A 288,358-nucleotide genomic window follows, 5' to 3' on the forward strand; every position below is an offset into this window, starting at 1 on the left:
TCTCCCTGTTCTGGATGGGGTCACACTTCCCCAAAAGGAACAGGTTCGCAGTCTGGGAGTACTTCTGGATCCACACCTCTCCCTGGTTTCTCAGGTTGAGGTGGTGGCCAGGGGTGCTTTCTATCAACTTTGGCTGATACGCCAGCTGCGTCCATTTCTTGAGATGAATGACCTCAAAACAGTGGTACATATGTTGGTAACCTCCAGACTTGACTTCTGCAATGCGCTCTATGTGGGGCTGCCTTTGTACGTAGTCCAGAAGCTTCAGTTGGTACAGAACACGGCGGCCAGGTTGGTCTCTGGGTCATCTCGGAGAGATCACATCACTCCTTTGTTGATAGAGTTACACTGGCTGCCAATAGGTTTCCGGGCAAAATACAAAGTGCTAGTCATAACTTATAAAGCCCTAAATGACTTAGGCCCTGGGTATCTAAGAGAATGTCTTCTTCATTATGATCCCTACCACCCATTGAGGTCATCCAGAAAGGTCCGTCTCCAGCTGCTGCCAGCTCGGCTGGTGGCCACACGGGGACGGGCTTTCTCGGTTGCTGCTCCAAGACTATGGAATGCGCTCCCTGCTGAGATACGATCCTCCCCATCTCTGACATTTTTTAGAAAGCATTTGAAAACCCACCTCTTCACCCAAGCTTTTTCTGTTCTTTATATTTTAAGGTTTTGATTCATGGTTTTTAAATTGTTAAATTGTTTTAAGTTTTTGTTTATATTTTAACTTGTTTTATACTATTGTTAACTGCCCAGAGACGAAAGTTTGGGGCAGTGTACAAATGTAATAAACAAACAAACAAACAATTCTGACTTCTGGTTGGTTAGGGGCTGGACTATCTCCTGCCCACCCTTGTGGGGGGAGAAAAGAAAGGCACATCTGGTGCTGAGGCACTAAATGTATAATTTGGGTAGTGACTAAATATGGTAATTACTTCATTTGGAGGCAGTGGGTCCCACTCCCACTAAGAGGGAGGAAGTGGCTTTAAAAGGAATTTAGAAAAATGACCAAGAGCCACTGCCATCTACTGGCAAGCAGTGAAAATGCAAAATCAACTTTCAAGCAAGAGAGGCAGACACACAGAGGGAAAGACAAGAGGATTGTATGAGAATGTGAGAGAATGGGAGGCTGGCAAGGATGGGGGGTTGGCAAGGAAGTGGGGGTCTCTGCCCCCAAAGAGGAGCTCCTCTGTCTTTTGGACCATCCAAATGACTCTAACAAACAACCTGGTGGTGGCATATTATGGAGATTTCATGCCAGTTAGTATGTTAAAATGTTGTATAGGCTTGGACTGAATGCTTTATTCCCATGCAAATGCTCTGTGGAGTTTAAAGGGGCAGCATTTGGCACCCTGCTTCAGGTGCACAGAGGTGTGCTGCTTCTGTTGCCTCTATAGGCTTGGTTTTGGAAGAGAGTGAGCTTTCAATAGCAAGTAGAAAGATGAACGGCACTTGCAAAATGCAAGCCTAATTTACTAATAAGTTATATAATTATGTATGATTATTATGATTAATAATAATAATAATAATAATTTATTACATTTATAAACCGCTCCATCCAAATGCTCTGGGCACAACAAATTCAAAAAGACCCAAAAACACACACCATTTAAAACACAGTTCTAAAAACAATATAAAAACAATTCAAAAACAATTTTTAAAACCATTTAAAATTAATTAGAATACTTTTAAAGTATTGTTTACAAACCTTGGAAGGCCAGGCCAAACAAGTAAGTTTTTAGGGCTCTCTTAAAGGCCAACAGTGAGCCTAAACTGCGGATATCTTCCGGGAGTACATTCCATAGGCCAGGAGCAGCTACAGAAAAATATTATTATTTCTTGTTTACACAGTCAGACAGGTGTTATTGACTGGTTTGTTTTGTCCAGACATCGAGTCCTTCCCAAGGACCTGGGATGCCAGAATTTTATTATCAATATCGTTATTATTATAGATATCACAAAATATAGGCTGTTCCCAGTAAAGTGGCTTTTTGTAATTGGCTGATGGTGATTTCTGTGGCTCCTATGGTGTTGAAGTGCTCTTCAAGTTGTTTGGGAATTGCACCCAGGGCGCCAATGACCACTGGGATTATTTTGGTCTTTTTCTGCCACAGCCTTTCAATTTCAATTTGTAGATCTTTGTATTTGGTGATTTTTTCTATTTCTTTTTCTTCTATTCTGCTATCGTCTGGTATTGCTATGTTGATTATTTTAACTTGTTTTTCTTTCTTCTCGACTACAGTGATATCTGGTGTATTGTGTGGCAGATGTTTGTCTGTTTGTAGTCGGAAGTTCCATAATATTTTTGCATCTTCATTTTCTACAACTTTTTCAATTTTATGATCCCACCAATGTTTGGCTACAGGTAGCTTGTATTTTTTGCAGATGTTCCAGTGTATCATCCCTTCTACTTTGTCATGCCTTTGTTTGCAGTCAGTCTGTGCGATCTTTTTACAACAGCTGATTAGGTGGTCCACTGTTTCATCTGCTTCTTTACAAAGGCGGCACTTGATGTTTGTTGTTGATTTTTCTACTTTTGCTCTTATTACATTTGTTCTTAGTGCCTGTTCTTGCGCAGCCAGTATTAAACCTTCTGTTTCTTTCTGCAAGTTGCCATTCTTAAGCCACTGCTTAAGATTATTATAATAATTATAATAATTATTTTATTTTATTAAACATCAGACACAGCTATTTGCAGGCTTGCTTTTGGTAGGGGAGAGAATGAGAGCACCTGGGGTGGCAACCTGGCATGATTCAACAGCCTGGCTTTATTCAGCCTCAGTGACTCAGCCATAGATTTCTTTGGCTCCTGTAAATGACTTTCTTGTCAATGTCAGAATTGTTTATTCTCATTATTATCAACTAGTCAACTAGTAGCCATTCAAAGGGGCAAAGTTTGCCTTTGAAACTTCTGCACTGAGCCTTGTTCAAAGATTTCATATTAGAATGGGAGTGGAATGCACAGTAATTTATTAGCAGTTGCCTTTTCAAAAATCTGTTAAAATTTTGTTAATTTATTTATGCATCAAAAACATCAAAAACATTTTCTAAAAGGAAAAAAGGATTCTGCCTGGCATGAACAACAACAAATATTTATATACCACTTTTCAACAAAACTTTCCAAAGTGGTTTACATAGAGAAATAATAATTGAATATTGAATATCAACTGTCTGAAATAACATATATACATAGCAAATAGCTGCTGTTCCCCATGCTTTTACATTATATATTTAAATATGTAATTCGCTCTCATGTTAATCAAGGGGACAAGCGTTTTGGGGGGTGGCTTTTTAAAAAACTTTACAATGTTGAATCTTTTTTAAAAAGATACAATGTTGAAGGCTAACTTCTTCAACAGCAATTACAAGAAGAATCCCACCCCCATTCTGTCTACAGTTCCTTACTTTTTCATTAAATATGGGTACAGGTTCTGTTTGCCACCTCCAACACCCATAAACCGGATCGGAACGAACTAAAACCTGGTTTATGGGGATTACGCAGCTGCATTTTAGGAATATGAGTCAATAGTTACAGCCAGCAGTCCAAACTCTTGCCTGCTGTGTCCTCTCAGCCAGTCATGTGTGGCATGGCCGTGGAGTGTAGGCGTGGGCACTACAAGGGTTGCAAAATTGGAGCAGAGCCTGGTTTAAGTGGCTTTAAAAGGAGATTAGCTACATTCACAGATCATGACCTATCAATGGCGATTAGCTGGACACAAATGGAATTCCAGATGGGTAGCCCTGTTAGTCTGTCAAAGCAAACACAAAAAAGCAGGACTGATGAAGTGGACTCTGAATATTAACCTTGATGCCATAATAAGTCTGTTAATCTTTAAGAAGCCACATGACTGTGTGTGTGTTATGTGCAAATGGAAATGTGTATCTCAGTAAATACCAGGTGCTGCTGGGAGCGAGCAACAGGGGAGGAGGGCTGCTGCTGGTGCCTTCATGTCCTGCTTGTGTCATTTCCAAATTCATTCAGTGGGCCACTCTTGAAAACGAAACGCTGGTTTAGATGGATTTCGGTCTGATCCAGCAACACAGTTCTTACGTTTGCTTTGAAACAGATAGTTGTAGATGCTGGAACTGTAGCAGGAAGTGACTTGACTAGCAAGCCAGAGGTTGCCGATTCAAATCCGATTCGAATGGTATGTTTCCCAGAGTATGGGTATCCCCATTCAGCTGTGATACTTGCTGGGTGACTCTGGGCCAGTCACTTCTCTACTTCACCTACTTCACAGGGTTGTTGTGAGGAGAAACTTAAGTATATAGTACACCGCTCTGGGCTCCTTGGAGGAAAAGTGGGATATAAATGTAAGAAACAAAAATAAATAAATAAATATATCGGGCAGCAGTGATATAGAAAGGTGCTGAAAGGCATCATCTCATACTATGCGGGAGGTGGCAATGGCAAATCCCTCCTGTATTCTACCAAAGACAACCACAGGGCTGTGTGTGGTCACCAGGAGCTGACACCAACTTGACAGGCGCAACTTTACCTTTATTACCCCTTTGAGGTCTTGGACAAGCCTCCCGCCCCAGCCCGACCTCAGCCCCTGGTGTTTACCCAGAAGCAAGTTCCACTGAACTCAGTGGGGTTTACTCCCAAATTAAAGAGGCAGAGGATTTTCAGCTCTCCTTCTTCTGTTCATAGTTGGGTTGTGTGTGTTTTATGGTTTTTACTGTTTGACTGATTTTAAGGTTGGTGATATGTAAGGTAAATGTGACTTTTATGGAGTTTTATTGTGTTTGACTTTTGTAAACCCCCTTGGGATGCGTAAATAAATAAAATTCTAGTTTAGACGTCTAGTTGATGTTGTCATTAAAAACCCTGAGGTTTGTGCTGAGTTTTGGGTAGGGGTTTATCCAGCCCCAGCACAGTACCTCCAGTGACTGTTGCTGGTGTCTATCTTATGGTTCTTCTTAGATTGTGAGCCCTTTGGGGGCAGGGAGACATTTTTGGGAGGGCGGTATAGAAATCAATCAATCAAATAAATAAATAAATAAATAGGGGTTTGCGTTAGGAGGAGGAGGAGGAACTGGGGGAGAGAGCCGCTGGAAGTGGAAGAGATCCCCCGAGGAGGCCTCTCCTCCTCCTCCTCACTCAGGCCGCTCAAGCGAAGAGCCCAACGGCGACCTCCACTCGCCTGAGGAGAGAGAGCCTGGGGGGGGTGTGTGTGTGGAAGAGGAGGAGCGAGCGGCGCGCGCAACTCCACCGTTGAGGGGAGACGACGAGCGCGTAGGGGTGGGGTTAGTGTATGCGCGCGCGGCCAATTGGGCGGGTATTCCGAAGGCCGCCTGTCAGCCGCCGCTCCTCCCTCCGGCTCCGGGGGCGGGGCGGCGGGACGTAGCATTGTGACGGGTGACGCCGCGGCTCCGCTCCCCGCACGGCCCAGAGGCCCCGCTGCCGCCGCCGCAGGAAGAGGCAGAAGGAGGAAGCGACGACGACGACAGGGGAGGGGGCACCTTGGAAATGATGATGACGACGACGACGATGGCGGCGACCACCACCTCGGCAGGGGCAGCCCGGCGGCTGGGATCCCGAGAGGCTCGGCAGGAAGCCGAGGCGAGGACTGAGCGATAATCGCCGCCGCCGCCGCTGCCTCCCCTCCCCCTCTCCTCCTCCTCCTCCTCCTGCCGGCCGCCCTCCACCCCCTTTCTCTGCCTCCTTCCCGCCCCCTGCCCAGAGACGGACAGGAGGCGGCGGGGTCTCGGGGATGGCGGCCCCGGGCCCCCCTCGGCCGCCGTCCCTGCGGCTCCGAGCCGGCGTGGAGGTGGTGCTGCGGGTGCCCAGCCTGTTCCTCATCGACGCCATCTTCAACTCGTCCCCCATGTTCCCCGGAGACTCCCTTTGGGTTGGCCTCCTGGGGGGGCTGCTGCGGCTGATGGGTGAGAGGAGCCCCCCAATTCCCTCGTCCTTCTCCCCATGGGCTGCCTAAGGTTGGGTTGGGTGGGGAAGAAGAGACAGATCGGGTCTGGTCCGAAGGGCGGCTCCAGAGGGGGCAGCAGGGGCGGGGGAGCACCCCTCCTAAAAGTGACCCCCCCACTAACCCCTCCCCATTTCTGTTTCAGAAATCTAATATGCGGGATGCGGCTCGCCCACCCCACCACTGCACTTTGCCCTTGTGTGCAAAGGCAAGGTGTTGCCTTTTCCTCTCTGGTCCTGTCGCTGTATTCTCCATTCCTTCCCTTGGGGTGAAGCACCTCCAGTTTCACCCCCTGCCCCCTTTTTGGTAGCCGGTTCCTCACCATGACCTCCTCCCCGGCCTCTTCCTGTGTGCCAAGTTCTCTCTTCTTTCACTTTTTCTCCTCTGGTGGGTGAAGGGGAGATCTCCCCTCATTATGCTTTCCCCGGGATTAAGTCCCACTGCAACTTGGTCTCCTTTCTCTTTGGCAGGCTCAGACTACCCCTGGGTGGTGGCAGATCTGTGTGTTTTCCAAACTGGATCTTTCTTCATCACCCAACTGACTCATAAATGTGTTGAAAGGGCAGGGAGAGATGCACACAGATCTGTTCTTGTGCCACTCTTCACCAGTTTAACTCTCTTGAGTATGGGTTTGAACAGTGCTTTAAAGATGCTGAAAGGTAGAATATCTGCTGCCGGATCTTGAGTAGGAATGCATATAGTGTGCCTGAATGACATTTTTATTTAGGCAGTGGTTATCCTGCCCTTCATCATGCGTGCTCTGTTCCTGTTAATGTCAGAAATCACTTATGTAATTCATATTTTCATTTCCCTCTTGGCCATGCTTTCCTCACAGAGATTTCCCAGGATATTTGCCCACTTTCCTTTCCCCAGTCCTTTCCCTCCTTGTCCACTTGTTTCATCTTGTTTCCTTAAATCCAAAGCGGTGTCGCTTATCTAATGCTGAGGCCTGGGTTTTTCTCTTGTTCTCAGATGACAAGCTATGCTGTCCTTGCTGTCAGAAGGACTGTAGGTAGTTTTCTGTGGCCACTTATCATAAGGTGAAGCTTAAAAATTAGAATGCCCAGCCATGCTTATTGTTGTAGAGTCCTCTGTTTTGGAAGTTTTAAGGTACAGGTTAGCTAAATATTTGCCAGGCTTGCCATGATTATTTGGTTAAGCTTAAGGTGACCTTCTAGAGTCTTGTCTAAGAGCTAAGTCCGCAGTTCCAGAACTCCTCACATCAGTAACTGAGCATTTCACTTCAGTACCTTCTCTTGCTTTCAGCGTAATAATTGTGAGGTCTGCTGCTGATTAAGTCATCATACAGCCTAGTTCAAAGCACAAACAATTTCCTACATGGATGGCAGTTTTCTGAATAGCATTCAGACTGCATGACATGTGGTGATTACACAGCTCTTCTCTCTGGGAAGTTGCAGTCACTCATGCAGTGAAATAGATATGCAGTTGTCATCTGTGACACTAGGATCAGCACACTTTTCCCTTCACATAAGTGCTGTTTAAGAAATGTATTGCTTCAGGTGGCCTGTAGACCAGACTTATAAGTAGCCCTTCATCTGGTCACTTGTAATGAATAAGAATCAAATTAACTACTATAAATTGAAGGTGGGTTGTTTCCCCCCTTTTTACTATTTTAATGTACCACAGGTATATGCAGACAGCTGTCTTGAAGAATTTTGCTGGTAACTTTTGTGGATTTCTAACCTACTGTGTAAGGTCTTTTTAATTTGAAGGAGCTATGCTTCATGGTGTTCAACTCTGATTTCTCTATCCATATGTCTCATTAGTTCATCTTCTTTGTCACATTCCTAATTACATCTGAATGAATGTACCTGTCAACTCAAATTTAATTTAGAGCAAAAAACCCCAAACCTTTGTCAATGTGTTGAGTTTGATTATAACTTTAATAACCTGACAAGATATCCTGCTGCGCGTAGAGCACATTTAAATGGTAATAGAGAAAATAGATTTCCTCTCATGGGCCTTTTTTGAGAGTGGTGTTAATAGTGTATATTGAGTTATCCCCCAGTGTTTCAAATCATCCTTGTGGGTTTTCCAGACATAGTAAAATGTAATTCCTGAGAGTTGATAATCTTGTAGAGCAGAGGAGAGGAGGAGGAGTTTTTTGGGGGTTTTTGCCTTCTGCCCCCCTGCTGGCAGAATATTCTGAAGCAGGGGTAGACCACCTTGGCTCTCGAGATGTTATTGAACTTAGCTCCCATCATCCCCAACCACAATTTATAGCTCAGCAGCAGTTGGAGCGCTAAGGTGGACTACCCCTGCTCTAGAGATGAAAGTGCGCCTGAATGATAATTGTACTAGTAATGCAAGATCATGACTAGGAGCCCCATATTTGTGTTAGTGACACAATATGGGCCTCCATGTTGAAGTGTTGTTGGCATGCAGGTACACTGAAGAAGAAGAGATGGTAGGGTGTTTAGGAGCATTATGGCACAGTAGTGGTAACTTCCCCCCAAGGTTACTAATAACTCAGAGCAGAGAAAATATCTCTTCAAAAGAGGGGTGTGACTGTTATAAAGACTGTGCTGAGGCTTTTAAGGGTCATAGTTTGGTTTTCTGTCACAGTTTCCACTGCTCGGGTGACAAGGAGGAGGTGGTAAGATTGTACTCATCAAAAAGTGTCTCATTCATCCTGTTGTGAAGACCTGTAGGGATAGAGAATGCCTTTAAATCCTCTGTAAATGAGATTTGGCAGCTCTGTTACTGGATGATCTCTGCTAAGAGTACAATGATAGGATTAAGTGATTGGCACCACTTGAGAAATGAATTTAAAAGGTTACTTTCTTGAAAGGATTTGGGGATGAGGAGAAACCAGATAGGAAGTCCTTCTATTTGAGACTGCCTGACTAAAGTATTTGGGGCTATACTTCACAGTCTGCAGGAATTAGATGAACCTATGAAAGTACTGGCTGTATTCATTCCCTGACTCTGACTTACACAAGTCATCTTGAGGCTGACAGTATTCATTTAGATCAAGGGTTCTATCTCCACTTGTGTACTCCAGATGTTACTGAACGACAACTCCCATCTTCCCCAGCCACAATAAATTGTAGCTGGGGATGATGGTTGTAGTTCATCAACATTTGGCATATCACAGGTTGGGAACCCCTGATTTAGATCAATGCAGTGATGAAAATTGATGTAACTACTATTGGTGGTTCTCTTTTCTTGTCACTTTGGTTTAAAATACATTATTAACAGAGAGTAGCCAAATTGTGGAAATGAAAGATGCTTCTGGCTGTTTGAAATTGTTCCCCATTCTTCTTAACATTTTTTTTACAAATTAAGTTCTAATTCTGAATTATCTGAAACTTGCTATTACTGTCTGTCTTAGTTACAAAGAGAACTATTCAAAAGTTTTTAAAAATAAATCAGTATTCATTTATTCATTCAGTTTCTATACCGCCCTTCCAAAAATGGCTCAGGGCGGTTTACACACAGAAATAATAAATAAATAAGATGGATTTTTAAAAATGTCAACAAAATACTGCATTTCCAATTCTCATCTAAAAGATTTAGCATGGCCAAATTTAAATTTCATCACAAACATGCTACACCAACACTTAGTTTCATAAAAATGAATCAATGACTCTTTATCACACACCTGCCAAACATGGACAATAATTTAAGTTTCCTCTCATGAAAATGGCTCTAAACTTCCCAGCAGTGTCCAGCAACTACCAGTTCTTGCTTTTGGAAATTTCTGGGCTTTCAGTTTGTTTCAAAGCCTGTTTTTCCTGTGCAAAGGCACAAGCTGGATAGTGGGGTAGTGGTTTTGTGGTTGAGTTGGTAAAAATGTGACATAGGAAAGAAAGTGGTGTAGAAAAACAGTGGGGGTGGGGGAGGGAGAGACGGCTTTATTCAGTATACAGCTTCCTGTAGTGTACCACGTTTTGTCACCCAAAAATTATCATAGCTTCTGGTTATAGGAGATGCCCCATATGGGAATTTTTTTAAAGAAAAGCCTTCCCTGGGTAAAGAGGAAAATGTGTCAAGTGTGAGCAGTGCAACAAGGAGATTCATGGCAGCTTGAAACAGGTACTGAGTGAAGGTGTTCATTACATTAAAATCCACGTATTGTATGCTGTTTCCTAAATTAGAAAAAATCAATTGTTTTTAAAAAAATACACAAAATATATCCTCCTAAATGCTGTACATGCACTGTTGAATTGTAAATTAACAGTTTTTCCACCAAGACCTCTCTGTGTGTGCAAAAAAAATTTCATTCACCAGATGTTACAGGTTAAAAGCAAAACAGTTTCAGTGTAAAATACACCATCCTCAGTTGCTAATACACACTGTTTTATGCTGTAACTGTTTTGCTTTTAACCTGTAACATCTGGTGAATTATTATTATTATTATTTATTTGCACAAATAAAGAGGTCTTGGTAGAAAGAACTGTTTGGAAGTTAATATGCACATAGCATTGCCAACTTATCAATTTGTAAATTAACATGCTTGCGTGATCAGATTTGCACCATTGTTTCAAAAAGAAGTGAAGAATTATCAGGGGGCAATTTGATTTAAATCACCAAGCGAAAACCCCAGTTTAAATAACTGATTTCAATAGCCTTGGTTATAATCAATTCACCCTGTTGACTTGAACCAAATCATAACTTGCTTAACATCAAAACAAGACACAGTTGGACACCTCGTTGAAATACCTAAAAAGTGATGTTGTGCTTGGTGCTGGTCTGTGCCTTGCTTAGGGGCTTCAGTGCAAAGAACTCTTACTGTGTTTAGGGATGCAGTCCTGTGCCCACTTGCATGGGAGTAAGCCCCATAGAGCATAGTGGATTGCACTGTAAACGTCAATGAAATCAGTGGGGTTTAAGTTAGCTGTGGCAAATTTGTTCCATTGCTCTTAGTGGGCTTAACATGACTAACTTTTGCAGGGATTGGAGCCATGGCCTATAAAACCAGTGGTGGGGTTTTGCTAGTGAAACTTCATCTTCTGGTAGGAGATGAAGGCCTGATCATAATGTACTACACTGACTTCTGAACACTTCATTGGCTTTGGATGGGAAACAAAAGTTGAGTTATTGAGCATTCATAATGGATTGTAAAGGGTATTGTTGAACTAAACTGGAGCACTTGGATGTGCTAGCTTTTTCTAGGAATGAATAGGATGTTCTGTAACGAAGAGTTGAGTCTGAGTGAACTTTGGGTGCTGGATTGCCTGGTGCCCAGAAATGTTTTGTTGGTGTCTGGTTGCAGCTTCTGATTTCTTGGGAGTCTCTTTGGCTTAAAATATAACTCTGCCCAAAGGACAGTGAGTATATGTATGTTATTGGGCAGAGATCTAAATTCATATTATGACAAGTTAATCCTTCCTAATATTTCTGAGGTCTTATTTCTAGAGCATATTTTGGTCATATTAGAGAGGGAGGCATTTTGCTTAATATTTGTTAGTATCAGCTGGAGTATGTTTGGCAAGACTGTGGAAGGATTCTAAAAGTGAAGCATGATTGCCAACTATGTGAAATTACAAGAAGCCAAAATTACTACTGATTGAAATAATACTAATTTCTACATTTTTTTAAAGAGCATGGGGTAGAGCTTACTTTTCAGAATGATGCTGAGGATTTAAAGAGACTTTTTGGATTTAGTTTATATTTCTGTAACTGTATAGATTTAAGGTTCAAATTGTTTCATACGTCTATCCATATCCAATCCTTGACATTTCCCTAGATAAGACTTTTTACACTGACACCTTCATTTACTCTAATCTGAGTACAGGTAAAGAGGCTTCATACTTGCTAAATGGTCACTGTAGCAAATATAAATAGGCTCTATATATTTAATTCTCTTACAGCCGACTGAGTAGGGAACTTCCTTTCTCGAGCCACTATAGGTTTGCCTCTAGTTTCAGTAGCTTCTGTAAGCGAAAGGTCAGTATTATAAACAAGTTATTTTAAGCTGGAACGGGAGAAGCCAATTACATGATTGCAGTACCTTTTAGTTGTTTGCCTTGAATGCCCCAGAGGGTAACTTATGTCTATTCCTTCACCCCAAGGCTGGTGATGTGATGGGGAACTTTCAGTCCCAATGGTCAATAATAGAAAGCCCATAATATTTAATATCCTTCATAAACATAACCTGGTTACAAAACAACTGGATTTGCTCCCATGACTGCCTTGAACTCTTAAATTCTTCCTCTTATATCTATCCAAACTTATTAATGGACAACTTGCAAGCCTGGGTTCATATACTGACTAAATCACATTTTTACCCCTACTGCTACCTTAACATCTAATGGCATCATATTGTGTCTTGGCTAACTCCTGTTTGTTTAAAAATAAACTCTCTTAAGATTTTGAGGCAGGTCCTCGTGTTTTGCCTTTAGTATAGGACCTTGATAGTTGAGGTGCTTTATAAATAGTTGCTCACGTACCATGCAAAGCAACGTGGGCGGTTGGAGAAACACTCATGTTGCTGCATCTATGTCACCCCTACCACCACCACCATTTATTTTATGCACCAACACTATTCCACTCCGGCATAAAGTTGCACAAAGCAATTGCTCATTGTGACACCCATGGGGAAGAATTTGCACAACACTGCACTGAAGTGGAATCGTGCTGTTGTACATCACATGGTTGTGGTTACAGGGATGGTTCTCCGACCCCACCCCAGTTGCTTTTTACAGTCTGCTAGCCACTTATTGTATGCCATATGGCCAGGCGCTTTATTTATTGTTAAATTTATATACCATCTTTCATAACAAATTGCAAGGAGGTCTTTCTGCTCAGGAACATCTGATTGTCCTACTTACTAGTACTTGCACAGGTTCAGGTTTGATTTAATCTTTCCTTCTAAGAAAAAGTCCTTGCACAACTTGTGACTCACCCAGCCAAATGGCACACCTGTTGTTCAATGACCTCCTTTTTGATCCCTGCTCAGGAAGCCCTTGACAAGGTGCAATAGAGAGGAGAGCTGGTCTTGTGGTAGCAAGCATGACTTGTCCCCTTAGCTAAGCTGGGTCTGCCCTGGTAGCATATAAATGGGAGACTAGAAGTGTGAGCACTGTAAGATCTTCCCCTTAGGGGATGGAGCTGCTCTGGGAAGAGCAGAAGGTTCCAAGTTCCTTCCCTGGAAGCATCTCCAAGATAGGGCTGAGAGAGATTCCTGCTTGCAAACTTGGAGAAGCTGCTGCCAGTCTGTGTAGACAGTACTGAGCTAGATGGACCAATGGTCTGACTCAGTATATGGCAGCTTCCTGTGTTCCTAATAGATGGCTGGTGGACTGTGTTTAGCTTGCTGGGCCAATTCAGTGGTCTGTTACCACTATACATAGTAAGGTGCATAATAATCCTAAGCACACAGTTCTTTAGTACAATGAGGCACAATGCTGTTAGAAGGGTACAATGTTGTTAAAGTCTAATTCAAATTTATTGCTGCCTGTTAACTGTTTTATAGTGCATATATATGCCCGATGAATTGCCCACCCACGTAACTGTCAGATGGGAATGCTCAACAAGAGCTTCAGGCTCCCCTTTGGAAACTAAATGCATTTTCCAATCACACACTCTTTCAAGACAGATTTTCTGAACTCTTTTCTCTCTAAAAGTATGAGTTACTTCTGACTGTTTTGTTATATGTGTTTTGACTTTTAACGCATGCATTTATTAAGAGATTTGTTTTATATTGTTAGCTGCCTTGCACATATTTGTAGGATGTGTTGAGGATAAGCCAGGGTCAGGAATGAGATTGCAGTAAAACAGGGTCAAAGGTAGGAAGTGTAATCAGAGGGTAGCAGCCAGACTTTTAGCAGAGTAGTGCTTCATTAACATCAGCCGATTCCTTGAATGGAAGAGTTCTGCTTGCACATGGACTCCATCCCAGAAGGAGTTGCTGTTGATGGAATGTTATTTGCTGTCTGGATCCCGCCAGACATGTCTGAACCAATTCATGCTATCAAATATGTGCTTCAGTTCCACAGCAGTTTTCTGTACTCAGTTGCTTGGAGTAAGTCGCGTACCATTGACACAGCTGGGCTTTAGAGAAACTACTAGTTTTCATTGGGATTTGCTTAAATAGAGTACAGTTTTTTGTTAAATGTACCATAGTCCTCTTACAAAGAGAACCTAAAATTAACAAACTTTTGCACTTAAAATAGTTGACGTATGTGTTTGTAATTTTCAATCACTGAGCAATTGCTAATCTTAAAGAGCATGCACAACTGATTTAACTATTTTTCTTTTTCTTTTTAGGTGTCTTTGTATTCAGTGCTGTTCTGGTTCTGTCACAAAGAGCACTTTTCAAGTTTTATATGATCAGCTCTGCTTTTCTGCTAGCCGCAACATCAGTGTTGGTGAACTATTACGCTTTTTTGCACATAAACTTCCACAGTGCCTATTACACAACAGCTTTTGGAGTTCAGCTCCTTCCTCATAAAGGACCTTCCCTCTGGATGGCGCTCTCTGTTCTTCAGCTTGCCTTTGGAATTGGCTACGTTGCACTGTTAAATATCCAGTCTGTATACTCTCAACTGATTATACTGGATTTATTGATTCCTATTGCAGGCTTAATCATTGACTTACCTTTACACATCAGGCAAATCTTAGTCTTTACCTCAGGCTTAATCTTGACATTGTATACCCTGGCCATTTTAGTTTCTAAATTGAAAAGATTTTATTACTCTGCACGATATGTCTACCTTCTTATAAGGCACATGTATCGCATCTACGGATTACAATTGCTGATGGAAGATACGTGGAAAAGGATTCGTTTTCCAGCCGTATTGCGTGTCTTTTGGCTAACAAGACTGACGGCCCAAGGTGTTGTGCTAATGTACGTTGTCAGAATGGCAGAAACGGATCCAGACAAGAAATTCTACATGATTTCTTGGGACAGTTTTTGGGAACTACTTTGCAGCCTTATCATCAGTGGGTGTGATTCTACTTTAACTGTACTAGGCATGAGTGCTGTAATTTCTTCTGTGGCGCATTATCTAGGGCTTGGTATCTTGGCCTTTATTGGGTCTACTGATGAAGATGACAAGAGGCTTGGTTTTGTGGCACCAGTTTTGTTTTTTATTTTGGCCCTGCAGACTGGTTTAAGTGGACTAAAGCCAGAAGAAAGACTAGTACGCTTGAGTCGAAACATGTGCCTTTTGCTGACTGCAGTCCTGCATTTTATCCATGGAATGACAGACCCTGTCCTAATGTCTCTGAGTGCCTCCCACGTGTCCTCGTTTCGCAGACACTTCCCTGTGCTCTTTGTTTCAGCTTGCCTCTTTATTCTTCCAATTTTGCTCAGTTATATCCTTTGGCACCACTATGCACTAAATACGTGGCTGTTTGCTGTTACAGCATTCTGTGTGGAACTCTGCCTGAAGGTTATAGTTTCTATCACTGTGTATGTACTGTTCATGATTGATGGCTACTATAATGTCCTATGGGAAAAGCTTGATGACTATGTCTACTATGTTCGATCAACGGGCAATATTATTGAGTTTATATTTGGAGTAGTAATGTTTGGGAATGGTGCTTACACCATGATATTTGAATCAGGAAGCAAAATCCGGGCTTGTATGATGTGTCTACATGCCTATTTCAACATCTACCTGCAAGCAAGGAATGGCTGGAAAACCTTTATAAATCGCAGGACAGCTGTTAAGAAAATTAATTCGCTTCCTGAAGTTAAAGGAGAGCGATTACATGAAATAGATGATGTGTGTGCAATCTGCTATCATGAGTTTACGACATCTGCTCGTATTACTCCGTGTAATCACTACTTCCATGCACTTTGCCTTCGGAAATGGCTCTATATTCAAGACACTTGTCCCATGTGCCACCAAAAAGTTTATATTGAGGATAAGGAGAGCGGTAATGTCTCAAACAACAATGGCTTTGTTGCACTTGATGAAAACGAACTAAATGAAAATCCTGTACAAGAAGCAGCTGATGCTGATGCTGAAAATGAACTAAATGAAAATAATGATAGTACTGAGAGCGAGGAGGAAGAGGAGACTGAGAACTCAACGCAGTCTGCGGTCACAGTACCTGAAGAGCACTCCGAGCATTGAACCCAACTTCATGTGGGTTTAAAATGTCATGTACTGAACACTGCGGGTATTTGTTAATAGTGGAGTTCATCAATGGAATAAAAGCTTCACTTCATCAGTGTGTATCTAAGCACAAGAACAGTATCTCAAAATGTTGAATCTGTGAATGGGTTGTCAATTTACTGTGATGTGCTACTGTAAATATACCTCTAATTACTGCTGGTCTCTTTTGTGACCACCTTAAACTTTATGTACATTATTGTACATGGAATAAAATGTTTTCGCATATTTTTTAAAAAGTTGAACATAACACTTCTTAATTGGTAATGGAATTATAGTGTGTGAATTGTGTCAAAAAGTTCCCGCACTTTGGTAAACTTAAGCCAGTGGTTTTTAGAATATTTTGAAATGAGTTGGTGTCTCAAAGAGGCATTCTTTAAATCAATGAAAAACTTGAAGAGTTATCAACTTTTCTCAGTTACTTTAAAGTTCTATCAAAGCATCATTCCCAACCTGACAACTAAAAATAAAGTTTTAGGTTCATATAACTGTTACAGTTCCTGCTAGTGTTTGCGTGAATGGGGGTAGAGAAGAAGTGTGGTACTGAAGAAGTTGCTTTTTTCTTTTTAGAAATGAGATTGTCACATCCTTTTTTGATATATAGATACATCATAGGTACATAGATGAGGGTCTTTGCATTCTGTAGCTTACACCTGTGCAGCAAGCAACTGATCCAAGGGAAAGGCACACTCATTGCTTCTGTAGCACTCTGTGCCCTGCCTGAACTGCGTCTGAAGGAGTGTACCATTGCAAGTGCAACCATACACTCCTTAGTAGGCATCGATTCTCCCTGCCTTAGGAAGCAATGCAGACAGGGTGTAGAGTACAGAGAAAGCAACCACCATGCCTCTTCCTTGGGATTGGTAGCTCAGTGTGCAGAATGTAGGCTAGTATACTTGGCATTAACAGGCTAGCAACATATACAGAAGTAGCAGTGAAAAGAGGCAACACTTGCAAGAACTGTTTGCTACCTTGTGCTATGACAAATACCTCTGAAAAACTCACTGCAAGAAGAAAGATGGTCACTTTTCTCAACAGTTTAGTCATAGTACACTGAAGAATGAGCATACTTCTAAATAATGGTTTCAAAGTTGATAGATTTTAATGTTTTATTTTTTTAAATTCATGTAGAATTAACAGGCTTTATCATAAGATAGGACACCTTACATATCTGGAAAGAAGATTTTAATACTGTTGTTATATGTCGTGTTTGCCAGTTCAAGTGGATCTTCTTCACGTACTGCTGCTAGTATTTCCAGTATTTGGCTAAAAGGGAAACAAAAACATTTAATTAGAAAAAGCAAGCCCTGTTACAACATGAGAAGCTGTGACTGAGAAAGAATAGGTAGGGAGGCCTGTCCTCCAGCAAAAGCATTTACTTGCACTTTGAGAGAATCCTTTGCATTGTGGGATGGTACATAAATTGTCTATACCTCCTCAAGGGAAGTAAAGTTTCAAAAAAAGAATACACCTTGAGCCTCAGTGTCTCAAATCAGTTTCAAGCACTAGATGATTCAAGTAATCCCATGAAGTTGAATGGGACAACTCCTTCAAAAGTGTGCACAGACTCTCAACCTCAAACTTATCTTACAGTTGAAGTCACGCCTCAAAAAACAAATGAATATTTCAGAATGTCAAGATACAGTAAACACTGCAAATACTAAATTAAGCCTTACAATTCAAGTTTCCTCCAAAAAACCCAAGTGATTGGGTAAGGTTTTATGAAACACTCCCACTCTGAAACCAGGCTATGTTGGCACTTGAAACCATTTGCCTTGGTTATGATGACCTTTTCACTAAGTCATTCCTAATTGGTGCAGTATTTTATTCCAGTATTAGTCATCACTCTTGCTACTTGTAATTGAATATCATCAGTAAAATTCAGGCACAACACTCTCCCATAATAATTAGTGAGGGGTTTCAATTTAGACAACTGGAAAGTGAGAGGCATAATTCCTGCTTCTTCCCAGCAGCCACAAGGCAAACATTTGTTTTCCCTTGAAACTCTAAAGAAGTGGGCGGAAACCCCCCATTGTCTCCACAAAGTGGAATAAGGAGGCCTGCTTGCTACTTGTGAGTGGGGGGGGGCGTGTTTCTTAGCAGTACAGCACTTTAGTGTTATATACAGCATTCAGCACACAGTTGGTTTATTACAATACATTTATTGCAGCTGGGATCATGCTGGAGGCTTTATAGAAGACAGCTAATGACAACTTTATTTACAAGTTCACTTTGGGTAGTTTCTTAAATCCTGTCTAAAAGAGAATGGTATATGTGTAGATGCCAAATAACCTTTAGAACAACAAATGCTGAATTTTCAAATGAGAACAAGAGGATGGAGGATGTACTACACATCTGTGTGTTTTAGGCTTCCATGTGTGATAAGAGTTGCATACAAGGGTGTATTTTGGTCACATTATCTCCCTCTTCTACAGAACTCTGTTCAAAGAAGCTTTACTCGTCAAAATTTTGCATTCTGTTTAGAGGCAGTAGACCTGTTACAGATGTTGAGGACAAGCACCAGGAGAGGACTCTGTCACTTTTATGCTCTGCTTGCAAGCTTCCCAGAGATCTCCAGCTAGCTACTGTTGGAAACGTGGTGTCTGCTCCACCAGGCCAAATACCCTCAACTACTGGAGCAGCACTTGTCCTAAACAGAAAGCTAAGACAGGACATCTTGGAATGAATGCTTTTCTACTAAGGGTAGACAGGTCTGTCTTGCTAAGTATGCTATTATGTGTCACTTGTTAGCCAGCATTAAACTCTTTTGGCCTGATCCAGCTCAAGTTTGTTATGACTTAAGTGTCATTTAAAGCAATGGAGCTTGAGTTAGTCATGACCAACTCCGACTGAGCTGGGGCCTTGAAAAATATTAAACATTGTACTTACATTATATGACAAGGTTCATTTCGGTCCTTCAGGCAGTATCCCGATTCCCATTTCTTTTTGGTAGGGAATGTGGTCTTAACATATTTTGAGCCAGCATGAGTATTCTTCACTCCGCACCATGGAGCATCTAATGGTTTAAGCAACAGTTCAGAGTGAATAATCTTCTATTAGTTTTATACCTGACTGGCCAGCCTCCACCCCTGTCCAATTCTTTAAAAACATCTAACCCATAAACTATGTTAACATTTCTAGGCTATAAACTGATTTAAAAAGGTTGCTTAGAAGGCCCATTCCAGACTGACAAAGGTTTAGAAAGCAGTCATGGTGGCTTGCATGATGCCCAGCATTACAGAGCCATACTGCTGAGTCCCGGGGCTGATGGAGGCTTATAATACAGTCCTGGCACTGTTCTGAAGCACCAGCTGCAAAAGGGGTGGCTCTGCTATTTCCCCTATTGCTGCAAATGGGGAAAACAACAGAGCTGCTGCTTCCGAACAGTGTCCAGGCTGCCCGAGGAGTCTGCAGCAGCCCCAGGGTGCAGCATTATGGCCCTGTAACGCTGTGCACCATGAAAGCCAGCAAAATTAGACTCAGCCATGGGGGCCTCATCAGTATCTCTAAAATGGAAAGATGCAGTAGACAGTACAATTACATTAGTTCATGCTGCAAGTTGTATGTTAATGTGATTTCTGAAGGACTCACTCACAAGGCTGAAAGTTGTGGTTTGGGCCTTAACATCAAAACTCCCTACTTTCAAATTAAAAGTTTATTAGACTCTGTCTACTCTAGAATTAAGAACTAGTATTATAGTGGCTTAGAAATCTCCTTACATTGTGTCAGATCACTGGCTGAGCAGTACTGCCTACAATGACTGCCGGTAGCTTTTCAGGGTTTTTATCTATCTATCAAATTTGTACACCGCCCCAAACTTTTGTCTCTGGGCGGTTAACAATAGCATAAAACAAGTTAAAAACATATGCAAAAACATAAAAACAATTTAACAATTTTAAAATAAACCAGAGATTAAAACCTAAAAAATTTTAAAAGCTGAGAAAGCTTGGGTGAAGAGGTGGGTTTTCAAGTGCTTTTTAAAAATTGTCAGAGATGGGGAGGATCGTATCTCAGTAGGGAGCACATTCCAGTGTCTTGGGGCAGCAACCGAAAAGGCCCACCCGTCCCTGTGTGGCCACCAGCCGAGCTGGAGGCAACTGGAGACGGACCTCTCCAGATGACCTCAATGGACGGTGGGGCTCATAACGAAGAAGAAGCTCTTAAATTAACAGAAGGGGCTCTTTCCCAGCCTTATCCAGAGATACTAGGGGGCTGAATACAGGAGACGATGTCCTCTACAACTGAGCCAGAGCCCCACCCTGCTGCAACGAATAGCATTCTGTATTTCTTTAAAATATTTATACCCTATCCCTCCAGTACACTACTGCTCAGGGCAGCTCACAAAATCTTATTCATCAGCAAGTGTGGAAATTACCACATTCTTAAGCAGGGTTTTCGGAGATATGCTGAACTACAAGCAAACTCCCTAGAACACATTTCAGTAGTTTTAGGAACTTAGAAAGCTGCCATATACTGAGTCAGACCATTGGTCCATCTAGCTCAGTATTGTCTACACGGACTGACAGTGGCTTCAAGTCAAATGACTTAATTCTTGATAAAGAAAGCTCTTAAGTCCTAGCATGAATATAATGGATGGATTATATTAAAATTATGGGTGTATTACTCCTTTCACCCAGTCTGTAGCAGCTTGACCATGCCGTGTAACAGCCAGTGAACATTGCTCCAGAGCGGGGGGCGGGCGTTGAGGGCAGGAAAATGTCTCTTTAACTGGTGGCAAATTATCCTACTGCAGGTACCTGGAATACTGTACGAGTCAGAGGCACATGAGCCAGTATCCTATGGAGAAGCTGCCCTGCCCCTGCTGCTCATTTGTCCTCTGCACATGTGCAGAGGCCATTTGAGGGATTAGCACCACAGATCTGTGCCATGCTAACACCTCAACGGGCCTCTGTGCATGCGTGGAGACCAACTGAGCAGTGGGGATGAGGCAGCCTCCCCATGGGATGCCGGGTCAGGAGCCTCAGTTCCATACAGCATTCCAGGTACTGGTGGCAGGTAAGTTAAAGAGACATTTTTTCCGCTCTCAGCCCCTGGAGTAGTGTTTACTGTCCATTACTGGTTGAGGAGTAGGTGGGCTGTGCCCTGCTCATTAATGGAGGTAACTTGGTAGCTCTGCTCTACCTTGCTAAGAGATGGAAGTGCCACCAAGTGACTGTGCATATGCCCCACTGAGTCACCCAGTATTGAGGTAGAGGGACTGGATGTAGGGGCAGGCCGTGTGCTCTTCCCTATGCATCCTGGCCTTCCCAAGGCAAAGATAGGGCTAGCTCTGTTCACTGCTTATTCTGACCCTCAGCAAGAGCTGCATCATTTTTTATAGAAACCTTGGGGCAACACCTAGTATTTCTAGGATGCTCATAACCCATGCTGGATGAAAAGGTATCACTATACTAGAAGTATAATGGCTAACATCCTAAGACAGGTGTGCATGCACAGCAAAGGATGCACACATGAAGCTGAGTGAAGCAGTATGGGTGCCTGGATGAGGTGATTTGAGGAGATCTTTATCTCCCCTTCCCTCTGAAGTATTCTGCCACCTGAAAATATGTCGAGGGCTGTGTGATCCTTGGGGATATAAGTTTAGGTGGCACAGAGCGCTTCAGAGGGGAGACTGGCAAGGCACTTGTCCCAAATTAGCGCCTGTGCAGCTTTACTTTGGAATGCAGCAGCAGCTGCCCATGTGCTTCCTCTGCTGCACATGCACCGCATTTGGATGCTGGCCAGTGTGACCAAGGGGATGGAGCTGGCTTTCAAATATAACATTTTAAGGAAGTTTTTCTTCCTTAAGTGAAAAGATATCCTGATATTAAGAGGTATTGTTCCTAATTATGTTTGGAGCCTGTTTCACTCTCTTTGTAGGCTATCCTAAGAACATAACACTGCCCAGAATCTTTGGAGTGGGTGGTATATTAAATGTTTCTAATAAATAAATAAATAAATAATAAATAAGAACAGCCCTGCTAGATCAGGCCCAAGGCCCATCTAGTCGAACATCCTGTTTCACACAGTGGCCCATCAGATGCCACTGGAAGCCTATAGGCAGGAGTTGAGGGCATGCCTGAGGTAAACTTACATTCAGTCACTTCTGTAAAGATGTGTTTTCTCAAAATGACAAGCCAAACAGACCCTAGTTTCTAAAACAGTTTGAAAAGGGCATAATTCTGATAGCACAATGCAAAAGACTATTTCACCAAAATAGCAGCTTACCTGTCTCTAGCATTAATCTTTCATTGGGAATAGACCTCACTGCTTCTAAGTTGGCTTCTGTTTTCAGTGAACTAGAAACAAAATTAAAATATTACTTTGAATACAAAGGGCTGCTATGGCTTCTTAAAAGTTGTATGGTTTCATATAGAAGGAAAAACAAGAGTCAAGGAGCAATCTGTATGCCCCACTCCAATAGATCTGCAGTCACCAAAGCTGTGAATTTCCAACTCAATTGATAGCAGACAGGACAACCACTTATTCAGTTTTTAAAACATGTATGCTAAGAAGTAACTCCATAGGATTGAATGAGGTTTACCTCAAGAAAGTGTGCATAATCAGTGGTAGCCCAAGAGTTCAGTATGTCTGAGGCAAGGTGGCAAATGACACCCCACCCCGCCCCCCACATGCACACACCCCTCCAACCTCCATCTCCTCTTCTTTTTCTTTGCAGCAGCGGCAATAATGCACAGGCAAGCACATCTGAACATACGCACACGTATCCCCCCACACCCCACAGTTTCTTTTTTCTAGTGTGCTTTTCCACACTGGCTAGGATGTGGACAGCTGCCACATCGGCTGGACTCAGTGTGTGCCCCCTCCATCTCCTCTCATACACTGCTGGGCTGGATAGGAAAAGGGGCATGGAGTAGAAAAGGAAATGTCAAAAGGAAAGTAGAATATGGTGATGCGTCTCCTGTACTTGATGCCTCTTTCGACATCTCCTCTTCTCCTTCCTCCTGTTTCTCAGTACCAGCTCAATGGTGCATGCGGGAGATGGAGGAGGATGCACATTGACTCAGGAAGCAGCAGGAAGTGCTGCCACCGCACAGGAGGAAGACGACAAGGAGGAAGACCGCCTCGCAGTTACTCTGTGCTGGTGAAAGGCTGCTCTGATGGCAAAAGGCATCCTGCGACCCGTTGGCACCTCAATCTGCCACTTGAGGTGGCCACTTTATCTCATGGAAGGGTGGCACAGGATTGCAAACTTACTTCATCTGGATTATGACACTATACAAAAGCCCAACTAAGGCTGAAACCTTAGAAACTGTATGTACATGCAGTTACATACAACTTCCCCTTAATTAAAAGAAGGCGCCCAAAAGCAGCTGTGGGAGGCTGCTGGCTAAGCAGAGAAGGGGCAATAATATGACTTAAGCCTTTCCCCCACAGCCTGTTTTTCCTTTCCCTGCAAGCTTGCCTCTTTGGATTGGGAACTCTTGCACAGAGTGCTTTTAAGACAAACGTCTTTGGCTATGCGCATGATTCCCAGACCTGCATTATTATTATTATTATTATTATTATTATTATTATTATTATTATTATTATTATTATTAATTTATTATTAATTTCTTGTTTACACAGTCAGACAGGTGTTATTGACTGGTTTGTTTTATCCAGACATTGAGTCCTTCCCAAGGACCTGGGATGCCAGAATTTTATCATCAGTACTGTTGGTTATTATAGATATCGTCGCAAAATATAGGCTGTTCCCAGTAAAACTGCTTTTTGTAATTGGCTGATGGTGATTTCTGTGGCCCCTATGGTGTTGAGGTGCTCTTCAAGGTCTTTTGGAACTGCACCCAGGGCGCCAATTACCACTGGAATTATTTTGGTCTTTTTCTGCCACAGCCTTTCCATTTCAATTTGTAGATCTTTGTATTTGGTGATTTTTTCTATTTCTTTTTCTTCTATTCTGCTATCGTCTGGTATTGCTATGTCGATTATTTTGACTTGTTTTTCTTTCTTCTCGACTACAGTGATATCTGGTGTATTGTGTGGCAGATGTTTGTCTGTTTGTAGTCGGAAGTTCCATAATATTTTTACATCTTCATTTTCTTCAACTTTTTCAATTTTATGGTCCCACCAATTCTTGGCTACAGGTAGCTTGTATTTTTTGCAGATGTTCCAGTGTATCATCCCTGCTACCTTGCCATCCCTTTCTTTGTAGTCAGTCTGTGTGATCTTCTTACAACAGCTGATCAGGTGGTCCACTGTTTCATCTGCTTCTTTACAAAGGCGGCACTTGCTGTTTGTTGTGGATTTTTCTACTTTTGCTCTTATGGCATTTGTTCTTAGTGCCTGTTCTTGTGCAGCCAGTATTAAACCCTCTGTTTCTTTCTTCAAGTTGCCATTCTTAAGCCATTGCCAGGTCTTGGTGATGTCTGATTTTCCATTTATATTCTGCAAATATTGACCATGCAGGGGCTTATTTCTCCATTTTTCTGCTCGGTTCTTGACTTGTTCTTTCTTGTAGGCCTGCTTTGTTTCATTGGTGTTGAATAGTTTCTTGTTCTTGACCATTTGAAGTGCATCTTCTTCACTGTCCTTGATATATTCTTCAAGGCCTCTTTTCTCCTCCTCTACTGTTTGATGGACTTGCAGCATTCCTCTTCCACCTGAGCTGCGAGGGAGGTAGAGCCTATCAACATCACTGCGGGGGTGCAGAGCATGATTGATGGTATTATTTTCCTGGTCTTACGATCTAGCGTCTCTAGCTCAGCCTGGGTCCAGTCTATTATTCCTGCAGTGTATCTGATAACAGGTATAGCCCAGGTGTTTATGGCTTGTATGGTGTTCCCGCCATTGAGTTTGGACTTGAGGATTTTTCTAACTCTCCTGATGTATTCACTTCCCATTTTTCTTTTAACTTCAGTGTGTGCGATGTTATCAGCCTGGAGAATGCCCAAGTATTTGTAATGTTCTTTCTTTTCCAGGTTCTTGATCTTGCTTCCATTGGGCAGTTCTATTCCTTCTGTTTTTGTTATTTTTCCTCTTTTCATTATTAATGCAACACACTTGTCTAGTCCAAACTCCAGTGCTATATTGCTACTGAATATACGGACAGTGTTTAGCAGTGATTCGATTTCTGACTGGGACTTTCCATACAACTTCAGATCGTCCATGTACAGCAGATGGTTGGTTTTACTTGATGTTTTAGATGTTTGGTATCCGAGGCCTGTTTTGTTTAGTATTTGTGAAAGTGGGGTCATGGCGATTACAAACAATAGAGGGGATAGTGAGTCCCCTTGGAAAATGCCTCTTCTAATGCTAACCTGTCCAAGTGCCTCGCCATTGATTTTTAACTGTGTACTCCACATGCTCATTGCTTTTTAAATAAATATCTGAATGTTTTTGCTGACACCAGTTGTTTCTAAACATTTTAGTATCCATGTGTGAGGCAATGAATCGAAGGCTTTCTTGTAGTCAATCCATGCAACACTTAGATTGGTTTTTCTTCTCTTGCAGTTTTCTAAAATCATTTTGTCAATCAGCAGCTGGTCTTTTGTGCCTCTGGTGTTCGGGCAATTTCCTTTCTGTTCAACTGGAAGCTGTTTGTTAGTTAATAAGTGTTGCATCATTTCATCTGCTATTATTCCAGTTAATAATTTGAACATGGTTGGCAGGGAGGTTATTGGTCTATAATTACTTGGAACTGCACCTTTTGCTGGGTCTTTCATGATGAGATGAGTTTTCCCAGTTGTTAGCCATTGTTCAATATCACCTCCTTGCAAAATGTGATTGAACTGTTTTGATAGTTGTTTATGAAGGCTTGTTAGGTGTTTAAGCCAAAAGCCATGCAGTTCATCGTCGCCTGGCGCAGTCCAATTTTTAATTTTCTTTGCTCTTTCACTTATTAATTCTGGTGTTATTATTAGATCTTGCATTTGTTGGTTACATTTTTGACCTCTTTCATCCAGCCTGCTTTTTTATTATAATCTATTGTATTGTCCCATAATTTCCCCCAGAATTGCACTGTTTCTTCTTTATTTGGTGTTTCTAGGTTTCTTGCAGTTTCTCCTTCTATGCTTTGGTAGAAACGTCTCTGATTCAACTGGAATTGGAGATTCTGCCTGTGTTGTGTAATTCTGGCTTCATATCTGCTAATCTTCTTTGACACTGCTGTTATTTGCTGCTTTATTATTTCCAGGACTTCTCTAATTTTCCTTGAATCTAGGTGGTATTTTTGGATCAGATACTGTTTGGTGTTTTCATTCTTCAGCTTCTTGTCTTTCATATCTTTCAATTTACTAGCATCTGATCTAAGCCTGGAGATTTTATTTTCTAATCTAATCTTCCATTTAGGTGATGTACTGCTTTCTTTTTTGACAGGTCCACTGATCTTATATCCGAGCTCTTGTGTTGTTATTGTTGCTGCACTGTACATTAGTTGGTTTGTTTCTTGCAAATTATTGGTTGTTATTTCTGCAAGTGCAGCATTGACATCTTTTAATGCCTGAGCAAGTTGTTTTTTGGCAACTGTTTTTAGAGATGGAAGTCAAACCCTGGTGGTTCATGTGCTCAGTTATTTTTTGCTTTAGTTCTTGTTGCTTTTCTGTTAAATGGCATTTGGGTTTTTGAGGTGAAGGCAAAGGGGAGGTTGCCTGGTTTTGATTTTGAAACAGTTCAGCAACAGTGGCATCCTCGATTTCCAACACCTCCTCTACCTGCGCCTGAGCAACTTCTTCAATTGGTGATAATTCTTCTTCCATATCTTTAGCCTGTGTTGCTCTTTGCAGTTCTTCCAGCTCAACTCCTGTGAATACTTTATTTCTTATTATGAATCTTCTCTGGTCTGCTAGCCTTTGTTCTGTTATTTCTGTGTCTGGATGCTTCTCTTTCCAAATTTGGTACATTCTTTTTAAATAACCTCTTCTAGTTGGACTAGACTTGTAATAGCAGATCATTATTTCCTTGTTGGCATTTTTTGTATATTTTTTTCGGTTAAGCGACGTTTCTTCCAGTAACTTTGCTGTCTCCAGCCCTGGTTGCTCAACTGAAGATCCTGAGTCCTGTTGCCCACTTGCCACCAGATGTCCAGGGACTATAGCATCTGGCGCGGTCCTTGTTGACCCGGGCGACGACCGATCCGTATAGATTTATTAAAGTTACGTCTCACCATATTGTTGATGGGAGAGGCACTCTTTGTCTGGCTCCTCTGGTGAGACCTGTCCAGTATGGTTGGACCTCTGGCATAGCTCCCACCTTCATCAGAGCACACAAGCCCCACAACCACGCCAAGGTAGTGCCTCACTGGGGGTATTATTATTATTATTATTTTATTTTTACATTTATATCCCGCTCTTCCTCTAAGGAGCCCAGAGCGGTGTACTACATACTTGAGTTTCTCTTTTCACAACAACCCTGTGAAGTAGGTTAGGCTTAGAGAGAAGTGACTGGCCCAGAGTCACCCAGCTAGTTTTATGGCTGAATGGGGATTTGAACTCAGGTCTCCGCGGTCCTAGTCCAGCACTCTAACCACTACACCATAGTCAGAGCCAATGTGCTTAGGATTGAGTTTTTGGCAATGCCACACTACTGACAGCTACTTGCTGGACACTGAATCCAGCAATGTCCAGAATTTAATCTATTGTCATACTTCAGAATGATCAAAGTGAACTTGCAACTCAAACGCAGTTCATCAGCTATGTATGGAGGCCTACCAGGAGCTTGGATAAACCTTCCTGTTTTTGTTTCCTGCCTGTGTTGTGTGTCGTGTTGTGGCCTAGCAAACCCCTGGCATGCCACAATACATGGCTGATAGGCTTTGCTCACATTGGCGGATCACAAATTCCTCATGTTTCGTTAGAAGAATCCATCTCAATTTAAAATGAGCTTTTACAGTTCAGCCATCATACTTTGAAAACAACTTACCAACCATTTATTCCTATATACAGATCCAACTCAATGAGAGCTGCTGCTTCTTCTTTGGTGCCATCAAAAGAGTGTACCTGTAAAAGGTGCCTATATGTATTTATCAACATAGGTTAAAAGAACATGAGTTTTAGTTTTAGTTTTTTGCCACATAGCCATTTTTGTTGAGCTTTTTGAATGGCATTTGGCAGCAATGTACGTACTCAACTTTTAAGAAGTTTTGTCAGCATAAGCAGGGTAAAAGCCAAGCAATAATGCATATGGTACACAGCAGTTTTGAGGGTTTTTTTGGCAACCTGATCTACAAGTCACTTAGGCCAAAGTACTTGATTTAATTGAATTAGTAGATGATAATGGAATTGGCAGCCTAATTCAAGGGGTCAGCATTCCATCTCAAGTGTATGGAAGCAAGGAGTCACACTTACGAATCTCTCCACTGGCCCTAAGGGAGTCAAACCAAATCCACAGTGCTGGTGTCACAGGTTGGGCCCATGTCCACCCAAAGACCCACCCAGGATCTGGCGGCCTCCTCTGTGGTGAAGGAACTGATATAAAACAATATGAAGTTGCATGGTTACAATTTATTTAATTCTCGGTGTGACTTGTGCAGCAACTCCTCCTCTTCCATCCTCCCCACCAGCCAATTGACTTTTTCTAGGCCCCTGAGATAGCACAGGGGCCTTGTGAGAAAGCTAGTGGCTTTTGAGAGGGAGAGGACTTAAGAGTCAGCGCCAAAGGCTGCTGACAGGTGTAGGCTGCAGATTTTCCTTGGCTTGTGGTCTTAAGGTTTTTGTTGTTGTTGTTTGGGGATGAAGAATGAAAAGCACCAAAGAAAAACAACTGGTTTTATAACACAAAAACAATGACACAACATCATGACTAAATGTATGTTTTGCACTTACCACGCCACCCACACACCTCTCTCTGTTTCGTCTCATGATATCTGTGCAAAAGGGGAAGGTTTTGATTTTTAAATCCTAGGGAATTTACTTTTGTTCTGTTTTTCCATTTCTGAAGTGCTTTTGATTTTCTAAACAAAACTCACCTATGAATTCTGGATGTGAATTCCTACAGTGCAGAAACATTGGTAATTTTGTTTGCTCAGATAGATCAAATTGTTTTTCAAAATATCTGAAAGGAAACAAATAAATAAAAATGGTATGTAGCCATGTTAATCCATAAGAAAAACCCCAAAGCAACCGTCTCATAATACCATTATCTGGACTGGCCAAAAGACAAAATCTTGAGCAAGATTTTGAGTTGTCCAGAACTTGTAATCAGGTTGGATAGTAATCAAGAAAGACAAAGAAAGAGGGGAGTTGGGCCTGATGAAATAACGGGTCTGTAGTGTGTAACAATAGAAAGATGGAATCAGGAGGACTTAAATACTTCCATTCATTTAATGGAGCAGTAGCCATAGAACACCTAAAAGGCACAAGGTGTTGGAAAAGAGTGGAATATTTTGTTTTGTTTAATAAGAGATGGGGACACAATCCTGCCAGAGCAAAGTACTTTTAAGTCTCCTTTATTTCAATGGAAGAATTAAGCATGGACTTAATGATCTCCCTTGAAGTAGACAAGACTCAAAAGTGCTTCACAATGGCACAATCTGGTCTTGCCTTCTGCATTTTTCACACATATGGAAAAGGCCAGAGCTGATATAAAGCAGGGGTGGGGAACCTTGGCCCTCCAGCTGTTTTTGAATTACAACTCCCATCATCCCCAGCCAATTGTGGCTGGGGATGGTGGGAGTTGTAGTTCAAAAACAGCTGGAGGGCCAAGGTTCCCCACCCCTGATATAAAGCATTCATACAATACCCTCCCACAGGTTCAACCATTTGCACACATATCCCACACCTACAGGCACAGGCTGCAGTACCCAATGAAAGCTGCTGCCCCCATGCTATAGAGCAGGGATAGGCAACGCACAGCTCTCCAGATGTTGCTGAACTACAACTCCCAGCAATTTATTGCAGCTGAGGATGATGGGAGCTGTAATCCAGGAACATCTGGAGAGCCCCACGTTGCTGACCCCTGCTAGAGAGAGTCCTGGACTCTGCAGTATCTTTGGTTTAACTCAGATGCTACATTGGAAGCTCCTGGAAACATCCGAAAGCTACCATTATGCCTGGATCATGTGGAGAGTCTATACACTGTGGGAATCACCAAAGTAGCAAGTGGCTTTCAGACATCATACAAAAACCCGTCAGTGATCTACATCTGGCTGCTAAACAGTTCAGGATAAACAGAACATTTCTGCTCAAGTCTTTTTTAAAAAGCAAAAAATAAAATAAAATCCTACCTTCCTAAGACTTTAGACTAGCACACAGCCTAAAAAGGAGTCCTAGAAATTCAATGGCTGGTCTTACTAGGTCTTCTATAAGCTATCATCTTCTATCGCCCTTCTTCCCTTCTATCACCACTCCAAAATGTGAAAAGCAGTGTCTTATTTATAACAAGAGACTGTGTTAGCATATTGTGATGTGCAAATGACAGGGCGAATATTACAGAATCATGGTTTACCTTTGAATTGTGAAAGAACCCTAGCTAACTGTGCTGCCATGACTGATGCTGGTTCTCTCCCTATACAGAAGGGCATAAATATAATTCACATAAATTGTCAGAATTGTTTTATGACTTGCCATCACAGATGCAAATATTTGATTTCTAGAAAACAAATGAATGATTTTAGATATGATGATTTCAGACAGATCCCCTGTCGATATTCTCTCTAACAGGGATTCCTGGAAGTTGTTGACTACAAATTCCAGAATCTCCAAAGGAAAAGCTATTGCAGCTGGGGATTCTGGGAGTTGTAGTCAACAACATCTGGGTATCCCTGTTAGAGGGAACACTGACCCCTGTGTCCAGGGGCATTATGCCTCTTGATACTCAGATGACAGAGGCAAAGAAGAAGTGGCCATCACACTCATGTGCTGCTTGTGAGCACCCAAAGGCATTAGGCTGCCTGCTGTTGAAAACAATGCTCAACTAGATGGGACTTTTGTCTGATCCCCATGGCAAATCTCACATTCTTATCATGACAGTATTCCCTACACAATAAAAATAACCCACTTTGTGTGTGACATTATTGTTGTTTCCTCTTTGGTTCCTTGCTTTTGCTCCTAGTTAACCTTCTTTCCATTTCCCTTACGGCTTTTCTTGGTCAGCCTGCTTCCAAGTAAAGATGTCCATCCCAGTATTTAATACCTCTTATATTCTGTACCAATAGAAGCCAGATTCTGGGACAGGGACAAGGACCATCGCTGCCTGCTGACACACACACACACACACACACACACACACACACACACACACAGCCCCAAGGAAATGTTGGAAAGGGAAAGAGGATAGCCTTACTCAAGCAAACTGTGGGATGGGGAATTCCACCCCCTATCATGCCACCTGACAGATGTACCTGCTACTTGAGAAAGAGACCTTAGCCTTACCTGTGAAGAGTTCTTTTTCTCCATAATTGGAGCCCATCCTTAACGACAGAGTTGTGTACCCAGCATGCCGCAGGAACAGACCATCAGTTATCACAGCAAACGTCCGATATCAGTAGGCAGAGCCCTCTCAACTCCAGTTCTGGACTGTCAAGTGGAAGGATGCCATGGATGCCATTTTATCTAGAGAGAGCTAGAGAAGAACTCATAGGAAAGTTAAAATACAGATGCAGAGGAAAACACAGGAAGGACTGATCACCCTGGGAGTTGACCACCACTGCTACTGGCACCATCCCGAAAGTTAACAGCTCTCCAGGTACTGAGACAAATATCCTAAAATATTGTGGGAGGGCCAGATGGGCCCCAATTACGGCAAAAAAGAACCCTTCACAGGTAAAGCCAAGGTCTCTTTTCCCACCGTAATTGGAGCCCATCCTTAACGATAGGGACATACCCAAGCCTGCATAACCAACAGTATTGGGAGGAGGAAACGGATTTTATACTACTTGTTGGAGAATTGTGTGGCCCCAGGCTGCTTGCTCCAAATGGAAGGAAAAAATCTTGTCGTGTTGAATGAAGGGGGTGATGGATGACCATGTTGCTCCTTGGCAGATAATTTGAAGGGGAGTGTTTACCAAAAATGCCGCTGAGGTGGACGCACTTCTGGTGGAATGAGCTGTGATTCCTTGGGTTACTGGGATATGCAGTGATTCGTATGCTAAGGCAATAGCTCAGCGGATCCATTTTGACAGTGTGGTCTTGGATACTTTGTTTCCCAAGGAGGCAGGTAGGAAGGAAATGAAAAGAGAATCAGACTTCCAAAATGTTTTGGTCCTTCGAATATAAATTCGCAGTGCTCTGCAGACATCTAAGCTATGACATTGCTTTTCTTTATCATGAACTGGAGAGGGACAGAATGATGGGAGGATTACTGATTGAGATCTATGAAAGGAGGAGTTTACTTTAAGGAAGAACACTGGATATAATCTGAGAAGGACAGTGTCACTTTGGAAAACACACAGCTCTTTGCGAACGGAGAGGGCAGCCAGTTCCAACACTCTACGAGCTGAAGTGACTGCCACCAGAAAAAGAACCTTGTACGACAGGACCTTAAGAGATGCGGAGTGCAGGGGCTCAAACGGGGCCTGAGTAAGGGTATTAAGGACCTTGGAACCTTATTCAGGTTCCAAGAAGGAAACCTATGAATAGCTAGGGTGGCCAAATTATTAGCCCCTTTTAAGAACTGTCTGATGTGAGAATGGATTAGTGTCGAGTCAGGGTCATTGATGTCTAGGTCTGGCGACAATGTGGATGTCTGTCAATGGAGGGTTTTTGGACGAAGGCCCAACTCTACACCCAATTGTAGAAAATTCTGGTACTCCAGCCATGGTAGGAATGAATCCCTTCCTTCTAGCCCAGCAGGAAAATGCTATCCATGTGGCCTGGTATATCCTGGTAGTGGAAGGACGTCTAGAAGCTAAGATTGCGTCCTGTACTTTGGAGTCATATCCCTGGAGAGTCAGGGACGCCTGCTCAATGTCCATGCATTGAGTCGGAGCCAATCCAGGTTAGGGTGAAAGACTGGTCCTTGGGATAGGAGATCCCAGCGTTTTGGCAGATGCCATGGAGAATGGATGGAGAGCAAGACTGGGTTGTCAAACCATGGCCATAGTGGGGTCACAAGGATGAGTGCATTTTCTTTGTGGAGCTTTCAAATGACTTTTGGTATGATAGCTATCAGAGGGAATGCGTATAGGAATCCGTTTGGGCAGTGTGACAATAGAGCTTCTATTGCTTCTGCCTGTGGATGTGTGAAGCGGGAGAAGAACCTTGGTAATTTACTGTTGTGGCTGGTCGTGAATAGGACTAGTTTCTGACATCCAAGAATCTTGGTCATCAAGTGGAAGACCTCCAGGTTGAGTGACCATTCCACTGGGTCAATCCTTTGGTGAGTGAGCCAGTCTGCTCTCTGGTTGGCAGAACCGCTCAGATGTTCAGCCGTAATTGAGTGTATGTTCCTCTCTGCCCATGTGAATAGGAGAGTGGCTTCCATCATGAGTGTCCTTGATCTTATCCCGCCTTGGTTGTTTACATGAGACATTGCTGCCACATTTTCTGTTTTGACCAGAACATGGCAGTGTCTGATGAGTGGGAGGAAGTGGATTAGTGCCAGACAAATGGCTCTCAGCTCTAGTAGGTTGATTGTCTGCTTTTGTTCCCATGGACTCCATATGCCCTGAGTGAAGTGGTTGAGGCAATGAGCCCCCCATATCAAAAGGCTGGCATCCATGGTGATGGTCATCCATGATGGGTAATGAAGAGGAAAGTCCTTTCAGGAAGGCTGTGGAGCATCATCAGCAAAGGGACAGGTGGAGGTGGACAGTGATGGAGACTTCCTGGTGGGTGCGGGCCATGATTTGGTCTTGGTAGAGAAGAAGGCACCATTGAAGGGCACTGGAGCGCCATCTGGCCTAAGGTGTGCACTCCAGGCAAGATATCATGGATCCTAGAAGTTGAGCCAATATTATTATTATTATTATTTTACACAGTCAGACAGGTGTTATTGACTGGTTTGTTTTGTCCAGACATCGAGTCCTTCCCAAGGACCTGGGATGCCAGAATTTTATTGTCAATTGTTATAGATATCGTCGCAGAATATAGGCTGTTCCCAGTAAAGCTGCTTTTTGTAATTGGCTGATGGTGATTTCTGTGGCCCCTATGGTGTTGAGGTGCTCTTCAAGGTCTTTTGGAACTGCACCCAGGGCGCCAATGATCACTGGGATTATTTTGGTCTTTTTCTGCCACAGCCTTTCGATTTCAATTTGTAGATCTTTGTATATGGTGATTTTTTTCTATTTCTTTTTCTTCTATTCTGCTATCCCCTGGTATTGCTATGTCGATTATTTTGACTTGTTTTTCTTTCTTCTCGACTACAGTGATATCTGGTGTATTGTGTGGCAGATGTTTGTCTGTTTGTAGTCGGAAGTTCCATAATATTTTTACATGTTCATTTTCTTCAACTTCTATTATTCTCCATATTATTATTATTAATAATAATAATAATAATAATAATAATAATAATTTGATTTCTAGACCGCCCTTCCAAAAATAGCTCAGGGCAGTTTACACAGAGAAATTACAAGCAAATAAGATGGATCCCTGTCCCCAAAGGGCTCACATTCTAAAAAGAAACACAAGATAGACACCAGCAACAGTCACTGGAGGAAGTACTGTGCTGGGGGTGGATAGTATAAGGTCCACTGATAACTGGCTCAATACTGTCGATGTAAGCTGGAATATCTTCTCCCTGTGGCTGGTTGGTAATGAGATTAGGCCCGCTGAGGTGTCGAAGATGGCTCCTAAGTGGTGTAATCATTGCGTCGGGAGTAGATGGCTCTTCTGGTGGTTGACTACAAAGCCATGTGACTGGAGTAGAACGAGGGTTCTCTGTATGTCCTTCTGGGCCTGCTGAAAAGACGGTGACCTGATAAGGAGGTTGTCCAGAAAGGGGTGGATATGAATAGCTTTTGTACGCATGTAAAGAGAACCAGAAGGGCATAGCTCTGTATTGAAAGTGAATGTTGTTGACGCAGAAGAGGAGGAAGCGGTGATGATTGGGGTGAACTGGGATCTGAAGGTAAGCTTCTGAAAGGTCTATTGATGACAGACACTCCAAGTCCTCCACCACTTCTTTGATGGTATGTAGGGATTCCATCCTGAACAACTTCTTGAGGATGTGTTGATTCAGGGCCTTGAGGTCCAGGACTGCCCTCTACATCCCATCCTTTTTTGGAACCAAAAATAGTACTGAATATATGCCCTGACATAAATCTGTCAATGGGACATACTCCACTGCCTGGATTTGGAGAAGATGTAGAAGTGCCTGATGCATATGTTGACGTTAGGCTGGTAGCTTGGAAACTAGATTGGAGATGAACCGCCTTGGTGGAATTGAGGAAAATTCTAGGGAGAGACCCTCAGAGAGGGTTTTTAACACCCAACAGTTGGAGATTATCCTTGTCCAGGCTTTTGCAAATTTTAAGAGTCTGCTTCCGACCAGTTGGGAGTTCTTCTGGAATTGAATTCCTGTTGTTCTGGAATGAATTGCTTGTAGAATAGTCTGGTTGTCTGAAGGAAGAACAAAAGGAAGAAGAATTTCCTCTAAAAGGTCTACGTGAGTCAACTCTAGACAATAGCATGGCCTTCTTTTTATGCTTTATCTCTTAGTGAGTCTCCGAACAGTTTGGCGCCCTTGAAGGGGGTAGAAGCCAAATTTAGTTTTTATTTTGAATCAACTTTCCAATATTTGAGCCACAAACATCTCCTCACTGCTACTGCCGAAGAGTTATAGATCTAGATGCATGCTGTATACAATCTAGATTAGAATCTGCCATAAAAGCTGCCGCTTTAGCCATCTTATTGATGTCTTGGCGGAGTTTTGTGTTTTCAGAAGGTACAAGTTGTGATAATTCTTTTGCCCACACCTCTGTGGCCCAGGCAAAAATGGAGCTGGCAACTGCAGCCTTGATTACTGTCGCTGAAGCATTGTGAACTTTTCTTACAAGAAATTTGCTTTTGTCTTCTGGGATTTTAAATTGTTCCTCCCCTTTCTTATGCATAATTGTTCCCGAGACCAATTGGGTGACTGGTGTATCTACCACTGGCGGAGCGAGGAGTGTGGCAATTTCTTGTGGCAATGAGTACAATTTGCTGGAAAATAGAATAGCAGGTTTGTGTGCAAAAGAGGCAGCCCATTCAGCTAGCATGGTGGAATGGAAAAGTGGAGGAAATGGTACTGAAGGAGAGGAGACTGAAGTAGAAGGGAAGACTTTTTCATCTAGCCCCTGAGTACTGGTAGGGTTTTCCAGGGTGGCTACTGCATTAATAGTTCTCCTCGCCTTTGCTAAGAGGACTAGAAATTCAGTGGCTTGAAAAAGGCGGTTAGAGTTAGCTGTCTGTGGGGACGTTTCCTCATCGGAGATCTCTCCTTCCTCAGACTCTGAAGTAGGGTTCTCGGGAAGGATAGGTTGAACAGGAGCAAGAAGAACAAAATTAGGAGCTGACGGGGGGCGGGGGTGGTTTCAGGATGCAGAGGAGAAGGATGATCAATTGGATTGCCCCGTGGGCGGGGCGACGTTCTTTTAGGAATAATGTCCTGAGGGGAGGAAGACAAAGACTGTAGGCACCGTTTGCAGGAACGGCTAGGTCTGGGTATGAAGCGTCCTCTCTCTCCCTCTGGGATGGCTTTTCGGGCAGGGCTGAAGTCTGGGAAAGAAGAAAGAAAGGGTTTGGAAGGAAGTATAGGTTAACAAGAAGGGGAAGGGGGTCCCGAGGGGAGAGAGAAAAGTAAGGACTGAAACTCCCTGACAATAAACTCTTTTAGCCATTTAGAGGTATCTTGAGATATAGGAGGGTCAGATTCTGCTTTTGTGCCTGTAATCGCGGTACTCATGACTGGAGTAGGGGCTGGCCCCACAGGGATAGTGGTAGGTGTGCACGTTACTGATCATGTTTGCTCTGGTACGGCTGTTGGTGCTGGGTAGGCTGTGGCGGGAGCGGGATGGCTGGTTCCCCCCCCCCCCACATGTGTGCCAGAGAGTAAAATCACAGGTGAGGAAATGGCACACATCTCTGCTGCTTTCGGTTTCACACCTTCAGCATGTAGTTGTGGTGAAGGAATGAGGTGTGGCTGTCTTTGCTGGCAGACCACTTAAAACAAAAGGCATTCACTCAGTCTCCCAATTGGCAATGTTTGTTTTTTCCTTTGCTTTCACAAAGGTGTGAGCCTCATCAAGAAGTGTGTGCTTTGTTTTCTTTTTTGGAGGAACTTTAGCAGGGTTGGCTGTAGCCACGGGAGAGGAAGGGGGGGCAGTGAGGCACCTTTGTTAGAGGGAGACATGGAGTGGGTCTGCTTTTTCTTTGGCTGCAGCTGAGGTTGTTGGAGTAGTGGGGCTTCTGAAGTGGGAACCTCAGACAGGGAACCCATCAGGGCTTCAGCCACTTGGGAGGGATCCATAGATGGGGGAATAAGTCCCAAAGTAAATAAGGAAATTTAAATTCAAAGTTCCAATCAGCCAAATCAGTAAATGAAAAAAGTGTTTGAGATTTAGAAAAAATAATGGAAAAAGACTCCCTTCCCACTCCCGTACAAAGGAAGAGGTGGGGGAAGGCTAGATAGAGGAATAGAAAGGACAAGCCTGAACAACGCAGAAGGATAAAAGAACTCTCCTCTAGTAGCTGTTTCCTGAAGCGATACAGGAACAGAACTGGAATTGAGGGGGCTCCGCTTACTGATATCGGAAGTTTGCTGTGATAACTGACTGTCTGTTCCTGAGGCATGCTGGGTACACAACCTTATTGTTAAGGATGGGCTCTGATTATGGCGGAAAAGATCCATGCCCCATTCCCAGCCATTATATTTAATGATTATATTGTGCGTACGCACATGCACAAAAACAATGAATTGGGGACCAATACACTGGCAGCCATTGAAGCAACAAAGAATGGTGTGGGGCAGAGTGGTGGGAAAACAGTCTTAGAGGGCTTTCTGGAGAGGCTGGTGTTTCTGTTGTGACCAATACGCTGTCTATGCAAGAACAGAAAAACAGCTGCTGCTGTGTCTTGACTTTTTTGCCTTTTTTACATGTATGAAAGAAAACTGTTGCCTCATTTCAAATGAATGTCACTGAGAAGATCCCAATTGAAAAAGCAATGCTGTAGGAAAAATTCATAAATTATAAAATGTATTTTATGACCAGTAGATCTCTTACTTGAGCTGTGTATCTTTGGGGCAGAACTGTAATCTGTCAAAATCTGCAAGAAGAAATAATTGATTGGTTTTCAAAATAACATGCCAAGGCAAGACAATACTCACAAACCAGCCGGCGAATACTTACCCAGGCCACACTCCCCAACGGCTATGACCTTCCCTTTATTTTTCTCAGCCAGACCTTGTAACTCTGATAAGTATTGGTCAGGGTTACCCTGTTCAAATTCTCCACAGCGGGTAGGATGGCAGCCAACCGTACTGTAAAACATGCCTGAAAACAAATGCCATGAGATTTTAATTATTATTTCTGCAGCGCTATCAACATATGTGATGTGCTGCAGCATAAGTAAAAACAAGAAGACAGTTCCCTGGCCAAGGAACTTGTCATCTAGTAAGAGTGGGAGCAGGAGGGGCTCCTCAGAGGTAGAGCACCCGCTTTGTATGCAGAAGGCCCCAGGTTCAATCCTGGCATTTCCAGGTAAGCTTGGAAAAGACCCCTGTCTGAAACCCTGGTGAGCTGCTGCCAGGCAGTGTAGACAATAATGACTGACTCAGTATAAGGCAGCTGTTTGAGAGCCAAAGGCGATAAAGGTTGAATGAGAGCACAGGCTGTACGTAGATTTGGGTGTGAAGACTGGGAGAGTCAGCAAGGGCTTCATGGGAAAGAAGGAAGAGATTACGAGAGAGAGAGAGAGAGAGAGAGAGAGAGAGAGAGAGAGAGAGAGAGAGAGAGAGGACACCATGGAGATGCTTTGGAACAAAGTTAATGTAAACTCCATACAATATCAGTATACACTTTAGTGAAACTTAAAACAACTTCTAAATTAACCTAATTGTTGAATCAAATCGTTCTTGTTTTGGTCTGCAGTACAAGCTGTCACACTTTCATGCCTTGTGAAACTAGCCTTAGACTGGCACTAGGGATGTGCAAACCGGCCCGGGGGTTCAGAGTCGAACCGAACCCCCACCCCACCCCTGCGTGGTTCTGTCCAGTCCGGTACCAAACCCCCGCCCCGGCTCGCTTAAAATAAATAAATAAATAAATAAATTTAACTACCTTCTTCCCCTTCGGGGGGCTTCCTATTGACCATGGATATGTGTGTGTGTGTGTGTGTCCGCAAACGTTCCCCTGCCCCCCCCCCATCAGCCTCTAAAATCACCACTGCGGCCCGCAGGAGTGTAATTTTTTGGCCCGTTCGGGGCTCCACAAATCAGCGTGGCAGCCATTTTGGAGGCCACTGCGCATGCGCAAATGGCCTCTGTGAGGCCTGGCATGGCCCAGGGCCTCGCAGAGACCATTTGCGCATGTGAGGCGGCCATTTTTTAAAAAATTAGAAAAATGGCTGCCGGAAAAAATGGCCGCCACGCACACACAAATGGCCTCCGAGAGGCCCTGGGCCATGCCAGGCCTTGCAGAGGCCATTTGTGCATGTGCAGCGGCCGCCAAAATGGCTGCCGCAATGATTTATGGAGGCTCGAAAGGGCCAAAATATAACACTCTGGCGGGCCGCGGCGGTGATTTTAGAGGCCGGTGGGTGGCAGGGGAACATTCACGGAACACCGCCCCCCCCATAGCCTATAGGAAGCCCACCGAAGGGGCAGAAGGTAATTAAATTTATTTTAATTTAACTGGGCCAGCTGGTTTCGTGCACACCCCTAACTGGTACAGCTTGTCATGGGACAGCATGACAACCAGTTAGTGGGCAGATGGTTACATGTATTCTGTTAAGACCCCAAAACAACATGCCATCCAACCAATCATCTCTGTAAATTTACTTAGCATGAATGAACTAGTAGGGGTGTGTAAGTTTACTTACCTTGATTGATTTTTGTCCTTTACTTAAATAAAAAGCTAGTTGTATCCAAATGTGTCATTGTGCATGTGGAACATAGGGATGTGTATGAAACTGATTTTGCATTTTGTTTTGAGCTCTAAACAAAAGGCAGTCAGCCAAAACGTTAGTCAAAACAGCAGCTGACCCAGTTGTTTCAGTGGAACAAACCTTGGAATGTTTTGAGTGTTTCAGCCATAGGGAACAAGGGGGAAACCTTGGGTAGCTCTTAAGGACACCAAAGTGGATTAGATGGTAGGGCATGATGGATGCTACCTACCACCAACCTACAAAAGAAATGGGCAAGCAGGCAATTCTAAACAAATGTTTAACCTTTCTCCAAAACCCTCATAGAATCGCAAGGCAATCAGAACCCAGTGCCAGAAAACCAATCAGCAAGGGGAAAACAGGCCTCCAAAATGGTGTTCAAAACGTTGAAACATTTCAAATTGAAATGGGGTTGTTGAAACATTTTGATATCGGAATGTTTTGCACATTCCTAGTGGAAAGTATCTTCTGCTGTTTTACAACTTGTGCAATGAACAAGGACTGTGAAGCGGAATCCAAAATTGTCCTTCCACTTGCATAAGAGTTTGCACTAGCAGAAGGAGGGAAACTGCTACAGAATCTACGTATCAGAACACTGCTTGAGCTCTTCCAATAGCACTGAGCAAGCATTTGTGGAACAGAACCAACAGCTATTTTCCTTTTACTTGTGGTTCTCTGGATCCAGCTCTCAGATTCCACCAGTATGCATTGGTTCTGTTCATGCTAAAGGTGAAGGGAAGCAAAAGCACTGAATTTAAGCTGTAAGGGAACACATACCATTTGTTTGTGCCAGTTGCAGTGCATCTTTACTGTCTTGCAAATTTCCACCCGTAATCATAAACTGGAACAGGGAAAGAAACATTTACCATAAATGCTTGTTTCAGAATGTCACCATTAATTTATATTCCTGAAAACACATTTATTAAGACCCCATTCTAAAACGATTGCCATTTAAAACGACCACGTGTGAACCTTTTAAAAACAAATTACCTTTTTAACACCAGTTTTGACCGCTCTGTCCACTACATCCAAGAAGTCATCTGCACAGAAATGTACAATTAAAATCCATATTTTAAGGCATCTTTATGGACCAATCTATTTCTGTGGCCCTTTGTTGTTTCTGGAATGGAGCAGCTCTTGCAATTCCCTTCTTTTGCCTGTAACTTCACAGTAGTAGTGGTTTATCTTGCACCACCTCCAATAAATAATATGGATACCTCTAAGAAAGAAATATCACTCTGCTTCTCAAAGCATATGCAGTCTAACCCCACTGAAGCATCCTATTAGTGATATTCCACTAAAGTGACTTGAGGATTGAGATTTTTTCCTTGATAAAAATATTTTTGTTATGAATTTGAGGCAAGGAAGGGTAATAGAAGGATCTAGTTTTGATAACTGCCTTTGTGTTGTGATGTAGCCCTGAACCTTTGAGATGGGGCTGTCAACACATAAAGTCAACAAAAAAAGAATTACCTTGATGTTTTTGAGTACCTCTATATAAGCCTCTGAACACAGGATCAGTTAAGTTAACACCAATATCTAAAAAAAGAAAGGTAATAATTAATAATTTCTATATGAGCACCTAGAAATGCACACAGGGATGATTGTGCTGCACAGAATATGAACTGCAACAATGAATTAAGTACCTTTGCAAGTTCTGGCCTCATGGCAATTGCTATGTGGTGCAAGAACATAAAAAGAGCCTTGCTGGATCAGACCAAAGGTCCATTTAGTCCAACATCCTGCTTCCCACAGTGGCCAACTAGTAGGGGTGTGCACAATCCAAAAGTCACAATTTGGTTTGAATCCGGATCAAATTCAAACCGAACCACACATTGCTGAACTGGTTTGGTCAAAACAACCAGCTGGTCTGTTTGACCGAACCAGTTTGGCAGTTAGAGTGGCTATACTGTACTTGTAAAGGGGAATCTGGTGAGGATTCCCCTTTACAAGTAAAGGAGTGGGGGTCCCGAGAAGCAATAAGGGGTGGGGGGAGGGGCGGCAGAGGTAGTTAAAAGGTCTTACCCGCACACAGCATGTTGACCGACACCACTGCTTGCCCCATTTGATGCAACCCATAGTGTGCGCTATAATAGGAGAGCTGGAGAGGAGGTGCTGGTCTTGTGGTAGCAAGCATGACTTGTCCCCATAGCTAAGCAGGGTCTGCCCTGGTTGCATATAGCAATAGCAATAGCAATAGCACTTACATTTATATACCGCTTTATAGCCGAAGCTCTCTAAGCGGTTTACAATGATTTAGCATATTGCCCCCAACATTCTGGGTACTCATTTTACCGACCTCGGAAGGATGGAAGGCTGAGTCAGCCTTGAGCCCCTAGTCAGGATTGAACTTGTAACTTTCTGGTTACAGGGCGGCAGTTTTACCACTGCACCACCAGGGGCTCATATGAATGGGAGACTTGATGTGTGAGCACTGCAAGATAGTCCCCTCAGGGGATGGAGCCGCTCTGGGAAGAGCAGAAGGTTTCAAGTTCCTTCCCTGGCTTCTCCAAGACAGGGCTGAGAGAGATTCCTGCCTGTAACCTTGGAGAAGCGCTGCCAGTCTGTGAAGACAATACTGAGCTAGATAGACCAATGGTCTGACTCAGTATATGGCAGTTTCCTATGTTCCTAATACCCCTTTTAGCAAGCTGCCCACATGGCAGTGGCGTGCCTCCATGCATCCAGTTGCCCTTTTCTGCACTTTTCCCAGTCCATCAATGCCCTTCTTTAGATGGGGCAATCAGAACTGTAGAAAACATTCCAAATGCTGCTGCACCTTAGTTTTGTATAAGTGCATTGCAATACTGATTTTTAAAAATGTAAATGCAGTGAAACTGGATTATCTAAAAGAGGATCTCTAAGGCCCTGCTATATGTGGTCAAGGGTCTATCTAGGTTAGCAACAGGCAACTGGAGACCAAATCCAGCATAGTCCCTGATCCCAAGGAACCCTCCTGAGACCCACTATTATGCATCTCAGCCACTTTCCCCCAAGCTAAGTTACAGACAGAGGGCTGTCCCCAGAAGCCCTTACAAAGTTGTCCCCTTAAGGATCTCATGAGCAAGCACACACATATAAGGGAGGTGGAAGGAGTGTTGCAGTGTGCAGGGAGGACAAATTAACCATACAATGCTCTTTCATGGAGACACATTCAGTCAGCAGCGAACCATCAAGTGAGAAATCAATAGGGCATGAGCGACCAAGGCTGTAGTTAGCAGCTATTGCAATCACTGATGTGGGTGGGAGATCGCTGAGAGGGAAACCACAGACAGAACCGGTCGAGTGAATCCACTTGTTAACAAAATCTCCCTCTTCTTCAGAGATTTGAGAAGGTGGTTGCACAACAGGCCGGGTTTCAGTCCGATAGAAGAGGCACAGCCACCCAGCGAACAGGACTCTTAAACATGGGTCCCCAGATGTTGGTGGACGTCTGCAACTCCCACAACATCTGGGGATCCAAATTTGAGAATCCCCAAGCTACGCGCTTTAGCTGGAAGTCCTCCTGACATTCGTGGGACTTCCTTGTGAGCCATTTGGGATCGGGCCGTTCCTCGAAAGGAAGCCCCCCACGAGACTCCCTGAAGCCGTCTTCCCAGCAGACACACGCGTAGCGAGTGGCTCGAGAAGATGCGCACGGCCGCCAGCCCTCCCACGGGGAAGGCTGTCTCGAAAACAAGGCCACGATCCTAAACCCACGGCTTGCTGGCTGGGGAGAAAGCCCTCCTGAAACGAAGGGGGCTGACTTCTGAGTAAAGGCGCACAGCGGCACCGCTTCCCCGGAATGGGCCTAACGGAGGGGCCGCCAGCAGCAGCAGCCCCTGTCAGGAGCCGGGCCGGGGCCCTCTCCTCCGGCGCACCCCCCGTCGCCCAGGCAACAACCCTCACGCGCCGGCGGCCCCGCCCTCACCAATGAACTTGAAGCGGCTCATGATGACGGCAACCGAGGCCCCCGCGCGCGCCGCTCGCTCTCCTGTCTCGTGCGGCCCATAGAGGTAGAGGAAAAAGACAAGCTCTACCCACAGACCTCACTTCCGGCTTCCATTTGAAACACGCCCTATTCGGGTTAGGGGTCCGCTCTGTCGTCTCCACCGTCCTCGGTCTCCATGATCTTGTTTAGTGGTATCCGGTTTCCACAAGCATATCCAAACGTAGTGTGCAGCTGCTAGAGTCACAAATATACGGTCTAGCTTCCGATTTGCCCTAACTTTTTCGTTTTATGTCTTCTGATGGGGGGGGGGGGCAGAGACGTCGCCAGAGAAAAGAAAAAGTTGCCTCGGAAAGTAAATTCCCGTCAAATTGCAACTCTGTCCTCAGGCGTTCAAACGGCAACCGGCTGCGCTTTTATGGTTTCTCTGCGACTGGGCCGAGGACTGGGGTCTCGAAGAAAACTTAGAGCCAGTGCGACGTAATTTTCGCCATCAGATTTTTGTTTTCGGTACAGCTTAGCATAATCAAATGCACTGTCTGCAGCATGCTCCCCATGATCAAAGGAAGCAGCTTTCTGCTCTCTGCTCACAACTCCTAGAAAATTTTCTTTTCTTCTTCAAAACAGGAAGAAAATCCAAAGTTTACAGAAAAGCATAAGATTTTGTTGCATATGTTATTTTGCAACGAAACTACTCATAGAAAGAGGGAAGGGCTACAATGGTGTATTTTAAGGCAGAGAGTATTAAATTATTAAATACAATGGTGTATTTGGGTGCCTGGAGAGCTGGCAAAAAGAGAGCATAAACAATAAACATTATGTCTCTTTGTAGCCAGTACCCTTATCCTTAAGCTAAATCTGTTAGAAACTCTTACTCTTTTTCTTTATCTATCCGTTCTGGATGGGGTTGCACTCCCCTTGAAGGAGCAAGTACGCAGCTTGAGGGTATTAATGGACCTGGCTCTGCTTTTGGAAGCTCAGGTGGAGGCGGTGGCCAGGGGTGCCTTTGCACAGCTTCGGCTAGTGCGCCAGCTTTCTTGAGAAGGCAGATCTGGCCACAGTTACCCATGCCTTAGTCACGTCACAGTTGGATTACTGTAATGCACTCTATGTGGGGCTGCCCTTGAAGAATATTCGGAAACTGTAGCTAGTGCAAAATGCGACTGCCAGTTTCTTTCCTGGTCCAATTCAAGGTACTGGTTTTGAACTTTAAAGCCCTTAACGGTTTGGGCCCTGGATACCTGAGGGACTGCCTGCTCCCAAGAGTTGCTGCCTGCTTGACAAGGTCATCTGAGGGGTCTCTGCTCTGGGTGCTGACAATGAGGGAGGCTCCGCTATTGTGCATGTGGGACAGGGCCTTCTCTGTGGCTGCCCCCAAATTCTGGAATGCTCTCCTGGTGGCTATTCACTCCTTAGTCTGTATCACAGCTTTTAGAAAGCATATGAAAACTTGGCTTTTATGTGATTGTCTACTGCTGCTTCTTTGTATTTTGTATGGTTATTTTATGTGTGTATTTTTAAAAAAATTAGTTAGATCTCCGTTTTCATATTTTATCTTAATATTTTAATTGTGTAACTTTTATAGTCTTGTTTTGATTTTTCTATGTGAACTGCCTTGGGGTTGTTTTAGTGAAAGGTGGTATACAAATTTAACAATCAATCAATCAATCAATAATTCTTGCGTGGCACAGTTTTGAATTGCACCTATATAATTAAGATGAAAACTATCTTATACCAGACGGCTTCACGGTGCTTTCTAGACATTGTGGTATCACTCTAGTCTAGGCTTTAATATTTCTATGGTGAGGCCTTCTATTTGAAAGTTAGTGCGAAAATTCAAATCAGGAGTACCCTGGAAGTGCGACCTTTATGTGCCTCTAGCCTTTTTCTATGTCTATGCCTCTGCTGCCAATTTCTACCGGAAGTCCAGGTTGCTTTTGCCTCTCTAGCCTTTTTTCAATCTCTATGGTGGGGTGAGCCGCGGGCCTCGGCATCCCAGCATCCCGTGCGCCGAGAGGTGGCTTCTCTGAAGGTGAAGCTGCGGCCTAGCCAAGATGGCGGGCTATCTGACCCACCAGCAGAAAGTGCTGCGGCTCTACAAGCGCTCGCTGCGGCACCTCGAGTCCTGGTGCATCTTCCGGTAAGAGACAAGCTGCACCCCCAACTGTCATCTCTCCGTTGAGCTCTGCGGGGCCCCCAAGGCCTCCGTGTCCATCATGGCCCTGACGGAGTCTGGATCCTCATAGCCTCCTACGGGTGGGAAGGGAGCAAGGAAGGTCTCCCCTCTCCCGCCACGGTAACCATGGCGACAGGGCTGTTTTAAGGGCTCCCCCCCCCTTCCCCAGCTCCCCCCGAAGACGGTCTCAATACTTCTAATTCTCATTTTGCGGCCGTCATTCTTATGTGCTCTTCTGCTTTTGCATACGTTGCTTTGGTGGCTTTCCCTTTGGGTGGCTTTTTGTATATATCGCTTCTTAATGCATGGCCTCCTGGTCTGTCTATCTAATCGCATTGATGTACCTCCCCATATAAAATCTCTGGGCTGTTCACCAGTTAGAACCCAACAACAAGTAACACCTTAAGTTATATAAAGCAAACTAAACTAGCCATCAATAACACTTCTATGTTTATAAACTAAAAACCTGATAAAATGGGTGCATTTTCAAGAGTCGCTTAAAAACAGCTAGAGAGGGGGGAGTTCTGATTTCATGCGGGAGCGCGGTCCAGAGCTCTGGCACAATCCTAGAGAAGGCCTAGTTTTGAGTTACCACCAAATGATTTATTTATTTATTTTATCTTTCTTTCTTTGGGGGGGGGATGTTTCTTAGAGTTCATGTGGGGTGGCGGGTGTGGGTGGGGGAAAGACTTGCAGACTTCACCCTTGGGCCTGATCCAGGTTGCTGTCTGGGGCCAAGGACACTGTGATGAGCCCAGCCCCCCAGCTGTGAATGGGCGCTCGGCATTCTCCGGCCCTGCTGGTGAGGCAGTGGTGGCAACATATAAGCCTTCAGGCAGTGGTGGCAGTAGCTTTTCTAGCTCAAGTCAAGAGTGGGGCTGGAGAGGTGCACCCCACCAGGGTGGGGTGCACCATGGGGAAATGAACAGTATGCTCTAGCATAGGAAAGAAGAGTGGTGCCTGTGGTATTAGGGGCCTGGCACTTGCTGACCCCTGTATCTCAGCAACTGCCTCACTCTTCCTTATGGAAAGGCCACCAGTGTCGACTTCATCTGGTGCATCGAGTGTTATATCTTCCATGGGCAAGTGAGCGTACAGTACATCCTGTGAAGTTGATGCAGTCAGGAGGACTAAGGGTTTTCTCTCCCACTACACTGGACTTTGTTTAAAGAAATTAATAACTTAAAATTATAAGTTATTTTAAACCCTAAATTTCTGATGAAATTGTGTGTTGCTGTTCTTATTTTTATTCTGCTGCTTGTCACGTAGGAACATAGGAAGCTGCCATATACTAGGGATGTGCATGGAACCAGCTGGGGGAAGTTTAAAGGCAGGGGGGATAACTTTAAGGGTGGGGGAGGATACACTTCCCCCCCACTCCCCCCCCCAACATTCCATTAGTAAAGGCTCTGTTGGGGCAGAAGCATACCTCCCTGCCGCCCCATTCCCTCGTTGGCCAGAAGTACCAGGAAGTACCTGGTGTGTGTGTGTGTGCATGCCAGACACATGCGTGCACACGTTGTGCTTGTATGCATGCCGAGAGAGTGCAACGTGCATGCGCCTGGTGTGCACATGCGCACCAGGTACTTCCTGGTACTTCCGGTCAAAGAGGGAACAGGGTGGCAGGGAGGTATGCCGCTGCCCCGACGGAGCCTTTACTAATGGGCAGGGGCGGGGTGGGGGGGAGTGGAGGGAGGGGTAAGTGTGCCCTCCCTGCCCTTAAAGTTATCTCCCACCCTTCGAGCCACCTGGTGTTTGAACCTGTTCAGAGGCCCATAAAAGGTTTGTGCCCATTCCTACAATATATCAAGTCAGACCATTGGTCTATATAGTTCAGTATTGTCTACACAGCAGGCAGCGGCTTCTCCAAGGTTGTAGACAGGAATCTCTCTCAGCCCTATCTTGGAGATGCCAGAAAGGGAACTTGGGAGCTCGATGCTCTTCCCAGAGTGGCTCCATCTCCTAAGGGGAATATCTTACAGTGCTCACATGTAGTCTCCCATTCAAATGCAACCAGGGTGGACCCTGCTTAGCTAAGGGTACAAGTCATGCTTGCTACCATAAGAGCAGCTCTCCTCACTTTTGATTATTTTATTGGTTTTGGTTTTATTGTGAGTTGCTTTGGGAATGTTTTATGTTGACGTGCAGGATACAAATTTCTAAAGTTAAAATTGCATAGAAAAATTAGGATGATGATGATGTTGTAATTTCTGAATGGCCACTGTGCTTATATACCTGCGTTTTGCAGAGAAACATCAAAATTTTGATTTCATATCCTCCTAGTCCCACAGTACATACAGTTATTTCCTTTGTAAACTGTTGTCTTATATAATCTACTAACTAAAGGTAATATTTCATGCATCTGATGTCCTGGGCTCTAGTCCACAAAAGCTTATGCCACAGTAAATCTGCTAGTCTTAGCTTTCCAAGACTTTGCTGAGTGGGTCATTCTGATTTTTATTCTAACTGGGGTGAGGTGGGGTTGGGTTTACAGTTCGTGCACAGATTGCCAACAGATGGCGCTAAGAAATTCTGACATTCTTGTGCAAAGTGTAGAGTCCTTGTGTTGTTTATCATAATTTTCACTGAAGTTGGAATATGTCACTGTCTAGAAGACCCTATATGCATTCTAAATGTTACTTTAAAAAACTATATGATAGATTAAAATTAAATATGTTGTCATTTTCAAATGGTATACACCAGAACACTGAGTCATCAGGGGGAAATGCATTTTTCTTGTCTCACTAATAAGCCATATGGGTCATGTAAATATTGGCTAGGGGCATGGTTAGCAGAATTTGTAGCTTTTACATATACTTTTGGTGGCTCAGTTTGGGAAATGTCCTTGGTCAGTCCTTTCACCCAGTCCTTGGTCCCTCTGGTGGCCATTCAATAGAAGGGTTTTGTTCTTAACTACATTTCTTATCTACCTTAAGTCCAGTGCATGAACAAAACTAGCTAAACAATCTTGGATTTTAGGGGGTATGAACAAGTTACCATTCATACTCAGTTTTCATATGAAAAAATTACCCATGAGATAATCTTTATAGACTAGCTATTGGATTCACTGTGTGCATTTGCTCTGATCTGGGAATGGTACAAATAAGGCTATTTCTGCCCCCAGCACAGTCAGAAATATGGCTTTGCTGGAAAAGTTTCCCCATGAAAATTTTCCATTCAGCCCCCTCCCTTCTCAACACAATACAGATTTTCTTGATGCCCTAAATAGATTGTGATGTGATTTTGCATGCTATTTGACCTGTTTATACAGTAAAAACAAACAGCAGCAGCAAGAAAAACACTACCCTATTAATTTCCCCTTATTTTATCTCACGTTTTTCAAGTAGTCAACTAGAAATTGGAAATTTTTCCACCCCACAACTCTGCTCACAGTTACACTTTACTATGATTTCCTGAAAGAATTTATTTGTGCCATTTCAGTGTCTTTGGAATTAAAAAGTGAACAGCTAAAAAGTGTGTAGAACATGGTGGAAAGTATTTTCTGAAAGCTCAGAGGAATGAATTCAGCTTTTGAATTCATTCTTCAAAACCAAGATCAGTCCCTCCCAAACATAGTTAATTTTAACACACTCTTCCTCATTCTGCTTGCCTCCACCTCTTATTTCAGATCCCCTCTCGCATTGGGGTTAATGGCTCTTTGAGCAGAGCTGGTGGGAGCTGGCTACAGGTACAGTGTGCTGACTGAATTATCTGCCATGAAATCTCTTTCTTCTTTCTAGTTAGGCAGCCAAGTCACCTTTGTAGACCCTGAATGTCCGTAGTTGATGTAGCTGGATGATGTTCTTCTGTACTGCAGGTGCAAAACTAGGTTTGGGATGCTAAAGAGCTTCTTTGTGTGCTGCAATGAAGCAAGAGAACAGAAAGCACAAATGAGTTGCTCTTCCTCTTGTTGCATTTGTAATGTAACAAGTTGCAGAGCTGAGATGTGCAAGCCCCAAATGTGAAAGCAGCTGGCATAGCTCACTCCTGGCATGTCACACTTCAGGTTCACTAAAAGGAAGTACTGTTTGCTTTCGTCTCCTTTTTCATTGTACTGTGCTAGGCTGCCTAAGACTCGGCGGATACGGTAGAAAACTGCAAGTTTCACATGATATGAAAAGAGAGCTCTGCAATTTCCAATATGGAGCAGCGATGAATAAACAAATCCTTAGTGTACTTAAGGTTTTGCATTGTTAGACGGCCTGATGCAGATGAAACACTGCCTGTTTCCTGTCCATGATTAGGAGATCAGGTGCCGTCCTTGGAGGATCTTTCATGCTCGGCCCCTTTCTTCCCCTCTCACATTCAGGTCCCCCCCTTCTCTCTTTGGAGCTAGCCATAGTTAATGCTGTGTGTGTGTGTGTGTGTGTGTGTGTGCGTGCGTGCGCATGCCAGTCTTAATATTAACTATGGTTAACACAAACCAGGCCAATTCTAACTCTGACTGCAAATTAACATTAAGGTGGGTGCACACCAGCTAACTATGATTAGCTCTGAATGGGGGGTGGTGTGGAAGGAGCACGCAAGTCAGCATGGTTAGGAGATCAAGCAACCACATGTCTGCACTGGAAACTATTATTATTAAGAATATTTCTTTATAGCTTCTCAACAGAAAAGGTTCTCAGAGCTGTTAACATAGCAAAAGAAGGTGGTTGCCTCAACTCAGAGGGCTCACAATCTTAAAGAGGAACACAAGGGAGCAGCCGCCGCCGCCACTGCGAGGGATGCTGTGCAGAACAGAATAGGGGAAACAGAAAAGAGCCACCACTTTAAAAGATGCTCCTTTGCCCAGTTACCAGGGGGGTGAAAACTATGATGGACTCAAGATAATTACATTCTGTTTAACAATTGCTCTGTCCTTGTTTGTATTCTCAGGGACAAGTATCGGTACTTTGCCTGTCTATTGAGAGCACGGTTTGAGGAACATAAGGATGAAAAAGATATGGTGAAAGCAACCAAGTTGCTAATGGCAGCTGAAGAAGAATTTTGGGAGAGACAGCATCCTCAGCCGTACATCTTTCCTGATTCTCCAGGAGGCACATCTTATGAGAGATATGACTGCTACAAGGTCAGCAAGTGACAAGGCAGCTTGTGAGCACGCTCTGTAGGGGTTGCAAATAACAGCATGCTTGAGATTGACAGTGGCCATAGTTTGAATGATGGAAGAAATATGGAAAATATGGAAGAGAAATGTAAGAAAGTGATGAACAGAAAAACTTGCAGCACTTGGAAGGGAAAATAGATGTTTTGAGATGTTGCTTAAAGAAAAGATGGGATGAGTGTGTTCAGGAAGTGTGCTCTAGGCAGAGGGGGGAGGCAGGAGCAAAAGCACCCGAGAGGTTTCATAGAACGAGAGACTTGGGGCCTAAGCAGGAGATCTGGACTGGGCTGGAAAATGAGGACTCGAGGAGGAAGGATAAAGAGCACCCAAACTACACAGTTGCCGCCAAGTGGTTAGTAATAGGTGGCATTTATTTCCTGGGAGGGCGGGGCGGAGGGTGGAGAACGTGCTTCCCAAGAGCAAGAAAGGGTGGTATGCAGACCAGCTTGGTTTGCCAGTATCTGGGTGCCTGTTGCACTGACCTTACTGCTCTCATCTACAGAGTCCCCCCTTTATTGAAGCCGTTTAGAAGTGTATGGGTGGATGTATGCTACTATGTGTCCTGTTTGAAACCTCAGATAGTCTGCTTGTAGCAAGCACCCGAAGTCTAAAATGGATAGATTGGTGGTATTAACTGAGCCTATTGGGAAATTCTACTTGGAGGAACAAATGGAAGCTCTTAGGAAAAGCTTTGCTGACATTGTGTTCTTGAAATGAGTCATCCCATTGTCTAGACCAGGGATTCTCAACGTTGGGTCCCCAGATGTTCTTGGACTTCAGCTCCCATAATCCCAAGCCCCAGTGGCCTTTGGTTGGGGATTATGGGAGTTGAAGTCCAATAATGCCTGGGGACCCAACGTTGAGAATTCCTGGTCTAGATGGTGTTATTGCAATACTCAAGTTCTCGCCTGGTTTACCCTTTGACAGGTATCTGAATGGGTCCTAAACTTGTGGCATCCTTCAGAGAAGGCAATGTACCCGGATTACTTTGCTAAGCGAGAACAATGGAAGAAGCTACGTATGGAAAGCTGGGAGAAAGAGGTTTGTGCATTTACTCTCCAGTAGAGTTGTACTGACTCGAGTATAGGGGATTGCATATACTTAGGCATTCTTCTGCGTGGCTTTTTGTGTGTGATCCTCCTGCATTATCCAGTATCTGCATTATCTTGAGGCCTGGAAACTTGCTTGTTGGCTTTATTGAAAGCTCATTCTGAAAGTCCTAGCAGTCTGCACAAAACTCCACTTAAAGGGTGCATTGTTCCCTTCTCTGTTCCAAATACTTAGTCTGGAAAGTTTCCTTCCAGCCTCCCAAGGCAGACTTAACTATGCCTTAGCACATTGGTACAGTATGTTTTGTACTCTCTCCTACCTACAGTCCCTCAAAGTAGAAGAGTATCAAATAGCTCCTGAGCCATCTACAAACTGCAAAAAAAAAAAAAAAAGTCAGTTGTAGCATTGTGGTAAAGTTGTGCCATTGAATCGGTGTCGACTCCTGGAGACCACAGAACCTTGTGGTTGTCTTCGGTAGAATACAGGAGGGGTTTACCATTGCTTCCTCCTGCCCAGTATGAGATGATGCCTTTCAGCATATTCCTAGATTGCTGTTGCCGATATAGGTGTTTCCCATAGTCTGGGAAACATACCAGCGGGGTAGCAAGGCTCTCTTAATTAGAGAAGTAGATTTTGAATTATAGGTAGCCTCTCTCAATTGTGGTATTTATTTTTGAACTAGAGATGCACTTATGTGACTCAGTTAGCTGAAGTTCTTCTCTCATTACTTCTAGGTTCAGCAGCTTCAGGAAGAAACCCCAGCTGATGGCCCCAGGACCGAAGCCCTGCCCCCAGCTCGCAAGGCGGGACATCTGCCCCCTCTGTGGTGGCATTATGTTACTAGACCACGTGCGCGTCCAATGTAAAAAAATGCTATTCTGTGTGTAAGAGATTATGACCTACAAATAAAGCATGTACTATTGTGTTAAATGTGTACAATAAAGTGAAGTCTGGTGAATGTGAATCCGTGCAGCTTGTAAAGTTCACTTTTATCCTGGGCTGGGCATCCATCAGCACACTGCTGATCCAAAAGCAGGATGTGCATGCTGGTTCTGTCCATCTGTACACCCCGTCTGTGCTGGTTCCATGGCCCTTAACAATTGGCTTACGCTCACTAGTGACGATTCTTCAAGGTGTCAATGCAATAGTACCAGAACTCAAAGATAACACCACATCCTGATAGATCTCACAGCATGATGATGTTTTGCTCTGATCTGTGTGCAGGGAGCTGTTGATAGAGGGCGCCTTTCAATTAGGCAATCCCTTAACTGCCCTCTGAAGATATTGACCTGGGCCACATCATGCTTTTTCTGAACATGCAGCTTTTGTGCTGCTTGCAGAAGTTGCAGACTTGAGCATTGGAAAGTGTCCACAGCATAAAATCGTTTGATTGCATACTGCTACAAATCTGATGTTGCACAAGCAGCTTGCCAGAAACCAGGAACTGCTGTGTGTTCAAAGTAGCCAGGAGAGGAGAGCTGGTCTTGTGGTAGCAAGCATGACTTGTCCCCATAGCTAAGCAGGGTCTGCTTGGTACTTGAGCACTGCAAGATATTCCCCTCGGGATGAAGCTGCTCTGGGAATATCAGAAGATTTCAAGTTCCCTCTCTGGCTTTTCCAAGATAGGGCTAAGAGAGATTCCTGCCTGCAACCTTGGAGAAGCTGCTGCCAGTCTGTGAAGACAATACTGAGCTAGATGGACAAATGGTCTGACTCAATATATGGCAGTTTCCTATGTTCCTAGCCCAGGTTTTGTGTGAATCTGCCATTAGTGTGGGGCTTGGAGGCATTTGACCTGTTGTCAAGCTCCAGGTTGGCTTTACCTTGTCCTAAGAGCTTCATAGGTATGGACCATGCATGTGTATGAGGACCAGGAACTAAAATACATTCTGAACAATCAAGGCAATTGGCCTTTCCAGGAATGAATGTTACATACTGTATAGACCACTCAGCAATTTAACACCAGGAGTGGGTGGGTACACACACCCCTCCCTCCCTGAGGTTGGTGCTGCAGATGATCACGTATCTTGGTTCTGACCAACCCAGCAGCAGAGTTGAGGTAGGCCTCGCCTGGACCTCTCAGTATCAGTTCTTCTGTGTGGTAAATGAGAACTGTTAACTCGTCTAGCACGACTGTGGCACTGCTGCTTCCATCTGCAACAGCCACTCCACAAGTCATTCCTGTCCACAGTCGACATGTGCAGCAGGTCAGCCACTGAAAGCAATTTGAAGTATTTTGTTGCTTCTAATGGTACTTTTTTTGGTTTTGAAGGTCAATCAACCAATACAAAAATGTCTCAAATTTACCAGAGGAAAAAGTGGGGTGAAAGTGTGTACCATAGCAGCAATCCATCTTTCAGAGAACTGAAGGCAGTGTGAAAAACTGAAACAGTCCAGAGGCTGCAACTAGTGAAGAATACAGCAGGAAGGCTGCTGATGGGTAAACCTGGCCAGCCGCACATCACACCACTACTAAAGGAGTTGCAATGGTTGCCACTAGGGATGTGCATGGAACCAGCAGGGGGTTGCTCGAAGGCGGGGGGGGGCATATCTTTAAGGGCAGGGGAGGGTGCCCTTATCCCTCCTGCCATGTTTCCCCTGCCAGAGATCCATTTAAAGTCTCCGTCAGGCAGCATACTGCCCTGCCACCCCAGTGCCCTCGGCCAGAAGTAACGGGAAGTACCCGTGTGCACAAGTGCCAGGTACTTCCAACTGAGGACACCGGGACAGCAGGGAGGTACACTGCTGCCCAGACGGAGACTTTTAAAATTGAGTGCCAGTAGGGGAAACGTTAAAGGTACACCCCCTGTGTTCAAACTGGTCCGGAGGCCCAAAAAAGGCCTCCAAACTAGTTCCATGCACATCCCTAGTTGCCAGTTAGCTACTGAGCCCAATTCAAGGTATTAACATTGACATATAAAGCCCTAAATGACTTGGGCCCCAAATATCTAAAGGAGTCTCTCTCCCATATCAACTTGCCTGGGCATTAAGGGCAGCTGGAGAAGCCCTCTTGGTAGTACTGCCTCCCTCAGTGGTTGGAGGGGTGGGGGCACGTGAGAGGGCTTTCTCCGTGATAGCTGATGGAATGACTTCCCTGCTGAGGTGCGTCAGGCTCCATTATATATTTTGACAATTGGTGAAAATGCACCTCTTCACCTTAGCCATGCTGCAGGAACACTATAGGAAGATCCCACTCAGAATGTCAACACCCTTGCCACTCTGGGCAAGTAGAAACAACAGATCACATCCCCCTTCAGTGCTCGTATTACAGGGATATTCGCTCTACCTTCCCCCCACCATTATTACAGAAGTATCCAGATAACAGGGACCAATTTTACACCTCTCTACTGCTTTGTGATAACCACCCCACCATCATTTAGTGTTGCCAGGTTTTGCATGGCAGCGATTAAAATCTGGAGGATAATGACCTCTAGCTCGTGCCCAGCGCCCAGGTTTATGGACTAAGTTCAGCGTGCCCTCAGCCCACTGCCACAGAGCACTTCACTGCAGCCCTGCTCTCCTACAGTTTTACAGTCCAGCTTCTCGGCTTCTTACCTTGTCTTAAATTGACAAAACTCTTTCTATGCCTATAGTTGCCCCTGTATGATTTTATGTCTTTATTACTTTTAAATGCATTTTTGTTTTTCTTATGCCTTATGACATTTATTGATTATTCATTCATTCATTCAAATTTATATATCACCCTTCCAAAAATGGCTCAGGGTGATCTACATTAAAATAAAAACAATTGAAATCAATTAACGTTAAAAACTCAAGAGATTGCACCTGGTGCAGAATGCAGCAGCAAAGGTCCTTCCTAAGGTGCCTTGGTGAGCACATGTGACCCCTTTGCTCGTTCAGCTGCACTGGTTGCCGGTTGAGTCCCGGGTTAGGTTTAAGGTATTAACTTTACCATTTAAAGCCCTACACGGTATGGGCTCTCCATACCTCCAGGACCGCCTTGTTCGATATGTCCCTCGCCGGGTCCTGAGATCGGCCACAAGTAATACCTTGGTGATCCTGGGCCCTAGGGATATGAAACTGCAATCAACGAGAGCCAGGGTCTTCTCAGTGGTGGCCCCGGCTCTATGAAACAGTCTCCCAGATAATATCAGAGCTCTCCATGATCTGTTGGCTTTCCGTAAGGCATGTAAGACTGAAATGTTCCGTCAGGTGTTCAGTTGCTGATACAGCTGCTTGTAGAGTGATCTTGTAATCCATGGTTACTATGTCATGTGGAATGAGTACTCTATGGGGTTGGGGTTATGACGTTATGTAAGATGTATTTTATAGAATTGTGTTGCTGTGTATTGGGAGTAGGGCGACATATAAAACTAACTAACTAAAAACATAAAACCAACTAACAATTAAAACATTTATAACAGTTTAAAAACCCTGGAAGGCCAGGCCAAACAGATAGGTTTTAAGAGCTCTCCTGAAAACTAATAATGAATTCGAATCACAGATTTCTGCAGGGAGTGCATTCTACAGCCAGGAGCAGCTGCAGAGAAGGCCCGCCTCCAAGTCACCACCAGAATTTCCAGTAGTAACTGGAGACAGACCTCATCAGATGACCTTAACATGTGGTGGGGATCGTGCAGAAGGCACTCTCTAAGATAACTGAGACCTAAGCCATTCAGGGCATTAAAGGTAATAACCAGCACTTTGTATTTTGCCCAGAAACATATTGGCAGCCAGTGCAACTGTTTCAAAACAGGCATAATGTGGTCTCTCTGGGTTGCCCCAGAGACCAATCTGGCTGTCATGTCTTGAAGTTTCTGAACTACGTACAAAGGCAGCCCCATGTAGAGCACAATGACAGTAGTCAAGCCTGGAGGTTATCAGCTGATGCACCACTGTTCTGAGGTCGTCGTCTTCAAGGAATGGACACAGCTGTCAAATCAGCCTGGCCTAAAAGCAAATCACTGGCTTAAGCAAATCACACTACTAGCTAGCAATATATTTGGATATTCATTTTAACTTTAACATGAACTCAATCTGAGATGAATCGTGGACAGTTCTGGAGATTGGAGAACAGTAGCACCAGTATTCCCCACATCAAAGAGCAGGGCAGGTGACAATTCATAGCAAAGGAGGACCTCGGGACCTGTGTGTTCCTTTAATAAAGTGCACCCGCTGAGGGTGGAAATGCATCAGGGATTGGAGAATTACACACTTCCATAGTATACAGCACTGGAATTGCAATAAATTATTTTTCATTGTTTACCATTTGCATAGTAGACTTTTTGAAAGAGGAATGGGCAAGGAATGATTCTAAAGCATTTCATGCATCATCCTTAAGAGAAAATTTCATAAGGATTTTTTTTCAATTTTTCTTTTAAAAATCCACAGCCCACCCATCTCTAGTGTTGGCGGGAAGGGGGCAGAGGAAACCAGTTTTCCCCTAATTTCCCCAGGCCTTGACATCCAGAAAAGCGACGATGTATATTACCCATTTATTTGCTGTGTAGGGAGCGGGATAAAAACAACAAAAGATACCTCAAAATAAAGAGGTTTGTCAGCAGGTCTTTATTTATAATAGAGGCTGAAGCAATCATTACAATGTAGAAGGGGCAACACAGTTAACAGCAATTTTTATTTATAGCAGTTCTGAACAAAAACGCTGCATGGGGGAGAGGTCAACTCTCAGTACAAACTAGCAACTAAACCACAATAACTTACCATTAGGAACATTTTCCCCTTAAACGGTGACACTGCTTTTACAATAGGCAAGGAACACAAAAAAATAAAAATAAACCCAACAAAACTATTCAAAGTGGTTTGTCACATCCTAACATTGAATTTGGCAACAGTTTAATAATAAAAATTTAACTGAGAGGAATTCTAGTGTTTAAAGAACTAGAGAGAAAAGCTGCATTTCTGGCTGCAGCTGCATCCAAAAGGTTTCCTAAAACATACAGCTCAGGTGCATCCCATCAGGAACATCTCCTGCACAAGCTGCATTGAAAGAAACAGTTGTTACTGTCCTGCAGGAACACAGCATAGCTCCTGTGAAATGCCAGTTTTTCAAAGTGAAGCTTGCCAGGAGGTTATCTTGATGGAGTACATCCTTGTCTATTGAGACAGATTTCTTAAGGAATTGTTCATTGAAGAAAAACATCTTGAAGCATCATTTGCGGAATGCATCAGCTGTTTCACCAAGACTGGTGGGTTACCATAGGCACTGCTGTTTTTATGTATGTTTGGTAGTAAGGAGCTTGTTTTTTCAAAGAAAGGAGAGGTTATCAAAGGAACATGCTTGCTTTTTTTTTTTTTTTGCTTCTGAAGCCATAACATAAAAAAGTGTTAAGCAACCACAGCAGTGTAAATGTATATAGAACACAGTGACTATACAGTTTTACAATACATCTCACATCCAATGCAATTATGTATTTAAAGCATAAAGAGGTTATGTAGGCAAAATGGCAGCCAATAGGAGTCTCCAGAGTGTCTGTGGAGGAGAGGCTGGTGTGCTCACGCATGACCTCGCTCCTCCACTGCGGGTGGTGCGTTTTTGCAACCACGGATTCACAGGTCTTTTTAAAATTCTGCTTGCATTGCCCGCATAGAGATAAGGCAGACGGTATCCATTTAGACTGCAGAATTCATTTATATTTAAAAGCACAAAACTGGAACACCTGTGGTGCCTGAGTGATGCACATTTCTACGGACCCCATGACATGGATATCACAGCAATTTTAGTTTTAAGAAAAGAAAATCCCACCTATAAATTCTGTCTAGTAACAGACCCCCCCGCCCCGCCAATACAATGCTGATAATAAAAAAAGAATAGTGGTCAACCCCCTCCCCTCTAATAAATAAAAATCAAAACTGTGCTCCCAGTCCTCCCTCATCCCCAAATATTTTAGTAGTTAGGAAAAAGTCAATGCACAATGACACACAAGGGGGAAAAAGCCCCTTAAAAGAAATGTTTGTAGTTTTACTGGAATTCCCAGCTGGTTTGCCCATTAGGATTTAAGTCATTTTCTCAAAAGTATTTGGGGCTTTTCCCGTTTGTTAACCTGCCCAGCCTGCTGGGCATAGCCAGTAAAAGATAAAAAGCTATCACTAAGAACTCCCTGGTATCTTTCTCTCTACTAAAAAAAAGTTTACGCATTTTTCTACCTTCACTTCTTTGAACTTTCTAGTATTGTAGTTTCTCTTTTTAAAAAGTACACAGTATGAAGGGAGAAAACCAAAGTTTTAAGTCTACTTTGTGTAAGATAGCATGCATGTGACAAATTTTGCTTATGCATATATCTGAAAAAATAAAATAAAAAAGAATCAGAAGGAATTATCCAGAGAAGGTTTTTCTTCACAAGATCTTATACAGCCCCTACAGTTTTCAAGGAGGCAAACACAGAATAAGTTCCCAGTGGACAGCACCCAAAAGTCTTTAAACTCCCTACATAAACAAACAATGAAACCCAATATGGCTTATTCGGATGCATTTACCATGAAGCTACCACTAGGCTAGTTTTGTGCAACAGTGAGTCCCTCCCCTTTTCCTATCCCCGCCCCCAGATTCTAACCAATTACAGGTGCGCTCTCTTTTCCACTATATATTGCTTTAGTCAATTGTTTGCTGTTTCCTGTTTTTCAAATAAAAACAATTCAATGTACTTTAGTGAGGACTTGTTTGTTGCCACGTCCTTTGTACAGTAAAAAAATGTATATTTCTTGCACCGTCACTAAGAGGTGACCTACAAAAAGCTTGTAAGAGTGAGAACGTATTAGAACCCCGCCCCCTCGCTGAAGTTTAAGCTACTTAACGTTTATTGTATTTTCTGCCTCCTACACATGTAAAACTTTTACAAAGAGTTATAAAAAAGTTAAATGGGATTTGGCACCTTCAGAAAAAAGTAAAGAGGGAAACTTAGATTTTTAAAAAATGCACGGAATAAAATGAATCAGCAGTATTTACAAAAAATTAAAAGCCAGGAAGAGGTTGCGCAGTAAGCATTTTAGCTTGCAAACTTCCTCGCCCGCCCCCCGCCCCCTCCACTTCAAAGAACTTTTCCAGCTGACTGTTACTGGGCATCCTACACAATCTTGATTGTACAGTGGAATGGATAGAGAGACTTATTTCATCAGGTAGTTCTGTCTCTGTGACATTGGGAACTGGCAGTGGTCCAGCGTCTAGGAAATGCGGGGTGCCGAGCGATCATTTGTGGTGGTCTTCTTCAGCTTAACACCCCGCCGAATAGCATTCAGCATGTCTTCACCTTGTGGGGACTCCCCGGGGCTCTGGTCCTCTGACTGGGGCACTGCCTGACAGGGGGGAGCCGTGATGCTCGGGCTCTCCCGCTCACTTTCCTCTCCCTCGCTTTCGGCAGCGGCCTGTCTCTGCTCCTCTATGGTGCTTGGCTTCTGGCTTCCGGGTGGAGGGTTGACAGATGCTTGACCGCTCCATGAAGATGATGCACCTGAGGCCCCTTGGTGGCCACCTCCTGCCTCAGGACTTTGCTCAGTGCTTTCTTCAGCCCCACCGGGCACGCTCGGCAGTCCTCCTCCTGGTATGTCTGGCACAGTTGGGGTTTTGACAGGAATCACTGGTGTTTTGATGGGGATTGGCCCTGCCCCTATGGTGCCACGCCTGACTGCTGGCTTGGTAGAAGGGGTCCGTCGGATTGTTGCCACGCCAGGCGTAACTATCACAGGCCCAAGCGTGGTGGGGAGACCTGCAGTGGAAGCAGGGCGCTTGGCGTGGAACATTCGGCGGTAAGACTGACTGATGTCACTGTTCCTTGGAATAGTTGAAGACTTGTCAAACTCCTGCTGTTCTGACTCTTGGTCGCCGCTGACAGAAAAGTAGTCATAGTCTGAAACTGGGGGTGGAAAAGTGCAAGTCAGGAACCTCCTAGAGAGCAAGCACTTTCTATCAGGTTAAGGAGCCCACTTATCAACTTGCAACACACAGTTTTGGATGATCTATGATAGGGTGGCTGCGGTTAATTTCTAATTGATGGATCTCACAGACGCCTGGAGCTCCTGATCTCAGACCTAAGCACCATTCCTGTTTGAGGTTTTTGCAGACTGCCTTCTAAGTCCTGCTCCTTATGATAATTTAACTGTGGATGCTGGAGACTAAACCCAAGACAATATGCAGGTGAGTACGTTCCTACCGCTGCATTAGCCCTTGGAAGGGAGCAGCACAGATGCATTGATTCCCAGATGCCTGGGGTCTGATTTCAACTACTCAGTTTTGGGGGAAATGCACTCTGCATGTCTCCATGCTGGTCATAGCTCAGCGGAAGAGCATTTGCTTTGCCTGCAGAAAGCCCCAGACTCAATCTCCAGGTACAGCTGGAAAATACCTGTCTGGAATCCTGAAGAGCCACTCCTAGTCGGTGTAGAAAACAGTGAGTTAGGGGCGCTAACTTGGCAAAATGCAGCTCCCTATGTAACTTGTGACCCCCGATGATTTGTGATAGGTTCCAAGCTCAGATTCGATGAACCCCACAGGGGTGGACATTGATGCCACCAATGCACAGGTGGAAAATGTAAATGATTCTAAGGACCAGACCAAACTGCCAGGTGGTTATGAATTTTGAGGATTTTTAACATTTCGTTTTCTATTATGATCTGATAATGCAATAAAACGTTTCAGGAAACACACAATAAAATACCTAGGAATTCTGTGGGGTAGTATACAAAGGTACAGCTTGATTTTAAAAAACAGCTTGATCAAAACCTAGGGCATCTTAACACTTGCTTTAAAAGTGTATTTCAGAAAAAGTATATTTCAGCCTCTCAGGATTGCAGAGAACTAAAATGAATTGTTAGAGAAATGAGGAGAATTCCTGTAATCTGTGGCTGACTTGCAAGAGTAGCACTGTGCACAACAGGGGTGGGGTGGTTTTAGCTAATCCTCTGCAGCTCTGTCTGCCTCCCCAAACTATGTACCTGAGAGCTGCAGGACCTTAAGGGACATACTTTCAGGTGGCACAGAGGGCTGTGGAAGGAAGGAAGAAGCAGCAAGAATGACCCCAACCTGATTGCTCACCCAAAATTATTTGGCACAGTCTGGATGTCAGCTCGTAGGAAACATTCTTTCCCTCTCAACTCTTGGCTCTACCCCGTCTCTATCCTTTAATCCAAAAAGCTGAATTAAATGGGATTCAGGAAATGGATGGAAATTTGCACAATTTATTCCAATAGCTTTTATAGCTGGATTGTTTTTAAAGCAAGGCAAGATCCAGAAACCCCTGAACTAGCACAACACATGAACTGAGCCCAGAGGTACCTTTTAAAAGTGGTGATTCTCTTTATTTAGCAGGGGGAGAGCAACTGGCCCTATCCAACCCCAGCACAGCACCCCTCCAGTGGCTGCTGCTGGTATTTGTCTTATGTTTCTTTTTTAGACTGTGAGCCCTTTGGGGACAGGCAGACATTTAACTAATTAATGAATGTATGTATGTATGTCAACCGCTTTGGGAACTTTGGTTGAAAAGTGGTATATAAATACTCAGCATATTCTTATATCTCCTCTAACCCGCCAGTGAATCCCTTCCAACCCAACATGCAAATGAGCTAGAGCAGGAATAGCAGCAATGGGAGAAACTGTTGCTCATGTCACAGTCCAACCACCCATGGGAAGAGAAGGATTGATGTACTGGCAAGACCATTCAGCACCTTTCTAACCATGAAAGATACTGGATGGTCTGGAAGCAGCTGGGGAGAGGCAAGCAAGCAAGCACATTCACTCTTATTCTGAAGAGGCAAAGGGTGGTGGGTTTTTTTTTTTTGGTTTTTTTTTTTTTTTTGTGGCGGGAGAGTCTACAGTTGACTGCCAGTGCAGAACTTGGGAAGGGTTATTCCCAGTGCCAAGACTGGGAGTTGGACGAAGCAAAAAGCCAGTCACAAATCGGTGGGCGCCCTGATGCATGCCTTTCCGTGTGGCCCTTCAGCTTAAGGGATATGCTCCTCCATATGTGTTTATTTTAAGGGATGCTTTTCTGCAATGACCCCCACCCTCCTGCCTCACTTCTCACATGGTTCTTTTTAACACAAGGAGGACAGGCAGGATGTGGCTAAGTAAGCAACACGGATGAACATCCAGAGAGAAACAGTAACCACCGTGGCTTGGCAAGACCCATTAAACATTGCTCCAAGGTGAATGCACAGGCATATCCGCTGCTTACCCTGTGAGGGGATGGTGTCTTCTGAACAGCAAGGTGTGGTTGTCTGGGTGCTGTAGCCGCTGGAACACTGCAAGGAATCCCGGCTGCTCCTCTGAGTGTCCAGCTGCAACCCTCGGGTGAGAGCAAGAGCCAACTCCTCACAGGCTTCCATTTCCTCCCCTTGCTAGCAATACAACAGAGACCTCTTGTTAGATTCTGGAACAGGCTTGTTGGGGCAATCCCAGAGTGCTCTGGGGTCTGTTGCTGTAATGGCCCTTTCCCAACCCTGACTGGATTCCCCACCACAATACAAGCCAAATGGTGTGCTTCAAAGGCGCTCTCTGCCTTTGGTTATTCAACCACCATCAGGATTCTCTCTGCCGATGTTCACACAGTCCATCCATGCAGTCCTATTTACACTCTGTCTCCAGGGGTGGTCCTTTCGTAAGGCAAGGTGAGACCATCACCACAGGCAGCAGATTACTGGGGTGCCAGCAGGACCATGAGGTGCATCTCTTTGGGACCGATCCGACCCTTGCAAGGAGCACATCTCCCCACACGACTAGCAAGAAGCACAAGGAGAAAACGAGGGGGCTGCTGGCAACCTTTCCTCCTCCCTCTGCCACTTTTAAAGCTTAGGTTTGAAAGGGGGTGGCCCCACTTTTGAAAGGGGGCATGGGGCAAGGCAGCTTTGGGTGCCTCAATACCTTGAGCCACCTCTTCTGTCCTCCAAAATAATTATGTACAGCACCAAGAAACCCCATCGATCCCTAGGAAACAGCAAGCCCAGTATTATCTAGCTCAGTATTATCTGCCAAAGTTCTAGCAGAAAAGACAGTCCCCGTCACAAACACAAGCACAGCAGCAGTGCGTGCATGAGCCTTGCTGGACACTTGTCCTTGGTGTTGCGCTTTTTACCTGCAAGGGGATCCTCCCCACTCCCCGCTTTATACATGGGACTCCTGCTTATGCTGTGGCAAAACAACCTATTAGCCCCTTTAGTTCCCATCCCACCAACCTGCTATCTGAAGCGGTACCATTCAAGGACTTCACTAATGCAAGCTATTTCTCTATCTGATTTGGCTGTGAGATGGCCCCCTTTATTTAGCAACAACTGAACCTGTAGGGCAAAAAGCCTGCATGTTGAACCAAAGGCCACTTTTGGATCAAGCAGAATCCTGGCAGAAGGAATTCTTCAAACCGCAGAGATTTATGCAGCTCAAACTATATTGGGTGGTGCTATGGAAGGGGACCATCCCAACCACTTTGGAACCAGCACGAGCCCCACACAACAAGAGCCTCACCCTTGGGGCAGCGGACACAGTCATGCTCCGGGGTCTTTGGGCTTCCTCCGTGGAGAGAGCCGTTCCACTCTGGGCTCCCCCAGCAGGGTCTGCGTCTCGTTTCTCCTTGCGGCGTTGCAAAGTGTTGACCATGGGCTGGTCATAAGGACCTGGCTTAGCCCAATCCTAGGGGGAAATGTCCATTAGCCAAAGTCTATACATATCACACGTACACTGTATATTAGGGCAACAACTGCAAATGCAGGGGGTACCTTTTTATTTTTAAGAGGACACTACAATTTAATTCTGAACGTTTTCTCTGCTTCTATGAATCCACTTCTAGCTTTCCCCTCAAAGCATGGTGCAAAACACACTTTTGCAAACCTCCGAGTTGCATTTTAAGATAATGTCAACCCTGCTGCATGTGCAGCACCAAGCGAGTTTTCCTGTTCAGACAATGGTCTTGCTCCAATACTTCTCTTGAATGCGCCTAACATTCTTGACTTTATCTGCAGTGCCAACGAGACACAGCAAGCAGACGCACATTCCTCTCCCTCCAAGATCGCTAAACCATACGAGGGCAGTCCACATATGTGGCATGTCCCATTTTAAGTGCTTATGTTCCTGGCAGCCACTTAACGCCACCCTGCTTCAGGCAGAAAGGCTGGTGATGAATCCTCAATCCTTCCTTCCAGCGGTGCTTCAACTTGCACTGCACTAAAGCCCTGGCTGCTATGTTTTCTCTCACAAGTTGCAAGGAAGAGAAATATTGGGGGTTTCCCCCAGACTTCTGTAGAGATTGTGACACAATGGACTATGTATGCATCACATTTCAGCTTTCTGTTTCTTAGGGAAGTGTGTCAATGTTCATATCCTCTCCCAGTGAGCAAATGAGACCCAAGCAGTTCTCTGCTGATTCAGTTTCCCTTCAAAGAGCAGAGCAGAGGCTCTCAAACACGGGTCCCCAGAAGGTGTTAGATTACTGTATTTACCCGAATACAAGAGGACTCTGAATTTAAGATGAGTCCCTTTAAAAAAAATAGAGGTTCAATACAGGTTAAGGAGGAGGGCTCTGGATTTAAGATGACCCCCTGATTTGTACCATCAAAGAACTTGGAAAAAAACTAGTCTTGGCTACAGGTAAATACGGTACAGCTCCCACCATTCCCAGCCACAAGGGCTCATGCTTTGAGCCCAACTCTTCAGAAGCTGAGAATTTAAATATGAATGCACAATTTCCGGTACTGTGCATACAGAATAGATTTCAGGATGCTGTTACTCAGGATGCTGCAGCTGTGCTTGGCAACCCAGATCACAGAATGTGACCCTTTCTTCCCATATAAACAGTCCCACCCTTAAGAGGTTTCTGCGCTACATCAGAATGTGTATTCCAATTGTCCTGTTGTGGGAACTGCACATGGTGCTGTTCTCCCCATTGGTGTATGGTCAGTAGTCTGTTCTGCAGGTATTTTCCATCTCTGGTCACTCGGGGGGCAAAGGAGGTTTCTTTCCTTAGGAAAAAATGCAAGCCTGGGGTAGATGAAGAGGCACCTCCCTTTTTTCCTTGGGGCCAGTTCTGTGCTTTGGCAAGAGTAGGAAATTCTTAGTCTGGTCTACTAGTTAGTGTTTTTTCTCAGCAAACCGCACCAAGAAAGATTGGGGGTTGGTGGTACAGAAAAAGAGGTCCTGGGAGGGTTCAGCTTGCCCACAGTCCACACAAAGTTTGGAAGTTGCTCCCAAACTCTGAAAACTTGCAGCTTAGGCACTAGCCAAATTTGGTGGTCTGGTATATCCTTGTGTGCATCACAGTAGGTCTGCTCAAAGTCTGAAGAAGACCAATGCTGAAGTTTCATCTTCAAAGCTAAACAGGACTGGTCTCGCTCTTTATGCCAAGGGTTCTTAAATTTGGGTCCCCAGATGATGTTGGGCTACAACTCCCATCAATCATCCCCACGAATCCAAACTGAATGCCAGAGGCCATGATGAATGATCCATGCATCACGGATGTGAGGCGGTGGGGAGGAGAGGTGGTTCTCCTGCTATTTAATAGGAGGGACAACAGCTGAACTTTAAATCAGCACTATAAAGATGTGCACAGAGAACAGGAAGTGCAGTTGTGCCAGCTTCCTGTCCTCACCTAAAGCCACTCTGAGTCACAGTTATATTTACTGCACCACAAAGTGATAATCTAGAAAGGCTCTAAGAATGTCCTTTATGCAAACAGTTATAGGCAAGATCCCACAAGGCTGCACAGATCAGTCTTGGTTCAAATCTACTTCTTTACGGGAGAATCTATTCCAAACATCTGGAACAGATCTGGAACAGTATGTTCCTCCATATTCAGCGGCCTCCCATCTGCATCAAGGTGGTGATTATAATATTGGCCTACTTTTACAAGACTATGCATTGTAAGAATTACCAAGGTAGCGTATGGGAAGCATCTGAAATGCATTAGGCAAGCTCTAAATACTACTGTTAGTGCTTGGACCAAAAGAAGGGTTCTCAAACTTCGGTCCCCAGATGTTGGACTACAACTCCCATCACCCCCAGCCACAATGGCCAAAGGCAATTGCCCACAAAGCTTTTCTAGAGGTGAAATCCATGAACAGGAAATGGAAGGGCCTGTTCACGGAATGGTTCCTGGGAAAGATAACATGGCGAGGCTGGAGGGAGGCTTAAACATCACGTACTCCTGGTAGCGGCTCCACAAACTAAAGGCAATCCAGGAGCCACTCTCTATTTGGCCTGTGTGAGGAGGAGCCACAGTGTCATAGGAACACAGGAAGCTGCCACATACAGAGTCAGACCCTTGGTCCATCTAGCTCAGTACTGTGGACACTGACCGGCAGCAGCTTCTTCAAGGTGACCGGCAGGAGTCTTTCCCAGCCCTATCTGGAGATGCCAGGGAGGGAACCTTCCATATGCAAGCATGCACACCCATCCAGTGACTGCCTAGCAGCACACGTTCTGGATGTGGCCATTTCCACTGGATTCATCACAGGCCCCAGACGACAATAACGGCAATGTCAGAAGCACCAGAAAGCTGAGGAGGTTTTAACATCATGTCTTCCCAGACTCTCTTCAACAGTCCCACCAACACCATTCTGTATTGTCTTGCACAGTCTACTATAAGTTGTCTGGGGATCTTTTAGACTGAAAGCTAAATTGTGTTTGCTAATACACCAGCTGGTATCTTGGGGAGGTTGGGCAGTATGTTCACTAGCTTTTTAAAAGGAGCACTTTAAAAAGTGCACTTAAAATAAAATAAGCAGATAAGCATTCCTATGTTTAAGTTAGCAAAAGGCTCCTGAAACAAACCAAGTTTAAACCAAGATTGTGGGTTCTGACTTGACACAAGATTGTGGTTAGGGCAAACAAACCCACTTCATACCTTTGGGTTGAGACTGTGGTTTGACTTTCTGAAATAAATCACCTTTTTTTTTTTGACCGGCACAGGTTCAGATATAATAAATCACGATTTCATGTTTCATACAGACATAATAAACCATGATTTCACGTCTGAACTTGCCCTAAGATGCCGGCAATATCTGATCTGCCCTGGTTTCCAGTTTGTTTCTAAACTCAATTCAAGGTGCTGGTTCTTACCTCTAAAGCCCTAAATGGTTTTGGATCTGGATACCTTAAGGGCTTGAAGGCACCAATGTTCCTTCCTATGAACTCTGATCAGTATCAGAGGTCGTGCTTCATGTCCTCCGTACTGACTGAGGTGTGGTGGGCAGTACAAGAAGCAGGGTCTTTTCAGTCCGTCAACAGTGCCAGTGCTTTGGGATTCCTCCCCAGGGAAGCCCATTTGGCCACAAATATTCTGCAAGCTAGTTTCAAACTAGTTTCCCAAGCTAGTTTTCAGGAGACCTTTTGGAGAGGCTATGACTAAGTCCTTTCTGCTGCTGGAATGACACTGACGATACACCTGTTGTCTGTTTTATTCCATTGTTTTAGTGAACATTGCCTGCCTTAAAGTTTCTTCTTGTTAGCTGCTTTGGGCTCTTGAACGGAAGAGAAGAGGGCTAAAAATGTGGTGCAATAAATAATGAAGCAGTCAAAATGTTCATTCATATAGCAACAAACTCCCTTGTTAGATGTTCTCAGTTTGCAAAAAAATAAAATAAAATAAAAAAATCCCCTGCTGTCAGATTGAGAATTCAGAGTGGTATTAAAAGCTAAAGGCAGGGGAGCGGAAATCAACGAAGACTCAAATGAGATTTGAGAAGCAACGTCTTGCAGTTTGGAGCAGGGAGGGGAAGAGATGGAAAGGAGAGAGTGACGGAACGGAAACAAAAGAAACACAAACCTTCCAGCTAGGGATCTTAGATGATGGTAACATGCCTGGCCCAATGGTGTAATAATGAGCGTAGTCTGGAAGGAGGGTGGAGGAGGAAGCCCGGGTCCATGCGTGGGAGACAGACGGGAAATGAGGGAAAGGGCCTGCACCGACTGAGCCTAAGGATGGACCACTTGACAAACTACAGTGATAAAACCCATTAGACAACTGAAAACAAAATACAAAAAAAGAAATTAATATAAATAGGGACAAGATATGGAAAAATACAAGATGAAACCAGGCATGCATTGCTGGAAAGAAAGGGGGGAAAATACCCCACAAGCATTTAATAACTTTTGCACCTCAACCCCGTACAACGCTTCTTCATGCCTTGTTAAATGTTATTCAAATATGCAACATTCAAAAGTGGGGTGGAGGGGAGAGAATCATTTTCAGGGGCTGAACAGCTTTGTGCTGGTGCGCCATGAAGGCACCCGTTTGCAGAGTCTCAGCCAATAATGGTTTATATGCCACAAACATCTCCAATAATAAAGCAAGTGGAAGGAAAGCTCTATGAAACTCTTATGCTCTTGACTATGGGACAACCAGTGAGTTTAATGCAGACCAGATAAATAAGGAGATGCAACCTTTCCAGAGCTGTCAGTATGCCGGGGTTAGTATTTCCACATTCTGCTTGAGTGAGCAGCAGCAGCTCAGCCTCAGAAAATGATATGTTCCAGGAGTAGCATCATGATAGGGGGCAAAGGAAGGAATTGGTAGCTTTGGCAGATGAGAATGGAGCCAATTGCTTGTTCCGACTGTGGCCAGAATTTATGCAAGATTTTACTGCCAATTGTTTGGAATTTACACATGCCAGAGGGCTGCTGGTTCTTAAAGAGCATCTGGGAAAGCATGCCATGAAACCTAAAAAAACCCAGAAGTTTATAGTTCTGGTCTCATCTTTAATAGGAAGCTCACAGCCAATTCAAATGATCTTTGTATGGGCCAATTATTAACACAGCCCTAGAAGCCATCATGAAAGACCTTTTAGGGGAGGGGTTCCCAATACTGGGTCTCCAGATGTTGGACTATAACTCCCAGGATGGGAGTTGTAGTCCAGCAACATCTGGAGACCCAAGGGTGGGAATGCCTGTTTTAGAAGAATGGTGATCAGTCATATGAATGCTCTAACCTGTGTTACAATTCTAACACATCACTGCCTGGTTCACCCACTTCTAGGATGTGGGCAGGCAGTGTTCAAAACATAGCATCAGGGCATTCATAAAACCAGTTACTACACCAGGCTTCATGTAAGCAGTGATACTGCCAACAGATTGGTACAACAAGGCCGGTTCTAGTGCTGTTTGATCCCTGTATTTGTTCGGGTCTTTGGGGCTGGCGGGGAGCATGCAAGGGCTTCCATTCCCACTGGCACACTCTCATCCTCCATTTGTGCTGAGAAAACTATTTCAGTCTGAATGCTACAGAGCTTGGGAGGATCAAAGGATGTGTGTGTCTTAGAGACGCAGCCTTTTTTCACCTTCTCTGTGGAGGCCCAAGCCCCCATGGTGGAACCTGAGCTGACAGAGGTGGGGGAACTGCATTCGCTCACTGACTGGCAGGTTTCAGAGGCTTCTGAGGAGGCCGAGCTGGACGAATTCTGCTGAGTTAAAACATACACATACACACAAACACACACACACACAGGCACCATGACACAGCAAGAAAAAAGGAAAGGGAAAAAAAGACAAGCCAACAAAAAACAACAAAAAACCCACAACAAAGCACAGAGGGACAGACGCACACAGAGGAAGAGGAGGAGGAAGAGAGAAGCAGAGTGTTAGGGGTTAAGGAAAAAATCAACCATTAAACACAGCAGAAAGCCTTCAGTGCTGATCAGTAACAATGCAGGAGGGACGAAAGCAACAGGACTGAGAAGCAGCACCTTGGCTGCCTCAAGCGCTGCAAATGTCTATGATACTGGAAGGCAATTCTCTGATTAAGTCCTGGGGCTAGCCAGACATGAGAACAAGCAAGCACAGACCTCAGAGATACATGCACGCTCCTTCCTCACAACCATTTAGGCATTTCCGATCCTGATGCAGTGGCAAACCGCTGTTTGTCCAAGCCTGGCAAGATACGACTTGTGCAAACCACAGTTTGATATTGGTTTGCAGGCAAACTACGGTTTGTTCCAACATCAGGATCAGCCTCCAAAGGGGAGGGGAGGATGGAATGTGCGAATGCAAGGTGCATGCCTGCTTGTTCTCCTAGTGCTAAACCATGATTTATCATTAAATCAGAACAGCCATTTCAGCGTGGGCCCCTCGTACTGTTGAGTACCGCACTCTCAGAACTGCATCAATCGACTGTTATGGAAAAGCTCCGTGCTTGAGTTATGGTCTCAGTTGCAACACCACTTTAAGTGGGCCTTCCTCTGAGGTTACCGGACACAAAAACTATGCAAGAATACACATGGAAATGCCAGATGCTGCAACTGGAACGCACATGGATGGCGTTACAAAAGCACCCCGAGCAAGCTACCAGTTTCTTGGCAGCTGCTGCATGTTGGTTTTCCTTGGATAAGCAGTGACTTACTGCTGTTTTGATGCAACCTTTTCCACATGTATTCTTTCATAGGGAGTAGTCCAAAATCCTTCCACTGTTTATGTCGACAGAGGTCCTAGAAGGAACTTGAGCATGCAATTGCAAGATTAGGACTTCTGGTTCATCCATTGGGAAACCATCCCAAGCCTCACTGTACGACCCATTTTCTAAATGCTGTCAAGACATCCTGAAAGTTGTGGGACTCTACAATAAATCAACAAGTCACAACTCTTATTGCAGGATGCCGGGGGCAGAAATCTCTGAAAGGCAGAATTCTTCACTCATTACCTCACATCAACCTATGCTGCATTTCCCTGGGCTCTAAATGGGTCTACATGTCACCTTAAGTGGTGCAGCGGGGAAATACTTGACTAACAAGCAGAAGGTTGCCGGTTCAAATCCCCACTGGTACTATATCGGGCAGCAGCGATCTAGGAAGATGCTGAAAGGCATCATCTCATACTGCGTGGGAGGAGGCAATAGTAAACCCCTCCTGTATTCTACCAAAGAAAACCACAGAGCTCTGTGGTCACCAGGAGTCAAAATCGACTTGACAGCACATTTTACCTTTATCACTTTAAATTGTTCCACATAACAGGATTACAGTGGGCTACGAGCAGAGACCATCCACCATATACAGTAAGAGGTGCAGGCAGGTATGGAACAACTCAGCAAAAGGGATATATAATCCACTTTGCTGTATATATACTGGGCAAACTTAGATATTACCTGCATAATTTGTTGCAACTTATACTTTATTTGCATAATTTATTCTAAATACAGAATTTGGAGTTTCTTGGCCCAGAGTCTGGTCTCTCTTTTTTGTGCCCATGGCTGGATTTGTACAGGATGGATCAATGAAGCTGCTATATCCTGAGTCAGAACATGGGTCCTCAGTCCAACATTATCTACTCTAGTTGGCACCAGCTCTTTGAGGTCTCTGGCAGAAGATTTCCCACCCATTACCAGAGATCATTTTGAATAGAGATGCAGGGAACTGAACTTATTTATTGATTTGATTTTGATTTGATTGGGACTTAGGACCTTTCCCACCCCAAACATGTGCTCTACCACTCAGCTATGGCTCCAGCTTGCCAGCGGCCGCGGGATGAGCTCCACCAGCAGCGCCCCCCCCCCTTAATGTGAGTGTGCATCACCGCGTGATGGCCACACCCCTGTGTATGACATCATTCACAAGGGGGCATGGCCACCAGCAGCAAGATGGGTGAAAGGCCCGTTTGCTTGCTGCACTTGGCGCCTTGTTTGTGGGGAGCAAACTCCAATGGTGCATTAAAGAGGTGTTGAGTGCAGCACACCTGGAGCAGGGAGGGACAAGTGCTGGCAGCCCCACGAGGTGTGGGGGGGACCTCCACTATTTCATAGGGGGAAGCTCGATTCCTGCTCAAGGTTAATCAAGCTACTTTGGTTCACAGCCTAGGTTTTCCAAAATGACAGACCTAGAGCTGTGTGGATTTATACATCTGGTGAGGTCTAGCCTTAGAAAGCTTGCCCTCCCCGACAATGCATAGAGAACCTCTTGTATGGACTGGGGGCAACCCTGTCCTTGCAATTCAGATGCTGCAGGGAAAGGGCAGGCAAATCCGACAAGCAGATCCTCCTCTAATGTTCACACAAGTGGCCCCAATTCACACTGTACACCCGTGCTATATGTGGCATGCTCAAACCTCCCACTTGTGTCCCAACACCTATAAACCCTGCACACCAGGGTGCATATGAAGCTACCTTACACAGAATTCAACCAGGGATCCCACCCAGCTCAGTACTTCCTACTCTGACTGGCAGCAGCTCTCCCGTCCCTTCGGCAGCGGGGCTTCCCATCTGCTTCCTGATCCTTCTGGCTGGAGATTGAACTTGGGGACTCCTGCACGCCACCCACGTGGTCCACCTCCGAGCCGGGGCCTCTCCTCATGTCTATGGCTACGTTGCAGTCTGAACTGTAGAATGGCTTGTTCATTTTTCAATGTATGCATAAAGACAGGCAAACCGACAAAACTGCCTTCTGTTATAAAACTGCTCTTCCTCTAGTGACAGGTCTCTGCATTGTCAGCAGCATGGGGCTATCTTGATATGCATTGACTGAAGAAACCAACTCCATGCTGTGTTACATGCGTAGTTTGAGCCCTGGGTGTTTGTTGTAACTAGCAGCTCCAGAGGAGCAATTCCAAGGGTAACGGAATCAGGCGTGTCACCACGTTTTCCATGACTGTAGCCATAAACATAAGCCAGTTTTCAAAGTGACACACACAAAAACACTGGGTATGTATGAGACGGGATGCATCAGTACAGAGTACCAGCACCTTGTCCTGCAAGATCGCAGCGGTGGGGAGGTGCTCCCCCCCACCCCCGCCCCGGTGCTTTCAGAGCTTGGCCACGCTTGCCGTGTGTTGCATACAAGGAGGTGTGGCCAAGCACTGAAAGCAACCAATGCCGCGCTTGAAAACTCACTCCCCACCAGGGAAGAGCAGCGAGAGGGAGGGTTGTGCTTTCATGCCCTGCAGGATACGGACCCAGACAGGGAGTGGGTTTCCGAGCATTGCGCCTGGCGTTTTCGGGGCTTGGCTACACCCGCTGTGCATGTGGCGCACAGCTGCTAAGATGGCCAACGCCGCACTTGGAGACTCGCCCCCTGCCGGGGATCACAGCAAGAGCGAGGGCTTTGTGTTTATTCTCTGCAAGGACCGAATGAAGGCAAAACCCGCCCCGCCACTGCTATCCCAAGCGGGGTGTGGGTTTATGAATGCCACACTGGGCACCACACAGGAGGTGTGGCCAGGCTCCAAAAACACCCTTGCAGCACTAAGATAAGAGTACCAGCACCTTTTAAAAAAACAAACACAAAAAGAGCATTGTACATACCGACTGGCAAGAGAACACCTTTTGCTAGAAGGCCATATTTTACAAAGCCCTTTAATATTATAGTGTCTGAAATGTGCAAAATATGCCCATAACAGAATCAAAACTTTACAGACGTATTTTGTATATTTCAAATACTATAATATTTAAGGGTTTTGTACAAATATGGCCTTATTGTAGGATATGTATGTCAACTTGATAATTTGCTTATAGCTACAGTCATTAAAAAAAAAAAGTGGAAACATGCCTGATTCCACTGCCCTTGGAATTGCCCCTCTGTGGCTGACAGTTACAACACATACCCAGGGCTAAAACTACACATGTAACATAGCAAGCAGTTTGTCTAGGACGCGTTACCTTTGGAACTGCCCAAAGGCTTCTGGTCTGGATCAGAACCACATTGTGTGGGGAGGGAGGCCATCCACCATGGCCCCAATCTGAACTGTTCTCATTCCATCTCCCTGCACAGCTATTTCCCCAAGAAAAGAAGCTCTCACTGGTGCCAATAGAAGCATCTGTCTTGGAGCAAATATCGCCTATGTGGAGCCAGAGTGGGGCAGGGGTGAATAATCCAGATCAGGACCATGGTGGAAGCAAAGGGCTAAAAACCCCTCCCCTCCATGGTTCTGATCAAGATCAGGGAGCAATGAAGCTGCTGTTTACAAAACAAATTAAGAAAAAGCTTCCAAGCCCAGGAACTATGCACTCAATGCAGGCCTGCACAACTTCATCCCTCCAGCTGCTGTTGGACTACAACTCCCATCATCCCCAGACACAGTGGCCACTAATCAGGGATGACAGGAGTTGCTGGCCAAAGTTGTGCACACCCTGATTTAATGTATCATAGTATGTCATTTGGGTGTTACAAGTAGCTCTTCTTTCACCCGACTTCCTACAACTCTATGACATGAAGAACAGCTGCAAATGGTCATTGCATTCTTCCGTCCCTCAGCAACAGAGAACAAAACTCACACAATGGGGTGTCAACACACACAACAAACAGATATCATGAAAAGCATCAGCAGCCAATGGGGAGGTTGCTTTCATCGATGGCATTACTGTTAGGCACCACATTCTGCTTTCAAAGACAACATGTGGCATTCTGCAGACATTTCGCTCTCGCATCGCCCTTGGAGCATGATACCAAGGCGAGAGCCTGTCAGAGGGTTACAACACAAGAGGCAATACACATTAAGCAGTTTTTTTGAGAAGTTTGCCAGCACACCGCATGTGTTACTTGGGACTTCCTGGAAGCAACAAGACATGCGAGCAAAAACTATGTTTCTAGATCATATCCATGCTTAAATTATCCCCAGGATTTCTATTGTTTTAATAGATGAGCAGTGAACATCTTCTGCTCATCAGTTCAAGAGTTAGGATAAACCATTTCCGGATATTCTCTACATCAAGGGTTCCCAGCTCTAAGCCCCCAGATGCTGTTCGGACTACAACTCCCATCATCCCCAAGGCAGGGTGACTGGGGATGATAGGAGTAGTAGTGTGATGACATGCCAGCACCCAAAATTGGGAATCCTTGATGTAAGCCACGAACAGTGCCAAAACAGAGAACTATTGCCACATTCAGACATTATGCTGTACGAGTGTACAGATGTCGGCACACTCGTACATGTGTTTGTGTGAATGTCTGTACCCGTGGTCATTTAAAAAGTGAACCTGGATACAAGCCCTTCAAACGCGTGGTACAGATAGGAAGTGTACTTCTGTACCTGTGTTCAACGCAACACGCAAATGACTATACCTGTGTACACTGTACACTTGTTGTATGATTGTTGAACTTAGTATGTGAGTAGGGCTTTGTGCCTTTTCTTTTTTCCTAAAGCAGCTAGAGAGTCAACTTGGACCAGGACTTCAGTCCAAGCAGGTGGTCTAACCCTTCTCTCCCATGTCAGAGCCCCACTCCAAATTGCCTCGTGGCTGCTTCTTGAAAGAGAAAGGCATATCATGTCTACCTTGGCCCCAAGATACTTAATGTAGCCCACCGGATCAGAAAACACCTGCAGTCTATCAAAAGAGTAATGCAACAGAGAATAAAAACTATACTTTGAGCAACAGGCCTCCATGGCTCCGAAGATAGTTTCCTTTCTCCAATTGCATTTTCTTTATGAAGCGTTAGCAGAGAAGCCAAGGATGTGCCATGCTAACAGAACTTTCCCCTGGACGTACCTGATTGGGCGCTTCTGGCGGCATCGGGGACGGAGACTTGGACTGAAAAGCATCCTGGGACATGAATCCAGAGTCGTGCGAGGACACGCTGGAAAGCCTCATCGGTGCCTGCTGAGGCAGATTGGAGCTGCGGTAGCGATAGTGTGAACTGGGTGAGTGAGAGTGCGAGCCACTTGACCGGGAGTCACTACTGTTAACACTGTTCAGACTGCTGTGAGATACAAAAGGAAGAGAGATGGGGGCAAAGGGAGGGGAAGGGGAGAAACAAAAATGGGGAGGGGTTGAGGAGAGACCAGCACAGTACAATTAACATTCCATGGTTCTCCAGCAAGGCATGCAGCACAAACCATAAACGGCGGAAGAAACTCATAGAGTTGTAAGTCGTTGCAGTATCCTTCAAACCAGATGGAAAATGGTGTTCCACAGCACAGTGGAGGCCTAGAATTCTACACTAACTCAGGCTTGCATGTGTTTAGTGGTCTGTGACAAATAAGGACTGCCTCTATTTATTTTTACATTTGTATTCTGCTCTTCCTCCAAGGAGCCCAGAACAGTGTACGTGGTTATTTTTATCCTCATGACAACCCAAAGGTAGGTTAGGCTGAGAGTTAAGTGACTGGCCCTGGGTCACCCAGTGAGTTTCATGGCTGAATGGGGATTTGAACTCAGGTCTCCCTGGTCCTAATTCAGCACTACACTATGCTGGCCACTACATCATACCAGGTGGGCAAGTGCTAAATAGGAAGTTGCCTTATACAGAGTTAGACTATTGGTCCATCTAGCACAGTATTGTTTACTCTGACTGGCAGCGGTTTTCCAGGGATCTTTGAGAACATAAGAACAGCCCTGCTGGATTAGGTCGAAGGCCTATCTAGTCCAGTATCCTGTTCCACACAGTGGCCCACCAGATGCCTCTGGGGAGTCCACTGGCAAGAGGTACGTGCATGCCCTCTCTCCTGCTGTTGCTCCTCTGCAACTGGTATTGAGAGGGATCTTGCCTCTGAGGCTGGAAGTGGCTGATAGTTTGTTTGAAGTGACCAACATGGTCTATCAGTGGCTACTACAGTAGTCTGGCTGATATCCACCAGACTAGAAGCCATTGACAGACTATGTTCTTATGTTTGAAGGCTAGTTAATTGTTGCCAACTTATTTGCAATACAGCATTAAATTATAGCAGAAGTCCACTCTTCCCTGTTGAGCCTGGCCAAAGACATTTAGGAAAATCCAAATGGCACCCAGGCAAGTGCTAACATAGGCAGCTCAATCCATCTGTAAGTTCTGGGCAAGTCACAGTGAAACAAATGGGGGCTGTGCAAAAGCACCACTGCATTCTTTTGTAGCTCCCACCATTCAATGGGGACTGCACAAGAGAACTTCCTTGCAGATCATGCCCCACTGATCAGTTCTGTCTGTCTCGTTCTAGTGGTGGTAGCAGTGCCCTAAATCTACCTCCTGAGGTAGCTACCTCAACTTCGTCTCATGACACACATTAAGTCATGTGTACATATATGTGCTTGCTTCAGTGTGCATTCAGTTTATGAGTGAACCTGGGTACTGGTCCACTCAAATGCAAGGCACAAATGTGGATTCCTGCAGGTATGTTGAACATAATGTGTGAATAACCATACATCCATATATGTGAGAACAACCCTTGAGCCTATCATCAGAAAAGGTGCCCTTCCGTGAGCTGAATCGAAGTTCCTAGCAAACTTTTAAACGCTTACAAGTAGTGCAGGTGGGGAAGAGGTTGCAAAGGCGTTTCCTGGAGATCAGAAAGGGCTGGACTACATTGAGATCCTGCTACTTACAGATCAGTGTTCTTCACTGTAAGCAGAGGCGCTCTAGCCCCTGGACTTCTGGGCCAAAGTCCAGGGCCTCCACAGCCCCAGGGGGACCCCCAAATCCTCTTTAGTTTGTCCCGGGTGGTGTGGTCACCTGACCGAGCATGATGGTGCTTAATTGGTAGGGGAGGGGGGCCTCCAAAGGCCTTTAGGTCTAGGCTCCCAAATTACCTAGTTGCACCTCTGTCTGTAAGGCCTGTGGGCCAGTGGTGGCCCCCATCAACCCTAAGTGTGCCCCCCCGCACCATCTTTGAAGGCCTGGAGTGCTGGGACATGCAGTCCTTCCTGGCCCTTTCCCCACAGGACTTTTAAGAGAGGGCACCGTCTCTCTTCAAGGGCCCTCCCAGTACTGAGAAAAGTGCAGATCTGTGCAGGAATCAGCACAGAGGAAAATGCTTCTCACACTGAAGGGTCTTTATTTTAATTTTATTTTTTGGCCCCCGCTTAAATAGTGGAGATCCATGACTTACATATCAAGCAGAGGAAATAGGGACACAACTAGATGGAACAGCTGGACATCTGTGACTGATGTGCCTATGAGTTTTGGGTTCCTTCCATCTTTAGAAGGGCAGCTGACTGGAGTCAGGGATGGAGCCACCATTGAGAGAGACCAAAGAACCCACGCCACTGCCTTGCGCCCCAGACACGCCCCCCACACCTGACATCAGATGCAGGGGTGTGGTTTAGCTCCCAAGTGGGGCCGCGCAGCCCCGTTTGGGAGCCAAATCGGCCAGCACTGCATTCGCAGCACGGCTAGAGCAACTCTCCTTGCCTGGCCAATTTAGCTCCCACATCTGACACAGGAGACATGACTAAATGCTCCCTGTGTCTGATGTCAGGTGCAGGGGACGGGGCTAGGGAGCCGTGGCGGAACCCAGGCTGCCGCTGGCCTCCCTCCCCTCCTGACTGGAGTAGGGTTGGCAAATCTGAACAGAGCATGTATATCCTGAATTTACCATTTAAAACAAGCACATGAGAGCCAATCATGGATCTCCTTCCATCTTGCCTAGTTTGGAACTAGGACCACTACTAGGAATGGATGGCCGGCCATTTTCCTTTTGCGGATACTGCATTGTTAAAAGCCTGCACTTACTGCTGTCAATATACGTATCTATAGATCTCCTTTCTATAGATACTATACATATGCATGCACAGACAGCCGTGTGCATGGGGAAATGCAAAGACAATCCTGGTCTACCATGCGGTAGGGAGCTTCAGCTCTCCACGTGATTTGGAAGGCAAACAATAAAAGAAGAAAGAAGAAGGTGGTAAGAGCATCAGAGGCTAGAAAGAAACACGAGAGCAGAAAGGTCTTCCTTTTGTTGGAGAAAAGGAGAGAACTGGACACCAGTGTGCCTGGGAGGGAGCAGGGAGGGGAAGGTGCATGCGGCCAAACTGTTTCAGCTGAGAGAAAACAGTTTCGTGGAGGAGATAGAAAAGGTATCTGAGTATTCCAACACACGCAAAAATAAAACTTGTTTTTAAACTGGATTAGGACAGTGCTGAACAGTTAAGAGTGATTGCATTTACAGCAGAGAGTTTCATTCAAATAGGTTGAAAGAGAAACTGATGCATTCAGATAATTTAATTAACTGACACATTAAAGCCGCTATATGATAGTTTTAACACAACATTATAAATATCACCAAGTATTCAGGTTAATGAAACAATGGCAAGAAGTGTCCCCTCTAACAGGGATTCCCAGATGTTGCTGACTAAAGTAATGTTGTGCCGTTGAGTCGGTGTCAACTCCTAGCGACCACAGAGCCCTGTGGTTTTCTTTGGTAGAATACAGGAGGGGTAGATGCCTTTCAGCATCTTCCTATATCGTTGCTGCCCAATATAGGTGTTTCCCATAGTCTGGGAAACATACCAGCGGGGATTCGAACCAGCAACCTCTTGACTACAACTCCCATAATCCCCAAGCAAAAGCCATTGCAGCTGGGGATTCTGGGAATTGTAGCCAACAAAATCCGGGAATCCCTGTTAGAGGGAACACTGGTGGCAAGGAACATCATAGGTTGATTCAGTAATGGGATGGGTAATTAATTCAATTGCAAGTTTCCTGTAGTTTTCTCAGGCTGTTTCATAACCTTCAGCTAATATTCCTATAATCATACACTCACAAGGAAAAGAACACTGTCAGCAGCAAATTATACAAAAATATACGCATCCTCGAGACTCCACAATCTTAAGCACAGCTTAATGAACACAAAACAACCTCTATATCTGCCTTGTATCTGGTCCAGCTAGCTCAGGATTGTCTATACCGACTGGCAGAGGCTCTCCAAGATTTCAGACCGGAGTCTTTCTCAGTCCTACCTGGAGATGCCAGAGACTGAACCTGGGACCTCCTGCATGCAAAGCACATGCAATACCACTGAGCTACAGCCCCTGGTACGTAGCTTGGCTAAAACTAGGCCAGTGTTGACTTGGATGGGAGGCTGCCATAAGCCCTATGTAAGCCACTCTAAACTTTCTAAAGAGAAAAGGCGCAAGGGTAAGAAAATAATTTTAAAAGCTTAACAACAAATATTAGTTTTTAAAAGCTTATTCAATGTGTTTAGAATTAGAGAGTTGGTTCCTGCATAATCAGAGCATGAGACATCTGCTTACCTGCAGACACTAGATTTTCTGGACATGGTGGTACTGGGAGAAGATGGAGGAGTCTGATAGGACCACCCATAATCGGAACCTTTCAAATCGAGAATTACCTGGAGAGACAGGAAACAGCCACGCAGGGCATTTTCATCAGTGACGGGTCAATGCTGGTCTGAAGGCAGCTGCTGCTTGCTTTCCCAGTCCTACCCCTTGCCAGATTCCATATCCTGCCAGTGTCTCAAGCACATTTTTCTACCCTTATAAATGAAAGGCTGTTATTCCAAGTGAAACACCTTCCATTCTTCAGTCTGGAATGGGTCACTTTGGAATGCTCTCCACGTGAGATACAAAGCAGGCAAACACCCTTTCTAGATCAACCATAGTCTAGTCAAAGGAGCCTTTTCTTCTTATGTGCAGATGCAAAAAATGCAAACACTAACTGAAGTCCTCAAATGCCTTTGTAACGCTTATTTAAAAAACCAATTAAGTCTAACATCTGGTCTACCCAAGCAGCAGAATGAGACAGAAGAATCCTGAGGTGGCAGAACGGACTGTATCATTTTAGAATGTGAAGGTGTGAAGAGAATCATGTTTTTGGATGCACTCTGAGATATCCCTCCTCGCTTTCCTCTCCCGCCCCACCCTCTCCACGTCAGAAAGCTAGTACAGGAGGCTGTTAAGTATAATGGGTTCATTTCTCACACTTTTGCCATTTGCAGACAACCACCGTGTATAACCTCACGGCAATTGAATCTGTTGTTTCAGTCATTCATGGATCTTCTAGCTAGGAAAACCCCTTTAAACTACGCCAGCTGAACTGGTATACATTAATGAATCTGGAGCAGCCCACACACCAGCTGAAAAGCAATGTGCAGCCTGCTCCATGAGATTCAAAGCATAAATAGCCACTCTCGCACGCCAGCTGAGAAGTGGCACGAGAGTGTATATTTAAACTTTAAACCATCCAGAGCAGGCTGTGTTCTTCTCAGCTGACACGTGGGCTGTTTCAGGGTGTGGGTTGTTCAAGTTTAAATGTCTACTCTCACTTGCTTATCAGCTGAACGCGAGAGTGGATTTTTACACTTTAAACCGCCCCCGCCCAGAAGCAGCCTGCGCACTTTTCAGGGAAGGTTTAAAGTGTCAAACTCCAACCCTGCACCAGCCGAGAAGCGAAGTAACTGAGTAAAAGACTAATCTCTCTCTTTCTCGAAGCCCTCTTTAGCAGAGCACTGTAGAATCCACCCCTTTTCAAAACACAACTAGTCGCATTCGAGGTCCTGCCAGTAATTCTCCAGTGCGGTCTGTCAAAACTGAATGAAGTCACACCTAAATTAAGACTAGGAGTGTGCACGGTTCGCTCCGGGCACAATGTAAAAGACCGCCGGACCAGTTCGGAGGTCCGGGAGGGCGGGGGCATGTAACTTTAAGGGGGGGGTAAGTACTCCCCCACCCGCCGCTCTTCCCCCTCCGGCGCTGGTGCGTTTTAAAATCTTCCTGGGGCAGCAGAGTTCCTCCCTGCCGCCCCTGCCCCCGTCGTTGTCATCCAAAGCCTTCAAAGGAGTAAAGCTAGCGGCGCGCGTGCTCGTCTCCGCCGCTGGCGTGCGCGCGCCATGATGTATGCGGTGCGCGTGCGCCAGCAGCAGAGACGAGCATGCGCACCGCTAGCTTTACTCCTTTGAAGGCTTTGGATGACAACGACGGGGGCAGGGGCGGCAGGGAGGAACTCTGCTGCCCCAGGAAGATTTTAAAACACACCAGCACCGGAGGGGGAAGAGCGGCGGCGGGGGGGGGGGGTAAGCACTACCCCCCCTTAAAGTTACATGCCCCCCAGTGCCGGACCACGCCTCCGTGGTTCCGTGCACATCCCTAATTAAGACCAAGGGCATTGTCTGCTGGGAAGCTCTCCTGCACAAGCCTCACTCAAATGGCATGCTCTTGCATAGTTGCCATTTATTTCAATGAGGTTTGCGCAAGAGAATGCATTTGGGGACTCGGTAGTCACAGTAAATGGGAGAGACTCCTCTTTCCAAAGGCAGTCATACTAACCTGCTCACTTGAAGCTGGCAGCTTGTGAGGGTCCATAGTGAGGCTTTTCAGATCTTCTGATATGGTCTGTAGGTGGGTTATTTCTCCTAGCATTGATATTTCTTCTTCCTGGAAGATTTTTCCCCACAAGTCCAGAAAATTAGTATTGCCAACATTACTGATCTGTATTTACACAGACAATTATGTTCTCAAAGTTAACATTCTAGCTGTGTCCGTTTTCTATGAATAGGTATAAATACATCATTGCATTCTTTAACCAGGAACAATTTAGCAAGGTTGATAGAACTAGAAGCAGACCTGAGCCATAAATGCAGTCAAGTGAGCTAGCTGGGTGTCAACATCCCTTCAAAGCTTCAAAGCTGGTGTTAACATCCTTTCAAGGTCACAACCTGTGACTTATCAGCACACAATTGTCAGAAAGTTCCCAAAGGACAACAGACACAATGGAGATAGAAATGGTACTTTGAATCGTCCTAATACAAGCTGGCATAGGAGTATGCCTTGAAATCTGATAGGCTTCTAATCTGGTCCAATATTGACATTTTTGCCGACTGCTATCCAGTGTTTCCTCTAACAGGCATTCCCAGATGTTGTTGACTACAGCTCCCAGAATCCTCAGCTATAATGGCTTTTGCTTGGGGATTCTGGGGGTTGTAGTCAACAACATCTGGGAATCCCTGTTAAAGGGAACACTGCTGCTATCTATTAATCGATTTCTTGAAGGAGAAACGTGGAGAATGGGGATGAAACATCAAGAATCAACCTTGAGCTGCTTCTACAACCGGGGCTGTCAAACTTGGGCCCCACATCAGTCCCAGTCACAATGGCCTTTGATGGGAGCTGTAGTCCAACAGCATTTGGGGACTCAAGTTTTGAGAACCTTTGTTGTACAACACACAGATTATTTAGCGCTTCCCCAGCCCCCCGACTACTGCTTACTGGTGGTGCCCACTGGAGATACATCTGGTTTAGAACCGAATGAAAAAAGGGATGTGGAGGGAATCTATCAAGACTGAGATGAGCAGGCCCAAACAAAGGAGCAATAAGAACCTCCTCAAACAAGTTCATTCTCACTTGATGTTTAGTGGATCCAAAGAACACTCAGCCACTTGTGCTCTAGATGTGTTAAACCAAGATCTCCCAGTGAGCAATCTCACAGCTTTTGCCCATTATTTTGGGCCCATTCATACACTAACATTTCTGTGGGAGTGTAGGCTATTGCTCAGACCTTTGTAAACTCAACGTTCTCCTCCAGAATAAACTTTTTAAACATACATGGTTTTTGTTCAGACAGAGGTAGAGTACAAGCTTAACACATTTCTGAGTGGCATGGTTTCACTGAGCATTTTAAAAATATAAGAACAGCCCTGCTGGATCAGGCCCAAGGCCCATCTAGTCCAGCACCCTGTTTTACACACTACCAGATGCCTCTGAGAAGCCCACAGGCAAGAGGTATGTGCATGCCCTCTCTCCTGATGTTGCTCCCCTGTATCTGGTATTTAGAGGCACCTTGCCTCCGAGGCTGGCGGTGGCCTATAGCCACCAGACCTATAGCCATTAATAGACTTGTCCTCCATGATTTTTTCTAACACCCTTTTAAAGCTATCACCACATCCCATGGCAGACAATTCCACAGGTTAATTATGTACTGTCCAAGTGTACTATGTCAACTGAGTCACCTTCATTGACACTCTCAAGTGTTTTCGTAAAGAGACTGACAGACTGAACTTCTTAGTTGCTGCCAGCCAGTGCAGACAACACTCAGAAAGATGTTTCCCATGTTCCAGTTGCAGAGAACAGATTTGGAGCTGGTCATCAGCACCCTGGATAAGGGATATCTTATGCCATTGACCCTTGGTCTGGGCTTTGTTATTTGGAGCTTGTGAGGGTTCAGGAGAGGCTAAGTAACAGCAACAGTGAGTGTTACAAATTTTTCTCTGTGGTGGCATTCCAAACCAGTTGTACCATTTGCTAATTTATCATGAAGCTGGGATTAATCACTCCACTGCATGAAGATACATGGATACAATTCTGGTAGCATTTCCATGAACATAAGAACAGCCCTGCTGGATCAGATCCAAGGCCCATCTAGTCCAGATGCCGCTGGAAGCCTACAGGCAGAAGATGAGGGCATGCCCTCTTTCCTGCTGTTACTCCCCTGCAACTGGTACTCAGAGGCATCCTGCCTTTGAGGCTAGAGGTGGCCTATAGCCCATGGAAGATGTCATGTTTGAACTGGGACTTAAGCATTCCACATTCTAGACAACTGGGTTTTAACGAGACTAGAAATAGTACTGGGTCCCTCACCACCACCGTATATTTTATCCCACCCCACAAAAGAAACCCTGTAAGTCAGGCCCTGCCATGTCCTTGAACAACGGCTGGCCCTGCCCACAGAGATGATACTGCATTAAAAACAGGATGAGACCAACTTAAGGGCTTTGAATGAAATTGCAAGGGAGCAGACAGAAGAAATAATAAAACAAATACATAGGCCCTTTAAGTCCTCAAAATGCTGAAGAGTCTTAAAATTAACCCTAACCTAGGTCATTATTCTCATCCCTATATTGCATGTATTTTTCATTAATTTAAAATGGGCTGAAATGGGAGAAGGCTTTGCAGATGGGGGCTGAAGCAGTGTGCCTAAGGACACCTTGTGGGGTCTAGGATTGGGCATCCTGTGAAGCAGTGATTTTTGCGCCTCAGTCTACAGCCACTGCGCTATGGCAGTTCTCAGAACTGGAAAAGACCATTTGGCCCTTGGAATGAAGTGTCCCACCTCTTGCTTTGTAGCAGGGACGGATCTTATCTAGGGGCAAAGTGGGTGGTACTCACCTTAAATGTATCTGCCAGCCATGTCATCTCTGCCTCTATTTTATTATTTTTCACATTTATATCCTGCTCTTCCTCTGAGTACATGCTTATTTTTATCCTCATAAGAAGATAAGAACAGTCCTGCTGGTTCAAGCCCAAGGCCTATCTAGTCCAGAATCCTGTTTCACACAGTGGCCCATCAGATGCCGCTGGAAGCCAAAGGCAGGAGTTGAGGGCATGCCCTCTCTCCTGCTGTTATTCCCCTGCAACTGGTACTCAGAATCATCCTGCCTTTGAGGCTGGAGATGGCCTATAGCTCTCCGGCTAGTAGCTGTTGATAGACCTCTCCTCCATGAAGTTATCCAAACCCCTCCTAAAGCCACCCAGGTTGTTGGCTGTCACCACATCTTGTAGCAGAGAATTCTACAAGTTGATTATGCATTGTGTGAAAAAGTACCTCCGTTTGCTGGTCCTAAATTTCCCAGCAATCAATTTCATGGGATGGCCCCTGGTTCCAGTGTTATGTGAGAGGGAGAAGAATTTCTCTCTCTCCACACCATGCATGATTTTATAGACCTCTATCATGTCTGCACAGGGGGAGTGGTTGCCTCCACATGGTGACAATGTTGGAATTTATGTATATATGCATACGTTGTCTTTGTTCTTGCCACTGATGTATTGTATGTATATCTGTGTATAGGCTTGGGGTAGAGTTAAGAACGTTTGTGTCAATCATCAGTTCTGTAGACTGATTGGTCAGTTTGTGTTTCTTACCGGATGCTTGAGACAGTTTTTTCCTGTTAGGGTGATGTTTCACTCAGAGTAGAACTGTTTATGATTTGGGAATAGTTAAGTAGTAAGCCTTAGTAACTTTGTTCAATCAACGTAACAAGCCTCAGTTTTAGCTCTGATACACTCCGCTACAGCCCAGGGTAGGGTTGTGCATGAATCGTTTGACCCTGAACTGGACCCGCCTTCAGGAAAGGTGATCCGGTCAGAGATTGAACCGGATCCAGACTGGTTTGTACTGTAGCAGACAGTTCAAGGGGCTACAGTTGTAAAGAGGAATCAGTTGAGGGTTCCCCTTTACAAGCAAAGGGGAATCCTGGCTTGGAAAGGCTTCTAAAGAAGAACCACCGCTGAATCGGTTTGAGCTGGTTCAGTCGGACAGGCCAGCCGGTTCGAACGAATCAGTCTGCGTGCCATCTGAATTTGGACCAAACCGCAAAAACTGGTCTGTGCACAACCCTACCAAGGAGACTGTGCAGAATATTCAGCTTCAGTTGCAACTTCACACAGGCCCAATAAACTATTAGTCAAGAGAGTCACATGGGGTTGATGGAGGCTGCCACTGGCCCCAGAGCCTTTACAATGAAGAACACTGACATAACATCTGAATAAGGTTCAAGAGTCCAATGCCCGCAACTTCTTGGTCACAGATCAGAATGAAATATATTACATCAGAAGTACATTAAGCTCTTCACCAACACAAATTCACTTAAAAGAGCTTGAAACGAAACTCACGATCACAGGCCGCAGCATGGAAATGAATGAACAGAATCTGCCGCGCTCTTCAATCAGGGCTTTTCTAACAGCCTGTTTCTCGGTTTCTTCAAGAAGAAGGTACTTATCGTTCACATCCTGCAATGCACTGTCCAGTTGAGGCTGGATATCTCCTCTACCTAATCACAGTGAGGAAAGCAAAAGCGCATGTTTAGGTCCCAGCTACTCCCAGTCTCCAGAAAGTCTATGAACTTTGAGAAGAAAATACCACATTTCTCCACACAGCCAGACTCACAACTGCAGCAATCCAAGTGTGTAGTAATCATATTTGCATGACTGGTCATTCATTACATGCAAATTAAAACTAGGTTCATTCCCCAGCCATCAGAATCAATACAAGTAACACCCCCCATGGTCCCAACTGGAGAAATCCATCTTCATTTTCAGTTAAGATCAAAAGGATTCCAATGTACCTTTGTACAAAGCAATTTTCTCACTATTCAGAATAGATAGGCATAAATTCAGGAGCGGCTACACAAATGGAGGGATGATTCTGATTCATTTTTCATGTGACAAATGAAGGGGATTTTTCTAAATATGGAAAAGTCCTATTTACATATGTCCAACACGTGTACAATCTGTGTGCAGTATACAACATACAGACCAGTAAACAGGTAGAGTTTATGACGTTATGTTGAATGCAGGTACGGCAGTACACTTCCTATTCATATCCTGCATTTCAGGAGGCCTGTACTCAGGTTCACATTTAAAATTTGAGGCAATGTGAGGGGGGAAATAAGAAAAAGATGTGTGTTTCCTTATTTTACATTATCTCCTTTTTCTTTCATTGGCCCCACATTTTGTCCTTGTTTGTCCTTCATATTGTCCTTATTTTCCCTACAAAAAGGGTCCCCTGGAAGTAGAAAGTTTGAGAACTGATCTAGATCAAAGTTGTACACAAACACACCAAGGACTTGCCAGGGCACTAAGAACCTGGTTTGAGCTAGGTGGTCATCCATCCAACCAGGTTTAAATCAAACCAGCTTCATAAGCAAAAGTTAAATGGTGTATTCACAAGTGGTATATATGAACAAATTTTCACCAAAAGGTTTGAGAGAGTCAGCTTTACAAAAAACAAAAAAACCAGCCAGCTGCTACAAGTGAAGCCACAGGGTTATGGATACAGGGTTAGGAAACATAGGAAGCTGCCATATACTGAGTCAGACCATAGGTCTATCTAGCTCAGTATTGTCTTCACAGACTGGCAGCAGCTTCTCCAAGGTTGCAGGCAGGAATCTCTCTCAGTCCTATCTTGGAGATGCCAGAGAAGCAACTTGGAACATAGATGCTCTTTCCCAGAGCGGCTCCATCCCTGAGGGGAATATCTTGCAGTGCTCACACATCAAGTCTCCCATTCAGATGCAACCAGGGCGGACCATGCTTTCCTAAGGGGACAAGTCATGCTTGCTACCACAAGACCAGCTCTCTTCTGGTCTTGTGGTAGGTTATTTATATTCAAATGTCTCCACAGCAATACCTCCTGCCAACCTCATTCAGCATGATGGCAATCACCAGCAAACTGTGCATTCTGTCTCTGAATTCCCAACAAATGAGTTTTTAAGGGGCAGTTTCATACTGAAGTTGATGTGGTTCCCTGGAGAAGTTATTCTAAAGCGGCATCAATAAATCGAAGCTGGCATGAAACAGCAGCTGATTAAAGCAGTACATTTCTCTTTAGGATTTTCAAAGTGATCGAACACTACAGCAAATGCGTCACGATAAACCCGAGTGCTGTTTCTAAAGGTTTATTTAGGAAGTTTGTTGATTTTTAAAAAATACATCTTGATTTTAATGTGGTTGAAGCTCATAGCCTTTTAGATGCATTTGACACACACACTCTCTTCTTCTATTACTTCTGCAGAATGATGACTGCAAAGAAAATCCTGCTGAAATGAGCGAAGCTTAACAGGTGCAGCTGATGTTTTTAAGTCCAAAAGCTATATGCTAAAGTAGTCTGCCAAGAATCACAAACATAAGAGCAGCCTCTGCTGGATATATACATATAGGCAGCTGCTTTGTACAGAGTCAGATCATTGGTCCATCAAGCTCAGTACTGCCTACACTGAGTGGCAGTCGAGTCCAACATCTTACTTCCCACAGCGGACAACCAGAGGCTCCCCATAAAGCCCACAAAGCAAAGCACGAAAACAACAGCCCCTTCCCACTGTTGCACTTCAGCAGCTGGTGTTCAGTGGTATACTGCCTCTAAACATGGAGGTTCCTTCTCCAAGAATAGAAGGGGAAGTCCACAGGAGTGCAACAAGGTTGTAGGCAGCCCTGGGACAAGATGGAAGGATGGGCAACTTTGTTGCCTGCCCGGGGAGAGAAAGGAAGCAGCAAAGCACCCAGCCAATGGGGCCCATAATCTGTAGGCTGGGAGAGGGCAATGGGAGGCACACTGTGCCCCATTACTGGCTGCACACCCTGACGTGATGTATGGGTGTTCTTTCAACATGTTGCACCAGGGACATGGCTGGCAACAGGGTGCAGACTCATGGCCTATTGCCTTCTCTGGTGGAGCACTTGAATGATGCTCTTGCTGGCTGAGAGGCCTACGAGCAGTGCATCACCCGTCAGCTGCTGGGGGGCGGGGGCCAAGGGGCCCCCACCCACCCTGTGCCTGGAAGCCCACTGCCCAAGAGGGGAAGAGCCTGGCTAGCAGAAGATGATTTCGGCTTTTGTGTTGTGGGCCCAGCACACGTGGCTGCTTCTTCATTTCAGCCCAACAGGGTCAACCTACCGTTGCTTCCCCCTCCCTGTTTAAGGCATGGCCAGCAGAAAAGGTCAATGAAGTCAGCAGCAGAGCCCTGATCCATTAAGAGGCTCAGCCATCAGAAACCAGTCCTGCCATCTTGGTTCTCACTTGGCACAAGTTCCATCCAGGCCAGAGACAGGGAGTGTTGTCTTCAACTTTGCCAAACTCTGCACAAAGTAAGGACGGAACCCAGCATATCCTGCTATGATGCAGGGGATTCTAGTCTATGTAACCCCTTCCATCACCGAGCATGCATTCATCCCCACTCTATGCGACAGTTATGGGGCTGTCTGGATCGTGGCATCCCAAAACTCCCCTGCTCCTCAAAAAAACCTGGAGCCTATACTATTTATGTCATTGTTTATGCTGGAACTATAGCCCCTTAACTCTTTTAACCTCCAACCCACGGAAGGTTTCTTGCTCTTTGCAAGGCTAGACCTGCCCAGCACAAGAAATGCCAGCTGTCATTCGAACTGTGAGAGGAAATTAAGAGCTCAGATTCCGAGAATGGCTAAGATGTGTCTGGTTAGTCAAGTGCAACTGTGCGTGGCGGAAGTTTTTACTTCAAGACGGTAAATCTGAGTTAAATACTTAAACCTACTTCAACAAATGGCGAGAGTTGCCATACGAGTGCAACCAGGAGCTCACTGAGGCAGAAGGCTCAAACCTATGGTCCAAGAATCCTCAGAATGCAGGCCAGAAAGACGCTAAATACCTCTGTGGCTCTTAATGCAATCTAACTTCATGATGGTGCATTCTTTGCAGTAGGGATCTGGTTCTGTAACTGACCCCGATTGCTCAGGACCTACTTTCCCCTTTACTTTCATGCAGGATGGGTGGTGAATTGCCATATCCCACAGGAAGGCTGTTTTATCAGTGCACACACACAGCACCAATTGCACACATGCCATGCAACAGGGTGGCACACACACACCTGTCACTCTTCCCCTACATTTTGCCTAATCACTCACTCACACACATGGGCAATGCTTATCTTCTACATTCAGAAAGACCAGGTCCGCAGCTTGGGGGTGGCTCAATGACTGAGCACCGTCACTATTGGCTCAAGCGGCCTCTGTGGCTCGGAGCGCCTTTTATCAGCTTCGGCTGATACGTCAACTGTGACCTTACCTGGACAAAGATAGCTTAGGCCACAGTTGCTCAAGCTCTAGAAACCTCTTGTTTAAGATTACTGCATTGTGATGCACGTGAGGCTGCCTTTGAAAACAGTCTGGAAACTGCAGCTGGTACAAAATAGGGCTGCAAGATTATTAACTGGGACTGGACATTTTGATCATATTACATCAGTGCTTCATCAGCTGCACTGATTCCCAGGCCATTTCCAGGCCGAATTCAAAGTGTTGGTTTTAACCTTTAAAGTCCTAAATGGCTTGGCACCAGGTTACCTGAGAGAGTGCCTTGCCCCATATGTCCCTACCCATACCTTAAGATCTTCTTTGGAGGCCCTCCTCCTGGTGCCCCTGCCAAACAATGTGGTGGCTACCGGGGAGAAGGCCTTTTCAGTGGTTGCACCCCATTTATGGAATAGCTTTCCCACTTTGTTCTTTTAGATGCCAGGTAAAGACCTTTTTGTTCATTCAGGCCTTTTAAATTTAATTTTTTATACATTTTGATCCAATTGTAACCAATTTTAAAATGAGTTCTTTTAAGCTGCTTTGTATTGTATTTTGTATTTTCTTTTCACCTATTTTTGTCTGTTATTTAATATGTTATGTGTTTTTATTGTGTGTTTTAATCCTCTGTTGTGAGCCACGCAGGGAACAATTTGTTATGGGGCAGCTAACAAAGTTTATTATTCTTATTCTTATTAATTACATACAGGGAAGGCATCCAAACTACTAGGATGAGTGCCATACGCCTGGGCAAGGCAAGAACTGTGGGCAACCTCCCAACTATCAGTCTGGAGAGTACAGTATAGCCTCAGGACTTCCATGGTCAGCAGCTGGAGCTAAGACTAGCAACTTGGCCAGGGCGCTTTCCAGACTAGCTGCTCATCAGCAGCAAAATGCCTCCGTTCGGGCAATTTGCATTTGAAATGTAAACAACAGGGGGAGCAGCCTCGCAACAACTAACAACCCGAAAAAACAGCAACTTTTCCACACCGGATGTACGACGTCCTAGCTCTATATCGCAGCAATTAAATTCGAAACAAGGCATTGAAAATGTGAACGGCACCCTGCTGTCTGCGTAGGGACTGCGGTGTCAGGACGCAGGAAGTGTGGAAGCACACTTCCGAGATATGTCCTGACCCCGTTGTAGGGTCTAGTCTGGAAAGCACCCTGCAGAAGTTGGAAGCTGCAGCAAGTGAAAGGTCCTGCTCTGTTGACCACAGAAGAGCAAGAGATTAAGCTGCCAGAACAAGTCTGGCCTGTCCAGAGGTTCATACTGTCAGTCAACCGCAAAGGTTATTACTGTACACCCCTTCGGCACACAGGATGACTCCGACCTGCATACACACTGACCACAGCAGTTCATTAGCCCAGGTCTTGTTAAATCACCCATGCTCCCTGAATGTGCACATAATGCCTTTTCCTTTCCTGCAGTTCCCCGCTCACAACTCACTGTTTCCATTAATTCTTACCCCCAACTCTAACCAAACCCAAGTACAGGCAATTACATTTGTTCTCATACGCAAAATAGGAAGCTCCCTCGTACCAAGTCAGACCATTGGTCCATCTAGCTCAGTATTGTCTGCACAGACTGGCAGCGGCTTCTCCAAGGCAGGAGTCTCTCCCAGCCCTATCTTGGAGATGCCAGGGAACCTAACTTGGAACCTAGATGCTCTTCCCAGAGCAGCCCCATCCCCTAAGGAGGATATCTCACAGTGTTCACACACATAATCCCCCATTCAAATGCACACCAGGGTAGACCCTGCTTAGCGAAGGGGACAATTCATGCATGCTACTGAAAGACCAACTCTCCTCCCATTCATTCCTTGCAATTTCCCTAGTTCTGCTGCTCCCCCTTCCCCTTTTCCAATGTCAAAATTGGCAGCCTTCTCAGGGGACAAGGCCTGTCTTTTGTGCCTCTGAAATGCTTCACAGCGCCATAATAAGATCTCAGCCTCAGATCACAAAGCTTCCAGACCAACACTCCAGTCCCTCAAACCAGGCTGGGCACAGCTGCTAAGTGCTCTGTTGCGCTAGCTTGGTAATTGACAGGGTATGCAGCTTCCTCACAAGCAGAGGAAGCTCTGTGTTGCTCCGTCTTCCTCCTCGGTCTCCTTCCCAATTAGAGAGAATGCAAGGTCTGCCGCTACTCCTGCCATGCTGCCACCAGCAACCCCCAGGCCTGAAAGCTGGACCTACAAGAGACCTCGGCAACTGCTACAAGCACCGCATTCCAATTAAGAGCAAATATTTTTACCAGTCCCCAATATACGTAGCTTGTAGATTTGTTATCAATCAAGGCACAAAATGCATGCATTATTTATTTAAGGAAAGGGGGATTTTTACAGTCAAGGGTTTACAAGACACTAAGGGTTTCAGGCTCTAGACTTTAAAATGTGTTAATTTTTTAAAAAGTGTGTGTTTTACATTGGTCTTCCGAGAGATGGTTGAACAGGTTTTCAAAAACTCAGCAAGTCTGCTGGTGCCCCAGTCCAACTGAAGGTCATGTAAAATCACTTCATTCACAGGAATGGGATTGTGATGGCAACCTGCATGTTCCAGCTCTTTTCTAGCCTGGTAGCATGTGGAGATACTTTATTTTGTGCATACCATGAAAAAGTAATGGGAGTAAGTGGCGCTTGTGTTCCCCTGCTCCCAGCCATAAATCTCTGCTCTGATGGACTGAGTGCGTCAATGCTCCTACTGCATTGCAGAGCCAGAATGCCAGGCTGCCAGAGAAGCAGGATTAATATGGGACCCTCTTGCACAGCACTGCTGGTGCTTCTGGGGATTTTTAACTTGTATTTGCTGGGATATACATTTGTATTTCTAATCTGCCTCAAGTATAAAGTTAACATTGAAAGGCAGGGTATAAAAGCCCCCAGAACAGATGTATCTGAAGAACCTGGAGCAGAACTAGGAAATCTGATGCCAATGCTAAGGAAAATGGTTCTCCCCTCACTTGCATCCCCCTGCCCGAGTCCTGGTACGACACGACTGAATAACGTCAGGTCGCATCTGATTAAGGAGGACATGGATCCCATCACCTGCACCTGGATTCCAAGGCCAAAGTTTGAAAACCCAAAATTAAAGTCTAGGCAGCTAATGGAGATTAGACATCCATTAAGAGGCCACAGCAAGGATTCCACCGACCAGCCACCAGGGATACAGTGCAGCTCAGACTTACCTAACGCCTCAGCTGTCGAGAAGGTGAGCATGATGAGAAAATAGCAGGATACAAAAAATTGACACAAGAAAGGAAAACAAAAAGTCAAAACCAGCATTCTAGCCCTCCTACTGTTTATTATACATCATTATTAGCTTGAAGAGACACAAAATGATTCCATTGATGTTGCGACTTCATACAAGGTTGAAATGTTAACCGTTTCCAACAGAAGACGTTTAAGAGAACGTCTTCTTCACTATGAGCACCATCGCTCATTGAGGTTCATCTGCAGTTGGACGGGCCTTCTCTGTTGCTGCTGCAAGACTCTGGAATATGCATATAAACTGGGGATTGGGAGGTGAGGTTGGAATTCTGTATAAAAATACCACATTCTGCAAGCAAAAAAGTCAAGTAGACTAAATTACACAAATTTGCATACTCTAACACTTCAAAGTTTTTATTTTTAGGTAAGTTTGTGAAGCTTTTCGCTGTGTAGGATATTCAGAGAAAAATGTCTATATTATGGGTGGGAGTAATTGTCATAAAATCATTAGATGTATTTTAAAGCAAAGACTGGCATTACATCTAAAGGATCCTTTCTACCACCACCTGAACTGGAAATTTCATTTATTTTAATGAGAATGGACATTCTCAAATGTTGAGCAGAACATAAATGTATACCTTCTGTATATATGCTATGCACAGTATTATACATATACACTGGCTGGTGACCCTAAAATTACAGACGCTGTACTACTAAGAGTCACACACTGCCATTTCATACTGCAAATCTGACGTCTGTAAATGCTTGTAGCACCCAAGTACTGTCAGAGTCTGAAAAGTACCCTTTCAGCATAGCCATGTATAGGTGTGTGAACAAAACTGGGATACCTGGTTTGCCTCGAACCAGACTTGGGCCAAACAGGGTCTGGCTATGTGCACACTTAAAACGAGCTCGGTTCAGGGGGCGGGGGCTGGCTGAAGCTCTGCTTGCAAAGAGGAATCCAGTAAGGATTCCCATGTACCAGCAAAGGGGAAGGTGGGACCAGGGGGCTTTTTAAAAATGGAGTTGGGGCAGGTGGGGAGTACTTTTTTTTTTTAACCTTAAAAGGTTGCCACCGCCAGAGGGTGTGGTGGCCTCTGGAGTGGGTGGCGGCTCACCCCTGTCCCTGCTGGAGCAGAAAGGGCCGGTTAGGCCTCTATGCATGTGTGGAGGTTAAAAAAAGTCCTCCACACATCTGGAGAGGCCATTTGTGTGACTTGCAAGGCCATGCAAATGGCCTCTGCACATGCGTGGAGGCAAATATTTTTATCTCCATGCATGCATAGGGGCCCAAACCAGTCCTGCCTGCTCTGGCGAGGGGGAGGAGACTGCCGCCACCACACCCACCCACACCGAATGCAGCTACAGTCAATGGTGGCACCAACTTTAAGGTAAAAGAGCACTCCCCATGCACCCCAACACCCTTTAACTAAGCCCCCTGGTCCCCCACTTTACTGGTAAAGGGTGTGTGAACAAAGTAACAAAGTTACCAGATTTCCCTCTACCGGTGATTCTCAACCTGGTTCAGCCCAACCCAAACCTCTCGAGTTGAGCCGGCTTGCACATCTCTAATTATAGTCAGCCATAAAAGATGCCAATAGCCTCTCATTTCCTTAGACACACAAGAAGAACTGTAATCCCTCAGGAAAGATATCTTATTTTTTTCTTTTTTAAAGGGACAACCCAGGTTCACAAATAGATTTTTTTTTTACAACAAAAAAGGAAATATTGAAACATGCACATCCACTGTGTAAATGTTTTCCTTAATTTATGAAAAGGTCCCCCATTGCCAGTACCTATAAAACAGACATTCCTAGAGATCAAGTATCCAAAACCATGAGACTTAACTACAACGAATCTTGTTTAATGGTTCAAAGAGCCAAAATATCAAAGATGGATATTATTTATGCATCATTTGCTGCTCAAAGTGTTTTATATTCCAATAACATTTCATTTGTGTTCTTAGGGTTGGTTATGAAACAGAAAGCCAGTTTTATCTGATATGCTTTATGCAGACAGTATTTAAACAAATGCAGGTTCTCCTTGGTTTATTCATTTGCTTTCCCCCTATAAAGCAAGAAGTGCAAAAGCCAGAGATTCCTTTGAGACAGAAATCCAAGGAACGCCGAACAGGTTCGGAACCCCCGTGTCTGAACAGGTTTGAATGCAGGGGCAACTTTAAGTTGCAGGGAGGGAGCTTTTACCTCCCCCATGTGTTTCCCCCTCCAGCGCTGCTTTAAAAAATGCTGGTGTGGGGCGGCTATATACCCTTTTGCCACCACGGTTAGCATAAAACCAGAAGTGGAGGATGGCTACTGAATACCTACTGAAACCCACATATAAATTGGAGGTGAAATCATGTTGTCATCAGAGTCTCCAACTTGAGGGGAAATTTATTTCCTGCTCCTATGCTTCAGTTTTCCCTGAATTGTCCAAAATAATGGCGCTTCTGTACACTGCTCTGAGCACCTGAAGTAATAGCCAAATAGCACCTGGGGCTTTTACAGTGCTTTTGCACACCGAGGCTTGGGGTATGTTCTTATGAGAGCGGGATTTAGCCCAGATTCTGTACTGAGATAGCAAGGTACTGTTCATATGGCAAGCATAATTATTCAGGTTTTATCTTTATGAATGCAGCTTAATTCTGAGTATCTGCATTCAGAAATAGTTGCACTTTCTAAAAACATTTTCCTGGGGTACTCTGTCATTCTGCGGAGTATGATTCTGATGTGTGGAGAGACCCCACAGCTAAAGCGGATCGAGATGAGACGAGAGCATGGTTTTGTCGAGTGTCTGCTGACATGATAGCACTCTGTGCAGACTTGTTTCCTGTGCCCTGGAGTCAACTTCTGTTCATTAATTTCTATTTTTTCCTTTAATTTTTAAAATTCTTCTTTCCTGAAAAGACTGGCTCTTTTTAAAAAAAATCAGGTTTTGTGGGTCTTGTGCAAGGCTTCCACATGTCTCTATAGCCAGCTACAAGTTTGTTTTTAAACATAGTTCAATGGAAAATTACGGGGGTGGGGTCATAAGTTGGGAAGGACTGGCCATGGAGCTCTGAAACCAAGGACAGTTGTAGCACAGGATCGCAGGACTGTGTATTAAATTTGAAGCTGATGGGTCAATCGATTGAATTTGAATAGATCTTTTAGACAGAGAGGGTGCTTCACTTTTTTTGTTTTTTATTGCTCCATCGATCTTGTGCAAGCCAGCCACCTGGGGCCTGATTGCAGTCTTGTGCAAGATCAACGGGGAATCAAAAACAAAAAAAGTGAAATATCCTCCGTCTAAAAAAAATTAAAAATCTACCAGTTGACTAATCAGCTCAAATGTAATACACAGAGTCCTGTGCTACAACTGTGCCTGTTTCAGAGCTCCATGGCCTGCCCTTCCAAACTTACTTTTTTCCTAATTTTCCATTGACCAATCTTGAAGCTGGCTACAGATAAACATGGCAACCTTGTGCAAGATCCACAGCATTTTTCTTTAAAGAAAAATTTTCTTTAAAGAAAAAGAAATATTTACAAATTTATATGATTTGTAAAAAAAAAAAAAAAAATTGCAAAGGTTTAAAAGAATATAGGGTTTCTACCAGACATGCCTTCTCCACCTGCGCACTTGAATAGGAAAGAGGAGTTGGGATGCCCACCTCCTCTGCAACCCCATTGGCCAAAAACGGACCAGGGCGCTTTCCAGGCATAAACAGCAGGGGGAGCAGTCTTGCAGCAACTTACTTACGCTGATATATGGCATCCTAGTTCTATATCGCAGCGAACAGATTAGAGACAAGGCAATGTGAATGGCACCCTGCCGTAGGGACTGCGGTGTCACAACGCAGGGAGTGTGACAGCACACTTCCAAGATCCGACGTGACCCCGTTGCAGGTTCTAATCTGGAAAGCGCCCAGAAGGATGGCAGAAAGAGCATGCTATGAACAATCCCTGCTTGGAAAAAAACCCTAAGGAACCATAGCCAAACTTCATAAGATATAGGAATATGAATAGCCCCAGCTTTTAGTCCAAATTATGCCTGAACAAACTTATTTCCATTTTGACTACTCTTGTCCTAGGTCATCCGATGTTGGACCACTTCCTCCTGCACCAAAGCTGCCAATCTGGAAAGGCTCCTGGTAAAAGAGGAACTTCCTGCTATGAAACTTTTCACTTCTACCAATCCTGCTTGTCCAGCATCAGCCAGAATGATGACCACAGCTATGAATGTGTGAAACAATGAGAATTAATCAACAAAACCACTCCCAGAGAAGTGTCTGAAGCCTAAACAGTTACCAACCACTGGAACAACTACAGTTGGCAATGGGTTGTTCCCTACGCGGACAGAAGGGTGCCGTTCACATTGCCCTCCCCACCCACAAAATTAGGAAAGGAACATGCTGACAGTGCACCTGTCAGGAAGTCCTCTGCAGACATCTTGGCATGTTCCTCTATCATGGGGAGGGGGGAGCTGTTCATCCAAACGCCCCCTCTGTACATGCCCCAAATACTTCTTTAAAACAAGTATTTAGAGCATGTGTAAAGGAGCCTTTTGGATGAACTGCCACCATTCACACAATAAAGGGACGTGCCAGGTCAGGCACAGAGGACCTCCCACGGGGCACACTGTCAGCACATCTCCTTTCTAATGGTATGAGAGGGGACTGTATTGCCCAAGCTTTGTATGAAAAGTCCTGTATAAAAGGATTTTGTCCTTTTATAATGGTACAAATGCATTTAAAATGCTGTCAGAGAAAAACAGGGCTGGAGAGATCAGAAGCCCAGCAACACACAGTTGCAAACATTTTTCAAGAATAAATTTTGTCAAAACTTCTCAAAATTCAACCATAATGAGATGTGTATGTGTGTGGGTGCGTGTACGCATGCATACACACACACACACACACACACACACACACACACACACACACACACGACACAGAGGAATTCTTTGCCAAAATCCCAAATGATGCTTTCATCTCTGCCCATTCTATATTTTACACTTTCTTCCTAGGGTCTATTTTTTAGTTCTCTATTCAACTCAACAAGATTCAAGAGGTCACAGGGCCTAAATGAACACTGTTTCTCTGCCTGATGCACGATATGAATGGGTCAGATAGTTGATAGTTAAGCAACAAGGAAGAACTTTGTGTCCTGGTGCTTGTCTACCCTCAATCTCAGGCTTCTAATGAAGTAAGCAAGCTCAAATTCCCAAAAGCAAAACCCCAAAAGATATTTCTACTTTTTAACTTTTATAGATGCAATTTACATGAAAGGTTTAAAAGAAGTTGTCACTATAGTTATCATTCAGGTCTGTCAATTCTTTGAAATTTATATAACTATTGGCTGACATCCAGACTAACACTGTGTCAATGCACCATCATTTCCCATTATGCAAGAGGTGATTTTCAATCATCTGCCCTTCCCTCTGCTGCTGCCTGTGTCTCACAAAACTATGTCCCTGGTGGTTGGGGGACCCCTCAGGGATATAGTTGCATGTCACATAGGTAGCTGCGGAAGGGAGGTAACTGAAAATTGCCCCAACCCCTCATGCACTGGTGCAGCTTTGGTTTGGATGTCAGCTCAGCTGCTTTAAAGAAGAATCAAGACTTCCATTTCAGTGCCACCATTTAAAGATAAGCTTCATTCACTTTAAAGATATGCTGATGAAACAAGACCAGAAAAGAACAATCCTACTAGCTGCTAAAGAAAGGCTCCGCTCCAACCACCTTTCTCCTAATGCTCTGAAATATGCTCATCAATAACTGTAAGGGTCAGTGGTCACTCTGCTCTACTGCAACACTCCGGTCCTTGGTCATTACGTCAACTCAGGCTGGAATTAGTATATACAAGCCATTTCAGATCAGTGCCCACTACATGGAGTTGCTTCTATTCTCTACCCCATAACTCATTAATTCATTTTCTCTCACACCTTTCCTGTTCCAAACCCTAAGGAAACAGCAGTATGGTTTTACTGGGAAGCCTGTCCCTTAACTATTGCAATTTCTGAATTATATCAATGGCTGAAATTTGGAAATTTGTGAATCCACACAAAAGAACTACTTTTACCGCCTTATGATTATCCAATCCTCCTCTTGCTCAATACAAATGAACTCATATTATAACAGCCAAACAGCAGTGACTGGAGGAATTATACTGCTTAGGGATAGAACACAGAGCAGTTGGAACAACATAATGTTTTAATGTAATTGCTAGAGTGCACTTAACAGAATGGCTTGTTTTTCAACAATTTTTGTAGTACCATAACAACATATATGCTGCAACATAAAGGCTTTTTTATCTTAGCAAAAAGACTTTATCATAAAGCAAGTCACTTTTTAAAAAAAAGTCTTAATAAACCTGATGCTTAGATGTTTTATTAGTTGAACAAAAACATTTTATAGTAGTGAGTTCAAGTGTGCATGCCAATGCAGTAGTAATACAATGCTCCCAAACTGAATGTGTGTGTGCATGTGAGAGAGAGAGAGAGAGAGAAAGAGAGAGAGAGAGAGAGAGAGAGAGAGAGAGTTTGTGTTTCTTTGTGGTGTTCTATTACCCTGTCTTGTGTTGTCAATAAGGCTTTAAGTGTCTTATGCTTGTTTCCCCAGAATTATGGCTTGTGACCCCATTGGGAATCCTGAAACTGAAGTGTGGTAACCTCAGGTATAAGACCAATAGGCCTACCAAAAGTGTGTGCGTGCACATGCACATGGGAGGACCACCATATGAGATTATTCCTCAGGAGCATCTATACTGCTGTTAATGCCAAGATGTAACACACAAATTAATCACAACAAATGCTCTGAAAATAACCTGCTTTTTTAGTTTTTGAAGAAATCCAAGAGCAGGCCTTGGAACTTGTTGCAAATCTTGTGCCCACAACTCTCAAAATATGCAATAGCACCTCACAGTCTGGCCAGAAAGGGTGTGTAGGCAGACAAAGGGTGTTACAGTAGCTGGACAGAAGAAGCTGCACATGGACCAGAAGTGGTTTAGATTTAGAAAAGGGTGACATTTTTCAAACGTTAAGACATTTTGCAGTGAAAAGCTCCAGGGTAGACACTAGATGAGGCAATGGGAGGGAAAGAACCCTATCCACACATCAGATAAATATTTATGCATACAGTCACATGATCACAACTTGTCACTAATATCCAAGCATGGATTCTTCAGAGCACATCACCGAGTAAAGAAAAACATGGGAAAATTTACCTTTCTTTGCTTTCTTCTGTAGTTTCAGCGTGTCGGAAGATTTCTTTTTAATCTCCTGGCGGGCTTTTTTGTATTCTAAAGAGAGACACAGTCTGTATATCAACACATTTTTATGTGTACATTATAGTAGGTTTCATTAAAAGAGCAGGCTATGTCTGATAATAGAAATGCAAGCCAAACTGGGAGTGTCTAGAAGACAACTATTTAAAAGCACCTTGAGAAGAAAAATACCCCAATGTGTTTCATAGTAACCTTGAAATTTAGCATGAAACAGTGTGCAGAAAATTAGAGGAGAAGGAAAAACAATGAAGTGTGACTCATGTAAACCCATCTTCTAGTCAAGCAGAAAAGATGCAGGTTCATTTGCACGATGAAGCACAACTGGATACAAAAAGCCATCTCATTCCCATCCTCAACCATTTTTGAAGGCTGTGCATGCACTGCTGCACAGAACTATATTTGTAACAAAGATTATAGTCCAAGATTACACTTCTACAGAAGAATGAAGGGGCTTCCCCACCATCATTTATATTTCTAAAATTCAATTTTTAAAAAAGTTATATCTAAGTCATCCCTATAGGGAAGCAAAAAGGAAGGTAAATTTTCAGGAAGGCATATCACAATTTCCATTACAAAATTTAATCATCAACTTACAAGGGGGAATAAAGTGCCATGTGTTTGTTCACCACCTCCTTGAAAAAAGGAAGCCTGCATTCTTAAGTGTGAACCATCCACAACAAATGTACACACTCAAGACTTAGGAACATAAATGAAACTGCGTTATACCGAGTCACACCACAGGTCCATCCAACTTTGTATTGTCTAGCTCAGTATAGCCTACACTACACACTGACCGGACAGAGAACTGGAACTTCTGGACGGAAAGTAAGTCATCTACTACTGAGGTATGATCCATACATTTAAAATTTACTAGGCACGTAATATCCGTTACAGCAAGAGAGAAAGCTTTACGCACCGGTAACTGTTATACAGACACAACTATTGCCCACTATTGACTAACCAAGGTTCTTGATTGACCAGTATTTGAAATGAACTTTAAACTAGGGGGCAGGTTCAGAAGTCACATGCAACCATAGTTGTGCTGGTTTTGTGCAACATGTCAAAGGAATATAGGAAGCTGCCTTACACAGAGTTAGACCCTTGCTTCATCTAATTCAGTATTGTCTACACCAGGGATTCTCAACACTGAGTCCCCAGATGTTGTTGGACTTCAACTCCCATAATCCCCAGCCCCAGTGGCCTTTGGTTGGGGTTTATGGGAGTTGAAGTCCAAGAACATCTGGGGGCCCAATGTTGAGAATCCCTGGTCTACACTGACTGGCAGCAGTTCTCCAAGGTTTTATGAGACAAGGGGCTTTTCCAGCCCTACCTGGGGATGTCCGGGATTGAACCTGGGATCTTCTGAATGCAAAACAGATGCTCTAACACTGAGCTACAACCCCATTTCCAGCCTCAGGAGCACACACGCTCTTTTCTTGCTTGCATGCAAGTCGAGCTCAATCTCAGCTCAAGTTGGAAACAAAACTAAGATCAGTTGTGATAGTCCAAACCAACCAATCTTGGTTTATTCTAACCTACTTACATGAAATAAACTGCAATGCAAAACATTAAATAAACTGCAACATTTGAAACAAGCATTACATCTCTATTTCAAGTAAGTGCATTGAATAAACCAATATCAGTCAATTCAAATATAATGACCAATCTTTGCTTGTTCCTCATCTCAGTTGGAAGTAAAAATTCTTCCAACTCGTGTGTGGGCAACGAAATTGGGGAGCATCCTCTCCTGAAGCTAGGTTGCATGAAACGGACATTTAACCATGTTTCCATGTGACAACTACACCTGCCCTTGCTGTCGAATCTTGGTTAAATGATAAATTAGGGTAGCCTTAACCATGGTCAACATTGTTCCAACACAATATGTAACCATGGTTAGGGAAAGAGAAAGGAATATACACAGAGGATGGGAGGGGATGCAGCAAAGGGAGTATATAAAACCACAATCCATCTAATCTCAGCGGTTAAGAGGGAACCAGTGCTACTTTTTACCAGCATCTGATAGCCATCACTACTACTACTACCGGGATTGCTAGGATAATGCTCATTTCCTGAGCACAAAGCACAAAAGAGAACTGGGGTTCTTGGGGGGAAATAAACACCCAAATTATTCAGCAATTTCTGACCACCCTCCTTTTCCCCAACATAACTACCTTTTGCATGGTCTTTATCCAGTTGATTGGCCACTTTCTTCCACTCTTCCATCTGCTCTTGAAGTGGGTTTATCAGACAGTCAATTAAAGCACTAATTTTGTTGAGAAAACACAAAGAAGAATGAAATCCTGCCGGAGAAAAATCGATCTGAATCTACTCTAAACCTGTTATACAGGAGAATGCGCTGACATCTTTTCATAGTCAATAGTAATTATTTAGCACTTACAAAAACACTTTAGATTGTTCAAAGCACTTCACATCCTTTATCTCCGTAAACTGTTACAATCTAGCAAGGGAGGTTTGCATTAGGGTCTTCACATTACAGGTGGGGTTGGGGGTGACAGTATCAAGGCTGAAAGATGGTGACTTGCCAACAGCCACCTACTAAAGTTGTGGCAGAATCTAAGTTTGACCCGGGGACTCCCTGATACACAGGAGCCCTCACATTCACTCTAGGAGTTACCGGATACTGGAACAGGCCCAGTAAAACATTTGCTTTGCTAACTGCAGCCCAAGTTCTCAATATTGGAAGTCCTGCCCTCTGGCACTGTTCACTCACTGCTGAGCTACAGCAATGCCAGGGACAGGAATTCTGAGTGTGTAAAGAGGCTTGAGTTGGCAAGTCCAGCTCTCAGGGTGGGCAGCTGAATCCTTCATTTCTACAAAGCCCAACTTGTTTGGTAAGAGAAAAGGAAAGGGTGTTCCCAGCAACAGAAAGTCAAAGGTTAGCTGGAAGCCAGCCCCAGTAAACAACTTAATGTGCTCTTCATTGAAAGGGGTTGTGTACCAATTACATCTTGACCGACATCCAGGAGCTAATGAAGAGCTATTTCCAAACTTTGTCGGCTCAGTGACATGGCCTTACTCACCTTGAAAACTGTCTGAGTTTGGACTCGATGCTCCTGTGCCTCATGCACATTCTGGTCAGAGCAGAACCGATTTCTCTGGTAGCACCTGAAAGAAGAAAATGGATTTATTCAGAAGGCTTCTAAGAACAGGCTTTCCATGAAACTTATCCCATTGTGGTCATAGCACTCCTACCTGACTTCACAAAAATAACAGACTCCAAGGCTAACACACAGATACATTTAGGGCTTAATCACCAATGGCTGGTACAGCAAGCCACACAATCAGTCTGACAGAGCTCTAATGGAACATAAGAATTGGATGGTTGCATACCAAATTCAGGCATAATTCACATTTTTAAGTGAAAAAGCACGGGCTGGCTTTTGGCATCTGATGAGCAGGGTAGCTGGCCTTCCAACTCATTTGAGTTTGATATGACTGGCAAAGACAATAAGACCGGCCTGCTCAACTTCCCCCCACCAGCTGTTTTTGGACTACAACTCCAATAATCCCCAGCCACAGTGGCCAATAACCAGGGATTGTGGGAGTTGTAGGCTAACATCTGCAGGAGGACCAAAGTTGAACAGCCCTGCAGTAAGAAAATGACATTGGACACACAGGCTTTGAGTTGTGTTCATTTCCCAGCAAATCATGGTTTGTTGGGTCATCTAAAATGGCCCTTGTCAAAGCTTAACACTGAAGACACACAGAGCCAAGTAGACCCCCCCCCTGGAAGGGCATTTCACATCTGTGAGTTACAGAAGCTGACAACTAAGAAAGCAGGCAGCTTAGCTTAAACATCAGGAGCTTAGCTTAGACCTTGTATTAACAGACATATAGAAGCTTCCGACTTAGTGTGGATTCATAAATCACTTCCCCCGCCCCCCAAGCCAAGGAACTCACTGGTCCCCTTGCAATGCAGACTGATGTGGAAATCTAGGCTTGTAAGTCTCCTCTCAGCTCACCCCAGGAAACAACAAACCTAATGCTTTAAATGTCCCAAGTGTAAGAAGAGGGACAGGGAGGAAGATGGGTGTCAAGCATGTTAAATCCATTCAAAATACAGAATCGCAATCTACATCTCTACTATGGCAAAGGGAACAGAGAGGGTCTCCTCAAAAGGACTACCACCAAGGAGTCCACCTCCATGTTTACAAAGATGCTTTTACAGAAGGTGACTCATGTTCAGTTTAGTCATCCATGAAAGCAGCTTCCTGGGATAAGGACCAGAGCTAACAGCAGCACCCTTGAAAGCTGCTAACATTTATTTTTCCAGAGTGACTGATTACATCTAAATCATTCAGCTGCTCCATGTTGAGGGTGGGAGGAAGAGAAGCAATGAGACAGTGCGCCCCCCGCCCGCCCATAACGGCGATATATCCAAGCACCATTAAACCTGTATATCAGATTCCAGACTATTCCAACTACCAGTAGATGGCACTGTTTATAAAGAAAAAAATGTAACTGCCTCACTGGATCACAGGAATCAAACCTGCTTCCAACACTGGACGAGCCAAAAGTACTCAGGGAAATTTAGTCATGATGAAGACAACATCGGCATCTCCTTTTGGTTTGATCTTAGCACCAATTAGGGCTACCATGTCCCCCAGAATTTAGGATAGCCCCCGGATTTGGGGTCCTCTACCCGGGTGCTAAATTCTACCCGGATTCTGTAGTAGTAGTCCTACTAGTACAACAAATATTTATATACTGCTTTTCAACAAAAGTTTCCAAAGCGATTTACAGAGAGAATTAATCAATCAAGCAATCAATCAATCAGATGGCTCCCTGTCCCCAAAGGGCTCACAATCTAAAAGAAACAAGATAGACACCAGCAACAGTCACTGGAGGTACTGTGCTGGGGGTGGATAGGGCCAGTTACTCTCCCCCTGCTCAATAAAGAGAATCACCACGTTAAAAAGGTGCCTCTTTGCCCAGTTAGCAAGGGAATTTACACAGATTTCTAAGGCACTGCCCGGATTTTACTCTGGATCCGATCACAGCATAGCAGGGCAGAGAAGGGGGGGAAGCAGGGCAGAGAAGGGGGGGAAGTATACAAATCTGTCAAATAAAATGCGAATTAGTTGTCGCATAATATGCAAATTTGGCCACACAGATTTGGGAAGCTTGAATATGGCAACCCTCCAATCAATCAATCATCTTTATTACGGTCCAAGACCAGCACAGCCCTTAGCACCATCAATCAGAACTATCCTGCTCCTGAATTTGGAAGTTCAGTTCTTAGCCATTGTGCCTCAAAGATCAATAGACCTATCCCCTCCATGAATTCATCCAGTCTTCTTCTGAAGCCAGCTACGCTAATGGTCATCACAAATCCTGAGGCAATGAATTCCATAACCATTATGTAAAATTAGTAGGACAGAACTAATTTTATGGGCTGATCCCAAGTTCTAGTCATTTGAATGTCAGACCAAAGCCGCACCCACCACCACCACCACCTCGTTACTTTCCCCATGCCAGGTTATTTTAAACGCTTCAAATACATTAAGTCTTTCAGAAGGTTTCCCCAGAGAATTCCCAAGCAGGTCTGTAAACTCCCAAGTTTAAATAAAAGCAGCAGGCTGGAGATAAGGCACGCTTTTGAAGTGTCTTCTGTGTAGCCTCTAAAGTGCTTGCTGAATTTTGTTGAGTTTCAAGAGCAGCAAGGGGGTCTTCCCGAAAAGACTACGGAAATGGCACGTAAGAGCCAGTGTGGTGTAGTGGTTAGAGTGCTGGACTAGGACGGGGGAGACCCGCGTTCAAATCCCCATTCAGCCATGAAACTAGCTGGGTGACTCTGGGCCAGTCACGTCTCTCTCAGCCGAACCTACTTCACAGGGTTGTTGTGAGGAGAAACTCAAGTATGTAGTACACCACTCTGGGCTCCTTGGAGGAAGAGTGGGATATAAATGTGAAAAATAAATAAATAAATAAATAAATAAATAAATAAAAGTGCATGTGTAACCTGTACATGCTGCCACTGGGATCCCAGCACTGTTCCCTCTAAGGCGTGTGCACACGCTCAATTAATTTTAGATCCCGCTCAGGTTGAATCAGGAAGGCCCTACTCTGAATGCATGCATGTGCGCACACAGTGCCTTGATATTGCCGCCCAGAACAAAACTCATTCCGCACGGAGATGAAAAAAATTAGAGGGACCACTGGATCCCAGTCTATCCATTTTTGTTGCACCCTTCTGGACCATTTACACATGGCTATGACATTCAGTATGTATGTTGAATGAACAGGCCTTAGGCTTGTTCAAAAGATAAAAGGTCAAGTGTACCATCGAGTCAGTGTCGATTCCTGGCGCCCACAGAGCCCTGTGGCTGTCTTTGGTAGAATACAGGAGGGGGTTACCATTGCCATCTCCTGTGCAGTATGAGATGATGCCTTTCAGCATCTTCCTTTATCAATACTGCCCAATATAGGCGTTTCCCATAGTCTGGGAAACATACCAGCAGGGATTTGAACTGGCAACCTCTGGCTTGCTAGTCAAGTCAATTCCCTGCTGTGCCATTAAGTGGCTTTTGGCTTATTCACCATATTCTTCAATGGGAACCAGAGCATGTAAGCTTAGGTGCATGGGTTACTTGAATAGAAATTATGCCAGAGCACATGACTGGGGCTTCTTTGTGTAGATATGTACCTATGCCCTGGCTCCCTGCATGGTGACTGCCCAACCCCAAGGCCTGTTTCTGCAGTGTATATGACTGAAACAGCCAGTGTGAACTGCCCCTCAGCATGCAACCCCCACCAGCACACTCTCTCAGTCACACTTCAGAGGACTTGCCGTAAGGATCTTCAAATAGAACCCAGCCCCAGGTCTAATCACAGCAGCTTTCCGTTAAAAGAGATGTGTGTTTTTCTGACACCAAAGAAAGGCTTCCTGGAGCACCGTGAAGCAAACACAGCAGCCACCCCATTCTGTGCAAGCTGCCGTGAGCTTTGTTCTGCCCCTCAAAGCCTTCTCACATTTAAGAGGCGGCTGCCATCTTGAAACACAGCAGGGCATTAATGGACACACAGGCAGGCAACCTACAGAACGGGGCAAGAGGCATCCGTGCACGTACACCTAAACTGAATTGTCTCTTGTTCCAAATGAGCAGGCATCTGCCGCAGCACAGGGAGAGGGTGGGGGTGAGCGAGATAAAACCTAATTTTCTCATCAAAGCAGGTTTGCTGCAATTAAGTGGCTGTGCATCCAAAACTCTCTTTTGAAAACTAATGTTGCTAAGGCCCTAATTAGAGGCAAGAGAGAAGGGAGGGAGACAAAAATACATCTAAGCATGAATTTGATCTGATGAGTTACGGCAAGGGCTCTAAACCTTTGGACCCCAGATGCTTGACTACAACTCCCATCACCCCCAGTGGCTGGGGATGATGGGAGCTGTAGTCCAACAGTATCTGGGGAACCAAGGTTGGGAACAAGAGACCATGTTACAAGATACAGTAATCCCTCGACCTATGAACTACTCGACTTACGTTGTTTTCGAGTTACGAGCGACAAAAAAGACCGGAAGTAGTTGCCGGTTTAGATTCAGCTTACTCGACCTACGAATGTTTAGATGCGGCTTCCTCGAATTACGAATGTTTTCAGACTTCCGTGGTGCGCTCCTCGACTTATGAAAATTTCGACCTCCGAACATGCGTTCGGAATGGATTATTTACATAAGTCGAGGGACCACTGTACAATGTGCAAGTGAAGGGTTTAGTGTGGACCATGAGTGCCTGTTGGCGCTGAGCCCAAGGCAGATAGCAGAGAGCCATACAAACCAGGGCAATGACTCAGGCCTGGCACAGAAGTGTGTATACACAGGAGGTGAGGAGCCATGCTGAGACCTGGGAGGAAAATACAGCTTCTTCTTCCTCCATCTGACATCTTTGAGCATCAGCACACAGACCAGACGGTTCCTGATTCGAGTCCCAGTTAATCCCGACAATGCCCTCCATGACTCTTCACCTCTCCCTACGACTAGAAGCTGCAAGGCAAACAAGTTGCACATACCATATTTACCTGAATCAAAGACGACTCTGAATTTAAGACGACCCCCTTAAAAAGCAGAGGTTAAATACAGATTATTCCTGCATTTACTTGCATTTACTCAAAAGGAACAGGACTCTCAACTTCTGAGTCCTGACCTCCTGATTTCTAATATTAAAAGACTGGGGGGGGGGGGGGAGAGAATATAGACTTGGATTCAGGTAAATACAGTAATAACAACAACAACCAAAAAAAATATTTATATACCATTTTTCAACACAAGTTTCCAAAGTGCTTTACATAGAGAAACTAACGAAGATGGCTCCCTGTCCCCAAAAGGCTCACAATCTAAAAAGAAACATAAGACAAGACACCAGCAACAGTCACTGGAGGGGTACTGTGCTGGGGGTGGATAGGGCCAGTTGCTCTCCCCCTGCTAAATCAACAGTATACACCATTTATGCAAGTTAGAGTGCAGTTGTTCTCAGTACATCCCCCCCCCCCAAAGAGTGTACAGGTCTCATGATGACCCCGACTCTAGATCCACCACTGCGTTTGCACAGACCTTCAGAAATGGGGTGCCTCCTGAGTGTGTTGGGTTTTCAAACGAGAAACCTAAGAAAAGGCCCTAAAACACAGTCTGCTAAACATGCTGCAAAGCAGCCAATGCTTGGCACGAATGCCTCTGGTGGCAGGAGTCTGTGGCACTCTTGGACGGGAGCATGAGAGCCCAAAGGTCTAGCTGTGGCATACCAACAGGCCTGCATGCTCAGCAGGCTAAAGGCAAAACTACACCTAGGCATGGACAACTGCATGTGCCTGATGGTGTACACTGGAACAGGGTTGCTTCATGGTATATTTGCCAAAATGGCTGGCTGCTACTGCTGTATGCCTCTCTTTGCATCCCATCTGTTTTCAGCAAAGACAGCCAAACCTCAATAGGCACACTGATGATGCTTGCACATCTTCCTCTCAATGCCACAGCCAAACCTCAACAGACACACTGGATCCACGAAGCTTGCACATCTTCCTCTCAATGTCACAGGCAAGAAAGGTAGGTAGGTAGGTAGCTATCTGTAAAGTTTCTCTGTGACTAACTGCTCTGAAAACAGAACACAATCAGTCCTTTATCTTTCTTTTCACAGTATTGTCAAGAAGCCTCCAAAAAGCTGCCAGCTAAACTGATGACACTCTCTCAGGAAGCAACATCTTTTCCACGAACCCCATTGCTTATTAAGATCATCTGCTGAGGTCTGCCTGCATTTGCTGCCAGCTTGTCTGGCAGGAACTTGGCGTTGGGCCTTCTCAGTTGCCACCCCAAACTTTGGAATGTACTCCCTGCAGAAATGCCCGGTTTGACCTCTCTCCCGGTTTTAAAAGGGCCTTGAAGACATACCTTTTAAACCAGGCATTTGGTGTTGGAATATTTTGTTTTAATTTTATTGTTTAAATTGTTGATTTCAAATTTTTTGTAAATTGCCTAGAGATAACCCAAGTGGGTAGTACAGAACCTTAATGAATGAATAAATAAGATATTCACATTCATACACATACTGACAACTCCCCCCATCCTTCAGGACAAATTTCCAGTTATTTCAATAGATCATTTTTTCAGATTTAGATTGGGGTGGATTCCAATTATTTTATGCTAGCTCCTAGGTATTGGCCATATTTTCTCAACCTCTATTTTATAGCTTTCAAGACAATTTTAGAAGATGGTTTTAGGAGATTAGGTTACTTATTCTTCAAAGAGCAAGTCTACCTATAGCCAGGTAAAACTGTAGACAAAATATTAATGCAAAACACACACACACACACACACACACACAATCTTTAATGAACAGATCAATAAGCAGAAACATTTACTTGATCATACAGGTCACTCATATTTTCCAAGGCCATTTTGGTTCATATGCGTTCACATGGGAACAAAAATGTATTTAAAACAGTTTATGCTTAACCTTAAACTTACTATTAAAATATAACTCTTATTTCTCAAGGCGGTGAGGAATTAGTAATAAGCACACTTATTTAAATAGTTAAATTGGTTAACAGACAGGTGATTAAATCAACTAAAGATAAGCTGTTGACAACCCTAGTTTTAAACACTTAAATACTTGATCCCACTTTGCAATATTTTTCTCACTTTGTTGACAGCTTTAGTTATCTGCAGCTTAACAGGAGTAGCTCAGTCAGAATATCTAAGATTTACCTCAAGGCCCAGCAATGGAAGTCCATAGTTCAAAAGGACAAGTCTCATTTCTCTTTTCCACCTCTCCATATCTTCTATCACCCATAATTCCCCACCATCTCTTATCACCCACAGCAAATATAGAAAATAAGTGCAACAGATGGAAAGAACAGAGACAGACAATGCAGCAGCACACAAACACAAGATAAATATCATCTGAAGACATGCAGATATGGCAGAACAAGGATTATGCTGGACACCAGCTGTCTGTCCTTCCCACTTGCATTAATACTTGACTCCCAAATATCCCAGCACCTGACATTTCTGCTTGTGAGAGCATAATAGAGGCATTTTGCTTCTGGAATCCTCCACTCCTCCTGAATGTGTGTGTTTCCCCTTTCCTTCCTTGTTTCAACAGAAAACACCCTAGCTCTTAATTTGTTTTCATTCTATTTGTATCTGTAGACGGATCGTTCAAACATTTTTTTTTTTAAATGAAGCATAATGTGTTATTTTTCAGTCACAATTTCTTTAGAAAAAAGTGCATGTGGGCTATTCACATTCATAACAGCTTTATCCAATTATTACACATACATTTGACAGATTGTTCCCACTTTGCAATAAGGCAGTTGAGATTTCCCCAATTTATTGCAACAGAGAAGTAAGAATATGTATAATATATGCAGCGAGCGACTGATTCGCAAGCAGGCTTTTGACACCAGAACATTCAAGTAAAACTTGGTAAGGTGCAGTGCGTAGAGTGTGGAACTTGAATCAAGGAGACTCAAGTTCAAATCTCCAGAATATCAAATGCTGAAGAAAAATCAGACAAGGACGGACCTCCAGAAAGTCCATCCAGGTTGTGGACCTCCTGGAAACATCTGGCCAGCCACTTTGAGAATCTGGAATTACGGCACTGAAGGACCCTTTATCTAACCCAGTAGTGGTCTTCTTGCCTGCACCTCATGCTACCAGTTCAGCAAGAAGCAGTCCTAACTGGGATTGAGTGGTGAGACCAGTGGGCTGCAAACATGCAAGCTGGAAGAGAGGAAGGAGGGCATTTGGCAATGGCCCATCCGGGGATCAGAGCAGGAGGCCAAAGGAAAGGCAGAGACTGGAAGAGCTGTCACGGGACCAAAGGGCAGTCCTGAGAGAGTGTGCATGGGTTATTTAAAGAAAGCGCACAGAGCACCCATGAGGTCCACCAAGTGTTCGACTTGGCCCCAAGGAAGGAATTCCAAAAGCAGAATTGGCAGCACCATCAATGCCTGATTTCCATAATTTAGCAAAGTGTATTACAACTGTGCAAACATCAAAAACATAATTATATTCATTCGCTGGCACTTTTCCTTTGGGTGACGGGGGGGGGGGATTTCACAGGGAATATGATTCCATGATCACTAAAGCCACTTAACTTCCCTAGTTTTGTTACAGCGTTGCCTGCCCTCCCCTTTACCCCTGCACCCCCAGAGGGAGCAGCTGGCTCCTTAAGCCTCATAAGCCCAAGAATTTGGTACACAAGTCTGACATCAATGGGAAAGCTGCAATGGGCCACCTGTCATGAAAAGAACGAGGACAAAGAGTTACAAAACCTGCCCCCTCCCAAGCAAGGTACAAAAAAGCAAGTTATCTTTACTTCTTGGATGATCTGAGACCACAAAAGCCACTAGAAAAATCTGATCACAAATGAATTAGTGCATACATTTTAATATAATGCTGTGTATTGTCTTTTGTCGTCAACTTTAAAGCCAGGAGTTAGATGTGCTGGTTGAGAAATTCTGAGTCAGAATTTTTGACTTCTTTGGACTTCCAAGTCCAAGGTGGGAAAGGGGAGGGGGCTAGAGCTCAGTGGAAGAGGCACATGCTCTGCACACAGAAGGTCCCAGGTTCAATCCCTGGCACTTCCAGTTAGGGCTGGGAAAGACCTCTGTTTGAAATCTTGGAGAGCTGCTGCCAGTCAATGAAGACAACACTGAACTAGATGACTGGTCTGACTCATTAGAAGAAGGCTGCTTCTGATATTCACATACGTAAATGTTCATGTTCCAGCAACCTTGATGAAGCTATGGAGGTCTAGCCAATGCTTGGATGGGAAACCACCTGGGAATCGTATGTACTCTGCCAAGTTTAATCATGAAGGAGAGTCAGGATTTACATGTAATAAATAAATCATCTCTTAATCAACTGTTGCTTTATTTGCACACACAAAAGGACAGACCACTGCACTGTAGGGTCAGCAAAGGCATGGCTCAGGAATCCATATCCCCTCACTTCCCAGGATGAAATTCTCCCCTCAGCCACAGCTAAGTAATTTATCAGCACCTACACCTCCTGTATTCTACCAAAGACAACCACAGGGCTCTGTGGTTGCCAGGAGTCGACACCGACTTGACCGCACACTTTTCATTTTACGTTAACTGCTACTGAGATTAAACAGAGCTCTATAACCCAGAATCTGAATCCCAGCTCAAACAATGGTTTCAGGGCCTGGTTTCTGCTGAATACAACCTTGGTTAATCTTAGCTGTGTAACTGAGCCAGAGACGGCCCCTAGCCACATGTGCAGGCACAGCAGAAAGTCAGGGGGCAAGGGAATGGAGAGGGTCATGGTGACCACCGTGTTTGGTTTGTCCACCAAGGCAAGCTGAGAATTGTGGACCACCATTTATCATTCTCCTACCATACACAGGAGAACTAATGACTTCTGACTTACAGTATTGACAAGGGTTCACAACCTTGGATCCCCAGATGATGTTGAACTAAAACTCCCAAGGGCTTTTGGCTGTTGTGGCTGTGGATGATGAGGACTGTAGTCCCACATCATCTAGAGAATCAAGTTTGGGACCCCCTGAAGTATGGCTCTGTATGCATCTCTGCTGTAAATCCATCTCTTCAATGGACAGACACAGTATTACATTATGTACAAAAAGTCCTTACTATACTAATAAAATAATTTGTTGAAACAGTCATTAAGTTTCCTCTGTGTACATGAAAGCCAACATATCCCCCTTGCTTTGGGTATTTTTCTAGACCCAGGATGGCTGACGTTCACTCAACAGGACCTAAAATTGCCCAGATCAGATGATTCAGGAAATAATGAGCTGACTTCATCCCAGGAAGTTAAACAACAACATCTTCAGTCGATTCTGCTCAGTAGACCTCAACCACCTTTGTTCTGGGGAATGCACAGCTGGTTTATCATCTATTGCCACTAAATTGTCTATTAATAAGACAAACAGGAATTCATCAGGTTAGACTCAGGGGCTTTTGACCTTGACACTAAGGGCTCGGCTGTACACACTTGGAATCTAGATTATAGCTTTAGAGGAAACTGCTTTGAAAGATTCACCTGCTGCTTAGAATTAATTAACTATTCCCACAGGGAACTCTTTGATTTAGTGCTATTGTGCCAGATTCTCACATTAACAATGGGTTTGCTACATTAGACACCTGCCTCCCCTGTTTTCCATCTTATGTCCGTATGGGACTCCTTTAATTTTACCTGGCGCCTCCCATGAGAATTGAGTGTCTCTTAAAGCTACAGACCCCCGCATGCAGAAACACACATCTTAAGTAAAACTACTCGTCTAATAAGATCACTATCCGAAGCTCTTCTGCAGGCTCCCCTGCCATTAGAGTAGATGCAGACTGATCAGAAAGAAGGCAATTGCTGTAGCTGTATCCCACGTTTTTCAGACTGCTCACCTGGCACCTGGTTTATTGAGCCATAGGCACCAAGCTAAGACATTTTCATTGTCCAGCCTTTTTAAAATGTTTGTTTGATGATGCTATTTTAAAGACTGGGGGAAGGGGCTGGGGGGCATTTTGCTAGTCCTTTGTTTTCTTTGATGCATTTTTATTTACTGTTCCTAATGTTTTTTATCCATTTTGTTATTTTAATTATTGGGAACTGCCTTGCAATTTAAACAAATTAAATCAAACAACACACTCCCATAGTTTCTAATGCTCTATAGATGTAGGGCTGTAGATGATTACTATATTGCTCAGGATTGGTTCCTGAAGGTTTCAAGTGTCATTCGAGGGAAGATGGGCATTCTCTAGATCCCAGAAGGGCCACTTAATTACCTCTCGACCCAGTTCAACATCCTTGTGCCACAGAATTAGGATAGGTTAAGGAGTGAACTTTCACTGCACCTAAAATGACCCTTCTGTACATCATTCCTCGTCACATTCTTAGAAGAGCATTCTATTAACATTACGACATTGTGTATGTGCCATGTTCACTTCAAGCAGCAAGAGTGTATAGAGAGGTGAGGCTGCACCACACCTATGGAATCCTGTCTCCTTGGAAACCTGACAGTGACAGAGGATCTTTCAGAAGCTTTGTCCAACCCATCTACCCTGCCTTTTGGGCTAGGTTCAAACAGGTAGGCTGGGGGTTTAGTACCTTAAGGCATTTTGATCAGACTACCAAGTTTTTGTGCAATATTTTATATTTGTTTCTTAGCCCTACTGTTGAAACAGGCTATGTTAGGATCTCATATTTACACTAGACATATTGATATTGTGTCTAATATTTCCTAAATTATTTACTGGAAGAAGAACAAAACAAAAGTAGAATAAGAAATCAGATCCCTGCAGAGGAGATCACAACCTAGTCAGACAAAACAGCAAAAGAGGATGAGAAAAATGAAGCAGCAGGATATTAAAACTAGAACTGTACAGTTAGGTCCTATCACATTTCGCCTAGAGATTTACATATCAGGCGGTATAAAAATATGATAGATAGATAGATAGATAGATAGATAGATAGATAGATAGATAGATATCACACATTTTCCAAATAAAACAAACTTGGATTTTTATCTGACTTAAATGTACACTGAGCGGTAACTTCTTTTGGCCAACAATAAACTCTTCCTAACAATCTAAGGATTTTGTCTTATAGAAAAACACAAAGATTTAGTTTCATCTGAGCAGAAATCAGGGGCACTTCCTTTGCAAAATAATTGTTGCACTCAATCTGTCCATCTGCTACTGAACACAACCCTAAAGCTGAACCAAACAGCACATGTAAAACTAAATGATCCAATTAAGAGAGAGAAATAGTCCCTTCAAATTACTAAGACAAAATAATTGACAGAGGCATCTGTTTTGCAGTGTGATAAAGCACTCTAAGCTCACTGAATTGCCTGTCCAAGAAATATTTGTGGAAATGGTACAATACACAACAGGGACAAATGTAACATAAACGAATATGATGGATATTTATATACTGCTTTTCAACAAAAGTTCCCAAAGCGGTTTACATAGAGAGAGAGATAAAGGTAAAGTATGCTGTCAAGTCAATGTCAACTCCTGGCAACCAAAGAGTCCTGTGGTTTTCTTCGGTAGAATACAGAAGGGGTTTATCATTGCCATCTCCCGTGCAGTATGAGATGATGCCTTTCAGCACCTTCCTATATCACTCCTGCCCGATATAGGTGTTTCCCATAGTCTGGGACACATACCAGCAGGGATTTGAACTGGCAACCTCTGGCTTGCTAGTCAAGTCATTTCCCCTCTGCGCTATTAGGTGGCTTGATTGATAGACAGACAGAAATAAAATGGCAGTAAAGCATTTCAAATACCCAGGAAAAAAACTTCAAAGTGTTAAGAGTCCAGAAACCAAGTACCTAAGAAGTTTCCAGGCTTGGAACATCCTCCTGTGGACTCTCGTTAGAAATCTAAAGAACCTCTGCTTCATTCATTTCTGTATACTGTATGTTCTACCCTTTAAGACTGCAGGGATCTATTTGAAAATGTCCTCCAGTACCCAAATGAAGAGAAGCACAAGCCACTGTGAACCAGCTAGTGGGATTCTAGCATTCTCTGCAGTTGCCAAAAATTGCAGCCTTAACTGTAAGCTGCTTGTGGTGGCATCTGTGGGGACCTACCTCACAACTGTGAAAAGCTGCGCCTACACAGTGCTGCTGGCCGCGTACTTCAGAAAGCTCTCTATCTAGACTTGGGAAGCTGCATCATACCAAGCAGCATCAGCTTTAGAAGAAATCCAGTCCATCAGGCATGATAAAAATGTGTTGCATACCAGCACTGTTGCCAGAGTTTTGGGGGAGCTCAACTGCTCTTTCTATCTTGATCTTTCCGTTCTCCTGCTATGCTCAAATAGCTTTTTGCATTCTTTTTTAACTTGTGAGCCGCCCAGGGAACAGTTTTGCTGGGAGGCCAGTAAAAATTATTTCAGTATATTATAATTATTTATTAAACAGCAGCTGTTAGTTTCAATGGACAACTTCGTTTCTCATGGATCTGCCATGTAGTGCAGCCAGTCTCACTTGGATAAAATCTTCTTGCATCTGTTCAAGGCCTTGGTTTTTATGCTGTTTTGTTGGATTGTCTGCTCCCCTGTTAATTGTTTTATCAATCTTATTGCTTTTACTGATTTTATGTTTTACCGTGATCTGCTCTAGTTGCCTGCCGACTGAAGAGCATGGTATAAACATGTAGCAAAGCAAAAACACGTAACAAACCGAAAACTTCCACAAAGAACTTCATGATATGAGTAGCAGCAATGTGTTTTCAGGACCCTCCATGACATGTGCTCTAAATCAGCATTTGGATTTATCCCTCAAGCAATTAAGTGCAATCACTCCCTACGAAAAGCAACATCAAAAAGGAGACGTCGACTGTTTACATGGTATGCAGTCTCCAAGGCTGACATTTAATCCTGACAATAGTAAGTTATTAAAAGGAATGGCCAAACTTGTAATATTCTAAGGCAGCCTCCGAGCAAACTCAATGCAAGCAAAGTTACATCAAAAGGCAACCTTCAGGCATTGTCCATTCCTCGACCTACATTCTAAAAAATAAATAAATAAGCCAGCCAGCAGGCTCCTTTGTTTAGAGAAAAAAGTACTTCCTTCGGCAACAACTCAACATATAATTTTACTGGAACACCTTACACATCTAGAGCCAGCAACCTAACACTGGCAATAGAGAACGCCAGAACCTCATGGACAATTCCACAAAATATTCTGCAGTACTGCCAGGGTGCTACCCAAGGAGGCAGTTAAAATAAAGAGTCCTCCTGGATCAGCCCAGAGGACTATCAAGTCTAGCAGTCTGTTTCACACAGTGGCCAAACAGATACCTTCTGGGAAGCCCACCAGCAGTCCATGAAAGCAATAGCCCGCACCCCGAGAAAGGTGAGCACAACCACCTACCCCTTGGTCTTTGGGTGCAAATGGAGAGGGAAGGGACAGATAACGGAGGAGGAAATGCAGAGAAGGAAGGCTCTTTGATCCTTCCCTTCCCCCTTTCCATTACAAACTCACAAAGACAGAGGCTCAACATCAGAGGAGGTCATGATGAGAAGCATCTGTTAGCTGGAATTCTAGCCCAAAGCATCCTCCCTTGCCAAAGGAGAGGAGAGCTGGTCTTGTGGTAGCAAGCATGACTTGACCCCTTAAGCTAAGCAGGGTCTACCCTGGCTGCATATGAAAGGGAGACTAGAAGTGTGAGCACCGTAAGTTAGTCCCCTCAGGGGATGGAGCCACTCTGGGAAGGGCAGAAGGTTTCAAGTTCCCTCCCTGGCTTCTCCAAGATAGGGCTGAGAGAGATTCCTGCCTGCAACCTCCGAGAAGCCATTGCCAGTCTGTGAAGACAATACTGAGCTAGATAGACCAATGGTCTGACTCAGTATATGGCAGCTTCCTATGTTCCTATACCACCTCCTTCATTTGAAGAAGGTAGAGCAGGGCGCAGATATACAAGAGATTCGGGGCATCCGTCCAAACATTTAGCACTAGCAACACTAACAACACGCAGTAAGCAACTTCATATGAAAAGAGGCAGCCTCTAGGGTTTGCTAAGTGTTCAACTCTGCTGACCATGTAATTCAGTCCATGTCCATGTAATTCAGTCAAAGTGATTAAGATAGGTTGACACAGTGGCTAATATCAGGGTCTCAGAGGTGTGTGCAAAATATAGACATTTTCTAAAAACTGAAATCTTATTCCTTCTATGACAAACAGCATGGGTTGCACTGTTAAAGACAGCACACTGATTCAGTTTGAAGTTGAGCCTTCATATGGTGCCATTTCTCCAACCCTCAAATTTTCATGCTCCATGGGGTCCCTTCAGAGACCAAACTCGTAAGAGAAAACAATGAAACCCTAGCAATTTTCGTAACGATGACCTTTGAAATGTTTTAACTTGCGACCTATTATTTGTGGCAGAAGACAGAGCAGCAGGTGATTAGCTTCGCTGTGAGTCACCATGGCTCCGTAGTGCAATAATTCAATTAGATGCTTTTAACATCCTGCCATTTTGTTTACCACAACCACACTCCTGCTGGCTGTGGTCTCATTTGGCCTCGCAAAGCTTAGCAAGGTCAGGCCAGGTCGGGGTGGGGTGGGAGTCTTCATCTGAAGGGGAGCTGGAAACTGCAGGAGATAGCAGGCGGTTCAGTTTAGTGATAAACCTGTGCTAAGTCCAACTGTGTTCCTCTCCACCACACAGCTTGGAAACAGGTTTGTCTCCTCACGGTCCAGACCTTCAGACCTCAGAACAATGCAAACAAAAACACAACTCCCATCCTGAGCCTTCTGTTTAAAGATTCTCCAGAATTTATGTAAGGACAGGATCTTTGGCTCACATCCACACACACACAGGGCAGCTCCATTCTTGCCTTCAAAACTTCACACTGTGCTTTCAATCAGAAGTGTGATTCATTTCCTGCCCAGGAACTGCTGAGGCACAGTCATGTAACACAGCTGTTTCCCAACCAAAAGAAAGCCTACAATCATTCAACCAGGAAAGAATACGCACATCTCTCCAGACACTTCCTCCTCTAGATCCTTTCCCCAGGCGGCCTGAAGGCCAAGAGGAAGCAACTCAAGATACAGCTGATACCACACCCAATCATGTTATCACAAAAGCATTCTATCTTCAAATACGTTGATCAAGCTGCTAGATCAATGTTTTTGAACACAGAGCGCTTCTGTTAATCTGGTATCATGATCGGATGGGATTTTGGCTGTGTTTTTATTCTAGCCAATGTTCAAATTGGAAAGAGAATTCTGGAACTTAAAGTCAATGGCTTCCCTTCTTCCTCTGGTATCTTTCTAACCAACATGCCCATTGGTCCATCTAGCCCAGTACAGTGAGATCAGAAAGATCTCTGCTAAGATCCTTCTGAACTCAGGAGGGATCTTCCCCAGGATATTTAGCTGAGATCTTTGGAACTGGAGATGTGGGGAATTGACCCTGGGATCCTCTGTATACAAAGAATGTGTTTTAGCACCGAGTTAAAAACCTATATTGGACAGCAGCCATACAGGAAGATGCTGAAAGGCATCATCTCATACTGCATGGGAGATGACAATGCTAAACCTCTCCTGTATTCTACCAAAGACTACCACAGGGCTCTGTGGTCGCCAGGAGTCGACACCGACTCGACAGCACACTTTACTTTTACTTTATTACCTCTTCACATATAACCACCATACACTTGTCTAATCACATGTCTAGCATAGAAAAAAGGAGTTCTAAACGTGCTAATGCAGAGGTTCAAAACCTTGGGTCCTCAGATGTTCCTGAACTACAACTCCTACAATCCTCAGCTACCATGGTCAAAGGCATACATGTGTACCAGTCAAAGGCCATGACAACTGGGGATAACGGGAGTTATCCATCCCATTATCCATCATCATTTGGAAACCTCTGCATTAACATTTATAAGCCTATTACTACCATAACTGCAAATTCAGTAGTTTTTACCCTGCAATATGTCTTTAGTTAACACAGTACCCTTGTGAGCTAGGCTAAATTTACTCCCAAATGAGGAATGGAAGCAGAGGAAATGTTACTTGGCCAGGAATAATTAGTTCCTGGCAGAGGCAAGAAGATGTATCCACAAGTGCCCCACATCAAAGTCAAGTTTTTATTTCTCATTAAAAATCACCACAAATCTCATCAGGGTTTCTAAAATTCAGCAACACTTAAGTGTCTACCCTTATTACAAAGAAATAAAATCAGTTTCTTTGAACAGAAGTAATAGGAGATAATTTGTGTGACCTTTACATACATAGTTTACCTCCATATGCACTGGACAGGCATCTCAAGCAATCACACATCATAAACTCTGCTCAGGTTCTAAGCATTATTCCGGGTTGTACTCCTAATTCAGACAGGAAATGAGGCCCAACAGGCCTGGCTAGTGAGCCATGTTGTAGCAGATTAAAGCCTTTGTCTCAGAGCATGCTCACGTGAGTGATAGGGATGTGCACGGACCGCGGAGGTGCAGTCGAACGCCGGTGTGCGTATGTTGCTTTAAGGGTGGAAGGGGTTATACTTATCCATGTGCGCGGCACGCGCATGGTGGCAGCAGGTGAGTAAGTTACTTCTGTTTTTAGCAGGCAACAAGGGGGCAGGGGCAGCAGGGAGAATGCTGCCACCCCAAGATTTTGCTTAAAAATGGAGCATTGGAAGCGGAAAAGCAGCAGGAGGGATAAGTACAACCCCCCACCCTTAAAGCAACACACACACCCCAGTGTCGGACCAGCGAACCAGTTCGCAGGCCTCTAATGTGGCCTGTAAACCAGTTTGTGCACATCCCTAGTGAGCTAAAGAAATGCTGAATCATCCCAGCTGAGCTGCCTGACTAGGCTTCTCCTAAAACTCTTCTGCCTCCACCCCACTCGTTGACAGAGCTTAAACCTCCTTAGGTTTGGGGTGGAATCCCAGGGGAAAACTCTCTTTATTTTGCTACTGGATAAGGACAACAATCTTCCACGTGCAAGCCTACATGTTGTGCGAAAACTGATAGCTGCAAAATGTCTGAGGATGTGCTTGCACCAGAGAAAATCCCCCTTCACCCACCCTTCCCTGAGTTAAAACCAACTCGGAGAGGCTTGTAAAAAAAAAGAAAAGAAGAACTAAAAAAGTTTTATTCAGTTACTACAGACTGCTTCCATCTGAGGCTTTCCCGGCTTCTAAATACAGTTAAGAAGACTTAGTAAGATTACAAAAATAGTTTGTCTTAATGCATGTTTAAATGTTTGTAGAGTTTTTTTGCAACGCCCTAGGTCAGATGGGTGCAGGCAAACTATAATAAAACAGTATCAGGAATATGCAAGAGCACACACACTAAAGAAATAGAAATTCTAACGCAAAGTCTGACTAAACGAGCCCCTGGTGGCGCAGTGGTAAAACTGCCGCCCTGTAACCAGAAGGTTACAAGTTCGATCCTGACCAGGGGCTCAAGGTTGACTCAGCCTTCCATCCTTTCAAGGTCGGTAAAATGAGTACCCAGAATGTTGGGGGCAATATGCTAAATCATTGTTAACCGCTTAGAGAGCTCCGGCTATAGAGCGGTATATAAATGTAAGTGCTATTGCTATTGCTAAACAAACTCTTCCCTAGGCTAAACTTCCTTTTTTTCTTGAACTCACGAAACTCCAGTTGAGAATCAAGCACCTGCAGTTCTATCTTCCAAGAGCTGCAGTTCTTCTCCTTCAGCCAGCCTCCATGGCCACATGTCATGCTCTAATGAAGAACTGCCTTCTTCCTCCCAACAGCTCTCTAGGTCCCACCCACCTGGTGTGCTGATTGGCTGAGCCCTGGAGTTCACCAGTCTGTCAGTCAAGGTAGGGTTCACTTCTGGTTAATTCTTTAGAGGGAGGGGTGGCTGAGCACTACACATGTGAAATACCTATGCATCCCAGAACCTGCCCCCAAAATCTACTACAATGCACAGTGATTCCTCGACAGACCAGTCAATGCACAAGACGAAGTCTGAAAACTACTACCCTATACTAAGTATGGTTTCATAGTCAAGATTCTAACCTTGGGAAAGATATATTTCATTCTCATAAGTAGAACAGCTGGTGACCTAGAGACAATGTGAGTGGCGATACAAAGATAATAAGGAGCTCACTTTGCTTAAAATAAAGACACCTGGTGATTTCATTTGTACTGGAAGGAAAGAAAAATAAAAGATACATGGACAATCCTACCCAACCAGTCACTTGGGACTTGCTAGAACTATTTATTCTCTTCCTCTCCATTCACAAAACTAGGACTTGCAGGAAGGCAGGAGGTAGACAAGACCATGACAGAGAAACCATAGTAACGGTTTGGAAGAATCTATCAGACATGCAATAAGCGGGGAATGTTTTTTAGCATAGGACACCTCCTGCCTCCTGGGGAGTAGGAAGAATAAGCTCACAGTTTGAGGGTAAGACACCAAGTACAGAATTTACTTTCTAGACAACTCAGTCTCACTTAAGAGAAATAGAGCCACTCCCATTATCTGGTAGAAAGCATTGCATCCAGGACCACTCTGCCTAAGGGTGGAATTCAACAGGATAGGTTCAATTCTCCCCCTCTCCCTCAGCCACTTACAATGCAATTTAACTGGGGAGGGGCCATAGGTTCAGTGATAGAGCACGTTTTTGCATGTAAGAGGCCACAAGTTCAATTCTTGACATCTCCAAATGGACCACAGGTATCCGGACTTGGAAACACTTCTGCCCGCAGTCTGTGGAGAGTTATAGCCAGGCAAAAAAGACAATATTGGACTAGATCCATCAAGTCAGCCACTATCAAGTTCCTCCCATGTCCTGGCACATAAACAGGGAGAGACCACCCAAAGGGCCCCCTCCCCAGTAGCCCCTCCCCCCCGCCTCTCGCCTTGTTTGGCAGGGACACTTGGAGCAGGGCTTTCGAAGATCTTAAGGTCCGAGTCGGGACATATGGGGCAAGGTGCTCTCTCAGGTAACCCGGTCCCAAGCCATTTAGGGCTTTAAAGGTTAAAACCAGCACTATGGATTGGGCCCGGAAATGGACTGGAAGCTAGTGCAGTGTACCTTGCATTTGAGACAAGCCTGCACCCAGGTTTACTTTTAAAATGCATAGTTATTTACACAGATACAAGTACATGCATACAGACATGTGTACACACATGTACAACAATGTCCAAATAGGGATCAAGCCTCGGCTGTTTCTTGCTACATCTTCTAGCACCCAACCTGCCCCTATATGTCCCAATACACTTACCCAGAACACACCCACAAGGCCTGGAAAAAACTTCACCAGAACTGTGTCCTCCACACACAACATAAAGCCGTTTTAAGGCCATGACATGTAATCTGTTCCCCACATTTTTCACAAGGGGATATAAACAGCTTCAACTCCATCAGGTTAGATTCGCCATTAAGAAAAATTACTTGGTTGCGTAGACCAAGAAGCTTCTTTAACAGCCCATTAGAATCCACTGGTGGGAATGTAAATAATAAATAATCACAGCGAAAAGGTCCCAGCAGACCAGTTACATTCACCTTAGCACTGATGGATTTAGCCAAACAATTTTAAACAGCAGTGATGCACAGGTCCTCGGGGGAAATTAAGTTTCAGAGCAAGGTGCATGGGCAAATGAAAACAGGAGGTTTTTATTCTGCAAGTTAAGACTTTTGGCAAGCTTTAAAATCGATTAACTGGTGAAATGAATCAACTAAAGCTTTACTCCAAGATTAAAAGTGTGTTTTCTGATTAATCAAGGAGCTGACAAAGAAAACCCTCGAGATCTAGGTTCCTGAAGATCTAACCACTGTACAGATGTGTCATCTCCATGCCACCAACCCACGTTTATTTGGGGGAGGAAAGAGATACTATGAGGTCGATGAATATTTATATAGCACCTTTTAGCAAAAATTCTCAAAAGGATCACGACAAGCAGTGTGGAGGATGGTGCACATGTATGTTGCAGCTACTGAAAGATGTTTATGGCTGGGTGGGGTGACAGGTTGGTGGAGGGAGCCAATTCACTGTCTGCACCAATCCATCTGTGGCAAAAGCCTCATTGGGCCCCATTAGTGGGTCAGCCAAGCCTGCATCTCCACTTCAGACGGGAAAGAGCTCCGCTTAAGACATGGGAGAACCACTGCAAGTCAGAGTAAACAACACTGTGCTAGATGGACCAATGGTCTTACTTGATATAAGGCAGCTCCATGCGTTTAATTCCTGGCCTATGGAAATAGCTATTACAGTTCCAACAAGCACACAGTGAGGCTGTTCTCATGCACAGGGAAACCGGGCTAAGGAAACCCTTCACACGAGAACTGATGGGAACTGCTCGGCTCCTGGCGGCACCACAGTGGCAAGCCTGCCTCTGGAGTCCGCCTTCAAAATGAGGTTAAGGGAGACTAGAAGTGTGAGCGCTGTAAGATATTCCCCTCTGGTTCCAAGTTTCATCCCTGGCAGCATCTCCAAGACAGGGCTGAGAGAGATTCCTGTCTGCAACCTTGGAGAAGCTGCTGCCAGTCTGTGAAGACGATACTGAGCTAGATAGACCAATGGCCTGACTCAGTATATGGCAGCTTCCTATGTTCCTAAGGGAGCAAGCACTCCTTTAACTTCATTTTTTATCATCTTGCAGCCCCAGCTGCTTGCATCCGGGCTGGGAGACTGTGGAGCTCCCAGATGGCATGGGGGGGGGGGGATCTCCATAATGGGGCAGGGTGACATGCCCTGGCTCTGAGTCCTGACCCTCTGCGCTGCCTGGGGCAGCTGCACATCTGAGCACACAACCTCCACACCCAGACCAGCAGCCCGGATGATCTGTGGGGAGGTAAGCACTTCAAGGTTTCCTCCCTGTTCAACCTGTAGCCCTTTCTCACCGATTGTGAGAAAGGGCTTTGATTTTCTTGAGACTGAACAGAAACCACACAGCCCATATTGTCAATGTTTCGGTTATTAAATGTTTTACCCTCTTCAAACCGGATTATTCATCTTATTTCTTCAGTACACCGCTATTCCGTAGCTGTGCACATGCAAATATGCACATTTGCAAGTATGCCCAATGAAGGAAATAGGAGCATGGGTGGAAGAAATAGAGCACAGCCAATATAAAGAACTCCCCACAGTCATTTTATTAATAAACATCCTGTAAAGCCTCATTGCTTCTGGCTCTACCTACCTATGGAGGCAACACGGGTAGGCTCCTGTTGTATTCACAATTCCCCTTGCTTGGGTTTATTTTCCTTCCCTGATTGCTCTGTAGATTTTATAAATAATGAACCTGCAACTCTCTTGGGGAAGGAGCAAGGAAGTGTTTGCTTCAAGCTCTGTAAAGACTCGCATGTGCTTTCCTTTCTCATGCTGAAGCAAAGTACCAACGCATATGTCAAGCAGGGGGCATTGGGAACAGTTTGGACCAAAATATTCAGGGCTCAACAAAATCCAAATCTTTTTCCACCACGGCTTTACTTTGACTTCCAAATAGTAATCTGAGTGCCCATCTGCAGCAAGTCAGAAATGCCTCCCAGAAAGTAGGCAGGGAGAAATGGTTTCTTGTTTCCTTTTATGCCACAAATTACTAATATAGTTATGTGTGGGTAGGTACACTAGGAAAAATAAAAATTATGGGCTAGCTATTTCTGTGGACTTAATTGCAAGGCTGTGGGTGTTCATGGTGCAGCCATAGCCCTGAACGACCACTAGTGATGTGTGAACATGCTCATCGAGTCTCCACATTCCAACGCAGTGACCAAAAATACTGCACCCTGTATAGCCAGGATGTCTATTCACAATGTGCTACAGATTAGGGCAGTGGTTCCCAAACTGGGAGCCCCCAGATGTTGCTGAACTACAACTCCCATCCACAAGAAGTCTGCACTGATAAGCAGGACGGAGTGCTGGATTTGGACCACAGGGATCTGCATTCAAATTCCTGTTTAGCCAGTAAGCGTTCTGCAGACAAGGCTGCCTATAAAAGAAATAATCTTTGCATCAGTGACTTGACAAACATGCATCAAGGCCTAACGGATGAGATTGTGGAATGCGCTCCTTGCTGAGATACGATCCTCCCCAGGTCCGGGAATTTAAAAAAACCAAAACCTGAAAAACCATCTTTTCAACCAAGCTTTCTCAGCTTCCTAAATTTGGGGTTTTTAAATATTTGGTCTATTTTAAAATTCAAAACCTGAATTCGGGGTTTTTTAATCACTGTAATTGTTTAATTGGTTTTTTAAAATGTTTTTAAATTGTTAAGTGTTATGTTGTTTTTTTAATTTGTTTTAGCTCTTTACTGTTTTAGTGGTTTGTTTTAATTGGAAACCGCCCTGAGCCATTTTGGAAGGGCAGTATACAAATCAAATAAATAAATAATAAATAAATTATAATAAAATAAGCCCACTAGGTAGCTGGGCAAACCATTATCAGCATATAAGCCACCACCTCACAAGGTAGCCGAAAGGATAGCACAGAATAATCCCAAGTATACCCTTGAAAGCAGGGGGGGCGGGCGGGCGGATGTGAAATAAAGTAACTCACTAAAGCATTTGTGCAATTTATCTTGAGTGGATGCATTCTATAGGCAGATAACACACCTTTTAAGACTATCCCCCCACCGCCCGCCCACTCCTTTCCCCCTTTTGACAGCATCAGATAAGATCACAATACTCTCTCTTGCATATATTCATCTCCATATTAACAGGAACTAGATTCTGCTGCTTCCAATTAAAAACAGCTTTTTGCAGATAAGGCTGCCTATCAAAGAAATAATCTTTGCATCAGTGACATGACTAACATGTTGACTCAGCCTTCCATCCTTCCGAGGTCGGTAAAATGAGTACCCAGAATGTTGGGGGCAATATGCTAAATCATTGTAAACTGCTTAGAGAGCTTCGGCTATAGAGCGGTATATAAATGTAAGTGCTACTGCTAACATGCATCAAGGCCTAACAGATGAGAACACCGTTGAGCTGTTTCAGTCTAGTGGGCCTCCTTGTTAAATGTAGGGTAGCAAACATGAACCTTAGACCACTAGGATTATGAAGGTCTCTACAACTGACGAGGATGGTGCCATTTTAAGATGGGAAGGGCCTCAGAGATACAAGTGTGTACTTAACGAAGCATGTGTATCTTTATGTGTATCACCCTACTACAGTGAATATTTTATATACTGATTTTCAACAAAAGCTCTAAAAGTGGTTTACATAAAAAAAAACTCAAATTCAAGCCAACCCCTTCAGGGTTGCAAAGTTTGTACTGGGAGACTGATACACAGAAACCATTTGACTAAGGCACTCTGCTCCCAGTTACCATGACCCATGTAAACTTTATGCCTTAAAAGAGGGCACAGCTGTGATTGCACAAGCCATCACAAGTGTTGGTAGCATTTTGTTTGACAGACAAACTGAGGCTTCCACCAGTCAGGCTCCAACATTTCACCAACTGGTGCTGTTTCCCTAGCAAGCCCAACAGATTGAGCTCCGGCCTTGAAAGGTGCCCTCTAGGTTGCCCCTACCATCTTGCTTGAACATTTTGTCAGCTGACCACCAAGAGCCAATCCCTGTCCACTGCACTCTGTTAAAGCTCTCATCTCTAAAGCTTGGTCGTCCTCCCTTTCCCCAACTTCTGATTTGCATCTTAATCCTTGTCTGGATTTCTCCATAAACCTGATCTCTCTATATTGCGACCACTGCTTGGTTTTGATTACACAAATCTGATCCCTGATTTCAGCTCTGGATTTCCACAGATCAGCTTCTGGCCCACCCGTTCCCCTGGGTCCTAGAATATGACTCCCTTGGGTCTGACAAATCCCCACAGGGAGGATTTGCACAAGTGGTGTCTCCATAATGAGCATGCCCCAACTGCAAGCTCACTGCCTTCCTCTGCAGTCAATCCCAAGGTGTTCACATGGAGGCCACCAGCTTGTGTGAGGTCTCTTAAAAAGGACAAGCCATTTAAGATCTTCTTTGAGTAAAGGTAAAGTGTGCTGTCGAGTCGATGTTGACTCCTGGCGACCACAGCGCCCTGTGGTTGTCTTTGGTAGAACCCAGGAGAGGTTTACCATTGCCATCTCCCAGGCAGTATGAGATGATGCCTTTCAGCATCTTCCTATATCACTGCTGCCCGATATAGGTATTTCCCATAGTCTGGGAAACATACAAGTGGGGATTCGAACCGGAAACCTCTAGCTTGCTAGTCAAGTCATTTCCCCACTGAGCCATTAGGTGTACTAGACCTTTAAAATATTATCGGATTCTTCCAAGCATTCTTCCAAGCACCATACTACAAGGCAACACAAACTGCCTCCCCATCCCCGGCTGTCTAAAGAACTTTGAAAATGGAAAGAGCCTTTACGTATGCCAGTGAAACTTTGGGCTTAACAAGCTCCAATCGTATGTAACTACATTTAATTAAATCAGCTGTCACTTACAAAGAGAGGGTGGCTATTAAAAGGCTGGGGGTGGGAGGATGGGAAGGAAACACACTATATAAATTCTAAGGTCAGCAAATATTCCGTATTTCTTCCCAGTTCAGTCTCAATAAATGTTAACAGAGTGTCTAGCCTGCAACTTCTCCTGAAGGCATCCAGCATGACATGATCGTTCCGACAGCTGTGACAAATTAGGTTCAGCCTGCCCAAGAGAGCCAGCCAGCCATGTTCATTTAGCTACAATTACTGGTGCATCATGATCCCCCACTATGGAGAGAATGTACCCATCCAGCAACAATTTTAAAAACCTCTCTCTCTCTCTCTGTGTGTGTGTGTGTGTGTGTGTGTGTGTGTGTGTGTGTGTGTGTGTAGATAGACAGATAGATAGACAGACAGATAGAGTATCTAGATTATTTCTCCATTATCAGATCAAGGTCTGGGGGGGAGGAGAGGGAACACACGGAGAGTGTTCTATGTACATTCCATTAACAAAGTGTTTTTCTTCTTCTCCTTTTCATGTGCTTGTAGACAAAATGCAGTCTTTCACCCCAATGCTTCGAATTATCTATCCACTGATCCTGCTATGCAACACCGCTGTACAATATTTACCAAAAAGTGCTTGGATGGTAGGATATTTTAGGACGACTTCTAGCTATTTCCCCCTATATAACTTCTATGAAGACATTTTTACTCCATAACTTGCATAATGCAGTGCAAGTATAATCCACGCCCCCCACCAGAGTACACAGCTCAGGCAGCAGATACACAAAGAGGGAGTCCACCTCTCGGAAAAACATCTGTGTCAAGTGACCCTAGTGTTTCGAGGGCTAATTCATCCATATACAATTAAAACCTCTGAGAGGTTTGGGTGAACCTCTTTGCCAGTTTTCCAAAGCCACACCATCAAAACTATACATCACATCACTACAGTCTGATCTACACTTTCAGCAAAATCACATGAATGAATCCTTCTAAGACTACACCACTTCTGACTGCAATTAGAGCACAGTATTACAGAACAACCTCTCCCCTCCACATTACATTACACACACACACACACACACACACACACGCCCCACACCTCCAACCCACCTTGAATGGCTTGCTAAATACATAGCTCAGCAATAAGAAGCACCTTGGTGCATCCCTGTTGAGTAGAAATTGTCAGCAGTTTCAGGCTCTACTATCTACAACCAGCCCACTACCCAAAGATGAGTGCTATCACGTCCCTTCTCTTCTCCAGCTAAAACATAGCCAGTTCCTTCAACCTTTCCTCACGGGGCTTGTTTTCCAGATCCCCAACTATCTTTGTTACCGTCCCCTAAGCCTGATCCAGTTTGTCAATATCAGGGCTGCACAACCTTGGTCGTCCTGCATTATAACACCCATCATCCCTGTCTATTGACCACTGTGGTCAATAGATGATGGGAGTTGTAGTCCAAAAACCGCTGGAGAGGCAGAGTTGTGCAGCACCTAGAACCAGACACAGCAGTCTGGACAAGAATTAAGTGGAACTATTATTTCTTGTGACTTGAGAATGATGGTTCTGTTAATGCAGCCTGAAACCACATTATCTTTTTTTTTTTTTTTTTTGCAACTGCATCATGCTGTTGACTCATGTTCAGCTTGTGATCAACAGCAATCCAAAGCTCCTTTCCCCATGTGACTTTCCCATGTGAAGTGATGGCTTTAATGCTGTTATTGCATTTTGTTGGTTGTATTTTTCAAATCTTTTGTTAGCAGCCTAAAATGGTTTTGAAACTGGACAGAGAAATTTTAAATAAAATATGCTACCAGGTCAAATACCTTCCATCCCATACTTCTGCTTGCACACATGATGTTTTTACAAAAGTGCAGAACTTTGCATTTGTCTGTTAGATTTCATTTAGTTAGCATGGAAAACTGGGCTGAAACTATCAAGGTCACTGGGCCTGAACTAGCATGAAGCTAGCTTTATAGACTCAGTTGTTGAGACTTGAATGCTGCTCTGAGCTCCTTGGACAAAAGGCAGCCAGAATATAAAATATAAATATATACAAAGCCCCAATTTTGACTCTTTGCACTAAGGGACTTCTCAAAACATCAGCATTATTTGCCTTCAAAACCAAACACCACCAAGTAAATTCCAAAGATGAATTCCACTGCAAAGCGTATGCAATTTGCAGGCAGGAATGCAGAGTGTGGTTCAGGCACCATCTGCTGCATCAGACTGTGGCCTCCCACAACAGGTGGTTTAAGGATATTGCGCCCCCTCCCCCGGCCAAGAGCCTCCAAGTTCCACCTCCTGAAATGAAATGCAAGACACATACTGGGACTTCAGTGTTTGCAACTTGACCTAAAGTTAACATTCCTCCGTTCAGCAAGATGTTGAAGTCTGGCCGCTTTTGCTTTTCTTTCTCGAAACAACCAAGTTTCATAACACTTTGTTGATATGATGCCTTTTTTTCTTGCCTTTAATCTCAGCTGCTTCTTAGAACAGAGAGATCACACCAGGTAAAAAGCATCAATCTACTGGGGCTGGGTGCAATTTTTAGGGAAAATCTATGTTACGTTAAGTGCGACATTAGTGCAGACATGCTTCCCCACCCCACCCCGGCAAACTACACCCACAGGTGACCCAGACTGGATCAGGATTACAGTGTGGGGCAAAACATTAAAGCCCTCCTTTCCCCACATTATGTTCCAGATTGGGGATCCCATGGCTGCTATGGGGAGGAGGGGGCACCCAAGCATGTCAGCTCTAATGAAACACTCAGCATAATGTTGAATTTGGCCTTAGGTAAAGGTAAAGTGTGCCGTCGAGTTGGTGACAACTCCTGGCAAACACAGAGCCCTATGGTTGTCTTTGGTAGAATACAGAAGGGGTTTACCATGGCCATCTCCCGCACAGTATGAGATGATGCCTTTCACCATTTCCTTATATCGCTGCTGCCCAATATAGGTGTTTCCCATAGTCTGGGAAACATACCAGCGGGGATTCAAACCGGTAACCTCTGGCTTGCTAATCAAGTCATTTCCCCGCTGCGCCATTAGGTACCTTAAGCCAGCTAAAATGGGCTTTCTAGAATTCTTCAATCCTTTGCAGAACCTATCACTGTTTCTCATTAAAGGTAAAACTTCAGATGCAGGGATTAATGATCCACCAACAAGTACTTAATGCCTGGAATTAAAAACAAAAACCCAAATTATATGGCTAGCTAGGTTCGCCTTAATGTGGGCTTCTAAATGAACACTTTCCTCTCGACTAGTAAGACACTGGAACCACTTTCTTTAAGCTTAACCTGGGCAGCAGAGATACAGGAAGATGCTGAAAGGCCATCGATTCATACTGCACAGGAGATGGCAATGGTAAACCGCTCCTGTATTCTACCAAAAAAACCCACAGGGCCCTGTGGGTGCCTGGAGTCGAAATCGACTTGGCGGTACACTTCACACTTTATTGGGAGCACTGCAACTGCACCAGCCCAAAAGCACACACCCTATTTGGGTGTATTGGCTTGCAGAAGCTCCCTATCCACATTTCTTTTCAAACTTTAAACACACACTTATACTTTTGTGGGTTCCAAATTACACTGTTTTTGAAAAGGTTATTCCTCTTCCAATCCAAAGGTCTTGCAAAAGGTTAACCTCCGCATCTACTGAATGCATGTCAGATTCAAGTATAACAACAGGAGAAAAGCTACAGGGATCAGAGCATTACAAGGAAGCCTGAACTGAACAGGGATGCCACGTCGCAGACAAATGCAAACAAGTCTACACACACACACACTCGTCAGACCAAGCCTAGTGTACACAGGACCACAAAATTGCTGACTTAAATAGACTGAGGCCCCACCTTAAAAATGAGGTTTTGCAAACAAACTCTTGGACCATCAAGTGAGCAACACTTCCTGTATTTAGGGTTAGGGTTAGGACAACACTTCTTGTATTTAGCACACACAGATATATCAGATACACATCTACAATATCATGCATTGAAAAGGCCGGGTGCTTTCATTCAAGATCGTTGAAGTAGATCTCCAAAGCAATTATTTTGTGAAGTCAGTTCCCTAATGAATAAGCACCAGGTTACCAACATATTCAACTGCCTATTAAATTGTTTTCACTTGAAAAAAAGTATAAATCAACAACCCTCATGACAGTAAGAATACAAGGTGAACTCATTGATCTCTATTACATACACACAACCACATCTACAATCAGGAGTACAAAGGCGTATTTACACAAGTGCAATACACAATAGGGCTTCTAACATTTTAGCCACAATTCAAGGAACTGTGGAAAAAAGCTACACACGCTCAGTAGAATAACCCACAAATCACACCAGAAGCACTTTTGAAACTAGGAGTCTCATGTACCAAAAGGAACTCTCTGGATCATAGCATTACAATGTTTTATTCCACTTCAGTTATTTACTATATATTGCATGGATTCATCTGTCTTCTATTGTACATTCACAAGCTTGGGGAGACGAGATCACTTTGAATATCATGAAGGTAGAACAGGAAGCACACTGACTGGCACTTCACAGCAATATCCAAAATGCACTTTTCCCAAGTGCACAAGTTGAAGACACTGGGAAAACTTGAACATCTTATTACAGGTGGAGTGTGTGTGTGTGTTGAGTGGGGGGTGGGGGGGTGCGCATAGGGAGAAGATGCAAAGAGGTTAAAGTTCCACTTTGGGCATTAGACAGAAGCAAAAAAATAAAAAATCATTTTCGCTTCCTATTTCATTATTGCACCAGACCAGAGTAACTCAAATGGTGTAAATTTATTTATTTATTACATTTATATACCACCCCATCCAAATGGCTCTGGGCAGTGCACAACAAAAATAAAGCCCACAAATCAATCCTTTAAAAACAATCATTATAGAACAATTTAAGAACAGCATAAAACCGTTAACAATTAAAACATTTAAAACAGTTTAGAAATCCTGGACAACCAGGCCAAACAGATAGGTTTTAAGGGCTCTCCTGAAAGACAACAAACTCATGCTATCGATTTCTGCCCAGGAGCAGCTACAGAGAAGGCCCAGTTCCAAGTCGCCACCAGACGTACCAGTGGTAACTGGAGGCAGAGCTCCTTAGATGACCTTAACATGCAGTGGGGATCATACAGAAGAAGGCGCTCTCTAAGGTAACCCGGACCTAAGTTGTTCAGGGCTTTAAAGGTAATAACCAGCACTTTTTATTTTGCTAAGAAACATAGCAACTGCTTGGAAACAGCGCAACTGTTTTAAAACAGGCATTACCCCTGTTAACTTGGCAAAGAGGCACCTTTTAACGTGGTGATTCTCTTTATTTAGCAAGGGGAGAATAACTGGCCCTATCCACCCCCAGCACAGTACCTCCATTGACTGTGGCTGGTGTCTATCTTATGTTTCTTTTATATTGTTAGCCCTTTGGGGACAGGGATCCATCTTATTTATTTATTAGTTCTCTGTGTAAATTCCCTGAGGCATTTTTGGAAGGGCGGTATAGAAATTGAATTAAGATGTAGTAGACGAAGAAGTAGACAAAGTAGTAAAAATATTATGGGACTTCCAACTACAAACAAACAAACATCTGCCACACAATATGCCAGATATAACTGTAGTCGAGAAGAAGGAAAAACAAGTCAAAATAATCGACATAGCAATACCAGGTGATAGCAGAATAGAAGAAACAGAAAAAACAAAATACAAACATCTACAAATCAAAATGGAAAGGATGTGGCAGAAGAAGACCAAAATAATCCCAGTAGTAATTGGCGCCCTAGGTGCAATTCCAAAACACCTTGAAGAGCACCTCAACACCATAGGCCACAGAAATCACCATCAGCAAACTACAAAAAACTACTTTACTGGAAAAACCCTACATTTTGCAGCGATACCTATAACAACAACTCCTCCTCCAGAGACCAGTCCGGCTGCCGCATTTTGAACCAACTGAAGTTTCCAAACTACATACAAAGGCAGTCCCATGTAGAGAGCATTTCAATAGTCAAGCCTGGTTATTAGCTGATGCACCACTGTTCTGAGGGCATCCTCTTCAAGGAATGGACACAGCTGTCGAATCAGCCAAAGCTGGTAGAAAGCACTCCTGGCCATGGCCTCCACTTGAGATACCAGGGTGAGGCCTGGGTCCAGGAGTACTCCCAAACTGTGTACCTGTTCCTTCCAGGGGAGTGTAACTCCCTCCAGCACAAGAAGATCTAACTCATCCCTCAAATTCTGAGCCCCTACAATAAGCATCTCTGTCTTCTCTTGGATCCAGTTCCAATGTATTAGTCCCTCATCCAGCCCATTAAATGAAATGGGGTTCTGCTAAAAGCAATCCCTTTCATTTCAATGTGCATTTTAAGCTCTCTTGCTCAAATGTTTGTGGTACATGCTTAAGGCTGACAACCTGTCAAGTTAGGATGCCCTCCCCATTCCTAGGAAAAAAAATATTTTAAGGTCCCCATGTTTGGAATGGGAGAGAGTTCATATTCCCATAAGGCAAGTGTCTTGTTTTGATGGTGGTTAGACTCATTTGTAGTGACCTTTTGTCCTTTTATTTAGGAAGATTGTTTTATAGGTTTCTTATACATGGAGAGAGAGGGAGAGAGAATGCACATTTAGTACACAGTTTGTAATAGTGTAGTAGTGTGTAATTAAGCAATTAGAATTATGAACAGAGGTGAAAATATCCTAGAGTTACTTAAAATCTTTTAAACAACTCAGTCACCAGAACCTGCCCAATTCTTTTCAGAAATAATCGTAAGCATGAGGAAACTGAACCAGAAGCCTCGCAATGCAGATATATGCAGTCTACCACTGTGCTATGCCCACCCCCAAGGAGAACAGCCGAGCACAGATACCAAATAAATCCAGGGACTACAGAATTCAAGCAAGTGCTATAAAAACCAGCCACCCTGTCCTCATGCATTAAGGTTTTTTACATGCCTCTTAACAGATTTTATTTCCAGGAAAGCTCTTCCTGCGGCAGTTACTTAAAAATACAAGACACACTAGCAGCAGCAGAGGCACCTTCTTAAAGGCGCAGCTCAGAACTACATCCAAAAATCTTTCCCTCCCTAATCTCTGTATTTGTAATGAGGCTGAATAATCCCTATGAGGCAGCAGAATGAAAGTAGGTCATATATCCAATTATCACTATTGGCGCATGAAGTCAAAACATCCATGAAATTCTGTCATAGGATTTTTTTTTTAAAAACTCTAGCCTTTTAGAATATTTCAATATACTGGATACAGTTGAGCAGTTTTAAGAGACAGACAGTCTAAAGCAAGCATGAATTATCCCCTTTGCTAAGCAGGGTCTGCCCTGGTTTGCATTTGAATGGGAGACTGCATGTGTGCACCACACAAGATATTCCCCTTGGGGTATGGGGCCACTCTGGGAAGAGCAGTTGCATCCTTGCATGTAGCGATGTGCACAAACCGGTCCAGAGGGCATTGTAGAGGCCTCCGAACCGGTTTGCATGTGGCGCCGTTCGAAGGTTCGACGCCAGGGGGTGGTTCTTTAAGGGTGGGGGAGGGTGCACTTACCCCCCGCTCCATTTTTTGGAAAGCCTATGGGGGGGCAGCAGCATACTTCCCTGCCGTCCCTTCCCGTTCTCTTTCAGAAGCAGCCAGAAGTAACATCTGCACGTGTGCCCGGCCTGCGCGCATGTCGCACGTGACGTGTGCGGGGGCCAGGCGCACGAGCAGATGTTACTTCCGGCCAAGAACGGAGGAAGAGGTGGCAGGGAGGTACACTGCCGCCCCATATGCTTTCCAAATAACGGAGCACAGGCGGGGGAAGAGCACTCTGTGGTTCCATGCACACCATTACTTGCATGCTGAAGGTTCGAAGTTCCTTCCCTGGCAACTCCAAGATAGAGCTGAGAGAGACTCCTGCCTGCAACCTTGGAGAAAGCTGCCAGTCTGAGCAGATAACACTGAGCTGGATAGACCAATGGTCTGACGTGGTACAAGGCAGTTTCCTATGTAAATATCAGGTATCACACTGCATAAAAATATTTTTGAAGTCTTCATGTTTGAAAGTCAATCTTTAATGGCCTCAGATCCCATTTTTAGGGAGGAACCATTTTGGAACCTGAGAGGTTTTCTTCACACCTCTCAGCAATCAAATCCAAAATGTATGCACCACACTAGTCCCTCTAGTATAGTAGAATAGTAAATAGAAATTTAGTTCTTTGCTGACATCTATATTTGTGGCTTGCACCACAAATGTATGCACCACACTAATGTTGCAACACAGTCCAGTTGCTTCCTCTGGGAGACATGTCATCGTAGTAACAGGAAGGCATCTGGTTTGGGGCCATAGCTCAGTGATGGAGTACATGCTCTGCCTGCAGAAGCTCCCAGGTCCAAATCCTGACATCTCCAGGTGAAGCTTTTAACATAGCAGGGTTGAGAAGGACCCCTGCCTGAGACCCTGGGGTGATGCAGTGGCCAATGCTGAATTAGGTGGACCAATGGTCTGACTCGCTATAAGGTAGTTGTATTCTTTTTTTGCTGCGAGTCTGTGGCAGTTAGCTGACCAACTGTACTTCTTTAAGTTAATCACTGTTAATGACAAGGATCCAAAATTCATTCTCTTCTGCAGAAGGAAACCATAGGGAAACATTTAAGGGTCACACGCTTCCAGTCTCCTGGCAAAGACTCATGGGAAGGATCTGATCTTCTCACATCAGCCAATGCTCAACCTGTTATATATGTGAAAATAAACCAAATGTTACAGACCCCTTCGGTCTGCAGTGACTCTCCCTCCAGGGGAAACAAGAATCCAAAGCAAACTCCTGGAACTTCTCCTGCAAGTGGGACAACCAGAGGTAGTGTGGCAATATGATTAGTGTATTAAGCTCCAGGTTTCATCAACAGTTGAATTAAACATTTACATAGCACTTATCAGTTGATCAAAACACTTTGTATATATCATTTTAGTAATTCTTACCAACAGCCCTGTAGAGTAGGCCATCATCCTATCCCCAAGGAGGCTTACTAAGATCTGTTTTCATATCTTTTCAGGGCCACATGAAGAACTTAATATTTTTCCAGGCTTTAACAACAACAACAATTTATATACCACTTTTCAACCAACTTTCCAAAGCAGTTTACATAGAGAAATAATAAATAAGATGTCCCCCTGCCCCCAAAGGGCTCACAATCTAAACAGAACCATAAGAGAGACACCAGCAAGTGTCACTGAAAGTACTGATCTGGGGGTGTATAGGGCTAATTACTCTCCCCTTGCTAAATAATCGTTAAAAAGGAGCCTCTCTGCCTAGTTAGCAGGGGAGAATAACTGGCCCTATCCACCCCCAGCACAGCACTTTCAGTGACTGTTGCTGATGTCTATCTTATGGTTCTGAATAGATTGTGAGCCCTTCGGGGACAGGGCTTACAATCTCACAAACATACAGGTGAAACTCAAAAAATTAGAATATCGTGCAAAAGTTCATTAATTTCAGTAATGCAAATTAAAAGGTGAAACTGATATATGAGATAGACGCATTACATGCAAAGCGAGATAAGTCAAGCCTTAATTTGTTATAATTGTGATGATCATGGCGTACAGCTCATGAGAACCCCAAATCCACAATCCCAGAAAATTAGAATATTGTGAAAAGGTTCAACAGTCTAGGCTCCAGGTGTCCCACTCCAATCAGCTAATCAATCCATAACACCTGCAAAGGGTTCCTGAGCCTTTCAATGGTCTCTCAGTCTGGTTCATTAGGAATCACAATCATGGGAAAGACTGCTGACTTGACAGTTGTGCAGAAAACCTTAATTGACACCCTCCATAAGAAGGGAAAGCCTCAAAAGGTAATTGCAAAAGAAGTTGGATGTTCCCAAAGTGCTGTATCAAAGCACATTAATAGAAAGTTATGTGGAAGGGAAAAGTGTGGAAGGAGTGTGGTCCACTCCTTGTGAAAGGAGACTTCCCAGGTTTTAGTGCCTATGTTTTGCCACTACACCACATCAGGTCCTACCTTCTCTTTAGATGGCAAGAAGTTATATAACAGGATTTAGAAAAGTTCAATGAATTACAGAACCTCAAACCCTTTGGGAAATAGTCAGTTTAGAGGAGCAAGATCTGAATAGTCCCTCTAGTATAGTAGAATAGTAAATAGAAATTTAGTTCTTTGCTGACATCTATATTTGTGGCTTTCTGATTGCTCTTATTTAAACTGCAGCACCATATACGTGGCACTTCAAGAGAGTCTCAACACCGAAGACAACAGATCCTTTCCCCCAAGGAGGTTACAAAAGTCCAAGTTTTGCAAGTAAGAAAGGGAACAGTAAGGAAGGGGAAGGAGAGAAAAATAATGAGTATGAATGGTTATAAATTACTTAGGCTTTATTAGAACTGGGGGTAAGGATTTCAAATGCACGTTTGTCGACATTTGTTTTAGCACTGAATACTATTTTCACCGGGTTGGGCGTGGGGGCAGAGAGAATCAAAGAAATGCTCTTAGGACTGCCTAACCTGCTTCTAGTTAACACATATACAAAGGGTTAGAAAAGCAAAAACTGCACATACTGTTCTTTCACCTCATCAAATAAAAGCAAGCTTCATGCCCAGAAATACACATACACATCTAAGGACTAAGTCAAACCGTTCCAAAGAACACCATTTCTAAGAAAACAGCTGGACAGAGCTGATGAAGAAGCCAGATTTGACTTTGTTTTGTATGTGCAGGGGAAATGTAACAAAAAACTTTTAAAAAGATAAATTCCATCTTACTTTATTGTAAGACAGAATAAGATATGGTTCTTTCCAATAGTCTATAGTGCAGGACATTATCTGCTACAGCCCTTTTAGAGAAGTATGACTCATTTACTTAGATATTTGATGTATTATTTGGTTTGAGACACTGGATATTTGGTTTACTATTATCATTATTATTATTATTATCTTGTTTACACAGTCAGACAGGTGTTATTGACTGGTTTGTTTTATACAGACATCGAGTCCTTCCCAAGGACCTGGGATGGCTGAATTTTATTGTCAATTGTTATAGATATCGTCGCAGAATATAGGCTGTTCCCAGTAAAGCTGCTTTTTGTAATCGGCTGATGGTGATTTCTGTGGCCCCTATGGTGTTGAGGTGCTCTTCAAGGTCTTTTGGAACTGCACCCAGGGCGCCAATTACCACTGGGATTATTTTGGTCTTTTTCTGCCACAGCCTTTCAATTTCAATTTGTAGATCTTTGTATTTGGTGATTTTTTCTATTTCTTTTTCTTCTATTCTGCTATCCCCTGGTATTGCTATGTCGATTATTTTGACTTGTTTTTCTTTCTTCTTGACTACAGTTATATCTGGTGTATTGTGTGGCAGATGTTTGTCGGTTTGTAGTCGGAAGTCCCATAATATTTTTACATCTTCATTTTCTACCACTTTTTCAATTTTATGGTCCCACCAATTTTTGGCTACAGGTAGCTTGTATTTTTTGCAGATGTTCCAGTGTATCATCCCTGCTACCTTGTCATGCCTTTGTTTGTAGTCAGTTTGTACGATCTTTTTACAACAGCTGATTAGGTGGTCCACTGTTTCATCTGCTTCTTTACAAAGGCGGCACTTGCTGTTTATTGTGGATTTTTTGACTTTTGCTCTTATTGCATTTGTTCTTAGTGCCTGTTCTTGCGCAGCCAGTATTAAACCCTCTGTTTCTTTCTTCAAGTTGCCATTCTTAAGCCATTGCCAGGTCTTGGTGATGTCTGATTTTCCATTTATATTGTGCAAATATTGACCATGCAGGGGCTTATTTCTCCATTTTTCTGCTCGGTTCTTGACTTGTTCTTTCTTGTACGCCTGCTTTCTTTCATTGGTGTTGAATAGTTTCGCGTTATTGACCATTTGAAGTGCATCTTCTTCACTGTCCTTGATATATTCTTCAAGGCCTCTTTTCTCCTCCTCTACTGTTTGATGGACTTGCAGCATTCCTCTTCCACCTGAGCTGTGAGGGAGGTATAGCCTATCTACATCACTGCGGGGGTGCAGAGCATGATTGATGGTCATTATTTTCCTGGTCTTACGATCTAGCGTCTCTATCTCTGCCTGGGTCCAGTCTATTATTCCTGCAGTGTATCTGATAACAGGTATAGCCCAGGTGTTTATGGCTTGTATGGTGTTCCCACCATTGAGTTTGGACTTGAGGATTTTTCTAACTCTCCTGATGTATTCACTTCCCATTTTTCTTTTAACTTCAGTGTGTGCTATGTTATCAGCCTGGAGAATGCCCAAGTATTTGTAAGGTTCTTTCTCTTCCAGGTTCTTGATCTTGCTTCCATTGGGCAGTTCTATTCCTTCTGTTTTTGTTATTTTCCCTCTGTTCATTATTAATGCAGCACACTTGTCTAGTCCAAACTCCATTGCTATATCGCTACTGAATATACGGACAGTCCATGTACAGCAGATGGTTGATTTGACTTGATGTTTTAGATGTTTGGTATCCGAGGCCCGTTTTGTTTAGTATTTGTGAAAGTGGGGTCATGGCGATTACAAACAATAGAGGGGACAGTGAGTCCCCTTGGAAAATGCCTCTTCTAATGCTAACCTGTCCAAGTGTCTCGCCATTGATTGTTAACTGTGTACTCCACATGCTCATTGCTTTTTAAATAAATATCTGAATGTTTTTGCTGACACCAGTTGTTTCTAAACATTTTAGTATCCATGTGTGAGGCAATGAATCAAAGGCTTTCTTGTAGTCAATCCATGCAACACTTAGATTTGTTTTTCTTCTCCTGCAGTTTTCTAAAATCATTTTGTCTTTTGTGCCTCTGGTGTTTGGGCAATTTCCTTTCTGTTCAACTGGAAGCTGTTTGTTAGTTAATAAGTGTTGCATCACTTCATCTGCTATTATTCCAGTTAATAATTTGAACATGGTTGGCAGTCAGGTTATTGGTCTATAATTACTTTGAACTGCACCTTTTGTTGGGTCTTTCATTATGAGATGAGTTTTCCCAGTTGTTAGCCATTGTTCAATATCACCTCCTTGCAAAATGTGATTGAACTGTTTTGATAGTTGTTTATGAAGGCTTGTTAGGTGTTTAAGCCAAAAGCCATGCAGTTCATTGTCGCCTGGCGCAGTCCAATTTTTAATTTTCTTTGCTCTTTCACTTATTAATTCTGGTGTTATTATTAGATCTTGCATTTGTTGGTTACATTTTTTGACCTCTTTCATCCAGCCTGCTTTTTTATCATAATCTATTGGATTGTCCCATAATTTCCCCCAGAATTGCACTGTTTCGTCTTTATTTGGTGTTTCTAGGTTTCTTGCAGTTGCTGTTTTTGTTGTTATTACATTTATATCCTGCTCTTCCTCCAAGGAGCCCAGAGCGGTGTACTACATACTTGAGTTTCTCTTTCACAACAACCCTGTGAAGTAGGTTAGGCTGAGAGAGAAGTGACTGGCCCAGAGTTACCCAGCTAGTTTCATGGCTGAATGGGGATTTGAACTTGGGTCTCCCCGGTCCTAGTCCAGCACTCTAACCACTACACCATGCTGGCTCACTACATAGAGAATGTACTGCAAGCACATTACCAATAGTTCTCAAACTGTCACAGTAGGGGTCAAACTAGATGAGAAACATGAACACTGTTTCATTTTTATTTTTAAAAATCAAAGTAGCCCTGATAGGACCCAAATCGGATTTGGGGGAAGAGACGTAAGCCCTTCTCCATGTCATTTTTACCAAATCAAGATCACCCCGAAAATGCTCTTTGTTCCATGGGGGAGAAATATACAAAGGCTACCATCATACCATCACCCCAAGTTATTCACTCCTCTCTGCAACTTCTTTGATGATGAAGGTGGTAGCAATAGTGACAAAATTAACGTCACAATATCACCACAGAACCACCATGTCACGATGAGCTCTGCCCACAGCTGTGCGGCAAACATTAAGAATTTTCCAAGAATAACCAGAAGTGAGACATGGATGGGCATTTCTCCCAGTAACAGCCGTTAATCTCAGTAATGAGACCAAAGGAAAGTGGAGAGCGGAAGGCTGCCCGCGACAAGAACACGTTCTAAGCAAAAGAGGGATCATTGAGAGGAGAGCAGGTCTTGTGGGAGAGGAGAGCTGGTCTTGTGGTAGCAAGCATGACTTGTCCCCATAGCTAAGCAGGGTCTGCCCCGGCTGCATATGAATGGGAGACTTGATGTGTGAGCACTGCAAGATATTTCCCTCAGGGGATGAAGCTGCTCTGGGAAGAGCAGAAAGTTTCAAGTTCCCTCCCTGGCTTCTCCAAGATAGGGCTGAGAGAGATTCCTGCCTGCAACCTTGGAGAAGCCACTGCCAGTCTGTGAAGACAATATTGAGCTAGATAGACCAATGGTCTGACTCAGTATATGGCAGTTTCCTATGTTCCTACCACAGAGTCACATTAATAATCAATACAGAATAAAGCACAGAGCCAACAGTATTATTGGCCACTTCCCACTTGGAGAACCATTGTTGGAACCATGGTTAAGATGAAGCGTCCAAGAGCTTCAAGGAGGTATGACGGCACCATATAAACAGTATGGCAGAAAACCCTTGGTAATCTGGCCTGCCCATATTGCCAAGAATTGAACACAGGATTCAGCTGCATAACAGGCTGTCAAACTGGCGTGGAAAACAATTGTTTGTTCCAAATTCCCATGCTCCTCCTACTTGAAATGGCTCCTCTGAAGCCAAACTCAGACCTACAAATAGGTTTTTGCAGCCTCTGTCTGCCAAGCATCGAATCAGCCATTATTATTTGTGACTGGGGGAAAACAACCCTGAAAATTATGAACAGCAAAACAATCCAACTACTATAAAGATATGCCGAAATGATAAAGTGTCTTCTCACCAGACCAGGGATTCTCAACGTTGGGTCCACAGATGTTATTGGACTTCAACTCCCATTATCCCCAACCAAAGGTCACTGGGGCTAGGGATTATGGGAGTTGAAGTCCAATAACATCAGGGGAACCAACGTTAAGAATCCCTGCACCAGACAGTGATATAATATCTAATGCTGTGCTAAACGAATAAAGGTAACTCAACTTAGGAATCCCTTCAATATTACAGGAGCTCTTTTGTGGTTCGTTGCATTGTGCTGCAGCAGTGCTGAAAGACCTGCAACCATATCAGTGGAGGGCCAATCATGGAGTTCTTGCAAAAATGTCACCCCAATCTCCACTTGACGATGACTGCAAGAAAAGGGCCAATGTTATTGGTGCTATCGTGCAGCTGGAGCAGAGGTTACAATTAGGTTAGGCCTAGGCAGGCCTACGTTTCCAGGATAGGGTTGGCCCAGTATTGTCAGTACTGCCCCCCTCCCACTGGAAAATGAAAATTAAGAATAAATTGAGAGCTTTTAAGTTTCAATTCCATTCTACAGATGTCGCTCTTCCTATGCAGTCAGCTGCAAAATCAAATCCAGTATACCAGACTTCCCACAGCCAGGAGATTGTTATGCTCTAACCCCATCCCAAGAAAGTAACTTAACACAGTTCAGCACCATCAACAAGTCTGGGGCCTATCCAGGAAATCAGAAGTTAGGGATGTGTGTGCTGGGTTCGACATCAAGTCAGCCCAGTTTGGGTCATCTGAGTTTGAACCGGACCAGTCTTGCAAAGGTGGGTGCTGGTCCGAGTTCAAACCGGACCGCCCCTATTCTAAGGACCGGCTCACAGGCCAGCTCGAGGGTAATACTTGTAAAGGGGATTCCCTAGCCTAAAGTGAGGGAGAGGTTGGGGAAAGGAATATTAGTTTCCCGCCGGTGGGGATGACCGTGGCAACATCGGAGGTGGCAGTGGGGGGCTGTGCCAACCCTCCGCCGGACTACCAAATGACGGGCCGGGTCAGCTGAGGCCCAGTTCAGACCTCTGCATGTGCACAGCAGAGGCTAGCTTGGGAGGCTAGTGTGGGGGCTGGAGGAGCCCCTGCCACCACCGGCAGGAAATTAACAGTAAAGATTCAGTTTTTGCCACCATCCCCTCATTAGGCTAGGGAATCCCCCTTTACTTGTAAAGGGGAATCCTAGCCAGATTCCCCTTTACATCCCCGGCTTGACTGGTTCGTACGAGCCCAAGCCTGGACCGGGTCGGTTCAAATCCAGTCCAGATTTGAGCTGAGCTGGCTCGCACACCCCTATCTGAAGTACTTTAACCCCTGGCTTGGGGCCTTTCCACATTGCAACAGCACCATGGGATAAATTCATGGAAATAGTTCCCCCACGGCACTACTGTTAACTGCTAAATTGCTGCTAGAATGGCAGTCCCATGCAAGCATACTTGGGAGTGAGTCCTGCTGAGCTCAAAAGGACTTATGTTTGAGAAAACATGCATAGGATCACGCTGCAGAACTTGCTGTTGCAGCATTATAGGTCATCTCAGAGGAAGTGTGACTCTGTTGGTCCTTTTGGACCTCTCAGCGGCTTTCGATATTATTGACCATAGTATCCTTCTGGAGCGTCTGAGGGGGTTGGGAGTTGGAGGCACTGCTTTGTGGTGGTTCCATTCTTATCTCTCAGGCAGATTCCAGATGGTGTCTCTCAATGACTGTTGTTCTTCAAAAACTGAACTTTGGTATGGTGTCCCTCAGGGCTCCATATTGTCTCCGATGTTGTTTAACATCTACATGAAACCTCTGGGAGAGATCATCAGGAGATTTGGTGCAGGGTGTTATCAGTATGCTGATGACACCCAAATCTATTTCTCCATGTCAATGTCATCAGGAGAAGGCATAACCTCCTTAAATGCCTGCCTGGAGGCAGTGATGGGTTGGATAAGAGGTAACAAGCTGAGACTGAATCCAGATAAGACGGAGGTACTTATTGTGGGAGGTCGGAACTCAGGAGATGATTTTGATCTGCCTGTTCTTGATGGGGGGGAGGTGTCACACTTCCCCAGAAAGAGCAGGTACGCAGTCTGGGGGTGCGTCTGGACACAAAACTCTCCCTGGTATCCCAGGTTGAGGCATTGGCCAGAGGTGCCTTTTATCACCTTCAGCTGATACGCCAGCTGTGTCCATTTCTTGAGAAATGATCTCAGAACAGTAGTACATCTGCTGGTCACCTCCAGACTTGACTACTACAATGCACTCTATGTGGGGCTGCCTTTGTACATAGTCCAGAAACTGCAGTTAGTCCAGAATGCGGCGGCGGAGAGACCATATCACTTTATCTTAAAACATCTACACTGGCTGCCGGTAAGTTTCCAGGCAGAGTACAAGGTTTTGGTTATAACCTATAAAACCCTAAACAGCTTGGGCCCTGGGTATTTAAGAGAACGTCTTCTTCGCTATGAACCACACCGCCCATTGAGATCATCTGGAGAGGTTCGTCTGCAGTTGCAACTGGCTTGTCTGATGGCTACTCGGGGACTGGCCTTCTCCATTGCTGCCCCGAGGCTTTGGAACACACTTCCTGCTGAAATAAGAGCCTCCCCATCTCTTACAACTTTTAAAAGGGCAGTCAAGATGCATTTGTTCACCCAGGCTTTTAATTAGATACAGTTTTAATTGTGTTTTAGTAGTTTTAACTTTTAATTTTAATTGTTGAAATGTTTTAATCTTTTTTTGGTGAATAAGTAAGTAAGTATCTCTACACTATACATTTAAACCAGTTTCAAGCCTTTAGAACAGTCATGGGCGCTTCCCAGATTATCCACTCAACAGTGGCAAAATGCTTCTGTTCAGGCAAATCACATTCAAAACATAAATAGCAAAGCACCCAGCAGGGGGAGCAGTCTCGTGAAAACTAACCACCCGAAAAAACAGCAACTTTTTAACGCCAGATATACGACTTTATAGCACTATATCACAGCGATTAAATTTGAAACAAGGCTTTGGAAATATGAACGGGACCCTGCTGTCAGCGTAGGGACTGCATGTCACAACACAGGGAGTGTGGAAGCACACTTCAGAGATTCATCGTGACCCTGTTGCAGGGTGTAATCTGGAAAGTGCCATGGTTCCCAACCAAAGGAAGCTAACTAAACAGTTATGTGAAGAAGCTAAGCATCTGCAGTGAAGAATTCTCAACTGCCTTCACAAACCTTCAGTTCCCAGGGCAATTGGGAAAGTATTGCAATAGTCAAACTGGGTTGCTGTTCCTTTAACTAGTTTGCAACCCCATTTAAATATGCACCATAAAGGCATCCTTGAAAAACGAAAGAACAACCAGGACAATACCATTTACTGAATGTGCAAATATATCAAAGCAAGCTTTTGAAAACACACACCAGACTTCTGTTCAGATTTTTTTTAAAAGGTTATTATGCTTATAGATGAAAACCTAGTGTGGGCCAGTGTTCATCAGAACAAAGAAGAGCAGGAAGGTTAGAAGTCACATAAACCTTTCAGACTTGAACTGGTTTCCTCCCTCTTTACATCTGTCTTCCCTACACGACGACAGCATGCTGCTGGATGGGCTCTCACCCGAAAAGAATTCAAGGATGTTAACAAACAGCAGCATGAAAAGCAAAGGCAGATATTAATGTTGACGGATATTTCAGTAGCTATGCAATTGCCTTGCAGGCTAGTGTGCCTTTTGTAGAACACATCACGCAAGCCAGATTGCTAGACCAAGTGAGATGTTCTTTAAGTTATCCCTTTAGAATTTCTTTGCTTTCTATGGGTCAAAGACACAAATCAACTGGAAGAAACTCGTCTAGAAATTAGTCACATATACACAGAAAGCAGCTTTTTGGCACCAATGAGAGGTAGAAACCAGAGTCACACAAGATACATCCTCTCTGTGTAAGTGGTCTTCTAACTTCCATCCCTCAAGGCACCTTATCCACATACATTTGTCTGCAAAAAACAAAACATCCTGCATGCCTGCCATGAAATGCTAGGCATTACAGAGGATGCTGGGATGTATTCTAGGGCACACTCTTAGCTCATGCAGAACTGTGGTTCCTCTCCGTTCTTTTTTAAAAAGCCAAGCAGCTGTAAAAAGATTCAGGAGGTCAAGTACAAAGATTTATAGAAAATTTATAGCAGTTTCAAAATACTGTCCAATATCCAAGCTAGTACTGCAAGCCCTAAACAATACTCCAGTAAGGGGCAATTTTCACTGACAACCCCCACCCCCTGCATTTCTTCTGCAGCTCTCTGTGCCTCCTAAAAATATGTCCTTGAGGGTTCTGCAACCCTCAGGATGACATTTTTTGAATGCATGAAGGGCTGCAGAAGGAAAGGGCGAGGATCAGTGGAAAACCACCCCTACCCTGTTGCAGCATGAAACATTATTTGGTATGTGCAACATTAGTCAGTCCCTGTGAACAGGTGCTATATACAAAAAAACTAGATGGACTCTTGCCTGGCCACCTGTGCCACTTCCTGTACCAAATAACAACTTCCCGGTGACTAATCAGGGAACTTTTTGTAAACTAGATGATTTTGGGATGTATGTTCATACAGGCTTATCAACATGCCACAAATAACTTACATAGGTATTTCTGACCAGGCAGGTTAGCAACTGGGGTGGGAGGGAATGACACACAAAAGCTTTGCAAAACTGCGGCAGAATCCCCCTTTTAACAAACTCAGTTTTCAAAATGAGTTCAACTTCCATTGTTCTTCCAAACAGGATCCATGCGATGGCATATTCACTCTATTCTGTTTTTCAGCCAAGACACTGAAGGACTAATGAGCTTTTGGGAAGTAGATATTAGCCATCAGAGAGAGAGAGAAAGAGAGAGAGAGAAAGAGAGAGAGAGAACGAACGAGAACGCCGTATTTTACTGATTATGGGCCAGGTATCCAAATCCCCATTAAGGAGAAAAAAGCATCTCATCTATTTCAGTGGGCTTAAAATCAAGCCCTAATGAATGCTGGTCTAGGGTGACAAAGGACGCTTGTGGCCTGGGTCCTATTTTTTGCCAGAACTGCTGCCTTCCAAATCAGAGCCTTTCACCAGAAGAACCGCTCATTTACTGTGGAACAAAAAATAGATCAGATGAGACCTTTCAATGAGAAAATGTGTTGCAAATAGAAACTGAGGAAGTATTGGCTGTGTCAGCACATTGCATAGACAGTTCCTTTTTTAATGAGGTAAACAGAGGACATTTCTAGTGTACCTATAGATTGCAGAGAGGAGGGAAGGGTGAGGAAGCTGTCCAAAACTGTGGAACTTAAGAACTGAACCTCAAAAAAATCAAGCCAACATTTAGAAGTGGAGCAAATAACCTCATTTCCCCCTCAAACTGCTTCCCCTTCCAAGTCATGTCTGCAAAGAGAGGGGCTTCTTTCATAAAATGAACCATACAACAGGGCTTGCTTTGTAACAATAAAACCATACCATGTTATTTACGGAGAAAGCAGCATATATATAGGGCTTGTGTTCCTCCCCAAAAGCTGCATCAGTGATCTAAGTTCTTGTCCTTTCTTTTAAAATAAAGAAATCCTGTTTCCCTTGATAATGAAGAACATATCGCACATGATTCCCCACACACAAAGCTACAAGGCAAATATTTGCATAGTTGAACATGTAGCTTTAAAACAAATTAATCTGGCAAGAACGAAGTGGAAACATGTCACACTTTACACTGATCTGAATGGAGCCCAGAGCTATTTTTAAGGGCAGTTTCCAAGATGTTTAACAACAGTGTCACCGTTTGGAAAGGAGAACAGTTCTGGGATGTATTATTGAGACTTCAACCAGGACACACATTTTTAGCGCGCACGCACACACACACGCGCGCACACACACAAACACACACACAATATACAGTATTAACCCATAACTGAAACCAGAGCTCAGGGATGAGACTGCATGCCCATCAGCCTCCCCCGTTCTCAAGAATCGCTGGCTCCCCCTGGACCTGGCTGAGAACCTCTGCTGCATAGTAATTAAGGGTATGTTTCTATTTCCGTAGAAAGGCATGGTTAAGTAGTGTATTTTTAAGCATATAAAATTAAAGTGCTAACCACGTTGAGGCAGACAGAAACTAGTGGTGTGCACGGAATGGGCACCTGCCGTTTCGAAGGTAGGGGGGATATCTTTAAGGATGGAGGGGGTGCTCTTACCCCTTCCGCTGCGTTTTCCCCACCGGCGCTGTCTTTTAAAATGGTCCGGCGGGGCAACAGCGTACCTCCTTGCCGCCCCAGTGCCGCCTCAGACCAGAAGTGGCCGGAAGTGCCCAGTGCGCGTACACTTTTGCCACTTCCAGTGCCAGGAGGCACTGGGGCAGCAAAGAGGAATGCTGCTGCCCCACCAGATCATTTTAAAAGACAGCGCCAGCGGGGAAAACACAGCGGAAGGGGTAAGAGCAACCGCTCCCATCCTTAAAGATATCCACCCCACCTTCGAACCAGACAAACCGCTGGACGTTCGAACCGGTTCAGAGGCCAGTAAAAGGGCCTCCAAACCAGTTCGTGTACATCCCTGACAGTGACTGATGAATCAGTGAACTCCCAGTAGAGTTACTGCAAGAACCCTAGCCTCCAGGAGGTTACCTGCTCCAGACTCATAGACATGAGTTGTTTGGTGGTGGGCAGACAAAAGGGCGCATTAGAGGACCACCAGGTATGGAGCCTGACTGCTGCTGGCCCGTGTGTGGCCACGGCGGCAGCCCCGCTGACCCCGCCCCACACGTCTGACATCAGATGTGGCAGCTAGCCACGCCCCCACGTCTGCCGTCAGATGTGGGGGGCGTGGTCTGGCTCCTGAACGAAGTCTTGAGGCTCTGTTCGGGAGTTGGAGTTCAACTCCCAAAGGGGCTGCGTGGCCCCTTTAGGAGCTAAACTAAGGCTGGTGCTGCTTTCGCAGCACAGCCAGGAGCAGCTCTTCCCTGCTAAGACAGGGAAGAGCTGCTCCTGGCTGCACTGCAAATGCAGCGCCAGCCTTAGTTTACATCCCAAAGGGGCCGAGCGGCCCCCGCTCGGAAGCTAAACCAGGATCCCTGCGTCTGATGTCAGACGCAGGGGGCGTATTGAGGCTGCGAGGTGAGGCCCCTGAGGACCACCATCAGTTATTTGAAATAGCAAAAGCTTAGAGTAGCCCACTATATTTACATTCACTTTGGAGATTTAATAAAATTTAGTTTATAGCAAAATGTAGAAGTACACCTTGCGCCAAGTGTGCATAGGCATGTCAACCACCCCAGCCCACCTGCATTCAATGGTCAGAACTAGACCTCATGTTTTCCCTTGTACCTCTAACAAAAAGGGCTAGAGACCAGTGTTCTCTCTAACAGGGATTCCCAGATGTTGTTGACTGCAACTCCCAGAATCCCCAAGCAAAAGCCATTGCAGCTGTGAATTCTGGGAGTTGCAGTCAACAACATCTGGGAATCCCTGGTAGAGAGAACACTGCTGGAGGCTATTATTAAAGTTGAAACTTCAGGTAATGAACCTGGCATGTCTGAATGAACATGGGACCCGAAGGGCTCTATGATTGTGGCCTGGGACTATTTAACAGCTGAATGGCATTGACAAGGCAGGGTGAACAACAACAAAAAAAATGCCAAAGGGCAACTGAAGGCATACAAGTCTTTTCTAAAGAGTTCGCAAAGCTGCATGGCAAAGGCATGTGCCTCCCCAACTTCGGGGAATGAATGCGTCCTGAGCATAGCCTGGCTTCCAATGCACCTGCTTCTGGACTGAAAAGGGGTAGCTTTACAAATCAGCCTGTAGGTGGTTTTCTGTGTTTTGTAGTAAAGCAATTCTGCACAGGGGAAATAGTGAAGGCATTATGGGGTAGCTTATTACAAGCCCCCTGGCCTTGGGTTGATAGCTGGAGGATTCGTGCAGTCAGGGTAGGAGGCCCACAATCAAGACAAAGGTACATTATGCTAAAGCCCATACAACACAGTCCTCCATTCTGCAGGAACTGCTTTACACAAGGAAGGAGCCTCCCATCTAGAAGAGGTCCAACAGCCTATCAGGCTCTCCAGTAAAATGTGGGAGCTTTTGTTCACCACGGGAGGATCACCGCCACCATTTATGGGGGCACAACATGCACCAGTAGTTTTCTTGATTCCATCAACAGCCAACTCCAGGGAACAAAGATACATCAGACTACGGGCACAGCATGCAATGGCAGTACACACAAGCTAGTGACTATGGGGATGGCAGGGCTTGTGACGAATCACAATCTTATATGCATTCACTGCACGTTTTGACCATATGAAAAGATAAGTAAGTCAGTCTTAGGTAAGTAATTTGGCTCAGTCTCCTAAAAATGAGCCCTGTGGGTCCATGCGCTCCTTCTTTCCACCCTTTATCCCCTCATGTGACTTGCTCCTGCCTTCATTTCCAGAGGAAACTGTGCAACAGCATCACACCTACACCAGTGTTTTTGTGAGCCACGGTTGACCTCAACCACACTTTGCAAACAGAGGCTTGGGGAGAACCATGACTAGCAAAAATGCCAGCACAGATGCAATGCTGTGCCATTGTTACTTCCAAAAACAAAAGAGGGGAGGAATTCATGTACAGACATGGCCTTTTCCATTGCAGCACCCTGCCTCTGAAACTCCCTTCCACCGGAAGTTGAAGTGTCCAATGCCTCTCAGACTTGCTGTTCCTTTGATCATGGCTGATGGATAAAGATTTCTCCTCATTTTTGCTCTGTGCTGTCCATTTGTACTACTACAGTTACAAAATATTTTAAGTTTTTATCTTTTAAATTATCGTAAGCTGCACTGGGAACCAAGTGGCATGACCTAGTAGAAATGCACAAAAAGAGTAAAACTGAAGGGAGAGTAGCATGCAAGTCCAATGGGGTATTTCAATCTCCTGATCACATCTAGGAGACTGAACAGCAGTTGATCTGCACACCAAGCCTAGGAGGAATTAGCAGCCTGACTTGTTTTTAAAGGAGAAGATTTGCATATAACAAACAGAAGTGGTAGCTCAGCCTAACTGGCTCTGTAACCTATGAAGCTAAAAGCATTAAACAAAGACAATCACTGGGGTTAAAATGGAAGTCAGGCAAGAGGCATTCAATATCTGATGATGACCCATTCAATTACAAGCCAAATGAGTTTCCGATATCCACAGCAGGCCATTTGGTATAATAGAGGCAGGGCTGCTCAACTGATCCTATTTGATCTGAAGCAGCTCACTTTAAAGGAACATCAGCAAGCTGGAGGATGATATGCTCCATTAAACTGTCATTTTTAGGCTCTTCGATTTGCAGGCAAAGCATTTGCACAGAACCTGGTTTCTTGAGAACTTTGTTATGGATGCCCCCTTTTCATTTCACACAAGGAAGCAGCCCGTATGTGCAGAGAGATGCGTGTGCAAATTTACTCCCTCCACTGAAAGAGATGGAGATATTTCTACCAGGGCAGCTGTGCACAGGGAACCCGCAGAACAGACTGCTTGAGTAGGCAGCGGGTCTCCAACAGGGCTGCACAACTGTGGCCCTCCAGCTGTTGCTGGACTACAACTCCCACCATCCCTAACTATTAGCCACTGTGGCTAGCAGGAGTTGTAGTCCAACAACTGCAGGAGGGCCACAATTGTACAACCCTAGTCTACACACACACTGAAGCACTCAAGGGGGAGCACTTCTGTGCACTGCTGCTGCGCACAATTCTTTCTCCAGCAATGGAAAGGCAAGGGTTTCCTTCTCCACATAGACATGCCCAGTTTTACAATGGACACCACAATTCCCTTTGCTGGAAAGGAATGAATGAATGAAAGAATAAATATACACTCACATAGTGTGCATATATATATATGTATATGTGTGCGAGCGAGCAAGTGTGTATGTGTGTGTGTGTGTGTGTGTGTGTGTGTGTGTGTGTGTGTGTATGTATGGAAATCACAATAATAGAGGCTAAACATTGAACTAGTTTCCAACAATAGCCAACATTAGTAGGCAAAAAGAATGTCGTCATGATCTATTAGCGCTTTAGAAACCTGCCTCTACATGAAACAAGGTCAAAGGCTGTTCAGAAAACTTGAGTGGTTATGACATCAGGGGGCATGGTAACAATTCAAGAATAAGGTTATTAAGTAGTACCGCCTGGAATCATAGTTTTTCAAAGATTGTTCACCATGTCTATTGCAACTGAAACTCCACGATTAGTGGCAGTGTGCCACCAATTACCGGGTGCTGGGCAGAAACAAAACTAGGTCCTCTTCAAGCATTATGGAACTATGAATACTGTGCGGTGTTCTAATTCCAAAAGAAGCACACTAGAAAGCCCCGCACCACCCTGACATGCTCTGTAGCCCCACACTGCTCTCCACAGATAGAGCATTTGTCTGCAGAGGGAAGGTCTCATCTGCAAAGCAGAAGTTCGTCAGTACCCACAGTAAGATGAGAGTTGCTCTTGTGGTAGCAAACATGAGTTGTCCCCTTTGCCAAGTAGGGTCCACCCTGGTTTGCATTTAATGGGAGACTACATGTGAGCACTGTAAGATAGTCCCCTTGTGGGGTGAGGCCGCTCTAGGAAGAACATCTACATGCTTGCATGCAGAAGGTTTCAAGTTCCCTCTTCCTGGCACCCCCAAGATAGGGCTGAGAGAGACTCCTGCCTGTAACCTTGGAGAAATCTGCCAGTCTGTGTAGACAATATTGAGCTAGATAGACCAATGGTCTGACTCAGTATATAGCAGTTTCCTATGTTCCTAAGATTCTCAGTCACAGTGAAGATCTCTCTCTGGGTATTGCATTTGTCTTTGCAAACGGTGTATTTGTGGAAAAGCAGGCAGTGCGAGGGTGGAGCTTACTGGCACACTTCCATGAGTGCTGCACCTGGATACAGTGTCCACCATGCCCTGCTTATGAGCTTCCCAGAGGAGCTGAATGGGTCACTGATGGGGAGAGTGAACCAGACAACTAGACAGACCTTTGGTCCAATTCACCAAGGCGATGTTTCTGTTTTTAAGATGCCCAGACTCATTTATAAACAGCCAACTTCAGGGTGTGACAATGTGACAAATGCCAGTGTTTTTACGCTGCCAAGTTTCCTCCCCCCCCCAGCCCCGCTCGTCTGTAGTAACATATTATTTCATCACTTACTGAGAAGCTTTGAGGAAGTCTTTTTTGCATGCGTATGCACCAATAATCTAAAAGCCAAAAAAAACAGGGAACATGTGTACACATGCACAAAACCATAGCACATGCTACCTCCCTTCTCAAGACCAGGCTATTCTTTGCTTATATTGCAACATCTGAAAATAAAACACACAGTCCAGAAAAACAGGAGTGATTGCTTGAGGGCCACAGAGTATGCACACCCATCTGCCTCATGGAGAAAACACAATGACATCTTATCAAGGGCATAGCCACCCAGAGACTTAAGTTTGGGCGGGGTATAAATAAATTAATTAATAATTAATTAAACAACAATACCATAAACAAACTAATGTGACAGTCATTTGCTCTCCTTTAGAGAACCCTGGGAATTGTAGTTTGAGAGGACTAAAGATTTCCAAGATACAATGCTGAGGACTCACAACTACAATTCGCAGGATTTTTTATTTATTTATTAGGAAGTGAATGACAAATCAACATAAAGCAAATGTAAGTTGACAGCAAAGGTGTGTTCCAGCTTGTCTCAGAGGATCTGTGCATTTCTTATTTACAGGCCTCCAAACTCTACGGTCTCAGCCACATGAGAGATCTTCGTCCTAAAGGTTCATAGTCTAAGGGCATAAAGTAAATTAAGGAGGAAGATGACCAAAGTTAAACATAGCAGCAATATCTCATTTACTATTACGCAGCACTTTCTATTTTCCAAAATGTTTTCTAGTATTTTTATTGTGTCGATGCTAAAAATTCCTAACACAGGGGATAGTTCTTCCCATTTTTACACACTGGGGATGAGTTAATGGCTTGGGAAAGGCTATTCACCTATTTCATGGCAAAAGTAGAATTTTAGCCCCAGCCGCCCACATCCAAGATCTACTCAGTCATTCTAAAAAAGAAGAAGAAGAAGAAGGCTGGGAAGCATTGGGCACCAGTTATCTTAAACTCCCCCATTACCACTCTCCTACAATACAAGCAACCCGACACGCCTGGACGGAAGTGACAAGGCAACTAAATTTTGACCCCTACGCTCATATGAAAATGGCACTGTGGGGAAACCCACACACTTTGATAGGTAAATAGCCAATTTTATGGAAGCATTGGGTGGGGAAAGGAATCAGTCAGCTATCACAGTTGATAAGTGAGGGGGATAACTACAAGCCCTTTGCCTCCCTGCAAGAGGAGTTCCACTTACAGCCAGCCAGTGCCTGGCAGTATGTGCAAGTGAAACATAGTATAACTGCCCAATTTGGACCTGATGCATTGGCGGCACCATCAACTCCAGATGTATTAGTGCATGCCATTAAGATGTCCCCACTTTCAAAACTAAATAAACAAATGCATGCCTTCGTACCTGGAGACATGGACCCTGGCTTGGATATACTGAAGGACAAATGGAACCTGGAACTTACACATAAACTGTCACCAGCGCAATGGCAAGATATTTTAGGTCATGTTAAATGTAGCTCAATGGATCTTAAATTGCACCTTATCCAACAGAAGATTATTTTAAGGGCATAGTGGACCCCTCTACACCTTAAGCGATTAAAAATGGCCTAAAATAGTAATTGCTGGAGATGCAATAATCCCCATGCCAACTTAATGCATATGTTCTAGGATTGCCCCATAGTGCAAAGATTCTGGAGGGAGGTTATTGTGCGTATTAATTTAGTGATGGATTCATTCCTTGCACTGAAGGATCTGAATGCAGCAATACTGGGGTATAACCAAACAGAGTGGAAACTAAAATCAGGCCCTAAACAATGGCTATGGAGAAGCTGACTGGTAGCCAAGCGATGAATACTGCGGTGATGGAAATCTCCCACTCCTCCTAGGAGTGAGGAATGGGTGCAGGACTTGCTTGAGTTAGCGCCACATGAAAAATGGGCCCTCATAAAAGTCAATAAACTGCATAAATGGTTAGAAATCTGGGACAATTTTATTGAACTATTCTTAGAATAACTGAACAACCAAAACAAACAAACAAAAAAAAAACCAACCCAAAACACCCTTTCTGATTTATCCACATCTATTGGTGCAAGGGTGTGTATCTCCTTCTCTCCCTCCTCTTCTCTTTCTCCCCCCACCCAACTCTCTCTCTTTTCTTTTCCCACCTCCCCGCAGCCAGCACAGTGCACAAGGGCTGGTTAGGGGAGGGAAGGTCGGGCTCGGGGCGGGGTGGGTGGGGAGATATTGAGAAAGATGTATGTAAAATACAAAACGTCAAAAAACATTAAATTAAAAAGGGGGGTCACAGATGTACATGTGCATGTACAAAGCACGTCGGAGTCCCGTCCCACCCCACTTGTGTCAGTCACTCTCCACTTGGGCTCTTCACACAGCATTTGTCTGAAGAGACAAACTCCCTAAGGGTGATCCCTAGCATTTCTGTGATCAGCAGAGAGGGAAACCTGCTGGAGTTTCAGTCCAACAACATCCAGGGACCCAAGATTGGAAACCCCTGAACTAGTCTATTCAACACTCCATCCACTGCACCACAATATGGGCACAATATGTGGCACAATATTCTCATTTGGTATTTAATTTCCACGGAAACAACTAAGGGAAGCTGTCTCTAAGTAATAACAATTTTCTATTTAAAATACTAGTTGAAAATATATTTTAAATTACTAGGCTAACAGAGTCAAGATCCCCCGCAAAACATAATGAAAATGGTGAAGTAAACAACCAACCTTCAAAATTAGAAGAACAGTTGCAATTTTCCGAAGGCCTCCCTTGAAATAAAGAAGCCATTAAACCAAGAAACAAAATGAGTCACAAGAAGTTTATCTTAAAATGTACTAACCAGTTATCAAAGGGCTTCAATTGGAGGCCACGTTTCTATGTTACGTTTAAAGGCAACGATCAAATGACAGATTAGCATCACATGTATCTTTGAACAAACTGTTCCAGATCGCCACAAGAATATTCTGTGCTGGACAACTACTCAAATATTAGTTTATAGGGACAGTCTATGCAAGAAGAGAAATCCTGAATACCATATTTACCAGTGTTTTGATTTTATTGCATATTGCGAGATGCCCTCAAAATATTCATATTGAAGGGTAGCACAAATTAATTAAGATAAACAGGCAATTTATTAGCAAGATGGTCAATACACCAACAGAATCCTTTTTCTAATAAAGAATCAGCAGATGGCTAACTAAGCTCCCCCAGGGCAAGGGGATGGGCAGAGAGCTGGAGGACAGAGTAGATGTCTGTGGGCACTTCCAGATGTGCTCCTTCAAATGCCATGTTGTTCGTCGCTTTCCAACTTGCATCCACACAAAGAATTACAACATTCCTTCCACACTGCAGTAGATACTGTGTATTTTTAGGGACAGACACTCTCCCTTTTTCACCCCTCTTATTTGTGTGGTGGTCTGCCATATCTGAGCATGTGCCTCTCAAAAAACAGACTGAGCTCTCATGCTAACAGTACCCACATGGAGTCACTGGTTTGCTGTACCACTGTTCTCAAAAAGAGTCAGATTTTCTGCCTTAGGTGTGGCAATTAAGCAGGGGTGGGAAAGGTTAATAAAATTGTACATGTCCATCTTTCTGGGTTTCTTCTTCATTCTCCCTTTCAACTCTTCAGAGACAAACTTTTAAAGAAGTCTAAACACACACACACAAATTGTGGTTGTGTCCTGGTGAAGAGCACTGTAGTCTGTCCCAAGCAAATGAAGACCAATATTCTAGGAACCAGATGAGTATTCAAGAGCTCAAGGCTCCACAGCAACATCTGTTTATGCCTTCCTTTTATAAGTCCACCTCACACTTCCACAAACACTGGCATAGATATTTTTCAGTCTGTGCTGCCATACAATTAGATGAACTACGTCAAGCTGCCAATAGAAAACACAACCCCAGCAGAGTGGAAAATTGTTTACAACTGGTGAACAGCTCTTTAAAATTCCTTGTCAGTGCTGAAGAACTGATCTGCCCAAACCATTATCTCAAACATGAATCGAACTTTATTCCAATAAGATTCTGAAGAGGCATTTCCTCACTTTAAAAAAAAGAACGTAGTAAGAAAAGCAATCAGGAATTGAAGAAGGGGAAATGGCTTCATTAAATTCATGATCCAGAGATATACCACCTCAAGCCTACGAATGCCTCAGGTAGAATCTGGCATCCAGATATGCTCTTGTGACCCAAATTAAGTATACTATCTACTGGCTGTTAACCATGCAATGGGATCCATTTAATCCCCAATTAGCCCAATTCCCTGAGAGCTTTAGGATGAAGCAAATCTAACATGATCTGCAGGGATGTGGCCAGGTGCCCCCAGCACAGGCCAACATGCCACTTCTTTAAAGTCCCTCACAAAGGACTCAAGATGGATATGCTGAAATGACAAGGTCCAACAAATCTCATGGCCAAGCAGTAGTAGTTGTTTTGAAGCAATTAACACAAGATTTACAGAAGTGCCCACTCTTCCTGGATTTTTACTTAATAAGCCAGCTAATAAATAACTTTATGAGAATATACAGGAGCAAGTGTGGCCCAGTGGGCAGAGAGCTGAACTCTGGAGGCCTGAATTCAAATCTAACTGCTGTTATTGCCAACACTAGTTCATAAGCACTCAGATTCTGGGGGTTCTTGTGTGTCCCCTGCACAAGATCAAGGCTGGTATTAAGGAAAGGAGAGCTGGTCTTGTGATACCAAGGATGAGTTGTCTCCTTTGCTAAGCAGAGTCTGCCTTGGTTTACATTTGGATAGGAGGCTACATGCAAGTGAGATAAGATATTCTCCTTAGGGGATGGGGTCACAGCTCAGTAGAAGAGCACCTGCATGCATGCACAAGGTCCCATGTTCACTCCCTGGCAGCATCTCCAAGTAGCGCTGGGAGACACTCCTCCCTGAATACATATTCATCAGTAGTAGGTTACGGTCTCCTAGGTACAGATCAGATCCCTAATCAGGAGAGCTGGCCTTGCAGTAGCAAGCATGAACTGTCCCCCTTGCTAAGCAAGTTCTGTCCTGGTTTGCATTTGGATGGCTGACTATATGCAAGCGCTGTCTGCTATAAGATATTCCCCTTAGGGGATGGGGCCGTAAATCAGTGCTAGAGCATCTGGCTGCATGCGGAAGGTCCCAGCTTCAATCCCTGGCAGCATGTGCACACAGAGCTGGGAAAGACTCATGTTTGAACCTTGGAGGGCTGCTGCCAGTCAATGTAGACAATACAAACCCAGGTGGACCAATGGTCTAGGTATAAGGCAGCTTCCTGTGTTCCTATGAAGAAGTAATGCAGAAGGTCCTCTTCGGCCTAGGAAGCAGATTTTTGTCAGAAGTCTAGGAAACCAGTATTATGCTGAGTTTCTGTAGTCTAGGAAACCGGTATTATGCTGAGTTTCTGAAAGTAGTGCTATGCTGCAGCATGGGGAAGGGAATATTCCTGCAACCTACTCTGTTTTACTCATCACTAAGGGCACCATTGTGCAGACTTGAAGGTTTCTGGTTGAATCCTGTTGATTTTGACAGTCAAAATCTGCTTCACACATTACAAAGAATACGCAAATATCTTTTTTGAAATAGCTTCCCAGCATCTATAGCAGCAGCAAAAGAGAGCTTGCACATTACAGCTTACAAGCTTTTCTTTCTGCATCTCAGTGTAAACAACAGGAGTGGAATGGCCCACACTGTAGGGCCTCAGGCGACATCCCAGAACAGCCTTGCTTCCCTTTCTGTAAACTGGAATGCAAATCCTACATTGCACTGACACTGCAAAGGCAAACCTGAAGGACTTTACTGGAGCACATTCTAACAAAAAGCACAGAGTGAGCAATGATGAATGAATGAATGAATGAATGAATGAATGAATGAATGAATGAATGAATATTCCACTCCCCCAAGCCATGAAGGTATACAGTCTTGAATGGTGGGATTACAACGGAAGGGATAATATCCACTTCTTGCAGATCTCTCCCTTTCAGATGCCCAGTTCTCCATGACAGGAGGGATAGGGTAGTACACCAGACAGGGGCAGGCAGCATTCCTGCTATGCAGACAGTGCCTCTCGAAGTCGATGTCCCACACGTCTCACTTCCTTCCCTCACCACCTCCATGGCCTCACAATCAGCCCTGGAGAGGCAATGGAAGAGTCCACAAACTCCTAACCATCAGGGAATGGAAAACTTGTCACTATACAAGTTGCAAAAATGCCTTCCTGATCCCTAGTAGTAGCAATAAGAGGAAAGTCTGCATAGGGGCAACTGTACAAGTGTTGGCTTGCTTGTGTCAGCCCACACAGGGAGCTTAAAACCAGAGCAGCAGCTAAGAGGACACTTGAGAAGCCTGGAAGAAAAGACAGAGAAAGAGAGATGGGACCACGTGGAGGTATCGGCATCTTTTTCTATCCAAACGCCAACCTCTTCTCATTGCTTTCCTTATGCGGAATGTTGGTGCCCTGTCGCTGAAGGCCAAGCCCAGATGACAGCAGACTTCCTTCAGCTGCTATTTGACAAAATATGCAACAGTTGTTTTCTCATGTCCAAAAAGTCACCCCAGACCCACTCCACCATATAGACTATACTTCTGTCATCCCTGAGGAATTCCATGCATTGAAAGAATGGGGTGGAGGTTATTTTAAATCTTAAATCGCCCACGAGAAAACGTATTAATGTTCTTTCAGAACTTCCATTCCTTCTAGTACCAGTGTGTTATAATACTACCCCAGACACTAAAATGCTGAACAGGGCTAGATAAACACACACATTAAGCTGCCTTATACTAAAGTAGACGGGTCTATCTTGGTCTATCTTGTCCAATATGGTCTGCTTGAGATCCTGGAAAGCTGCTTCCCCTAAATTGTCTTCTGATCACCTGCTTGCTTATCCTTTCTAGTGGAGATGCCAGGAATTTAACCTGTGATCTCCTGTATCCAAAACACATAGGTTCTGCCAGAATGAGCTTCAAACAAATTGAAGCCCACATCAGTGGGCCTAGTGAATCGTCCTGAAGCACACAATGCTATAGCACAATTGAAACTAAGTAGACAAAGGAAGCTGCTTTATACGGAGACAGATTGGTCCATCTAGGTCAGTATTGTCTAACTGACTGGCAGCAGCCCTTCAAAATTTCAGGCATGAGTCTTTCCCAGCTCTACATCCAGATGCTGCCAGGGACTGAACCTGGGACCTTCCGCATGCAAGTAGGTGCTCTACCACTGAGTTACGGCCCCATCCCCTAAAGAGAATATCTTATAGCAGACAGCTCTTGCATGTAGTCACCCATCCAAATGAAAACCAGGACAGAACCTGCTTAGCAAGGGGGACAATTCATGTTTGCTATACTGCATGACCAACTCTCCTGATTAGGGCTCTGATCAGTGTCTAGGAGACCATAATCTACAATTGATGCTTATATATTTTTACACGTCCTTGCTACTAAAGAATGCAGGTGGAATAGTGAGGCAGACTGATTTCAAAATCACATTCTGCTCAGATCCATCCTCCTGCTATTACCTAATCAATCTTTCATTCAGATTAAGGCTGATTGCATGGGAAAACAAAAGGGGAGGTTGATGAGAATTGTGCAGAGATAGGCACTCTGCACGTGAAACTCGTGAGCTCTGCTGATGCTTAAGAAACACATCATGGCTGGGCTGACCTGCAATGCAAACCAGTGGAGGAATCACAGAGACATCTGTCTCCTGGTTCTATTGTTCTGCATTTCATTCTTCTTAAAAACCAATTATGCACTCTGGTCTCAAAGTGCCAGTTTTCATTTTTTTTCTATTACCGCTTCTTTCCAGCTCAGATTAGGTTGGAGACACTTCACAAGTATGAGGCTCACTTCAGAGCACTAATTACAGTTTCATCTGGGTGCATACACCTATTCATTTGAACAATACAGAGAGTGAATTTAAAACAAAATGATTACCATTTTTCCCTTCCTGTCATTTTTAAAATCATCCACCACCTACAATTTAAAATGACTGCTGAATTATTATTTAGTTATGTGCAGCCTTTATGGCTCCTTCATGTTTAATGGCATCCCACTTAATGTTAAAGGTGCTTAAAATGAGGATAGCTGCATGAGACCAGACCAAAATGTTTCCAACTACTTCTGTTTTTTCATTATTCCATCCACTGCTTTTATTAGAAGCAGGAATACTCAGTTTGCTGTCACATAATGCTCTGCACCAGCCCCGCACAGACACAGCACTAAATCCAACCACCCTGCTTCCTAGAAGGCATTGTGGCAGCAGATAAAAAGCACTTAATGGAGAAATGTAAATACAGCTTCCATTTCTGTAACTTATCTCCTTCCAGCTTGGCTATAATGCCCTTCAACAAGCAAAGAGGCTATAATGTCCTTTAGTACCAAGAGCCTCTTCCTTTCAGTTTCTACTTCCAAGACTACAAGGGTGCAGAACTTTGTAGTTTTCCAGGGAAACTGAGGCAAAAATAGCTACCTTGGTTCTTTCCCCCTTGACCTTGTTTAGCATGGGTTAAAGGTAAAGTGTGCCACTGAGTTGGTGTCAACTCCTGGCGACCAGAGCGCCATGTGGCTGTGTTTGGTAGAATACAGGAGGGATTGACCATTGCCATTTCCCACGCAGTATGAGATGATGTCTTTCAGTATTTTCCTGTATCGCTGCTGCCCGATATAGGTGTTTCCCATAGTCTGGAAAAAACACCAGCGGGGATTCGAACCAGCAACCTCTGGCATGCTAAGTCAAGTCATTTCCCTGCTAAGCCATGAGGTGGCTTTTAGTATGGGTTACAAACAGGCAAAAGCCACCATCAAGCAGTGCATTATAAACACTGAGCACCAAACTGATCTCAGCAGGGTCCTGAACTTTCATATCAGTGTTGGGCTTAGATATCCTGCCTCTCCAGCAACATAACTCACTCAATTGGAGGTTCCAAAGCAGAGGAGGGCATTCACTCTGGCTCACTTACATGCCCTCCCTTCAGCAGTGCTTGAAGGCCATTAAAGGAGGACTCCATTCGCAGAGCGGCTATGCCCCTGCGGCTCAGGGCAGATCGAAACTACCGAGCATGTCCTCTTCCACTGTTTGTTCTATAGCGACATCCACACCTTCCTCATCCTTCCATTGCTATGCAAGGATCTGGGATGTTAGAGCCAATTCTACAGCTCCTTGCTGCTTTCTGACTTTAAGCCTGCCATCAAATATAGCGTTGCCAGGTTTTGTGCGGCAGCGATCAGCATTCATTGGCGGATGGTAAGCAGTGAGTCTTATCAGTTTTAATTTGACCCTACACTTGCTCTCTCAGTACTGACTCAATAGAAAGACTTGCGTTCCTCTTTTTTTCTTACTGCCCCATATAGCTTTGTCGTTTTAATACTTAGGCTTTTATGCATTTATGTCTTTTAATCTTTTTACACCCATTTTTATCCCCTCCCATCTTTTATGCACTTTTATAACTTTTATGCCTCTTCACGCTTTTATGCCCTCTTGCTTCTTGTGTACTTTATTATTTTTATCATTACTAATATTTTTAATATCATTATGTACTTTCCATAATATTATTAAGTACCATACCATATGTAATCACCCAGTGTACTTTTTATCTACTCTGATTTCTAACATGTAATCACCCCTTATACTTTATGCTGGTCTATGACCGTAATAAAGAAAGACTGAAAGATTTCCAGGGATCTGATGGAAAGGACCCAGAGCTCATTGGCAGGGAACATGCTCTGCATGTTTACTGGGAGAAAGCTGGTCAAAACACTGAACAAACTGATAAAATAAACAGAAACCCAGGCTCAACCTCTGGCCTCTCCAGTTAAAAGAATTCCAGGGAGCAGGGCAGAAAAGACCCTTGCCTGAGACCCTGGAGGACCACTGCCAGTAAGAGCAGACAACAGTTGGCTAAATGGGCAATATTTTTTATTTTTATTTTTTAAAAAACTTCATACATTCATACGCCCATGAGAGCAAGTCAGCAAACCTGACGTGACAATTCCACATGGCCCAAGCCATTTCCTGAATCTTGTGTACAACAGGCTAAAATCAGGTTGAGTAGAACATAACACAACTTTTGGCTGCTTTGTGCACTTTCAGTTGCACCATCCAATGCATCTAATTAACAGTAGCAGTAATTTTAACATTTACAACATTGGAAGGCTGCACTACAAGGCAAGGCAAGGCAAGCTTATATGACAAACGTAAACAGGTACAAGGCAGAGATAGCAGTAATGGCTTTCCCCAAAGAATTGTGGGGATTATCACTTGATGGTGCCTATAGTTTGCAATTAGAAATCCCCTAGCTATCCACCTATAACTATAATTCCCAGGGTTCTCTGGGAGAGGAAATAACTCTGAACCCTATTTAAGGCCATAGTGTGGATATATGCCCACAGTCTCTAAGAAACTAAACTGTATTCTGTTTCTAGTAAGTTTGATGATGAGCCCGTGGAACATACTGCATGAAGATGATAAGTCCATACTTCGGGTGGGGGGAAGAAGAAGAAAAATGCAACTCCAGGAAGTTTTTCACACCCAGCTTTTAGTTCGCATCTCCTCTGGACTGGAGGATAGGCATTTACATATCAACCAAATTTACCCCCAAAGTCTCTGCAAGCTATCAGGGAGCACTTCACACACAATTCAGGTTTTTCATCGCATGTTAGAGTATAGCCCAATTTATATCCGGGGTTTAAAAAAAAATATCTACTTTTTGTGTCAGTTTTGGGGGGCAACTTCGAACTCACAGTAAAACCTCACAGAAAACCCACAGTAAAGCCTGCTATCTGGGAAAGCTCCAGCTAAAGTCTCACTTGCGGATTTGGATAGCATATTATGACCCTGATAGAATCTAGACCAGTTTAAACCCTGGTACCCAACAATGTTCTACAATTGTGAATACTTGTTGACAGCCATGTAGAATTTTTATTTATTTATGAAACAGAATGGCAAATAAGCACCTTGTCAACAGAACAGAAGAGAAAGTCATTCTTCTAATTGGAGTAGTAAAAAGGATGTATTTTGACAAATAGTTTGGCAATAGTTGCCTTGGAAACATGGCAGAACAGAATGTCAGGGAGACCATACAGCTATTGGATACGGGATACAAAGGAAGGGAAGAAGACCTTAAATTAACACTTGATATGATGCAGAAATTTGGCAGCAGCAACTGATTTTATTTTATTTTTGGCAGGCTGGAAATCACAGACAGCTTAGTGGGACCTGGCAGTTGGCTATATTTTAATGCCACTTAGAATCCATCTGCACTCTTGGGATTTTATGTATGTATGTATTATGTTTAAGATCGGGATATTTGTAAGACCACACACACTTTTCACACTAAATGCATTAATCACCATAACTCTCAGAGCAAAATCTAAAGCAGATACGCTCTCAAATAAGTTTATTAGCCCATACAGTCATATGATAGGAGAGAAGAGTCAAGAATCCAGATCAGTGAACAGGACGACGGCAAAGGGAATAGAAAAGGTTGCTTCCACACTACCCATTTCTCAGGAATGGATATCTTTTGCCTACCCAAGATAAATCCAGAGGAGATCCCTGTCAAACCAGTGCTTTCACTGCTGTCCTCTCATTTTAAAGTCCTGGTGTGTGGCTTTTTTCTGACTGGCAATACAACTGCACTACCTGTCTTTCTTGTGTGGACTGGCGAAGCAACATTGATGACTGATCCAAGGAGCAGTCTGCAAGGCAGTTAGCAACGTGCTTGGTCAATCCCGTTTCTCTTCTGGGATCACTCCTGTGTTGTTCAGCGTTAAAAATATTATTATGCATAAAAGCACTGACAGGTACATGTGTGGAGTGAGTGAGACAGAGAGTGATTCCTCCTCCCCGCCTTGGAGCAGCAAAGGTGATCGTGGTGGTGCTGGGACAAAGAGTGAGTGGATGTTCAATAAGGCAAGGAGAGGGAGGAAGCATTGACCAATCCTCATCCTCTTCTCCCCTGCCCAGATAGGAGCAGGACAATTGTAGCTGCAGCCTCAGTCTACATGAGCCTGCAAAAAAGATAGGACAGAGCAAGGGAAACGGAACAAGCTCCTTAAAGAGCTGCCAATGCAGTAATGGCAGCTGGAGTGACTCAAGAGATAGTCCAGTCACATAAACTGATGGCACCCATATCTGTGGTTCCCAAATGTGTGACTCCTCATTCACAAGCACTCAGGTTTGCTCTTCTGCTTTCACATGTACCTTGATTTAGAGAGGGCAGTTGTGTATTATTCTCCCGCCAAGGCTCTCCATTATTACACTAACAAAGCATAAGGAATATGACTAGAGGGGGAACAAGACAAGAAATGAGAAATAAAAGAGTAGATGGTAATAGGTGGCCAGAAGAAGCAGGCACTAAGCAGACTTCCTAGGGGGAAGTTCCATTGAGCTAAGTGGGAATCACTTCCAAGGCAAAATAGGATGTCATGGCAAAGTAAGAAGCTTAGATTGGTAACGTGCTGACCACTTTGCCTTGAGCATGGGCACTGTGGGACTAGAATGCAAAACACAATGTTCTATTAAGTGCCACGTGGAACCAGTTATTAATTCTACTTTTCATTACAATTCTCCTCTATTTCTATTATTTATAGTCATTGCTATGATAACGAAAGATCTACAAAAGCTACTGATAAATCCAGTTTCCTGCCAACTATGCATTGCCTCAGCAAAGCTAAAGGGCCTTAACATAGAAGGCACCAAAGAAAAGCCATCTTCAGCACTTTCCATACTTGGTGCTATTTTAAGGCATAGCCTGCTTGATTGTTTTCAACTACTGAAGACTGCAGATGTAGTTATTGGCTTCCATTGTTAGGGGACAATGAGTAAAACCAGTCTTAATGCTAGTCTTCCTTCTGTGATCTGAGCTGCATGGAACATTTTATAACACAATGCAAGATTGACAGGAGCACTGATTTTGAAAAAAAGCTATGATTTAAGCTGCTCACAAAGCAAGAATTATGATAAGAACAGGACTAAAGGGATCTCAAACATGCTCCATTAGAACTGTACAGGTTCACAACTATCCTTGAAGAAGATCCCTGTCTGCATGTTTGAACATGGGCAAACTGCCATCTTAAACACACTGGACTAGGACCTACCGAAATCCCCACGGGGTATATTTGGTATCAGACTTCAAATTCTTCCAAACCTGAGGGAAAGAGAGATTGGCAGTGAAGTGCAACATCTGAATAACTTCTAATCAAGCTTACATTATGAGTATTAGCAGTGTTTATCGGAGGCATAACTATAGGGGGGCGGGGGGCACGTGCCCCGGGCGCCATCTTTTTGGGCCACATGGGGGGCGCCGCCAGATCCCAATTTTTTTTTAAATTTTTTAATTAAAAAAAAATTTTAATACAAATTTCTCTGGCGCCCCCTCCCCCATGAGCGGTCCCTTCCATGCCCGCCCCCCCCCATTGCTTTGCTGGCCTGGCTTTCCGGCGGGCACCGCAGCGGGCACCTAGTTCCATGCTCTTGCCTTGGCTCGCGACGGAACTTATATCCAGGCAGAAAGAGGCCCTCTAGTGGCTTGCCAGCCAGGGTGAGGGAGGGTCTCAAGTCGCGCTGCACATGCATGCATGCGTGCGTGCGTGCGTCCATCCTCCCAGCTCGGCTCGCCTGCACGTGGCGCGGTTGCGGAGGAGAGCGTCTGTGTTAGGGCTGGGGCTGCAGGCGCAGGCAGGCAGGACACGGACACCCGGCGGCACGGACAAGAAAGGATTCGGCAGGCGGTCACAACAAGGTGTGTGTTTTCTCTTCTGTCGTGTCGTGTAGTCTTCTTATTCTTATCAATACCTGATTCCCCACCCATTCTGCCACTTCCTTCCTTCTGCATCTCAGCCTTACATGATCTACAAGCAGCAGCAGCCCAACCCCTTGTTGAAACTTGCGGCCGCCCCCCCCCACTTCAATCTTGCTGCTTCCCCATCATCTACGAGCAGCCCAACGCCAACCCCTTGGTGAAACTTGCGGGGGGCCCCCCCACTTCAATCTCGCTGCTTCCCCCTCCATTTGAAACCTTTTCTGGTGTAAATAGCGCGCAGTTTTGGAAAAGGGCAGTCTTTCTTTAACAGCGGGAGAATAAGGAGTCTTTAGCACTATCACCCTAGTCCCTCGAATTACTCTGGAGTCCTTGGTTTTCGTTTTGTTAAAATACATACAGTCACTCACAGGGTTGTTGTGAGGAAAAACCTAAGTGTAATGTAGGATGTATCATCATTCATTGCATCATAATTCTGATGTTTGAGATACAAGCCAACTTCACAGGGTTGTTGTGAGGAAAAAACACATGTGTGTCAGTCAGATGTATGGTGGGGGGGCGCAATTTCAGTGCTTGCCCCGGGCGCCGTTTTCCCTAGTTACGCCTCTGGTGTTTATGGCCATGGGCTTCTCACAAACGTGCATTCAAATGACAATGCATCATATAGTTTGTCTGCACTGTAATGGGCAGATCTCTACCAAAGACTTTAAACTGGTTGAAAAAACATGCTCTCCCCTGTCCTAAGGAATTCTGGGTGCTGTAGTTCTGCAGTGAATCTCCAGGGAGTTCCAAATACTCTCGCCAAATTTCAACTCCCAAGGCTCTTCAGGAGAACCTTAATGACAGCTGAGCTGGAATAAAATGAAGTTGTTTGAAATGTGAACATATTATAAGAAAGGCTGGGCACACTGGGAAAGTGACATGGGCCCAGCCGTGTCAACCTTCTATGGGTAGGCAGATAATTAGAAAGTGTACAGTGCATCAGTAGCCAAGCCACAGCGTTCCCAGCACTAGAGTAGCAGCTATTTCTGGAGTGTTTGGGTTTTTTTGGTCAAGAATCATGTAAGATGAAAAAAAGAAAGGCAAGGTTCAACTGCAGGTTCTGAAAAATATACTAAAATCAGAAGTATAGCTCTCAAGAATCAAAGTTTTTGGTGCATAGGGAAAGCAAAGCTGATGACTTACAGACCAACAGAAGAACAATAGCAGCTTTTAATTCCCAGAATCACACGCCAGGAGTTTGTTTTTTTTGTTTTGTTTTTAAGTGCATATATTTTTAGCTTATTTTTCAAAGAAAAGTCGTATAAGGTATGTGGAGTGGGGTGGTGGTGGTGGTAACGTTTACATTTATAATCCAGTACAAACCAAATTCATAGTGCATAGGAGGGGGACATACGAGACCCTGACAGGGGTGGGGTTTTTTGCCAGTCCATTTTGTTTCAAGATGGCGGCCCATGTACTGACAGCTTGATACAAGCAACATTCCCAGGATCCTAGGATTCCCATGGGATGGGATCCTAGTTATGAGTTACCATGTTAAAATAAGCAGGAAGTAGGCTCCATTCATTCTACTTAGAACTACTGAATATCCCCATCTAGCAACATGCATGCTTTTGTTATGATTAATGGAAGGTTTTCATTAACAGGATTTTATGCCCAACTCTCTTGTTTATTTTAAAACAATCACCAACATAGCACCTGGAGAATAAGTAATGTTTGCCTTCACTAAAACCAAGTAATATTAAAAGCACCATCTTTATTTCAGGACACCTTAGGGGGCAGGGCAGAAATATTTTAAATTATAATTCATGTTCATGGACCAAAACCACACTGTGGCTACAGACCAACTATTGCTCTGTTCAGACATTATGCTCTCCAGGGGGGGAAATCCAAACATGGGGGTCACAATGGGATCCACCCCCACTGACAATGTGTTTGATAGCCACACCTTTTGCTCTCCATGTGTGCAGCAGAAGCAAACACTGAATGTGGGAAGGTTTTCTCCCCATGATTGAGAGCTCTGGGTTCTGAGAAACCCTCCCTGGATCTAGCATTTGCCTCTGCAGACAAAAGTAGAATGTACAGAGAGTGATCAGCTGGTGTGGTAGGGCATAGTTAGTAGGTGCAACCCTATTGTAACCTCATGTATTTGGTCTCTCTGTCAAGCATAATACTTAAACAGGGCTTTAAACTATTGTACCACTTTTCAGCTCTCAAGAACTATTGTCCATCTCCAGCCTTGTAGACAGATGCATCTTCTACAACACCTCCATTGTCTAATATTCAGCATTTCAGAAACTGACAACAGGAGAATTATTTCAGCCATATAGTGAACACACTCCGTGTTCTGTGTTGACATCTGAGGTCACATGTGAGTTGCTGGGTGCTTGTTGCCAGATGATCTTATCCTTCTGTGACTTCCTGAAGGAAACTGCATTGAGGAAATCATTTTTCCTGTAGCCAGAACATTAGGTACACCCATGCAATTTGGAAGCTGTCCTGAAGGTCCATTTTGAGGCCATAGGATCAAATATAAACACAATCAATACATTGATGAATTAAATGCAGCAAAACAGGTTTTTCAAGGAGCTGAAATTTGTGGGATACCGTGAAAGACTTGTTTTCCCAGAAATCTATAGTTACTAAACTGAGCTACAGTTTAGTAAGAGTTCAGGATACACTATATTCCAACACTGAAAAATTAAGATATTAATACAGCAACTTTCATTCAGTTACCTAATATGAGCAGTAGACAAATCATTTGCTTTTATTTTTAAAAGTATTAGTATATAAGCACTGAACAACAGATTGCAATGATCACCACTATTAAACTTCAAGGGTCAATGAAGAATTGTTGACTACAAGGACATTCCAGGAGGCTACAGCACTGCTGGAAAGACTACATAGCACTGACGATGAAAAGGAGTGGGGGCAAGGAGTTCCTGCTATCCATTTTAATATACTGTATTTACCCAAATCGAAGACTGAATTTAAGATGACCCCTTAAAAATTATACCCATGTTTACTCAAAAGAAGGAAACTCTGAACTTAAGAGTATCCTCCAGTTTCTAACATCAAAGAATTGGCCTACCAAAGAACATCTACCCTAACATCTATCAAACATAAAAGAACTGGCCCTATCCACCCAGAGCACAGTACCCACAGTGACTGTTGCTGCTGTATATCTTGTTTCTTTTTAGATTGTGAGCACTTTGGGGACAGGGATCTATCCTATCTATCCATCCATCCATCTATCCTCTGTGTAAACCGCCCTGAGCCATTTTTGGAAGAGCAGTATAGAAATCAATCAATTGGGGGGGATTTAGGAGAAGCAACACCTAGTCTTGCATGCAGGTATATATTGCATATGGGTTTTGTTTTTAGCTGTATTTTTATTGCAGTTTGTTTTGTTTTAATGGGTTTAAGTTTGCTTTAACTACGTTTTTAACTTTAAGCTGCCCAGAACACTATTAGGACTGTTCTGCCAATCGTTTTCTGGTGCGTCATTCAGTATACATTCCAATTCAGGAGGATACATCAGAGGCAGTACACCTCTGAACACCAAATGTTGGGAACAAACAAGAAAGGGCTGCTGTCTTCATACCCAACTTGCCGTTTCCCCAGAGGCATCCAGATGATTGCTATTATAGGGTGGCTATATTATTAATATTTATTATAATAAGTGTCATTGTTCATGGATATAGCTTAGATGATTACAAAATTAAAATCAGAATTAAGAAGTTAAACCAAGAACTCAACAAAATAGTAAGTACTAGGCAAAGTATTTGCCCCTGCTAACTGGGCAAAGAGGCACCTTTTTAACATGGTGATTCTCATTATTTAGCAGAGGGAAAGTAACTGGCCCTATCTACCTCCAGTGACTGTTGCTGGTGTCTATCATGTTTCTTTTTAGATTGTGAGCCCTTTGGGGACAGGGATTTATTTATTATTTCTCTATGTAAACCACTTTGGAACCTTTTGTTGAAAAGCAGTATATAAGTATTATTATTATTTGTTGTTGTTGTTGTTGTATGAAGTGAGAAACAGAAGTCAACTTTCAAAGACCAAAACAGTGTTGAAAACAGAATCCTGGATTAGAATTGGATGTTCATATGATTCAGCAGCTCTCTCTGTTTTTATGTTGAACTGGGTTGTCCTTGATGCCAACATGAGATGTCTCAGCAAACTGGGATCCTTAGGGTCCTCAATGAATTAAGTGAGATTTCCTTTCAAGAACACTTGCAGAGGAGTGGGCTGCAAGGTGCCTGTAACCATAGACATGAAGGGGAAGGACTATCTCTCAGTGACAGAGCATCTGCTTTGTATGAAGAAGGTACAAGGTTCAATCCCTGGCATTCTGTATAAGACAGATTCCCATGTGTGTATGTAAAAATGCACAAACACCTCAAAGTTAATATATTCGTCCCTTTTGTACCCTTTGGGAGGGTTAGTTTCATCAGCAGAATGGCAAATATATATATATATATCTGGGAAGATGGCTTAGAAGGAATGCCCCCAATGACATGATGCCAGACCCAGATCTTTGCCCCAGTCATTTGGGAATGCATTAGCTGTCACTGATATTCAGATAATCAGAACTGCTTTATTCTTTTTTGCTTTTATCAAGGTCTGCCAAAGCAGAGGCTTAATTAATTGATGAACCACATCTACATAAGACATTTAGGCTAAAGCTGCATTCTCATCTTTTGCTCCTGCCAAAATAGCTTTCATTATCAGGCCCAAAAGTAGTAAATGAGGAACATATTAAAAAGGTTTTAATACAAAATGTAATGGGAGAGCTTCACAAAGAAATCTCTTATGAAACCTACCTGCTGATCCAGTTAAAGAATGTTTTTCCTCAGTTTTTTTTTAAAAACCCTTTAATAAAAGAATCTCTCTCATTTATATTTTCAGATTCTATTTCAGCAACTAGAGTACTAAAAAGGACATTATCAGGGAGACTGTATGAAAACCAAAGAGTCAAGTGTATTGCCAAAAACAATTAACAATAAATGGTTACAAAAGTTGGCGAGTTTAGTTTTATAGCCGTATTCAAAGTTCTTTTTATCTTCTCATCTGACAAAATTATGTGCTCAAGCAGATTTATAACAGCTGATGAGAACAGAAAATGTCACTGTAGGGCCAAGACCAAGGTACAGTACTGAAATAGTAGATCTTCCAATTAAGCCTTAAATGTTCAGAGTTCCAAGAACACTCAGACCATCCTGAGTTTATTACTGGGAGGGAGGGGGAGGTCACATAAGCCGTTGGATCACACTCACTGGCACAAATACACAACCATACAGAAAGAAATATTGGTTTTTCCAGCACCAGAACTTGTGAATGTACAAAAGCAACAAGAACAGTAGGTTAAGCTGCTGCCTATAGCATTCTGCACTAAAAATAAAACTCAGAATTCTGCATTAAGAAAATGCTGGGATTCTACAACTTGCGCAACTTATGCCAATTAAACCAAATGTAACATTTTGCTGAAATTTCAAGTTTTCTTTTTACCATATTTTTTTTGGCATAATTTATTTTGCTTCTTCTAATCATGTGGAAATGGCAATAAACTATTCAAGCCACAAGAAACCTCTTCTGAGAAGTTTATTCTCCAAGTCCAAGAGCTACCAGAGTGAAAGGGCTAATGCTTAATTGAGGGAGGCAGGCAAATTCACTATTATGGGCAAGGTCTTAGATCCCAATCAAGTGAACAGAGCTAGGGCAAAGTGTAATACAGACTATAAGTTGAACCCAGGCTACTGATTTGACTGAACATTACAGGATTCCAATGAGGAGATCCAGTCCCTTTAAAAATGATTACAAATAGGGCTAAGAAGTAAATGCCAAATAAGGGTGCTGAGTTCAGAAAGCAGTGGACTAAAGGTGAAACAACCTTCTAGGCTGAGACCCAGAATGGAGGACTGACCAGGAAGTTAATTTCCAAGCAATCAAGTTAATCATATATTAAATATATGATTGGCTATCTGCTACTCTGAGATCCACTAGTGATCCTTTCTTGTTAGCTGAAATCCACCATTAGTCAGAAAACTTAGAAATGATACATCTAGGGGCAGCCAAAATGGCAATCGGTGTTGGGTGGGAGATGTTAATTCACCAAAAATATTTGAATAGATTAGGATAAAGATATCACGATAATAATAAAGGTGGCACGATAAAACGAACAAATTCTTTCAGAGAAAGGAAGGGAAGTCAGGAGGGCAATCTTGAATTTACTGATCCAGCGCATAATAATGTACAACCATAAATGTATATACTTTAATATTAATACATATCTAACCACACTTCTGACAAACCATGGGGTATTTCGTTGGCAAATCAAGAGAGGGTATTTTTCCAGTGGACTGTGGAGTTCTCTGATCCTAGGACTCACACAAAGCTAATGCCTGTGAAGAAGTCCAGACCAGGAGGCACTAAGTAGCTACACTTCCAATCAACTGAGAATAGGATGCTGAACATAGGAAGCTCTGCAGTGTCTTCTGTTCTTATGAACCCCCAAAAAACCTCATATGCATGCATCCATCCATCCATTGCAGACACTGTGGACAATTTTCACAATGGAGAAAAGTAAGAAGTGGGGTCCCCTATGGATCTCAGTGCTCTTTAACTTGTTCATAAATGATCCAGAAGTTGGGATAACCAGTGAAGTGGCCAAATTTGCAGCTAACACTGAACTATTGAGGGTAGTGAAATCCAAGAGAGATTGTGAGGAGCTCCAAAAGGATATCTCCAAACTGGGTGAGCGGGCAACAAAATGGCTAATGTGGCTCAATGTAAGCAAGTGTAAAGTGATGTATACTGGGGCAATAAATCCCAGCTTCACATATACACTGATGGGGTCAGTGACTGACCACGAGAGAGATCTTGGGGTCATGGTGGACAGCTCGTTGAAAGTGTTGACTGAGTGTGTGGAACAGCTGTGAAAAAGGCAAATTCCATACTAGGGATCAATGCGAAGGGGAGTGGAAATAAAAATAGTAGTATTATAATGATTGATTAAGTGCCATCAAGTCGGTGCCGACTCTTAGTGACCAAATAGATAGATTCTCTCCAGGATGAAATATTATAATGCCCTTATACAAATCCATGGTGCGGCAACATTTATTTATTTGTTTCATTTTTATATTGCTTTTTTTGCCTTGACAAAGGCACCCAAAGCAGCATACAATATTAAAAAACAAACCAACAAGTTACATAAGATTTACAAAGTATTATTACCCCAGTCCACTGATAACCTTTTTAAGAGTTCCCTGACCTGGGCACCTCTTGTCTTGTCTTCCTCTCAGGGCAAATAGGTCTTTCAGTACTCCATACTGAATTTGGAGTGCTGCGTACAGTTCTGGTCACCATTTCTTAAGGAAGACATTGTAGAAATTGAAAAGGTGCAGAAGGGGGCAATCAAGATGATCAGAAGCCTAGAGCACCTTTTATATGAGGCAAGACTACAGCATCTGGGGCTTTTTAGTTTGGAAAAAGACGACTGCAGGGACACATGATATAGGTGTATACAATTATGCATGCTGTAGAGACTGTGGACAGAGATACATTTTTCTCCCTCTCTTACACACTAGAACCAGGAATCATCCCATGAAACTGAAGGTCGGAAAATTTAGGACTGACAAGAGGAAGTACTTTTTCGTACAGCACATAATTAATCTATGGAATTCTCTGTCACAGGATGTGGTGATGGCCACCAGCTTAGATGGCTTTAAAAGGGGCTTAGACAAATTCATGGAGGACAGGTCAATCAATAGCTACAAGTCTGGTGGCTACAGGCCACCTCCAGCCTCAGAGGCAAGATGCCTCTGAATACCAGTTGCAGGTGAGCAACAGCAAGAAAGAGGGCATGCCCTCACCTCTTGCCTGTGGACTCTTCAGAGGCATCTGGTGGGCCAATGTGTGGAACAGGATGCTGGACTAGATAGACCTTGGACCTGAACAGCAGGGCTGTTCTTGGTTTCCAAAACATGACCTATCAATGCAGTCAGACAAACGTTTGGAACACAGGACATGACAGAAAGAGAGAAGATAGGGAACAAGTTGCTATTCACCTTCTGCCCTTTCAACCTTTCCTTTTTACAGTTCTCCAAAGCAGTGAATCAAAGGTAAGCTGAACTGACTTGCTCCCATTTCATTCCATCTAACTTAGAAACACAGCGTTAATGTTTAATGTTTCCTTCAAGTTGCTAAGGGAAGCTTTTAATATGGAAGGACACTTTAAAATATATAAATATGAAGAAAAACATTCCATCCATTAAAGGAATGCTATGAGCATACATTTTCTTCTGTTTCTTAAAGATTAAGAAGCCATCTCTTATACGAAAAAGGTGTCACGAACTGTAGTGTGATTACCTAAACTCAAGGTTTATAAAACCAAAGGAGAGGTATTTACATGTTACATTGTATGTGTGATCCATCTGCATACTGCCTAAACAGACTGCTATACTGTATGCACATATAGCCGTATACACAATCTGTACTCTACATTTTTAAAGAGCTCCAAACCCCTGGTACACTTTTAAAATGAATGCACCAACACATGTAGATGTATATAGACATCTGCATGAACATACAGCTTAACATGTGAACAGTTCTAATGTGTTCTGCCCTGTTTATACAAATGTTACAAGCACTTATGCATAGTTCTGGAGCTATGAGATCAAAGGCAGTAATTCAACTGGGTTAAAAAAGGTAAATTAACTGGCTGACATACAGAGCGAAGATATACCAGTGTAGTGAGGGGCAATTTGACCACCTCCCCTTCCCTAGAGCTCTCTGTGCCACTCAAAAATATGTCCCCAAGTGCTGCACAACCCACAGAGGCATATTTTCTGGTGGCACAGAGGGCTTCCTGAGGAATGGGATGTGGTCAAAAATTGCCCTTCAGCAATTCCAATCATCAACCCATTAACAGATCAAAGGCATTCTCTCTATATATACAACCAAGAGGTTTATTGAAATACAAGTGCATATACCTTGGCAAACTACTGCCTGATAAAGCAAATTTTCTCCTCAACGCCACTTTCCCCCTCTTAAAAGCAAGTCATCCTTTATTCACCATCTATTTGGAAATTCATGTCTCCTGACAGTCGACATCAATACTCCTCTTCCATTTCTGCACCACTTTAGCCACATTTATTGAGGGGGGAAAGCAGAACAAATCAACTCTGAACCTTAATAGCTTTGAAAAGGAACAAGCTACAATACATGTGGATTGGGAGGTGGGAACACAATGCAATGGGCCCAAGTGGCAACCATTTAAGATAATTCCCTCATCATACTTAAATAAATAAAAAGAGTATAGGGATGCCATCAGTATCAGTAAACTGGATGATTTGCTAGAAAAGGTTAGAAAATGTGGCATGCAATAAGTCCAGATCTATATTCCAATGTTTCAGGAGTTCTGAGGACTAGAACCAGTAACGACAGATTGCTTACCTGTAACTTGGGTTCTTCTAGTGGTCATCTGTGCTCGTACACGAATGGGCTTTGCGCCTGCGCAGAGACCACATTGGAGCTTCCAAGCTAAAGAACTGCTTTTTTGGCAGTAGACTCGCTCCTTCGGTATATAGGTGGCTGCGCGGGCTTCCCTCTTCAGTCTTCTGAGTCCATAATCTGAAAGAGACTAGCAGAAAAGAATTAGAAAAGGGGAGAATGGGTGGGCATGTAAGAGCACAGATGACCACTAGAAGAACCCAAGTTACAGGTAAGCAACCTGTCGTTCTTCGACGTGGTCTCTGTGCTTTACATGAATGGGCACATAGCAAGCTGCACCCGTGCCATGCTCACCTGGAGGCGGGATCAGGCGAAGATGGATTGTAGTATCGCCCTGCCAAACGCCATGTCTTTTCTGGCTTGGACATCCATGGCGTAATGGTGTATGAAGGAGTGCTTCGATGCCCAAGTAGCCGCCTGGCAGATGACATCAGAGGAATAGATCTGTCAAAAGCAGTAGATGCCGCAACCGCCCTCGTCAAATGTGCTTTAAGAGAGGGTGGAGGTGATCTCTTGGCGATCTGATATGCCAGGGAGGTGGTGTGGACCACCCATCTGGATATAGTCTGAGCAGAGGCCTGTTTGCCCTTGTTAGGGCCAGAGTGGAGAACAAAGAGAGAATTGGAGGTCCGAAAGGCAGAGGTGCGGTCGACGTAGAAGGCGAGCGCCCTACGGACATCCAAAGTGTGGAGGCAGCATTCAGCTGCCGTTGTCGGCTGAGCGAAGAATGCAGGTAAGGAGATAGGTTGGGAACGATGGAACAAAGTGACTACTTTCAGAAGAAAGGCAATGTCCGGCCACAGGACGGCCTTTTCCTTGTGGAAGGTGAGATAATGGGGGTCAACTCTAAGAGCCCTGAGTTCACTGACCTGTCTGGCCTAGGTGATAGCCGTGAGGAAGGCCACCTTACATGAAAGGAGGTCGAGAAAGATTGTAGCCATAGGTTCGAAGGGAGCGTTCATCAGCGAAGAGAGAACCAAGGTCAGGTCCCAGGCTGGGGCCATGACCGGAGGGTCCGGATAAAGGTGAGTGAGGCCTTTAAGGAAGCGCTTAACAGTGGGGTGCTGGAACCACGAGGGTTTGGAAGTGGGAGAGTTAGCCACTATGGCTGCCAGGTGGACCTGCAAGGACGGGATCTTAAGTCCGGCCTGCTTGAGGGATAGCAAGTAGGCACAAATATGTTCTACAGAGACAGAGTACAGGGGAATTTCTCTTTCATTTAGATAGGTTTGAAACCGGGTCCACTTGTGGGAGTAAGAGAAGATAGTGGAGGGTTTGCACGAGGCCTGGACTATTCATAGCAGGTCCGCCAGGAGGGCGGGACTATGTGCCAGGCTGTGAGGTGGAGACGTTGTAGGTTCGGATGGAGGAGGCGACCGTTCTGCATGGAGAGGAGGTGAGGAACGTTTGGAAAGCGGTGGTATTGATGGCTGGATAGACGAAGGAGTTGGGGAAACCAGGGCCGCCTGGGCCACCACGGAGCAATGAGGATGCAGTGCGGGAGGTCCTGGGAGATCTTCTGAAGGACTCGAGGAAGTAGAGGGATTGGAGGGAAGGCGTAGATGAAGCGGTTCGTCCAAGGCAGGTTAAACACATCTCCCAGGGAGTTGGGTCCAATCCTGGACCTGGAACAATATTGGTGGCATTGCGCATTTGCTTCTGATGCAAAGAGGTCTATTTCTGGGAGGAACCAACAGTGGAAGAGGGAGCGTAGCGTAGGGGGATGTAGCTGTCACTCGTGAGATGTTGTTGGGGTCCTGCTCAGCCTGTCCACCGTGACATTGTCCTATCCTTGTATGTGAACCAGCAGAGGCGTGATATCGTCGTGAATGCACCAAAGCCATAGGTCTGTGGACAGGAACAGGGGGTGGTGGAAGAGGTGCCGCCCTACCTGTTCAGGTAAGCTTTGGAGGTAGTATTGTCCGTCTGGACGAGGTCATGGGAGCCCCTTATCAGGGGAAGGAAAGCCTTCAAGGCTTTGAATATCGCTAAGAGTTTGAGATAATTGATTTGATGGGAGGCTTCTGCCTGAGTCCAGATGCCGTGGATGTTGTGATTGTTGGCATGGGCACATCAACCGTCCAGGGATGCATCCGTGGTGAGTAAGAGGGCTGGATGGGGAGGATGGAAGGGGGAGCCAATGATGAGGTTGGCCATGTCCGTCCACCATAGAAGGGAGTGCAGAACCGGAGGCGGAAGTGTAAGTTTGATGGCGATGGAGTCCTCATGGGGAGAGAATGCCGAGAGAAAACAGTGCTGGAGAGATCTGGCTTGTAGCCTGGCGTGAGGGAGGACATGGGTGGTGGAGGCCATATGTCCTAGCAGGCACTGCACCGTGCGTGCTGATTGGGTAGGGTGGCAGAGCAGGTGGGCCGACAAGTCCAGGATGGCCTGGGTTCTGAGTTGGGGAAGGAAGTTCTTGGATTGCATGGAGTCAAAGAGGATCCCCAGGAATTCTATGGTTTTGGAGGGGGTGAGCTTCGATTTGTCGTAGTTCACCTGCAGGCCCAGATTGGAGAGAAGGGTGATGACCGTGTGAAGGTCTCTGAGGAGGGACTGTGGGTCATGAGCCACCACGAGCCAATCGCCGAGGAACAGAAAATTTTGAATATTTTGTTGTTGCAGGGCTGCCACCACCAGGGCCATGCATTTGGTGAACACCTGGGGCGCAGATGCCAATACGAAAGGAAGTGCATGAAACTGGTAGGTGTTGTGTGCTATTTGAAGACGGAGGAAACGACAATACTGAGGTCTGATAGTGATGTGGTAATATATATCCTTGAGATCAATGGAAACGAACCACTGGTTCTTTTGCAGAAGGGAGATGATTGTAGGAATCATGACCATACGGAACCTGCGGTAAGTGATGTAAGAACTGAGTTCCTGGAGATCCAGGATGGGGCGAAGGGAGCCGTCCAGCTTGGGAACAGTGAAGTATCGGAGCTGGAATCTTGGGGTTTGTGTATTGTGAACCAGTTCTATTGTAGATTTGGAGAGAAGAGAGTTGACTTCTTGCAGAAGAGCCGGGGTGGGTGGAGTGGAAAACAGAGGGTTGTATGGAGGAATTGATGCAAACTCTATAGCGTAACCCATCCTTACTATGGTCAAGGCCCAGGAGTCTGTGTTGATATTCTCCCAAGCGGCAATGAAGGGGGAGAGCCTGGTTCCCCAGCGGGGCAGAGGGTACAAGTCATTGTCCCTTGGCTGGGGGTTGAGAACCTTTGGATCGGAGCTGCATTTTGGATCCAGTGAAGTTGGAGCACTTTCTGTAAGGTTGATATCTGTTGGAACGAAAGGACTTGTCCTGGGGTTGATAGTACTGTTGTTTAGAGGAGTATGATTGGCGTTGCCATTTTTGAGATTTATAGTGACGGGTTGAAGAATGTTGGAGGCCCATGGAATGGGCTGTATTACACAGTTTCTGTACTTTCTGAAGAGTATCATCCACTTTCTCTCCAAACAGGGAGAAACCATCGAAGGGCAGATCCTCAACTCTGGACCTGGCATTGGGCGTGAGACCCGAAGATCTAAGCCAAGCATGGCGGCGGCGGACGATGGAAGTTGCCATTACTTTGGCGGCCCCTTCCGTGGAGTGGCGAATTGCATGCAGCTCTTGTTTAGAGACCTGCGTGGCCTCTCGAAGGAATACCTTGGCCGGGGCCGGTTGTTCTTCCGGAAGGTGGTCTAAGAAAGGAGCAACATGGTCCCAAAGAAAAGATTGATACTTGGCATAGTATGCCTGGTAGTTTGTGATTCCGGTCAATAAAGAAGCAATTGCGTATAATCGTCTTCCAAACCCGTCTAATTTCTTTCCCTCCTTGTCGGCTGAGGTGGAAGAGGTATAGGCCCTGAATTTGGAAAGTGAGGATTCTACCACAATCAAATCCATAGAAGGATGCTGTTTTAAGAATGAATCATCCTGTTCCATGGAGGTATGAACCTTGTAAAAGGAGTCCAGCCATTTGGAAGTTTGTGGGAGGGAGGACGGTTTGATCCAACAGGTTTTGGCCACTTTAAGAATGGACGGGTTCAACGGTAACGATACCGACAGGCAGGCGTCCTCCTCGATTAATTGAAAAAGAGGGTCAGGCTCAGATTTGTCTCCGTGAGCCAGTTGGACTCCAAGGGAAGCTGCCATACGTGAGACAATGTCCATATAAACATGGAAGTCCTCCGACGAGGAGCTGGGTCTCGGGTCCAGCAATAAAGAAGGGGGCAAAGAACCCAGAGATATCCGATGGGATAAGGAAGATTCGGGGCCCTCTTCATCCGAAGACGGGTCCGACGAGTCGGTCGATACCGGAGGTTGAAGGGGTCGAATCCGGAGTCGAGGCGCTGGTCTCGAGTCAGGAGCAATAGTAGCCATGGCCGCCTGCACCAGTGAGTTTCTGGGTGGGACCCATGGAGGCAGAAGAGACGTGGTCCGGGGAGTGGGAAGAGGCAAAGTCATCGATCCCGAAGGTGGGTTCGGGAGTGCAGCCGAGGCCGAGAAGGCCAGTATCGAGGAGCGAGGGGAGGCCGAACATCTAAGGGGTGGCTCCGCAGCCGTGGAGGCCCGATGGCGTTGGCGAACTTCTTGATGAGCGTAGAAGTAGTCAGCCTCTTCCTCAACTTGCCTGGCATAGCGCTCGTCGAGAGCAGCTTCCAACTCCCGGTTGGTCCAGTGGCATGGTTGTTCGGGAGGGAGCTCCTCAGGCTGAGAGTCGTGGTCGGACTCGTACACGGGATCGTGTGGGCTGGAGTCGTAAACGACTTCAGTATCTAAGACCGTTTCAGTGTGCAGAGTTCGGGATCGACGTCGGTATCATGCGTCGACCTGTGCTTTTTTGCTGGAGGTTCAGAAGGGGCACGACGGTCCTTCTTTCTCCTCTTCTTTTTGGACGGCTGGACAGAACGCGGTTCAATCAAGGCCACCTTCGAGATCGACACTGCTGCCGAACTCTTCGGTATCGACGTCGAAGCCCAAGCCGCGGGATCAACGGGCACATTCACCTCGGGGGTTGTTGCAGAGACTCCCGGAGGAACAGAAATGGGCTGTAAGCCCCGGGCTGCAGGAGAGGTATTGGACGAAGCCTGCATGGTGGACAGTTTGTCCGAGCCCGTAGGTTGGAACGACTGTTCCCAAAGCCAAGAACGAAGCCCAGAGGCCTGATTCTTGCGTGCCTGCTTGGTAAAGGCCGCGCAGTGTATGCAAGAGCTAACTTTATGTGACTCACCAAGGCAAAAGAGGCAGAGTCTGTGGTCGTCAGTGGAAAGGATTTTGGATTTGAAGCGACCACACTGCTTAAATTTTGTAGTTTTCTCCATAGGCCAAAGAAGATAAATGCAGAGAAGCGGAGGCGAAGGAGCTGCAGGATGTCGGGCCTGAAGGCCGCGATGAGGTGGAAAACGAAACAGAGTTGTTCGGGGGCGGGGGGACCGGGGGTGAAATAAGAACGCTAAAGAAGGGAAATACTGAACTAAAAATGAGGAGAAAAGAGGAAAGGAGAATGCAGTACTTGCGAAGCATCTAGCAAGGAAGAGCTCACAATGTGTCTTCGATCACGGACAAAGAAAGACTGGAGAGGGAAACCCGCGCAGCCGCCTATATACTGAGGGGGCGGGGGCTACCACCAAAAAAGCAGTTCTCTAGCTTGGAAGCTCCGATGTGGTCTCTGCACAGGCGCAAAGCCCATTTGTGTAAAGCATAGAGACCACATCGAAGAACCCACAACTCTGTGCACTGCAGCTACCCTATGTGGTAAGCTATAAAGTGAGGGTTGTCAACCCAGGTTCAATTCAGAGTCTACATTGCAACAAGTGAAAACATTTTATCCAAGAGGAAAGTCCTCTGTAGATGTTGCCCAAACTGCAATATCAAGTTATCACCTGCCTGGCCATGGTTAGCATTCTTCCATGGGATCAGGATGAGTGAGTGAGTGAGTGAGTGAGTGAAACCAGCAACAACTTATTGACACACTTTCTCAAGTCAGATGAAGCTAGGATGGCTCACATGGCCAGTGGCAAGTCATGTTGGCACATATCACCAGTTTCCAGCAAGTACACACTCCTGGCACAAGACAGTAATTCTGCCCCTTTCATTTTGTGTGAACTAGTCAATGTTGAGTTAACAAGAAGCACTTCCCTCTGGGAATCCAACACCTGTAAGCAAGATTTGAAGCTGGATGGTTGATGTTGAGTAGCTAAGGCAAGGGCTCCTTGACAATCCAACACGGGCGGGTTTGCACGACACGTAAGGGGAGGAAGTACCAGCTCACTTCATGAGAATGTGCTTGCTGTGAACTGGCAGCTCATGCAAACTGGACTTGCCACCAGTCATGTGAAGCTGCCCCTAAAAAAAGGTCAAGTATCAGGTAACATACAGTCAACCAAATCTCTCAAAGCCTGCAACTGCCAAACCTGTGGCCAAAGAGAGCTCTTGCCATCGAGGGGTACACAAAAGGCTGCAACATCACAACACTGAGTCTTTGGATTATCCCGTGAAGCAAAGCTGCATAGAAATAGTCTTGCTATTGAAAGCCTTGCACTGAACGCATAACAGTGGCCAATTACAGTCCCATACTTGTCTCTTCTTTGCATGCAGTGTTCCTGGTCCAATCCCTTGCAACTCCAGGTATGGCTCACAGAAACTCCTGCCTGAAACCTAGAATAACCACTGCTGGTCAGTGCAGACAATACTGAGCTAGATGGACCAAAGGTCTGATTATGTATAAAGCAGCTTCCTATGTTCCTGAAGTTCTGCAATGAACACAACACTAATATTATAACCACTAGGATGCCTCCTAGTCTTAAGGAGGCAATCACTAGACCGCTTCTGAAGAAGCCTACCTTGGATCCCTCAGAGCTTCCGTGGCTGGGCAAGGTAATTGAGAGGGTGGTGGCCCCCCAGCTCCAGACAGTCTTGGAGGAAACTGATTATCTAGACCCATTTCAAACTGGCTTCTGGGCTAGCTATGGGGTGGAGACTGCCTTGGTCGGCCTGATGGATGATCTCCAAATGGGAATTGACAGAGGAAGTGTGACTCTGTTGGTCCTTTTGGACCTCTTGGCAGCTTTCGATACTATCGACCATAGTATCCTTCTAGAGCATCTGAGGGGGTTGGGAGTGGGAGGCACAGCTCTGCGGTGGTTCCACTCTTACCTCTTGGGCAGGTTCCAGATGGTGTCCCTTGGAGACTACTGTTCTTCAAAATCTGAACTTTGGTATGGTGTCCCTCAGAGCTCCGTATTGTCTCCGATGTTGTTTAACATCTACATGAAACTGCTGGGAGCGATCATCAGGAGATTTCGTGCAGGGTGCTATCAGTATGCTGATAATACCCAAATCTATTTCTCCATGTCAGCATCATCGGGAGAGGTCATAACTTTCCTAAATGCCTGCCTGGAGTCGGTAATGGGCTGGATGAGGGATAACGAACTGAGACCGAATCCAGATAAGACAGAGGTACTCATTGTGCGGGGTCGAAACTCGGGAGATTATTTTGATCTGCCTGTTCCAGATGGGGTCACACTTCCCCAGAAAGAACAGGTACACAGTCTGGGGGTACTTCTGGATCCAAGTCTCTCCCTGGTGTCCCAGGTTGAGGCAGTTGCCAGAGATGCCTTCTATCAGCTTTGGCTGATATGCCAGCTGTGTCCGTTTCTTGAAATAGATGACCTCAAAACAGTGGTACATCTGCTGGTAACCTCCACACTGGATTACTGTAATGTGTTCTATGTGGGGCTGCCCTTGTATGTAGTCTGTAAACTAAAGTTGGTTCAGAATGCGGCAGCCAGGCTGGTCTCTGGGACATCTAGGAGAGACCATACTACTGTATTGAAGGAGCTACACTGGCTTCCGATATGTTTCCATGCAAAATACAAGGTGTATAACCTATAAAGCCCTAAACAGCTTGGGCCCTGGGTATTTAAGAGAACGTCTTCTTCGTTATGAACCCCACTGCCCACTGAGATCATCAGGAGAGGTCCATCTGCATTTGCCACCAGCACGTCTGGTGGCTACTCAGGGACGGGTCTTCTCCATTGCTGCCCCGAGGCTTTGGAATGCGCTCCCTAGTGAATTAAGAGCCTCCCCATCTCTGACCATTTTAAAAAAGTCTTTAAAGATGCATCTGTTCACCCAGGCTTTTAACTGATACTGTTTTGATTTTTTTTTTTAATGTTGTTTTAGAATATTGTTTTAACACATTTAAATTGTCATATTTTAAATTTCTTGTTTTTGTTTTTAACTAATGTTTTAATGTTGTTTTTAATTTGTTTTAAGCCACCCAGAGACGTAAGTTTTGGGCGGTATAAAAATATGTTAAATGAATGAATGAATACTATCAATATTTGAAGTAATCTCAATTTTGGACTTGTATTCTTTGACAAAGTGTTAGTGAAACTGTGCAAGAGACAGCACTCCCCACCCCCACCCCAATGTGCAGTCTGCCACTAAAAATTCAGTTGCCTGATCCACACACTGCTTCCTAGAACGGCCCATGCCCTCTAAAATGAGTTTTAGCATGCGCTCTCGGTTTTCATGGGCGCAGGGTGAGCTCCAGCAAGCTATCCAGTACCCCTTGACAGTATGTTGCATTATTTATTTATTTACTTATTTATTCGATTTATATACTGCCTTTCCAAAATGGCTCAGGGCAGTTTAGAACAGGATAAAAACAATTAAAACCAAAACTATAGAAACAGAATAAAACCAATTTAAACATTCAAACAGCTAAAAACCCTGGAAAACCAGGGCAACCATTTAAAACAATTTAAAACGGTTTACAGTAGTTTAAAAACCCTGGAAGTCCAGACCAAACAGATAGGTTTTAAGGGCTCTCCTGAAAGACAGTAATGAACTCAAATTACGGATTTCTTCTGGGAATGGATTCTACAGCCCAGGAGCAGCTGCAGAAAAGGCCCTCCTCTGAGTCGCCACCAGACAAACCGGTGGTAACTGGAGACAGACCTCCTCAGATGACCTTAACGTGTGGTGGGAATCATGCAGAAGAAGGCACTCTCTTAGATAACTCTGACCTAAGCTGTTCAGGGCTTTAAAGGTAATAACCAGCACTATGTATTTTGCCCAGAAACATATTGGCAGCCAGTGTAACTGTTTCAAGACAGGCATAATATGGTCTCTCCAGGTTGCCCCAGAGATCAATCTGGCTGCCGCATTTTGAACTAACTGAAGTTTCTGAACTATGTACAATGGCAGCCCCATGTAGAGTACATTGCAATAGCCAAACTGGGAGGTTACCAGCTGATGCACCGTTTTGACGTCATCCTCTCCAAGGAATGGGCGCAGCTGTTGAATCGGCCAAAGCTGATAGAAAGCACTCCTGACCATGGGCTCCACTTGAGATACCAGGAGGCCTGGGTCCAGGAGTACTCCCAAGCTGCGCACCTGCTCCTTTGGCGAGTATAACCCCATCCAGCACATCCCTCAGATTCTGAGCCCCCACAATGAGCTTGGATTCAGCTTCAATTTTGTATCCCTCATTTTACAACATAACCCAGAAACTTCTGCCACACACAGGATTCTGCACCAGATTCTCAGCATTTCCCTGGCAGACAAAACATGGAAACTGCTTCCTGAAGGTGAAATGACTGAAAAGCACAGCTCTCCACTAATAAGAGATTGGTCCAATAAGGTATCGCCTTGCCCATTTTATTTTAGGGGACCAACATCACAACAGTCTATCAAAACCTCTCTCTCTGCACCACTCTCATTTCTATAACTAGGTTACTAACCAAAACTCAGCTGAACAGCAGCAGCTGTGAGAAGATGAATGCATGAACTCTTCACCTCTAAAAAATCAGTGTGGGTTTCAACAGCTACTCATGGATAAGGCCTGAGCCACATGTATAGCAAATCCAGAATGCAAGCCCATAAACAGAAACAAGGTTTGCTGCTGCTGCTGCTGCACTCAAGGCCTATTTGGACAAATAAAATGGAGCATCCATAAAAATTAAATGCCACAGCTGCCCAAACGAATGCACACTTCATTCATTTACAGAGCAAATTGCACCTTTATGTTTTAATTTATTTATAGTTCATTCATAATCTGCTAGGTCTTGCAGCAAGTTAAGTTATGTAAAAATAACCCTTGGAAACATGAGACGATGCTACAGCGCTTGGTTCAGTGCCTCTAAATTGCGTAGAGACGAGACACTGCCTTTTTTGTGCTATTCTGAGACACGCAGATAAGCGAGATATCCAGCACTGATATCAATGAAGGCATTGTCTGGGTCAGCTATGACTTCCTTTTTTAGAGGGGGAAACTGACAGTTCACTCCATTCTGCTCTCCCTCATGCACATACCCCACCCTGTTTATTGAGGTGTCAGACAGAGAAGAATTTGGGCCCCTCCAACTGGAACTCTATCGGCTACATGACAGAGAATGTTCAACAAGAGGGAACCTGAGCGCCCCAGCCAACTGGAAATACTGCTGTTGCAACCCATCTGCTATCCTTTTGTGGTGTGGAGGGAGGGGGGGAAAGCACCCTTCCTTTGACTTGCATTTCAATTTGAAATGAGCTGAAAAGATTCCAGAAGGTATTCTTGCATGGCTTAGAAATCATTCTGCTGCATGCATAATCGACAAGCATCGCAACCGGGGTGCGGGCACTCTGCAAGGTGAATCTTTGTCTTGCCGTCCCACCCCCCCTGAGGAGTCTCAGCCTATTTCTGTGAAGGAACATCCAGCTCTGCTACAGGGAGAAGCCATGTTTTGTCCCCTTCTTGAAAGAGGAGGAGCAAAAAAATTACTTGCGCATTGGATTGCGCCATACTGTGAAATAAGCTCAGACAGCTCCAGTGCCGAACTCTCAGCCGGCTCTTCAATATTAGTTTCTATAGTAACCAGTCCCTAGGCCCAGGCACTCGCAGCAGGGAATAATGCAAATTTTTCAATTTTGCTTAGAATCAAATTCTGCAAGATGAGTGTTGTGAAACCATTCCAAACAGCAGTGTTGCAAAAGATGCTGCCTCTTCTTCCCGCTGCCAATTACCCAGGGTGATGCCAACTGTTTGCAAATCAATGCCCTCTCAATTTTTTTCCCCGAAAGAGAGTCGGCTGTAGAGCTGAAAGCATGGACTGATCAATCAGCATTAGTTGCAAATTTCAACATTATACAGTACATTAGGTCTGGTTTTCATAAGAAGGGCCTGCATTGAAGACCTTGTTATTAACCTAGACAGCATGAGCTATATCAGGGGTTCTCAAACTTGGGCCCCCAAATGTTGCTGGACTACAGTTTCAATCATCCCCAGCCACAAAAACCTCATGGTTGGAGATAATGGGAGTTGTAGTCCAACAACATTTAGGGATTCAAGTTTGAGAACTCCTGAGCTACATGATAAACAAGTTCACATGATGAAATACTACTTCAGACTACAGATAAGGGACCAAATATGCCTGCCCAGAACACAAAATGTATATCTGCACATATAAACCTAGCATATCGGGGAGAAGCCTGGGCCTAGAACCTGACAATTGCACATCACTCTTAATATGGCATTGCAATCAGACATCACTACCTGAATATAGGGGGCCTGCATATTTTCTGGAGGGCTGAAATATTCAAGTCTATCAACTGAAATATGATAAACAGAACTCCGGCAAGAGCATATATCCCAAACCAGAGCCTTTACTTGGCACAGGAGATATGCCATAAAGTTGGGTCAAAAATTCATTCATGCTACTTGTCTCATGTGGCGACCATAAACAATACTGCCACCTATTCGCATTCCACTTTAGGACACAACTTGCATAATCAAACTTAACTGCACAAGTTAGCTCAACTGTGTGGAACGTTTGTGCCACTATGTCATATCTCTGGTGGAGGCTGGCATAGCAAAGACACATTCCACAAGATGAGAAATATTATATCCTACCACATTCACTGCCACCACATGAAAATCATTTTCAGAAGTGTCTATGTGAGACAAGCAGTGTATGAATTATTCCTAGTGCACATCAGCCAATATGTTGAGGGGCACAGACACCCATCTAAGCAACTGAGAACCCACCACCACCACTAACCGATATCTCCCCCTCAGAATTTAACTGAGTTGCTGCTCCTCAAGCTTTCCCTCTGTCTATACCCCGCTAACGGCTTGCCAGCACACTCCTGTACAGTAGATATGCTTTCATAATACCTGAAGAGGGCTTTTGTGACAGCAAGAAATGCCACTGGTGCCATTTGTTACTACTAGTAATATTTAGGGAGTGTCGACAGCTGAAGAACTCTGTGTCCTGCAAGCTCAGACAGACAGGACCAGAAATAGGATTAGGCGCCTCCCAGCAGCAGGAAGCAAGCCTTACAAAGTCCAGTCCTGTCTTGAGCATGCTAGTTACACAACCCGTTAATGAAGAGCTCCAGCACAGAGGGGAAAGCTGCTTAAGCATCACACAGAATTTGCCCAAAACCAGAGTGGTGTAGTGGTTAGAGTGCTGGACTAGGACCAGGTAGACCCGAGTTCAAATCCCCATTCAGCCATGATACTTGCTGCATGACTCTGGGCCAGTCACTTCTCTCTCAGCCTAACCTACTTCACAGCGTTGTTGTGAGAATAAACTGAAATATGAAGTACAACGCTCTGGGCTCCTTGGAGGAAGAGCGGGATATAAAATGTTATCATCATCATCATCATCATCAACAACAACAGATATAACTGTAGTCGAGAAGAAAGAAAAACAAGTTAAAATAATCGACATAGCTATACCAGGTGATAGCAGAATAGAAGAAAAAGAAATAGAACAAATCACAAAATACAAAGATCTACAAATTGAAACTGAAAGGCAGTGGCAGAAAAAGACCAAAATAATCCCAGTAGTAATTGGTGCCCTGGGTGCAATTCCAGAACACCTTGAAGAGCACCTCAACACCATAGGGGCCACAGAAATCACCACCAGCCAATTACAAAAAGCAACTTTACTGGGAACAGCCTATAATCTATGACGATATCTATAACAACAACAATACTGATAATAAAATTCAGCCATCCCAGGTCCTTGGGAAGGCCTCAATGTCTAGATAAAACAAACCAGTCAATAACACCTGTCTGACTGTGTAAACAACAACAACAACAGTTTGAGACATACTCCATATGGTCCGGGTCCAAACATCAAATTTGAATTTGCAAGATTTGGGTTTAATACTCTGGCTAAATTTAAAAATTTGGGGGGGGGAGGGTTGTCACTGCTTATCAGCCTCCATCTGTAAATTGTGAATAGTTAACTATTCACCAGATTGTCTTGTGCAGAGTAATAAAAGAAATTGCCACACTATCGTGTAGAGTAATTTTAAAAGTGCTATAATCTGCCTTGGTCCAGGACAGGAGAGTAGTCCATAAACCCTAAAATTAAAACAGAAAACTTTTTTTTTTTTAAACCACTCCCTGTGACACAGCCCTAATCCACTTCTCTATCCCAAAGCAAGTGAAACAATAAGAGTCAATGAAATCTTTTGAAATTGAATCATTGATTTTATTAAGGCAAGGATTTCCAAACTTGGGTCCACAAATGATGTCGGAACCTTGGCCATTGTGGCTGGGGGTGATGGGAGTTGTAATACATCATCATCATCTGGGAACTCAAGGTTGGAAACTGCTGTATTATGATATACCTCCTGAATTAAAAGGAAACAAAAGCATGTTTGCTTGTCTGTGTGTGAGAATAAGTGAACAAAAAGCTACTTGTCTCACACAGACAATGCAAGACATCTAGAGCTGCTTGACATTCAGTAGGCTTCCCTGTCTGAAAGGGTTCCATTCATTACAGTACAGGTACACCTACCACAGAAAAGCACTGCAAGAAGAGAGAAAAACCAGCTTCAGCGCAAACGAAAAACCTTGTTGTGACAAGCTGACTCTTTGCAGTCAACAATGGGATAAATAATTGACCTGACTGCAACCAACAAGTCAACAGAAAATGAAGTGGATTTATTTTAAGCAGGATCACATGATGCACAGTCAAGAGAAGTATACCAACAAGGTACATATGACAAACTCTAAGCACACTGCCCCACAATGACAAACCTTCCTAATTTGCATTCAACATATACGACACAGAGCAAAGCTATGCTAATGAGCCAGAAAGCACTTCTGCCACAAGAACGCATTATACACACAGCACGGAAGAGCTTCATCCTCCAGGGATAATTGGAACATCAGATAGTACAGCTCCGGAATCTCTCCAGGAAGAAGACACCATGACAAGAGGGGGAAATGCCTAAGCAACAATGCAAGTGCCGCCGGCTATTGTGTTTAAGTATTAAACAAGCTCTGTTTTGATGTGCAATTCACAAAGTGAGGCTCCCAAAACTTTTAATAATTTCATGGCTGCCTATGCCCTTGACCTTGCCTTGAACACACACTTGCACAAGGGGTTTGCCAGTCAAATTCCATTCTAGAAGGTTCATTTGCATCCCAGACCAAAGATTATACCAAGGAAGAGCTTAAAAATGAGCAAACTAGTCTCATTACATAGAATCTGACCCGGGGCGGGGGCGGGGGCATGACACACATGCATTTGCTTGCTTGTTTGTTTTAAAGTAAGTTAATTCTAGCACTATGTTGCTTCCTTTGTTTTCTCCTTTCCCAATATTAATCTTTGCATATATCCCTTACTTGCATGCTTCCTTCTCCAGAAACTGTTGGCTCAGGGTTCCCCTCACCACTCAATGATGAAATTACAGTATTGTGTGCTGTATTGTGTGCATATTACACAAGGCAATATGGACAAAGTCTTGACAAAAGCCAGCTGATAAATTCAGAAATACATTCAAAAAGCTGCCAATGGAGAATAGGCAAATGGAGAATAGGCAACTGAGGGCGCTGGAACACATTCTTCTTTTCTTTTTAATATGTTGAGAATCTCTGATACAGGAAGGAAGCCAACAACAACAACAATCGCATGAAGACTTCTGGTTATAAAAAATCCACATCCCACCCTTTGGTGATTGATTGATTGATTAAGTGCCGTCAAGTCGGCGTTGACTCTTAGCGACCACATCCAGTGGTCCCTCTAATTTTTTTCATCTCTGTACGGAATGAGTTTTATTCTGGGTGGCAGTATCAAAGCAGTGTGTGTGCACATGCATTCAGAGTGGGGCTTTCCTGATTCAACCTGAGCGGGATCTAAAATGAACTGAGCGGACATCCAAAAACTTGTGAGCGCATGGATGTGCATACGCCTTAGAGGGAACAGTGACCACATCTCTTACCCTTTGAGAGGAGGAACAGGAAGGGGAAGGCATGTATACTTCCTGTTCCCACCGCATTCCATACAGTTTGAAACCACTCCAGGAGTCCTATTCAGCTGCTTGCTTTGTAAAAGCCATATTTACTCCTTGAAGGAAAACACCCATCTTCCCACCACCACCACCTCTAGCTGTGGGATTCTCGGGACACTTCAAGACTATGTAATCCTTCTGTCTAATCCGCTACAGGGTCCTCTTTTACTTCATTACTCCTACTGCGATCCCTAAAGCTTGGGACCCTGAAACCAACTTCTGCCACTGCTTTCTCCCAGGTTTCCTCTGTCCAAACCTAAGGCTGGAAGAGAAGAAACTTTAAGTGAGCCATTTGTTTCTTCAGGTGCCAAAAAGATGCAATATGAACCATTCAAAAGCCCCATGAGACTCCCAACCTTACGTCTATTCACATATGATGTTCAACACATGTACAATCTGTATACAGTGTACAACCCTAACCTGGTTTTCAAGGTTTTAATTGTTTTGATAGTTTAATTGTTTAAGATGTTTTTAAATTTGTGTTTATATTTGTATTTCTGTTTTAATTGTTTTTAATGGTTTCTGTTTTTTGCTTGGAAGGGCGGTATAAAAATCAATCAATCAATCAATCAAATAAATAAAGTACAGATCTTTACAAACACACAACATTGAACACACATACTCAGAGCAATATGCTTCCTATCCTGCATTTCAGAGGACCTGTACCCAGATTCACTTTTTAAATGAACATATGTACATTCACACAAAAACGTGTACACAGACATCTGAATGCAGGTACAACAGAATAGCAGAATAGGGATCTGGAGAGGATTGTACAGAAGTACTAGGATACCTACTGTATCAGCTTAAAACTTCCATTGCTCCTCTCCACAAAAATACCTAGCAGCAAATAAAGAAAAAACTCAAACCAATATTGATTAGCAGCTATTGATAAACAGCAGACAAATGTGTGCCTTTGGCAACAGTAGCAATTCAGAGCCTCAGATTCATGAAACCGCCTTATGTTATGGTTACTCTGCCACTGTTGCCATGGCACCGGTTACCCAGCTCCAAACATCAAAAACCTTCCTTGAAACAGGACTGAAAGTAAGGATGCCCTGATTTCTGCGAAGGAAACCACTAATTAAAATAAAAACTTCACCGTTAAGGAATGGGTATCTTCCCTCCTCCCCCATCAATCTTTTACAGTGGAGAGGGAAAGTAGTAATTTGAAACAGGTAATAACTGTACTCTTCAAAAATATGGATCTTCGGCCCCTCCTTTGAACTTCTATTTTTATTCTGCCATGATTCTTTTCATGGAACTAGGAAATTGGCTTTGCTGAGATGCTTGTATGAAGAGGTAATGAGGGTGGCCACATATACATAGTTAAAGTATTTGCCCATGGGAAGTTTCTAGAAGCTTTAGAGCCTTTACCACAGAAGCCATATGGAATCAGAAGCTATTTTTAAACCTCCTTTCCTGAGGGAAGAAGGCTTATGACACACTTATGACGTCTGTGTGTCCCCCTCTAACAACTTTTGCATTTACAGTCAGATAAAACAAGAAGTTTATAGCACACGGAAGCAGGTCCCAGGAACCCCAAGAAATGGCAGACAGACACAAATCCTCTTGTTTCAAAATGGCAGCCAAAGTACAGACAACACCGCTTTGTAACCCTGTGCTGACAGTTGGATACAAACCAAATTCACAGCAACTCCCCCTTATCTAGGAGGGGCTCCTCTAATAGTCACCATGCTAAAAGAAGCAGAAAATGGGCTTCGTTAGTTTTACTTAGGGCTATTTAACTACTGAGCTGTCTCCAAACAAGTCATTTTGCTCTATATTTGAGAAGTCCCAAACATGCTTGAGTGAACGCACACACAATTGGGAAAGTGTAAGCATTAACTCTACACTTTTTCAAGCCACCGCAGTCACAGGAATTACTAGCAATTCTATCCATTGTATATGCTGGTTCACACGTAACTCTTCGTATCTGGGGAGGGCTAGGACTGCTCACTAACAGAAGAAAATATCACAATAAATGGAACATGGTTTCTTATTTCTGTATAGAAGCTCACATGCAATTCTGGAAAGGACAAAAACTTCATTACACCGTGGCCCATTGTCCATACGGAGAGAAAATTTACATCTTTCCATCTCCCTTACTCTGATCATACAATTAGGGGTGTGCACGGAACCGGTCTGGCACTGGGGTGGGGGGTTCCAATTTAAAAAGGGGGAGCTTTACTCACCCCTTCCAGTAAAGAAACGTATTTCATGTAGTAATTGGGCAACAGGGTGCTGCCCGTTTCAATCTCCGGCGGCTGCGCGGGCTCCTCCTTTGTAGACATAATCGGGCGGCAGGATCGCTCCAAGTCCCTGCCGCCCGCCCTCTTCATGCTAATAGAGATGTGCACGGTCCGGACCAGTCCGGACCGGCACCGAAGGGGGGCCCTTTCTTTTAGGGCGGGAGGGCTTTCTTACCCCTCCCGCCTCTTCACCCCCTCCAGCGCCCGTATTTAACCAAATAACGGGGCGCTGGAAACCAGCCGCCCCCGCCCCCCCAGCAGATCCACATAGAAAGGTGCCCATACCCCTGCCGCCGTCGCCCGCCCGCCCTCCCTCCCAGCTGCCCGCCCGCCCGCCCAAATTCTTAACCAAGGCTGCAGGAGTAAACGAGAGGAGCTCCCGGACAGAGCTCCTCTCTTTAGAAAGGCCTGATGCAGAATGAAGGTGCTTTGCGCGCGCGCACATGCGCGCGCCGCAAAAGACGCCGGAGGCCGGGTCTACCCGCCGGGAAAAGGCCCGGATCGGAGGCCCGGTCTACCCGGCCTTTTCCCGGCGGGTAGACTGGGCCTCTGGTGTCCTTTGTGGCGCGCGCATCTGCGCGCGCGCAAAGCGCCTTCATTCTGCATCAGGCCTTTCTAACGAGAGGAGCTCTGTCCGGGAGCTCCTCTCGTTTACTCCTGCAGCCTTGGGTAAGGATTTGGGCGGGCGGGCAGCTGGGAGGGAGGGAGGGCGGGCGGGCGACGGCGGCAGGGGTATGGGCACCTTTCTATGTGGATCTGCTGGGGGGGGCGGCGGCGGCGGCGGCTGGTTTCCAGCACCCCGTTATTTGGTTAAATACGGGCGCTGGAGGGGATGAAGAGGTGGGAGGAATAAGAAAGCCCTCCCGCCCTTAAAGTTATACCCCCCACCCGGACCCGAACCAGCAAGGGCCGAACCGGTCCGGCAGTTCGGCCATTCCTTAGAATGGCCGCCGGACCGGTTCGGACTCACCCCTACATGCTAAGCAAGCCCCCCTCGGCTGGCGGCCGCCCCCTGTGACTATCAAGGGGTTCCCCCTCCCCTCCACCCCCTTCCTGACAAATGGCCCCCCATTACAGGATGACAGCAGGAGAGCTCCCTGCCGACCCCCTTCTCCTTTGCCGTCTGGGTTGCAAATGGCTCCTAGGAAGCCTTTCGCGCATGTGCGCAAAAGGCTTCCTAGGAGCCATTTGCAGCCCAGACGGCAAAGCAAGCAGACGGCAGGGAGTTCTCCCGCCGCCCGCTCGCTAAAGTGAACTTCTTTAACGTTAACTTTAGCGAGCGAGCGGGCGGCGGGAAAACTCCCTGCCGTCCGCTTGCTTTGCCGGCTGGGCTGCAAATGGCTTCTAGGAAGCCTTTTGTGCACACGCGCGAAAGGCTTCCTAGGAGCCATTTGCAGCCCAGCCGGCAAAGGAGAAGGGGGTCGGCAGGGAGTTCTCCTGCCGTCCTCCTGTAATGGGGGGCCATTTGTCAGGAAGGGGGCGGAGGGGAGGGGGGAACCCCTTGATAGTCACAGGGGGCGGCCGCCAGCCGAGGGGGGCTTGCTTAGCATGAAGAGGGCGGGCAGCAGGGACTTGGAGCGATCCTGCCGCCCGATTATGTCTACAAAGGAGGAGCCCGCGCAGCCGCCGGAGATTGAAACGGGCGGCACCCTGCCACCCAATTACTACATGAAATACGTTTCTTTACTGGAAGGGGTGAGTAAAGCTCCCCCTTTTTAAATTGGAACCCCCCACCGGAACCAAAACCACCCCGTGTCCGGACCAGTCTGGAGGCCTTTAGAATGGCCTCCGAACCGGTCCATGCACATGACTACATACAATACAAAATTATTCAACGTTTCCTAAGAACATCCTAAACGCTGACTTAAGCAGCCAGAATACTAAGAGGAAAACCCATATACGCTGTAGTACATGGTACTTAATACTTTTCCACTTAAAACACGTCCGTCATCTAAGAGATGAATGGCCAACATCACACCTGAGGCACGCAGATCCATAGGGGCCGACATAGTACAAGCATTTGGTTATATCCATTCAATTATTTCTTTCTAGAAAGATATACTGCAGAAATGACAGGGCATGATTTGACAGGACTCCAAAAATAATCATTTTTAGAATTATAAAGTATTGAAGGACCAAGAGTTTATTACTTACCTTCCAACAACAGCCAAGTTTGTACAGAATCTTCATGAAGGAAAGCAGTACCACCATCACAGTTAAGCTGGTTAAATTACATTTGGGGAAAGTATATTTATGATGTAACTTGATATAACAACTCCAAAGAAGATTTAACTAACATATTTTTATACCGCTCAAAACTTACATCTCTGGGCGGTTTACAACAAAAACAGAAAAGTTAAAACATTAGTTAAAACAGATAAATGACAACAAAGAAATTAAAACATTGGTTAAAATAAATGACAGCAAAAAGTTAAAACAATTTAAAACCTTAAAACAATGTTAAAACTATTGAAATGGTATTTAATTAAAAGCCTGGGTGAACAAATGTGTCTTTAAAGATTTTTTAAAAATTGTCAGAGATGGGGAGGCTCTTATTTCAGCAGGGAGCACATTCCAAAGCATCGGGGCAGCAACGGAGAAGGCCCGTCCCCAAGTAGCTGCCAGACGAGCCGGTGGCAAATGCAGACGGACCTCTCCTGATGATCTCAATAGGCGGTGGGGTTCATGACGAAGACGACATTCTCTTAAATACCCAGGGCCCAAGCCATTTAGGGCTTTATAGATTATAATCAGCACCTTGAATTTTGCCCAGAAATTTATCATCAGCCAGTGTAGCTAATTCAATACAGGAGTAATATGATCTCTCCGAGATGACCTGGAGACCAACCTGGCTGCCGCATTCTGAACCAGCTGTAGTTTCCGGACTACATACAAAGGCAGCCCCACATAGAGAGCATTGCAGTAATCCAGTCTGGAGGTTACTAGCAGATGCACCACTGTTTTGAGGTCGTTCATCTCAAGAAACGAACGCAGCTGGTGTATCAGCCGAAGCTGATAAAAAGCACCTCTGTCCACCACTTCAACCTGGGACCCCAGGGAGAGGCTCGGATCCAGAAGCACCCCCAGATTGAAGATGACAGTACATAAATTGTACACAAATGGATTTTATTTATTCGGTATAGGAAAGGGGAAGTATAGCGTGTTTATCTCCATTAATTATTGAGATGCTTTTGTAAATAAGACAAATGTATACAAGTCTTTGCATTTCTGAATAATAAGAATCATCATCATCATCATCTCTATAAAGGGTGTGATCCTGATGCAAGACTACATGAGCCCAGGGGAAACACAGAATTTGAATAGCTTGGAGTTTAAATCCATCATATATCCACAATGTACAAGGTAATTAACACGCAAATATTTCTCATTCTTAGCTCCATTCTCTTAAATACATCCTAGCTCCATTTCACAAATGTATCCAGCTTCATAAAAGATTGTGTATTTTCGAAGAGGCAGAAACACCATGTTCAGCTTATATACTGTGTTTTACAAGGCCCACATATAAAAACAGCCATGCTGGTTACCATAGTGATTATTTTATCTATCAAGCTGGAAATACCCCCACAGCAAAGAGCACCACAGCAGCACTAATTGCAACTATATTAACTCCCAGCTAGCTTTAGTTCAATCTTAAGGAAAAAATACACACGCATGAATGAGAGTGTTCTGGGCCAGTACTGTCTCTGCCAGCTCCCTCCCACACTAAATTAAGCTGTATATAAATATCTAACAGTTTTTAGCTATCAACAGAAAAAACACAAAATGATACACGTTATTGAATTCACTTTTTCCATTTCCTTTTTAAACTACAGATTGAAAGAAAAGCAGGCTGCTTTGTTTTATTCTTACGCTTTTTCCTCACACAGAAACCTCAAGTTTTAAAAGGTCACAGAACAATTATCTTCACCCAAGAGGCTGTATAACAAAAAGCGGAGGGGGGGGGCTATATAAGGCCCCCCATTACACACTCCTCATTCCTGGAATACAAACAATCCAACTCCTTGCCACTCCAAATATTCGAGTCTTTAAAATATTCCAGTTGTTAACAAAGGTCCCATGTGCATGTGGCTGCAGAAACAAGGGAACCGTTTCCCTGGCGTATGATTCTACCAAGCTGTAGTACAAGTGCAACAACTGGAACCACAGAGGCAAGGATAATTGCCTGGGATTTTCCCTCCCAACTGTTGCCAAGATGGCCAGACACTGCCAAAGGCTTCAACATGATGTCAAAAGGAATGAGTAGGCAACTCGCAATCCAGGGCTCAGTCCAGCTCCAGAGACTTCCTCTTTGAATCATCATCTGCTGAGTTCAACTGCACATATAACTATTGTACTTTATGGTCCACAACAAAGCCCCCCAAATATTGAAAGCTATAATCCTGTTTCTCAGAGATCTGGTAGCAGAACTCTGCTTACCACCAAGATACAGGCAAAGCACTCTATACCGTAGTTAGGGGAAATAAGGACAAAAACAAGAGAGATCTCAGATGCTAGCTAGGGATGATGAGAGTTGTATTCCAAGAACACATGGGCACCTAAGGCTGAGAACCCTGCCCTATGCATGGCAACTGCTCGCTGTCATTCACCTGTTTCAGTTTGTACATGGAGATGTGTACTAAGGGTTAGCTAAGCTTCAGTTTCTGTCCCGATTGGAGAGGAGGGTGCTATGGGGCCCTCTGTCTGTGCATCAGGCAAACTAGACTCTACCATACACACGGCTACATCCAAATAGAGCTGCTATAATGCTTAATACAACTCACCTATATCCAGCCATCATATTATACATTTCCTCACCACTGCATCAATGATGCAAGGGTGGATAACAGACCACTGTTAAGCCAGGGCATAATGAAGCTGAGCTAGAAGTTCCACAGGAGGAAAACTAGACACAACTGCTGTTTTTAATGGCAGCCACATTTTTTATTGTAACACATGGTTTTGGCCTTCGCCCGCTTGGTTGCTGTGGGAGAGATGTTACTGGCCCTTCAGCTTTTGATCAATTCAAAGCATGCCCTTTGTTGAAAATGAGCTGCTATGCAGGATAATATAGACTTATGTAGGAAGGAACAAAACCTTTGGCAAGACCCATCAAGCAGGAACAAAACCACTTGAATCATCATCTGCTGAATTCAGTTGTGCGCAGAGCTATTGTACTCTGTGATTCATTGTGTGATCAAGACCAATCCTAATTCTATTCTTATTAATCAGTAATGAAAATTAAAGAAAACATTTAAATACACTTTAGTAGAGAGGGACACACACATACACGGTGGTGCTGAATTAATTAACGATACTTTGAAGTTCAATTGTTCGCTCCAGGGTAAACACGCAGTTTTCATATAATCTTTCTATAAATTTCCAAAATTTAGATAAGAAGAGCAAGCGGAGGTATAAGAAGAGACAATACTATTCAATATACTACTCATGCTTCTCCATAAATTTTTAAAACAGCAACTCACACGTCAACTTTGTCTCAGGGGCTCCAAGGCAATGAGTCTTATGAGCAGTATAAGTCAAAAAGAAATCTCTTTTAGGTATTGCTAGTAATGTAGGCGTATTCTTACTCTTTTACCGTGCCTGTGAAGTTATATCAATTTCTTTAACAAAACAAAATGATTACATAGCAAAGTACCTCTGAGCACATATAAGATTGATCTAATTATTCAATATGGTATTGAAGAGAGCTTTCTTTCCCTCTCCCATAATACTAGATACTTGATCACCCAACTTGATGGCAAACAGATTCAGGCCAGGAAAAAACACAACACATGAATCTTCTGCCACAAGATGTGATTATACAATCATAGGAAGAGCTAGCTACTACACCCTCCTGTCCAGCTTGTGGGCTTCCAAGAGGTACCTATCTGGCCACCGTAAGAGACAGGATGTTCAACTAGGCGGGTTTTATTTATTTATTTATCCATCTATCAAACATTTTTATACTGCCCCAAACCTATATCTCTGGGTGGTTTACAATAAAATATAAATCACAACAGAAAAAGTGAACACATCACAACATAAAATTTTAAGACAATGTTAAAAACTATTAAACAGTATTTAATTAAAAGCCTGGATGAACAGATGAGTCTTGGAGGACTTTTTAAAAGTTGTCAGAGATGGGGAGGCACAGCCTGTCCTCACACTGTTAAGATTAAGGAATAGAGCACCCTTTAACTAGACGAAAAGGAACCTGTCTATGTAAGATGAATATGGTTTATACAAGACAATGATAAATATTTGATAATTGTAATTCTTACCTTGTGCACTATAAAGTTACTAGTAGGCAAGGCCAGCTGTTGACCTGGCAAAGTCATAAGATTACATTTGTAGGAAAAAAGAACAAATATGAGCATTGAAAAAAGTAGCTCCTATGAAGTAAATCTTCCATGACACTCTAACTAAATTTGCATTATTTTGTGATTTGTTACAATGAATATTTTCTTTGCACTAAAATGACAGTTGAATAGGCAACTCAATTTTAATTATGTTAGCAATTTTTTAATGAACTTTAATCATAACTAGCCGACCCCGCACAGAGCATCTGTGCGCTCTCTGGGGCTGGCTACCTCTCCCCCACCACCTGCCCCAATCTCCAGCTGGAGATCAATTCTCCTGGGTGCGTTTCAGCCAATCAGGAGTCTCCGCCACCCAGCCAATCAGTGGGGAGCCAGGACACACATTCCAAGGCTCACCCAGGAGAATTAAATATATAGATAGTCATTACCCCACCCCCACCCCATTCAAAGTACCAGAAAGAGAGTGGTGGCATAAGATAGTCACTAGTGCCTTGGTTCTACTTTAATTAAAAATACTTAAACCTTTCACCCTACATATTCCAGTGTAAAAAGTTAGTGCATTCAGCTAATTTAAGTGGCACGATTGTTTATGCAAAATTTGGTATCTGTAGGTAATCAGGAAGTATGACTTTAAGTTGCACCAACTATCTGTCTATACTCTCACTCTCAAATCCTAGATGCATTTTGCCTCTCACAGGATGCACTCATCTTTACTAGGGGAACACACAGGCCTGTCCTAGGGTCCTTCTTTGCTTGTGAATTGTTGCCTGCTTTCCTCTGATCAGGAGAGTGGTGGATATATTATCCTCATGATTTAGCCCTTGTTTATCTTGGAGATACTCTCTCACCTCAAAGAACTGTGAAAACGTGCTTCACACTCCTACAGGGAAACAAGAAATCTATTGCCCTGCCTACTTGTGTGCAGAGAGTTAAGTCAAAGATGCTGAAAGAGTCTTGTCATGGGTTGCATAGCCTCAGGAGGAATCTGAACATTTAAACTGAGAAGTTTGAAATATATTTTCTTCCTGGTCCTGTCCCATCCCATCTTGACATTAAGATCCACAGACATACAAAAATTGCAGATCTCTAACACAACATATATTTGTAATTATTATTTAGTATACTAATGACATTTAAAAGTGTAAGCTTTTAAAGAACACACCTTTGGAAAAAAGAAATAAGAAGGTGATTCTCTTGTTATGCAAAAAAACATTTTGCTGAAAAGCAGTACATGACAACATTCTGAGAACAGAGACCAGGAAACAAGAATTTAATTTTATGGTTTTTAATTTTATGATTTTTAAATTATTGTATTGTTTTAACTTTTATATGTGGTGTTATATGTTGAACTGTTTTAACTTTTATATGTGTTTTAATTGTTGTTAGCCGCCCAGAGACGTACGTTTGGGCGGGGTATAAATTAATTAGATGGATAGATAGATAGATAGATAGATAGATAGATAAGAGCTGAGAATGTTTACATTATGGAGGTGTTCTCATACCACCACTAAACTTGATGTTATATTCTGTACCTCTTTACATTTGCCATAGATCTTAAACTCCAGCAGACATTTCACAAGTAGAGTTTACAGTTTAAAGAGTAACACAGGTCTTGCGTTTGATCTCAAGACATGGAAGATTTTCGTTTTGTTGTTTACTAAAATCCATTTGTTGGTCCAACTCCCATAGCTTAATCTCACCTAGCTGCATTGGGTACACTATTACTAATGCAGGCAGACTGGCTGCCCCAACTCATATGATTTCCAAGACCACCAACTACCATGCTAAACAGACTCCCTTTTGAATATTTACTGGGCTCTTCTTTGCAGCACAAATATTTCGCTAGACCCTAGTAGCTTACATTTAAAATCAACATTGCAACAATGCAGGGTGTGTCTTATTTTTCTTGTTTAAAGATAACATCTGAAAGAACAAAGAAGAAACGGAGAACAAATTAAGCATGAGTCAAAGTTGTACATTTAACACTCACTGCTTAACAGAAACTGTAGGGGTCCTTCACTCAAAAAAGGAGAAGCACATTTTGAATGAGAAATTTAGCATACTTCTGTCCAAGGCAGTCACTATTTCCCTTCATGGAAGAGTAGCAAGACAACAGAATTTAACATTGCTGATTAAACAGAAGCATTCTGCTGACAGGACATCGATGCACCAAAACACTGCTCCAAGCTGTTCTCATAACCCTGATGAACCTTGACTACCAAAGCACTTGGATGCTGGGCAGGTGCATCATGTCAGAATTGTAAGAAGCCAACAGAGTACATACCATCTAAGTTGACATGATTTTAACCAACGACACTCAGATAAACTGGACGGACAAACTAGACAAAAGCTGGTTTTCCTGGACCATTACACGATTATAACATTGCTCCAATTCTCTCAGAGTTTATACTTCAACATTGTTAAGATGGGTTCCTCCCTCTTCATTCCTGCTGGAAGAATTCTGATTTACACTCCTCTCTTTCCTTCCTTCATCAAATTGATTTCTCCCAGATGTGCGCTAAAGCCCCATGTCAGGATTACCTATCTTGCCTAGCACACAAAGGTGAGCAACCTCACATCTGCCCACTGGCTTTCCTCCCCAGATATGACGCCTTCTTGTTTCTATCTTCAAGTTACTTTCTTGGACTTGCCTCATGCAGTGAACATTGGGGACCTAGCCAGCATGCAGTGTTGAGGGAATGCATACAAGGATATGGGACCACTCCCCTGACGCCATCATCAGGGCTATGGTCCAATATCCTCATATGCATTCTCTAAGCACCGGCAGGGGGTGAACAGCTCTACTGTCCCATCCTCATGGAGCCACAACTCACTGATAACACAGTGATGAGGAACTATGCAGGGCCCAAACACAGCAGCAACTCAAGTTTTAGCAAGGTCATACCACCGTTAAGATTGGGAAACACCACCAGAGACGTGTCAGTATTTTCAAACAAAGGCTGTGATATTTCTTTCTACAAAACACCTTGTTTTATCTGCATGGTATGGGAAACAAACAACTTGGGTAAATAAAAAAGTGCTATTTGCTTAAGGTTATTCCTGACACAACTAAAATAGGAAAGACACAATCTGGGGGGAAATTTTCCTTGATCCATACAGTAGCACTGGTACATGCACAGACTTCTGGCTTTATTATACTGTAGAGTGGAAGTGACAGAGAGGAAAGATAGCCATAGGACACTAAAGGTAACTCTAGAATTGCATTTAGACGTGTTACCTTTTTAATAATGCAGGATGTGTACATGGAAGTATTATAAGCAAAGCAATTTTATTCCTGCAAAGCGAGCGCTGATAAAAGCAGGCTGATGAGCAGTTCATGAGGACTACTGCTGACCATCAGGGATAAAATGCATCCCTCAGCAAGAATGGCCCTAAAATAGAACGCAACTTCCAGTAAAACAATAAGCTATTGCAGGAGAGGATTCAGCTCTAAACACTTTAACCATGCCACTTCCCATTAGTTTTTTCTGAAGTGGTCTCTTCCTTCCTTTTCTGCATCAGCCACATGAGTCAGCATGTTTTCCTAAAACGATGCAAGAAACAAAATGCCTCCACGACACTATACTTAAACCTTCAAGGCACACAATCTATCCAACTCACCTATGTGCGCATGCTTCTTGCTTAGCACTCCCATCACGCCCAGACGCAACAGCCAAAGGTCAGTGTGGATGGGGGTGATAGGAGTTGTAGTCCAACAATATCTGGGATCCAAGGTTGAGAACCCCTGCCTTAGATCCACTGCAACCCTGTACAGCTACAGTTAAGTCATACAAGAGTCAGAGGTTCTTCTCGAGGCACACAAGGGGACTAGAGCAGCACAGAATGACTGTTTCAGCATTGATGCAGCCATGGTCCCTGCTTGAGTTTCAGTATCTCAGGGAGAGAACAGGCTCAACTGCATGCTGCTGCAAAGCAGTAAAACAAAGGGCGCAAAGGCACCTTATAAGTTTTACTCATTACAAAATTCCTTTGGAAAGAGGCTTCTCTGTAAGGATTCACATGCAGCCATGGACAGGCATGTAGGCGGCAGTGTTCCCTCTAAGGTGTGCACACGTTTTTCTATATCCGCTCAGTTGATTTTGGATCATAAGAACATCCCTGCTGGATCAGGCCCAAGGCCCATCTAGTCCAGCATCCTGTTTCGCACAGTGGCCCACCAGATGCCGCTGGAAGCCACAGGCATCCCGCTCAGGTTTAATTGGGAAGGTCCTTCTCTGAATATACATGCGCTCACACTGTCTTGATACTGCCACCCAGAAGAGAAAAACGCACAAAGTTGAAAAAATTAGACAGAACATTGGTAGGAGCACCACAACAGTGTTCCCTCTAAGGCATGCACACGTGTGCGCACCCACAAGTTTTTCGATGTCCGCTCAGGTTTAATCAGGAAGGCCCCACTCAGAATGCATGTGCACGCACACTGCTTTAACACTGCTGCCCAGAACAAAACCCATTCCACACAGAGATTAAAACAATTAGGGAGAACACTGCACTACACCCAGCTATTCCGATAGGGGATTCATGCATATTCCTAGACCCAAGTCACCAGCAGTAGGAATTGTCACGAAATATGTAAAGCAGCCACACCAACACATGAGCCTACACATCTGCCTTGTACCACTGGTCCATCTAACCCAGTCTACTGGCTGGAAGAAGCTCTCCAGAGTCTCAACTAGAGGTCATCTTATATCCCGCTACCTGATCTTTTTTAAACAGGGAGATTCCAGCCCTCTGAGAACCACAGATTTACTGGGATACTACAGATATATAGAATGCAAATACAACCCAACAGCTGGAGCATGGAACCTAATTTCATTTGCTTTGTAAGCTGCTTTAAGAACTCTTTTTGTTTAAAAGCAATACATAAATATTAAAAGTCATCATGTATACACATTCCGGAGCATGGTCTGAGGGTGCACGATAGAGTCACCTTGCTGGAGCTAAGCAGGTCTAGGTCTGCTGAGTGCCTAGATGGAAGACCAGCTGGAAATTTCAATTATGCCACCAAATTCCATAAAGGCAAAAAAGGTGGGATATATATTGCAATACAATTCATATTCTCATTACGTCTCATTTTGTTAAGTGTATATGAAGAGAGAATCAAGCTGCTGTTGTGGAATTGTTCTCATTCTATTTTAGTCACTTTGTGTAATCTTCCCATTCCTCTTCTACTCCCAGCTCAAACCTACAAGGTTTTCCAGCTGAAGAGTTTTGCACAGTGCTGACTTGCTAAGTCCCAATTCTCGCATCCCACAGCAGCTATTCTAAATTTAACATACTGAAATTTGACATTTGGGAAAATATAGTAAAAGTGGACAACAGAGAAACAGAGGGAAATTGGAACGAGGAGAAAATCAGTATGTGAGGGGCAAAGGTGGCGGAAACTGAGCACACCCCACAATAAGACACATGCACACAACTTTATGGACGCAACTGCACACGTTTACTTGGCTTACTTTTCCTCTTGTCCACAACCCATAAATATCTATGCGGTGCAGACTGTGTGCACACATACAATCACTACTCAATGCAAATAATGATGCAGGCTGCTATCCATAAAAGCGTAAGCCACAAGTCAGTCAGCAAAGCCAAAGTAGAATCATGTGGTGTCATTGTTTGAGGCAGAGGTGTGATCAACTCTGATACTTCATACAGCAGAGGTGTGATCACATGTTTGAATGTTCCTCCACTTAAGACCAGCCAACTAATAGCAACAGCAATAGCACTTACATTTATATACCGCTCTATAGCTGGAAGCTCTCTAAGCGGTTTACAATGATTTAGCATATTGCCCCCCAACATTCTGGGTACTCATTTTGCCGACCTCGGAAGGATGGAAGGAATGGAACTAACACACCAGGGAGAAGTTTAAGCAAGTCTCCTTTCTGGTGTGCTTGTTTTCTATGGGCAGGAAGGTATTTTGTGAAAAAATATTTAAAACATGCCGTTCTCTCTGCAGGGCTATGTGGTACAACCTGGAAGACCCTACATCACGCAATTCTGCTGCATGTGCAGATCAACTGTATGATAACCATAAGCCTTCCTAAAATGACGTACATCTTCCTTAACACCCCAGAGCAGAACAGCTGGCTCAACCACCAGAGTAGAATTAACTCAACTTTAATTAATTGCTCTATTTTTACTGTGCATTAGCTCATATCTGTGAAGAAATGGCAGTGCCAAACAAGCCTTTCTAATATCACAAAAATACATGGTGTACAACTTGCACACAACTAAAATGAGTGATATACTTACAGAACCCTTCCCTAACACTCCCTCTTAGAAACCAATATTTTTAAAATAAATCAAAAGCTTTGAAGCTTTGGCCAGAATATTAGGAGTTTTTAATTTAAAAAAACCCAAACACACACAGCATGTTTGGACTCCCATCAGGGGGAGAAGAGAGAGATGCCTGTCAGTTTTAAAAAGGTTCCCTGGTCAAGGAAATAGATAACATTGGCCAATGGAAGCTATAAACTCTTGCACATACACATTCATTGAGATCTCTTTGGAGCAAGGTATTGAGAAATTGAGCAAATGTCCACTAAGTGTCCATTCTTACAAAGCACAGATGGGCAAGTATCGACCATATGGCTACCTTGCCCTTATGCTTAACAACCCTCACACATAGTAAAAGTAAAGTTGTGCCGTTGGTGCTGACCACAGAGCCCTGTAGTGTTCTTTGGTAGAATACAGGAGGGGTTTACCATTGCCTCCTCCTGACAGTATGAGATGATGCCTTCAGCACCTTCCTATATCACTGTGGCCCGATGTAGGTGTTTCCCATATTCTGGGAAACATTCCCATATTCTGGGAAACATACCAGTGGGGATTCGAACCAGCAACCTCTTGCTTGCTAGGCAAGTCATTTCCCCACTGCACCATTAGGTGGCTTTCACACATAGTAGTGGCGAAGCGGGGAAATGCTTGACTAACAAGCAGAAGGTTGCCAGTTCGAATCCCCACTGGCAATATATCAGGCAGCAGCGAGCTAGGAAGATGCTGAAAGGCTTCATCTCATACTGCATGGGAGGAGGCAATGGTAAACCCCTCCTGCATCCTACCAAAAGAAAACCACAGGGCTCTGTGGGAGCCAGGAGTTGAAATTGACTTGATGGCACACTTTACCTTTTGTAGCATTTATATCATGGAACAACAATTTACGAACCCCCGGAGAATATGTTCAATGAAGTATTTTTCTCTCTCGCTCTCTTTTAAATAAAAATGCCTATTTGCTAATGAAAGGAAGTTCCTTCAAATGAAAATGTGGCCCTCTTTTGTTTGGTCTGCATGCCAGAAGATGCTACTACTGTTCTTAGAAGTGTGTGTAAAAAGAAGCTCATAAGGTTGGATAAACAGCACCTTAGTACTAAAGAAGCCTAACAGTCCTAATTAGGAAAACAGTGTTATGCTTATACACACTATTAATAAAAAGGGAGATGAACTAGAGTGACCCCACATTTAGCAAATTCTCCTGCAAGATTTTACCAAGAGTAACTAACAAAGAGAACCACCACTGCAGGGCTACACATCTTTGGTCTGCTAGCTGCTTGACTACCACTCCCATTGTCCCCATCTGTCATTGGGGATGATTGCAGTTGTAGTCCAGCAACAGCTGGAAACCCTCAGGTTTGCCACCCCTGCTTTTGTAGGTAGTTTTCATAGTGCGGGGCTGCACATCTTCAGCCCTCCAGCTGTTGGACTACAACTCCCATCATCCATGGCCACAATTTATAAGTAGTGGCTGTGACTGATGGGAGTTGTAGCCCAAAAACAGCTGGAGAGCCTTGGACTGGCCAGCCCAGTATCAAAGGGGCGAGGGTTAGTGTTAGGACAACGCAAGCCAGACATTTCTGTGGGTTTGTAAGGTCAGAACAGCAGCAAGATCCACTACACAGTAAGGATAAAGTGTACTGTCAAGTCAATGTCGACTCCTGGCAACCACAGAGCCCTGTGGTTGTCTTTTGGTAGAATACAGGAGGGGTTGACCATTGCCTCCTCCCGCACAGTACGAGATGATGCCTTTCAGCATCCTCCTATATCGCTGCTGCCCGATATAGGTGTTTCCCATAGTCTGGGAAACATACCAGCGGGGATTCAAACCGGCAACCTCTGGCTTGCTGGTCAAGTCATTTCCCCACTGCACCATTAGGTGATTCACTACACAGTAAGTCACTCCAAACAGCCTATCATGCAGAAACACTCTCCGCAGTGGTGTCCGTGAGACAAATGTTCAGATGCATTGGCCCTTGGGGCCTGCACATCAGACAACGTGCTTTCCTGTTTTGCAACAGTACAGGTGATTTAAGGATTCTATTACCCAAGAGGCCCACAGCCAGAGTTCTGGCAGGTTATTTCAGATCAATATGTGGACTTCAGCCTTCCCTTGCCTCTGCAGCACTCCTCTTTGCCCAATCTCTTTGCTTGCCTTCTCCTCTCAGGCAGCTTTCTGGCCTTCTCCTTTCACCTTCATTGTTCTGCACCACTCCCAACTCTCCTGCTCTGCCTCCACGCTTTCCTTAGGCTGTTGCTTTCACGGTCCTCTTTCTTGCTTCTTTCCAAGACCTTCCCGCACCTACCTCCCTTGGCCCTATGGTCTGCCCAATCCCTCTGGGGCATCAGGGCAGCTCAGCCAATCACCAAAGGCATCACCATCACATCTCTTAGCACAACAGAATTTTATTATTACAGTCTACTGACCAGCACAATACAATATAAGATTATATAGAGATCTTGTGATGTCCTGAGATGTGGAGATCTTGTGATCGCCTAAGCTATGACCTTGGAAACATCACCTACATGCTATCTGCTGTGTGCCTTAATGTCTGCCCAGACTGTATTCCTTTGATTGTACAAAAAACTAAGTAAACATGTCCTCTGCAAATTATCTGGCTAAGAGGATATTAAAATAGTAGAAAGTTCATTTCCCTCAACTGTCCACGCCCCCTGCTTTACAGTTTAATCCTCTACTTTATGCTTTTAAATAAATATGATATTTTTTATATATATAGTTAATCAATTGACAGTGTCCTCGAAGTTTACAAAAACATTAAAACCAAAATCTAACACAATTTTTAAAAAGAATCAAAACCAACAGGATAAATGAAACAGCATGCCCATTATTTACACCAACCAAACTTAAAATGGCAGGTTTCTGGCTTATTCCGAGTCATCTATTTTTTTGATCACATAGCATTATTTATTCCAGGGGTGGGGGCTAACTCGCAGATGTCTTAACAGGATCTGCAATTCGGTAACGGTGGCAAGATTTATTCAAGAAAGGAAGAGGGAGAAACATCTACCACCAATGGCATAAAACCACACACACACTTCATTCTGTTGGATGCTGGCACATCTGCTTACCACGTGTATTGGTTGCCATGTCAGCCACTTTCTGAAAGGCATCCAAGAAGGCAGCTGCTGCTACTACTGTTGTCCTAAAATAAAGATGGATAAAGCACTGTTAGAAGCAGCTAGTCACAGCCAGTTTGGATCACCACACACCAAAAGGGAAACAAGTTTAAGGTCATTTAAAAAGAGAGCTAGAGGGAGCTCGTTCAGGAAACCCCCACCAAAAGAGAGAGAAGAGACCCATTTAGACTTTCACAACCTCCTCAACTCTCCTTGGTTTGGGAAGGTACTACAGACAGTGCTCCTGTTACTACTCAATGTGGCGCTGGACCCCCAACCAAAAGGCGGGCAAGATATCTCTATAAAATAAAAACAGGCTGGTTGGTTTTCATGCAATTAAGGTCTAACAGAACGGTGTCGGGGCCTCTTCTTCACACATTACTTTTCTTAGATGTGTGTTTTAAAATGCCACGTGCAAATGGGAAAAAGGGGCTGCCAGTATGGTACAGGGCAGGGGGTTCCAATAAATTGTAGCTGGGGGTGATGTGAGTTGTAGTTCAGCAACATCTGGAGTATCACAGATCAGGAACCCCTGGTACAGGGGTTACAGCAGGCCTTGACAAGTTTTCTTTCGATCCAGAAGCCAGCCCAATAAGTTAGGAGCCATATGGACACTTGACAAAATTATTGGACTTCATGACAGACAAGTTGGAGGGAAGGGCTAAAAGACTCATTTTCCCACTTACAAGAAACTTACTTAGAACAGAAGAAGGGCAGCCTGGGACAAAGATTTTATTAAATAACTCTACCTCTGAATATCCTAATCTAGGCACCATGATTAAAATTTGGGCTGGTCCTCACAATCTTAAGTGTCAGGAAGAGTGGAATCTAGGGCTTCCAGCGCTGTAAAATAAAAGTAAAGTGTGTTGCCGAGTTGGTGTCGACTCCTGGCAACCACAGAGCCCTGTGGTTGTCTTTGGTAGAATACAGGAGGGGTTTACCATTGCCTCCTCCCGCACAGTATGAGATGATGCCTTTCAGCACCTTCCTATACTGCTGCTGCCTGATATAGGTGTTTCCCATAGTCCAGGAAACATACCAGCGGGGATTCAAACCGGCAACCTCTGGCTTGGTAGTCAAGCCATTTCTCCGCTGCGCCATTAGGTGGCTTCCGGAGTTGTATGCATTCCCATTTCACAATCATGAGAACTCAGAAAAGATCGCTGCTGCAAGTTTGGCAACATGCCAACCCAAGCTGCTCCTCCCATCAGACCTACTACTATTACTACTACTGGTGACCCTTGTTGTTTGCTGGGATTCTGTTCCTGCCTATTTAACCTCAAATAAAGAGACCTTAACCCTATGGGGATTAATTTCCTAAGCACACTGAAGTGTGCTGAAAAACACAAGAAAAGGTAGGGGGAGGGGAGTAGAAAAGCCCACAAATCATCAAAATCCTCCGATTTTTTTTTTTTTTAGCAGTGTTTTATTTTTTTGTTTTTTGGCATCAGGAAATGGCATCAGAAGTCATTTCTGGCCACTCAAGAACAGTGGATAGGTGAAAATAACCCTATTTTCACCCCATGAATAAAGCAATTGGATTATGAGACCCAATACACAAAACGGTGGGTGCCAAGACAGCGGGTAATGAGGCCTACTTGTACCACAAATATTTTTATATTCTTTTCAACCAAAGTTCACAAAGTTATTTAGACTGATGGACTCCCCATCCCCAAAAGGCTCACAATCTAAAAAGAAAGAAACACAAGGCAGACACCAGCAACAGCCACTGGAGGGATGCTGTGCTGGGATTGGATGGGGCCAACTGCTCTCCCCTCGCTAAAATGTAAGAGAACCATGACTTTTATAGGGGCCTCTTGGTCCAATTAGCAGAGGAAATCTAAGATTACAGACATCAGAAAGAGCCTGGGCTAGCGTTTTGCCTGCCCAACACTGCCACCATTTTCACAGGTTCTCACAGCACACTCTACAGGAGCGCACAAGCCTGCGGAATTGCCCTCCGATGATGGTGACTGCAAAAGCCCTCCCTTTGCCAAGGCCTGGTCTGGACTGGTTTGACCTGCAGGCTCAGCCTTTCTCAACATGCAAAGAAAGCAGAGCTTGGTTGCACTTCATCTTCTCCATAACTCTTAGTCCAACCACGCATACACACACAATCCATCAGTTGCAGGACTATACCACCTTAGAATACAGGTGATTGAATCACATTTTTAATGTCCCTGCACATCACTCACAAAATAGAACTCCCTGTACATTCATAACTAGTGTCTTGGAGAGTAGACCACTCTCCAGTAGACCACTCTCCAGTAGACCACTCTCCACAATGTGCTAATTTTATACATGCATAGAATTTTACTTTTTTAAATGGAAGGGAACTTTCTCACATTCAGTCCCCCACTTACAGTCTGAGGAGTTACAACCCATTAACAGAACACATCAGAAAAGTCCGTTGATCCTATAGTTTGGCTCTCAGACTAAAACCTCTGACAAGGACGTGGAAGTCAACCATGCTTTCTGCATAGAGTCTCAAGGGAGATTTCTCATGTTTGCAGTCCTGATGGCATTTCACTCCCTTTCTACCATAGATTTAGCAGCAGCAGGTCCCCAGTTTCTTATCTTTAAGAAGAACTAAAATGTAGATCCAGATTTCCTAAATATAGCCAGCACTTATGCATAAGTAGGTCTTAAGGACCCTGTTCACATTAAAACTTATGCTGAAGTGTTTCCTTCTCTGGTTTAATTAATTGCATATCTAGATTTGAATTTTAAGAAATCTGGGGCATGACTTTGGGGATAAACTGAAAACAAGGGCAAAGCAGGGGAAAGAAAATAAACCAACATAAGGCCGAACTTAGAAGTTCTTCAAAGGGGGAACTGAACATTTTTGTGGCAACCCCTTTGTTTGTTGCCACAATGCAAAGTGGAGGAGAAGCAGCTAGGAGACTGTTTCCTTCCCCAATCATCATTTCCCCCAGTCATTATTCTTCTGCTTCAACAACATCCCCTACCACTTTTCCCAACCCAGGGGTGTAGCTAGGAGAAAGGGGGCCCGTGTTCACTCCTCTCCCTGGCAGCCCCTCAAAGTGAGGGAGTTAATGAAGAAAATGGGGAGGGTTGGAGCTAGGGGGGCCTCTGGAGCTTGGGGGGCCCGTGTTCTTTGAACCCTTTCGCTCAATTATAGCTATGCCCGTGTGACTGGCCAACTCATCTTAGGATACTGTTGGGAGAGAAGTCGCCAGGGAGAAAGACTGCAGAGGAAATACAGCATGTTCATGAATCGGTTAAGCACCCTCCCATATGCCATTTCTCCCCTGCAAGCATCTCTCAATATACACATCGCTTTGCACAAACACGTGGGGGGGGGGCAGCCCTTTCATGGGGCGAAGTACTTGGGAGCCAGCAGGGTAGCATCAGAGCACCTCTTCAGGACCAATCTGACCCTTGCAAACTTTGCAAGGACCATCTCTCTTAATGTTCCTTGTAAAGCTTGAAAGGAGCACAAGAATCAGAGGCTGCTGACAACATTTCCTCCTCCTCCACCCCTTGTGCCACTTTTAAAGCTTGTAAGGATTGGTTTTTCAAGGGGGCTGGTTCCCACCAGGGGTGTGCACTTGGCACCTCGCTTCAGGTGCTGCAATACTTTAGACCACCCCAAACACAGAGAATTCCATATTGGTCAGCAAATGCAATTCCAGCCTCAGACTATCATCACTCTCAGGCCCCAAAGAGCCACAGAGAAAGGTTAAGAGGCACAGCATTTTATAGGTCAGCTGAAGATGCACATAAAATGCCCCTTTTTAAAGCCACCTGAGAATCAAAACTTGTTAGCTGAAATCTGCTGTAAGCCAACTGGCTCATGGCAAGAGAGAGCTTGAAATGTCAACCAAGCGACTCTCATGGGGAAGGTTTTCATTCAATGCTCACAGCACACTTACACACTGTTAACGGAGGGGGGGAAATGACAACTGACAGCTTAGCTGCAACTAGCTTATAAGCCCTCCCCACCACTCTGGTATCTTCCTCTACCTGCTGATGAGGAATATAGATATTAAGAGGAAATAAATGGTAGCAAATAGTAAAGGAGAAAAGGTTGAATGGCAGCATATTCTACTACTTCCAAGAGAGGCTAGGGGAATTATGGGTGGGATAAGGTCAGATAACCAACACTATAGAAGTCTCTGGCTGATTTTTTAATTATTATTTATTTCTTGTTTACACAGTCAGACAGCTGTTATTGACTGGTTTGTTTTATCTAGACATCGAGTCTTTCCCAAGGACCTGAGATGGCTGAATTTTATTATCAATATTGTTGTTGTTTTTATAGATATCGCCGCAAAATATAGGCTGTTCCCAGTAAAGTTTCTTTTTGTAATTGGCTGGTGGTGATTTCTGTGGCCCCTATGGTGTTGAGGTGCTCTTCAAGGTGTTCTGGAATTACACCTAGGGCACCAATTACTACTGGGATTATTTTGGTCTTCTTCTGCCACAACCTTTCAATTTCAATTTGTAGATCTTTGTATGTGGTGATTTTTTCTATTTCTTTTTCTTCTATTCTGCTATCCCCTGGTATTGCTATGTCGATTATTTTAATTTGTTTTTCTTTCTTCTCGACTACAGTCATATCAGGTGTATTGTGTGGCAGATGTTTGTCTGTTTGATGGTTTCAGACATCATTCAGAACCATGTCTTATCTATAAACTATTATTATAGATAAGACATGGTTCTGAATGATGTCTGAAACCATTCAGTGCTGCCATAATTTGTTATGTCTGACAAATAGTTTTGTCATTGCATGTATGCCACAGTTTGTATGTCTGAACCTGTGTCAGTCAAGCTGTGGTTGTTTCAGACAATCAAGCCACAATCTGAACTGACAGCATCTCCCCAGGTTTTACAGATGCCAGGGTTTAAACCCAGGATCTTCTCCATGAAGTTTTAATGGTTTCTCTTTTTAATTGTAAACCGCCCTGAGCCATTTCGGAAGGGCGGTATAAAAATCGAATAAAGAAAGAAAGACAGACAGGCATTTCTCTAGCAATGAGGTTTTACTCCTCCCCTTCATTAGTTGACAAGAAATACTTCAATTCCAAGCCAATTTCCCTCCCAACTTATGAGTTGTTCTGTTCAATTTCACCACCACAACAGTCTAAGCAATTTATTGCTAATTAAGGTAAACTGTTCAAGCTAAGCTTCCTATATCCCCTCGCGCCATCACACACACACACACACACACACACACACACACACACACAGAACTCAATTCCCCTGAAAATTTTGTGGTGAACCTGCATGTTAATGAGGATGATTTTACTAAATGTGAGCCGCTACATAGCTCATGTCTAAGGTCTTGCAAGCAGATTATAAGAACCAATGGACATTTGCCTCCCTGCTCAAGAGTCATTGAAGTGCTTGCCCTCTTAATTAACTCCACTGCAAACAAGCTATGAAGAAAGTAGAAGAGGAAGATGCTGAGCAGAATAAAGCTTCAATATATAACCAATTGCATATCTGGACATAAAACTATAAATAATAAAGGACAGGGCCGTACAACTTTGGGCCTCCTACAGATGTTGGACTACAACTCTCAACATCTATGACTGACCACTGTGGCTGGGATTGATGAAAGTTGTAGTTCAAAAACAGCTGGAGGGCCCAAGTTGTGCAGCCCTGATCTAGAACATGACAACTATTATAAACTGAAACAAGGATCTAGGAAAGAGGAAATATATCCACACGGCAGAACCAAAGAACACACCATCCATCCTTAACATCTGGTTGTATGGAAAGTCTGAAGGGTATTTCCTTGTAGAATATGTTTAGGACTATTATCTGAATGAATGAGAATATCTATTCCCATTTCCTCTATTTAAGGGCTACTATGGTGATACCGTGCACACATGCATGCATGCATGCATGCACGCACACTCTCTCTCTCAGCAGGAAGCTCCTCATTTTCAAATTCGCAACTACCATCTGGAGAGATTCTATAGCGTTGTGGCTAGCCTCCATGGAAACAATTCCAGTCAAACTCGCAGAGTCATGAAGAAGGAAGGAAGCTATTTCTCTGATAGTTTTTTAGTAAGTAACCAATGAAAACTTTGGATATTTGCTGTTTTCCCTCCATTAGGCAGACTGGGTTTCTGAACAGACCACAACCAGGCAGATTTACAGTGATACGAGGCTTACCTAAGCTGAGATTGGAGTTTCCCTGCTTTGTTTATGAAGTCTTCCCAAACTGGATAGCTTCCCTGGAAAAGAGAAACAAAAATACAGAATGAAACAACTAAATTTGATCAACCTTCTAAATCCAACCTGCCCTAGATCTAATTGGAAGTGGCAGAAGCCCCTATGACATGCTCAGTCCCATTCTAACCATGAGCATTTTGACGAAGTCCTGTTCCCGTTTCCACTTGGAGGTACACACAGCATGGCAAGATCTTCCAGACACATAATTTGTTGTATGTTCCCCTCACAGCTCTTGGGAACAGAAGGCAGGAGACAATGAATAGAAAACGGCTCCTTTTTACCAAACAGCCACATTCTGACTGGTTCCGATCCTGACCCAAGGAATTGAGTTGCAAACAATCAGCACAAACTATTGTAGGCAGTGTTCTCTTTAAAAAAAAAAAAATCTGTGTGCGGAATGAGTTTTGTTCTGGGTAGCAGTATCAAGGCAGTGTGTGCACATGTGCAATCAGAGTGGGGCCTTCCCAATTCAACCTGAGCAGGATCTAACATTAACTGAGCAGACATTTAAAAAACTGTGTGAGAGAGCATGCACGCCTTAGAGGGAACACTAATTGTAGGAAGGTTTTTGTTGTTGTTTTTAGTTCAGCAACTGGGGTGCCCAATTCCTGAACTCAAAGGGCTAGGTGGAAGGAAGACCTGTGCTTCTACTAGGCAGAAGGAAATACCATCTTCATTAAGAGTGCTGAAGTGAGGCTCACCAAGATAAAAGTAAAAGGCCCCTGGGTTAAAGTTTGTTAATTTTATTAATATTTATCTCTCACCTTTCATTCAATACAATGCTCAATGCAGGGAACATATAAACACACATCTAATGTTTTAAAAATATACAAGAAATAATACAATTTTTCAAGCTGCATAAAACCCACCATCATGCAGAATAAAATGGTACCCAGTTCTCAACTACACTGGCGCTATTAGAAGCTTTTGACAGATGTGGGCAGTCGATCTACACTGGGACCAGTTTTCCCTCTAAGAGGGATTCCCAGATGTTGTTGACTACAACTCCCATAATCCCCAAGCAAAAGCCATTGCAACTGGGGATTCTGGGAGTTGTAGTCAACAACATCTGGGGATCCCTGTTAGAGGAAACACTGATTGGGACTGCATTGAGAGTAAAGAATGTACCACAATACCAGTCTGGAGAAGGCTTTCATCCCACAGTTCTTATTTAGTACCAAAAAGTTAAAAATATCCACTCTAATATAGAGTTTGCCAGATACAGTGTATATTATAAATGTTTGTAGTGGAGGTGTGCCTTAAGCCTCATTATTTATAGTTCGCCAGTGTGTCTAAGCTGCATATGCACGTGACAGGCTCTTTGACAGGGCTGATAAGCAACCAAAGTGCCAAAGGCATTCCTGGATTTCTCAAGCAAAATGCAAGCCTAAACTGACAACTAAACAATATCAAAGATGCTGCTATCTGAATGCAAGAGATTTCCGGCTAATTATTCTTAGGCAGAGCACAGGCCCCAACTTCAATGCCAGAACTGACAAGTTCACAGGAAAACCTGGACAAGATGACAGTACAAAGCAGTGGCCAACCTGTCTAGAAGTCGTGTGCTGCAACATAACCTTCCATCTTAAGATGTAAGATACACATATTCTGGGTTCTCTCTGGGGAATGAAAGTGCTCCGTGCCTTTGGCCCTACCTCAAATATGCATACAAGTTAAGCATAGCTCATCCCCACACTCCATCTACCCAACAAGTGGTAACAATAAATTATCCACAAGCACTTGCAATGTGCTTGCAAATGTAGAGTTCAGTCCAATTTACTCAACTTTTTGTTTTTGTTTTATTCTCTGTGTAAACTGCCTTGAGCCATTTTTGGAAGGGCGGTATAGAAATCAAATCAAATAAATAAATAAAATAAAGATGAAGCTACTCTTCAGCAATAAACCTTTCTTTGATTGGTACTACTTACATAAAACGTTCTTGGTCTATCTCAGGCCTGCTCAACTTCAGCCCTCCTGCAGATGTTGGCCTACGACTCCCATAATTCCTGGCTGTTGGCCACTGTGGCTGAGGATTATAGGAGTTCTAGTCCAAAAACAGCTGGGGGGCCAATGTTGAACAGACCTAGTCTATCTGTTTACAATGCCCCCTCTCAACTGATTTCATGTGTCATCACCGTAGCCAAATCTGATTAGCTGCACAGTTCTGTGACAGCACCCTATTCACGCCACAATCCCCAACTGGCTATAAATTCCCCATGTGACTAATCCAAGTAGAACAACACGAACCAGGGAGTGCTCAAAAAGGGGGGGGGGAACACTACCGAGAATGAATGAAATGTGAATATTTGCGTGTCTTGCAAAATATCCTCCAGCACAAGGTTGCTAGTTCTGGCTTGAAAATCAAATTTGAAGGATATTCAGCACAGCCATAGCTTTACAAAGATGGCCCCAAACTCTTTTTACCCACTACCTTAGAAGGCCTCTTATTTAAAACTCAACCAACATTAAAGTTTATTGACATAGTAAGAAAAGCCAATGGGTGGCTTTTCCATTGTGGCATAATCCTGGTCCTTAGCAGTATTCTGTCATTAACTATATGCTACAAGCCACCACAATATAATCTCAGACAAACACACACCCTCTTAATTAGTTTACAGACAAGCTCTCTCCCGAGATCAGCTTACTAGTTCATTATAAAAAGATACACAGAACCCTCTGTCTTTTTCCATCTTTGGTTTTCACAGCTCATCACCTAAGCCAACATACATAAAATCCTAACCTTTTACTCCATTTGAATTAGCTTGTAATAACGACCCTATTGATATTAGGAGTCATACAGATTAGACATTTCATTCTACTGATAACACATAGGAAGCTGCCTTTGTACCAAGTCAGACCATTGGTCCATCTAGCTCAGTATTGTCTACACAGACTGGCTGCAGCTTCTCCAAGGTTGCAGACAGGAGTCTCTATCAGCCCTACCTGGAGGTGCCAGGGAGGTAACTTGGAACCTTCTGCATGCAAGCACGCAGGTGCTCTTCCCAGAGCAGCCCCATCCCCTAAGGAGAATATCTTACAGTGCTCACATAGTCTCCCATTCAAATGCAAACCAGAGAGGAGGATGCTTAGCAAAGGGGACAATTCAAGACCAACTCTCCTCTGTTCATACTGAAGGAGTAGGTGACTGTCAATCCATCTCTTGATATCACAGTGAGAACAAGATAACAAAAACAAGTTAACGAATACACCACAAACAATCTTTAAAAAAAGAAGAGGGGTCAACTGTATTAAGCTGCCCACAATTAATCCTCTTACAACACTCTTTGTGGTTACATCTCCTTGGGGGGCAGGGGGCTGTTTATCCAAAACTGTGTTCTGCCAAGCTTCTCCAAGTCTCAGACCAACAGAAATTTAGAGGAACATTTTACAATGGTAGGCACAGATCATGATCACTAGCCCTGTTGCTTGCTGTTGATATCAGAACTTTTATTTAGCAATAGCAATAGCACTTACACTTATATACCGCTCTATAGCTGAAGCTCTCTAAGCGGTTTACAATGATTTAGCATATTGCCCCCCAACATTCTGGGTACTCATTTTACCGACCTCGGAAGGATGAAAGGCTGAGTCAACCTTGAGCCCTTGGTCAGGATCGAACTTGTAACCTTCTAGTTACAGGGCAGCAGTCTTACCACTGCGCCACCAGGGGCTCATTTGTCACTTGCAAGTAGCAAAGGGCACCATATCAGCTACATACAAGTACCTTTTAAAAAAGGAATGCTACATAGGGATGGTCTTCCCTCAGCACCCCATAAGAGAGGAGAGCTGGTCTTGTGGTAGCAAGCATGACTTGTCCCCTTAGCTAAGCAGGGTCCACCCTGGTTGCATTTGAATAGGAGACATGTGTGAGCACTGGAAGATACTGCCCTCAGGGGATAGAGCCACTCTGGGAAGAGCAGAAGGTTCCAAGTTCCCTGCCTGGCAGTATCTCCAAGATAGGGCTGAGAGAAGTTCCTGCCTGCAACCTTGGAGAAGCCGCTGCCAGTCTATGTAAACAATACTGAGCTAGACGGACCAAGGGTCTGACTCAGTCTATGGTAGCTTCCTATGTTTACTCTCAGCTGCAGACAGAAGTACAGACAACACCAGCATTCATGCTGGAGATAACCAACCCTGCAGCTGCTGCACTACATTCACCTCCCTAGTGTCTCCTCTGGGATGCATATGCTTTCCATATGGCATGCAATTCTGACTTGGGAGCACTATCACACAAACCATCTTCCCCATGTTCAACCATACAGCAGTGCTTCCTTGGAAACAGTCCCAACATGCTGTCAAAGGAGATGTCCTGCATGTCCCCCTCACAGCTGAGTCAGCAGGCTCCCACTCGTGATTAACTAACTAATTAATTAATTAATTGGTTTATTTATTTATTTATTTGATGGCCAAAATGGCAAAAGTCCCTTCCAAGCACCTTGCTGAGGGGGCATATCTCCATATGGCTGCAAAGCGCAAGGGTTGGACAAAAACCAGGGTGCAGCATTCCCTCTAACAGGGAATTCCAGATGTTGTTGACTACAACTCCCAGCATCCCCAGCTGTGATGGTCTTTGGCTAGGAATTGTGGGAGTTGTCGTCAACATCTGGAATTCCCTGTTAGAGGGAACACTGCCAGGGAGACCCGAGATCAAATCCTCATCTAGCTATAAAACTCACTGGGTGACTCTTGGCCAAGCACTTCTCGCTCTGTCTAACCTAACTTACAGAGTAGTTGTGAGGATAACCACCATGTGTACCTCTCTGGGCTCCTTGGAAGAAAAGCAAGGTATAAATCAGGGCTGCTCAACTAATCTGTCCTCCTGTAAAAGTTTGCCTAGTTTGCAAGCCTTCTGAACTTGCCTTCACCAGATCTTTCATCCACCCCACTGAGCCCCCATTCAAATTTGGATCAAAAAATGCTTTCTGGGCCCAGTTGTTAGCTCTAACTATTATGCTACCTAAGCACACTAATTGAAATTAGTGCCCTACTGCAAAAACTGGATCCTGCAGAATTCATGAATCTGCTCAGTGGTAGCTCAAAGCAACACAGCATGCCCTGAAAAGGAACCTTGACCAGTGCAACAAGTCAACATGAGCATTGCTGCTGCAATGGCTAACGAACCCATTTGCTGAACCAGAATGACATTTGTTGCATAAAAGATTCGGTCAATCAATAAGCAAAAAGAACACTTGACAAGCAAAAACTACCCGGAAGTATGAAAAACAAAAGTACTGCTCAGTCTGTAGAAGGGTGTACAACTCTGAGCAAGCCACAAGAATTCGGGCCCAACTTTTTGCAGACGGAGGGAGCTTATTATCAAGTCCACATTCACCTTTGCCAGAGTTCTGACAGGCAACACAGTTTAAGAGATTAACACCAGAAGTTCTTGAGAAATTCATGTTTCCGCACAAATATCTGGGTCTGCCAACAGGTTCCACAATAAAAGTCATGTGTGTGGCATCCATGGATTTTAATGGAGCACTCAAATCAGACAGGCAAAAGTTATTGAAGCAACTGGCAGTCATATCTCCAGATAAATTACTACTCTACACCAGTAATTATTTTTCTAGGGATGTGCTGCCAGTTGCTTCCAGCACATTTACCAGTTGGGTTCTAAACATACAGAGAAGATCCTCTATCCAAAGATTCTGCAGCATAATAAAACTAGGATATCTACCAAGAGCCTTCCTCGCTGGCATGGTGTGGTGGCTAGAGTGTAAGATTAGAACCACGGGGGTGGGTGGGTGGGGAGAGAATCCAAATTAAAGTCCTCATTCAGGCATAAAACTCACTGGGTGACTCTGGGTCAGTCACTTCTCTCTCAACCTAACCCAACTCATGTGGTGTTTGTGAGGTTAAAACACCGTAAACACCACTCTGGGATCCTTGGAGAATGGAATATAAATGAAAATAAGTTAATTAAAAATAAAATGTTATTGCACCACAAAATATTTACCAGCCTCTGTAAAGAGTTTGTTTCACATGGACTATGCTCAAGGCAGGGGAGGGTAAATTCTCTTACAATGTATTAAGCAGCTTTCTGTGCATAGCCATTTGCCACAGTAGGTTTTATTTGCCACAAGTTACTGATCTGTTTGCAGTCCCTCTTCCATATACTCGTGTTCAAACTTTGACCAGCATGCCAAATTTACTGACTTGTTGAGTATAATCAACTGGCCAGACAACAGACCACAGACAAAAATTCCATGAAGTCAAAATGCTACTGTGGTGGTAGTGGTTTAGGTAAGTCTTTATTGGTAGTAGTAGTTTACCAGCTCAATTTCTTCATGGAGCCATTTGTTTGCAAGGGCAGGAGTAAGGATGGCTTGCCCTAGAGCGGTCAGGAGCGAACCCAGCAGCTCCTGGAACCCACTGGCAGTAGGAACGTGTGCCCTACGCTTTGTCTGAACGGGCCACCTGTCACAGTTGCAGGCATTTCTGAACAGGAACAAGCAAAACGTTGGACGAGAAGACCTCCAAGATCCCTTCCAACTCTAAGTTCTATGCAGAATACAATTTGGCAATAGTTGCAGAGGTCTCTGCCAGAGACTACCCATAACTTCATCTGGCTTGCTATAATGCCCAGGAAGAAAGAACTGTGAGGGGAACAACAACTGTCAAGAACTGTCTCCATGTGACTAGGCTGTCTGCTCCTCTGTAAAGCTCATGCAAGGGACTGGACTCTGTTTTAGAACTTAAGGTACTGTATTTACCTGAATCTAAGACTAGGTTTTTCCAAGTTCTTCGATGTTAGAAACTGGGGAGTGGTCTTAAATTTAGAGTCCTCCTCCTTTTGGGTAAATACAGATGCAACCTGTATTTTTTAAAGGTAGTCTTCCACTCAGGTAAATATGGTAATAGTAGGGGAAAAACAAGAAATTGCTGCAAGTGAGACACTAAACTGCAGAGACCTGGGGAAAGCCAAGATCCTTTGTGTCCTTCCTCATACTATTAAAAGTTCATACTTTAAAAAAAAAAACTTGACCAGTCAACAGACCACATCTCTTTTGACTGGTCAAATGCCTAACCTTATTCAAGAAACTTTATCACCTATAGCAGCTAAGTTGCGATGAACAGACTGCTCCTTGTACTAAAGAATTCACTATTTGATGCTGCTAGTTTTATTACTTTTTCTCTTCCATCCTAGGTAGTAAAATGAGGAATGAGTGAACTGGGGAACATCACCATATGTTACGCAACTACTAGTGTTTGGAATGCAATAACACAGACGTTTTGTCCTCAAACATTTGTTTGTGCAGTAATATTTTTATGCAGCAATGCACAGTTCCTTGCTATGTCATATTGATGCAAAACCTTTCCAAAGCATATGTAGCACTGTGCCTAACTGCAAAGAAAGATCTTCAGGGCAGCAGTTTTCAAACTCTGGCATAGTAGGACAGTCCAAAGCCAAAGTACAACTGTCCAAGACAAACAGATGCATGTCATGTCATGTGTGCTGTTGACCCCCACTGAGAGCAATGTCAATAAATCTGTTGAATACACCAGACCACACACTGATCTGTCATCCCATGGACTGGAACCTGTCCCACATATCTGCTGGTCCCCACAGCTCTGGACACCCAAGTTATAGACGCTGTATTTCCCACATATTCAATATTGGGCATATGCATGTACAGACATCTTATGGCACGGGTGGCCCCATAGCTCAGTACCAGACCACAAGTTGGGGTAAGCAGTGGCTCAGTCCCTAGCATTTCTAGTTTAAAGGATATAAGACAGGGTTTCCCATCCATGGGTCCCCAGAGGATATTGGCCTACAACTCCTATCATCCCTAGCTACCATGGCCTTTGGCCATGGTGGCTGGAGATAGATTTATTTGATTGATTGATTGATTGATTGATTGATTGATTGATATACCGCCCTTCCGAAATGGCTCAGGGCGGTTTACAATTGATGGGAGTTGTAGATGATGGGAGTTGTAGTCCAACAACATCTGGGGAAGGTTGAAACACTCCAACATAAGTTAACAGAGCTGGGAAAGACCACCACCTGAGATGTCAGAGCTCCTGCAAGTCCAAAGCAGGCAGTGCTAAGCGACATATGCCAATGGTCTGACTCTGTATATGGCAGCTTTATGTGCTCACTATCGGAGTCCTGTACACAATCAAGCAGGAGCTTGTAGATGCACTTATGCTCTTCCTTCTCACCCTCTCCCCATACGGCTGTCACTGCATTATTCCTCCTGCTGCCATAGGGCTATACTCTAGGAAGTGCGTGTCTGAGTGCAGGAATGGCAACAGGCATAGGACTACCAATTTATTTTATATTTTATTTTTCAAATATGTAGACCACCCCAAACTTCCATCTCTGGGTGGCTTACAGCATAAAACAGATTAAAAATGAAAACCTTAACACAATTTAAAACCACAGTCCAGTTAAAAATGGCATGTTACTGGACAAAATACAAAGTACTGGTTATTACCTATAAAGCCCTTAAAGGCTTAGGTCCAGGGTACTTAAGAGAGTGCCTTCTCTGTCATGAACCATGTTGCCTATTAAGATCATCTGGAGAGGTCCAGTTATGGTTGCCGTCAACTCCTTTGGTGGAAACGCGGGACTGGGCCTTCTCTGTGGCTGCCCCAGGGCTTTGGAACCCGTTCCCTGCTGAAATAAGAGCATCTCCTTCTCTGTTTGTTTTTAGAAGGACCCTGGAGATGTACCTATTTTCCCAGGCCTTCAACTGATACCAAATTTTAATATGTTTTTATCTATTATGATTTTTATCTTTTTATGAATTTTAAATGTTTTATATATTTTATATTATGTTTTAATTCTGTACACCGCCTAGAGATTTCGATATTGGGCGGTATCTAAATTCAATCAATCAATCAATCAGCCAGCAAGCTTGGATGAAAAACTAAGTCTTTAGAGACTTTTAAAAAGTTGTCAGATGGGGAGGCTCTTATCTCAGCAGGCAGCACATTCCAAAGTCTCAAGGTAGTGGCAAAGAAGGCTCATCCCTGCATAGCCAGCAGATGAGCTGGTGGCAACTGCAGACAATCTCAATGGGTGGTGGGGCTCATGGAGACGTACTCTTAAATACCCAGGGCCTAAGCAGTTTATGGCTTTATAGGTTATAACCAGCACTCTGTATTTTGCCCGGAAACTTACTGGGAGCCAGTGTAGCTCTTTTAGTATAGTAGTAGTATGCAGTATGTATAAAGTATTCTTATCATTTATTCAATTTCTATACCGCCCTTCCAAAAAAGGCTCAGGGTGGTTTACACAGAGAAATAATAAATAAGTAATATGGATCCCTGTCCCCAAAGAGCTCACAATCTAAAAAGAAACATCAGATAGACACCAGCAACAGTCACTGGGGGTACTGTGCTAGGGGTGGACAGGGCCAGTTACTCTCCCCCTGCTAAATAAAGAGAATCACCACGTTAAAAGGCGCCTCTTTGCCAAGTTAGCAGAGGTTAAAGTATATCATCTATATCTATATGAATTCCACAGCACAGCCTTAGGGATACTGCATGCAAGTTTGTGCACAACTCCACTCTAGCATTAGAAACCAGCTCTTAAAACTACAAGGAAGAGCAAGCCAGCCATGCCTATATTTTGATATAATGGGGGCTGTACGAATGGCTTGTTCTATCCTAGTCTAAGTAGCTCCAAGTCTAACTGCAAAATAGCAAGAGCCTTGTATGCAGAAGCACAGCCTTCTGTATGGCTAGCACAAGCACAGCCTTGTACTGGCTATACACAGGGCCGTCTCTGTTATGGGGCTGCAGCTCAGTAATTCAACACATGCTTTGCATGTAGACAATCCCTGATATTTCCAGGTAGGGCTGGTAAATAGACCTGTCTGAAACCCTGGAGAGCCCACACTAGTCAATACTGAGCTATAACTCTGTATAAGGCGGGCTTTCCATGTTCCATAAAATTTTTATCTGAACTGTCAATGGCTACTAGTCTTGATGGGTATATGTTCCCTCCAGGTCCAGGTTCAGAGACACGACTGCTTCTGAATACCAGTTGCAGGGGAGCAACTCCGCTGAGCCACCTTTTTAAAGTGGCAATCCTCTTTCTTTAGAAAGAGGAGAGGAAATGGCCCTATTCAACCCCAGCACAGCATCCCTCCAGTGGCTTTTGCTGGTGTCTACCTTGTGTTTCTTTTTTAGATTGTGAGCCTTTTGGGGACAGGGAACCATCTCATTTATCATTTTCTATGTAAACTGCTTTGGGAACTTTTGTTGAAAAGCAGTATATACATATTTAGTCTCGCAGAAGAGGGGGCATGCTTTCATCTCCTGCTTGTGGGTCACAGGATGCTGGACTAGATAGGCCATGAGCCTGATCCAGCCAAGGCCTTATATTTAACTATTGCTTCTTGAGGTTAGAATGACAAGGTCTCAGTGGGTCGCGACTTCAGAGTGAAAGGCCTAGTTTACAAAGCTGCTGTGATCACAAGAAAACATGGTGGCTGGGAACAGGGTGACGGCAGCCACAGTCAGCAGCTGCATAGAAATAGATGGGAGATAGGATGGAAGAGGGAGACGCTTAATAGGCAAGATGGAGACTCCGAAAGCCATCTATTGAGGAATAAAGAGAGAAGCAAGTATATGATTAAACTCTTGCCTGGTGGTGAGTCAATGTCACCTCCAAGTACCCAAGAATGAAAATTTGTACATTCTTGGTTTGCCCTTTTTCGTTTCCCCCAAGATCATCAATATGTGAACAGAACTGTATGTGTTGGCAGAAATGATGGAAACCAAGGTTGGAAGAGAGTCAAAATAAGCTTTAAGTCCAAGTCCCATTGATCTGTATTGCTCATGATCAATATAGGACAGCACCTGCTAGGCCTAGCTCAATCAAAAGGACAGCCAAAGGGTGCAAGGAAAAAGGGGGCCATTCGCTGGAAGCTGTCTGCCCCTCCTTAGGGGGCTCGCCTCATATGTTCAGAGCAAATGCTTTAAAATCTAAAAATAGCTACCCATGTGTACAGCTATGCCATAGGTTTAAAGAAACCCCAACGTGTTGACAGCTGCTTCGCTGATTGTTTCCAAGATCAACATTCAAGATCAGAGGATAAAAATCAAAAGACTACTCCCACACCCCCACCTTCCCAAGTCAGAGAACATACTGCAGCTGTTTATAATGGCAAGAACTGCAGAGAAAGCAAGACCAGTTGGTTGCACTTAATGACAAACAAACAAGTGAACAATCAGTTGAATTTTGCTTCACCATGGCTTACTAGGAGCAAATATCTTCTTTTCAAAATAAGGAAAGAACTTCATAGCAGATAAAGACAAATTATACAGAACGCTACTTAAGACCGGATAAGTTTTAATGATCAGTTTAGCCTGTATGCAAGATACACTCATTCCACTGCACAATGCTATGAAGTGACTTTGCAGAGACTGTCTTCTCCCATGACCAGCACATCCTACTTACTGCAGGTTGCACACTCTCACCCTCCACAGGCACATTCCTCAGGACAAAGCCTAAAGGTCCCAACTGCAGTACAAAATCCCTATTGGTAGACGCTCGTGATAATCCATCAGCATGGTCCTACACACGTTTCCTCAAAAATAAAGGCCATTGTGTTCACTAGGGCTCACTCCCTATGGGCAGCTTCATGCAATCGCCAAGTTCGGAAACTCTGGTTCCCAGCAGGCATATCATGTGAACCTGCCAACCAATGGTTTCCAACCTGCCCACCCAAGATTCCACAAACTTTCTCTGCCCAACTTCAAATCTTGGTTCCAAATGGGCGGAGAAAGTTGACAGAATCTCAGGCAGATGGGACAGGAATTACCAGTTGGCAGGTTCGCACAACATGCCCGCCAGGAAGGTGTGCTTGGCAAGAACCAGAGGTTCCCACTTCTGGACTTGGTGGTGATTGTATGAAGACGCCCTCTAAGTGTCTTTAAGACTACAGCCTACAGCTCTCCTCTCTCACTCAATCACAGGAATTCTTACAAACAAATCTGTATGACAAGCCGATATCACATTACAAATGAGGGGCAGAGGATGACAGATGGCAACTTCTCCAACTTCACGCACTGGCATCATCATGACTGAGGTGAGGTTGGAACAGAGGGCTTCTGGGATCACAGCTAATTCTCTTTAACTACTGCACTATATCAGCTCTCCAGCTCGGAGAGCTAAAATAGTGAGGTGTTGCTACAGCAGCAGCAATTTCTACCACTACTATGACAAAAAGAGGCTGCCAGCCTGGGGTGATCTGCATGACACTGGTGGATGCGAGACTAAGCCAACACTGGGCCTGTTCCAAGGAATCTTAATTTTTTAAAAAAATTAAAATAATCAAATAAAAGGTGATACAGCCTTGCACAAGATGTTCCCTGGGTGTAGTCATAATAAATTGCCATCCTGGATGGTTAAAAACTACCACCCAACATATATTGCAAGATGAAACAGGCTCAAATACCCAGCAATGCCTACTGAATCAGCATTAAAACATACTTTAAAAAAAACACCTGAGAACTCAAATTAAAATGACCAATTAGGTATCTAGATTCCAACAGCTTACAGGGCAAAGTGCTGAGAAAAAAAGGCACCTAATTCTCCAACCTCCCCCTCGCCCACCTGCGTAACCAAGGAAGAAACGTACATCTCCTGGGCATCAGGGAGTTCATACGCTTGCAATAAAATCTGTAAATTGTTTTTTTAAAGATAGAGAACAGCTTGAACACAAAAATTTTAGGGAAGGTCCAGATGAAAGTCCCAAACCTATTAAAATGTTAACTAGGGTTGGACTGCCAGTCAGTCGACTGGACAAATATTGTCATCAACCGAGTGACTACTATTTCACCACTCTCAAATCTTTATGAAATCAAGAACACTTTTGTCTTGGTAGCAGGCCATTTTTTCCTGCACCAGGGCCATCAGATTTGTTAGTCACACTGCATTTCTCCGCCATGCAACTTAGAGCAGCTTCCATATGGTTCCAAGGTGGTCTCTCCTCAAGGTGAGATGAGGGGCATAGCTTAGTGGTAAAGCATCTGCTTTGCATGCTGAAGTTCTTTGGTTCTATCCCTGGCAGCATCTCCAGGTACGGCTGGGAAAAATTCCTGCTTGAAACCAGGGGCATAGCAACCATTAAGCAAGGGGGGACAATTGTCCTAAGGGTCTTGGGGACCCTCAAGATTCCCCCTTGCCCTCAGCCAAGGTGCCTCCTTGCCCCCGCCAACCCCCAGCCAGTGAGCAAAGCACTGGCAGTCTGGGAGCACAAGGCACTCTCATCTCCTCTCCAGCCAGCATTTCAACTCTGGACTCCCCCACCCCAGCATTGGCCCCTCCACTGTGTTGGACGCCTCCTTTTGGAAAGGAGCTCCCTTTCAGCCATTCCACCAACTGCTGACAGGGGAAATGAAACTCTGCTGGGGCTGTGGCAGCCTCATTCTCGGCACTGACCCCACCCACCCTTGTGTCTGACATCAGACGCAGTGGGCATGGCTTGGGGCACGCATGTGCTCTGCATGCGCAAAGGAACACCCAGAGGGTGGGGGAGCCACCAGTCAGACTTTGTCCCCTGGCCCCCACCAAGCTCTCTATGCCCCTGGTTGAAACCTTGGAGAGTCACAGTACTGAGCTAGACAGACCAATGGTCTGACTTGATATAAGGCAGCTCCCTATATTCTCATGAGGCAAAGTGCTCAAAGTTGGACCCCCTTAACTTTAAGAACTGCCCATTTTCAGGTGCCTTCAGACCATTCTCTGAGCCTATGACAGGAGTACCTCCCACCTTTGCAAGACTCAGAACACCACATACATTATCTACTGAAAACCCTTAGCCCTCTGCATTCCCAATTAAGCCACATGGCCTAGCATCTCCTACGGGTCATGTGCTGCAACTGCATGCATCTCCGGACAGAAATGTACGATTTAAGAGGCGGCATGAAGCCAGATGTGCCCATGAGTCAAAAGTACTAGTCAGCCCAGGGTGTTCTTGCAAAGCTTCCTGGAGGAAATGGAATCTGGAGTGTTCTACTAGGCTATGGTTTTTGTAATTATTACAATAATCTCTGTTCTCTGTTACTGCTGCTGTTATAAATTAACATTTGAGTAGTTAACATTAGGTTGGCATCTGCCAGGTCAACTGGCCTTTAAAAAAAAAACTGCTCAAATGTCAAGCCTAATGGGAACTAATCCAGAATATAGATCGTCCTGGTCGTATTCTGGATACATTTCCAATATAGTTTTAAGGAGATGAGTTAACTTTCATCACACTTAAATCAGCCTTTCATCCAAAAAATCAGGATAGCTGAAGTGTTGGGGGTTTTCTCACTGATGTTTATGAATATATGCACAAAGCTATGCTTGTCAGTGTCTTATCCTGGATTAGACTCCACCCCAAATTAAAATCCTCTCTCCACCCTTTCAACATCCTTTGGAAGCATGATAACACCCTTTCGCAAATGCTATTTTTTGTCACACTGATCCAGTATCAGCTTTGAAAAAGCAACTCCACAAACAAATGGTGCATGTAGAACCACCTGAATGGCTGGCTCTATTCAGGCATTACAAAGAGAGAGAGAGAATAGATATCTGTACATACTTGTGTGTGAATGGCTGTACATGCGTTCATCTTAAAAGTGCACCTGGGGACAGGCCCCCTCAAATGCAGGATAGAGACAGGAAGCACCACTGTACATGCATTCACATAACATGCGAACAACTATACATGCATTCAGATCTGTACATCCATCCATATGTTATATGTGCAGTGAACATAACATGTGAACCAGGCAAGTTCAGGATCCAAACACGTCTTTTCCAGAAGGGTAAAGTTTCCTAAGAATCCATTACACAGTTTCTGGAACTTGCACACTTTTAAATTAAAACTTTATTATTATTATTTTTAATTATTTTTACATTTATATCCCGCTCTTCCTCCAAGGAGCCCAGAGCGGTGTACTACATACTTGAGTTTCTCTTTCACAACAACCCTGTGAAGTAGGTTAGGCTGAGAGAGAAGTGACTGGCCCAGAGTCACCCAGCTAGTTTCATGGCTGAATTGGGATTTGAACTCAGGTCTCCCCAGTCCTAGTCCAGCACTCTAACTACTACACCACGCTGGCTCTTTAAAATATTAAATATTTCTTTTAAAATATTAAGAGAAATATTTCACTCACTACAACATTTCTCATGTTAAATTGAGATTAAAATCTATTATACTAAGCCACTAAAAAAAACCACAACTGCAATATTTAAGAAAAGCAACTAGAGTTTCTGGGTGTCTTATTTTAAGGGGAGTTTCACATTTTCCTGCACATCACAGCTGCACACAGCACAAGAGATGCCACTGTTTGCAGGAGGAGGGGGAACCCCTAAAGCTCCAGAACTTTAGTTCTGATCTGGCAACTTTTAAGAACAACTGTCAAAGGTTGCCATAGAAGGCCAAGAATTTGGACAGCTGGGCGACTTGGGCATCTGGGAAAACACAAGAAGTTCTTTGGGATTAACAAATCAATATTTCGACTTGGGACGACAGGTTCACAACGCCAGGCTTTTAGGATCTGGAGAGACTTCATGTGCCCAGTTAATACATTAATGTGACAAATGGGCATTTCAAGCTGTTCAGAACTCTTACACATGGGCTGCTGCAATTCTGGAAGCCCCATCCCATACAAACTAAAGTTACCCATGATTTCACAACAAGCAAACAGATGGAGGATGAACTGGAACAGTTAAAATCCATGTCCAACAAGCATGGGCAAGGACAAACCGTTCAACTGGATTTGTCCTCGTCTCAGTTTGTACCTGAACCAGCTCTCCAAGCTGCACCCACCGCCAACAACCATGACAGGTAATCCTAGAACTTAGCTGGTTTTAATTTCTCTCCTCAAAAAAACCAGAATCTGAATAATTAAAAACATCAAAAAGGTCTTAAATGTTTACAGCGTCTTCCAGTCCCATTAAGGGAATACAACTTTGGCAAGCTGTTTGGGTGTGTGTGTGAGAGAGACGGGGGGGGGACAACTTTGCTGTGCCTTTAGATGGGGGGGGGCAAACACATGATCTGAGGGTGTAGAAAACCACATGTATTTTGCTTCCTTAAAATCCAGCACATTTCTCATCATGTGGTCTTTCACAGGGACATTTGCTTTACCAAGGCACTATCTATCATAATGTTGCTAGCAATAATGTTTAAGAAGTATTAGTACTAGTCATCTCAAGCAGACATCCCAGTATTTTTGCATTTTCTTTCTCCCCCTCCATCTGATGAAAGACAGGGAGCATGAAACTGGATTTTAAGGTTGAATCAACGTGGTTTTCTGTGCATTTTGATTATCTTCCCCTTTTTCTGCCTTTTGGTGGGGTACAGCCCTATATTTTAATTACACAACCCAATTATGAGTACTTACAGCCCAACTTTAAGTCAGTCAGAACAAACCTAAGTCCCCTGTATTTAACTGGCTTTATATAAGACTGACAGCTCAGATGTGCCACAGAAGTATATTCTGTTGGGGAAAAGCTGCTACTTAAATAAAATCAAGCACCCAGACCCAGGACACACTTACTTAGAGAAGCCCCACTGAATTCGACAGGACTTACTCCCAACTAAGCATGCATAAGACTGTAGCCCAGGTTGGCATTACTTTCACCTCCAGTTAGCCAAAAAAGCAAATGATTAATAGAAGCAGATAAAAACAGGCTTCATTTAAAGGCCAGGCTTGGACTTTGGAAACAGTGAGTTTTGGCGAACACAAAGGAAAGTCATGTGGCATCTTAAAGACTAACAGCTTTCCAGTAGTATTAACTCAAGTCTGCTTCATCACAGGCTTAGCATGCATTAGGGGAGGGGCCACAACTCTGTGGCAGAGCACATGTTCTACATGCAGACGGTCCCAGGTTCAATCGCTACATCACCAGGTGGCACTGGGAAAGACCGCTATCTGAAATCCTTGAGAGCTCATAGCCAGTATAGGCAATACTGAGCTAAATGGACCAATGGTCTGGCCAGCAGAAGGCAGATTCTTATGTAGTGGCCACTGTTCCCTCTAAGGTGTGCGCATGTGCATACGCTCACATGTTTTTTTTAATGTCCACTCAGTTCATTTTAGATCCCGCTCAGGTTGAATCAGGAAGGCCCCATTCTGAATGCATGTGGCACACACTGCCTTGATACTGAAGCCCAGAACACCACTCATTCCACACAGAGATGGAAAAAATTAGAGGGACCACTGGTAGTGGCTTCTACCCAATAAAAGCTTCTACAACAAGCAGCATGTTAGCCTTAATGGTGTCACAGGGCAGTTTTTGCATTTGCCATTCATACACACTCACACACCCCCTCTGAAATATGTTCTCAAGTGCTGAATAATGTCACAAAACAAAATTATATTCAATGTAGAAATCTGGTCCCACTACAACCAAGGGCTCTTCCTTCAGAAGACATTCACACCTCTACCCAATCCCATAAAATTGCTGTGTGTTAGAAAATATATATTCTAGGTGAACACTATTTCAACTGCAGGTAGCAGCACAGTACGATGGCCAAGATTTATCCGCTTCCTGTTGGAGAGAACTGCAAGATAAAGTATCTCTTTTTCCCCACCAAACCCCTGCATTTAACAATTCACAGCATTCCATCTGGCGGAAGAGGACATCTGCTAAAGTGTTCCCAGCATTGAAGTGGACTTAATGAAAATGATTGCGGGTTTTGTTTGGGACCCCCTCCCTCCAGGAGTAACACACACAACTGCTTGACAAAGGAGGATTTGGAGCCCAATCACATCACAAAGAGTTCATTATGGCAGACTTCTTACATACAAACACTCTTCAAGCCCACAACTAAACAAGCTATGCTTTTAATGTCTCCAGAGTTCTGCTCAGATGAAAAATCAGAAGAAAAATAGAAGGATCAGCTTTTAAAAGAAAATAAAAATTAATGAACCCCACCCTCCAACCAACACACACAGAGATTGAAGCTAAACAGGCCAACATCCAGCACCCACCTAAAGCTCCCCCACAAATCCATTCTTCTCCATTGAGGGCCAGTCTCTCCTCCTCTGACTTCTTCACAAGAGAAGGAGTAAAGAAAGTATACAACAATCTAGGCATATATCTGAGTGTACATAATGCCAGTGTCAGCTGGATATTGATCATTCTTCTACACTAGCCAGCGTTTCCTTTTTAATGAAGGAGCTTCTCTCCTTCCTGTGAAAGGCAGTTTGCCCTTGCTGAAAAGCACACTGCAATACTCTGCCACCTTGCCTTCTGTGGTTGCACAACTGAAATGGCTTAGTGATCACTAATTCAGGAACACTATCATTTTAAACACAATAGGAAGCATAGTCTTCAGAAATGCATGCACAAATAATGTGCTTTTTGCTGTTTTACTTTATTATTTATTTAATAAATTTGTATACCACTCACTACCAAAGTCTCTAGGCAGTTGACAACACCCGAGGGCCACAAGCTATCCAACCACTAATTCATGGTGCTCACAACAGTCAGTGGCTACCTCACAAACAGCCAATATCACATACCTTTCAAACTTGGCCTCCCCTACAATCATGTACTACTACCATGCAGCTTTAATCACTAACTTTGCTACAAGAAAACTATGATATTGCAAATACTATAGAGAAAGCACACTACTTCTATAAGCATAAATCAGTACTCAATACAATGCACATAACACATGCACTGCACATCATCTGAATGGGGATAGCACACTAAAAAGGTAACTACCACCTGGGCCCAGGTAAGCTTTATGAACATAGAAACTGCCTTGATAGATCGGCCTAAACCTCACCGGCTGACATAAAGATCAAAGAAGCACCAATGCAGACCACAGGAGCATATTTTCAAGTAGCACAGGGGACTTCCAGGGGAAGGGGCGGGCGGGGTCATCAAAAATTGCCCCTTCCCAGGGCAGTTAGGTGGGAAGTGATGTTAGGCTGCTCCTCTCATCCCACCAGTCTTTCCTTACACTGTATGTCAGCCACCATTCTGTTACCAACAGCAGCCAGATGCCTCTGGGAGCTCACAGTCAGAGCATAAAAGTCAAGGCCTTCCCCCATTGTCCCTCAACACCTGGAATTCAGTGATATACTGTCCCTATATATGGAAGTTCTATTTAGTTATACCAGTGTAGTTGGCCATGTGTATCCTGTGACCAGAGTGTTAATTGTACAGAAAGGAACTCTAGCTACGCAAGTCAGTTCATGTTATTTATTTTATACACATACGAGCCTTGGGCAACTCTTTCTCTACTGAGCCTTGACCCTCATTAGTAAAATGAGAACAGGTGCAAATACCAGATATAAAAAAAGAAAGAAAGAGACCGTATTTGAACCAGTATCAGGATATACCTTCCCCAAAGCCTTTGGAATCTGACAGGCAGAAAAGCAGAAAACACAAGCCAAAATAAACAGTCCTAGGTGGCCACCATCCCCGCATCTACAAATGCTTTTACTGCCGTTTCAGTCGAGGCTTTCAATGATGTACAATTTTGGCTCCACAGTGGCTCAAGTTTGTTTGTTTATTTATTTTGTTTAATTTAATGGTTCCATTGAACCTAACAATTAAAGCAAATGGAAGGGAGTTCTGGGAAATCTCCGGCCTGGGGTGGGAGGAAAGAGGAGGCTACCAATGCACAAGGGAAAAAGCCACGCAGCCAGCTAGGGGTGTGTGTGTGCACATATATACATACACACACAGCCAACACACACACACAGAGCACTTCTGACTGGGGGCCCGCGCGCAATTAACCAAGCGGCGGTCAATGAGGGAATGCTGGCTGCAGCTGGTGTCCAGGCAAGGTTTCCATCTGCATGCAGCACCCCAGGGGGATGCTTTGGCGACTCCCCTCCCACCCGACCCCCATTCCATGCAGGTGGGAAGCGAGGCTGGGCTGTGGCAAGCGTGGCCCACAAAAGGCTGCGACGCCCCCCCCCCCCAGTCTCCCCTTCCCCGCAGCCTCTTACCTTCATGTCACTGATGGTGGTCTGGAAGAGTCCTCCAAGCGCGCTACATTCCTTCTCTATCACAGCCTCCATTTTTCCCAGCTGAAGAGGACACCGGAGAAGCTGCTGCGCTTTCCCAACCTTGCAGAAAAGACCCTTCCTTTCAATGCCTACCACTCCGGACGGGAGCGGGGGGGGGAGGATTAGTCTGAGGGTCTTTCTACCAATAAAACACGAACTCCGTTTTCAGAGACAGAGCTAAACCCCCTCCCTTTATCTGTGTATCTCTCCTATAACCTCCACCTTTCTCCTGGCATCTATTGCTTACAAACAGCTCCTAGCAACCCTGCCCCGAGAAAAAGTCCCGCGAATGGAGGGGGGAAATCAAGACGTTTCTATCCTCCACACGCAAGGATAGCAACAAAATCCATCGCTTTCCATTCTGGCTCATGCCCACCCAACAAGTAGGTTCGAGGCCACTCTCTCAACCGAGCGAGGAGGACGAGTTGTTTAAAAATGCATCGGATGCACCAGAAGATCTGCTGCCTCCCACAACTCCCGCCCCCGCAAGCAACTATTCATTTAACAGCTGCTAATCCGATTTGCCAAGCACCACAGCCCATTCGCAGGATCGGCTTGCTTCATGCACTCAGAGCGCTCCGATGAAAAACCACCCCACCTTGCAAGACGATTTTTAAAAGGGGGCGGGGGGGAGCCCCATTGCATTCAATGCGTCAAATCGAACAGAAAAAGGGCGGGAGGGAAGGAAACACCAGGACTATGATTCATGCACCAGCTCTGCTGCTTTTACACAAAATCCTAGAAGGTGGGGATCTACCATAGCTAGCAAATCAAAACAAAGAGAGCCTCTTCCCAAATGCCTTTCGGCGTGCCAATTGCTCAGCTTGCAATCCCCTCTCCCCGCACAGCGACGCTGCCTCCCTCGACTCTCTCTCGCCTCTGCTGTGCTTCCTCCGTAAGACACCAATTCGGGGCTGCACGCAAGCGCGAGCTGAAGCTTTCCAGACCTTTTGGAACCTTGCCTCCTCGGGAAGGTGCGTCACCAGCGCAGAATGCCCGGGCCGCGGCTACTGATTGGTCGGAGGAGGAAAGAGCGGGGCTGGGTCAAGCCTCCGGCTCTCTTGAGCGCCGCCTTAAGGGCGCGTGCTGGAACTCTGGAGTTAATAGAAGGAGCGTGGGAGAGAGGCAGGGGGTTAGTAGTTCGAATCCCCAGGTGGAGTCAAAGGCTTGAAAGAGTTTCTTTAAAAGTATTTTGTGAAAGGCAGTGGGCCTCTTGAGACAGCTTCTCTTGGGCCTTCGCCCAATAAAACAGATTTTGAAACATATTTTAAAGTAAATTATATATGCCCTTAGGGCCTATCTTCCCAGTGGATATTTGTATATAAATAGATAGATTAGATATATAGTATTCCTGGATCCCAAAATAATATGTTAAATACAAAAAGGTAATATAGACACATAAGTGCATTAAGGAGAGCCAGCGTGGTGTAATGGTTAGAGTGCTGGACTAGGACCGGGGAGACCCAAGTTCAAATCCCCATTCAGCCATGAAACTAGCTGGGTGACTCTGGGTCAGTCACGCATCTCTCAGCCTAACCTACTTCACAGGGTTGTTGTGAGGAGAAACTCAAGTATGTAGTACACCGCTCTGGGCTCCTTGGAGGAAGAGCGGGATATAAATGTAATAATAATAATAACAGCTTTCTAAAAAAAAATTTAAATCAGACATTTGGTTTCCATTAACTCTACAAGCCAGGGTGGCACTTGATTGAATGCTGAGGGTTGTGGCATACTCAGCAGTGCCACATCACTGCTTACATACTGCACAAGAGGGCATGGGTGGCTTCAGCACCACCCATGCCCATGTGTGTGTGTGTAAACAGCTGTGAGGAGGCTGTGCAGCAGGGCAGCAGCCTAGGGGGTAAAGGCACAGAGTTGCGTGACATGCTGGGTGGCACAATAATGCAACTTTGGGCAGCACATCATGGAACTCTGGAAATAATGGATGGCACATCATACAACTTTGAGCATAGAGTCCTGTTATCTTCAAGACCAAGACCATGGGATGTTGGGATTTTAAATCTATAGATCCACAAGTTCTCGTATGCTTAGAGTAGATGGTTTCTGTAGAGAAAATATTTCCAAGTCAGGTTGTGGACATCGGAATTAATATATCTTTCAATAGGCTGTTCAAGCTTCTTTGCTGAGATAATTGACTTGTTTCTAAATCATGTATACCAGTCTGCTTCTCTTCCCCGCTCCCCTCCCCTGCCCCCGCATCTTGAATGTTACATCCAGTGCACTTGCATAATGCATTCTATAACATACATATATTACATTGTTGGGCTTGCAGGTCATGTTCTGTTTAATTAAAAAAAAAACATTTATTGCTTTACTACTACTATTCTGCCATTCTGCCAACCATTTTGCCTAGTGCAGGTGATACAAGGTCTGCACTCACAGTGTTGTAAATCAGGACTGATGAGTTTTTATTTCAGCTCTTAGGAACATTATTATTATTATTATTATTATTATTATTATTACATTTATAAGTGACTGGCCCAGAGTCACCCAGCTAGTTTCATGGCTGAATGGGGATTTGAACTCGGCTCAGTTCCACTGTTCTTTCTTTTCTTTTTTTTTAATGGTCACATTACCCTAACTCTAATTGTTGAAAAAATACTAATATTTTAGCACATCAAAGCTGGGCTGTGGTAAGTGATCTTTACTCTGCAATACAATACCCATTGCGTGCACACACGCCTGATACTTCCAGCCGAGGAGGGCAACAGGGCGTCAGGGAGGTATGCTGCGGCCCCAAAGATTTTTAACAGTAACAAGGCCGGCAGGGGGAAAGCAGCGGGAGGGGTAAGTGCACCCTCCCCTGCCCTTAAAGAGGCACCCATGCCTCCATCGAACTTCAAACTAGGCCCCGTGTTCAAACCTGTTCAGAGGCCCGTAAAAGGGCCTTCGAACAGGTTCCTGCACATCCCTAAAGCAAACCCCACCACCACCTTCTTGGGAGTGCCCAGAACCGGTTCCATGCACATCCCTAGAAGTAAGTCCCCTTCCAACTCAGTCAGAACTTCCTTCTGAGTAAACATGCACAGGCAGGACATGATGGATTTCCAGGAGCTATATCCATTCCCCAAATAAGTTTGCCTCAAAGTTACATAGAAGATAAGGATTTATGTTTTATTCATTTGTGGAGATGAATGCACAGCAAGGGTGTAGTGCAGGCAAGCTCAAGTTATTCTAGTATTGCTTGTCAGAAGAAGATGTGTGGCTTGTATATCTTCATATGCAATTTACATATTATAATCTGCCAAACAAATACTGGAAAGTGTTCACCTTTAGTGTAGTAGTTTGGATTTTGCAATAAAGTTTAAATACCTTCCATACTTGCTCTTCAGCTTTGTTTAATTCTTGTTAAACCTGCTCCTCCCACAATCTCTTATTTTGCCAGATTTACAGAGTGCAGGTAGTTCTAGTGAATGGCTTCAGGCTGTTCATTTAAATGAGCCATCCATCCATCAACAAAGTGCTTTAAGGATCCGGCCCAGCAGGTAGAGTTAACCACACATACAGAGAAAGTTGGGGAGTTGCTGCTTATCTAGCAAATTGTTGTTACTCCCAGTTTAGCAGCACCAGAAGGAAATCAGCCTTCAGTATTTGTTGCCCAACCTCATTAAGCCCAGGTGTGAGGATCAAGAAAATTATCTGTGCAATCTAAATGCCTAGAGCATAGCATAGGTGAATTATATAAATAAAAATCATTCTGAGTTTATGTCTTTGCATGAAATTTTGTTCTGCTTCCAGGTGAATCCTTGCAACTCAGGAACCTGTAGCATAAAGCCATGTGCTTACAAAACACTGAGACCCGGTCCCCAAATGGAGAAAAGCTAATAATCAGGGAATGCCAGAGGCAGACAGCAGATCATCTGTCATGGCCTAGTGTGTGTGTTGTTCTAACCTTGCATCAGAAAGAAAGTGGGAGATCATGCTTCAATTTTTTGTTCAGATGGGGGGGGTCACACATGTGGTTCCCCCAGCACAAAATGTGGAAGGGTGGGGAAGTTGGCACTGCAGATGGTCACATATCTCAGTTTGTTGGAAGTAGCTGAGTTGTACCACAGATACGGCCCCTGTCTGCACCTCCCTGTGAGGCCCTTGGTGCTATCTCAGCCTGTCCTGCACTGCCCTTCAACTGGCAAGCCTTCCCTTTGTTATTTGCTTCTCAGCCATTGGTCCTGATGGCAAAGGGGGCTGGCTCACCTGGCATGAACCAGGGATTCATGAAGAGCATGGGTTCGGACATAACACAAGCCTAAGGTGGTGCATTACTACGGGCGATAAGCCAACTTGAATTCTTGGTTACACATCTAGGTTTCGTGCCTTAAGGGAACACACAGTTCCAGCCATAGGTTGGGTTCACACAATTGCAGACACCTGCGTAGCTGAGATTGCAAGCAGGTTTCACATGATGTCTGAACCCACCCACAGTGTTGCCAGACTGAGACCCTGAGAAGGTTCCTGTACCTTTAAGAGTCACAAAGAAGAGAAATCCTACCACATGCTTCTATTGTAGCTGCACAGTTTTATCCTATACATGTTTTCTCAGAACCAGTTGAGTTCAATGGGATCAGTCCAGCTGAGTTCAATGGGATTTACTCAGAAAGAAGTGCTTCTAGTATTGCAGTTTTGTTTTGAAACTCCTCTCCATTTCCCATCTGGGTATTGCTTTAACTTGAACTGTTTATATAAGCAAATTTTCGTGAGTCAGAGCTTATGCAGTGATGTTTGCCATTAATGAAAAGTTGCCCAATGGCTGCAAGATGTAATTGACGAGTAGCACAGGAAGATGCTTCCATCAAGGCTTTGGAGACTGCATGCTACATGAACTGTGTATGTAGGGAAATCCTGGCTCTGTTAAAATCATAAGGAGCATTTACAATTGCTTTCACTTTGAGGCTTCAGTCTTTTCCCTGCTTACCAAAGAGTAAGTGTATTAACATTAACTGAGTTTGCTTTTGAGTAATCACATACAGGATGTAGCTTTTTGTCATCTCATGCTATACTATTAGAGCATATGTGTGTTCATTTTTCCTAAAAGCATTACAGAATCCATTCATTTTTAAATAATGGGTATAGTTCTTCTAATGTATAGAATGTTCTGCTCACTAGTTTACCCATCAAGAGAAATCAGTATTTGACCTATTAGTCTTGCTAAGTCACTAAGTGTGTACATCTTTAAAGGTGCAGTGGGAGACTAAACAACTTCAGCATCCTCCACCGGATCATCTGCTGGGCCTGATGCCTGACCCCTCCCCATCTGTAAAGACCAGGACTCTAATTATGCTATTGTCCATGCAACAGGTGGGGGAAAGAGCAGCTGTGACTATCTCATCTCTTGCTGCAACTGACAATATAAAGGTCTACGGACGTTTCCCATTTGCAACTAGTTGAACTTACTCCCATTTACAGAAAGTGATATGCCCAATATGGGTAGCAGCATCAATAACCAATGTGAGATAAAACTTGAACCAATCAAGCATTGTACATGCAAACATGCAGCCAACATTTTTAACCTTTGCAGGGCAGGGGGGGTAGTATTCCTTCTAAAAGGAATTCCCAGATGTTGTTTACTACAATTCCCATAATCCCCAAGTAAAGGATATTGTAGCTGGGGATGCTGGGAGTTGTAGTCAACAACATCTGGGAATCCCTGTGGGGACACTGCAGGGGGTCATAGCTGACCCAAAGGGGTATTTTTACAACTTGTAAAATGTGTCTCCTAATCTCTGCTATATTATACTTCACATGTTCTTCTATAATGAAGGGGTCATTCATTCTGTGGTTTTCAATTTTCCTCCCCACAACCCAGTGTAATTATTTTTAAATCTGGGATTTTTATATTTTATAAATGGCATTAGAATCGGTTAGACTCCAATTAAAGTGAAAGGGGGAGGTGAAGCAATGCATATCCAAAGTATTGGTAGCCTAAGGAGCAAATTTGGGGCTGGCTCTAGACTATCCTACTGCCAGTATCCTAATACTGATGTCTCCAGCAGTATATTAGCAATTAGCAGTAACCTAATACTGCTGCAGGCATTTTCAGCACTCATCCCCAGCTTCTGAATACCATATTTTTAAAATTGCATTTGCATCTCCTTCTATGACTTTAGTGCACAATCTGTGTGCATTATTTATCTCTGTCATTTTAGACAAAATATGTTTATATGCATGGATCTGTACACCTGTAATTATCTTGATGTATTTAAGCAAAAAAAACAAAACAAAAAACCCAATTGTTTTCTCTAAACTTCTAGAAGTTGTTAAAATTTAAGAATAACATAAATGCCTGGTGCACATGCATGCCAAGCCATGCAACTCAATTGCCTGGGTCACTTGCCTCTATATTTTTGCCTTGGCCAGGCTACATGATCCACAAGCTCTGTGATCAGAGCACCTTCAATTTTATTCTCACTTTAAAAGAGGCTAAGGGAACTCCAAATATAACTGAAGCAGACATTCAGATGAAGGGATTTTAAGACCTTTTAGACACTTCCCTCTGCCAAATCTCCCCCTGAAGCTGCTATTACCAGAAAAGAAAGTATACAGATATAGGGAAGCAGCATCACAGGTGAGCACAACCTGTTGGGATGGGCACTACTCTAATCTTTTGTGACAATTAGCTAACCATGCAGAGATGGCTGGTTGAGATACACACCCTCTGCGTGGAAGAAAAGAACCTTCCCTCCCTCCCACCCTTCTGCGTTGTTTTTGATATTAAAGACTGAGTCGGCACCGACTTGACGGCACTTAATCAATCAATCAACTTAAAATAGCCATAAGCAATAATACCCCTCCAATGGAGAACTAAAGGAAATATTTCAGTTTCCCACACAGTGTTGCACTTGGGCTCATGTACATAATATTGTTACAAGCATGCTTTCTGGAAATGCTAAAAAGGTTTTGTGGTGGACAAAAAGTTCTGATTAATGGCCTGTGATGGCTGGTGGCTACTCCATGTAACTGGAATTGGTGACATAGCCCATCAGGCTGGGCAGGGAGCTAAGGAAATAATATTAGGGTCCAGGTCATGGTCTGGAGGTACATGATCTAATAACTTTATTGAAGCTAAGCAATAAGCAGACCTCAGTCTGGTTAGTGCTGGGATGAGAGACTCCCCCAAACAACCCACATATACTCCACCGCATGTGCCATGGAGGAAAGGCAAGATATAAAATTATAGCTTAAGTTCAACAAGAAACAAGAAAGTGGTGAGTGTAAAAGTGGCTGGAACAGTTTGCTAGAAGGTTTTTGGAGCTAGATGGCAAGTAGCTTTTGGGGGGGGAAGTTTCAAGGGCAATATGCTAAATCATTGTAAACCGCTTAGAGAGCTTCGGCTATAGAGCGGTATATAAATGTAATTGCTATTGCTATCTTCTGGCCTTTGGGGGTACTGATGCACTTTAAAGACTAGTAAAACCTGTCTGGATACCTGCCTACCTGCCCCCTTCCTTCCTACAACTTGTAAACTAGAAAATAAAATAAAGAGCTATTACAAAAGCACCATATATTGCCTATACTCTCTCCTCACAAGGAAAATGGCCCTGTGAAAAGCTGACCCTGAAACTTTCTGCTGCTCAGGAAAGTGGAGCATGCAAAACAATATGGAATACTATTTATAACATTTTTAGAAAACCCAAATGAACAAGTACTCATTATGAGCTTTGTCAGTGCTGACAAATTACTGAACTGTTTTGTAGTCTTCTCCGCCATTCCTTGAGATTAGATTCTTGCTATCAGTTTTTGAAGGTGCTGCCGCAGCATGGGCAGAAGATCTTGGTTGCCCTGATGGTTGATCTCCAGTTGGTTGTCTACAGAGGGAGTGTGACTCTGTTGATCCTTTCGGATCTCTTGGCAGCTTTCGATATCATCGACGGAAGTTAAAGGACTTTGCGATGTCTCTTGTCTCAGACAGTGGAGGACAGACTAGTAAGTCAGAGGGCTAGAGGGTCAAGACATTGGTCATCCCTTCTCCACTGCTCTGACACTATCCCTTTGAAATGTAGATTGCTACTCTTAGGGACTAACTTCCTTCCTCTCCTCTCTTCCCTACCTGCCCTTCTACCTTGCAACATGGCAAGCTCCTCTCCCTGCACCATGTGTGCAGAGAAGATGCAGAATCCATCTGCATCCAGCTAGATAGATAGATTAGAGATCCTAACTCCTCACTTTCCTATCTAGAATGGAGTTCCTTAATAAATGCCTTATATATTGATTTGAAACTATGAATTGGCTCCAAGTTACTTTACTCTCAACATACACGCATGCCTAACTAAATTCCGCTGTGTTGTGCCTCTGTGCACTCTGCTATAATGAGAAAGGGATTCTCTCACCACAGAGAATTTCCAACATGACCATGGTATACTTCTGGGTCGCTGAGGGAGGTGAGATTGGGCAGAACTGTTTTGCAGTGGTTCCGTTCCTACCCCTCTGGCAGATTCCAAATGGTGTCGCTTGGAGACTGTCACTCTGCAAAGCGTGAACTAATAGAGTTCCATAAGACGCCATACTTTCTCCAGTGCTCTTTAACATCTATATGAAACTGCTGGGAGAGATCATCAGATGATTTGCTGCAGGGTTTTATCAATATTATTATTTTAACATATTTATTATATGCTGATGACACCAAGATATATTTCTCCATATCAACTTCATCAGGAAATGGCATAACTTCCCTAAATGTCTGCCTGGAGGTGGTAGTGGGCTGGATGAGGGATAGATAAACTTTATTATGATCGTAGATCAGACTGTACAACAAAAAACATTACATAAGTGTAGAGCGTATAATACAAACAATGTAGCAAAACCTAGCCACATTGAAAGTGATCTCTTTACAAAAGTTAGATAACAAAAACTCTAAATAAAATTCATCAGAGTGATCTGGAAACTTCCCCAAAAGAGGAGAAATTAGTTTTAAACGAGCATCGCTATAAAATTTACAATATAAAATAACATGAGGGGTAGTTTCTATGGCACCCATTCCACGGGGCAAATCCTTAAATTAAACAAAATCCCTTTATATCTACCATCCCTAACAGCCGTCGGAAGGCCGTTTAGGTGGGCAAGAGTAAATGGACGCCTAAAATTAGGGATAAGAATATTTCCCTACAGAAATCATATAATATACCAAGGGAACGTTTTAATCCTATGGGAGTCTGAGTCATGATGGCCATATCATCTGCGTATAGAAGAATGCGAACATGTCTATTGGCCAGTTTTGGAGGGTGAATGACAGGTGTCGAAAGACAGGACACTACAGAATTAATATACAGTAGATGTTAAACAAAATAGGTGCTAGTATGCAGCCCTGTTTTACTCCTCTAAAGATGGAGATTTTTGAGAATAAATGACCTCTCGGGGTATATCGAACCTTTAAACAAGAATTCTTGTTTAATAATTAATGGCAGAAGGCGGGTGTCAATTGATAGTTCTTTCAGAATAATAGAAGTTGAATTCAAATAAGACAGAGGTACTGACTGTGGGGGATCAGGACCCAAGAGATGGTTTAGATCTGCCTGTTCTGGATGGGGCTACACTCCCCTCAGAAGATCAGGTACATAGCTTGGGAGTGCTCCTGGACCCCAAACTCTCTCTGGTTTCTCAGGTTGAGGCAGTGGTAGGAGCACTTTTTATCAGCTTCAGCTGATGCTTCAGCTACAGCCATTTCTGGAGGTAAAGCTGAAGTGTGTCGTTGAGTTGGTGTCGACTCCTGGTGACCACAGAGCCCAGTGGTTGTCTTTGGTAGAATACAGGAGGGGTTGACCATTGCTATCTCCCGTGCAGTATGAAATTATGCCTTTCAGCATCTTCCTATATTGCTGCTGCCCGATATAGGTGTTTTCCCATAGTCTGGGAAACATACCAGCAGGGATTTGAACCAGCAACCTCTGGCTTACTAGTTAAGTAGTTTCCCCGCTGCACCATTAGGTGGTCAAATGACCTTAGAACAGTGGTGCATATGCTGGTAACCTCTAGGCTTGACTTGTGTCATGCATTCTATGTGGGGTTGCCTTTGTATGTAGTCTGGAAAGTACAGTTGGTACAGAACATGGCAGCCAGATTGGTCTTGGGGACAACTTGAAGGGACCATAGAACTCCAATTTTGAAAGAATTGCAGTGGCTGCTGCTAAGTTTCCATGTGAAATATAAAGAGCTGGTTATTACCTACAAACCCCTTAATAGCTTCGGTCCAGGGAATTTAAGAGAGCGTCTTATTTGTCATGAACCCTGTCACCTACTAAGATCATCTGGAGAGGTCTGGTTCTGGTTGTCGCCAGCTTGTTTGGTGACAAATTGGGACTAGGCCTTCACTGTGGCTTCCCCAGAGCTTTGGAACTCGCTCCCTGTTGAAATAAGAGCATCTCCTTCTCTGTTTGTTTTCAGGAAAACCTTCAAGACTTACCTGTTTTCTCAGGGTTTTAACTGAAGATTTTTAAATGTAATGTGCTTGTACCTGTGATTTTGTTTTATTAGTTTTGTGAATTTAAACTGTTTTATACTGTTTAAATATTTGTTGTGTTTTAAATTTGTACACAGCCTAGATATGTTTATATCAGGCAGGATAGCTAGATAGCTAGATAATGCTTGTGCACCATTGGCCGTAAGAACAGCCCTGCTGGATCAGACCAAAAGCCTATCTAGTCCAGCATCATGTTTCACACAGTAGCCCACAAGATGCCTCTAAAAAGCTTACAGGCAAGAGGTGAGGGCATGCCCTCTCTCTTGCTGTTGCTCGCCTGCAACTGGTATTGGCATCTTGCCTTGGAGGCTGGAGCTGGCCTATAGCCACTGGAGTAGTAGCCATTGATAGACCTGTCCTCCATGAATTTGTCTAAGCCTTTTTTAAAGCCATCCAAGCTAGTGGCCCTCACCACATCTTGTGGCAGGGAATTCCTTAGATTAATTATGCGCTGTGTGGGTGAGTACTGCCTTTTGTTGGTCCTAAATTTCCTGGCCATGAGTTTCATGGGATGACCCCTGGTTATAGTGTTCTGAGAGAGGGAGAGAAATTTCTCTCTGCCCACTCTCTCTATTCCATGAATAATTTTGTAAACCCCTACCATGTCTCCCTGTAGTCACTCCTTCTCCAAACTGTGTCCGGGAGTCTATCTTCACTTTTTTGTCCCAGGGTTCACATCCACCTTGCTATGTCCCTGATGCTGACTTGTGACAAAAGTGTCCATTGTTTCCTGGATCATCCTGATGATGTGATCCTCAAAGCACTCCACCATGTGCAAAGCTCATCCAGTTCAATGGGAGGACTTCTGCCGGTACAGCTCTCTGAAGACTGGGTTGCTACGGCAAGCAACTTCCTGCAAACATGACCTGCAAAATAAGCCTGTGAGCGAGGCAGTTTAAGATCTTATGAGCCATCACCCCCACTTTTGGCACATTGCCTTGCTGAAGGAGTGGCATTCCAGTTAAACATCAGGTTGCATGGCAACGTGCCAAACCAACCTTACCTTGCCTGTGACGGCTGAGTGTGTCTACGCAAGATCTGTTTAATGTTAATGTTCAGAACCCCTAGAGACAGAGCTGGGTTTCTAGGCAGTAATAGGTGTGCCGTGCAGTTGGGCCAGAGATGAGCCAAGACATTTCGGAAGGAAGAAAATACAAATGCTGCCCCCATGGTGAGGGGAAAATCGAATCAACTTAATCAGGGGTTCCCAACTGGTGGTATTCCAGATGTTGATGAACTACAACTCCCATCTTTCCCAGCTCCAATGTATTGTGGCTGAGGATGATGGGAGCTGTAGTTCAACAACATCTGGAATACCACCGGTTAGGAACCCTTGAACTAAAGAATGGACAACTTGCTTTCCTTTGCCCTAAAATCTGGTCCCTGAGGCAAGCTACCTCAGTCTGCTCAGATCTAAAAACTTACTAGCCAGTAACATTTCTAGGAATGTGAGAATTATCTGGCAGGATTAGGCCATCTAGTCCAACACTGGCCAGCCCAATGATTTTGGGAGCTCAGAAAGTGGGTCATGGTGGCAATTGCTCCATTCTGTTTGCCTTCAGCATCTTGCAGTCAGGTATACTGCACTTGGACATGGAGATTCCTAATAGGAATCTTTATTGCGGATGCAGCATGAATGAATGAATGCAAAAACCATCTAAGCTACCAGTTTTCACCAGATCCTGTGGTGGTGAATTCCACAGGTCGATTATGCAGTGCGTGAGAAGAACTACCTCCTTCTGCCTACCTTTAATCTATTGCCAATCAAGTGAAACTCTAGAGAATAGAAGGAATACTGTCTACTCTCACCACTCCTTTAATAACTTTATAAACCCCTATCATGTTTCCTCTTCTCTCCCCAACCCTTTTAAACTAAAAAGCTGCAAATACATTGGCCTTTCCTTGTAAGAAAGGTGCTCCTAACACCCAATATTTTCAGCAGCCCTCTTTGGTAGCCTCCAGCCCAATGATAAAATTGTATGCATTATTCTAAATGTGATCACATCATAGATTTATGTCATGCATTTATTTATTTATTATTGCATTTTTAACCCATCCTCCCTTTTGAGGCCCCATGATGCCTCTTCCTGCTTTATTCTTACAACAACCCTATGAGGGAGGTTAGGCTGAGACACTGCCCAAGGTCACTCAATAACCCCTGTGCCTGTATGGGGAATGAATCCAGATCGCCACAATCTAAATGTCAAGCTACATGTGACTTAGGTTCACTATGGCTGGATCTTCTAATGTAATTTTCTTACATTAAAAGCAGCTGTAGGGCAGGTCACAATTTGGATCAGGTGGGAGGTGGGTGGGTGGAATTTAACCCTGCCCTCCCAATATGTTGTTTCCCCAGCTTAAATCAGTCCCCTGAAGCTCTTATTATCCATGGGGAGGGGGGATATTTTCCCTAGGTTTTTGTTTAGCTACTATCTAAAAATGCTTCTTCAATAGACATTTGTAGCTAGAGAGGATAGATAGATATAGATATCTTTATTACAGTCGATGACCAGCAGCACTAGAGATGCTAGGTTAACTGAGTATCAATGGCTTTTGATGGCTAATAGCTACTAGCTACTGAACACACCATGCCTGTTTGAATAGGGGCTGGAAAGTAACAGCTTGATAGCTGGAATGTAGCTAGCAAAAAAGCAACAGGTTTGGGTTTTGTAACTGGTTTGCAAGAAAGTTGGGGGGGGGCTCTAGGATCATGCCTTTGGGGTAAACTGATGCTGCTTTGCAGATACTAGCACCAGGGGCAGCCCAAGATGATATGGTACCTGAGGTGAGGCACAAATGCCCCACAGCCCTGATGGGGCCCAGCCGCCTTTCAAAACGAACCTTTAAAAGTGAAGCAGGGGGTGGGGCAAAGGGAAGGTTTCCTGTAGCCTCTTCTCTCCTCATGCTTCTTGCAAACATGCTTCAAGCTTCATGCTTCTTGTATGAGGAGAGATGCTTCTTGCAAAGCTTGTAAGGGTCAGATGAGTCCCGAAGAGCTACTTTGATAGAGTTGGCACCCTACTATTCTGCCGCCTGTGGTGACTGCCTCACCTTGCCTCATGAAAGTGCCTAGGGGCTCATGGGTCTGGGCTTCGGACCCTCCCCCCCACTTGAGGGCTTGGGGGGGGCAAGTTAATTAAAAAAAAAACTTTTAACCATCCACTGGACAGCCACTTGAGGGGAGACCAAGGCAGAGGAGGTGGCGGCAAGTGCTCCCTCCCTGAGCCCACCTGTCTCCCAAACGACAGAGCGGGCCATTTTCAGCCCATTTTGGAAGAAAAATTGGCTGAAAATGTGCAGAAAGCCCCTAAATAGGCCAAAAACTGTCCGGTTTAAGTTGCGCGGGGGGTGCAGGGCAGCGGTGGGGCAAGCACAGTGCAGGGCAGCAATGGGGCTCTGGGGAGGCCACCCCGAACATTTGGAGGCCATCCCGAGACAAGAGGCCATGGACCTACTCCTCAGGGTCTGTGGCTAAATACGCCTCTGAAAGTGCCACCATTGACTAGCACTGTCTGTTTGGAAGCCTACCTGCCTTCTGCCCTATGCAGCTTGTAAATGAACAAATATTACAAAAACACCATAAGCCTCCAAGTGTGTCTTTTCCTGAAGAAACTGGTCCCATGAAAGGCTGCCCCTGGAATTTCCTCCTACTCAGGGAAGCGAAGAGCACTAAGGAATGTTATTCTGCATAGCCGTTACCTTTAGGTAGTCTTTGGCAAGAGCAGTTGCATGGAAAACAACTTCCTGATGAAGCACCATCTGTTGTTTCATTCCCACACACCCTCCAGGACCAAATACAAGGAATTGCTGAGACGTCTGAACTGCAGACAGCACCCAATATAATTGAAAAAACATTCCAAACATGCACAATAATGTTGGTAACGTTATGTAATTGTAAATACCACATGCAATGCGCATACCACTTCCAGCAGTCTTAAGGCTGAAGATGGAAGGGAAGTGGGGAGAGGCTGAGAACAGTTCGTTTCATAAGAAAGTGGCATCGTTTATCCTACAGTAACCTTGCAGGGTCCCCATGCAAGCAACTGCATGAGATCTATTAGCAGGAATACTGATTTTACTGACATCTAGACACGAGTCACTTCCTAGGGCATATTTTGTTGCATCCTTCTATGATGTGATTTCATGGTTCCTTCCTCTTCTAAATTGGCATATTTGCATAGCCGGGTCACTGAAGACTCCCCTTCTCCATGGCTGCAGCAGCACACCCCAGAGGCAATGAGTTGTTTATAAAATAAAATAAAAATTATCTGTAGTATCCCCAAACCAGCCCCAAGCCAGCCTGCAAGGTGTTCGGCTTGACCTCAAGCTGAACTGGGTCTGGTCCAGCTCGAGGGTGAGCTTTCAAGCCAGACCAGTTTGATGGTGAACCAGCTTGAGGTTGAGCCAGGTTGCACTTCCCTACAGTGCAAGCAATGCTCCATGCTTCTTGAACCCAGACACCAAACTGGTTCAGCAAAGTCTAATGGCTGACCTCCAGACTGAGTTACTCAAGAATATTAGTCAGAAGTTACTCTAAATGAGTACTTAATTTCAATAGGACTAATCATGAGTAATTTAATCTGGATGTCAACCAATAATAATAAAAGATGTACATTATGGTTTTCCTAAGTGCTCAGAGGTTTTCATACACTTCATCTAAAAAAAAACTTCCAACATCCTTGTAATATATACCAGTATTGTGTCTTTCCAATGCAAGGGGGGCAGGAGTGATGGTGGATAGTGGCTAAGGCCACCGAATAGATGTATGGCTCCTATGGGGCTGAAAACATTAATTCACTGTGACTCACACATATTACCTATAAAGTCCTAAGCTTAGGCCCTGGGTATTTAAGAGAACGCCTGTTAAGATCATCTGGAGAGGTTCGTCTGTGGTTGCCGCCAACTCATCTGGTGGGAACGGCCTTCGTCGTCGTCGGGAATGGGCCTTCTCTGTTGTTGCCCCTGGACTTTGGAATACGCTTCCTGTTGAAATAAGAGCCTCCCCATCTCTGGCAGTTTTTAAAATGGCACCGAAGGCATATTTATTCACCCAGGCTTTTAATTAGATTTATAGTTTTAATATTTTTTATTGTTGGGTTTTAAATCATTTTAATGTTTGTTTAAATGATTTTAATTGTTTAATTGGTTTAATGTTTAAGTGACTTTAATTGTAAACCTCCCAGAGACTCAAGTTGTGGGCGGTATAGAAATATGTTAAATAAATAAAGCTCCAACCCAGTTGCTTATATTTATTTATTTATTTATTTATTTGATTTATATACCACCCTTCCAAAATGGCTCAGGGCGGTTTACAATTAAAACAAGCCACTAAAACAATAAAAAGCTAAAACAAATTTAAAACAATATAGCAATTAAAAACATTTTAAAACAGCAATTAAACAGTTTACGGTAATTTAAAGCCCCAAAATCGGGTTAAAATTTAAAAACCCTGGAAAGCCAGGTCAAACAAATACGTTTTAAGGGCTCTCCTGAAAGCTAATAGAGAATTCAAATTATGGATTTCCGCAGGGAGCGCATTCCATAGCCCCAGAGCAGCCATAGAGAAGGCCCGCCTCTGAGTCGTCACCAGACGAGCTGGTGGTAACTGGAGATGGACCTCCTCAGATGACCTTAATGTGCGGTGGGGATCATGCAGAAGAAGGCGCTCTCTAAGGTAACTTGGGCCTAAGCCGTTCAGGGCTTTAAAGGTAATCACCAGCACTTTGTATTTTGCCCGGAAACATATCAGCAGCCAGTGCAATTGTTTCAAAATAGGTGTAATATGGTCTCTCCAGGTTACCCCAGAGACCAATCTGGCTGCCGCATTCTGAACTAATTGAAGTTTCTGAACTATGTACAAAGGCAGCCCCACATAGAGCGCATTGCAATAGTCAAGCCGGGAGGTTACCAGCTGGTGCACCACTGTTTTGAGGTCATCCTCCTCAAGGAATGGACGCAACTGTCGAATCAGCCGAAGCTGATAGAAAGCACTCCTGGCCATGGCCTCCACCTGAGAAACCAGGGTGAGGCCTGGGTCCAGGAGTACTCCCAAGCTGCACACCTGCTCCTTCTGGGGGAGTGTGACCCCATCCAGCACAGGGAGATCTAACTCACTCCTCAGATTCTGAGCCCCCACAATGAGCACCTCCGTCTTGCTTGGATTCAGCTTCAATTTGTTCTCCCTCATCTAGCCCATTACTGCCTGTAGGCAGGCATTTAAAGAGTGAGTGCCATTTCCTGAAGATGAAAAGGAGAAATAGATTTGGGTGTCATCAGCATACTGATAACACCCAGCACCAAATCTCCTGATGACCTCACCCAGCGGTTTCATGTAGATATTAAAAAGCATTGGTGACAGAATGGAGCCCTGAGGGACTCCATATAATAGCTCCTGCTTTGAGGAGTGACTGTCACCAAGCTCCACCATCTGGGATCTACCCAAGAGATAGGGACAGAACCACTGCAAAGCAGTGCCCCCTATTCCCAGCTCCTCCAGGCGACCCAGAAGGATACCATGGTCGATGGTATCGAACGCCGCCGAGAGATCCAAGAGGACCAACAGAGTCACACTCCCTCTGTCGATTTCCCGGTAAAGGTCATCCATCAGGCCGACCAAGACTGTCTCAACCCCATAGCCCATTCTAAAGCCAGTTTGAAATGGGTCTAGATAATCAGTTTTCTCCAAAACTGCCTGGAGCTGGTTAGCCACCACCCTCTCAATTACCTTGCCCAGCCAGGGGAGATTGGAGATTGGCCTATAACTATCCATCGCTGAGGGATCCAGGGTAGGCTTCTTAAGAAGAGGTCTAACTATTGCCTCCTTCAAACAAGGAGGCACCCTACCCTCCCCCAGCGATGCATTTATGATATTAACCAGGCCATCTCCAACAATCTCTCCGCTAGATCGAAGCAGCCAGGTTAGGCAAGGATCCAGAGAACAAGTGGTAGGCCATACCGCTCCAAGCAGCTTGTCCACGTCATCAGGAGTCACAGATTGAAACTGATGCAACCTAACACTGCAAGAAGGATTGCTGGATACCTCCCTCACAGACCCTGCAGAAATAGTGGAGTCCAAGTCGGCCCGAATACAGGAGATTTTATTCGCAAAGAACCCACTAAAGGCGTCACAGCAGAGTGTCTCTGGGAGCTGATTTGAGGCGGAAGGAGCAGAGATTATACTCCTCACCACCCGGGATAACTCTGCCGTACGTGAACCCGCAGATGCAATGCGCGCCGACCAAAACTGCTTTTTTGCCAAGTGCACTGCCATTGCATAGGTTTTCAAATGGGTTCTATGCTGCATCTTGTCAGATTCAAGCCGAGTTCTCCTCCACTTGCGTTCCAGTCACCTACCAAGCCGCTTCATCCCCCGCAACTCCTCCGTGTACCAGGGGGCCATCTTAGAAGCAGGCCTGGAGGGACGCTTAGGAGCGATAATATCTACTGCCCTGGTGATTTCTCTATTCCATGTTCCCACCAGGGCATTGACAGAATCACTGGCCGCACCAACATCAAAACCCTCCAAGGCCTTTTGGAAACCTCCAAGGCCTTTTGGAAGACCATCCTAATAGGTCCATCACCCCTGCAGGGGTGGATTGTGACCGTGATACCATGATACCAACCGTGATACCAACCGTGATACCACCAACCGTGATACCACCAACCGTGATACCAACCTTAACCAGGTAGTGATCCGTCCATGACAATGGGGTAACCACCGGATTCCCCACCCACGTAACACCCCCCTGATCCGAACAGAAGACCAAATCCAGTGTGTGGCCGGCAACATGAGTTGGTTCAAAAATTAATTGGGATAGGCCCATAGTTGTCATGGCCGCTATGAACTCCTGAGCCGCACCAGACAAGCCAGTCCCAAAGTGGATATTGAAGTCCCCCAGCACCAAGAGCCTGGGGGACTCCAACACCAACTCCGCGACCAGCTCCGTCAGCTCAGTTACGGAGTCAGTTGGGCAGTGGGGTGAACAGTACACCAACAGAATCCCCAATCGATCCCTAGTTCCCAGCCTCAAGAATACACACTCAATATAGGTCAACTGTCTCACAGGGGCCCTGGTAAGGGAGATAGTATTTTTATGGACCACAGCCACTCCACCCCCCCGCCCACTTCCCCTAACCTGCTCCACAACAGCGTAACCAGGAGGGAGAAGCTGAGCCCATACTGGGCCACTCGCTTCCCCCAACCAGGTCTCAGTTATACATGCCAGGTCAGCTCCCTCATCCATGATCAAATCATGAACAATTTCGGTCTTGTTTTGAACTGACCTGGCATTACAAAGGAGCAAGGTCAGGCTCTGTGGGTAGTTGGTGCTGCTCCCCAAGGCCTGAGAGTTGTCAGAACAGTTGGAAGTAGAAATAGTTACTAAATTACTAATTTCTCTTCCCCTGTAACAGCCAGCTGTTCTGCCAGCACCAATTCTTCTATTCCCCACTACTACAGCAATAGCTGCCCCAAGGCTGCCAGGCGCACCCCCTGCATTATCCCCCTCAGGAGAGCCCAAACACATCTCATCAACTAGGCCTGGCACAACTCAGGGCAATAAAAACAGTACTTAACCCAAAATATCCACCCACCCACAAAACAACCACCCCCCAGCCCTCAGTCCCACCCCCGAAGGCCCGGCCCCAAAAGGCCGGCCCCCTTTGGCAGCCGGCTTCAGCGGCCGCCTACAGGCAGGCCACCGGCCACGCCGCCAGCATGCCTTCTGCAGTTTTTATAAGTCTTAAAGCTTCCCAGCAGCCCCCTCTGCCACAAAGGACTGCTGGCCGACATAGGTGTTAGTTGTCAGGCTATTTTGAAGACAGCAGGCTGGCAGGCAGCTCCTCGTCAGGGCAAGATGGTAACACAAACCCAGAGCGGCCAGATGTAATATCCGAGCAGTGGAGGGAGGGTGGGGGGGAGGGAGGAAACAACAGCCGGACCCTCAAACTTTTCTCCTCCTCCTCCGTCATACATAGTTATACAAGAACTATGAAAGGTGGGAGATGGACTCAAGGATCCCCAGTGCCTTGTCTAATTTGGACCTCCAGCTAGAGGCAAGGGGCTGTAGCTCAATGGTAGAGCACCTGTTTTGTGTGCAGAAGGTCTCAGGTTCAATCCCAGGTAAGGCTGGGAAAGATTCCTGGCTGAAACCCTGGAGAGCTGCTGCAAGTCAGTTGTCAGCTAATTAAAGGTTTTAAGATCTGCCTTCCAAGAAAATTGCAAATGTGGGGTAGTACTCACCACGTTCTTGTGCTGAGTGTCTCCTTTGTGATAAAGGGGGGCTGCTTGAGTGCCTCCTCATACACTTCTCTGCTAAACTCCACACAAAATTCCTTTAATATCTGTTAGCAAACTCCTTTTCAAAAGCTCCAGGTACAAAGCTCCCCTGGTCTGAGACTTGTCTTCTCAAGAGCTGCTTCCAAACTGAGCCACCTCAGGAATGTGGCCCCTCCCACAAACTGTGTGACTTACCTGTGCTAATCCCCACCCACTGTCTCTCTAGACCCAACTGAAACTGAAACTGCCCTGTCAAAAATAAACCCCTAGCCAGCCAGAAATAAAATCCTAGGAAAGACTAGCCCTAACAAACTCACCTTGTCCTTCCTCCCTTGCTTTCTTGATTATTTATTTATTTATTTGCTTGCTTGCTTGCTTGCTTGCTTGCTTGCTTCAATAGGAAAGAAAACTTCAGATTTCGAACTGCATGTTATGATGCCTCCAGAGGATCACTTTACATTATTAACTTTATTTACGGTCAATGACCAAAAGAGGGATATACAGTATGATATAACATAAAATCTTTAAAATTAAAACATAGTATAAACGTATACCCAAAAATGGCAATTTTAAAATACACTCATAACTTTAAAACTCTTATTCTAAAAACCACATAACAGTATTTAGCAACTATTCTAGAAATTGCTGAATCTTCATCGGCTAATAAATACTTTACAAGGAAATCCTCAGTTTTTCCCTTCAGATTATTTAACAAGGGATTAATTAATTGCTGTCTTACATCCTGGTAAAGTGGACACTTTAATAGAATATGGGCCATTGACTCGATCTCCTGGCTGCAAAGACATATGTGCTTTTCATAGGTCAATTTGTTATACTTCCCGTATAATGATGGGAAGGCATTAAATCTCACCCTAGAGAAGGCCCATCTATGATTATGTGAAGCAATCATAAACAAATAAGTACCTGGACTTAAATCCTTCTTAAGCTGTACAGATTTATAAAATTGCAGTAAACTAGCCTTCTCATTTTGTATTTTTATATCGGCCGGTCTTTGCTGCACCAATTTGCGAGCCATAGTCGCACCAGCCTCCCCAAAAAAAGCAGGAGATAATCCGCAGCAGGAAAGCTTATGCGTTATTTCCTTACACCAGGATGCTTGTGGTTTTACCGCCAATAATTTGGGGATTAATCCGGTCGAGAAGAGATGCAGTTTTATCCAGTAGTTTATCGATAACATCCATGCCTTGGACTCCAATTTGAGAATGCCCACCTCTGAGCGGATCACCGCATTGGGCACACAGTTGGGGGTGCCAAATAGCTTCCTCAAGAAACCCGTTTGGATTTGTTTGAGTTTGCCAAATTTAGCATACATCCCCAACTGGGCTCCATAAAGTAACTGAGGAACCACCTTGGTCTTATAAACTTTGATTGCTGCAGGAAATAGTTCCCTCCCTTAGACCAAAAAAATCTCTATATTGCTGCAATATTACACTTAGCCACCTCAGCCATTGTGCTGATGTGAGCATTCTAGGAGCCATTAAACTGGAAGGTCAACCCTAAATATTTAAATTGTTTAACCTGGTCTATTTTGTGGCCGTCGATTGACCAATTATAACTTCGGTTTTTCTTACTAAAATGAACTATCTTCATTTTAGTGTAATTTATTACTACCTGTTCTTCTTTGCAAAAGCAGACCAACACACCCAAGGCTTTCTTCAAGCCTATTCTACTCTGAGACAAAATCACTGCGTTGTCAGCATAAATGAGAATTGTTAAGCGTCTATCTGATAATTTGGGAGAATGAATATCTGTTTGTTGTAGATGTAAATTGTTCACGTACAAGTTAAATAAAAATGGCTCTAAGATGCAGCCCTGTCTGACTCCCTTCTTTGTTGGAATCTTCTTTGAAAGATAACCAGCAGGGCCGAGACGAACACAGAGAGTTGAATTTCATAAGGCCTATATATTAGTAGTAATAATCTCCTACCAGAGGATCACTATATAACTACTGACTGGTAGTCAGTCCTACATTCTGAATAGCTATTATTCTAAACCAAGGATTCCCAAGGTTGGGTCTCCAGATGCTGTTGGACTACAATACCCATCACCCCCAGCTACAGTGTCCAAAGGCCAAGTAGTGATGGGAGTTGTAGTCCAACATCATCTGGGAGCCCAAGGTCCTAAACAATATAATTGACTTATGTACTAGATAGGGTTACTGTAGGCACAAATTCCTTGATTTGAAAAAAAGGAGGTAAAGAACAAAAGAGGCGGCTATTTTGTGTTGATCGCATATTTTAGTTATTATAGGTTATAAAGAGATTACAGCAAATACTCTTGAAATGCATTGCTTTTAAACCATTTATCCTGAGAACATGATGTAGTTCACTCATATGTAAGCCACACGGAGTTCAATCAGACGCCCTTTAACTGAGCTTTGGAATGCAGGTTCAGTGTGGCCAAGAGCCACCTGAGACTTTGACTTTGCTGCACTGGCCAAATTTGAAATGATGCCCTTGTTCAATGATGCCCTTGATTACACTGACACACAGCCAGATCCTATGAATGTTAGTTGCACTGTGTCCAGCTGAGCTTACTCCCAAGTAAGTGGGCATAGGATTGCAGCTTCAACAGATGAAGATGCCTTACAGCAAGACTGCCTACACTGACTTGCAGCAGCTCTCCAGGGTTTCAGCCAGGAATCTTTCCCAGCCTTACCTGGGATTGAACCTGAGACCTTCTGCACACAAAACAGGTGCTCTACCATTGAGCTACAGCCCCTTGCCTCTAGTTGGCCTTGAGAAAATGAACTTGTTCCCTGAGAGCCAGTAGCTCTTGGCACTGAGTACATACTCATGACTTCTGCCCTTCAATCAGATAGTCATACATGCAACACTCTGTGCAATACACTGGGAAGCATGCCCTCCCCTGCTAGCATTCTACCTTCATAACTAGTTTTACTAGCTATTTAGAATATATGGAGCTTGTTTACTAGAAAGCCAGAGACAAGGCCACCTTGGACTTAATCCTGAGTGGTGCCCGGGACCTGGTGTGAGATGTCAGAGTTGTAGAACCATTGGGGAATAATGTGATCCAATTCAGCATATATGCGAGCGGAGCACTGCCAAGGGATTCCAACACAGATGCTTTGGCCTTCAGAAGAGGAAACTTATCAAAAATGAGGGGACTAGTAAAACAGAAGCTGAAAGGGAAAGTCAGGCGGACTGAATCACTCCAAAAAACATGGAACTTATTTAAAACCAGCCACAATAATAGAAAGGTGCCACCAAGCTCAGGAGGACGCCAGCATGGCTAACAAATACAGTCAGGAAAACTATAAAAGGGAAGAAAGCTTCTTTCAGAAAATGGAAGTCCTACCCATATGAAGATAACAGAAAGGAACATAAACTCTGGCAAAAGAAATGCAAGGAGATGACAAGATGTGTAAAATGTGAGTTTGAGGAGCTAGAAGTGTCAAGGGGAATAACAAAGACTTATTTAAATATTATCAGAAACAGAAAACCTGCCAGAAAGGCAGTTGGACCCTTAGATGATGAGAGTGTGAAAGGGATTATTAAAGAATAAGGAGATTACAGAGAAGCTGAATGAGTTCTTTGCATCTATCTTCATGGCAGAGGATACTGACCATATATCCGCTTCAGAACTGAGCTTCTCAGGCTTGGAGGCTGAAGAACTGGGCCAATTTGAGATGATGAGAGAAGATGATCTAAACTATCTTGAAAAACCAAAAATTAACAAATTGCCAGGGCCAGATGGCATCCACCCAAGAGGAAATCAAATGTGAAATTGTTGATATACTAGCAAATATATGTAACTTGTCCCTACAGTCAGGCTCTTTACCAGAGGACTGGAAAGTAGCTAATGTAACTCCAATTTTAAAAAAGGGATCCAGGAAACTACAAGCTGGTTAGCTTAACCTCTGTGCTGGGTAAATCTATGGGAAGTATACTTAAGGACAAAATTGTTAAACATACAGAGAACAGGCCTTGCTGAAGGAGAGCCAGCATGGCTTCTGCAAGGGCAAGTCTTCCCTCACTAACCTTTTGGAGTTCTTTGAGAGTGTCAACAGGCATGTGGATAAAGGTGATCCAGTTGACATAGTATACTTGACTTCCAAAAAGCTTCTGACAAAGGCTCTTGAGTAAACTTAGCAGTCATGGGATAACGACAAGTTCATGTATGGATTAGTAACTGGTTGAAGGACAGGAAACAGAGGGTAGGAATAAATGGGCATTTTCACAATGGAGGGAAGTAAGAAGTGGGGTCCCCTAGGCAGAGTCGGATTAACCTAGAAGCAAAAGAAGCATTTGCTACGGGCTCCACATTTTTTAGGGCCCCACACTAAATGCTTGCAAGCTGTTCTCCTATTCCTATAACCTCCTCTCGTGTTTGAAGATCTCTTCTCCTCTCTGCTTCTACAATCCACCCTAGGCGGGAAAAGAGCCGTTGCGGTCTTGGTGCTCACTGGTCACCCAGCCCTCGCAGCTTCATTCATTCCTGTTTGAAAGGAAAGTTCACTTTGCTGCCCAGGCAGTGCTCCAAACAGCAAAAAGCCAGAGCTTGCAGCAGCCCAAATGAAATAGCCTGTCCATTGGCTCTAGTCTCTTGGAAATTTCTTGTCATGCTCACTTTTCTTATGATGCTGGATGAGATGGTGATGCCCATTTCCCACCGCCCTACCCTGAAAGGTGCTAATTGCCTTATCCACTGTTTGCACATTAAAATAGTAGCTTTTTTAAAAAACAATCCAAGGAAAAACCATCTGCTGTTAATATCAGAGCAAGATCTGCACTGGGGATGAATTTGAAAAAGAATATTTGTTTTCATCTGTTTTATTCATTCATTCACTCATTCATTCATGACTCAGTGAATTACTTTACTATGCAAGTAAATAATTTATGTTTTAATATTTATGTGCATTTTTAAAATTTATGGCCCCTTTATAACATATGCTACAGGCCCCGCACTAGCTTTATCCGGCCCTGCCCCTAGGGATCTGTACTGGGACCAACGCTTCTTATTTTATTCAGAAATGATCTAGAAGTTGGGGTAAGCAGCCAAGTGGCCAAATTTGCAGAAGATAATAAATGATTTAGGGTAGTGAAATCCAAAACAGATTGTGAAGAGTACCAAAAGGATCTTTCCAAACTGGGGGAGTGGGTGACAAAATGGCAAATGTGGTTCAATGTAAGCAAGTGTAAAGTAATGCATATTGAGGGGGGGGGGGAACCAAGCTTCACACATACATTGATGGGGTCTGACCAAGAGAGAGATCTTGTGATCTTGGTGGACAGATTGTTGAAAGTGTGTGTGGATTGTTGAAAGTGTTTCAACTCAGTGTGTGGCAGCTGTGAAAACACCAAATTCCATGCTAGGGATTATTAGGAAGGGGATTGAAAATAAAAATGCCAATATTATAATGTCCTTATACAGATCTATGGTACAGTCACATTTGGAGTAATGTGTACAGTTCTGGGCACCGTATCTTAAGAAGGACATTGTAGAACAGAGAAAGGTGCAGAAGAGGACAACTATGATGATCAGGGGCCTGGAGCCCTTTCCTTAGGAGGCAAGGGCTAGAGCATCTAGGGCTTTTAGTTTGGAAAAGAGGTGACTATGGGAAGACATTATGGAGGTGTATATTATGCATGAAGTAAAGAAAGTGGATAGAGAATTTTTTTCCTCCCTCTCTCACAACCAGGGGTCATCTCATGAAACTGATGAACAGGAAACTTAGGACTGACAAAAGGAAGTACTTTTTTACCCAATGCATAATTAACCTGTGGAATTCTCTGCCATGGGATGTAGTGATGGCCACTAGTTTGGATGGCTTTAAAAGGGGCTTGGAGAAATTCATGTTTTGCTTGTATTCATGTTTATGATGTCATCATCTTCCAAAAGAATTACTTTGCTCATGCTATTGCTTTTCATAAAGTGATAGCAGGGAGTTTGTGTGTGTGTGTTGGCATGCTTAGCCCCTAGGTGTTCTCCACAGTTTTGTTAATATGTGTCCCCTCTCTCCCTTTCTGCCTTTTCAGCATGTTCTAGGGCAGGCCTGCTCAATTTAGGCCTCCCTTCTGTTTTTGGACTACAATTCCCATAATCCCCAGCCACAGTAGATTATGGGATTTGTAGCCAGGGATTATGGGATTTGTAGGCCAATATCTGCAGGAGGGCCGAAGTTGAGCAGCCCTGTTCTAGGGTGTGAAAATGCTGGCTATATAAAAAGTCTTGTCTTCAGCTGGGCAAGTTTGCTAAAATGGGGACAGTTGTGGGGGTTATGATGTGAAGCAGTAGAGAAGTATAAACCAGGGAACAGTCTCTGAATGTATGTGTGAAATATGCTTGAGATGTGATTGTTTTTGTGTGCTTTTGTGCGGCATGGATATAGGGAGGAGGGTTCTGAAGGAGTGGGATATGGGGAAATGGTTCCCCATCAACGGTAAGAATGCATAGTGCAAGTCATTCTGACACTCTATGAGATTGGGAGGGTGGACACAGCTGAATAAGTAAATATTTCTGATTGACATGGAAGTGACTGAGGGGAGGATAACCCATGGTTGCTTAGCAACTGCAACCCAGCTTCTTCAATCTGCTCCTCAGACAAAATGGCCAACCTGGCCAGGTTGAGGCTGTGATGGACAGTTCTGCAAAGGCAGGGCCAGGATGGAAGAAAACTCATCTTCTTTATGGATGGCAGGAAGGAAGGGTAATAGGAAAAGAGAGACAAGAAATATAGGAATGTTTCTGTATTTTGTCTCTAAAAAAGCTAATACCATGCTTGGAATCATTAGGAAGGGGGTTGAAAATAAAACAGCTAATATGATAATGTCCTTATACAAAACTATGGTGCAGCCACATTTAGAGTATTGCGCATAGTTCTGGTCACCATACCATAATACCAGGACATTATAGAAATGGAGAAGGTGCAGAAGAGAGCAACCAAGATGATCAGGGGCCTAGAGGACCTTCTTTACAAGGTAAGGCTACCACACCTGGGGCTTTTTAGTTTAGAAAGAAGGCGACTGAGGGGGAGACATGATAGCGGTCTATAAAATCATGCATGGTGTGGAGAATGTGGATAGAGAGTTTTTCTCCCTCTCTCATAACGCTAGAACTAGGGGTCATCTGATGAAACTGATTGCCAAGAAATTTAGGACCAGCAAAAGAAAGTACGTTTTCACACAACGCATAATCAACTTGTGGAATTCTCTGCTACAGGATGTGATGACTGCCAGCAGCCTGGATGGCTTTAAGAGCGGTTTAGATAAATTCATTGCTAACTTGGCAAAGAGGTGCCTTTTACGTGGTGATTCTCTTTATTTAGCAGGGGGAGAGTAACTGGCCCTATCCACGCCCAGCACAGTACTTCCAGTGACTGTTGCTGGTGTCTGTCTTATGTTTCTTTTAGATTGTGAGCCCTTTGGGGACAGGGATCCATCTTATTTATTTATTATTTCTCTGTGTAAACCACCCTGAGCCATTTTTGGAAGGGCGGTATAGAAATTGAATTAACAACAACAACAACAACAACTGACAATAAAATTCAGCCATCCCAGGTCCTTGGGAAGGACTCAATGTCTGGATAAAACAAACCAGTCAATAACACCTGTCTGACTGTGTAAACAAGAAATGATAATAATAATATCATGGCTACTATTCTGAGGCCACCTCCAGCCTCAGAGCCTAAGCCACCTCCAGCTTCAGAGGCACGATGCCTCTAAATACCAGTTGCAGGGGAGCAACAGCAGGAGAGAGGGCAGGCCCTCACCTCTTGCCTGCGGGCTTCTCAGAAGCATCTGGTGGGCCACTGTGTGAAACAGGATGCTGGACTGGATAGGCCTTGGGCCCGATCCAGCCGGGCTGTTCTTATGTTATTTGAATTCATCATAAACCCAAGACAATTTTAGAATCAGAATCATCAGCAAACTTATTTTATAATGTAGAAGGCTGGAAAAGGGGGAAAGATCCAACCATTCGAGAGGAAGTTATATAGGCAGCCCAGCACATAGTGGAATCTGGGCCCTGAACCAAACCCAACTGACATGAGGACATGCTGTCGAATGAGAAGAGTACAGCAGTGAATGGGTGCCATTATCTGACTCCTTAAATTAGTTTCTGTAAGGAAGCCAATGTACTAATTTACCACATCCCACAAATAAATGGGAAAAGAAAGGCTGTTCTTTTCATTTTAGACGTGAAGAAAGATGTTTAATTGACAGCGAGCCACTTGGTCATTAATTACTTGATGCAATTGGGCAGATAACTCCAGCCCAGTGACTCTCACATGGACGGATGGGAGTAATCTAGGGATAAACACTGGGGCAATGAGCCAGAAGTACCGTTCCAGACTAGAACTCTTGACACCACAGAGCTAAGTATGGATACAGAAGGAACAAGCTAAGCAGGACAGCAAGAGAGCTTTGGACAGCAAGCCAACGGATGGATTTCTCCTGTCAGGCTCTTTTGGTCCAAACTTTCTTGGTATGGCCACATTTGGAGAACCAACTGAAGCTGGGCAAAGGCACTCCTAGCCACAGCAGAACTTGAGCATCCAAGGTAAGCCCCAGATCCAGCAGAACCCAAACTGTATACTTGATGTTTGAGAGGGATTGTGTCGCCATCTAAGAGAGGACTAGAAACCCCCCCACCCACTTAATAAAGCCTCCATCTTGTCTGGATTAATGTTTAAATGAAGTTAAGTAATGTTATGCACTATCAGGCCCCAAGATGCCCAAATCATATGCTTCAAAACAAGTGTTCTTGCTAAATTTAGGATATGGCAAAGCTTCCCCTCAGAAATCTCTTGTAAAAAAGTACAATTTAGCATGATAAAGAGAAAGCGTACACAGATTACTCATCATCCACCCAAATCTCTTACTCATTGTTTGCTGTGGGTGTTGAATGAGTATATGCCCATACAGAAGAAGCCAACCACCAAAGGGAAGTGGTTAGTCAATATGAAATGTCTGCACTCTGCATTTTAGTTACAGCGTGGTCTTCACTGCCATTTGAATGCAACATATTTTAATCTTGTAGGGCTCAGCAACTGAAGGCCTCTATGCCAGAACTTGCCCCCTTAGGCAAAATGCCTGACCCCTCCAACTGCTAACCCAGAGGTAATGTAGAATGTGGAAGGCATGGCGTCACTACTTCGGGTTAGATCATTGGCTGTACACCAACATAAGAACAGCCCTACTGGATCAGGCACAAGGCCCATCTAGTCATTGAGGCCCATTGAGAGGCATTGTGCCTCTGAGGCTGGAGATGGCCCACAGCCATCAGCCTAGTAGCCATTGATAGACCTGTCTTCCATGAATCTGTCTAACCCCCTTTTAAAGCCATCCAAGCTGGTGACCATCACCACATCCCATGGCAAGGAATTCCATAGATTAATTATGCGCTGAGTGAAAAAGTACTTCCGCTTGTTGGTCCTAAATAATATACACAAACACCTGTCTCCAACTGGTGATTGATTGATTTAATCATATTTATGTACTGCCTGATATATATATAGGTGGTATACATTATTTAAGTTGCAATATAAAATAAAACAAACAAAACACTTTCACAGAATAAAAACAATTCACAGAATAAAACAATTAAACAATTTCACAGAGTAAAACAACCAAACAGTTTGCTTTGGCAGACCTTTGGTTCTATCACCAATTTTGTTCTTTAGAAAACCCCAGCTAAATATTGACTGAATTAGGAAACTCCCTGGTATGGATTCTGGAAACAGTCCAATATCCCAAAATATGAAAAGGTGAGCTGATTGCCTCTCTCACTACTTAAAAATAATTGGTATTGGATTTTCTCATTAATACTTATAGAAATACACCAGATTTTGTCTTCCTAGTATGTATGAAAAAAGGTTAGAGTTTAGCTGTATCATAGGAACATAGGAAACTGCCATATACTGAGTCAGACCATTGGTTTATCTAGCTGAGTATTGTCTTCACAGACTGGCAGCGGCTTCTCCAAGGTTGCAGGCAGGAATCTCTCTCAGCCCTATCTTGGAGAAGCCAGGGAGGGAACTTGAAACCTTCTGCTCTTCCCAGAGCGGCTTCATCCCCTGAGGGGAATATCTTGCACTGCTCACATATCAAGTCTCCCATTCAGATGCAACCAGGGCAGACCCTGCTTAGCTATGGGGACAAGTCATGCTTGCTACCACAAGACCAGCTCTCCTCTCATCACCATCATACATGAGTAAGGAGCAGATTACAAAGTTCTTTATGGTCCTTTTTTCACAATAACCAAGTAAAAGATGTAACTTTGATACAGTTTTTATATGCAAAATGTTTGCATGCATCTGAGGGAGATAAAAACGGGGAAAGTTGGGTTTTCTGAGTTCAGTTATGAGTCTAATTAGAAAGGGGCGTCACCCCATTAGTAATAAAAACAGATCAGTTGACTAGATGATTTTATTTAATAAATACAACAAGTAGATCACACAAGAATCAAGTTTGCCCACCCCAGTATAGGAAATAACAGCAAGGTTTCTCGGCAGAAGCAATGTCCCTAAGAAGCTCGGCTTTTCAGAGCTCAGAGGACTGCCTGTATAAGCCTGATTAGACCTTAGAAAACACATGCTGTATAACATACTTCGTATGTAAGTATGAAGTAGGTTATACATCATGAGGCTGTTCTCACGAGCGGGCTAAGGCAGCGAAGCCAGCTCTTGGCTGCTCGCAAGAAGCCGTGGGAGGCAAGCGGCTGCTGGCGCTGTTGTAAACCCGCCTGCAGATCCCGCAGCTTGAACATTTTTTAATCATCTGCCACTACCAGCCCTGGCTGCTTCCAGCTGGGGCTGGCAGACTGCAGGCTCCCAGGGGATACCCACAATGCACCACACACTCGTGTGCTGCATTATGGGGGTCCCAGGGATGGAACGGAACAATGCATCCCAGCCCCCGACCCTCTGCACTGCCAGAGGTAGTGGAGGATCGTCTGAGTGTGTGATCCACGCACCCAGTGCCCTCCATGGATCATCTGTGGGGAAGAAGGTAAAGTAATGAAACCTTCCTCCCCTCCTGCCCAGCCCAGCCCTGATCACAGATTGAGAGTAAGAGGTCCATGTGTTTTCTAAGGCCTAATTAGGCTTACACAGCCAGTCCTTTTAACTATCATATGAGGCATGGTACAAATCACTTAGGGTGAACAGAAGCCCATCTCCAAAGAACTTGCCACTAGCAAAGGTCTCTCCCTTCCCCATCTGGTTCTGGCAGACATTGTGCGGCTCTGTGTCCTGATTGCACAGGGAGGCGAATTGTGGCTGCATTTCAGCAGTTGGAAACAGATCTTTTAGCTCAGCCAGCAGAAATGCTGAAGGCCACTTCACACCAGGGCTAAGATAGTCCGCTGCTCTAGGCAAATTAAAACCCACTCCTCCCACCCAAAGCCTCACCGTTTGCTGGGCAGCACAACAAAAGCACATTCAGAGTTGACTGGGGTGCTATTTTTCCCCCATTTTCATTTGTAACGTCTGTCAATCAAAGGTTCTTCACTGTAACCCCTGGAACGTGGGGGCTCTCAGCCCAGCCCATGACCTGCAAAGCTGCCTCTCTGCACTTCCTCCAAATGTGCAGGCAGATGCTGTCCCCCCATGACACTTGCTTCCCTGAGGCAGGTGCCCCTGGAATGCCAGCACTACAGGCCGTTGCCTAGTTTGAATCGATGGCTGGGCTGGCTCTGGTTCAACCATGATTCCAAGAAGAAAGGGAAACAGGCTATAGTGAAGACCCCCTGTTTTAAGTGTTAGTCTACAACATCTGCAGTAACCTGTCAGTGTTCATAACAACCATTAATCTGGATTCTAAATTAATCAGAATTGTATCACCCTGACCAGGCCCTGGAACAGAATGCTATAAACCTTAGCGGGTAGGGGAGGTGTCTGTTACTTTGGTTTTGTATCTATTTTATATTAGGCAAGAAAGGAGGCACCCAGACCAGGGAGCTCGTGTCCTCAGCTCCTGAAAGACCAACAGCCTGAGACAATGTTTTATTAATCTTTTATTTGCTTCTTTTAATATTGTAAACCGCTTTGGGTGCCTTTGTCAAGGCAGAAAGGTGGTATTAAAATGTAGTAAGTAAGTAAATAAATGGATCTAATTTTCATATAGGAAGGGAGCATGAAGAAATGATGCCACAGTCCAACTCACGAGATCTCCAGTACTCTACTGCCCTTTCCTCATCCACTTCCTTTCCCTGTTCATTCTCAGGCCAGCAGCAAGAGAAGGCAGTGACGGAGGAGGGTGCATGGGAGGTAAAAGAGGACACAGTCGAGGTGTGTGCATGCACACAGGTATGCACACAAAATCAAGCAACAGTGGCAAATGCTGCTTTTAGAAAGGGGGACAGTGGCATTTGTTGTCCTGCCTCAGATGCAAGGCAGTTTTAGGCCATCACAGTCTACAGCCTCCCTTTTGTATTGGTGCACATGCACACATGAGCGCCCACAGTTATTCCTGGAGAAAAATATGGAATTGACAAGGAATTCTGCCTTCACTTTGCAGTTTCAAATTTCAAGGCAGAAATGACATGAAATGGAGGAACCTCTTCTTAATTCAACCATTTCTTTTTGCCTCCTCCCAGTATGGAACTCTGGCAAAAATTGCATCAGAGATCTTTTGGGGAAAGTGGTGAACAGCTGACAGGCCCAAACAGCAGTGGCTGGTGGGAACTCCCGATAAAAAGAGAGCAGCTGACATATTGCACAATGTTAGGTCTGCTTTGTCATGGAACCAGGGGCGTATCTAGGGTGGGGCAGGCAGGGCATGTGCCCCGGGCGCCACTTGAAGGGGGGCGCCATTTTGTAAAATTAAAAAATAAATAAAAATGGCCACCGAAAACAAAATGGCCACTGTGCATGCTCAAATGGCCTCTGTGAGGCCCTAGGCCATGCCAGGCCTCACAGAGGCCATTTGAGCTTGCATGGCAGCCATTTTGTTTTCAGCGGATATATATAAATGGCCACTGCACATGCTCAAATGGTCCCTGTAAAGCCCTAGAGGCCAGCAAGGGGAGGGGGAACCTTTGCAGACCCATCCCACAGCCTTTAGGAAGCCCGCAAAGGGGCTATAGGTAATTTTTAAAATTTAATATAATATAAGTCACTGTACACATATTCAGTTTGGCACTATGTACAGAGAATCAGGGCTTGTGAATAATGAGCTGAAGCTTATGAGCTAGGATTGTATTCATTTGCTCTTACTTTGCTTCTTGTGATAAGTGAGTTAAATGTGATGTCTTAATAATATGGCTATTAATGGTGAGTTTGTCTTTGAATCAGTGTGAAATCCTTAGTATTAAGGCCCACTGGAAGTTTCTTGCTCTCTTTCTCTCATTTTAACTGTCTTTCTGAAATATATTATAGACATATAAAATAGAATATATTCCAAGCAGTGACACAGTTCACTCTGCATATCCTTTAATTATTTTCAGAGTATCTGGGAAAAGCCAAATTCTCCATTTATTTTTAAAACTTATGTAATAGTGATGCTACAATGCATAGTAGAGAATTAGACAGGCACTTCTGTTTAGTTTTCCAAGTATACCTCCACATAGTATTTGGGTATTTCATGAGCCCTAGCATACTGAAATTTGTAGTTTTCCAAGCACTTTTTGGTCTGGCTACACCCACAGCTAAATAGTTTTTGAAATATTAAAAGATTAACGAGCTTGACTTGTATTTTTGAGCTGATATTATGGTAAAGTTATCAGAAAGATGTGTGTCGTATGTTTGGACAGGGGGCACAATTCCAGTGCTTGCCCTAGGTGCTATTTTCCCTAGATATGCCTCTGCATGGAACGTGTGCACAGTTGCACAAGAGAACAAATTGTGCAAATGCAGTTACACAACTGGAAATAATGGCCATCCATCATGCAATGGCATTTGCAGAGTTCATGCTCTTGTGTAAGAGCGCTCTTGCAAAACTGCACACGTTTCATTACAAGGCAGATGGAACATTGCACAGGATGTCAGCCAGTGACCTTTCCCCTTCCTAAAGCAGTCGCAATGGAGGCAGCAGATGCTTCATACAGGGGAAGGGGTGACGGTGGCCATTTCAAGTCCCCCCCCCAGTAGCCAATTCTCCAGTTAAAGGGAAAGAGTGGTTGAAGTTTCCCCAGTTTTGCTGTCCCTTCAGGGCGCTTTCCAGATTACACGCTACAACAGTGTTACTACTGTCCATTAAGTGTGCTTCTGTACTGCCTCTGTCTCGACATCACAGTCCCTGTGCTGTCAGCAAAGTGCTGTTCAGATTTCTGATGCCTTCTTTCGGATTTTATCCTTGCATTTTAGTCCTACAACGTTGCGTGTGGGCCACAAATAAAGAGCTGCATTTTCCCATTGTAGGAGGGCTGCACAAGCTATTCACGTTTTCAAAACAATCCTGCCAAGCCAAAGCATTTTACTGCTGAACAGCATGTAATCTGGAAAGCACCCTGCAGAAGGAGATCCATTGCAATGGGGCTACATATTACACAATTAGCACTTTATCAGACTAGCGCTGACATAGCCTTGGTACAGCAATAGCTTTGCTTTTTGGTGTCTTGGTGTATGGGAGCACTCCATGGTGGACTCATGATGCTGGGTTTTATCTATTTGCAAAACCATGCACTTCAGAGAGGGGATTCTTTGAAAGCCACTACAATATTACAAGGATTCTGTAGTACATGACATAATCACAGCCCTGAAGAGTTCCAAAGCCCCTGCCTCTTCCAGGGTTATTAATGTAACACAGCATTTCCTTGATAAGCCCAGCGGGATAAAATGAAAGTGCCTTTTTTAGCCTTTGATTTCTACAACACAGACAATTTAGGAAAAAGAAAGAAAGATCAATTGCCTTTATGTTTTATTAGAGTAAATTAGCAAAAACCCATTTTTGCTCTCAAATAAGATCTAACCACTTAAAAGAGGCATCCATTACATTCAGCAAAGAGTGCATTTATCCGTGGGCTTTTGGTGGAGAGAGTGCTAGGATATGGTGGCGGGTGGGGGCAGATTTGTTAACAGATTAGCCTGGGCTACACCCCCAACCCCAGTATTTTATGTATACACAACTTATTTCTTCACTACTGGATGGAAGTTTGTTTGTTTGTTTATAATTAGCTTCATCCTGATGCCACAGAGCAGGTTGCATTTCCTGCCCCCCTAGATCTACATTAAAATAGATAAAGAAATATCTTGTTTGTTTGTTTGTTTGTTTGTTTGTTTGTTTGTTTGTTTGCCACCTTTCCAAAAATGGTTCAGGGTGGTGCTTGTTCTGAAACAAAATAGATGCTTGTTCTGAAAGGGCCAACAATATTATTAACTGTTTGCATGTGGGTGTCTGACTGCCCAGGCCTAGGGAATGCGGAGCCCTGAGGCAGGGAGAGCCTAGGCTTACTATTATTATTATTTATTTATTTTTACATTTATATCCCGCTCTTTCTCCAAGGAGCCCAGAGCGGTGTACTACATACTTGTGTTTCTCTTTCACAACAACCCTGTGAAGTAGGTTAGGCTGAGAGCGAAGTGACTGGCCCAGAGTCACCCAGCTAGTCTCATGGCTGAATGGGGATTTGAACTCGAGTCTCCCCGGTCCTAGTCCAGCACTCTAACCACTACACCATGCTGGCTTATGATTCCCTGCACTATTGCACAAAATAAAATGGATGAAACAGAAGGCACTGAACACAGCGTAGGTGGGGGCCTGAGTCCTGGAGCATACAATCAGCAGAATCAAGTGATAAAGCTTCTCCTGGATATTATCCTTCCAGGCTTCAGGGCAGGGCTGCATATTTGAATGCCCTACTCTCCACACACAAAAACCTCCCTTCTCATCGCAAACTGCATGTTACAGAGAATGCGAGGCAGAACCCGTTTCCCTGACCTTTTAGGGCAGAACTACACTTTCTTACACTTCATTTTTTGGGAGCAAGCCATAGCTCAGTGGTAAAGCACGTGTTTTGCATGCAGAAGGTCCCAAGTTCAATCCCTGGCATCTCCAGGTAGGGTTGGGAAAGACCTCTGCCTAAAACCCCGGAGAGCCACTGCCAGTTAGAGCAGACAATACTGAGCTTAGATGCTCTGATTCAGCATAATACACTTTCCTGTGTTCCTTGGTAACCAGAAATCTGGAACCAAACATGGTTCTGAGAGTCCTGAGCACTGTTGGAGATGGAGTTCCATTGCATCAACCTTTAGCAGCAACTGTCCTAAAGACCACTAGGGAAACTGGGAGTAGAGGTAGTTAGTGAGGGTCTCCTTACCTGTCCCTGTTTGCCTCTCCTCAATGACCACTGCTTTGACTCCTCAGGTACTTCCTGTAGTGAGTCAGTCCTCTTCATTTCTTCCTAGAGAGAAGATGGAAACAGCTCTCTCTCTCCCTACCATAATGCTGGGAAATGTAGCTGATAGGTAGAATAGGTCTTTCTTATCCCAAATGTATTTCACTAATAAACCTATTTGGTTTACTCTACAGTGATCTTCATGCACGTTACTGGTCTTTTTCAATTGGACTGTGTAACAGAAAGGCAATTGGAGAGCTTCTGTATATAGCCACAGTAACAAGGCCAGATATTGCTTCAGCAGTGGGAATCCTGAGGAGAAAAGTAAGTGCACCAACCAACAATGGTTGGATTGCAGTCAAAAGACTGGGAAGATACCTAAAGGGTACTGCACACTTTGCGTTGCAGGTTCCAGCAAGCAGCAATCCCAGACTAGTGGGATACATGGATTCAGACTGGGCTGAAGACAGAACAGACCACAAGTCCACAAGTGGACACCTGTTCTTATATGGAGATGAAGCCATAGGTTGGGCTAGCCATAAGCAGTCACTTGTCGCGCTCTCATCCACAGAAGCAGAATATATTTCTGCAGCTGAAGCATGCAAGAAAGTGGTGTGGATGCACCAGCTACTATCGGACTTTTGGATTGAGGAATCAAAGCCCACAACAATGTTTGAGGATAACCAAAGTTGTATCTAGATCTCCCAGATGGAGAAGATGAAGTCTTGAACTAAGCACATTCCCATAAATTATCACTATGTTTGAGACATGCAAGAAAAAAGGGTAGTCCAGTTGGAGTATTGCCCAACAGAAGAGATGGTGGCAGGTGGATTGACTAAGCAACTGCCCAGAGACAGATTCCAGATGCTTCGTGAGAAGATGGGAATTGTGAGCTGGTGTGACAGGCGATGAGAAGGGTTGTTGGAGATGGAGTTCCAGTGCATTGACCTTTTGCACCAACTATCCTAATGATCACTAGAGACATTGAGAGTAGAGGTAGTTAGTGAGGGTCTCCTTACCTGTCTCTGCTGGACTCTACTCTATGACCCCTGCCTTGACTCCTCAGGTACTTCCTGTAGTGAGTCATTCCTCTTCCTTTCATCTTAGAGAGAAGATGGAAACATCTCCCTCCCTCCCTAATTATTCATTATGTAGCTGATAGATAGGATAGGTCTTTTCTATCCCAAATGTATTTCACTAATAAACCTATTTAGTTTAGACTCTACTGTGATCTCCATGCGTGTTCCTTAAATAGCTGCAACAACTAAACTCTGCACACTGTAACTGGAGTGGTAGCTTCCTTGGTGCTTTGCTAAATAATCACAAACCCCAAAAGGCACCACCATAGAGCTTCTAAACACTAGAGGATGGCTACAATTTGCATTGGAGAAATATATGTGTTTGTCTGAGGGGTTGTGCTTAAGCTTTCTCCCACCTACCAATTTCCTCCTGCAATTTCCTCTTGCCCAGATTCCATATGAAATATAGGAAGCTACCATCTACTGAGTCGGACCATTATTCCATTTAGCTCAGTATTGTCTACTCTGACTGGCAGCGGCTTTCCAGGGCTTCAGTCAGGCAGGAGTCTCTCCCAGGCCTACCTGGGACATTTACACACAGCAGGCTTTATCGCGGGTTTATTGGGATGCTTTACTGCAAACTCCAAGTTGTCCCCAAAACCCGACACAAATAGTGGATTTTTTTAACCCCAGATATAAATTGGACTACACTCTAACAAGCAGTGAAAACCCCGAATTGTGTGTGAACTGCTCCCCAAAAACTCACAGGGACTTTGGGGTAAATCTGGCTACTATGCGAAACACACACCCTCAATTCTGGTGGAGATGTGAGTTAAAGGACTTTAAAAGCCCCATGTGAAAAACTTCCTGGAGATGCCCTGGTTTGAACTTGGGACTGCCTGCATGCTAAGCAGAGGCTATACCATTGAGCGACAACCCCATTCCCAGATGTGTGCTTACCACGTCAGTGGGGAAAGCAGTAATGATGGGAGCGGCTGCAAATGAAAAGCACCAGGTAGAGAAAGCGTTAGGCGCTCCCGCCCACGGCTTTTCCACTACAAATTGTACTGCTTCATGGTTGTTTGTGGTGGCAACTGGGTTTCCCCCAGAACTGTGTCTACTGCTGAATGACTCGTTTCACTCTTTGTTTTCTGTACACAGAGAGTTTGAGGGAGGCAGCCAAAAATCACCCCCACTGCCCACAGCCGGGAGTGGTTTAGTCCAGGAAAAGCTCAACCACTTGATTCTGCGGACAGTATAAACTGACAGGCTGGGAGGAGGGTGAGTGAGGGCCTTTGAGTTCCTTTTCTAGTACCCTCAAATAGTTGGTCTGGTGGTAGCCCACCCTCAGATGCCTTAAGACCATTTAAAGGTCTTAAATTTAAAAAACCTCTTTTTAAAAGGTAGGTTGTGTGACAAAAGCAAAAGGATCCTTCAGAAGCAGAGATGGCTCTGGACACAATGATGAGGGAGAAGCAAAAGAGATTTGACAGGCTGGCATTGGGCTTCACTGTCTGTTTCTCTTCAGTTCATATGAGCACAATCTGAAGGGGAAAAGAACAGTTAGGAAAAATTTATCCAGTGGCAATGACAGATTTCGGGCAAACTAATTGCAGAATGTTGCATTTCAGAGCCAAAGGAGGGCTAATTCTGTCAGGACCGGTCAGTTTTCAGTCAGGAACTTGCACACTTCCACACAGCTTTCAGAATCAAATGACAATGGTACGGTTTTGCTCTTAGCCAGCAGGGTCTTCTGTAGCTAAACTCTACCACAGACCCACCTTGCTAAATATTCCAGGTTAACAGCATATGCACACAAGTAGTAGCAGCCTTTTAGGAACGTAGGAAGCTGCCTTCTACCGGGTCAGACCATTGATCCATCTAGCTCAGTATTGTCTACACCGACTGGCCGCAGCTTCTCCAAGCAGGGGCGTAGCAAGGTTGTAGTGGGCCCAGAGACAAGATTTTAAAATGCCTCCCCCCCTCACTGAAGCTCAGCTCATGAAGTAAAGAAATCTTAAATGAGGCTGAATAGTGGTAACAAAAAGGATAGTAAAAATTATCTATCTATCTATCTATCTATCTATCTATCTATCTATCTATCTATCTATCTATCTATCTATCCTATATGCCACAACAGGAGATCATCAAAATTATTATTTTTAAAAGGTTTTGTAAATTGTGGACGATGCAAGTCATTTAATGGTACTAGAGAAAGACATGCTGTTCCGGTAGCTCCAGGTCTTAACACTCACATCAATTTCAGAGGATTAATACAACAGAAGGAAGCCCGGGCAGATGCGTGGCTGGGGGAGTCAGTCATGTGACTTGCCTCTGGGGGTCCCCCCCAAGGGAGTGGGCCCCCAGACAACTGTTTCCCCTTGCTCTATTATAGTTACGCCCCTGTCTCCAAGGTTGCAGGCAGGTGTCTCTCTCAGCCCTATCTTGGAGATGCCAGAGAGGGAACTTGGAACATCCTGCATGCAAGCATGCAGGTGCTCTTCCCAGAGTAGCCCCATTCCCTAAGGGGAATATCTTACAGTGCTCACACATGTAGAGGCTGTTCTCATGACCTGCCTAACCCTGCCTGGGCTGCCCCAAGCAGGGTTAGGCTGGTTGTGAGAAGCAGCGGGATCCTCACCGATCCCTCTGCTCCCCACCCACCTAACCCCTTAAAAAACCTGGCTTTTAGCCGAGGTTAAGGGTGATCTCGCACCCTTACCCTGGCTACCAGGTATTGTGTGATTCCTTGGGCTGTGTGCAGCCCTAAGAGTTGACAGAGATGGGCTCATAGAGTGCGTGTCTGATGGGAAATCCTCAATGCAATCCCCGCACGTTGCATTGAGGGATGCCTGGAGGCTGGAACAGCAAGTTCCAGCCCTGGATCCCTCTGCCCTGCTCTGTGCTCCACGGAGCTGCACGGAGCAGGGCTGCCCATGTGGGTGTGCAGGAGGCGTGCTGAGAAATGAAAGTTTTGTTAGAGGTTGTTGATTTTTACCCACAATAGGTAAAACAGCAGAGCACTAAGGAATGAGCACACACTCCAGTTACAGAGTAGGTAGCAGAGGCTGGTTTGGATATTGCAGCTTTTTAGAGAAAACACATGGAGATCCTTGTATGACTAAACATTTATTGGTTAAATACACTTAGATAGGAAAGACCTATCTCTAATCTAAAGGACTACATAGTGGATAGGTAAGGAGAGAGAGAGAGAGGTGCTTCCATCTGCTCTCTAGGAGGAAAGGAAAGTTTGTGACTCAGCACAGGAAGTGCTGCAGAGTCAGTCCAGGGGTCATAGAGTCGGACAGATAGGGAGACCCTGACTGACTGTCTCTACTCCCAATGCCCCTAGTGGTCATTAGGACAGTTGGTGCAAAAGGTCGATGCACTGGAAGTTCATCTCCAACAAGTTTGGTCGTCGGGTGGGCAGGAGGTAGGTTAAGGGCAGCCTTCCCCCTGCGTCCTCCCAGGACGATTGTGTGAATTGCCCCGTAGCAGGGTGGATCCTGCTTAGCAAAGATGCTTGCTACCACAAGACCAGCTCCCCTCTCCAATGCCTTTCATGAGGCAAGGTGAGGCAGTTACCACCATTGCCCAAGACTGGGGTACCAGCAGAGTGGCAAGATACGCCCCTTCACTGCTGCTCTTTGGCATCTATCTGAACCTTGCAAGCTTTGCAAGGTGCACCTCTGCAAGGCTTGCAAAAAGCACGAAGAGAGAAGAGGAGGCTACAGGCAACCTTCCCTTCTCCCCACCTCCACGCCACTTTCACAGCTTGCAGTTCTGAAAGGGAGCTGGCCCCCACCAGAGTTGTGGGGGCAAGGCAGGATTTGGTGCCTTGAGTCGGGTGCCACAATATCATGGGCCAACACTAGGGTTGCCAAATCCTAACCCAGAGAGAGTGCCACCTATACCTTTTCGGTTTCCAGGGTACCTGGGTGTTTTTCACACAGCAAGCTTTACTGCAAGCTTACTGTGAGGCTTTACTGTGAGTTTGAAGTTGCCCCAAAAAACCAAAGCAAAAAGTGATTTTTAAAAAAACTCTGGATATTAATCAGGCTAAACTCTAATGCAGGGATCCTCAACGTTGGGCCCCCCGATGTTAGTGGACTTCAACTCCCATAATCCCAAGCCCCAGTGGCCTTTGGTTGGGGATTATGGGAGTTGAAGTCCAATAACATCTGGGGGCCCAACGTTTGAGGATCCCTGCTCTAACGAAAAATGAACAACCCAAATTGTGTGTGAAGGGCTCCCCGATAGATCGCAGGGGCTTTGGGATAAATCTGGCCGATATGTGAACGCACACCCTCCATTCCGGACGAGATGCGAGCTAAAAGCCCTGTGTGAAAAATGCCCTGGAGAGTGTGCTGGCATTGTAACCTCCAACTCATTGATGATCCCTCTCATTCTCCTGGCCTGTCCTCTTCTCCTGCTTCCTGTAACAAAATATTTGAAAATGAAATATTCTTGTCAATTTTCAAAAACACAAGTTGCCCTGTTTCGTATCTATGTGGTTTGTCTTACTGGGCTTTTCCCTGCGGGAAAACTCGCAGCCGGTTCCAGCTCTGCGACAGTCACTAACGTTCCACTTTTCTACTTCTATGCTGTATATACATTTTAGAAAACAATGCCTTATTCTCAGTAGCCCAAATAGCTAGGTCATAGCCCAGGCCTCTGAAAGACTGGCTTGTCTTCTTTTTCCATTTCATATAAAAGTTCCCCTGTGCTGTCAGGAATGCCACCCATTCCTATTTTTGCTGATTTTATTATTAGCATGGAAGGCTTATGGCAATGTTAGGGGTGGGGAAAATATCAAAACTGTGATTTATTTATTTTTAATCACGCAGAATGGGGAGGAACTGCCTGTGGAGTTGCAGCTTTTCCTCTCTCCTTTGTCTTTATTAGCAGTCTGATACACACAGGGCCCAGCTATACTACAGAAGCTCTCTTCATGCGACAGTCTGTAGATATGAACTTATGTACGGAGGGAATCAGGATTGTGTCCACTGGCCCCACCTCCTGTGTGGTGTTCATCCCAAGCAGGGGCAGCCCTTCCATGAGGCAGGATGAGGCAGTTACCTCAGGTGCGGGGAGGGGCCCAGGGGGCAGCAAATTCTAGACTCCCACCACCACAGGTGCCACCCTGCCATCTACTGCCACTGCACATCCGTGCCCGACTGGGGTACACTGTTCATTGATGAGGACGGGTGGCATCTTATTGTCCTTTGTCTCGGGCAAAGTCTCTCGTAATCCATTCCTAATCACATTTATTATGAAGTAATACATATTTATTATTCTTATTCTTATGTATTTATTCTTAGAAATATTTATATTTACTATATAAGGATAAGGTTGCCTGATATTGTAAACAGATTTATCTCGGGGGTTACTAACTTTTGTACTGAGACACCAGCAACAGCCACAGGGAGGGATGTTATGAGGGGCTGGGTAGGGCCAGTTGCTCTCCCCTGCTACATAAAAGGGAGCCACCACTTTGAAAGGAGCCTCTTTGCCCAGTTAGCAGGCACGGCAGAGTCTCCATGCATGCTAAATTTCTATGTGTCAGACCGCTTTTATCAGTGCAGGAGCAGGGCCAGTAAAACAGAAGGCTACCTTGTTTCCTGCCAGAGGCCTAGAAAAATCCGGAGCCAGTTCCGCCAGTGCCTCTTGTATATATGACACCGTCTTATACTCTCAGAGAACTGATCTATCTAAGTCAGTATTGTACGTTCTGACTGGCAGTGGCGCTCCAGGGTTTCAGACAGAGTCTTTCCCAGCCCTACTGGGAGCAGCTGTCACTGAGCTACAGTGCAGGTATCTGTCAGTCCTGCAGACAAGGGGTTAAGCACCAGGCATATGTGTATTGTGGCAATGAGTTACACAAAACATCACCCCCTTAAGTCTCTCTGATTAATATGTAACATCAACTTCCACATGAGTGCTTGGGGAACACTTAAGGCAGGCCTGCTCAACTTAGGCCCCCCAGCTGTTTTTGGACTACAACTCCCATAATTCTCAGCCACAGCAGCCAATAGCCAGGAATTATGGGAATTGTAGGCCAACATCTGCAGGAGGGCCGAAGTTGAGCAGGCCTGACTTAAGGCCACCAGCAGGCTTGTGGCATGGTAGCATTTATATGTGAACCCAGTTCCGCCCAGTCCAAGTGCAAGACTCTATCCATTACACCATTCTGCCTGTATATGTATATTTTTTAAAAATACACTAGTAAGCCACAGTGTTTTGAGAGATCTCACACTCTCTTGGCCCTTTTGAAAACAGCTCTTGGGATAGTGTTTAGCTTAGAATGCAAAATGTTTAATTGTGTCCTGAACCTGCATATATCATGCAAAAGTTGTACTACTTTAGATGATGTAAAAAGTGTTGGATAACCAAAAGAAAAGTAAACTGAGTCATCCAGGCTCTTCTAGAATCCAGAGAGCTTGATCAAGTGGGCCTAATTCTCCTCCCCCTGCCAAAGGCGCTTCCCACAGACACCAATGCTACTCCCCACAGAGGCTTCACTAATGAATTTAACACTCTCCTGCAATCTTGCTGCCAAATTCTGAGTTCTACCAATTTGTGTAGGCTTCTAAATGGCATGGAATGTGAGTGACTCTAGGCTATAAAATTTGTATGCATGGAAAAGGGAAACGCACATGTGTGTGTTGTGGCAGTGTACGCTGTATGCACAAATTACACTCAAATGCCATTGTGCTTAAATTGTCCTTAATAAAAGCCCTGACCGTAATTGAGGAGACACTCCTGTGAGGCTTTTCCCAATACCACCAGAGTAACGTGAGATATTTTGAAAGTGTGGATGCAGCTCACACTGCCCCCCCCCTCACGCCAGCACTGTCCCTTTTTTCTGGGAGGGGCACAACACTAGCATGGGGAGGATCTTCAGCATAGGCACCCCCTACATGATCTGCTGTCTCTCATTCCTGGCAACATCCTGACAGCATTTGCTTTAAAAGAATGGCACAATGAAGTCATGTCACAGCAGCCAGCTATTTTCTCTTCATTCCAGGCGCTTCCTTTGGAGTGTCATCTTGCACCCTGTCTCAACAGCTTAACTATGATGCATGCTTGTATGGAAGTTTCCCCCCACCCTTGCAGAAAAGTCAAGCCATTGATACAAGGGCAATCACATCCAGTGCGGCATTCCCCTCACCTGATGCAGTCTGACAGCTGCTGTAAGCACAGCTACACCAGACGCTTCAAATACTGGAGAGAGGTATTTTTATGACCTTTGTGGGTCCCCCCGCTACTTAGACCCTTTTCTTCAGAAGTTACAACATCTGAGCCAGATGCAGCCTTGTTGCAAAGAGTAGCATTTACTATGATAAACTTCTTGTTACATTCATGTATTAATTGATCAATTGTGCGGCCCAATCCTAAACATGCTTACTAAGAGGGGAGTTCCATTGAGTCCAATGGGATTTACACTAAATTCAATGGGATTACTCCCTTGTAAATGAGTTTAGGATTGCAGCCTTCAAATATACAGTATATCCCACCTACTTTGAAAACTGTTCTAGGAGGCCTACAGTGGCAAGGAAGGCAAGGAAGGAGGCTATCATGTGGATACAACATGAGAGAAAAACTCCAAAAGTACATTGGAAAACCTTGTTCATTATTAGGCCCAATGCATTTTGAGTGGAAACATCTTCAGAGGCACTAACAGACTTGTAGAGTAGGGGCTCCTGGATGCTGGACTACAAATCTCATGGTCCACAGACACAATGGCTAAGGGGATGATGGAAGTTGTAGTTTAACACCATCTTGGAACCCAAGGTTGAGAACTCTTGTGTTAGATAATAAAGAAGGCAGTTTGCTTTATCAGTGCCCATGGGGAAAAAAATCGATTTTATAAATGGTTTCAGATGGCCAAATAAACTCTGGTTAATTCAGTTATGAACACAACCCAAATCTGTGAGTTCCATCCTCCCCACTTTCCTTTACTCATTTGAATCTGTCAACACTGCAATCAACACTTGGGGTTCTATAAACCACAACTCAATGGCTTGTCTGAATCCAAAGCTGTGCTTTAACTGTGGTTAACAAACCACAATTAAACAAGAATTCGAAACTGAGACTAAATTCTGGTTTCAAATGCTGGTTTAATCATGGTTTGAAAACCTCAGTTGCCTGAGTTTGGGCAAGCTGCAGAGCTGTAAAATAAATCACGATGTTGCCGTGGATCAGTGATCGAGCTGAGAAGGTGAGGGGAGTCAGGAGCGTGTGGGCTCAGGTGCATTCACAACTGAATAAACCATGGAGGCTGCTCTTACAAACTTAAACGGTGGAAGAGCACCCAGTCAGGGTGGGAGAACTGAGTGCTCTCCTACCCTGTGTGAACTCAAAGATCAAGGTAGGAAGAGAGGAGAGTGATCATGGGAGAGGCAGGAGGTAGGCAGGATGGGCACGGCCAACCCACATTCTGTCTCTAGCATTTTATCTTTTATATGTTATAGTGGTTGAAAAGCCCTCCTTGGCTCCCGGCTCCCACATGATCACCCTCCCCTCCTCCTACCTTGATCTTGGAGTTCACACAACTGCCAAGCATTGCAAACACATACTACTGGTCAGGGCCGTGTCTGTTGGTCTTCTACCCTGGCTGAGAGCTACTCCAGGATCTACTTAGAATCGTGAACACAGCCCTATGGTTTATTTTTGATCATCTGAACTCACCCAAAAGGTAATGGCCTATTATTTAAAAATAATAATTCCAGTGCACCTTAGAGATTTTCTTCTGTTCTTAGCAGCACAGAAGTGCAAACCATATACAATCACAAAAGAGAACGTTCTCATAAGGCAACAATTTGACAACTCTAACTACCCCAGGACACTTACTGTTGAAGGGCTGGGCAGGGTTGGGGTAGACATCAAACAAAAAGCGCATTATTATTGATTCATTCATTCAGTCTGATTCAAGTGGTCAGGATCTGCTAGTACCAGAGCTTGGACCTGAAGAAGCCTCCTCTGAAGAGGAGGAATAGAATCCTGCCACATGCCCAGCACAGAGAGGGACCACCTCAGGGAGTCAACACCCTTGAATGACAGCCAGAAGCCATTTCTGACCCCACCCAAGGAGGTTGTAATAGCAAGGAACCAAAAGTCCCACCCCAGGACCCTCGCTTCAATTCCTCCCTTGTGGAGGAACCTCTCCTAATGGGGACAGCCATTGTTTCATTGTGGTGACTTTAGTTTTTTAACTAAACTCTCCCATGATGACGCTGCATTCTAGGGCATATAGGTTAAAAACATGGTGCTAATTTTGTCTAGGAAGGTCCAGTGGAATGCTACAGTACAAGTAAGAGATTTTCCCTTCCCATTTATTAAAAATGAATGAAAACAAATGACAACAAATGTGGATTCAGAAAAAAGACCTCCCCCCACACATACCTTCCTCTAACACTCATTCTATTTGTTCTGTGGCTCATTCACTTTGGAACAAACGGAACCTGGTATGAATGGGCTCCATTGGGTTCCATTCATTCTGAAAATGACTGCACATGTTCAGCTTAATGAACATCACTGTGAGTTCTTTAGAAGAAGAATAGACTACAAATGTAATCACAATGTGCAGGATTTTGACTCTCGCATATATTGAGAGGTTTTGGCCTGAAAGACAGTATACAAATACATTACATTATATAAATATATAGTAATAATGGGGAAAACACGAGAAAGTGTTTTGCTCTCCTCCCTTCAACAGCAGGATTAACAGCAGAAAAAAAATAAAAGCATAAAAATGATGGCTGCCCTTTTTGAATTGGCTCCGTAGCTCTATCTTTAACAGAGCTTTGCTCTCCAAGAATTTGCAGGTGATAATATTTTTCTGCATTTCATCTGCTGGGTTCTGTAAATGAAGCTACTGTTAACATCACAAGAACAGGTGACACCAGATTCTTTTCTGCTCAGTCGGCAGCTGAAAAAATATATATTAACAAAATGTAATTATCTAAGCTGAGAAATCTCAAAGATGCTCACCAAGATATCTAGTCTTGCACACTGCGTAGCAAGCTGCTGATCCAAGTGAGAGGTGCACTTGCTGCTTCCGAAACACTCTACATGCTGCCTGCACTGTTGGCAAAGGTGGGGCTGCTCCATGGCTGCTCAGGAGTAGGGCAGTTCACACAACCAGGAGACAAGTCCTACCCAGTTTCAGGAAGTGGGCAACATGCTCCCAATTTGCAACCGTGTGTTAGGGGATAAACAAGATCGGAAGCGGGGAGCCTGATCGTCAGTCAAGCTCAGCTGGGTAGGATGATTTTCCTGTCTACCTCGTTCCAAAACTGGAGACGGAATCTGGGTAGGGCGCACTTGTCCCAACTTGACTTAAGCTCAAGTTCCCTGTCGCTGACCTTGCTTTTTAGGAGCACAAAATGGGAGCGTGCCCAACTCCCAGAACTGGGGCAGGACTAATCTCCTACACAGTTTATGGTTGTGTGAACTGCCCTAGTGTGTCATTGCACTTGGGATGGTTCTCCCATTGGGAGCGATGAGAGTACAAGTAGTAATCACCAAGCAGTCTGAAACAAACAGCACAATCCAAGTTTAGACTGGCTCGGAAGAAGCAAGTGTGCCTTTCACTTGGTTCAGTGGCTTGCTATGCAGGAAGAGGGCCATAGTTTCCCAAGGCCTTTCTATTGGTTATCTAATCTATCTGTCAGCAGTACTGTTGTAAACCGCCCAGAGACGTAAGTTTTGGGAGGTATAAAAATATGTTAAATAAATAAATAAAAAATAAATATAAATATAAATACTAGGGGTGGGGCAAGTATCCTCTAGACAAGCAGTTCAACCCCTGATGCCTCCTCTTGCCGGGCTCCCGGAGTGACAGAGTAACGTGAAGGAAAGGCACTTTGGACATGCTCAGAGCATTTCTCTTGGTTATCATCAGTCAATATTGATATGAAATGGGTAGCTATTTGCTTTCTGGCAGTCCTTTGGCACGCCAGTCACTGCTTATTGGCTCTGTGAATAGCTGTATTAGGAATCTCGCCAGTGTCATGGGTCTCCTGCTTCACGGCAGAGGCTCATGGGATGTTGTAAGATTACTTCATCCCCCTGTTCCCTCTCCCCTCTGGTGATATGTGTGAGTCAGTGAAAGAGACCACAGGTCAGGCAGTTGCTAGGGGAGACAGACCAAAAAAGGATTTTAAGAGCCTAGAAGAAGAGAGGGCTGAGCCCAACAGACAGTGGAGCAATTTTAAGTGGCAGACTTTTGGTTCTCTGATGTAACCTGCTCCTGTCTTTCAGGAAGGTGATTCTCCTTCCAAGGGAAACCAGAATCCAAGGCAAGCTGCAGCCCTGGAACTTCCCACTGCTTGAGGAAACGGAGCAACTGAGGCAGCATAACAATATGTAATAGCCGACATGACCCACAGACCCTTTAGAGAGAGTGCAGGGCTTTCTGCTCCACTGCAGAGATCATGCAGTAGTGCTGGAAGCACTACCCCTGCTAACTGAGGCACCTTTTAAAAGTGGCGAATCTCCTTATTTAGCAGGGGGAGAGCAACTGGCCTTATTTATTTATTTATTTATTTATTTATCTATCTATCATATTTTATACCGCCTGATATGTAACTCTCTAGGCGGCGTACAAATTTTAATATTAAAAATAACAGATTAAAATACATAAAACACAATAAAAACAATATAAAACAAATTATTAAAATTATTAAAATTCTAACTAAAGGCTTGCGAGAACAGGAAAGTCTTGACGGTATTCCTGGAAACAATCAGAGAAGGAGATTCTCTTATTTCACCAGGGAGCATATTCCAAAGCCCCAGGGCAGCCACAGAGAAGGTCCGGACCCGAGTCGCCACCTGACAGGTTGGCGGCACCCGTAATCGGACTTCTCCAGAAGATTATAAAAGGCAGGAGGGTTCACGACAAAGGAGGCACTCTCTTAAATAACCTGGTCCCTAGCCATTAAAGGCTTTATAGGTAATAACCAGCACTTTGTATTTCCCCTGGAAACATATTGGCAGCCAGTGCAGTTCTTTCAAAACCAGTGTTATATGGTCCCTCCGTGTTGTCCCAGAGACCAATCTATCCTATCCATCCCCAGCACAACGTCCTTCCAGTGGCTGTTGCTGGTGTCTGTCTTAGGTTTTTTGTTTACATTGTGAGCCCTTTGGGAGCCATTTTATTTATTGATTGATATCGATGTAAAATGCTTTGAGAACTCTTTGTTAGAAAGCGGTATATAAATATTCCTTGTATTCATACCACACTCCCCACCCCCCATTTGCAACAATGCGAAGAAATATGGTAACACTTCTCACATAACTTCTCCGTTTCTATAGCAGAGCCGCAAGCCCTAAAGACTCCATAGGAAGGAGAGCTGGTCTTGTGGTAAAGTAAAGTAAAGTGTGCCGTCAGGTCGATTTTGATTCCTGGTGCCCACAGAGCCCTGTGGTTGTCTTAGGTAGAGTACAGGAGGGG

The 288,358-nt window shown here is 44.2% G+C and overlaps 4 protein-coding genes across 27 annotated transcripts; 2 read left to right on the plus strand and 2 right to left on the minus strand.

The window, feature by feature from the left end:
* Positions 1–5,306: 5,306 nt before the first annotated feature.
* On the plus strand, positions 5,307–16,260 carry RNF139 (ring finger protein 139). Of its 2 annotated transcripts, none has more exons than XM_053244411.1 (2): positions 5,307–5,892; positions 14,166–16,260. In XM_053244411.1, the coding sequence occupies exons 1-2, from the start codon at positions 5,721–5,723 to the stop codon at positions 15,980–15,982; spliced, it is 1,989 nt and encodes a 662-aa protein (XP_053100386.1). In that variant the 5' UTR covers positions 5,307–5,720; the 3' UTR covers positions 15,983–16,260. The 2 variants fall into 2 exon arrangements, with proteins under 2 accessions (XP_053100386.1, XP_053100387.1); XM_053244412.1 differs by lacking the exon at positions 5,307–5,892 and adding an exon at positions 9,339–9,989.
* An 841-nt stretch (positions 16,261–17,101) lies between these two features.
* TATDN1 (TatD DNase domain containing 1) lies at positions 17,102–44,062 on the minus strand. Of its 5 annotated transcripts, none has more exons than XM_053244414.1 (12): positions 43,907–44,062; positions 41,470–41,535; positions 40,987–41,036; positions 40,774–40,837; positions 38,244–38,387; positions 38,118–38,160; positions 28,947–29,032; positions 28,804–28,844; positions 27,902–27,978; positions 22,250–22,320; positions 18,911–19,037; positions 17,102–17,287 (listed from the first exon to the last, which is right to left on the minus strand). In XM_053244414.1, the coding sequence occupies exons 1-12, from the start codon at positions 43,926–43,928 to the stop codon at positions 17,185–17,187; spliced, it is 894 nt and encodes a 297-aa protein (XP_053100389.1). In that variant the 5' UTR covers positions 43,929–44,062; the 3' UTR covers positions 17,102–17,184. The 5 variants fall into 5 exon arrangements, with proteins under 5 accessions (XP_053100389.1, XP_053100393.1, XP_053100391.1 ...); XM_053244418.1 differs by lacking the exon at positions 43,907–44,062 and adding an exon at positions 43,743–43,835; XM_053244416.1 differs by lacking the exon at positions 43,907–44,062 and adding an exon at positions 43,696–43,823.
* Positions 44,063–45,884: 1,822 nt separating this feature from the next.
* On the plus strand, positions 45,885–53,215 carry NDUFB9 (NADH:ubiquinone oxidoreductase subunit B9). 2 transcript variants are annotated; one of them, XM_053244420.1, is made up of 5 exons: positions 45,927–46,064; positions 49,729–49,788; positions 50,976–51,168; positions 52,129–52,242; positions 52,986–53,215. In XM_053244420.1, exons 3-5 carry the CDS (start codon positions 51,043–51,045, stop codon positions 53,115–53,117), a joined length of 372 nt encoding a protein of 123 aa, XP_053100395.1. In that variant the 5' UTR covers positions 45,927–46,064; positions 49,729–49,788; positions 50,976–51,042; the 3' UTR covers positions 53,118–53,215. The 2 variants fall into 2 exon arrangements, with proteins under 2 accessions (XP_053100394.1, XP_053100395.1); XM_053244419.1 differs by lacking the exon at positions 49,729–49,788 and having other exon boundaries at positions 45,885–46,064.
* Positions 53,216–57,757: 4,542 nt separating this feature from the next.
* MTSS1 (MTSS I-BAR domain containing 1) lies at positions 57,758–242,369 on the minus strand. 18 transcript variants are annotated; one of them, XM_053244849.1, is made up of 17 exons: positions 239,825–239,921; positions 238,818–238,937; positions 218,829–218,890; positions 212,634–212,707; positions 104,868–104,952; positions 103,998–104,089; positions 101,767–101,841; positions 94,543–94,554; positions 87,432–87,589; positions 83,094–83,201; positions 81,063–81,160; positions 76,605–76,815; positions 70,480–70,599; positions 68,970–69,167; positions 64,679–64,843; positions 63,396–63,558; positions 57,758–61,079 (listed from the first exon to the last, which is right to left on the minus strand). In XM_053244849.1, exons 2-17 carry the CDS (start codon positions 238,887–238,889, stop codon positions 60,391–60,393), a joined length of 2,382 nt encoding a protein of 793 aa, XP_053100824.1. In that variant the 5' UTR covers positions 238,890–238,937; positions 239,825–239,921; the 3' UTR covers positions 57,758–60,390. The 18 variants fall into 18 exon arrangements, with proteins under 18 accessions (XP_053100824.1, XP_053100833.1, XP_053100827.1 ...); XM_053244858.1 differs by lacking the exons at positions 238,818–238,937; positions 239,825–239,921 and adding an exon at positions 242,211–242,369; XM_053244852.1 differs by lacking the exon at positions 239,825–239,921 and having other exon boundaries at positions 76,605–76,731; positions 238,818–239,818.
* Positions 242,370–288,358: the final 45,989 nt, after the last annotated feature.

The sequence above is a fragment of the Hemicordylus capensis genome, chromosome 4, assembly GCF_027244095.1.
Source record: "Hemicordylus capensis ecotype Gifberg chromosome 4, rHemCap1.1.pri, whole genome shotgun sequence".
Classification (NCBI taxonomy): domain Eukaryota; kingdom Metazoa; phylum Chordata; class Lepidosauria; order Squamata; family Cordylidae; genus Hemicordylus; species Hemicordylus capensis.

Coding starts and splice junctions, on each gene's coding strand:
- RNF139 (XM_053244411.1), top strand. CDS start 5,721: ATGGCGGCCCCGGGCCCCCCTCGGCCGCCGTCCCTGCGGCTCCGAGCC. Junction 5,893..14,165: donor GGGGCTGCTGCGGCTGATGG/GTGAGAGGAGCC, acceptor TTTTCTTTTTAG/GTGTCTTTGTATTCAGTGCT.
- TATDN1 (XM_053244413.1), bottom strand. CDS start 42,133: ATGCTTGCTACCACAAGACCAGCACCTCCTCTCCAGCTCTCCTATTAT. Junction 38,388..40,773: donor GCAACTGGCACAAACAAATG/GTATGTGTTCCC, acceptor ATTTGTTTTCAG/GCATGTTTTACAGTACGGTT. Junction 38,161..38,243: donor CGTTGGGGAGTGTGGCCTGG/GTAAGTATTCGC, acceptor TTCTTCTTGCAG/ATTTTGACAGATTACAGTTC.
- NDUFB9 (XM_053244419.1), top strand. CDS start 45,979: ATGGCGGGCTATCTGACCCACCAGCAGAAAGTGCTGCGGCTCTACAAG. Junction 46,065..50,975: donor GAGTCCTGGTGCATCTTCCG/GTAAGAGACAAG, acceptor TTGTATTCTCAG/GGACAAGTATCGGTACTTTG. Junction 51,169..52,128: donor AGAGATATGACTGCTACAAG/GTCAGCAAGTGA, acceptor ACCCTTTGACAG/GTATCTGAATGGGTCCTAAA.
- MTSS1 (XM_053244849.1), bottom strand. CDS start 238,889: ATGGAGGCTGTGATAGAGAAGGAATGTAGCGCGCTTGGAGGACTCTTC. Junction 69,168..70,479: donor CTTGGGCCTCCACAGAGAAG/GTGAAAAAAGGC, acceptor TTTTGTTTTCAG/TTGTCTAATGGGTTTTATCA. Junction 63,559..64,678: donor CTGTGTCCGCTGCCCCAAGG/GTGAGGCTCTTG, acceptor TTGTATTGCTAG/CAAGGGGAGGAAATGGAAGC.